At 42.6% G+C, this 250,952-nt stretch overlaps 5 protein-coding genes across 11 annotated transcripts; 2 read left to right on the plus strand and 3 right to left on the minus strand.

Annotated features, from left to right (window-relative positions):
• Positions 1-52,926: 52,926 nt before the first annotated feature.
• Positions 52,927-76,064, plus strand: ATP1B1 (ATPase Na+/K+ transporting subunit beta 1). Its single transcript, XM_033093499.1, has 6 exons — positions 52,927-53,490; positions 57,837-57,965; positions 68,815-68,970; positions 70,772-70,956; positions 73,686-73,766; positions 74,656-76,064. The coding sequence occupies exons 1-6, from the start codon at positions 53,394-53,396 to the stop codon at positions 74,917-74,919; spliced, it is 912 nt and encodes a 303-aa protein (XP_032949390.1). The 5' UTR covers positions 52,927-53,393; the 3' UTR covers positions 74,920-76,064.
• Positions 75,301-190,827, minus strand: NME7 (NME/NM23 family member 7). Its single transcript, XM_033093498.1, has 12 exons — positions 190,670-190,827; positions 168,140-168,247; positions 167,235-167,401; positions 159,373-159,483; positions 157,424-157,474; positions 156,524-156,731; positions 151,849-151,954; positions 134,782-134,846; positions 132,707-132,775; positions 128,509-128,610; positions 110,085-110,192; positions 75,301-76,161 (listed from the first exon to the last, which is right to left on the minus strand). Exons 1-12 carry the CDS (start codon positions 190,670-190,672, stop codon positions 76,129-76,131), a joined length of 1,131 nt encoding a protein of 376 aa, XP_032949389.1. The 5' UTR covers positions 190,673-190,827; the 3' UTR covers positions 75,301-76,128.
• Positions 190,828-190,957: 130 nt separating this feature from the next.
• On the plus strand, positions 190,958-207,889 carry BLZF1 (basic leucine zipper nuclear factor 1). The gene is made up of 7 exons (XM_033093805.1): positions 190,958-191,298; positions 192,328-192,401; positions 198,807-199,243; positions 200,581-200,780; positions 202,784-202,912; positions 205,209-205,428; positions 207,635-207,889. Exons 2-7 carry the CDS (start codon positions 192,371-192,373, stop codon positions 207,818-207,820), a joined length of 1,203 nt encoding a protein of 400 aa, XP_032949696.1. The 5' UTR covers positions 190,958-191,298; positions 192,328-192,370; the 3' UTR covers positions 207,821-207,889.
• Positions 207,890-213,685: 5,796 nt separating this feature from the next.
• Positions 213,686-225,496, minus strand: CCDC181 (coiled-coil domain containing 181). 5 transcript variants are annotated; one of them, XM_033094164.1, is made up of 6 exons: positions 225,464-225,496; positions 220,437-220,576; positions 218,428-219,369; positions 217,651-217,797; positions 215,925-216,079; positions 213,686-213,863 (listed from the first exon to the last, which is right to left on the minus strand). In XM_033094164.1, the coding sequence occupies exons 2-6, from the start codon at positions 220,551-220,553 to the stop codon at positions 213,701-213,703; spliced, it is 1,524 nt and encodes a 507-aa protein (XP_032950055.1). In that variant the 5' UTR covers positions 220,554-220,576; positions 225,464-225,496; the 3' UTR covers positions 213,686-213,700. The 5 variants fall into 5 exon arrangements, with proteins under 5 accessions (XP_032950055.1, XP_032950051.1, XP_032950050.1 ...); XM_033094160.1 differs by lacking the exon at positions 225,464-225,496 and adding an exon at positions 225,282-225,441; XM_033094159.1 differs by lacking the exon at positions 225,464-225,496 and adding an exon at positions 225,084-225,225.
• Positions 225,497-226,977: 1,481 nt separating this feature from the next.
• On the minus strand, positions 226,978-245,348 carry SLC19A2 (solute carrier family 19 member 2). 3 transcript variants are annotated; one of them, XM_033093359.1, is made up of 6 exons: positions 244,947-245,348; positions 238,325-238,813; positions 232,723-232,945; positions 231,466-231,658; positions 230,843-230,984; positions 226,978-228,961 (listed from the first exon to the last, which is right to left on the minus strand). In XM_033093359.1, exons 1-6 carry the CDS (start codon positions 245,148-245,150, stop codon positions 228,833-228,835), a joined length of 1,380 nt encoding a protein of 459 aa, XP_032949250.1. In that variant the 5' UTR covers positions 245,151-245,348; the 3' UTR covers positions 226,978-228,832. The 3 variants fall into 3 exon arrangements, 2 of the variants coding, with proteins under 2 accessions (XP_032949250.1, XP_032949249.1); XM_033093358.1 differs by having other exon boundaries at positions 238,211-238,813; positions 244,947-245,347; XR_004421660.1 differs by having other exon boundaries at positions 228,827-228,961; positions 230,843-230,977; positions 238,211-238,813.
• Positions 245,349-250,952: the final 5,604 nt, after the last annotated feature.

Here is a 250,952-nt window from a genome sequence, read left to right on the forward strand (position 1 = left end):
GCCGTTGAATTAAAAAAAAATCCTCTGCTCCTGCACGGCCTTGAGAAGGCAGGACTGTTGGAAACAAGGTTATTTCCTCTTCCTTCTCTCAGGTGAACCAAAGGCAATTCCCACCTTGACTTCCCAGACTCCAGGCTCAGGTTTGAGCTTTTCTGTCTCTGCTGCTTTTAGTCAGAGGCTATCGCTTTCAAGTCCTGTGTTTGCAGCTCCTGGTGTATGTGGGCTTTTACGTGTCATGCATTAAATAGTTTTAGAAAAATCTGTTACATTTTCTGGTGTGCCGAAAATGGCTTGTTCCAGAAGAGATAACAGAGTCTGGTATATGCTGAACTTTTGTAACTCTGAGGTCTTATCAGAAACAAGTTGTGGACTTCAGTGGGTTGCCTGGGGATCTTCCCAGGGCCCCCCACCCCATCCAAGGAGAAGCACATTGCAGGGAGGATAATGGTACAGTAGGTGCTGATAGAGGACCTAGAAAGGTGAATGATAGAGAAATCTCTGACTGGTAAGAAGAGCTCGTCGGATTTTGTGCAGCCAACATAGAGATGTGCAGTGTAGAGATGGTAATCTCTTCTTGTTTCTGCCTCGGGGAGAAAAGTGAAGCACAAGAATGACAGAAGAATGGCCTGGTCCACTCACCTCTCCCAGCTGCCACCCTGCAGTCATTCCCCTGGTAGCACAAGAGCTAGAAGCATGTCGTAACTACCAACGTGATGGGACTTGAGCCCTAAGTGTGTAGCCCAGCTCTGCGTAAGGTTAGCATTTCGCTGAGTCAGAGGAAGAGGGAAAAGAAATCAAAGACTGTTATCTTCATCATTACATCTTATTTCTAAAAATAATTTTAGTTTCAGCTCCTACAGTGAGCTAGATAGGTGTGGAGATACAGAAATAAGTACCACACTGTCCCTTCTCTCTCTGTAGAGTGGAATGAGCCTGCTTAGAACCAGGGCCAAAAACCAATAGAAAAGGGGAGACGGACAATCCAGGAAAAAGAGAGGGTGATTTATGAGGCAGCGCCCCAGGACGTATGGGAGGAGAGCGGCTCCAAACCCAGGGACTAGACTTGGTACATCTCTCCCAGGGACAGGAGGGAAAGAGGAGAGGGAATAACTCTGAGGTATGGTAGGTGGCGAGGTCACCAACATTATACCCTGAGTTTGTGAAAGAACTATTTGGAGCCATGCTGAATTTTTCACCAGTAGCGTCTCAGAAGCTTCCCAAATGGAGGGCTGACACTAAGGAAGAAAGAAAGAGAAATCATTTAGAATCGTTAGATTAAGGATTCGTAAGGAAAGTACTTAATTATAGTTAGTAGTTACTTCTTGAAGTAAGTCATCTGCTCCAGGTATATTCCTAAAGCTGGTGATCAATTCCTCTGAAGTTAACGTTTTTAATAACAAATTCCACTATTTTTATATAACTATAAGGGAATGAGTTATTGAACTTACTTCCAAAATATAAGCATAGATGCAAACCCTAGAGAAGGAACTAAGGAAATACAAACATCAGGTCAAATGCTTGCTGCCGCGGGATTCACTAATTTGACCGTAATTCAGTACATTGGATCTTCTAGGCCTGAGCTGTGCACTGACCCTACATCCAGTCGTAAGAAGCCCTGCAGACATTATGGGACATCAAAGCTAGAGCTGACCTTGGCTGGAGCGTGACAATGGCTTTGACTAGCTGGTCACAGATACGGTAGCCCTTTCGGCTGCTCGCTGTCATCAGAATTAAGGTCCAGCAGACTCTGGACCGGTCAGTGTTAGAAAATGTCTCTCCTGTGCTTCAGGCTGGAGAGGAAAAGCAAAGAACCTGGAGTCCAGTAGGCAGCGCCTCGCCTTGATTTTCTCACCCCTGAGAGCGCGATGTGTCATGCCCGCCAATGGCCATCGTACTTCTCATCTGCTTTGACATCTTCTAGCCCCAGAAGTTACCGCTCCACAGTTCAGGAACTTGTGGTCCTTTCCGCGTATCTTAAGCGCTCTTTGCTCTTTTTAATTTGTTAACATTTTGACTCCATTGGAACCTTAGGCAGTGTTGACCTGGGATTCCTGGGGGGGTGTCGTGCTGAGCACCAGACATAGGCTGAGGTCAGAGAGCACAGGGCACCTGCCTGGAGCCCCATTTGAGTGGTTGCTCTGGGACCCGCCTTAGTTCACAGAGTAAAGCAGAAGCACACGACACCGCATCTGAGCTGGAGTGACAGGGAGAGCCCAGTGTACCCTCTCCTCTGAGCTACGCCCTGGGAGGACCCAGAGGAGACAGTGAGCCCAGCCTCCGTCAGCTTCCGGTGGGACTGGGAGGCCAGGCGTTTGCCTTCCATCGGCTTGCTTTCTGTGTCAGTAATTCACAGCTTCTCCACCTTCCTGATGATAAAAGCAATAGGTTCTTGTTTAAGAATTTCAGGCAATTCAGAAAGATATGTTTAAAACAGTCTTCCTCTAACCCCACACGTGGAGTTAATATTCTATGTGTGATAGATAGTATTCCGAGTATGTGCTTTTTAGTGCACAAAGCAGGACTCCTCTGCAAACCCAAGGCTGGACCCCGTAGACCTGCGTCTGCTTGTTCTCGCAGCACAACAAAGGTTTAACACCTGCTTTCAGACACTCAGCTTCAACGTGCATTCGTAAAATGATCATGACCACCCAACCTTAGTACGAGTTAAGTATTTTTCTTTAAAGTCAAATATCCTTTTGGCTATAGGGAATGTTTTCTGTTTCAAAATTAAGGTGCACGATTCTTACCGTGGTTCCCTCACCACGGATGTCAACATAGATGTTATAAAAAGTGCAGCCAAACAATGAATATTTGTACTTATTTTAAAATACCATTTCAAAGAGTCACCTGAAAACACACAAGCCTGCGGCTCATCAAAGGCACACTGGTAAAGACCTAGTGTAAAATTTGGGCCGTTGGCAATCCGTCGGGGCTATATCTTGAGGTATAAGGCTCTATACACTACCCCATAGAAATCAAATCAGTCTTTGGATAAATGAAGTAAATTGTGATTTTTCCCCCCACTTTGTTGAAGCAAACACTTCTTGTTCTTCTCTGCCGTCCTCTTTTGTCACCATGTTTTTGTTGACCCACCACAGGTGGCACTTGTAAAAGTGCTGTCACACCCAGGAGAAGGAATGGGAACGCCTGCCGGGTGGCAGACCCGCCTCAGCAAGATGGCAGCCTGTCAGCCTCTGGGAAGCAAGAGGTAGGCAACCGGTCGTGCAGGCCCCGGTTTCCCAAAGGCCGCACACTTCCTCCTTCAGACTGCGAGGTTTAACGCTCCATCCACACCTGACTGACTAGCAAGTTTAAGTGGACAGTGAACCAGGGATAATGAGAGCCCGGTATGGGGATGCGCGTTAAATGAGCCGGTGAGTCAAAGCCTTGCAACGGCAGCTGGATGTGGTAAGAGCCAGCCGACGCCGGTTCTGCTGCAGAGCTCATCCCCCTCACCTTGTCTTCACTGAACGTCATATGCACCCAGTGCTATGGGGACCACAGAGAGAAAGTGCTGGCCATGTATTGAGCATTGTCAAATTTGGGGCGAAATGCTCTGTATTATTTAATCCTGACAACAACTCGCAGCTGTGCAAAGAGGGCCAGGACAGCGTGGGGAGGGGATGGGCAGGCTGCTTGTTACGGCCTCCCGTGGAGAGAAATCCTGAGCAGAGATTTGGGGGCACTGCAGACAGAGCGAGAGGCTCGAGGAAGGCCCTCGGATGGGAGTGGGCCTGGAGCAGTGGAGGGACGACAGGGTCGCCAGGGGGCAAAAGCGAGATGGACGCAACCCCAAGAGGGAACGCGTCAAACTGACGTGGCCCGTTGGACGTGTTAGGGATGTTGGCTTTTGCTCTCAGTGAAAACTGTGGCCGGGTTTTGAGCAAAGGAATATCCGTTTACTGAGCTGTGCACCCCCCCCACCGCCCCGGCCCCGCTCCTGAGGGAGATGGGGGTTTGCAAGCAAGAGAGAGAATCTGGCATCTCCATGTGAGAACCTTGAAGTTCAAGGATGAGTGCAGTGTCCAAGTGCGAATGTCCAGACTCCACGCTCCAACAGGGCTCCCAGGGTGACCTTCGTAACAGGCAAAGCTGATCAAGGAGCTCTCCTGCTTACGAGCCTCAGAGCTTCCTACTGCCCACATGCTACGTCCATATTCCTTTACAGGAAAACACAGTATCTCACGGTCGAGCCCTGGCCTGTGTCTGCTGCTCCGTCTCCTCCATTCGACCCCTGTGCCCTCTGCCTGCAGTGCCCTCTCGAAACACTGAGCTCCTCCCCATGCTTCTGGCCCAGACCTGCTAACTTCCATGAGACCGCCGCTCCCCTCCAGTCATCCCGGGGTCTCTTCTAAGGCACAACGCCCCTCTTCCTCCCCTGCAGTCTCAGAGCCCCGTGGACATAGCTCCAGAACCCCATGCACAGAAATGTAGCCGCAGCCCACAGGGCTGAGAGCAGGGTCTGTGGTGGGACGACCACGGGCTTTAGAACTAGACTAACCGGGGTGAAAAGCCAGGAACCTGCTGCCACGTGTACGTCTACACAGGTGACTTCATTTCTCTACGCTCAGTATTACATTGGTGCAAAAGTAATTACGGTTTTTGCAATTATTTTTAGTCTTTCAAACCGCAGTTACTTTTGCACCAACCTAATAGTAGCACCTCTGTTATGGGATTGGTGTCAAGCTTAAACGAGATCACCTAAGTAAACCGCCCAATATGGGACCAGCACACACTAGGTCTCGAAAATGTACTATCCACCCCCGGGCCTTCGACTTTTCCGGGACAGAAAATGAAGTGATGTTTTAAATGTGCCCCCAGCATTGTCGTCTGGTCCGTGGCACATGCAAAGGGTAGACGTTAACCTGGACAGACCGTGTCCTGAGAAGCAGTTGTGTGCGTGCCCACTGTGGGAGTGTGACACGACCCTGAGGTGGCCTGCCGTGTGTAAATCCCCTCGGGGCCCGTGTCACACCGTCGCTTCCGTCAGCAGCAGCAGGGAGCTCGTCCTGTTTGTCTCCAGGGGACAATCACCAGCCCCCCAAGAATATGCTTCTCATTGCTCTCTGGAACGTCTGTCACCGCGTACCACCGCTCACTTCCTTCTCGGCTGTTCCCCGCCCCTCAGGCTTGCCTGTTCTGTCTTCCTCCACCATTGCGCTCCACATACCATCTGTCTCCTTCTCGCCTGCCCTCAGCTCAGGGGTTCTGAGCCGTGGACAGGCCTCACCGGGCCAACCTGGGCCTCCCCCCAGCAGCCCTGCTTCTCTGAAGCGTAGGAGACACCGTCCCCAAGGAGACACGTGCCACAGCGCCTGCAGGTAAATCCACTTTGCCGGTTACCTACAGCCAGCTAAGCGTGCGTCGAGCAGGTGGTGATCCTTTAAACACAATGTGACCGTGTTTCATCCCTGAGTGTTGAGAAGCTTGTAGGGCAGATACAGCAAAAAGCAGTTGCCCCTCTTTTTCCAACCTCCACTATCAGACAAGGCAGCGGGTGGAGCTCCACATCTCCCTAGGGGCATCGTTCCCTGTGTTTCTCAAGCTTTCTAACCCTTAGTCTCCTCATTTGTAAGACTAAGCTAACAATACCTATCAGGCAGTTATTAGTTGGTGATGTGTGTTTGCTACCTGTCCACGTGTGACGCGTCAGCCCAGGGTTAGTGTTCTAACAGCCGTCATTGTTTTGTGGGTCAGGAGTCTGAGCGCGGCTCAGCCGGCTCCTCTGACTTGGGGTCTCTCATGAGGTCACAGCCAGTTGGTGGCTTCCTCGGTCACATGTCTGCCGCCTGGCCTGGGGGGTTGAACGGCGGGGGTGGGAGCAGCTGGCTCCCTGTGCATGTCCCTCCATGCCCAGGGGCCTTCTCCAGCACAGCTCGTTGGGGATCCTCTTTACTGGCCTGTCCCCGAAGTCTCCCACCCTTGCTGCTGCTGCCTTCTCTTCCTTAGAAGCGAGTCCCCACGGCCAGTCGGTCCATCATCAGGGAGAGAGGAACAAGGCTCCTCTTGAAGGAGCGTCAGAACTCTGTGGAGGGACTCGGAAGCTCTGCAGTGGGGGAAGGGCCTGGGCTTCAGTCAGCAGTGACAATTGTTTGCTTTTCATTAATCCAATGACTTAAAAAGAGAAGCATATCTCTGTCCCCTACCAGTCTTATCTTCATGCCCCACACACATACCCGTCCCGGAAGGTGGTAAAGAACTCATCCGTTTAGGCAAAGGCATGAAAAGGAGAAGCAACATGTAAATAGTTGACCTTTATCGGTCACTTGCTACCTACCAAGCCCCATGTTAAATGCATGTGCCATTTTAACTCTCAGGAAGGTTCTAGCATTACCCTCTTTTACAGAGGACAGCTCTCAAGTCTGCAAATGTGGAATGAATTGTCCCGGCTTACATAGCTAACAAAGGCACGGCAGGAGCGGAACCCACCTGGGTGGGTCCTGGGGCTGTGTGCTCAGCTCCCCCAGACCATCTCACTGCATGCTCAGCGGAGAACCTTTGAATTAATTTTTCCCTCCATTGCTTACTGTGATCGAAAGGTAAGGTACCTGAGGGAGCAGATGAAACAGAACTCAGGAATTCAAGAAGTCCTTGAACTCAGAAAGAGAACGGCCAGGTCATCATTGCTGATGGAGTGAGAACAGAGAGAGTGGAGGCGGCACGCAGAGAGCCAGGTAGCAGGGGGCTGGCACGGAGGGCTGCACAGTCTTAACAAGACCACCAGCCACCACCGCTGGGCCAGCTCAGCTCTCTCAAGTTGGACAGTTCATCACTACCCGCCAAACCTCCTTTCCCCAGGAACAGTTCAGGGGCTTCCCACAACCTTTCCTGCAGGGTGTGAAAAGCACCCCTGAAAATTCACTGGGTAATTGAACAAGAAGAGGTAATGAAACAGGGACCCAGGACAGTCTTGTCATCAGGTTCAGTCCTGGCTGGGCTGTGGGTGGGGTGCCAAGAAGACGGAGCCCAGCGCTGTCCTGGGCCCACAGGAGCACTGCCTGGCCTGGGCCCTGGACACAGGCCAGCAGCTCCCACACATGTGGACACGAGCCGTGTGCTCCCAGGTGGCTCCTGAGAACTGGAGCAGCACCTGTGGCTGGGCCGCACCCAGCAGCTCCTTCCGCCGCCTCCGAAATCCTGGCCCTGGGTTTCCAGCTTCATTGGCCCCTCTCTGCTCTTATCGTCTTGGCTCTTTCCTGAGTCCAGATGCGCTCAGGGCGCTTTCCTCTCTCTTCCTGTAGCGTGGCCTTCAGAGTATTCCTAATTCAAACTCTCCAACGCCGGTCCTTACGAAGGAGTCAGCAATACTGACTCCAACGTCAGAAATACATACAAAGCACACACTACGCCCCAGACACTGAGCGGGGCACTGAGGAGCCGGCAGGGAGCAGGACAGCAGGTCCCTGGCTTCCCTGAGCTGCTATTCTAGGGGATTCCGTGAACGGAGAGTTTAGAAAGGAGCCTCTCTGGGAGGGGAAGGGACAGGAAGAAGCTACCCAAGGTATTGTCAACAATTTGTCCTCTCACACCTGATTGAAACCTCTGCCTGTGGGAGTGAAACTGTCCCGTGTTGAGCAATGGCCTACGGCAAGTCACTCGGGCTCTCAGCTGTGATGACTCCTCTTTTCATGAGTCACCTATGCAACCTGGGAGTTCACCTCCACACAGCTTCTAAGGCAGGAATGTGGTCTGTGCGGGGCTTCTGTCACCAGCACCTGCCTGCAGTTTCCAGCCTGAGGATTCAGGGGAAGAGAAAGTTGCTCCATCACCCAAGGTGTTTCCTCTTGCTCTGATCCCTTTCATGTTTGCAACAGTTGTCCCATGGGCCTTTGCGTGTTCTGTCCACACACCCCTTCTGGAAGCAGGTGCTCGGCCTGCTGGGATCGCATGGAGCACGTGGCCAGGGGGTCAGGGCACGATTGCTTTATGCTGAAAATGTGCAGGGTAGGGAGAGTTGAAAAACTTCACTGGAAAGTATGTAAAATATTAGTTATACATGAAGAAAAGCATTAGGAAATCGAATGAAAATGTCACATGAATTTTAAAGTAGAAGACACAGGAAGTGAAATAAGCTTCAGCTCCTTGGCTGGCAGCCTCAGGCTCTGCGCCCCAGGCCTCCAGGGGGTTTCCTTTCCCTTTCCTCCACCCTGCTCCGTGCACTGGTTTGAAAAGCTCTGGTAAGGGACCGCCCCTCTGAGGTGCCTTTGCTTTGTGATAACTTCTCCCTGGTGCTCTCCGAGCAGGAAAGGAATGTGGGCACCGACGAGGAGCTTTGTTTGGCTGTTCGCAGGCATCTGTAAGGGCAAACCCAGCCGGGGACCAGTTCTTCTCTCTCGCAATAAGAGCTTCCAACGCAGAGAGGTTCCAAGGTGACTTAAATGAGCAGCTCAGAAATGCCATCAAAGACCCAGTTTCTTTCCGTCTCCTCCCTCTGCCATCCTCAGCTTGTAGGTGTTTGCTCTCTTGGTGTCCAGGTAGCTGCTTCCCTTCTAAGCCTTGTATACTCACACAGTGACATGGGGAGGCAGGAAAGAGGGCGCCTTCCTACCGTGCATCCCTTTTAAAGAACAGGATGCTCTCCCCGTAGTGCCCGCACCCTCACAGATGCCCCTCATATCACGCAGGATAGAACTGCAGCACAGAATTATAGGCCAAAGGGTAGGATTCCTGTGACTGGATTAAATGATGCAGATTCTCCCACCTCCTGGGGCCAGCGAGGGAGGGACCTGTCTTCCCCTGAAGCATATGGTCCCCAATACTTGAACCAAATCAGGGTTCAGTCAGCAGGGAGGAGTCCAGCTAATGGATGCACCCAACAGAGTGAGTGACTGGAGCTTCCGTCGCCCTCATCTGCCGTCACAGATAGCCCTGTGGGAAGAGTGAGATGAAAGAGCTTCATTACCTTTTGTTTATAATCATGTCATTATGCAACGTTTCGTCAGGCCAGTCCATCAGACTGCTTTCCAAACTTGAAAATCGGCTTTGTAACTTGGAAGGAGCGAAGCCAAGGTCGGCTGAATCCCGACCTTTCCCACTGAGCAGGTTGTGGATGTGTCTCCCTACTGGTGTGGATGACACACACTGTTCCCGAGCCATGGAAAGTGCAGTCAGAAGCACAGTATGTGAAAGTTCGGTCTTATTGACTGTCCACTCTGCTGGATGTCGTGCCTCTTATTACACAGAGAAGCAAAGGGAAGAGCAGACAGGGAAAGGGCTCACCCAAGGTCAGGTAGTGGAGTGGCAGAGGCAAGATGGGAGCCCGCTATGTCATCCACCTGTTTTCACAACGCCCCTTAGCTCCAGCTCAGGCCCAGCTGACCAAGGAGCCTTCTCACAGGTCAATGAATACCTGCAAATAACAAAGAGTCCCACAGACACCGCAGCCCACAAGAGGGGACGATGGGGATAAGGAAATTAGAGGTGGCCTTCCTGAAACGTAAACATTCCTCAAAACATACAGAAAGTGGGGGTAGCTAATCTTGGAGTTGAACAAAACTGCAGCCAGTTGATCTTCTGTAGCTTATATGGCTAAATTACGGGATACTAGAGGAAGAAAAGACGTGAAAAGAATATTTAGTGATCCAGTTAAAAATAGATACAATGCTATTATAAAAGATGAATATGGGTTTAAACTGTAGAAAGAGAAAAGGCCTTTCTGTTCCTGGTTCTCATTCTCCATCGATCCAAATGGAGATACCCAGGCTGCCTGAATATCTGACAGGCTCCGAGAACGTCCTTTTGGAGGTGCCATCCTTCATCGTATCAAGCTTATTAAGATGCACCCTTTCCATTGATATACAACTCAGTAAACGTTGATCTGTGTTGCACTTGACTAGTTGAAAGAAGCAGTTTTTAGACATTTGCTTCAGTAGTCTTTTCCTCTTTTCAATATGGTAGTTTGCTTTCGATGTTTTGAGTTTACATTTTCCCAGCTCTCACATATTTTCATGGACCCTGGAAGAGCACTAAGCCCTAGGTACTATACCTATGGCATCAGTGGGGAAAGAGAGAAAATGTGGATCTGTAGACCCTGTAGACTCCCTCCCACATGGAGGGAGCCCCGGAAGCTGAGTGGAAGAAAGCAACCTTAGCTAAAAGGACTAGCTCACATCCATGTAGCACACGTACCTTACCCAGCTCTTTCATGTACAGATGGCCTCCAACTTACAATGATTCGACTTAATGATGTTTTGACTTTACTACAGTGCAAAAACTGTAACCTTCAGTTGAAATGATACTTTAATTTTGAAGTTTGATCTTGTCCCAGGCTGCTGATATGTGGTAGGATATTCTCTGGTGCTTCTGGCAGTGGGCTGAGCCACAGCTCGAGCCGGGCATGAAGTCACAGTTGATACACTCCAATGTAGCGTGCTGCCAGTGCTTCTCGGACATTGTGATTTGTATGTTTGTATCCCAGCATTCTACAAAACACCCATCTGTGACTCCTATTTCTGGTGGGACGGGGAGGAAGGCAATTATTCTTGACATGAAACTCAAGATAATTGCCCAACCGTAGGCTAATGTAAGTGTTCTGAGCGTGTTGAAAGTAGGCTAGGCTAAGCTGTGACGGTTAGTAGGTTAGCCATATGAAATGCATTTTTGACTTACATGTTCAACTTACGATGGGTTTACCAAGACTAACCCACCGTAAGTCAAGGAGCATCTGTATTTCATTTCATTTGATTCTCTGCAACAGCCTAGTATAGACACTAAACCCATTTTATTGATAAGGAAACTTTGATTCAAAGAGGTGAACTTGTTTAGCATCATACAACTAGGCAGTGAAAGAACCCAGATTCAAAGGTCTTACCACTCCAGTAACTGTGCACCTTGGCTCACGAGTTCAACACCTTGTTGACAACCATCCACTGAGTTTTCTATTTCTTGACCGGTTGACCCTTCTTCTGGAAGCAAGGGGCTCTAGCTCGTCCTGGTGGAGTGCCACTTTGTCTAATAAAATAGGGCCCATCAGAAATATCCCAGCTATCCTGTTAGAGGCCTCTGAGGGATCCGCCACAGCTTTAGTTAGAGGAAAGTCCAGTGGTGTGATCCAGAATGTGGCTGTTCCACAAATTCTTCCCTGGTGTCAGCCAAGCACAACCCATTTTCTTCTCTTTCTCTTTGGTCTGGTTTTCACTCAAGTGAGCACTAAAATGGTGGCACTGTAGGTAATGGAAGAATGTGGAAGTAAGGTCTGAGCCCTTTGGATGAGGCCACCTTAAAGTGGGAAGTCTAAGTGGGAAAGATGTCACCCTGCTTGGGACCGCCAGCACATCTGTTAGGCGATTAAGGGAAGTCTCTCAAGTAAAGCAAGAACGCACCCTGTTCTGGGTCATGTTTTCAAGGTGAGTAAGTGGAAACACAACAGCTGAACACTGTCACCCAAAGCCTGAACCCCAGGCAGGAGGAAGCAGTTTGAGGGTGCTGATCTAATAGCACTCCGAGATAATCAGCCTGCCTTGTGTAATGGCTATGCAAACTCCTAAGAATGTATGTGGCAGTCGCCCAACTCATGCCTGTGGAATGAAGAACTGAATTGCAGGTGAGTAAAACAGGGGCCTTCTCCCAATTCCCCAGCCTTTCTTCCAGATTGCAATATTACCCGCTGACACCGGGGAAGAGTTTGTGGGACAGCCACGTCCTGGATCACCCCACTGGACTTTCCTCTAATGAAAGGCAAGGCCAAACCCTCAGTGGCCTCTAACGGGACAGTTGGAATCTTTCTGATGGGCCTTATTTTATTGGACAAAATGGTAGTCCACCAGGATGAGCTCGGGCCCCTTGTTTCCAGAAGTGGGATCAATGAGTTGGAGTAAGATGACATTGGTTGGAGTTCATCAGGTGTAACTTGTTAATATGAATAAAAGAAATCACATGTCTTTCTCAAGGTCACAAGCCCAGACTCTAACTTCTAACATGCTAGCCTACCATCTCCGGAGACACTGAAGCCTGAGCACCCAGGTTTTCTCTACACAAGCTTTGAGCAACCTTGTTGTTCTTTCTAATTCATGGTTGGTATCAAAAAGGGGCAGTATGACATTGGGGACAGGCCCCCTCTATAAGAACACTGACAGCCAGGGTTCCCAATGTCTGCTCAAGTATAATGCATGACAAAAGCATAGGGAGGGTGGGGACAGGCCAGCCCCGTTGGCTGCCCTGTTCTAAGCGTCTGGGATCATCCAAGCGTCTGCGGCAGGAACAGCACTGAGCAGAATCTCACTATTCTGACTCACCTGTCTGTGGACCAGACCTCACTAATGATTCATACACTAACCCCTCCAAAATCTTAGCCATTGACCCATTTGAATTCTGTGTGCGATACCCTGCTTCCCCAAAAATAAGACTTAGCTGGACAATCAGCTCTAATGTGTCTTCTGGAGCAAAAATTAATACAAGACCCGGTGTTATGTTATGTTATGTTATGTTATGTTATGTTATATTATTATACCACCCGGTCTTATAGTAAAATAAGACCGGGTGTTATATTAATTTTTGCTCCAAAAGATGCATCAGAGCTGACTGTCCGGCTAGGTCTTATTTTCGGGGAAACACGGTATGTGCATTAGGAACCCAAAATGGAGGTCGCACACACTTGGCTGAATGTTACGGGATCATTCCGATGTGTGCTTTCTGCCATCCCCATGGTAGTGTCTTTTAAAGCCTCGAGGACAGGGACTCTTGATATGTTTTTGCAGGCACCATATCACCTATCACAGTGCTGAGTACGGAGTAAATGTTCAGTAAATGTAAATGTCTTTGGACCCCGTGTCACTCTGGCTGTACCACTAGAAGAAGGTCAGGGCGAGATGCGTCATACCTGATGATTTCACAGTTACTCCAATCAGAACTTCCTTTTAAACATTCCTTTTCCAAGTTCTCCTTTGAGGGCCGTTTCACTATATTAATAGCGCTCATCCTGGAATTGTGAATCCCATGCTTGCACCGTGTCGGCTGTAGAAGGCACAGTTCTTTGAAAAGCCCAGGGATTTCAGAGGAAAACAGATATGCCTCCCTTACTGTTTTCCAGTCAGGCATTCTTTCCTTCACTCTAGAAGTGGTGTCATACAGTTTCTGAGAAGGAGGAGTTGTCTTTAACTGTTGCCTTCCTGTGGCTTCTCACTGCACTTGGAATAAAATCCGAGATTCTCCTCACAGCCCCTGCCCCCTTCGCCCATCTCATTTTCGGATTCTCTCCTTCCCTTCAGTATTCCACAGGACCCATCCCAATTAATTTCTTGAACCCACAAGTCTCTTCTTATATCAGCGTCTCAGAGGAAAGAGTTTTGCCTGCCTGGAAAGATTACCCAGGGTTGGTTCTTCAAGCCTCACGTCTTGCTTCAAACGTGACCTTCATCTGTGACCATAAAAATAGAGTAGGTTTGTCTCCACCCTTTGTCTCTTTCATGTTTTCTGTATTTCTCCTTTGCAGCACTTATCTGAATGTATAATTGCATATTGTGTTACCTTGTCAGTAACCCTGAGTAGACTGAAAACCTGAGAGCACAGACCATGTCACTCTTGTTCCTGACTGTGACAGAGCTGAACAGCAAGTAGAGCCTCATTCAACACTTAGAAATGAATGAATGAATGCTTTAAAGAATTATCCCGTGACTTCCGGTTCTCTTCCCTGTTTTCCCATCTCAGGTCCTTCCTAGAGGGTGAGAAGCATTTTCTTGCACTCGGAAGACTCTAGAAACATCTAGGTATATAGTAGATAAGTTCGTTTGACAGGGGACGGAGGTAACTGGTTCCTTTCAGAAGAATAAGTTAGGAACTGCACCAGGAATGAAGACAGATGTGCAGAGTGCAGGATGGGAGTCTGGTGACTTCAAGAGCCCAGTTCCCAGGCAGCCTGAGGTCCTTACAATTCTAAAGAAACTACTCACTTTGGAGCTGCCATCGCTCCATAGGTGACAGGTTGTAACCTCTATCAGATGTAGGTCATCTTCTCCTGAAAGGGAACATGGCTTCCTTCTCTATTGCAGAAAACGTCTGTACTCCAAATGGAGGGGGCAGTTCCCCACCCCAAGCAATGTTCCAACACCAGCTGGCTGTCTGAGTTTAACTCAATTCAGTTGTAATTTTCCATGGGATTCTAAACTCCAGGTGTCCTAGAACCAAATGCCCTCAGTAGACCTCAGCTCAGCGCACGTGGACAGAAGACAGCTGCTGCTCTACCGGTTTTCTGGCCCCTGAGTTTTCTGTTTTCTGTGGTGTGAGGCACCCCTGTCTGCCGTGACATCACCGGGGCACTGCGGTTACCGGTAGTGCTGGGAGAATGTGTAGGCAACTTAGCCTGCTTGTCTCACAGCGGGCCAGGGGCCATTTGTTACCATACCTGCCCTGCCTGAAGATGCTAGTTTCTGCATCCCTAGACCCTTTTACGAGATTAATAAACAGTTAGCTTCTTTAGTCCTCTCTTACCTATCGGACTAGCTCTGTGATCTTGGGAAAGTCACTTAGCCTCTGGACGCCTCCGTCTCCTCACTGTAAAATGGGGATAATATTAGCGTCCATCTCATAGAGGTAGGTAGTAAATGAGCTGTTATATGGAAAGCACATGGAAGTGTTTAATAAAAATTAGTGCTCAGTGGATGTAGTTGATTTTACTGGATCGTTCTTTCACGGTTAGCTCCTGGAAGAGAGGAGATAGAACTCGCTCTTTCCTGGGTCCAGGGCCTGACTCGACACATGGAAGTGCTCCACAAACATTTATTGAACTGAATGAGCCCCCCGAGTCCCCGTCCCTCCACAGCACTCATTGTCCACACCATTCACATGCTGCTTGTCACCTGGTTGGTTGCTCTGCCTTCCATTGAGCAAATCATACTGCTTTTCCTAGGAGTACACGCTAGCGCGTCCCCCTCTGTATGCCCGCACCAGCTAGCTCATAGTAGGTGCTTGCTAACTCTTCACAGACGTCAACTGCAGACATCACAGACTGCATATCTTCATCCGACTAACAAGGAAGTCCTGTGGGATACATGTAGGAGCAGCTGCGTACATGCACTTATAGTTGTCATGTCATGCGTTAGCAGTGGAGATGTCCAAGCCATCAGAGCACTACGATTGGGGCAGCCAGGCAAGAGGGGGCCAGGGTGGTTTCCTAAAGGCTGGACTCTATGCTAGACTGTGTGTTACTTGTGGGCAAACACCATGTTGCCTTCTTTCTCAAGTACTGCGCACAATGTCTGGCGTGTACCATGTGCCCACTGGATGTCAGTTAAATTGATGAATGGAATCATTGAAACTCCAACCTAGGCTCTCCCTTTGCTCCCCGGTGCCCAGTATATGCTTACCAGCATGGCCCTGCCCCTGTACCTAGATCCGGAGCTCCTGGCCCCCACCCCCACTACCACCTCCAAGAATACCACCTCAGGCTTTCCGCCTTGCTAGATCTCACCTCAGTCTCAACTTGGCACTTTGAAATGGTGTTCATGCAAAAATAGCCACAAGCAGTCAATGCACACTTGGCTGGAATCTCTTGTTGGGGTGCAGAAAAGCAGCGGCAATGAGTTCTGCCTCTGATCAGATACAAGAAAACCCTTCTTTGCTTCTTCCTGAATGTCTTCTCATTTTGGACCAGCTCAGCCTCAGGAAGTTTTTTTCCCACCAGTACCAGGTCCTTGGAGAGTATTAACAGAGAGACTCCTGTAGGAGACAGACCAGACCGGCCAGAAGCGCCAGTCAGACATGGCTGCCTCCTTTGTCGTCACATGTGAGAGAGGAAGGAGCTTTGTCTTGGCTGCCCCAACCATCCACTTCTTCTTACAACAAATGCTGTGTGAGACGCTCTGGGCAGCAAAGGACAGAAGAGTTAACACTGCAATGGCTCAAACGATAAGAATACTTATTATTCCCTGCCCACGAGGTAGGACAGCTTCAGAGGCTAATTCATGGACATAGAGACATGGGTTCAGCTCAGCTATTCTGCAGCTTCCCCCACAGTCCCAAGATCTATTGTAGGCTGGACCTCACCTGCTGTCAACAGTCTTCAGAGACAGGAAAAGGGACTGGCCACGTCTTGTGTCCCTCCATCAACGTCCCCATGTGTCATTGGCCACAGTCGGCACAGCCCACCCATGCGTAAACAATCCCAAGGCAAGGCAAGGGTACCTCAATGGCCTTGGCCAACAGACATTCATCCTCTGGGGCTGCAGAGCCCGTAAGAGGAGGGCAACCCAAATCAGGGTTTTGATAGCAAGGTAGAAAGCAAGAAAAGGCTCCATGGGAGGCAACCAACAGTGTCTGCAAGAGAGAAGTGTGGCCCCACTGACCTCTCTAAGGAAGGAATGAGTAAAATTATCCCAATTTGATGCTGAGGGAAATCCAACCATTCTGAGAATCCTGCTTACTCAGAGCTGCGATCTGGTTGAAGAGATAAAACCCTTCCAAATGCAGTTATTCAGAATGGCTCTACGATCGTTATCCATGGGGGCTGAAACAGCAGCAAGTCCTCACCGAAATCTTCCAGTGCATAAAATATTAAAGTAGGCTCACCAGTGCAAAGAAAACAAAATCTTCTCATGCTGCCAAGTCACATGGTTTGATGCCGTGCACATCCTGATTCCAGATAAATGCCAAGACTGAAATGGTGATATTTGGCCTGAGTTTCCTTTCAGTCTCTGTTACAATACTTATTTTCACGGAGAAGAAATACAATTCACAACTTCGCTGGAGATCCTGCTAGGGATTTTTGTAAATGTTCTTTTGGAAAAACGTAAAATCTTCTAATTCCTTGTAAAAAAAAAAAAAGTACTTTTACAAAAAGAAATAGGTCAGGAAACTGTTTGGTCCTAAAGACACGGCTATAAATGTTCCTGTCTAGGATTTATACTCAGCATAAAATTTGATGGTCAAGTTGCCGTTTCACGGATCACTCATTTAACTTCGGGTTGCCCATCTCTCTTTGATTCATGCCCTCTGGGATCCCAGGCAGGGCCACGGGCGCTGAAAGCTCCCGTCTCCATCTTGGTATTCTCAGAAGGGCCAAAAGGGAGCCAAGGCTGGAAGCCTCTTCTGAGCTCTCTCCCTCCTCCCTCGCCAGGAAGTCCTCCCCGTGGAGTGTCTCCTCTCTCTACAGCAGGCCGCCCCCGACCCCCAGCTGCTGAGCCCTCCACCCACCATAGATGCAAAACAACACTCAGATTCCTCAGTGGTGAACAGCCAACTCTGTCCACATTAGGAAATCTCTTCTTTCTCTGACTCTCTTTGTTTCCATAGAGGGCCGGGGTATGGTCTGGCTCCAGCCACAGATGTAAATTTCTTCTGGAAGAGTCTGGAAAACAAGTGAGTCATGGAACTGAAACCGGAGGCCAACCGAGTCCGGGGCTCGTGCTGCCTGCCCCGCTCAGCCAATAGACCGACACAGGAGCTGCGCCATAGAATAAGCGTTTATTATCAGAGCACCGGCGGTCTGAGAAGGCAGCGGCTTAACACCTCCAAACCCTGCCTTCACATCTTCAGATTGGTTTGGGGTATTAAGAGAAATTCTGGGCGTTTCTCCAGAGGCTACGGGATAGCTTCGGGGGTCTGCGTGGAGCCTTCCCTGTGGCCACATGATTCTCTGATGGAGTCAGGAACCCAGGAACGATGATGGGAGTTAGCCTGGAAAAAAGGCTAGACCACCGAGATTGTGATCAATAAGCCTAAGGGTATTGATCTTAAGTTTCACGGTAATTGTCTAAAACAGGGAACTGGCTGGGACAGGGGACATTGGAGCTCAAGCCACAGGGGGGTTGATCTCTTGTTAAGCTATAGGTAGGTCAAGGGAAGATGAGCCCCGGGACATGGAGAGGCCTCCAGTATGGGGGTGCCAACCGGGCCCTGCTTCAGAACTACAGAGTTAAGTCATACGGAGCCTCCCTCCCCCGAGAAAACAGCCAGGAGTTTTCAAGGGCAGACCGGTTAACAAAAGCATGGTCTCCTCTGCTCTGCCGTGTCCAACACATGGAGGCTTCTACCTGTCAGCAGGAACTGGCTGCAAGTGGAGGGAGGAGATAAGTAAACTTTCAAGAGGACCCGGTTTCTATTGTCCCTGCCAGACAGGATTATATGTCCTCAGGCCGTGTCCTTCTCCTGTGGCCCGGGTAGCAGCTGTTCGGAGTAGAAGTGGAAATACCGGTCCATGGTTAGGACCTGGGATTAGGATGAGAGAAGGGAGTGAGTATCATCACACAGGGTTTAAAACTTAAGCAGACGACCGACCGGGGTTTAAATTCCTGCCCCACCACTTACCAACCACAAGGCTCGAGTGCATTGATATCTCTCAGCCACAGTCCACTTATCTCTAAAATGGGGACAATCGTAGCTACCTGACCAAACTGTAGGGTGGAAGGCAACACGGTAAGATAGTGAAGCTAGAATATGGGGCGCAGACAGAGGTGGGCTGCAGCAGCAACAGTGTGGGGGGTTGTTCATAAAATGAATGACCAAGTGGACGGATACAGCCTCGTGAGAGCCAAGACACGGGGCTTTGCACTGCGTTTCTACGAGGTGGAGAGGAAGAGGTAGAGATGTGGGCGAGGAGGCCGGGGGCAGGTCCCAGGGCCCCTCTGGGGTGGAGGAATGTTGGGTGGAGGCAGCAGTAGGGCAGACCTGAAGAAAGACAGGCCGTTTGTGAGGAAACGAACCCCGGTCCTGGACTTCCCCTCCTTGTTTGGCTGAACTCAGTTCATTGATGAAAGTGAGTAATGCTTCTCCCACTGGAAGCTGTCAGGTGGCTTCATCTCAGAAGCAATCTTCCCCGGGCGTTATTACATTTGGAATCACAACCACCCAACCGGCTCCGACACACCCAGGGCAGCAGCCAAGGCACAGAGTAGCTGCTGCAGGAGGAGAACCTGCTATTGGGAAAAGTCGACTGAAAAAGAGGAAGCCCTCTGAGGTAGGTCAACAACCAGGTCCAGAGTCATAGAACCCTTCCAGCAAGGGAGACCTTCCAGAAGGACTCCTGCTGGCCAGCCCAGCACCGCGGTGTGGTTGGTGCTTTGCAGACTGAAGAGCCGGACTTAACCAGCAGGTTTCACTCTTATCTTAGGGAGAAGAGTGCTAGAAAAGTCAAGACAAAGGTGAAGGGTATTTTCCCACTGTTAACAAAGCATTCACGCAGGTCCCAGTGTGTGTAAAAGCGAGTAGCCCTCGGTACAGAGATGGTTATTCGAGAAAAGGTTATACTGACATCGTTTATTAAGGGGAACTATTCCAACGTACATCTCGCTAGAAGTCTGTATAAAAACACTTCGTAGATGAGTTAAGGATTTCATATTTATAAAAGAAAGAAAAAGGAGAAGCAGGAGGAGGAGAATCCACACGCTAGAAGAAAATGGAAGTGTGCATTTAACTCACCCTGGGGGAGACTGGCCGTGTTAAAATATGGCCACAAGGTCTGCTCCATCTCCCACGAAGCCCACTTGAGTCCGAGCGAGCTTGAGGCTGCTTTGTCTGACAGACCAGTTGATGTCCAAGGCTACGTCACAAAAGACCGGACAGGTGCGTTGTTTGATGGAACATTCACTTTTGGCGCCCCGAGCTGCTACGTAAGAATTCTAACCACCCCAAAGCCACCATGCTGGACAAGCCACGTGGAAGCACTCAGGGGACAATCCCTACTGAGCCCAGCCTTCCAGGCACCCCCACAAGGCTCTAGACGTGTGAGTGACACCATCTCGGACTCTCCTTGTCAGCCAGCTGATTGACACTGAATGACGTCTGTCAATACCCGGTGGAGCAGAAAAGTCACTGGCTGAGCCTGCCCAGTTCCCTGACCTACAAAAATTATAAGATATAATATAATTGTTGTTTTACTCCACTAAGCGTTGAGGTCATTTGTTAATGTTGCACTAGATTAATGGAACGGGTGGATCTTTGAAGCACAAAGACTTGGTAGGAATCAAAATAAAAGAATAGCAGATTTGAAATTGTAAACCCCGCTATGTCAATTGTCATCATATACAAATTAAAAGGCAATGATGAACTAGAAAATATCCTTGTAACACATCTGACAGACAAACCATTAAGATTACAATAGGAAAAACATGCACAAACAACAAAAGGCAATAATGAAGAAAAATTTAAAAATGCAAAAAAGAGATGCTGAACACTATTAGTAATAAAATAAAAGCAGATTAGATGACAATAAGATACGCATTTTCCCTTCAGATTTGCAAAGAGTTTTCAAATGACACCACCGATTGCCTCCAGGAATGTAAATCGGTAGTTTTTCTGGAGAACAAGTTGATGATATACATCAAAAGTCTTAAGTACTCTTTGCTCAAGTATCCTGCCTTCTAGGAATTAATAAAACAGATGTGTGGTCAAGCAGTGTCATCACAACACTATTTATAATAGGGAGAAATTATAAACAGTAAAACATCTGACAATAGGAGACTTGTGGCTACATTCCAACTAATTGAATACAATGAAGTTATCAAAATCATAGTTCTTAAATTAGTCAATGATCAGGGAATACATTTATCATCGAATTAAAGTGGAGGGGAAAAAGTAGTTAAAAGTGTGCAAAAAGCATAGCCACAATTTTGTTTACATAGATGAACGAGTATGGATCCCACAGTACCAACTGTGGTCTCTAGATAAAGGGTTTAGGGAAATGTTACTTCCTTCTTTCTCCTTGTCTGGGTTTTTCTAATTTTCCAACACAAAACCATATTCATTTTTTAATCTGAAAAACTCTTCTTTTAAGTAAGTAATTTTTTAAAAAAATTCCAAAGCAGTACCTCTAGCGAAGTTGAACATGGGGACTTTTAGGTACCAAGAGGTCGTCTCAGGAGCCACGGGCTGTTCCTCCAGAGGCCCTGCTGTGGTCGGTTTCAGAGGTGCCTGACTTCTAGGCCAGGCCCCATGGCTCGCCGAGCTCCAAGGTTATGTCTCTTTCGTCCCTCACAAACGCTTTAGCTTAAAATAATACAAATTTATCTTCTTAGACTTCTGGAGGTCAGAAGTCCAAAATGGGTCTCACTGGGCTAAAACCCACATATGCCATGGTCACTTTATGGAGGCCCCAGGGAAGAATCTCTTTCCCTGCCTTTTCTAGCTTCTTGAGGCTGCCCTCATTTCTTGGCGTGTGGATCCCTTCTATCTTCAAAGCCAGCAATGTCTGGTCAAGTCTTTCTCACGTTGCATCACTCTGACACCCACCACCTCACCTCTGTCACTTACAAGGACCTTTGTGGTTATAGCAAGCACACTGGGAGAATCCGGGAGAATCTCCCCATGTCAAGATCCTGCAGAACATCTTGACATGTACTGTCCTTTTTACCATGTAAAATAGTATATTCACAAGTTCTGGGGATTTGGATATAGAAATCTGGGGTGGCGGGGGCTTTGTTTTGCCTGCCACAGTCTGCTCTCAAAGATTCATGCCTGTCCCGCATGCAAAATACAGTCACCCATTCTAAGCTCCTCAAAGGTCTCAGTCGATTGTAAAATCAACTCCAAGTCCACATTCTCTTCAACTCAAAATCCCAATCTCCTCACCTAAGTCATTTAAATAGGTGTGGGGAAGACTCTAGTTATGACCTACCCAGCCTGGGGCAGAATTCCTCTTTGACTGTGCACCTGTAAAACTAGAAAACAGATCATCTGCTCTCAAAATGATGGAGCAAGCATAGGATAGCAGCCACAGACATTCAAAAGGGAAAATGGGAGGAAGAAAAGAGCCCTCAGTGCCAAGCAATTTTGGAATATAGCCGGGCAAACTTTACTAGATTTCAAGGTCTCTGTGACTCAAGCCTCCACCTTTCAGGTTAACCTTTCTTTCTCCTAAAGGTAGCACTAGTTTGCAGTAGAGTGGTTTTATCTGCCTGTTTTCTCTCAATTTTGGGCTCCAACAGCTCCATTACTCTTCAGGAAACTGAATTAGTAATTAAAAAAAAAATTCTCCAAGCCCAACTTGTATACTGGACAATTATAGCAAACATTTAAAGAAGAATTAATATCTATTCACAAATCTCTTCCAGAAAATAGAAAAGGGAACATTTCCCAGTCCATTTTCTGAAGCTAGTGTTACTCAGACACCAAAACTAGACAAACACAATACAAAAAAAAGAAAACTACAGAAAAATATCCAATATCCCTCAAAAATATAAATATAAAAATCCTTAACATTTTTTAGTGAATAGAATTCAGCAATATATGAAAATAATTACAAACTATGACCAGTGGGTTTTATTTCAGGGATGCAATCCTGGTGGGTCATTATTTGAAAATCAATGTAATCCATCATATATATATATTTTATTGGGGAAGGGGAACAGGACTTTATTGGGGAACAGTGTGTACTTCCAGGACTTTTTTCCAAGTCAAGTTGTTGTCCTTTCAATCTTAGTTGTGGAGGGTGCCGTTCAGCTTCAAGTTGTTGTCCTTTCAATCTTAGTTGTGGAGGGCGCAGCTCAGCTACAGGTCCAGTTGCCGTTGCTAGTTGCAGGGGGCGCAACCCACCATCCCTTGCGGGAGTTGAACTGGCAACCTTGTGGTTGAGAGGACGCGCTCCAACCAACTGAGCCATTCAGGAGGCAGCTCAGCTCAAAGTGCCGTGTTCAATCTTAGTTGCAGGGGGCAGAGCCCACCATCCCTTTGGGACTCGAGGAGTTGAAGCGGCAACCTTGTGGTTGAGAGCCCACTGGACCATGTGGGAATTGAACCGGCAGCCTTCGGAGGTAGGAGAATGGAGCCCCAACTGCCTGAGCCTCCGGGCCGGCCCCCATCCATCATATTAATAGGCTAAAAAGCAAAGTCATATGAACCTGTCAATTGATGCAAAAGAAAAGTATTTTGTAAAGTTCAACACTTATCTATGATAAAAACTCTCAGAAACAGACTAATAGAGAAGAACTTTCTCAACTTTATAAAACTACAATAAACGTTATACCTGATAGTATAAAGCATGAATGCTTCACCTCTAAGGTAAGGTTAAGGCAGGATTTTCACTTTCACCACACTTATTCACTGTCGTATTCATCATTCCAGCCAGGGCAATACGGCAAGAAAAGGAAATAAAAGGCACATAGCTCAGAAAGGAAGAACTAAAACTATTCCTTTCAGCAGATGATATGATTGCCACAGAAATTCCCAAAAACAAAAAGCAAAACAAAACAAAAAACACAAGTGTCATGCAGGGTGTCAGGCGGGATCTCAGCTCCCGCTCCCCACATAAGAACGCAGGACACAGTGAGGCCAAAAAGGAACACCCACGAAACCATAGATAGGGGAGTCATACCACTATATTCTTGCTGGCGGCTGGGTTTGGAGACACAGGAAGCAGGAGCCACACTATCCGCAACCTGCTATCTGCTTCTCCGCCAACCAATCTCACATGCTAGCTGCAATCCACTCTTGCAGGCTCAGCCACCATCTTCTTGCTAGCCCCCATTTTCTGCTAGCATAGCCACAGCAGTTATATTAGTGGCCAATGGCTCACTGGTTACAGCTGACGGCCAACTAGACACAGCTGATGGCCATCCAATCACAGTTGATGGCCATTTACTACCTGAGCCAGCACCTTTCCGCGTGAGTCCGAGAGCCTGGAAACTGCACTCCTGGTTCTGTCCCCACACCAAGACTGCTAGAATTCAGGTGTTCAGAAGGTCTCAGGATTCAAGGAAAACATACAAAAATCAATTGTATTCTTATACACTAGCAACGAACATGTGGGCACCAAAATTAAAAAGATAGTATCATTTACATTTGCTCACAAAATGTGAAATACTTAAGTATAAATTGAGCAGAACATGAGTACGACTGAAAACTACTTTATGCTGATGAAAAATACTGAAGACCTAAATAAATGGAACTGACGAAGGGCTAAACACATAGATTAGAAGGACATCATAGAGAATCCAGAAAGACCCATGGACATACGCCCAATATATTTTTGATAAAGGTGCAAAAACTATTCGTTGGAGAAATGATAACCTTTTCAACAAATGGTGCTGGAGTAATTGGGCAAGAATTAGCTCAACATGGATCCCAGACTTAAATGTAAAACGATAAAGCTATTAAAAATCATAGAAAATCTTTAGGATCTAAGACTTGGCAAAGAGTTCTTAAATTTGATAAAAGTATGACCCATAAAAGGAAAACTTGATAAATAGACCTCATCAAATTTTTAAAAATTGCTTTGTTATAGACCCTTTTAACAGAATGAAAAGAGTACAGAGTGGGAGAAAATATTTACAGATCACATCTGATCAAAACTAGTATCTAGAATAAAAAAAACTCCAGTTAGAACATGGATAAAAGACATAAACAGATTTTTTCACCAACGAGGATATAGAAATGACAAGCACATGCAAAGGGTCGACATCATTAGCCATTAGGGAAATTCAATTTAAAACCACAAGGAGACATCGCTACAAACCTATCGGAATGACTAAAGTAAGAAGTGACAACACTGCATGTTGGTGAGGGTGTGGAGAAACGGGGTTCTGGGTCACACATACGAGGTCTGCCAGTTCGTGAACTTGTTGCAACAAGGTTGCTAACCTTTTTTGACATCAGAGAGATTATTCATTATGAACTTGTACCATCTGGACAAACAGGTAACCAAGTTTACTATTTAGAAGGGCTGAAAACGCTGCGTGAAAAAGTTAGACAACCTGAACTTTTCACCAACAATTCATAGCTCTTGCATCACGACAACACACCAGCTCATACAGCACCGTCTGTGAGGGAGCTTTTAGCCAGTCAACAAATAACTGTATTGGAACACCCTCCCTACTCACCTGATCTGGCCCCCAATGACTTCTTTCTTTACCCGAAGATAAAGGAAATATTGAAAGGAAGACATTTTGATGACATTCAAGACATCAAGGGTAATACGACGACAGCTCTGAAGGCCATTCCAGAAAGAGTTCCAAAATTGCTAGGCGCTGGCATCGGTGCCTGGCTTCCCAAAGGAAGTCCTTCGAAGGTGAGAGTAGTGATATTCAGCAATGAGGTACGTAGCACTTTTTCTAGGATGAGTTCGTGACCTTAATTGTCCGACTTCATACGTTGCTAGTGGAAATGTCAAATGCTGAAGCCACTCGTTTGGCAGTTCCTTAAAAAAAACTAAACACGCAACTGCCCTCTGACCCAGCAATTGCATTCTGGGCATTTAGCCCAGAAAAATGAAGACTTATGTTCACACAAAAAAAAACTGTACAAAAGTGTTTCAAGTAGTTGTACTCATAAAAGCCCCAAACTAGAAACAACCCCGAGAATGAATTGCCAAACCGTGGTTCATTGACTAGGACTCACCAGTAAAAAGGAACCAACTATAGATACATGCGACAATCCGGATAAATCTCCAGAGAATCATGCTGAATGAAAAAAGCCAATCCCAAACTACTGTAGGATTCCATTTATAGAACATTCTAGAAAAGTCAAATTTATAGAAATGGAGAACACGTCAGTGGTTGCCAGGGGTTAAGAAGGTGGTGGGGGGAGGGGGCGCGAGGGAAGCAGATGTGGCTACAAAAGGGCAACACTGCACCTTGTGGTGCTGGAACGTTCCGTGTCCTGACTGTATCAGTGTTGATCCTGGTCATAATGTTGCAGTGTGTGACCAGGGAGGGGAGCTGGCTAAGGGATACAAGGGACCTCCCTCTATCATTTCTTAGAATTGCATGGGATCTACAATTTTTTCACAATGAAATGTTTAACTAAAAATTTTTTAAATGTAATTTCACGTAAAAGTCCCAATATTCATCTTTGGAAACATCACAAGATCTGACCCACTTCCTCATATGGCTGAAATGGACTGGATCCAGTGGAGCGGCAGTTGCCACCCAACCTTGGACGTGCACTTGCCGGGTCATCCCCGGCTCTGGATTTGCTGCTGTTCGTTATCCAGCTTACCCTGCTAATTGTCATACATCCAGTGAGAATCCCCTGCCTGGCCCTGGCAGGCACTTGACTCTCCCACTTTTGTTGACTCAGATTGCTGGCACCAGTAGAGCGGGAGGTGGTGGAGCTCAGTCATGCCAAGCCGTTAGCCCACGGCAGCATATCTTTATACCTCACGTCTGAAAAATGTGTCCCTGAGATGTGATAGCCTACGGTGGAAACCATGAAAGACAGACCTGCCTTAAAATCATGGTTTTCCCATCTGACCTTGAGCAAATGACCTGAATTTTCCATTTCACTTGTACACTGGGAACCAGAATACATGACTCCATCTAATTAAAACACCTACCACCACCACAGCATAGGGGCTCATTGGTACACTTTCCTCTTAACGACAGGATGCTTCTCTTTTTCTTATTGCTTTCTGGTTCCTCCTCAGTAGCCAGCAGCTGAGGCCAGAAGGAGGTTTAGACGTATATTTGCCATTAACTGGAGCTTGTGCGCCACTTGACTCAGCATCTTTCCAGCACTATCTCACCATCCTTACAATAATTCTGCAAAACAGGCACTTAATTGTTCTACGCCCACTCTTGCAACGGAAGAGTTTGGGGCACAGAGCTGTTTGGTTGTTTAAGCTTCAGCCAATAAATCTGACTGTAGGAACTCTGCCTTTAACTAGTTTTTCCACCGCCTCTGTTTCAGGCTTGGAAGCATGTGGTAGGTTTTCTTTCCAGACACTCCCCAGGGAGTAGGACGCACCTTTTGCTTGTGTATTACAACGATAAGGCTGAGCGTGGTACATTCCTGGTCGGCCTCGGTTTATGGTCCTTGGGGAGACTTTGAGAACCGCATCTCTGTCTCACCTTCCTCCCCTGACACACGAAATCTCCTGGGACGGCCATGTGACTCAGGCACCTGCCGGCTGCACCGTGTTTGAAGATTCTCAGTTGCCACGAGCCAAGCGCAGAGCGTTACAACTGAGGGTGTTTTCCTATAGCAACTCCATTGACATCTATTTCACAATCCAGTCGTCTTTCATTGGCCCTCACTTATGTTGGCAAAGAAAAGGGGACAAAAAAACACACAAAACAGGCTGAGTGAAATAGCAGCTTTCCCCTGAGGATTGGGCAGCTCTGCCCTGAGCTGCCCGGGAATAGTCACTCACCGGAGAGGAAGATACTCAGGAACTACAGGACAGCGCCTGGCCCTTGATGTGTCCAGGAGCTTCCCAGGATGTGAAACCAGAGAAATGTCCCAGGCTCATTTCTCAGTGGTGGAGCCTCCCCAGTAAGACAAAGCTGACCCGACTGCAGGCTCCCCCACTTCTTAGCTGTGTCAAAGTTCTCACCCTCTCTGGCTAAGCCTCTTTGCTCATTTTGAAAAACCGGAGATAATAATCGCAGCAACGCCTTACCTTACAGGGTCCTTGAAGGAAATAAATGAAGCGCTACAGGAAATGTGCTTTTATCACTGCCTCACGGGCAGAGAGCGCTCATCAATATTAGTAGCTGTTATATTAGTGGTGGGATTTGTGATGGGCCAGAAAACAATAACAGCCTCTGGTATTATTCTAAGTGGTGAGATTTGTAAAATGCCTGGGGGAAAAGTGGTAGGAGTGGGGGAGGTGGGGTGGGTTAGCTATTAGGAGCCAAAAAAGCCAGAGGGGAAAAAAAGGATCCAACTTCAAAGAGTGCTTGGTGGAGGAGGAGTTCCCTTCCCCCCAAAATTGTATTTTTCAGAGTCTCTGCATTTGATATTTCAGAATTAAACCACATTTTCCTATTAGGTTGTAATTCCAGAAATGTTCTCGGTTCGATTTTGATAAATGGAACTGCTTTCATTAAATCATGTCCTGCCTCCGTCTCTTTCTAGCTTGTGTGACTTTGAGGAACATTAGATACCTCTGTAAATATCAGTTTTCTCACCTATCAAATCAAGTTCTAGAGTCACCTGAGCTCATGGACATGGAGGTGCTTTGTAAAAGTGTGCCCCCCGGAAGAAACACGGACTTGTAATGGTTCCAGGGCCACTTGTAGCTGGACTCCTTACTTCCGACATGGTAAAGTGAAGTATAGTTTCCATTAGAAAATAATCACTTAATTGTCCTACTAAGTCTGACTTTTGTATAACATTATTTTAAAGGAAGGCAAAACATTGGAGAAAATTGTGCTAATACGGTACAAGCATTTAATGTGAAGGAAACTATTTGAAAAACTTGATTAATATCTTAGGAAGGTAATAAAAATTTCCCCGTGTCATGGAAAGGCAGGACAACCGTTGGAGAACAGAAAGGATTTTCTGAAAGGTCAGCACAGAATCAGTCTCTTTGATTCCAGTCTCTCCTGTTTCCCAGAAGACTTGGAAAATGTTGCCCAATTCTTTCTACCGACGCTGGTTTTCGTCTTATTGTTCTCCTGCTCAAAATTCCCAGGGAGCCTAATGATCTATATGAGACGCTCCAGCTCGGTAGCCCCACTTAACGGTTTCGCTTTATAAGGTGCCACTCTCCTTCTCTGGTCTGGCCCCTGCCTCTGCCCATAACCTTCTCCTCCTCTTCCTGCCTCCTGGACAGTGCATGCTCATCTCCTCCAGCAAACATTTGCTCATGCCATACGCTCACCCCATGTTGGTCCTCTACTCTTTCATCTCTTTGAATCCTACCTACTCCTGTTTCTCTTCTTATTGCCCGTCTGTATCTTGGTTTTCTGCGATACCGTTTCTTGAAATCCTAGGTGTTCCTGCAGCTCAGCTTCCATGCTTTCTTCCCCAGAAGTCCTGGCTGCCTTTGATGACTCCTTCCGTGATTACTATCTGATTACCGACTTAGCTTTCCTGTGGGTGGATCTGTCCCCAGGGCTCTTTCTTGTGCATTGTGTTGGGTTTGTCCCTGTGACTCTTTCCAAAAAGGCTTTAGGACAGCTTACAAGCACACACACACACACACACACACACACACACACACACACACAGCCAAATGTAAATAGTAATAGGCAGAGGAGGTGGCCAGTGAAGATAAATAAGCAGCGTAGGCTTTGATTTTTTTCTAGGTTCTCTCAACCCCAGGTACTCGGGGTCCTCATGTCACCTTTGACCAAAACCCTAGCAAGAAAAGAGCAGGAAAAAAAACAAACACAAGTAAAAAGAAAACACATTATAACAGAAAATATCCCAGATCCTGAATCCTTCCTTCATTCATTTATTCCATCATTCAATAAAAAATTTTAAGCATCTATTATGTATCATGTACTGGTTATATAACTAGCTCTATAAACTGAGTAGCCCTCTTCATCTATTTAGCCCCATGTGTTAGATTAACAAAAAAAGGGGGGGGGGTTAATCTTGTGTGCCTTCCCTATTAAATATAAGATGAATTTGAAAGAAAGCATTATTTACATAGATAATTCAACACTGAAAGCCAGACTGGTCCATGCTTTTGAAGTCTAAAGCTAATTTACAAATTAAACACTGATCCTAAAAAGATTTCCAGTGTTTTCTGACTTTATATTTCATGAGTGCTAGGTTTTCATGGAAATTTCCATTTATAAGAAGAATTAAATAAGTCTAATGACCAATGAACATATAAAAAATTAGTCAGTCTCGCTGGTCGTCAAATTATCAAAAACGTGATACGATTTTTGAAGATAATATAAAGCCAACCGTGAAATCCCACTGCACACCCAGTAGAATGTCTAAAATTTAAAAGACTTAAAATACCACATATTGGAAAATATTTAGAATAAGCAGGACTCCAATAGTCACGTAAGTTGGTAAATCATTTTGGAAAACAGGTTAGCAGTTTCAGAAGAAGGTAAAACAGACATCTACTGTACGACCTAGCAACTCCACTCCTAATTATGTATCCAAGAAAGAGGAAAGTATTTGTCTACAGAAAGCTTTGTATCAGGATGTTCATGGCAGCTTTACTCATAAAGGCCAAAACGGGGAACAATCCAGATGTTCATCAATGGAAGACGGAACAAACAAGTTGTGATATAGTCAGGCAATGGACAAATATGCAGCAATGAAAAGTAACAAGCTACTGGTACGTGAAACAACAGATGAGTTTCAAAAATACTATACTGAATGGAAGTGTATAGTGTATGATTCCATGTATATGAAATTCTAGAACCTACCGTGATGCAAATCCAATCAGTGTTTGCTTTTGACAGCAGGTTAAGGGGAGTTGGTTGGGAAGGAGCTCAAGGAAACGCTCAGGAATGACTGAAAGGGTCTGTGTCTTGATATGTAAAATTGATTGACAGGAGGTCGACTGAAAATCTGGCCATTTCACTGTATTCAATTATATAGTAAACAAACAACTATTAAAAGGTAGTGCTAAGGGAAATTTGAGGGGATAGAAATGCTGTAAAACTAGATGGTGATGGCGGTTGCACAACTGTATAAATTCATTAAAAATAATCGAACTGTTCCCTTTCAATGAGTGAATTTTATAATATGTCAATTATATCTCAACAAGCTGTTAAGTAAGAAGATAACACATTCAGTATTGTACTGGATGTACTGGCTAATGCAGTAAGACAACAAAAGGAAATAACATATTTCCTTTATGGATTGGGAAGGAAGAAATAAAACTGTCTTTGTTTGCAGATCACATGGTCATCCCTGCAGAAAATCCGAAAGAATCAACAACAAAAGAAACTCCTGGAAATAATAAGCAATTATAATAAGATTATAGGATGCAAGGTTAATACACAAAAGTCAATCACTTTCCTATGTACCAGCAATGAAAAAGTGGATTTGAAATTTAAAACACACTGCCATTTACATTCTCACCCCCACCCCCAAATGAAATACTTAGGTATAAATCTAATAAAATACATACAAGGTCTATATGAAGAAAGCTACAACACTCTGAAGAAAGAAATTAATGAAGAATGAAATATTTGGAGAGAGAGTCCACGTTCGCGGAAAGGAAGACTGACTATTGCCATGATGTCACTTCTTCCGAAGTTCACCTGTAGATTCAGGGTAAACCAATCAAAATCCCAGGAACTTATTTTGTGGATGTTGACACATTGATTCTAAGGTTTACACGAAGGCAAAAGACCTAGAATAGCCAACACAATATTGAAGGAGAAGACAATATTTGGAGGACAGATGCTACCTGACTTCAAGACCTATTGTAAAGCTATAGTCATCAAGACAGTGTGGTACTGAGGAAAGAATAGACAAATAGATCAATGGAACAGGACAGAGAGCCCAGAAATAGGCCCACATTATAATTGTCAATTGATCTTTGACAAAGGAGCAAAGGCAACACAATGGAGCAAGATGGTCTTTTCAACAGGTGGTGCTGGAACAACTGGACATCACATGCGAGAAAATGAATCTAGACACAGACCTTACACTGTTAACCAAAATTAATTCAAAATGAATCATAGACCTAAATGTAAAACACAAAACTCTAAAGCTCCTAGAAGAGAACATATGAGAAGACCTGGAAGACCTTGGATATGGCGGTGACTTTTTAGACACAACACCAAAGACACTGTCCATAAAAGAAATAATTGATAAGTTGGACTTCATTAAAATTAAAATCTTCTGCTCTGTGAAGACAACGTCAAGAAAATGAGAGGACAAACCACAGACTGGGAGGAAATATTTGCAAAAGACACATCTGACAAAGGACTGTTTTTCAGAATGTATAGAGAACCCTTAAAACTAAATTAGAAAATAACCCTAATTTTAAAAAAAATGGGACAAAGACCTTAATAGACACCTCACTGAAGAAGATGTAGAGATGGCAAATAAGCACATGAAAAGATGCTCCACGTCATATGTCATTAGGGAAATGGGAATTAAAACAATGAGGCACCATCACACACCTATTAAAATGGCCAGAATCCAGAACACCGACACCACCAAATGCTGGTGAGGATGTGAAGACACAGGAACTCCCACTCGTTGCTGGTAGAAATGCAAACTGGTGCAGCCACTTTGGGAGACAGTTTGACGGTTTCTTACAAAATTAAACATACTCTGACTATATGAACTAGCAATTGAGCTCTTTGGTATTTACCCAAAGGAACGGAAAACCTATGTCCATACACAAACCTGCACACAGATTTCACACCAGATTTATCCATAATTCCCCAAACTTGGAAGTACCCAAGATGTCCTTCAGTAGCTGATGGATAAATAAACGGTGGTCCATCCAGACGATGGAATGTTATTCAGCACTGAAAAGAAATGAACTAAGCAAGCCATGAAAAGACACTGAGGAGTGCATATTACTAAGTGAAAGAAGCCAATCCAAAGGCTTTATACTGTGTGATTCCAACTGTACAACATTGTAGAGAAGGCAAAACTAGGGAGATAATACAAATATCAGTGATTGCCAGGATTTGGGGCGAGAGGGACAGAGAAGGGATAAATGGGCGTAGCGCAGAGGGTCTTTAGGGCCGTCAGAATACTCTATAAGATACGAAAATGATGAATACATGTCATTGCACGTGTGGCCAAACCTGGAGAATATTCAACACCAAGAGTGACCCTAATGCAAACTATGGAGCTGAGATGATGGTGAGCTGCCAGGGTAGGTTCATCAGTGGTAACATATGTGCCCCTCTGTGGCGGATGCTGATAATGGTGGAGGTTGTGCTTGGGTGGCAGCGGGGCATATAGCGAATCCCTGTACCTTCTTCTCAATTTTGCGGCAAGCGTACAACTGCTCGAAAAAATAACGTCTTTAAAAAAAACAAAAAGATACTGCACATGGCTACTGGTGTGCAGCGAAAAATAATCAGGCACAGATTTGTGGGTACAACTTTTCTTCTGGGCAGTTGGATGATGTCTACCCAGAGCCTTAAAGTAAGCGTGCCCTGGCCCAGCAATTTCCACTTTAGACACTTACGGTAAGAAAAGAATTGAGGACACATACAATACAAATATTCGGTTTTAAAGATGTACACTGAGTTGAAGTGTCATTTGTAATAGAGAAAAATCATAAACGACTTCACGTCTCCCATAGCACATTAGGGAAATAAATGCGTATGAATGTGTGTACGAACGGTAGCTATTACCGTATTTCCCCGAAAATAAAACCTAGCTGGACAATCAGCTCTAATGCGTCTTCTGGAGCAAAAATTAATATAAGACCCGGTATTGTATTGTATTGGATGATTATATTATATTATATTATATTATATTATATTATATTATATTATATTATATTATATATTATATGTAAGACCCGATCTTATAGTAAAATAAGACCGGATCTTATATTAATTTTTGCTCCAAAAGATTCATTAGAGCTGCTTGTCCGGCTAGGTCTGATTTTCAGGGAAACAGGGTATCATACGGTTGTAAATTAATATTTATTAACATGGAAAGCTGTTCACAACATATGAAGAGAAAAGAGCAGGTTGGAGGAAATATGCAAAAAACAACATTCTTAGTATTGTTATATTGTAGTATTATTATTATACAGAGCTCTGTAAGGATATACAGCAAGGTGACAGGGTACTATCTCTGGGTGGTAAAACTGGGGGGTAACTTTCTACCCTTTCATAATAATTATATGTGCTTTTTACCAAAGATACATGTTACAAAGATACACGTTATTTTTTATTTTCAAAATCTTTAAAATGAGTCATTAATGGAAGAAGACAGAGACCATTAGGTTTCCGTATGCTACATGTGGGATTTTGAATGGGTTCTGAATATTTGGTGCACACTGCTTTACACAATAGATGTGTACCAATTGAATTGCATTTTCCATTATGCCAATGGAAGAAAAATCTGCAAGAAAAGTACAGAATCATTTGGTAATATGCATAACTATTGCCTCCTGTTTCTGTTTTGGAAGTTCACGTCATGTTAACTTTCAGATTTGCTTAAATCAGAAAACTCCCAAATTATTATTCTTTTGTGACATCTTGGTCAAATTCTTAACCGCAGTCATTTGAAGAAATGGCACTACGTAGGTCTGCATTTTTTTGACTTCCCCAGTTTACAGGGGAGAGCCACTTTTTCAGCCATTCTGGGGACGGCCTGAAAGGGAAGAAGAATACACGTGCTTAGAGCGTCTGGTTGGTTTCTGGAATCACTGAAATGTGTATGCATAAACAGTCAGCTTTCGTCTACCTCGAACAGGCTCTGATCAGGAAACAGAGCAATCTCCGTGTCCCTGAGGAAAACCTAGAAAGCAGGCACATCTGGGTAAAATTGATCACCCAGAACATTCCTTCCTGGAATTACATGGAATAAAAACAACTGGAGTGCGCCTTTCTCCAGAGGCTGGACGGGAGCTGTAGACGTGGGTCACCTTGGTCTAGCACTGTCCGCATCTGCAGAGAGTGGGCATGAAGCTCCGAGAGGGCGACCTGCCCAGAGCCATGCCAGTTCAGTAGTGACGCCGTGACCAGAATCCCTGTGTCCCCAGAGTGCCAGAGGCTCTAGTCAGGAAAGCAGACAAAGTCCTGTGGTGAAAGGAGTCAGGAAACCTGGGGTTCAGAGTCGGCTTGGTCACTTAACAAGCCGGGTGTCCTTGGGTGGGCACCTAACCTTTCGGGGCGTCTGCCTCTTTGCCTCTAACATGAGGAGAAAACATTTACAGGATCGTCCAGGTCAGAGCCCCTGCTTTCTGACTAGCTCATAAACCCGCCTTCCTCGTCCGTTCAGGTTTAGTCCTTACAGGCGTTCTTGCCCCTCTATCTTCCCTCTGAACGGGATTCCTTTGGCCACACCTGTCCTGTGCTCTCCAAGCTGTGCGAAGTCAGGGGGTCCCTTGAACTGACCAAGCAGGTACTGAAACTTTCCCCCTGTTGCTGCGACTTTTTTTTTCCCCCTGCCTACCTGGGTTAACCAGGCATCCACATGTCTGTATACAGAACACCTTTGAACACATTTTGTAGAGTAAATAGAAGTTTCATTTTCCTTAAACAGACACCAAATAGCTGTGGGTGTGTGAAGCCAGGAAGAGTGACTTCCTCGGGTAGCCTGTCTCCCAGGGGATGGGGCTGGTCCCCAGGTGCTGACCCAGGGACGAAGGAAGAGAAGGCTGTGCCACGTTCAGCTACACCGAGTCACAACCCCAGTGAGAGGAGAAGCAGAGACCTGGGGTGGTATTAATTCAATCTTCAACTAGAGTTGAGTCCGTTGGCATGACAAGGTAGACCCATTGCCAAAGTCAACACCCTAGATGTGTGTGCTGAAGGCAGGCTCTGGAGTTCATGGAGGTTTCCATGCCAGCCGCTCTGTCCTCGGAGTGTTTCCTAGTGTCCTTCTCGTCTCCCGCTGTCACATGTGATTATGACCTTGCTATTAAAGGTCGTAGGATTAAGCGTTGGGCCCTAAAACCAAACTTATGGTCTTCTCTCCTGAAACCCTTCTGTCTTGAAAAACCTCATGAGCTTTAACTTTATTTAATATAGAGTGGACATAAATTAATATATATATATATATATATATATATAGTTTTTCAGATAGGACATTGTTAGTTGACTTCCTAGGCAAGTTATTTAAGTAAAAGATGTCACCAAGAGAACTACCTAAAACTTCCTTATCAAAAAAAAATCTTGCTATAAAGTTTATATTTCCAGAAAATGTCTAATTAAGCGAGGATTTTGGGTTCTTTTCTGGGACGAGGTTTTAGCAACATGGAAACGCCCCATAGTAGTATTAGGAGGAGCCCCCGCCCAATCTGCCAGGCAGAAAAGCATATATAGGCAATAGGGAAAATCAGATCCTGAGCAGATTATGACTTTGGCTAGCAAGTGTGTAACAACAGCTAAGCTTAATGTTTAAACAAATATTTGTTTCAAAGGAGGTGAAAGGTGGGAGTGCAATATGTGTTTCAGATACAACACAGGTACGGCATAAGCCTGCCATGTGGAGCTCATGATTTAGAGACAAAGTATCCCCCTCATCTGGTGGTAGCATGCACTAATTATACAGGTATTATTCTCTTGGAGCTTCTCCTATTAAATGACTGACAGAGTGCACTTGTACCTTTTAAAATCTAGAATATTTAAGCTGTAAGGAACCTGCTGACACAGCCGGTAGAATTCCTCTCATTTTATAAACACGGAAGTCCAGATATTTTTGTTTTCATGTTTTGCTCGAGGTCAGCATTTACCAGCTGAGGTGATACTAGAATTCAGGCCTCCTGACCCTCAAAACAGTTAATGTTCTGCTGCGCCAGGTCCCACTGCTCACTTGGATTCTCTCCTTTGCCCTTGACATATTCATATAAAGGTTAAAACTCAAGTCTAGAAGAGGCCAATGTCCACCAGCTATAAACCGACCGATAAAGCTCACTGAATTTTCCACGTCTCATAATTTACTTGCTCATTCCGACAGTTCTGCTAAGGAAAGGGGTTTGTTGGCTGGTTGTTTGGATTGGTTGGTTAAAGATACCCTACAATTTAATTCGAAATTAAGGAGTAATCAAAGCCTTTATTCTGGAGGTTTAATAAGCATTCCCAAAGACGGTCATTGAGAGAGGGGGAAAGATTTTATATACATACATATGTATATATATATATATATATATATATATGTAAATATATACTATATGTCTCCCTTCTTGCCTTCTAAATATTTGAGGATTTCTTCAAAAGTTACATTTTTCTAAGTGACTCTGCATGGCTGGTGAGAGTCAACTAGGGGTGCAGACTTGTCAGCGAGAACTGCTATCAACAGTTCAGCTCTGGACTCTACCCCCCACCCTCCGTCAAAGGCCTTGTCGAGTTAACAAGTTCTTAAGTATTTCTTAAGTATTGCTGTACATTCAGAAATCTTAAATATTTAGGATTTCTTACAGTCAGAATCTTAAGTATTTCTATACATTCCCAGAGTTTTACTAGTTTTAAGGATGGGTGTCCCAATGAGACCAGGATGAAATCAAGGGCCAGGGTTAATGAGTTAGGACCTCCTTCGCAAAGCAGTGGGAGCGATTATCCAGAAGAATAGCACATCATGCTTTCATCGGGGAAATGAAAATAGTCTCCCAAGTTACCCTATTTGTAAAACATTTTCCAAATCTAATTCCAGTTGCAGAATATTTTGGGCAAGTTAACAGCAGGGGGCTGAGAGCCGGGTTTGTGCCAGCTCTGCAGACTCCAGGAACCAGGGGTGGAAAACCAGAGCTGGGGGTGGAGAAGCCAGAGCTGGCAGTACTGAGTCCACATGAGGAAGGGCAAAAGCTCACCAGGCAGCTGGCTTTTGCAGCTGGGCACCCCCGTCTGCCCTGCAGACTCCATGGCATAGAATTGCTGCATTGAAAGGTACCTATTGGAGACAGAGGTGCTGGGGGAGGGGAGAGAGACATCAGGTACGAGGCCCTGTCTATGGTTCCCTGAAGCCCGGGTACCTGGAGGAGGGGGAGTGGGAGCGTGACCCTGGGCCAACCAGAGATGTCCTGAAGTCCCCATGGAGCCAGCCTGGCCCCACCGCCAATCCCCGGTGTTGCTACAAGGTGGCGCAGCACCCATGGCCAGGTCTCGGTGTTCCGTTGCACAGGAGCCATTTCCCAGAAGCACAAAGCAGGGCACTCTGTGGTGACGACAGAACAAGACCACTGTGATCAGGAGGCAAACACGTGAACATTGTCTGCCCCCCCCAATGACTCAGCACCCCAGATCCCAAGGAATAGGAACAACTGCTGCTGCTTTACCAGTGGTATCTTTAGCCGACATTCATCAGCCTCTCCAGCCACAGAATTACCTCTGCTTCGGGGCAGTGGGCAGAGTCCAAATAGGGGCAAATCCCTGCTTCTTTAAACCCTACCCCCAATCACCTAAAACGAGCAAGCCCAAAGCCTGTCCTCAATCCTTTCTAGAACCTTCTTACTGAAATACCTCGTGCTGCACCTACTCCCTCACTGCAACCAGCCACAAATCCAGCGTGTTCAGCCACAGGTGTGCTTCTGTGGGTCTTCAGCTGGGGGGGGCCAAGTGACAACAGTGTCTGTTCTGTGCCATGCAATGTGCTGATTTCTGGGCTCACAACTCTGAACAAAACAACTTGTCCTGCACTCAGGAAACTCCCGGTTTAATGGAGGAGCCCCAGGCAGAATGACCTCAGGGGCCCTGATAAGTCCCACAAAATCCCGCAGAACGTCCCATTAAAGAGCCCTAAGAGTGCTATGATGCCAAGAGTACGGGAGCATGGAAAACCCCCATTAAGGTCAAATGTATGTATTGTTCGCAAGAAGGTACTGTCTACAAATCTTAGCATGCCATCAAGGTTAACTTTGAGTTCCTTGTAAATAAATGGGCAGATCTTAAGGTGCCAAGAAAACGCAGGACACAGTGCAGTGAGAGACGAGGATGTGAGCTGCAGACTCCTTGAGCGAATGAAGAATTAGATGGAGGGCAGAGGGGCCCAGGAGAGCAAACTCTTGTGCGAGTGCCTGCAACTTTATACACATTCTGGAAGTCTCCTTATGTCCCATCGCAGGCACCAACGAGCCCGTGTCCTGGCCAAAACTCTGCTCGTTAGTCACTGGGATCTCAGATGTTTTCCTTTACGTGGGGGTTGTGTGTCTTAGTACCAGGAAGACAGAATAAAGGACGGGAACCCATGAGAAAGTCTTAACACAGTGATGAACATTTCACGTTAAGACGAAAGTTGTGTGTGTTTGCTGTTTCGGGTATTTTTCATTTTAAGAGCATTGGACCAACGAAAGGGATAGCCCTGAAATGCCAATTTAAAATACAGTTAAGTAATTGATGTGGAGCTCTATGGTTTTAAGTTGAATTTTTACTAAGTTTATTGGAACACACAAGAGAATTTTAGGACCCTATATTTATAAATTAAAGGGCTTTAATGTATATAAGTGTTGAAATATTCCAGAAAGCTGTTTGTTAACTCAAATATATATATAGTGTGTGAGTGCATGTGTATTGTATATATGTATGCATATATAAAATGTATAATCACAGCTTAAAATGTTTGGCGGTAATTAACTAACTTTATTCATGGGTCCTTTAGACTTGATTGATAAGCTCTGCCAGACTAAAACATAAAATAATTCCATCTGTAAGCCGAACTAAAATAAGTTATTTTTCTAATTTTAACTTTAGTAAGTCGAATATTAATTTTTAATCCGAAAAGCAAACCTTCGGATAATGTTCAGTGCATACAAAAGACACCTCCAATGACATCTAGAAACTCATAAGAACTTACGCCAATGCCGTAGTGTGATAAGGGCCGTGACAGGGAAAGATGGAATACCGTGTGGGAACAGACAGGAGGTACCGTGTTTGGGGGTGTGGAACAGGACCCTTGAGAGGAGGAATCGGTAAACCGAGGCATGGAGTACGTACAAGGCACGTAACTAGGGGCCAGGCAGACAGTGGTAAACAGAAGGGGCTCCTTTCTCCTGGAGCCCCAGGTCAGGAGGGAAGAGGGAAGCAGGAGGAACGTCAGCGAGCAGATGCCCCCCTGGTCCAGCAGAGGAGGCCCCACTCCGTGCCGGGACGTGGAGGGACACGCACGAGGTGTCTGATATGGTGTGGAGAGCCAGAAGGTCCTCCAGCAAACCATTCCTTTCTTCTTCAGAGTGCCCTTTATTTTTGTTATTTTTTGCTTGGGGGTCAGAAGCCTATTTGTAAGTCAAACCTTTACATTTTCCTGGGGCTCACCTACCTGAACTAGCAAACCGCAGACCCTTTAACCCAAGGGCTCCGGAAGGCAGGTAAGAAGCTTGAGCCCGAGTCCTGGGCTGCAGGAACGGGCATGTTTGTTCAGAAAGACCCCGGAACACCTGGAGGAGGATGGACCGGGTCTCTCGGTGTTGCCATGGGGACGACCAGCTTGGGTAGCTGAATGCTGTGCAGGTAATGACTCTAAAAGAGACAAGATCCCATTTTCCAAAGCCCACATGGGGGTGGGGAGCGGGAAACAGAAGGTCCATGAGGGTAAGAGGTGGGGACGACCAGGGTTGGCAAACTCTGAGTGAAAGAGAAAGGGGACAGAAACGACTCCAGGATCAGGGAGGCTGAGCGCCATTCCCCAGCCCACCCATAGTTGATGCTGGCTTTGCCGAGATGAAGTGTTTTATGCAGGGAATGGTACATCTGGGACTCAGGAAACTCGTTTTCGGTTTCATAGGCTGCCACCTTCAAATAGCTCTAAGCCACATGACATGTCTGACGGAGCAGACGTGGGTATGGGGAGAAGTATCCAGAAGCATCCCCTCCAGGCGTCCTGGGGACACTATGAGATGGGCCCCACCTAACCAAGCATTTCCCTCAGCATGTGCAGACGCTGTGTGTGTGTGTGCGGTCCTTTCTGTCTGAGGTTCACAGGACATCAGAGCCACTCACTCCTGCAAACAACATTGGGATTGTCTGGGGGCTGTCTGGCTCTAAGGACGTGGGACATTACTCCCAAATCTCCGTGGAAGAATTGTCCCTGTGTTTCATGTCAACAGTAGTGGAGCCAAACTGCCTTTGACGTCCCTGGAGTTATCGGAACACCCAGGTGACACTGGACAGAGCTAGATGACTGGGAGATGGCAGCTCAGCCCTGACATCTGCCCAAGGCCCACAGCTAGGGTTCCAGGGGTTCCAGGAGCCAGTCTGCCATCTGTCACTGGCTTACCATGTCACCTTGGGTCTCTGACTTCCTCACTCTGTGCCATCTGTGAAGTGTGTGTAATAGCACACCACGTCCTTCCTCCTTCCTCCCCTGCTGGTACCCACCCTCCCTCTCCCTCCCTCTTTTCCTCCCCCTTCCTCCTTCTTCTGCTTTTCTCCCCCCCCTTCTTTTTCCTCTCTCTCTCTCTCTCTCTCTCTTTCTTTCTCTCTCTCTCTCAGAAGATAATGTGTCCATAAAGTGCTTTGAGCTCCTTAGAGATAGAGGGTCTATAAATATAAGCTGTTATCACTGTTACCATGGAAACACTCCCAGAGAATGTGCTTCATTCCTGCATTTGCTGAGCATAATTGGGGCCTTCTCTGCCTGCTGGCTTCTGGAGGCTGTTAAACAATCAGTGGTTTCACGAAGCTCTGCCAGGTAGGGGGTGGAGACCAAGGCAGGATCCCTGTGCTTTTAACTCTTCTTCGAGTCAATTTTCACAAATCATGCTTCTGTTTGCTAAGGTGACACAAGCTTTGCCAGAGTCAGATATTAGCCCAAGGATGCAAATTATGACAGGTGCAGGTGTGCCAGCCAACCCAGGACCCTCATCTCTAACTAGGTTCAGGCAAGGGAGAATTCCGAGAAGCTTCAGACATAAATGCCACCGAAATTTGCTCTGAGCCCTGACTCCTCAGCTTCAGAACTAGGGCTGGCACAATGTTGGGGTAAAAAGGGTCAGAATCTGCCCCTTTCTGCAAGGGGTCATATCTTCTTCGCAGGGCCTCGTCCAGTGCCTGGCACACAGCAGAGGCTGGTTTTGGGGGGAAGTGATGAAGGGGGCGGCCATCTTCTATGACAGCCGAGAAAGCGGTGCTGAGTACGGCGTGTGCCCCCCAGGTGTGAGTCGCCTGGGACCCCAATCCCAGAGCACAGCGGTTCTGGCACTGCTGGTCTGCGTCCGCCCCTCCCCCCACCATCAGCGTTCGTTTCTAGTTTCATGGGTGGGCCTAGGGATGCAGGGCAATATCTGAAAGCCGGGCAGAGTCTAGAATAACACGTCCTGGTTGTGAGCCAGACATTGTGACAGGTCCTGTGTAAAGGGGAGGGTCTGGAAACGGTGGGCAAAGGCATTAGTGCTTTCAGGCAATGCTAAGATCCCAGGGCACGTGTCCCAGGTGTGAGGGCCGCAAAGGTAGGGAAATGGCAGTGGGCGTTGGAGTGCCAAGTCAGCGTTCCACACGGGAGCCCTGCCACCGGCCAACGTCCCCGAGCCGCAGAACCCCCACCTGTGACATCAGAGGACTAGCCCCTATGTCACGGGTCTGAGGCAGTGGTTGAGCGAACCGAGTACCTGAACCCACAGCTGATGGCTCACACCCGTCAATGATTGACACATGTTCGTTCCGTCCCAGCCGTGTGGCAATCTGCAAAGGAGAAGAAACAGCATATTTGGAGGAACACACTTCCTAGTTTATTCTCAAGGCCTGGCAGATGTCTTCGACCCAACCAAGATGGACCCGTGTGATGGCCCTGCCTATGAGAAGAGGGTGGGGGACGGAGGGGAAAGAGAAAATGCTCAGGCACACACAGGGCGCCAGGCAGGCAGGACCGGCTGCGTCGTCCGCAGGGTCCAGGGCAAAAGGCAAATGCAGGAGCCACTCGTTAGAAAATGAAAGCATCTCAAGAGGGAGGCAGAGGTGAACTTGCCATTGCATTAGGATTCCCAGCCTTGCAGGGGAGCTCGGACGGATGACGTCAATAGCGCAGCATTCCACAGTGTTCCCCAAATGCTGTTTGTGGCGTCACTGTAGGTCCCACACGATCGAAAGGGCCCTGGGATGTTGCCTGCAAAATGCTTCAATGCCCTGAATTCGTGTTCTGAGCTGTAGGAAAGGGCATTGCAGGAGGGAAGAGCTCATTAAAGAAAGCCGCTGACCTCTTACGGGAGTGACTAATGATCGCATAAAATGTGTTCGGAGGTCCAGATCGTTCCCGCAGCCTTGTTCACAGGGATGCAGGGGTGAAGGCCAATCACAGAGCATCTAAAGGACCGTCACTGTTTACGCACTTGCTACTTAATAGACGCCTGCTGTATAGAAGCCAGGACACGAGGCCGTGTCAGGGAGACAGAGAAAGAGATTATCTTCAGCCAAAACGTGAGCTTAGATCAGACCATGTCTAACGTCCCTTCCAGCCCTAACATTTCAGGATTCCTTGACAAAGACCCTGGGCTTACCTTTAAGAAGCTTAAGTCTAGTGCTCTGTACAGAATATGTCTACCTGGAGTGTTTAAAATCTGTCGTTTGTATTCCTGTCTATGTATTCCTGCCTGCTCGTGTCATCCAACCCCCTCAAACACTGGGTGCGTTGTCTTTTTTTTTTTTTTTTTTTTTTAATCTGGTAGTAAAACGAAGTCACAGAGAAGACAGTGGGTTCTCCTGGAGCCAAACAACAAGGTTGTGACAGACGCAGCCCCTCTCTAGATAAATGAGGAATTCATTCTCGGTTGTCCCCACCCCCTCCGCCCTCCGTCCACTAGTAAGGAAGAAAGAAATTTGATGTCCTCGTTGGACAGTCCAATGTCCGGTCTGGTACCCCTTCCAGGATTTGTGTTTTGAAAAAGGCCTGAGTGACACTAACACAGAAGAACAAAGCAGTATGCAGTATGTGTCAAATTTCCCTGCATTGTTGTGGCAGAGACTGGGATAGAGCCTCTGATATTTAGCTGGGCACACGGTGCCCCCAAATAAAGACTGTATTTCTCAGCTTCCCTTATAGCCAAGTGTTGCCCTGAAGCTAAGTTCTGATCAATGAGATGGGAGCCGACAGTTTCCAGGATGCATGTTTCCCTAGAGGGCAGTTGGCACTCCTGACTTTCCTCTTCTCCTGTGTTCTTTCTTCCAGCCTGGCTGTGACCACTGCCATCCTGGGCATTCTCTCGTGCCATGAGAGCAAGGGCCACATAGGAGGGATGAGCTGGAAGGGGCCTGGCTCCCTGAGGACGTAATGGCATAAAGTCATCATCCCAGTCCTGGACCCAGTCCTCGGGAGTTGGAAGCAAGTGGGAAATAAACCCTCTGTTGTCGAGCCCGTTGTTATTTTGTGGGTTCTCTTACAGCCAACTCTAGCTCTAACCGAGAAAACCATCATGGGGATTTTTCTTTCTTTCCTTTTTTGCTTCTTTAATGGAGGGTCACAGTGAAGTTCCTTCTTGGGGGTCCCCCAGATGTGCACAACACGATTCTCCACCTTCACGTGTCACGCCAAGCGGAGTCACGGATGGGAAATGAACGTGGCCTGGGAGGCAGTAGCTCGTCAGCCATTTTCCCTCGCTGGGTTGCCACTTCCTCATCTGAAAAACAGACTCTAAATTCTCTTACCAATGTGATAGTTTCTAAGACTTGGGTGCTCAGCTTCACCCAACCCCTGTGCCCACTCTGCCAGTGAAAGGAAATTTTTATTAGGATGAAAAGTTCTCATCTTACCAGCAGGTTGTGTTTATTGCTTATGTGGAACTTACAACACGTTTTTCTGGAGGTCAGTGGTGTACATGAGTGTGAGGCTCGCAAGCAAACTCCAGAAAGATATTTTATCAACTTGCTGTTGAACTATAGCACTGGGAGAGCCACAGAACCCAAACAATACGGAAAAGCTCTGTGTCGGGGGTAGGGACGGAGGGCTCAGTTCCAAACTGGAGAGGAGGTCAGAGACATCCGTCCTCCACCCTTGACAGAGGAAGGGGACACCTCCTCCTGCCCCTGTGTTGCAGTGGGAAGAATTATCACCTCCACATAAGAGCATGGTCCCTTCACCCCCAGATGAAAGTGAAAGCTAAGAAAATGGGAGTCACAGGACGCGTCAGCTATCCCACGAGCCCCCTGCCTGCTTCCCTTCAGTATGATTCTGATGTCATTGAGAACTGGCGCTGTAGGGAAAAGAAAGTCCACAGACCGAGCAGGCCCAGTTCCCTGGAGCAAGCTTTGTGCAGAAGCCCTGGGGGCGGGGAGGGCAGGAGGTTGCTGCCTGTTAAGGCGTTTTACAGGTGGTTCCGCTGGTCCCATTGACCGTGGGGCTTGGAGCCTGGGTGGGCGGCACCCAGTTCACCAGGGCCCTCAGCTGAGCTGTGGAGAAGCCAGCAGGGGCAGACCTGGTTTCTGCGCTGGAGGAATGCAGTATCTCCTCCTTCCCACCGCTGAGAAACGGGGAGTGCTGGGAAGGAAGCCAGTGCTTGTTCTCTGATAAACTCTGACCTCTCGCTCTGGTTCTTCCTGAGAAAGGGCCCTCTAGACTCTGCTCCTTTAAGTTGTATCTTTTCTCTATTAAAAAGGAAAGTCTTTGTCCCAGCCAAGGCATTCCCTCAGTCTGCCCTGATTGAGCACAGCCCACATGTCTGTATTTGCCCACGTGTCCTCTGCACCTGTCACGCCATTCGTCCCACTCAGGCCACCACTCCTTGTCCAGGTGTCACCATCTGCAGAAGCCTTCCCAACGGTCAGGCAGGGCGCGTCCCGCTCCTGTTTGCTCCCCTAGTGCCCTTGGCACATATCAGGCTGTCCCACGTGGAACACAGCTGTTCGACCACCTCAACTCTTGGGTCCCCAGCAAAGCTGCGTAGGTGCTCGGGGGATGCACAGGCGGACGCTCCTTCTCCTCCGCTGCTGTCATCCGCTCTCGGGGCCTGTTCGGGGCCCACTCCCGGCCTCTCCCTTCCTTCTGTCGCCCGTATTTGGGGCGTCCGCTGGAGGCCATAATCATTTACCACCTTGCACTGTCGTTCGCTCACCGCCGTGCAGCTCACCTCGCCAACTCTACTGTGTGCTGCGAAGAGGTCCAGCCCAGAGCTCTCAAGTCTTTTGTGGTATTTCTGCAGTCTTGAAGGCGACACTGTCCATGCAGGAGGTGGTCGGTGAATGATGGACGGATGACAACGTGGATCCAAGACAGGCTCCTTTCGTCTGTGACCTAAGGAAGACTTACGTGAGCTTGGGGAGCTCCGAACGTAAGACGCAAGGGTCCTTGACGTGATTGCACCCCTGGGCGCCATGAGCTATGCTTGTGCTTTTGACGAGTGCACTTCTTCCTTCGGAAGAGGGTCTGAGCCAGGCTGCCTGCGTCTGAACGTGCCCTTCCTTCTTGCCAGCCTTAGGGTTTTAATCTGTGCGGGACTTAGTCACTTCATTCATAAAATGGAGCTCATAAGAACAAGACTGTATCAGGCTTCTCCAGAGGAACAGAACCAGTGGAATGTGGATATGCTGTAGCAGCCGCCTCATGCAGGTGTGGAAGCAGGAAGTCCCTCCACCTGTCATCTGGAAGCTGGAGACCCAGGGGAGCCAGTGGTGAGATTCAGGCCCCATCCGAAGGCCCGAGCATCCGGGGGCCCATTGGGAAGCCCTGGTCTGAGTCTGAAAGGACCAGGAGCAGTGACGTCTGAGGGCAGGAGTCAGATGTCTCGGCTGGGCAGACAGAGACGTGGCTGTCCGTCTGCCCTCTGTCCGATTCGGGCCCCCATAGATGGGAGGCTGCCCGCCCACACTCGGGAGGGCCACCTCCTGCACTGAGTGCACCGTCTCAGATGCCACCTCTTCCAGGTACGCCCCCCCCACACACACACCCCCACAACGTTTCACCAGCCACCTGGGCATCACTCAGCCCAGTCAAGTTGACACATAAAATGAACCATCACAAGGACCTACGTCATTACTACGCTGTGGAGAAGGTGATGTAGAGGAGATCACAGGAGGATCGTGAATCCATGTGAGATCCTTGGCGTGGCATCTGACTTAGAGTGTCTGATGAAAGCACTTACCACTCACCGGTGTCGCTGCTGGACGACAGCAGCAGGTTTCCGCGGAGCGAGAGCTCTCGGGGAAGCCAGGGCCAGTGACCCTGGTCTCCTCACCGTCCCGCTCATGTATGTGGGCAGTGTCCTTGGTGGTGTTACCGTGAGGCAAGACGCACCAATGACTTTTAGAAGCAGGCAGCCGAGTACCCTGGCAGGTAGTATCGTGCCAGGTGACTGGGCAGAAGGACCCCCGGCATTCAGGATGCATTTCCTAAATTCCAGCAAAGGGGTCCTGCCCTCCAGGGGGACTGTTGGCTGCAGTGCCATGTAGACGGTAGGTATGAGAGCCTGAACGCTACCACTCATTAATGCCAAAACTACGCTGTTGGCTAGGATGCCGATACCGCAAACAGCCAGTCCGCTGAGGCTCTACTTGACATTATCACTGCTTCTGATTCCTTGGTACAGAGACGGGGTATAAATTAAGTACAATCTAATTTATGCATTTTTTTTTTTTTGCACGTTCCTGCCTCCTCGCTACTCCCCAAAGTAAAATAAATGCAAAACAGTCTTTTTTCAGTTCTTCCCTTTGGTTTGATTCCTAGAAACTGGCCACATTAAAATGCAACATTTCTAGAATGTTGTGGAAAGATGAAGTGCCACAGAAAGAAGAGATAGGGAGTCAAAGTTCCTTTGCTGTGTGTATTGTTTGCCCACCTCTCTGCCTGCCTCTCTGAGCGTGTGTCTTGTGCCAGCCAACAGCTAGGCAGCCATCGTAACCACATGACTCCCTTCTCCACATCGCAGACACATCGGAGGGATGGACGTAGGATGGTCAGCACTGAGGTTTCCCAACGACTGATGACCTGTGCAAGTGGGACAGGGCCACCCTGACTCCTCCCCCTGGATTGAGACGAACAGCAAAGTAAGCCTTTGCCAGTTTACAGTGGGGACTGCGGCTGCAAGAAGGTGAGAAATGCAGGCCCATGAACACCTTGGACAGCTGACCGGCATGGGAGCTGAGCAGGGCAGCAGAGGGAGTCCGGGTGGTGAGAAGAAAGCAGGAGGAGGCCGCTGTGTCAAATCAGTGGGCGAAACCGGAATAAGGAGCCTCAGCCTGGCCCAGCACAGTCCCCTGGAGGCCGGCGTTTGCAGCACTTTGTCCCAGAGCCCAGGGACTGCTGTCTCCCTCCCTGACTGCTCCATGAATGTCCATTTTCCTTCACCTAGACTTGGGGCAGGGGTGGGCTGGGGAGGGAGACATCAGTTTGGGGAAGGGTTTGTTATCGATGTTTTACAAGTGCAAGGGGAGCTTTTTCTAAAACGTTTATCGGGCTTCTGTGTTAGAGAGGCCTGGGCGCCAGGAAGCCATGATGGAGTAGTGTCAGGAGGACAGTAACTGATAAAAATGATAATGTCCTGATTACCTGCAAAAATGAGCTCCACTGGATTCTGCCGTCCCCAGAACCAGGGGGTTTGCTTTTAAAAACGACATCAATAAACGGGAAATCCTGCAGATGAACGTACCATGGGGGCTGGGGGCGAGGAGGATAGAAACCATCTCCCACGAAGGCTGAAGAACAGGGGACTTTTTTGCTTTGAAAGATAAAAATTAGGGCGACAGGAGAGATGCTTTCGATGTCCGCAGAGCTGACACAGTAAAGATGCACCAGACTTGTGTTCTCCCCAGGGGGAGACCCGGGAGTGGCCCGCAGTTCCCAGGAGCTAGGTTTTCGCTCAGTTTCCCAACACTGGAATATTCCTACAAGGTAGGGCGCACACAGCCCCAGGAGTAGTCACCTCGAGGCCAGCTGACCTCGTTCCGGAGATGGGACTTTGGATTAGAAAATCTCTGATACTATCACCAGCTCTGTCCACAGTGAGTTTTCCTACCGTCATTATCCATTCCCTCCGGGCCCTGGGCTAAGGCTGCAGGAGGAAGTTGAAAATTAAGCAGATCACGAAATCGACATTCCTTGAATCTCTGGAAGACTTAAGTGTCCAGGAGGAAAGGGATCATAAAATGCCCCCGATTCTCATCTACCTGTCCCTCAGGCCAACAAGATCACGCCTCTCTGACCACAATGACACGGTGAGGACTCCCCTCACTGAGCTTAGCTTTGCGGAGGGGGCGTCCACTTGTTACTTATTAAGCAGATGGAAAATTCTGGGAAGGAACTGTGTTTTCTGAAGCCTAGAGGAGGCGCTGGTTGGTACCAGACATTTTTTCCCAAGGAGAAAGCAAATCCAGCCGCTTACCCTGCCCTGGGGAAGTACCAAGGGGCAGTGAGCTGGTCCGAAAGCTTGAACAATAGTTTAGCAGCGGGCTCAGTCCTGCTTCCTTCATTCCCACCTCCCGCTACCTCGTGAATACTTGCGAAGACCACGCACTTCTGTGGTCGCACAAACAAAACAAAAATCCTTCTCCGTGTGTCCTCTTCTCTGTCCGCCATGCACGCACCTCATAGCAATTTGGCAAAGCACGAGAGGGTGGAGAGACATCCAGGCATATCTCACCAACTTCCCGACTTACAAGTTGGGAAATAGCTCAGCAGAAGCAACTCCCACGAGTCTGCCAGGGAGGGGCTCGTGACCCAGGTGGTGAGAAGGTAACCTGTCGCTTCCACTGAGGGCCGGAATAGTCCACCTTATCAAGGTATAGTAGCCCTCCCCGCTTTTCCTTCTTTTCTTTTTCTTTTTCTTAAACTTTTATTCATTTTAAGTGTGTCTTTCCAGGACCCGTCAGCTCCAAGTCAAGTAGTTGCTTCAATCTAGTTGTGGAGGGTGCAGCTCAGAGTGGCCCATGTGGGGATGGAACTGGCAACCCTGGTGTTACGAGCACCACCCTCTAACCAACTGAGCTAACTGGCTGCCCTTTTTTCAAATTTGCATCCTATGCCCTCACCCAGGACAGTAATTCAGTTCTGGACCCAGTGAAACAGGAAAGTGCCAGAATGACTTTAAATGAAGGTAATGAAGGGATATTTCTTCCTGTCCTCATTCAGGTCTCTGGTCTCCGGAGAATGATTTGTTTTCCTATCAAACATGCAGGGTCCATTGTGAAGCACTGGAGGACATGTTGTGGGGCGCTCAGGCATCCATGATGGATGGTTAGGGCGCACCGGCCCAGGCCGGTGATCCGTGTTGCCAGGATCCACCCCCAGTCCTGCCGCTGTGACCGACCTGTCCGGCAGCATTTCCCAGAGCGCGCTCGTAGCCCCTGCCCTCCATTGCAGAGCTGTGCGTCTGGCTGCTTTCCACTGCAAACAGAGCCTGCCATCGAGTCCTTTTCCTCAGCCCTGCACACGGTTCCTGCTGCCAAGATGAGTCATCATGCAATGCATACCCTTACCCGCTGCACTCTGCACTTAAAATACCCCTGGGCAGCCGGACAGAACCCTGCTGTGTGTGACCTGTGACCGTGGGATTGGTGGCTCAGCCTTCCGGAGCCCTCCGCAGAGTGGACTGCACTGTATTTGGCCAAGGGGGTCAGAGAGCCAGTAGCTCTTGGGGGGGGGGGTTCAGATCTGGATCTCCCTTGTGCAGCCAGCCAGGTGGCACCCCCTCTTTTGCAGGCAGGTGAACCTCCATTTTAGCCTATCTGTTTCCTGGGTTAGAACCTGTCATCCTCACTCGGACAGAGGTCCCCTAAGGTCCCTGATTCTGCTGCCATCCCTGCACTCTGCTTCCCCTCTGCCCCCCCCCCCCCCCCCCACAGCACTGGTCTTGGGCAGAATGAATCACGGCAAGCTGGACCCACTCCTCTCCCTGAGCCTGCAGAGAAAAATTGTTCTCTTGGCCTTGAGTCTCTAAATTCCTTCCTCCTTCTTTCTCCAGAAGCACTGGATCAACCCCCTCCGTGGGCACCTCCCCCACCTCACGCCCAGCCACACACTCCACCTACGAGGCAGCCCGTCCCGTCCCTCCGGAGAACCTGGCACTTTCTGCTTTCAACCTGCTGCCACAGGGCCCTTCACACAAGGAGGCTCAGAACACAGCCCAGCCCAGCTCAGCCCAAAGGAGCGTGATGTGTTCAAGTTACTCATTACTAGAGTTAGAGGAGGTCACAGAGCAGGAAGCACATTGGAAAGCAACGGGAAAGGTGGCACAGAGGGTGGGGAATTAGTCAGGGTGACCTTCTAAGGGAACTCCGAGTCCTGGCAGGGGGTGGGTGTCAGAGTGGGAAGGTGGTAAAGTCAGCAACAGCCCCAAGGTCAGACAATCAAATGGAAACAGCTAATTATAAGTAGCTATTTAATAGCTCTTGCTATGCATCAGGCACTGAGCTTAGCACTTTCCCACATCTCCCATTGAATTCTTGCAACAATGTAACACTCCACTTTTACAACTAAGGGACCAGCCCTGAAGAGAACAGTGTGACTTGCCCAAGGTCACACAGCTAGCAAGTACTAAAGCTGGGAGTGTGAATGTAGGTCTGTTTCGCTCTTCTCCAGGTCGATGCGGTTAGATGGGTGAAACAATCCTGGATGGTCTAGAGTGGCCCGTGAAGGTGGAGTGTGCGTCTGGTTCCCATGGGGCTGAGATCATGTCTTCCAGTGGCAATATCGGGTTCCGGCAGAAACAGGGAGGTTCCTGGGGAGCCTGGGGAGGCTGGTTTAGAGTGAGATGCTGCATTGGCTGTGAAGCCATGACCCTCAGGACTTGTCAGAACCCATGAGGCGTTTACATGCAGGGCAGGGAAAGTGAGCCAAGCTGGGGGGCTATCCCCAGAGGAGGGAGTATCCCCCAGAGGAAGACGTAGGTCAAGGACAAGAGGGAAAGCTCATCCTGGCCAGACCCAGGATCTTGACCCAATCTATTTGACATTTGCTACAGCCCTAGAGAGCCAGAGGGCTAGGGTAAGACAACTCCTTTTTAAAGACAAAAGGGGGGTTCTAGTTAAAAGTCTGTCACTGTGGGCCTTTCTCCACATACTTTGTTTTAACCCCGGCTTCTACTGGAAAAGAGAGAGAAAGAGAGGGAGAGAGAGAAAAAGAGAGGAAAATCAAGGGGGGGATGGGAAGGGTGGACTAGGGGAGTGTGCACGAGGAAGGGCAACACAGCCCCCCTAAACCCCCTCACCCCTTCCTTTGCAGCTTCCCCAACACTTCATCCTTTGCTGCTGATTCTGCCCACAGGTTCCCCTCCCTCTTACACAGTCGGCAACCACACACACGTGCCCTTGCAGGTGACCTGTCCTGCTGGAAACTCCTCCATGAGGTAACTTCTGATGGGAGGGGACCAGGGGCATCATATCTGCACTTCCACCACCAACTTGGGGCTTTTCCAAAGGAAACCCTGCAGGTGCAAAGTGGGCCAGGCATCCTCTCTCAGCCCTGTTCTGCAGGGTGCCCTCTCAGAGCCCTGCCTGTAGCAGCCCCTTTGGGGTGGGGCTGGAGGTGCCTGCTTCTCTCCTGATTGCAGGTATTTTCAGGTTTGCTTAGGTCTTGCAGGTGGGCTTTGAGAAAGATTAGAGGGAAAGAGCTCATTCTTTTCAGTCCAAGCTTGTCCTTGGACCTGCAAGGTTGACCTTGGAGACAGAAAGGCGGCCTGGACAAGGGTCCGTATGTTGGGTAATTCCCAGAAATGGTGCTGGGAAATGTCCTTTTCCAGAATGGGCTATGTTGCCCCCTGGGGACGGGGCTTCTCCGCAGTGACTGCCTTTTTCTGCTGTGTCACTGCCTGGAGAGAGATGCTGGAAGATGCTCAGGGGTTCGGCGGAGTGGGCGGGAGAGATGAAAGCCAGGAGTCTGGCTCTTCAGCCACCGGGACTAAGGGATGGGAGGGAGGGCTGCATGCCCAGGACTGCGCGAAAACGTCTTGCCATTTGAGCTGGGTCTCCTTAATCTCTCTCAGTCCCAGGGATTATACAACAGAACAAAGGGGTCGGTAGCCTCAAGCACGTCAGTGAGAATACCAGCTACCGACTCGGTACCCGGGAGAGTCCTCGGTGGCTGGGTCACGTGCAGACATTGTCGCCAGGGGTCTGGACTGCTGTGAGCCGCTTCGCAGTGCGGCCAATTTCCGAGGGAAGACTCGCAGGGGGCCAGCCAGCCTCCTACACCTTCCAAGCCCCAGGTCCTGGCTGCCGCCCCGAGTGGGTTTGGCAATTGTCCTGCTTGAGGTGGTTCAGGCCGCCCGCAAGAAGCACCGTCAGGAACCGGGGCTGCCGGTGGGCTGGCCTGGAAGGAGAGGGCCGGGCCGGGACTGCCACTGCAGTGACCGGGAGCGCCGAGGGGGTGGCAGGTGCAGGCGCGGAGAGGCGGGGCGGAGCCGGGCAGAGTCCCTGACTCGCAGGCGTCCCGGAGTGACCTTCCCCCACCCCGCTAGGGCCTAGGAGGAGGGGTGGGCCTGCGGCGGAGGGAGGCCGAGAGCGCGCGGGAGGGGCTGGATCAGGGCAGTGGGGCCGGGGTCCCCGGGCGTCTGCGGGGCGCCGGGCGACGCAGGTGCAGGGCACCCAACTACGGAAGGGGGTGGTTGGCGCCCAGCCCGGAGCGAGGAGGCTGCGCGCCGCCGCCAGCGCGCTCCCGGCGGTCCCTGCCAACCCTCTCCGCGCCCCCGCTCGCCAGCCGCCGCTCCTTTGTGCCGGCCCCGCGCCCGCCCCCTCGGGCGCGAGGCCCCGCCCCTCCGTACCGGCGATTGGCCAGCCGCGCCGCTAGTGGGCGGAGCCCCGTGCCGCCGCGGCGCGGTATATAGTAAAGGTAGAGCGTGCGCCCTTCGCCAATTGCTCGGCTCCTGGCCGTCGCTTGCGTGCTGGGGCCGCAGTCCGTTTGTCCGTCCTTCCCGCTACCTTTCTCCCGCTCCTGCCTGGGTCTGCAGAGGTCATAGGACGCGGGGACCGGGCCTGCGTCGCCTGTGGCAGCGGGAGTGACTGCTGCGGGTTCGCGGAGACCCCGAACCCCAAGGGCAAGAGGAGCGCGTGGCGGACCAAAGGGAGCCGGTGGACGGCCGCGTGCCCACCAATAGGTGCGGGGCTCGGAGCCGCCCATCCTGCGCGGTCCCTCCCTCCGCCCCCGCCCCCCCCTCCTCCCGCGCCGGCTCCGGCTCCTGCTCCTCCGCCGCGCGTCTGGCACTCGGAGCGCCGCAGCGGCAGCGGCGGGTACAGCCTGCGCAGAGTCAGGTCGGGACGCCCAGCGGCAGCCGGGGACGACCGAGGGCGCGCGCCGCAGTCACCACCCTCAGCCTCGGTGGCAGCTGCTGACCCGCCACCATGGCCCGCGGAAAAGCCAAGGAGGAGGGCGGCTGGAAGAAATTCATCTGGAACTCGGAGAAGAAGGAGTTTTTGGGCAGGACCGGTGGCAGTTGGTGTAAGTACGGGGCCCGCGGCTCTCCCCCCGCCACCCCCCAGTCCCGGACCCCAGCGCCTTGTCTCTCCCGGGCGGCGCATCCTCAGGGCAGGCTCTGCGGGCCGCTCGGCACCCACGCGCTGGGGAGGGTGGAGTGGCCTGGCGCCGGCTGGGCTTGTCATCCTGTGCAGCGTCCCCAGGACGGGCACGGGGTGGGGGCCGGAGCCCGCCAGGCAGCGGCTTCTGTGTATGGCAGCGGTCTTGGGAATTTCCAGCCCATCCAAGCATCACTTGAGGCACTGGAAGACTAGATGTGTCTCTCCCGATGGTCACGTCCCAAGTCCCCTAGATACTTAAATACAATAACGAGATCTGAGGCTGTGACAGAACCTTGGAGGGTAATCGGACTGATGCCGGCAAGGTTGAGTGTTGTAGCACCTTCTAGTCTAAATATGTACCTCAAAGGCGCGGTGCGGGGGACCCCATCCACAAAACAGTATTTCATAGCGATGTCCACAGCCCCCTCACTACCCCCACCCGTGTCCTCCCCTGGAATCATCACAGCCCCGAAATGGCCCAGGAAGCGCCATGTCAGGACTCGGTTTCTGAGCCATAGCCCCAAAACATGGCAAAGTCTGTTTTCAGTGTCTTCATGGAGAGATGCAGAATCCGTAGCTTGGGTTATTACTGTGAAGGGTTCATCCAAGAAGTAAATGACACAAAGGCCACAGCAAGTTATCTTATAAAATTGGGGGCACCCTGTTGCTTGGCTGGGTGAACGTTTCTTTTTTTCCGATTGAAAATGAGGTCCCTTACTTGTTTCTACCTCTCTACACCGGGAGAGTGACATTTTTTTTTTTAAAGGTCATTTTGAAGGGCAGAGTTGTAGGCAAATCTATGAGTCGTGACTGCAGAGAGAGGGAGGGAACTCCCCCTCCTGCATCACTGCCCCCTCCTCCTTCTCTAATATCATCACCATCATTGACACCACCTGCACCACCACTGCAGCCACTAAGGGAACCCTGGAGAGAGGCTGATGCCCGCTCCCGATTGGGAGGATCTGTGGGCATCAGCAGAATGAGTCAGGGAAATAGTGCTTGGCTGACATTTTGAAAGGGAAGAAGTCGGAATATGTGGTTTTCGTAAAGAAAAAACATCCAGCCAGTAGTGTGGGCCTCTCTCTATTAAAGTAAAGGGTTAATAATGCATCACCCTTCAAGGTTAGTCAAGGTGAAACCTCCTTCCGAGGTACGATTGGGAAGCATAGGTGTCCCTGAGCCATGTTACATATCTAGGTCTCCAAAGGGATGGCTTTTAGCTGGTATTTTCTGCTTTCTTTGGGGGAGACTGTTCTTTGGTGGGATTACCGCCTTGGTTTCTCCTGTGTAAGGACAGCTCCCTGTGTTTCCTTAAGGTGGAAGGGGAAATCTGAAGAACTCAGGGTGTGTGTAGGGTGAACTGCACAGGCTCCCGGCCAGGGCTATCTCCTAGCAACTCCTGGTAACTTGAGTGAGGCCTGGGGCGGGGGGGTGCACTGCGGAATGGGCCCCCTTCTCCCAGATGCACTGGAGCTCCCTGCCCTGGTGGTCTGACCCCAGCCTTGTCATGGGCCCGAGGCTGCACTGAGTCCAGGCGTATTGCGAAATTTACCCTCTAGTGTTCCCCCCCCCCATAAAATATATTTCTTTCCTCATTCCAACTCCAGAATAATATTTGCTTTAGAGGGTAAGGCAGTATAGAACTACTTGTTCTTTAAGCCGACATTTAATAGGGCAGCACCTCTGAGAGAGATAGAGAGAGAGATAATTTTTGTGTCTTCGTTCCACATCCGGCAAAATGGTTTCTGAATGCAGAAACCAGGACGGGTGCGCCCATCTCATCTTTTCTTCCGTTTTCCAAGGGGCAGGTTCTGGGCTACAAATCCAGTTTTTGTTTTGCACTAATACATCCACTGCTTTCTCGCATGTAAGAAAGGACAGAGCCTGTTGTAGGTAGAGAAGGTGGCAGTGGCTGCTGCCTCTGATGGAGAAAATGCCGTCTTTCCAGCCCTGGGCCCAACACAGATGCCCTTGGGACTAGGGCAGGTTGCCCTTGGCTCAGTTTTGCTTTGGGTAGATTTTCACCAAGATGGACTGCAGGAGCCTTGCCTGGCATCTGCTGGAGAAATCATGGCATACAGATCACCTGTGCTTCCCCCTTTTTATTAAGTTAATACAGGCGCTGGCGTGCAACTTACCTGTACCTTTCTGCCTCTTAGGTTAAAGGTATTGGTAGGTATTATGTCTACCGCTGGGCCCAGGTGCCTGTTTTTCCTTCTGCCTGTGATCCTTTCGAAGGGTCATCTGCCCCCCACCATTGGAAAACCTCTATATTACTTGTATTTTGTAAAAAGAAGAAAACCTGCGTCAAAGGAAAACATGCCTCCAGAGCTTACCCTCTGTGCCACCGTGCCCGTCGGTACGATTTGTCCAGCTTTTCTTTTTGAGCAGCCCTGGTGTAGGGGTGAGCGTGCAGCACACTCCCCACCAGACGTGCATGCTCCCCTCTAACCAAGTGACCTCACCTCAGTAACAGCAGATTTTGCTCAGTAAATACCATCTGAAAGCAGAAGAGAGAAATTCCTCACTTCTCTTAGGGTCTAGCATCGGGCAGCATGGACAGACCGTAGCTTCCTACATGTAATCGGTGTGCTTGGCGAAGGACTTGTTTTTCCATTGCTGTGTTTGTGTGTTCACTTGTAGCCTCCATTCTGTACCTCCGTACGTTGTTGGCATTAGGTGTCTGGAGACCAAGGAAGGTGCATAAAATTCTCTGGTTGTTGTTGGAAGAGCCGAATGTGGTTCAGCTCAGAGCACCGAGGCGAGGTGGGGGGCACCACCACAAAAGGTTCCCAAGTTCTGTCTCGGATCCTGTTCTACCAACTCCTGCACCTCTTAGGAGCTTTCACTGGAAAATTTTTCCAGATCTCTTGACGTCACAACCTTGCCACTTGCCTGCTGCTGCCTGGAAACCTAAGGAACAAACGCAGCGTTTAACCCTTCTCCTGCTGGGAAGCAGGAACTGAGCTGGGCAGCTGGGGGCCCGGGTTATACAGTCTTCCCCTTTTTCCTTGTTCTTTCTTTCTTTTTTTTTTTCCTGAGAGCGGAGAAGAAGGATTATAATTAGCATTTTGGTGTGGTTTGTGTATGTTGTTTGTTTTAACAACTCTATAGCATGATTTCCCCGAACTGGTTTTTTTATTTTATTTTTTAATTTAATTTAATTTATTTATTTTTTGCTGATAGGAAAATTGGACTTTTACATGTGTGGAGACCTGGCGGTGCCCACAGAGGTGTACCCATTCTCTCCCTACACGTCTTTTCAGTAACACTTTCATTCTGTAGCTTGTCTCCGAGAATCCCACCATGTAACACATGACATCTGGCTGTTTTTAGAAGTAACCTCGGCCCCCTTTGTGCAGTCACGTTTCAGACTGGATAATCGCACGGTTCACTTCTTCCCACTTTGCATTCACATTGAGTTGTTTCACTGGCACCGGGCTGCCCGGCGGTGCCTAGCACAGCCTGTTACTGTGTGGCTAATCGGGGATATAATCCTTGTAAAGCAGTAACTGATAGCCTCATTCTAGTCCCTGGGCTTCTTGAGTTTTTGGTGTGTTTTTGCTTTTGCAGCAATCTCAGCCTCCACTATCTCGGGGCAAAGAAAATGCAGCTCATCAAAACCATCCGTCATTGTTCTGGATCCAGTGAGAAGATGAAATAAAAATATGCTTGCCGTTTTTACTACAGCATTTCCTTTTTTTCTTGTTTGGTGCACCTGAAGGGAAAGACGGCTTAGTCAATAGCACAGATCAAAGGGACAGTGAGAGTGACAAGCAGGAGAACCGCCCTGGCTGCTCAGGCACAGCATTTGTGCCTTTGCAGATGCCGCAGAGCCTGGGCTGTAGGATGGAAATGGCAAGGGATCAGCAAGCAAAGAAAACAAGTCTCTAAGGGACTATATTGTCATCTCTGAAATGTATTGCATAAGCACACAAACACAGCCCTAGGTTTTCTTGGTGCTCTTCAGGAAAAGTTTAATTCAGAGAATGGAATGACTTCCTGTAAAGAATCTTGGTTCTACCTGATCATGCCTGCCAGCCGTAACCACCCCCAACAGGCACACACACTGCCGTGGGGGGCTGCCCTTCCCCATCTTACCACACGGTCTGGGGGTGAGGGGCACCGTGTGGATCAAAGCCGGAAGAGGAAGCTCTGAAGACCAGGGCGGAGGGAGGCCGGGAGGAAGTCCATCTCTGGGAAGATGAGACTTGCGTCCAAGCACGTGACTGCATCACAGCCTTGTGTTTCTGTCTGTCCCCCTTACAGTTAAGATCCTTCTGTTCTACGTGATCTTTTATGGCTGCCTGGCTGGCATCTTCATCGGAACCATCCAAGTGTTACTGCTCACCATCGATGAATTCAGGCCCACGTATCAGGACCGAGTGGCCCCGCCAGGTAAAATGAACGTGCATATGTTCAGTTCTCCCCGACAGAAAATGGGTCTGACTGTTTCAGTTCAGACGCGGTTCTTCTGAAAGTTGTAAGGTGGGAGTAAACCACGTCTGCAAAGGAAACGAGAAAAGGTTCTCTTGTGGGGCTCCGTCAGGTCCCCTATCTGCACTACAGGCAGAGTCCTGGGGCTGCAGCCGTGTTACTGTCCTGGCTCTGCCGTGAGGGTGAAGAGCCCTGGTCCCCATCCCAGTCTACCGCTCATCAGCCATGCCATTCCAGTGGTGGCTGCCGTCCCCTCCTCCCTAATGCCCGCGGTGGGATTGCTCTAGGGCAGGGGTGTCCAAACTGCGGCCCGCAATCCATTGTTAATTGGCCCGCAGCAAATTCCAAAAATATATTTCGTTTACTTAAATAAACCAGGTGAGGCAATACGTACTTCACCGCGAGTGAGCGGCCCGGCTGTTTGTGTGTTTTACCGCATATGGCCCTTGGTAAAAAATGTTGAAAAAAGTTTGGACACTCCTGGTCTAGGGTCTTTCCAGCGCTCACGCACGTTTTTCACGTTCTTGAGGAGACTGTGACTCAGAGAAATCCTTTTAAAAATCGTTTTGGCACCTGCTTTTAAAGATGCACTGATTTTTATAGGGAGAGGAGCCAGGACTCCAGGGATCCATTCTCCCCCACATTACTGACTTTCAGTCTGACCTGGAACGAAAGCACTCTCTCTTTTCAATTCTCAATGTTTATACCTGTTGGTTTAATAAGGGAGGGTCTCATACTGGCTTCCTGGACCCACTTGCCAGTTGAACTGCCTCCTTTAGCTCTGACGACTGGGGTTACCAAGGGTTATAGAAAATGCCGAATGCCCCAACCGGGCCCTGCTGTCTGGGTGCCATCAGTGTGGAGTGACCTGCAGCTGTGCGTGTCCATACCTGTCACTAAACCCCAGGAAGGGCCACTGCCGTCACGCCTGACGTTGGCAGGGAGCACAGGGCAGCAGAACAACAACAAATGGGATTGTACTGTCTGGTTCTTAAAAGTCTCTGTCGGGAGGCCCTGGGGGAGAGGAAACGTTGCATAACGTCCGGGTTCTGTCCTCAGAAATGACCTTGAGGCTGCCTGGGTTGCGGGGAGAGTGTCCGGCAATGACGTGTCCCCTCTCTACTTTCCCTGGGCAACGGTTTAGTGACAGCTGTGTTTAGGTGACAATCTTGAGGCTGTCTTCATGGAACTAAGCAGCCTGGTCACGTGTGGCCGCCCGTCGCTGACCTGTCGTCCACATCCTTGGGTGTGGGGAAGACTCTGGGAAGTCGACGTTCAGAATGTGGAGGTGGCCAACGTTGTCTTTTGACCCCAAGTCACATCGTCCTCTGCTGGAAGGAAAAAATCCTAAATATGTCCCCATAAATTTAGATTCAGGGGACTTTGAAAGTGGAACAAGAAAACATGTAACTATATAAAATGACTGAAACCTGCTTAATAAGAACCCCCAGTTTCCAGCAACTATTTCCCCAAAAGAGGTGAGTCCGTGGAAAGTGTGAGGGGAGAATGCTGGCGTGCGCGGAGACACGGGATCCTAAGGAACTGTGTTGTACCCTGGGTTTGGGGGCAGTAAAGCACGGCGCGTCTTTTCATGTCCTCTTCTGCGACAACGTTTACGGTGGCAGTAGTAGTCATTTAAATTTGTACAGACCTTTTATTTTCCACGGAAAAACTATTCTTTAATCATGATGCTATTTTATAATTCTTATACTCGAGGCTACAGGTGTCCACAAAGGCAAGCATTTTCTTTACTTTCCCAGAGTTAAAAAATGGTCCTGGGCTCTATAAACTTAGGGGGAATTGGCCTTTGATGAAAAGAAACATTTCCTATTTCCTCCGTGTCCTTTGCAGAAAGGGAAATTTCACTTTCAAAGGAAGTCGCCAGCGTGCGGTACCTTTTAAGGAGGGAGTTACAGATGACCTTGCCTGGGAAATCTGGCCGAGGGGCTCAGCCCTTCCAACGCTCCCTCCCCTTCCTTCCAGCCCCTTCCTAAAAGACACGCTCTCAGTACCTATATTTAGCGTCCTCGCAGCAGCTGGACTGACCTGACAGACGGTCGTTTGTCCAGAGGAATGCTGGTGGCTCATCTTGGAAATATGCACCCCCGTCCCTTGGTCTGAGTCACAGGAATAGGCTTCCTCAGCCCTGCAGCTTCCCCATCCTGTCACCTGGCTTCTTTGTCATTTCTCTGTCTCTCCTGTTCCTCAACCCCTCACCCCTACCCTCGCCAGGAAAGTCTAGGCCGAGCCCTGGTTTCCCATCACCTTTCCAGGGGGCGTGACGTTCATTTGCACACAACAGTAGTCTTGGAGTAGGGTGGCCATGGACTGTCCCCGAGGGCTCTGAGCGACCCTGAAGGGGTCTCTCGGTGTGTTTCAGAGCAAACTGTAAGAATTTGTGTCTTGGGTAGGCAGTAACTATTCCTTCAGGCTGCAGACCGAACGAGTGTGGAGGAGAAAACCCTGGCGACTTTGGTTTCAGCTTAATACCTCTACGCCTCTATTTTTATGGCAGGTAGGGAGGGCACACTGTATATGTAAGTCAAATGAACCCAGTGAGTGCGAAAGACGTGGCGCATCATTTAAAAATGGGAACTAGCGCTATTATTAACTGCGTCTGAGGCCCGCCTGGGTTTTGACTGCCCCGCATAGCACATGGAGCCTTGTCATTAGACGTGTGAAGGTCGCCGAGGGGAGCAGTTGTGCAGAGCGTTGGGTCTGCCTGCCTCTGACATTGGACAAGCTGATAGGCCAGGCAGGAAAGCCTCCGAGAAAAGACTAAATTGCAAAAGGAAAGTGTAATTTAAGAAAGAAATGACTACCATGGACCATGTCTTGGCCTGAGCAGTGGCGGCCACCAGCCACCAGTGCTTCCGCGGTTCCTCACAAAACTGTGTTGCTGTGGGGTTCGGGACCGGGTCTGCCCACTCCGCCGAGGGGTGGGGGGAGATACACGGCTGGAGTCTCTGCTGACATAGTAGGTTGACACATAGTCAACTGCTACTTGTGTGGGTCAAAAATGGTTGCTCATTGGCAATTTCACGAGGACTCACCTAAATCTGAAAGCAGCCCTAAGCTCCTGAGCTGTGACACGCGAGTTCACACGAAAGTGGCCCTGAGGGGGGGCGGGGACAGTGGGCTGGACAGTCCCCTCCATGACGCCTCTGCTTCACCTCACCAAGCCTCTGTTTTCTCACCTGTCGCCTGACAGTAATGCCCTGTGAGGCTCCAAGGAGGTGAATACATGTGAGCTGAGGAGGAGTGCATGGCCCACCTACCGGCCTTAAGGGCAAGGTAGCTTTTCACAGCCCTCTGCGCCCCCAGAAGCCGCCGTCTGCCTGCGTCTCGGAAACCGAGTTCCGTATTTCCAGCTTTGATACAGCAGAGAGGCTTTGTACACTTCGACATTTCCATGAAGTACTAGAATCTTAGCTTTCTAGGACAAGTGTTTGGGAGAAGTTGGATTAGAAAACATTTTAAAGTATTTTTTAAGTACGTTTAGGTGACACTGTATTTGTTCTGTAATCTTTAACATGCCCACGCTCAGTTGGGTGAACCCCTGCCAAGCCATTCTCCTGGGCAGACCCTCTTAGGAGAGAGTCCTCATGGATGGGGTCAGCAGCCTCTTCTCCCCGCGTGACTGCCGTGGGGTCTGGCGAGGCTGGGGGGGGGCGCATCCTGTCCCCCGTTTGACCCTGGGCTCCCTGCTGCCTGGCCAGTGCTGTAATGGAAAAGTCGCCCCTTCCATGCGTGTGCGTCCCCCGCCCCCCAAGCTCATGCAGCCACAGCGGAATGAAATGAAGGTCACGGAGCGAGCCTCAGTCGCTGGGTCCGGGGGACGTCCCGGCCGCCTTGCTTTCTGCTAAGCAGGTATGAATGTGCTCTTGCCCTTCCTTCTAAGGTTGTGGCGGCTTCTGTTTTGCCTCCAAGTACGGATGGCTCGGGGCTGGAGGGACTCATTGGAAAAGGGTCGATGGTAACCAGCATGGAGCGGAGGTGGGACAGCGGGGGGCTGAAGCGGGCAGACCACGCGGGCACCTCCGCAGCCTCGATTTCATCTTGTCAGAGGGGAGCCTCTTGACGTAAAGTCCAGTGGGCTCCAATGCATCATAATTCACACCGCAGTGTGAGGAAGCAGAATTCTTGAGACATCACTGTATCCATCTCAGAACAGTCTGTTTTGTTTGGTTTTACCCCCAAACTGCATCACCCTCGTAGGACTTTCTTTCACTTACATTTCAAAGGGGGAATTGGAAATGTTTGGCTTCCGTATACTCTGGAGGAATTGCTTTTTTCAAAGTGCCAATACAGTGTTTTTCTGCCGTTTCGGATTAGACGGCACTGCTGGTCATCTGTGAGCTGCCGTAAGCATAGGGTGCCTCCCAGGGCCCCTGCCCCTCACCCCCGGTGGCTCCCGCAGCCTCCTCCCAGAGTCGGAGGCCGTGAGGAGCTAGCACTGGGGCAGATAGGATTTGTAGGAGCTGCTGCTCAGACTCAGTGAAAGGGTTGAGGTTGGCAGACCCCAGTGCTTGTTCTTCAGTGTCCCCAGCCTCAGTGGCTCGACAAGTCACTTACCCATGTAGCCATTTCTTCATTCCTAAAGACAAGGAAACAACCCGTAAGTCAGCTCGGGGACACAGGGAGCCTAGTGGTTAAAATGCTGGAGCCACAGAAAAACGGCTCTGACTCCGGGGGGGCCTTTTAGATGAGTGACTGAGCAGAGCAAAGCCCCGAGGAACAGGACCAGGTGACCACGCCCATGGTGGGTGGGGATGGTGGGGATAAAAATGCTGAATCTGGGAAGCTCCACTTGGCCCTGTCGGCCTTTCCTCTGTGCTCCCCCACGGAAGGGCTCCCTGGTGGGGATGGCAGTGGAAAGCACCCTGGCCTCAGGGCCGCCGTTTCCACGGAGCTGAGGTGTGATGGGCTTGGGCCGGCTGACGGCTGGTGAGTCAGTGCTCCCGACCCAGTTATCTCAGCACCGGGGGCCCATCTGATGCAGACCAGCGGGAAGCTGGAGGCGAAGCGGAGCGGGGAAGTATTACCTGGTGCCTTCCAACCAGAAGAGCGTACTTTTCCCTACATACGCGCCATGAATACTATCAAATGTGGTGTCTTATTGCAGGATGGGGGTCACTCAGCAAATGTAATGTTTCGTATCTAGGCAAGTCACATATACTGTATGTGCTGGTCCCTCAGCGTGGCCTGGAACAGACAAGCATCGTTCATGTAAAATGCTAGCCTTGGCCTCTCGGTTTGTATTTCCCCATTATAGAAGCCGTCCCTTTGATTGGGAACACGCAGAGTCACGAGCTGTGCAAAATAGCCAAGCGGGGCCCATGGGAAGTTACATGTGCTTTTCCAGATAGATCCTCGGAACGAAATGATTCTCTGCTTCCCAGAAAATGAATGTGCAACTACAGGAAAAGGCCTGATGAGAACGGGTGGTTCTGGCCTTCCACCAGAGCGTGTGGGTATAGCTGAGACCTGAGAGAAGCTTTCCTCCACCGAGGGTGGCTGAACACCGCATGGTTTGTAGAAAGTCCAGCAACGCGTCCTTCAAGGACTCCTCGGGGGGAGGGTGTAGCTGGGGGCCTCCCTGGAGCTGGGGTACTGACGCTGCCTGATCCTGCCTCACTGTCAGAAGTTGAGCCTGAGGCGGAAAGTGAGGCAGAGGCTACTGGTTTCCAGAAAGCACAGAGCTGCCTTTTTTTCCTTTGTCCTCCCTCTGTTTTGTTAGGTAAATTGATACTAACCCTGCACAGGCAAAATAAAAATGAAAACAGAACCTGTAAATACCTCAGTGGCATTGGAAGGGAGGGTGTGTACGTATGAGTATGTGTGTACCTAGATGTGTACATAGGGAGGTATGGCTGGACATACAAACTCATACCCCGTTTTTGTTTTTGAATTTTTTTACTGGATGTTAATTGTCAACTCGGAATGTACGGGAGAGTCAGGACACGCATCTGTTGCACGCATGGCTGCATTTCTAAGTGTTTGTTTGCCTCTTGTGCCCTCGGTGGATATGGGTACCATTCTGGAGGTTTCTATGGAAAATGAGGCTGATTTGGAGTACAGTTGACCCTTGAACAACACGTGGGTTAAGGGCGCTGACCCCCCCACTAACTTTTGACTCCCCCCAAAGTTTACTAATAGCCTATTGTAACTGGAAGCCTTACTGATAACATAAATAGTTGATTAACGCATATTTTCTGTTATATACTGTATTGTTAGTCTAAGATACAGAAAAAAAGTTAAGAAAATTATAAGGAAGAGATCATTGATACATATATTTTATGTATTCATAACATACCTGACTTTTTGTTAATTTTTTTTATGTTTCTAGGCTATGCGGTTCATTTGTGCATTGTTTCAAATTGTTACAAATCTCCCCGCAAATTTTCCAATCTATTGAAAAAAAGCCGCGTATAAGTGTTGTCCAAGAGCCAACCGTATTTGGTTCAGTAATTTATCAGATGTATTAAATGACAGGTACAAGCATCTGGGCTTTGGGATTCACTTGATTGACTTCCAAGGTTAAAATGGCTGTGTTCTCATTTAAGTACTTCGAACTCACAAATAGACTGAGAAATTACAAACTTGCTACATTATAACCCTAATTGGAAACAAAATACTCTTTCTTAATGAAAAGCCTCTTTTCTCCATTGCCTTCCTCTTGTCGATTCCTGCTCTTGCTATGAACACCCACTAAAGCCAAAGATTTGAGGTTTTTTTTTCCTGGTTTCTCAAGAGATGGGGACCAAGGAAAAGGCAAGAGTGACTGAAAAGCAAGTGAGAAGCCAAAGGTTTCCAAATCTTAACAAAAAGCTGACATAGGCATTAAAAATATTAAGATTTGTGTATCCAAATTATGTCAATCCTTTTAGGGCGCTTTATTAAGTAATCATCAATATGTAATTTAAGGCAAACTGTCATATCAGGGCAAAGCCGCATAGAACTCTCATGGTTAATGTCAGCTCAAGTTCAGGAGACTGGAGAGGCAAGAGGTTAGATCTGTTTCCTGGAATATAATTTGAAGCCAGTGATTGGGTGCTGCCGTCTCTGGCCTTGGGGAGCTCTGTGTGCAGACCAAGCTCATGCTTGTCCCGTTATAACTAGCACCTTGAGGAGTGGGCAGTGCAGTGCTGGACAAGCTGCAGGTCTCCGACCTAGTGTGGCAGCAGGGAGAAGCCCAGTCGGCAAGGCGGGATGCCTGCCGCCCCTAGAGAGGGCCACAGTGGAGGAATTAGTGTGTGGACTCCGAATTTTCACGGAGTAGCCAAACCCGGTTCTGGCCCTTTTCTTTCTCTTCTTCCTGTTAGTCTGATAACGTTAAGTAAATAATTGAAAGGACTTGCACGTCAGGTCAAGGGTCCTTCATCTGCCTCTCGTAAGTATTTAATCGCTTTAGAGAAATTACTTCTGAGAAGAGGAAAGAGTTTCCTGAGGGCTTGGAGAAGATGTCATCAGAGTACTCTTCCTAATGAAGATGATGCAGAACAGACAGGCCGGGGATTGATGGATCTGTGATGGTCCCAGGAAGGAAGAGAATGCTCAGGCCAGCAGCGTCTGGACAAAGAGGAGAGAAGAGGCAGAGGTCGTGGGTGACAGAGTGAGACCTTCCAGAAATGAGAGGGAGGAGAGCAGGGCATACAGAGGCGGTGGCCACACCGGATCTGGATATGTGTGTGTGTAGGGGAGGGTTTAGACGGGGGCTGATTGCATGGCCGGGACCCAAACTGTTTATGCTTCTTTTCTGGAAACGTTTGGATCAGAAGTTGGCTTTCCTAAGAGGATGGTCTTTGAGGCTTATGGTTCACTCCTTGTAAGACCCCCTCAGAGACTCGGAGGGAAACTTGAACCTGAAGAAGAGTAGACATGGCTGTGCTTCCTGGGGTTGGTACTGTGTTCCTGGCCTACCTCCTATACTGAGGTTCTTTCTGGAAAGGACCAGGCAGAGACTTTGGCCCAAGGTCTAGTCCAGCCACGCACTTCACAGGATTCTGAGACCCGGTGCTCTGCTGTCCATTTCACCTCTCGCATTCTTGGTTTCACTGGTTTCTGGTGCTTCTCTGTACGGGACAGAATCAAGATTCTGGAAGTATCTTCCATCTGCATTTCTCTCACGTGGTGTCAGCCAGGCTTGGCTGGGCTTAGGTCGTGAGCCACGCATCCTGAGGGATTTGGGCCCTTGGGTGGAACTGGTGCGATTCCGTTCCTTGGTTTTCACTATTCCTTCTTTGCCTTTTCTAGAGAGGCATGAGACCAACTGTGTCTCTTTTGGGTCATCGGTAACGATAAGTATCTACTATTTGCATACCTCACGTCTTAGAAGATTACCAGCAGCGGCACTTGCTAATAGAAGGGCCGGTGTCAGCCTCTGGCTAAGCACGGACTGACCACAGCTCGACGCTTCTGAGCAATGCGTCATCGTCAACGTGCTTTTGTTAGCAAGGGGCCCAGAGCTCATGCTTTGGGGTCTCACACATATCACCTGGTCTCTTAGTGGCGATCCTGGCGTTGGCATTGTGGCGGAATGAAAAGCGCTCTGCTGATGTCCCTTTGGTCGGCTGGCCGGGTCTTCTCCACCCTCCCCCTTCCTGAAGGTTCAGTGGGACCCACCCTTGGGGTCTGACAGTTGCTCTCTTCTTCTTCACCCTTCCGTCCGCCCCCCCAGTCTCCTACCTTTTCTTTCCCAAGCTTGTGGACACTATTTAAGTCTGTGCACACAGATCTTCTCTGTTCCTGCCCCCACCCCCACCCCCCCACAAAATACCTGAAAGAGGTTTCAGCAAACCTCTTGCCTGGCAAGTTCAAAGGCATCTGCTTGGAGTCCTCTGGACACGTGCAACTGGCTGTCCCAGTGAACCCTCGTGGGACTCCCTTGAGGCTGCATTCTCTCCCGACTCCAGGAGTGTTCCCGGAGCACAGCCCATCCTGACCTCTGCTAGCCCTCTGGCTCTGGGCCTGCCTCTGCCTTTCCCCAGGTCCCGGCAGCTCACCTGACTTACATGTCGTGTTACAACGCAGACCAGTTACCACCCTCCCTAGCAGGCCTTCCCCAGTCGGTGCGGTAGGGGCCTGTTGACCTCACTGCCTCAAGCATGCGATCCCAGGGGAAGCTTCTACTGTTTCTCTTTATTTTTGCAGGTAGCTATCATTTTTACTGTAGTGCCTCTTTGAACCAGAAATGATCACAATGTCAATTTTTCTAACTTAATGTAGAAAATGATGGTTCAGAGTATATTGAAATTCCTGTAGTCATGCAATTTTACATGGCTTGGGAGTATTTAAAAAATACGTGTTAATTGTAGTACTCTGTTTATTATTTTTAACCGAGACTTTTTTTTTATGAGCAAATTCTAACTTCCCCCTTGACTCCTTCCATCCCTGTGGGTCGCTCTTGCCCTCGGATTCCTGAGGTTCTACATCATTCTTTTCTGAGCGGACTCTTAACATCCGTCCTAGTTTGTCTCGGGCAACCCCTCTGCCTGACCCGGACCTGCTCCTTCTCCATCCTCCACTCGTCGGAATGAGGGGCCCGTCCTGCCCCCTAAGCCAGGCCCCTCAATATTCCACCACTTTTGAAGTTCAAAGCCATCCTCAGCCACTAGAAAAACTAGCAGCCAGTTGGCCCCGCCTCACTGATGCCCGTTCTTGAACCCCTCAAATGGGGCTGCTGAGTGGTTACTCTGGACCAGGGGTCCCTCCCCCTGTACGTACATCATTGTCTTCATGTCTTTGTGGGTGCCCTGAAGGACTGTGACAGTGTGCCACCGTCTGTGCTCAGCACACAGAGGCAGGCCTGAGAGTGAGGGTGAGAAGGTGGTGGCCAGATTAGCAAATAAAAACACAGAATGTCCAATGACATTTGAACTTCAGATAAGCCACACATAATTGTTTTATCTATAAGGGTGTCCCATGGGATATTTGTAGTCCCATGTAATACGTGTCCCATGTAATATGTAGGACATGCTTAAAAAAGTTATTCGTGGTTTATCTGAAACGCACATTTCTCCGGGCATCTTGTGTTTTATCTGGCAGTTCCTAGAGTAAATGCCATTGTGACTGACTCTCCACCTGGCGCCCCTGGGTAGGGCAGTGTACTGTTGCTCAAACATCTACCTAAGAAGGCTTGTGATGGCAGAGTCTTCCTGAAATTAAAGCATCTAAAAAACTGGTTGAAGAGTGGAAACCCAAGGTTCACTTAGTTTGAATTTTATCCTGGCCGGCACAGGACTCGCTCAGAAGAACCATTTACTTTGGGTACTTGACACGCACCCCTGAATCCTCCAGTTTGGGTGAAAAGATCCAAAGACAAGTCTCGTTTGAGTAGTCTGGAGGGTCGTGGCAGTTTGGAATGGCATGGGTTCACTGACAGAAGGATTTATGCGGCTGGCAAACTGGCAGTGAATGTTTTTTGAGTGCACGTGAGGGAGTCCTGGAGACCACAGGCTCTGCAGTGCAGTGTAGGTGGGCTGGAATTCTGGTTCTGCCACTTGCTCTGTGACCTCGGGCCAGGTGCTCAACCTTTCTGTGCAAGAAGGGTTTTCACTCATAAAATGGAGACCACGCCTCTCACGAAATGTTGCTGGGAAAATTAAATGATACATGGTATTAAGACACAGTCCTGGGTACTTCATCTAAATGCCAGAGAAGTGATTTCACAAGAGACCCAAGGGTTTAAGCCATTCTTTTTAGCCTGAGATCAGCAAAGGATGCTTTCTACATGGAGAGTGTGCTTTGGAATTATCTCGGTTGACTTCCCATTAATGATTCCCTGTTTTCCTAAATCTCCCTGGTCTAGGATTAACACAGATTCCTCAGATCCAGAAGACAGAAATTTCCTTCCGTCCTAATGACCCCAAGAGCTACGAAGCGTACGTGCTGAACATTATCAGGTTCCTGGAGAAGTACAAAGACTCGGCCCAGAAAGACGAAATGATTTTTGAAGACTGTGGCAGTAAGTAGACTCATTGTGGAGGTCTGTGGTTGGTTAATTCTTATTTCCTGTTTCCTATTTGTTATTTAATCTTGGAACAATACTCCTGAAATAACTAAAGATTGAACTCTGGCCATATCGAGAGCCCCCTTCCCTCTCTTTTCCCCCCCTTAACTCAGGAAGACTTTTCATGGTTTTGGCTTGCCTGCAGGGGAAGAAACAAGGTCGCCCCAAGTGTTATTCTCTACATTTATTTGAAAGATGTCTCATGTTAAAAAAAACTAAACATGTCTGCTTTTTACTCTTCAGACACAAAGACCCCAAGTCTAGTTCTGGTTCTCTTACATGCATAGCTTCTGAGAAGTAGGATTGCTCATATTTGCACATTTCTGCCTCCCGCCACCCTGTAAGTTCTCCCACAGAAGAGCGTACAGGGCCTTCTCTCACCAGAATAGCCCTTTGGTGGGATGATGTGTAACCATGCTGCTATTGACCCGGGGATTTATGGCAGGGTAATGTTTCATAGACCCTGCTTTGTGATGGGTAATTAACTAGGTCTTAGGCAGCTGAGCATTTGGATAAGGAAATGACTGACAAATGGTACAGAATGTCTCATGAAGCCGTTGGCGTGGCTGTCGTACGTCATCCTGCTTGCTGCCTGGAGTGTGAATGTCCCAGCCATGCTGTCATACCTCCCATAGCAGCATATCCCTCTGAGTGCCCCTTGAGTGGTAGCAATCCTTCTCATTTAATTCAAGCATGTCCCAACCCCAGAACTTTATAAGGCAGACTGTTGCTTAGTCGTAATGTGGGGTGAATGGCCATTTTAAGTCGTTTTGAAAAGATTTACTAATTTCAAAGAAACATTTTCACTAAGTAGAATTTAAGGGTTTTCATCTTACTTTGCAGTAATTAATTAGTTAAAAGGCCCACAAGATAGGTAATTAGTGTGAATCACTTCACAGGAGATGGACTGAAGTAAGGCACGTTACCATTTGAAGGGACAATAGATAATTTGTGAACCTAAAGAAAAAATAAATTATAATTGGCATCAATTTCCTGCAGGCTGCTTTGTATTAACTTTGAATTCTATATTTCTTTTATTCTTTCTCTGGGTTTGTCATGAGGAATAATCAGAAATGCTACAATAAAATTTTTCAGTTGAACAAATGCTTATAAGAACGCACAGCTTTAAAAGGCAAAAACTCAAATCCAAAAGAAATTAAAAACAAACAAAAAAAAAACAAACCCCAAAAAACCAAAAACCATGAGTGGTGGTTCAAAAGGAAAAAACCCAATTCTTTCCTTCTTTGCTGTTTAACCTGCTAATTAGGGGCACAGCTCCAGGAAACTCGGACCAAAAAGCTCCCAGTTCTGAAAATTATTGACAGTCTTTTTCATTTGTGTTCTAATTAGAATGCCCCTTGTTGAGCTGAGCTGATGTTGACCCGTGTAACTGATGCCTGTCAGGAAAAGGGATCCAGTTTCCTCTCAGCCTTCCAAACAGCTGAGCCATCCATTATTTAAGGAAGAGAAATATTGCCAGAGACCAAACGTTATGCGCAAATTAATTACCAAGCGCAAGAAGCTTAGGTGTGGGGCTCTGTACCTGTGATTGCTTTTGGTAAAACACCTTTCTAACGGTAGTGAAGAGGCGAGAGCTGGCTGGCCGGAAGCCCTGCTGAATTCAGACAATGCCTTACATGCAGAACAGAGCTTACAATTTGTGGTTGTGACAAGGGACAAAGACCGCTCCTTTCTCAGTGGTGTTCTGGGAATTGGGAATGTTAGTACAATGTAAACACGGTGTTTGTATTTTCAGGTGTACCCAGTGATTTCAAGGACCGAGGACCCTATGAGAGTGGCCCAGGCGAGCGAAAAGTCTGCAGGTTCAAGCTTGAGTGGCTGGGAAACTGCTCTGGAATAAATGATGAACAGTTTGGCTACAAAGACGGCAAACCCTGTGTCATTATAAAGCTCAACCGAGTTCTGGGCTTCAAACCTAAGGCAAGGAACATTTTCAGTCCTACAATTTAGTTAGTTTTGGCTTCTATTTTAAAGATTTTTATTAAAATATAGCTAACATACAATATTAGATTAGTTTCAGGTGTGCACCATAGCTACTCAACATTTAATGTACCTGAATTGTAGAATTTAGATGAGCCACTCACGTTTTGGATGAAGCACTCGCTGGGCGTGAGAAGAGACTGAGTATAAGGAAGTTCTAAAGTGTATCACGATGATGGTGAAGTCCAGGCAGGGGAGGGACGTTAAGACTTCTGTGCCCACCTTGAAATCCTTGCAGTTTGTCACTCATCTCTTTCTAGCGTTAGAGACGTTCCGAGCGGCAGAGCCCAATTCTGAAGTGAGCCTGTGACCCAGCTCTCAGTACTGCTACTCAGTATCCCGAGAACAGTTTTTATAATGTGAACGCTTTAAAGTAAAAACAGGAAAAGATATTTTGAAATTGAAAAGCTGCCTGCATGTACAGTCCTGCTCGGGTTTGGGTACCCTGGGAGCCAGAGGGTTTCACAAAATTACCTGGTTATCTGAAAAAACAAACAAACAAACAAAACCCCACTTTTTTTTTTTTTTTTCCTTGAGTGAAGATTTCATTGCCAAACCAGAAGGTGAATGCTCTCTGGGTTGAACTCTGAGAGCCGAACTCTTGGCTCGTGGCATTGTTGCACCTTACCACGGGTGAGCACTATTTGAGATCACGGAAAGACGGCCATTGGCCCTCGCTCCCCATTTGTTGGTCAGGTAATAGGGATTCTTTTAAAGAAGAAAACATTCATCAGGGGTGTCTCTGCTTTTAGGAAACTAGTCATTTCAGTCTCTCCTTGAGATCATGAGTAAATAGTGCTGTCCTTTCTCCGTCAGCCTGGATTCTTCTAGCGGGTTCCCCCAACCGCCCGTGGGGACACTGGTGTGACAAGTGTAGTTTTCGTTCCGGTAGGAATTGACTGCAGTATATACTGAGTGAGACGAGCAACACTCACTTCATTTCTAGAATTTGGCTCTTTTGTTCATTAATTTTCTATAATAGCCTATTTGTTTCCACAATGCTCGTTACCCATGAGTAACAGTTTCAAAAGAAAATCTGTGTGCGGATGAAATACCGTATTATTAATAACCTAAGGAGAACGTTACCAGTCCTTTCCCGCCACCAGAAGGGACGTGGGGACGTGGGGACATGGACGGGTGTGGCCTGGCTGGCTGGCTTGATGGCTCTCCAACCGAAATGAATGTGCCTCTGAAAAGAATGCTAATCTTCTTTCCACGTAGACTAGTTTCTAATGGACAAAAACGAAGCCCGCTATGTCCCACTCAGGGCTGCTGTTCGTACTGCCAGGGAGCTCTTCACCGAGACCCGTCAGCCGCTTAGCGGTGGAAGGCGCTGATGGGTGCGGTGTGGCCGGAGGAAGAGTCCCCCTCACCAGTGCTCGGGATCCCGCACTGTCCGTAACTCCTCTGCACAGATGCGTGATGCTTGTACCCCACAGAGGCAGCCCGTCAAGTCTCTTCTCGCATCTAGAGAGACTCTGTTAGGTGATGGGTTCGGTATTCTCTCTTTTCAGTCTTTTTTTTCCCTTTTTTTATTTGATCTCCTCTTGCTTGCCCCCTTGCTACTTTCTAATTCATCACCCCACCCCAAGTCCCCAGCTGTTTTTGTTGGGATTGTTTTTGTCAGCGATCCCAGTACCCCAGCATCTTACCTAAGGTGCCTGTTTCCTTATCCTCTGAGGACGGAGTCTGGCAACTTCTTTAGCAATAAGCATTTCTCTTCATATTTTTAAAGCTGCATCGATTGCTGGCAGCAAGTTCCAAGAGAGTCAGGTCTAGATAAGCATTTTCTGGTATTCCAAAACAGAGAGTGGCATCCCAAATAGGAGAGCTCCGACTGGTCCGGGGATTGTGCCTTTCGTCTGACTTTGGGTGGCCTGTCGGTGGGTGACACCTCACGTCAGGACAGGCGGGCGGGCTGTGCTGCAGTGAGCCCGTGGTCGTCTCGTGCTCATTCAGGATGTTCCTCATACACCTTCTTTGGTGGATTGGAGCCTGGGCTGTGGGAAGGATGGCTCTGGATATGTCACTCTGTGACTGTTTTCACAGTGTCCTCTAGGTCCCTTCAAGGGCATGCATGACCTCCTCCTCTAGGGCAATGCCACCTTTCTCTGTTTACATATGGGACTTGCCCAACAGAATTGGAAATGCTCCTTAAATGGCAGTGACTGCATTAGAATGGGGGTGGGGTGGAGACGGAGGAAAGCCTGCGTGAAGAAGGCACGCGTGCGGGGAACGGAACTGGGGACGGCATTACTGGTTCATGGCTCGGGAGGAAAGCCCAAGTTTTATAAGAACAGAAATGCCAACCAACTTTTCCATCTAATTATAACCTTAGCAAACGAGGAGCTTACTTCTGGTTGGCCCTTATTTCCCAGTGCTCTGGAGTAAAGCGTACAGTGGGTTCCCATTAGAAGCTCCATTCTGTACTGGGCTGCATCACAGCTCACTGGTAGTGCTCACAAAACCTGGGCCTTTCTTTTTATTTCCACAAAATCCCAACGTGACCTTTCCTAAATCAGGCGTTCTGCTGTCCGTAATGGTTTTGTTGTTTCGGTTGACTTATCGTGACCAATGTGTACTTGCTGGGGCTAGAGACTAGTTTTAGCTTTCAGAAATTAAAAACACATATTTACAGACTTACTGACCTTTGTGGGTTTTATTTGTAGCCTCCCAAGAACGAGTCCATGGAGACTCTTGCCATGACGAAGTACAGCCCCTACGTCCTGCCTGTGCAGTGTACTGGCAAGGTAAGGAGGCTGAGTGGGGCCGAGGGCGAGGCTGGTGGATGGCAGAGGCGGAGTTTTAATAGGGGACCAAGCATTGCTTCCAGGATTTAGTCTCAGTCACCTGAGCTATAGCTCTACTGAGGAAAGCGGCTCAAAGGAACAGAAACATGTAACAGGAAACCGTATGTCAGTTTCTCCACTGGAACAAGAAGCTGAAATACCTGAACTCAGTAAATTGGAGGATCACTTTACTGAACTGAGAGGTGAACGAGCCCCCACGAGCACTTCTCTGGCCCAGATGGTGTGTTAAAAATTGGAGGCCAACCTGTTTTTTTTTAACTGACAATTTCACATGAAAAAAAATTTGTGTTTGGTTTTTCGTTAAAAAATTATGAAAGATTAAGGGTAACACTCAGCGCAAGTTCCCTTTAGCTCTAAAAATAGGTATCTGATGGATTGTTTAGAGGGAGGGCAGAATGAGGAAAGGGATCCGTCCCCAAAGAGTCCCATGTGATGCTGTCACCAAGAAAGGAGATGGACCCAAAAACATGACAGGCAAACAGTTCCACTTTTGGAGATAATAGCTCTAGAAATACCATCTGCTGGGCCAACACCAAAGACTTTCAGTGTTGGTTCCGAGACGTTCTCGGCGTGCCCCTTGTCTCAGTGTCCATCTGTACACTGAGAATAGCCTCTTTCTAGGACCCTGTCTCAAGGCTCCTTTTCAAGACTGGGGATACGTCGTTTCCCCATGTCAGATGCCGTCTCAGTGTCCCCCAGCGCTTACCACCCACCTTCCTCCGGCTTGGAGGAGGACGGCGTCCCTCCAGGGATAGTTCTCAGGCTGCTTAGGGGCTGAATCTGCTTTGCACGTGAGCCTTTCAACCCTCGTTTCCTGTCTGGTTTTCAGCGAGATGAAGATAAGGACAAAGTTGGAAACGTGGAGTACTTCGGGATGGGTGGCTATGCCGGGTTCCCGCTGCAGTACTACCCCTACTATGGCAAGCTCCTGCAGCCGAAGTACCTGCAGCCCCTGCTGGCCATCCAGTTCACCAACGTCACCTTGGACACGGAGATCCGCGTTGAGTGCAAAGCGTACGGTGAGAACATTGGGTACAGTGAGAAAGACCGCTTTCAGGGACGCTTTGATGTGAAAATTGAAGTTAAGAGCTGATCACAAGCAGAGACCTTTCCCACTAGCCATTTAAAAAGTTAAAAAAAAAAAAGATACAGAAACCTACTAGTCTTGAACAAACTGTCATACGTATGGGACCTACACTTAATCTATATGCTTTACACTAGCTTTCTGCATTTAATAGGTTAGAATGTAAATTTAAAGTGTAGCAATAGCAACAAAGTATTTATTCTACTGTAAATGACAAAAGAAAACTACAAATTGAGCCTTGGGACGTGCCCATTTTTACTGTAAATTATGATTCCATGACTGACTTGTAGTAAGCAGTGTTTCTGCCCCGAGTATTGCTGTGTATTTTATTTAGTGTACAGTATTCTAGGTGTACACTCTGGTCATTTTTTCAAGCCATGTTTTATCATATCTGTTTTCTACTTTCTGTGAGCAAGGTTTGCTGTCCAAGGTGTAAATATGCAATGGGAATAAAACTGGCATGGTACTTTGTTTTTTTTGTTGTTGTTGTTGGGGGCGGGGGGGCTGGCTCTTTCAAAGATCATTAATGACCCATCAACGAGTATTTTTAACACACTCCATAGTCTTTTGCCTGTGGTCTTAGGTCTTTTTTTTTCCCCCTGGGGCTGGTGGGGGGTGGGGTGGGTTGTCACGGGGAACTGCCCTTTCAAGTTTAAGTGACACTACAGAGAAACCCAGCTGTGATGGGCAGTGTCATGCTTTGTGGTGAATGCCATCTTGCCATCAATTACGTTGTCCTCCAGGATGTTCTGACGCTGTGTGGGAGGCCTGGCTCTCCCGTCACTTTGGCCAGTGATCAGGCGAGTTGATTTGCTTTGTACGTTTTCTTTTACTTTCCTTTTCTCTGGAGGCATCACTTGCTGGTGCTGTGTCTTCATGAATGTTTTAACCATTTTCATGGTGGAAGAATTTTATATTTATGCAGTTGTACGATTTTATTTTTTTCTGCAAGAAAAAAGTGTAATGTATGAAATAAACCAAAGTCACTTGTTTGAAAAATAAATCTTTATTTTGGACTTTATAAAAAGCAACGCAGTGCCCCATAGACTGGTGTTCAATGTTGTCTGCAGTGCAAACCCATGTCCTCACATATGTAACAATCGACCGTGTATTCAGTCAGGTGAAAACAATGGACAATAAACGAATGAACATTCCTCATGTGCACGCGTCACTCTTGTCTAAATGTCCCATTGTGGGACTTCTGTACTTTCTCCGCTCCTAATTATCCAAGATCTTGAAGAAATACTGAACCTGAAAGACAAACACGATTTCATCGTAGTTTAGACGAAAGTGCGGCCTTTTGCCCCTCACAGAGGCCAAGAGCTGTGTCAGGACTCCGGACACCAAACACACACCCCCTTCCAGAGCGACGGGACGTCAAGGGGACGGAGACTCTACCAATGATGAAATTTTAAAGGTCAGAAACATTTTGCAGTGCTACTTAGTGCAGAAAACACGAAACAGTGGTTCCTGCTAGTGCTGCACTAGATAACGTCTGTTTAGAAACAAAAAGTGAGGTTAGATTTGAGGTTCCATAAATTAAGAAGGTGGTTCAGACCTTGTGTTTTGGTTCACGGATTGGCCTAAGTCCTTATTTAGACATATTTAAAAATTAGCTTCAGTGAGAATGACGACCAAAAAAGAGCTTTTGAAAAGCATTTTCCAGGTAACACTGAAGATTTAGTATCACTTAACCAACACGGGAAATGCCCAAACAAATCATGGCCTCATATTTCTGAAAATGGAAACCTTTTGTGTAGCCTGTGCAGCCATAGCTTAAGCAAATCCTTCCTGCCTCAGGCCAGTCCTGAGAAATCCCTTCGGTGAGAAGCCGAAACACCTCTTCCGTATGGAAAATACTGTCCGTGGCAGACAGTACTGTTCACATGTCCTCACTCACTAAAGCAGTACATGGAGACACAGACCAGAAATAACAGGAACAATATCAATCCACCCCTCCTTGCCCCACATTTCCCATCCTGCCGATCTTCTCCTGTTTTCTCTTTAAAAATATTACCTGAGACTTTGTTATCTCTAGAGCAGTAAATCGTGTGATGGCAAATTAATACCAGAGGAACAATAAGTCCATTTAACAAAACACAGCAAAAGGAACTGCGGCTGGCAGGGTTTTAGGAGCCCTCCTTAACATCTGAGGAAATATACAGCAAGATCTATAAACGAACAACGTGGCCACATAAGGCTACATGGCTACGAACAGTTACCCACACAGATGTAGGAATTGGATGACACCATTCCTGCGACAGAAGATGGGTTGTCTTGCTGAAACATCAACTCATTTTGTAGGGAGTATGTGAGTCTTACACGTATGAACAAAAAGGGGAATGGCTTCAGGTCTGAGAAAAGGAGCATTGGCTGAAATTGGAGGGTGGATTGCATTTCTGAGGCTGTTCTAAGGTCACAACCCTGGTCAGACAAACTTGACCCACTGTCCTGTTCCGAGCTGTTATGGAGGTGCACTCTGCCTGTCACTTCCTTCAAGATTTTGCCCAAATCGTGCTTCCCTATAACCTCTTCAGACTGTTCCCCACCCGTGATCCTTAGGGTTCTGTCTCCACTAAGAGACGGAGGAGTGGGGTTATCCCTCTGCCACCAACGGGACAGACAACACGATCCCCTAATAGATAAAAAGCCACAATATCAGAGACTGGGTGCCTACATCACCACTGCCTTCTAACTTGTAGCTTCGATTTTGTTCTCTTAGTCAGAAATAACCTTTTATTGTTAAGCCACTGAAATCGGGGGTTTATTTGATAATGTAGCAAATACCTTTTTTTTTTTTTTTTAACCAAAGAAGTGAGAGAGGCCTGTACTCTGAAAGCGGTTAAGACATTGAAGAAAGAAACTGAAGAAGATACAAATAAAGGAAAAGATATACCTTGCTCATGGGGTTGGAAGGATTAATATTGCTAAAATCTCCCCACTATCTAAAGCAATATACAGATTCAATACAATCTCTATTGAAATACCAATGGCATTATTCTCAGAATTATAACTGCTTCTAAAATTAGTATAGAACCACAAAAGACCCTGAATAGCCAAAAAAAAAAAAACGTCCTGAGAAAGAAAAATTAGAAGGTATCATGCTCCCTGATATCAAACTATACTACAAAACATAATAATCAAAACAGTATTGTCCTGGCATAAAAAGAGTTGTATAGATCAATGGAATAGAGAGCCCAGAAGCAAATATTCACTTATATAGTCAATTAATCAATGACAAAGGAGGCAAGGATAGACAATGGGGTGAAGATAGTCTGTTCAATAAGTGGTGTTGGGAAAACTGGACAGATACATACAAAAAAAGTGAAATCGGACCACTTTCTTACACCATATAGAAAAACAAAATAGGTTCAAGACTTAAATGTTAGATCTGAAACCATAAAACTCCTAGAAGAAACTTAGGCCATAAACTCTTCAATACCACTCTTAGCAATGTCTTTCTGGTATATCTCCCAGAGCAAGGGAAACGAAAGACAAAATAAACAAATGGGACTGCATTAAACTAAAAAGTTTTACACAGTAAAGGAAACCATCAACAAAACAAAAAGACGACCTACTGAATGGGAGAATATATTTGCAAATGATACATCCGATAAGGGGTTAATATTCAAAATATATAAAGAACTCATGCAACTTAATACCAAAAAAACAATCTGATTGAAAAATGGGCAGAGGACCTGAATAGACATTTCTCCAAAGAGGACATACAGATGGTCAATAGACATATGAAAAGATGCTCAAAGTCACTAATCATCAGAGAAATGCAAATTAAAACCACAATGAGATACCACCTCACACCTGTCAGAATGGCTATCATCAGTAAATCAAAAAATAACAAGTGTTGGCGAGGATGTGGAGAAAAGGGAACCCTTATGCACTGCTGGTGGGAAAGCAAATTGGTGCAGCCACCATGGAAAACAGTATGGACGTTCCTCAAAAATAAAAATAGAGCTGCCATATATTAATTCCACTTCTGGGCATTTATCCAAAGAAAACAAAAACACTAATTGGAAAAGATATATGCACCTCCATGTTCATTGCAGCATTATTAGTAATAGCCAAGATATGAAGCAACCTAGGTATTCATCAATAGATGAATGGATAAAGAAGTGAGATGTGTAAGTGAAAACACACACACACACACACACACACACACACACAGGAATATTATTCAGCAATAAAAAAGAATGAAATCTTACCATTTGTAACAACTTGAATGGACCTAGAGGGTATATGCTATAAGAAATAAGTCAGAGCAAGATAAATACCATATGATCTCACTTATATGTGGAATCTGAAAAAAATAAACGAATAGAATAGAGACAGACCCATAGATATAGAGAACAAGCTGATGCCAAATGGGAGGGTTGGGGGATGGGGAATGAAGGAATGAAGAAGGAATTCTTCTTGCCTTTTATACATGTATCAATTCTTTCTCTTCTTAGTTTACTCCATCCCTGAGTAGATGACACATTTCTTGGGTGTAGGGACAGTGTCCTCTACCTTCATGTATTATCACATCTTACAAAGGGGTTTTTACACAAGTCCAGTCAAATACAGGTACTTAATTCCTTACACAGAATATAAAGGGAATGAGTTTTTCAAAGGCTGTATTTTTCAAAGGTGGGCTGAGTACCACTTGCAAACAAAAGCATTCGAAGGGTTACATTAGAAAAAAGAGAAATAGGCCTTCGGCTCAAAACCTTTGGCAAGCGATACGATCCGGCTAGAATTTCACAACTTGTTTTCATTGTATTTATTACCTCCAATTAAGGACAAGTAATGCTAATTTTCCATTTATGGCAGTAAAATAAATTTATTTACATGTAATAATGTACTTAAAGAAAAAGAGTAAATAAAATTTCAGCTGGTACTCAGATGTGGTAAAAACCATGAAAGGGATAAATGGCTGACTAGCATTTAAGCACTTTTGCTCAAAATGCAGCGTTAAAAGAAACTAAGGTTTTCGGGTCTCTGCCTGTTTTGGGGCACCGTCTAATTTGAACTCTACATTAGAACAATAGCATGCCCTGTCTGTTCAGGCTGCACTTATTACCAGAGGGAACTGCTCCAACTCCAAATTAAAAATGTTATCAGTGATCAGAGACAAAAATCCAGTTATCAGAATCTTGCACAGTCCAATGATAGCTCAAACTCCTGGCTTCTTAAAGGATTAGTAACACTTCAATATCAGTGTACATTTGGCCGGTGGAGGAGAACGAGGTGAGGTTACTTTGAAAATCCAGGACTAAGGATCTTATGAATACAGAGGGAAACTGCAAGGAGACTGAAGAACAGTTCTAATCGAGTAAAGCGATCTTGGTTTCAAATCCCGCAGAGAAAATGTGCCTCTCATTTCTTCTTCGAGAGGGGGCTGGTGTTAACCAGACATGTTATCGGCCATCCTCTCGGCTCTCCACTGGGAAGGAACACCAGGAAATGGGGAGGCAAACCTGTTCATCTCTCATTAGGACCCATATCCTACCCACTGTGGAACAGAGAGAGTTGGGCAGAGGCAAACCTCTTGGTTCATGTTTTAATTCTGTACTTTGCTCTCAGAGACTGTCAGCTTCAGTCTGAGACATTAAGCACCGCATTAAGGTATTGGCTCTTCCTGACTACAGCTAAACAGCTATGTTGTTTGGCCACAAGTGAACCCCACACCCTAAGAACAGATCCACATTGTAATAAAACTGGGACGCACTAGCTCCAGCTTGCTTCACCACAGCGCCTTAGCAAAACTGGGTTTTCATAAAACGAGGGCTCACAAGTGCCTTTGCCAAGGAAATGCGTATCTTCCTCCAGTGCTGGCCCTTGTGGACCAGGTGGGAGGCGGCACACGGGTGATTTGAAAGCTGTCAATTCTGACACAGTCAGCACTGGAACAGCCCTTTGGTTTAAGTGCTTCTGCTAAAGGAAGTCTGGGCTCTCAGAGGAAACATTCAGGCCTTGGCAGAAGGGAGGTGAACAATCCATCCATCCTTGCCCGCTCTCACAGCTATAGCACCCAGAACGTCCTTGGGTTGCAGAGGGACCCCCTCAGGTCTACAGGCTACAAAAATGTTGCCTCTTTCGTATATTTGTCTGCTCCATAGGTACAGAGGCCATATTGGAAATGTTTTAAGGAAAAAAAAGAAACACGAAAATTTCACACTGAAATGACTATACCTTTCTGTAATTCTGTAAACCCAATGTCCTCAGAGTTCTCTTTTAAAGACCTTGGTTCCTCCGACTGCCACCCACTAGTGAAAACAACTCTCTTTTTAAAGCTGGAAGGTAATTACTCCTCAACCCAGATTTTTCTCTTTAAGGGAAATACATACTTCGTTTCTAATATAACTAAAGATGCAGGAGTCCTTGCTAGAAATTTCTCCTAAAATTATGTTTCGTGACCCATCAACATCTGGCCTGTTCTGCCCTGAAGGTGAGCTAGTCTCTGCCCAGACCCTCAAAAAAAATCTAAAAATGTGAGTAGATGTTTGTCGCTTCTGTTCCATTCTCCTCCCCACCCCCAATGATTAAAAAAGGACTCGGAGAGGTACCCTATCTCCGTGTGAGTCGTGCTGATTTTTCAGTATTTACATTTTACATTTCACTTTTAAAAATATGGGGTCCTGGCTACATATAAAGTGGTTTAACAGATTGTTGTGTGTAACCCCTACAACTTTACGCAGTAGGTATTATTAGTCCCGTTTTTCTCAGTTGACAAAACAGGTTTTTACTGGAGCTGATATCCTGCCCTGGGGCACACAACTCTGCTTAGTGCCTTGGGTTCTGCCTTTGCTGGTGATGCGCTCTCGGGAGGGAGGGAGCCTGGCCTTGCCATTTCCTGGCTCGATGACCTTGAGTAAGTCATTTCTCTGTTTCTCAGATTCCATATCTATAATAAACCTATCCCATAGGGTGGTTGTGAAGATTAAATGAATTGGAATGTGGAAAGCATTTCAAACAGTGCCCGGCATATGGTAAATATTACATCACAAGTAGCATTATTATTGGTTCTCTAATATTCTCCCAAGGCTTTGGCCCATCCTGCTGCATGTCAATGAAGCCACGGGTTTCTGACCCATGCCGTCGTGCTCTGGAAGCCCAAATGGCGGGAGCCATCCCTGCCCCTTAGAGGACGGCCTACGTAACTTAGCAGATCGTGAACACAAAGGCAGACGAGGACCTTTGCAGACAAAGATGGGAAAGAGACATGAGGACCAAATGCAACACGTGACTTTTGATTGGATCCTGCACCAGAAACAGTTTTTTCTTTGGCTCCAAAAAACATTTGAGGGTGACACTGGTAAGACTGAATGTCTGTTCACAGACAGCAGTACTGTTTTAATTTCCCAATTTCTAGTCATGGTTCTGCGGTGATAGGAAAGAATATCTGGGTTTTAGGAAACATACTCTGAAGTACTGTACAATAATGGACAAATAAGTCTTTTTCTCTCTCAATACCTCAGATGTTCACAGGGGCTGCACACTGTTGCCCTATCTAGAGAGTCAGTACAAGTAGGTGCTCCAGAAATCAGGGCTGGAACCAAGCCCATCTGATACTGTCGTAAGTGATCTGAAGGAAAGAATGAAATCTCCCAGTGAAGCTGGCTTTTCACTGGACGCTCCCCTACCCCCAACATGGTTAATGCACCAAGGAGGCGCGTAAGGCCTCACAATGAAGTGGGGAAGGTGGGCAAAACAGGCGGCAGCGGACGTCCATGGGGTCACCTTGGGGCGTTGACAAGACAGAGAGCAAAGCATCTCACGGAGAAGGAGTTCTATAAACAATAAATGGTGACTCAGGAAAGGCATGTTGGAGTGGGTCCTGTGGGTCCCTACAGACCGGGCCTCGACAACTGCCGTCTGGGCAGCCATCACTCCTAACTGACCTCAGGGAGGACACGAAATTAAACCCAAGGAATGACAGTACCCTCGCATAAAAACACCACAGGGTATTTGTCTCTTGGGAAATTTCCTGTCGCTATAGTTCACACAAATTTCAGTTAGGAAAGCTCTAAGATGAAAATAATCGAATGAGAGCACATTAACTAAAATTATGTCGGAGATAGACATATTAGAAAAGAAAAACTCTTAGATCACATCGGATCGAAGCTGACAGAATGTATAATCAGAATTTACTAGATAATGAGAGAAATGGTTGGGATGAGCTTTTTCACTTAAATCTGGAAAGAAATAGAGAGCAAATGTTGACATAATGTAAGATTAAAAGTGACTTCCTTACATCCAAAGATATAAAGTCAAAATGGTTAGAGTCCTAGGCTGATGGTACCTTTTGAAGGGCAAGTTGGAGATCTGAAGGGAGATCCTTAATCTTTGATGGCAATGTTATAAGAGGCGATTGCCATATTTTTCTACAAAACATCCCGCACTGTTACTAGCATAAAAGTTACCCTGGGCTAAATATATTTGAGAGAAATCTCAAGCTTCTTCTTATGTAATTATTATAATTTGTGGCACAATTCCTGGGTAAGGGCAGTGGCCCTGAGCTGAGGTGGCCAGAGCTCTTGATGAGCAGATAGCAGCCTGGGTGACAAGCTGCAGAAGGAAAAGGGAGGAACCGCCAGCTCGTGCGAAGAGGACGTCCTGAGCTTCATCCTGAGCTTCATCCTGCACCGCTGTCACTGCCCACAGCAGACTCTGAACCATACGCACCTTCCCTGAAAGCGAACACTTCCCAAAGTCCCCGCTGGCCACATGGCTCCCCGTGTTACAACAAATCTAGCCTTGGCTTTCATAAAGCACGACAGCTCAGCCCGCTAAAACCGGCACGCTTTTGGCTCCGGTCACTCTTCCTTTCCTGACGCTCAGAAGCACAGAAAGGACTTCGCCACTTGAAATGTCCCTTCTTTGACACCTGTAACTCCTTCAGGGCACGAGAAGTCCCTCTGACTTCCCCCCACCCCAGAGCTCTTCACGGACAGCAGAGCACAGATGCTGGGTGGTTACCGTCTGCGGCACGGGTTTCGATTTCTCTGCTTTCTCACAACGTCGCACCCACTCTTCCTCCAAGCTGGCTCTCGATAAAAAGAGGCTTCTCACACAATCTCCATCCCTGCCTGCTGCCAGTCATGCTGATATAACAATAAAGCACACCGACGTTCAGCAACAGAATGGCAAGGACTGTCCTGAGGCCAGTCTGGACTACGGCTGGTCTGCAATGAACAATTTAGGGCGGGAAAGACCTGGAGAGGATTTCGGGAGTGTACAGAGCGAGTGGCTACATTCCCAATAAAAAAGACAAGTAAATAAGTTTTTCAGAAAGAGGCAAGTATGCCAGAGACAAATGCTTTTTCTCCCATGAATTCATCTTAACTTATTTTCAAACAAGAGTATCAGCGGCCCGTAAATATTCCAAAAGTTCTTTGTGGGGGAGAGCATACAACAATGAATTATTGAACACCTTATCAGTTTAAAGATTTCATTCAGGGTCGCTTGGTTCTTAACTTGTAGCCTTATTGTGAATGGTTTAACTCTGCCTTGGACTCATCGAAAGTCTAGGTAATTTATTTTCACGTCACATATTCTCTTAAGCTACTTAGAACGGTCATGTCAGAGGCTAAGACAGAACCCAACCAATTAAAATACGGGTGACACTGCTATCGACATAAGACTTCTCTGGTGCTACTGTCAAGACTAATGCTGACAGATTCAAGAAGTGTTTTTAACACAGGGAGACAGTCTCTTTCCACGGAGTCTGTCTTTGGGGACTTTATGGGAGGAGAAAGATGGTGGGATTTCAAGAAAATAACAGTAACGACAGCAAAACAACAATATTGAAAATAATGTGGTAGAGACCGCCAGTGCCTACCCAATCCTCATTCTCCCTTCCTCCTTCATAAAGAGAATTTTGATTGCGCTGGGGCAGTAGAGAGTGCAGCTGCCAATACACGTGGGGTGAGAAGAAGACTGTGACTAATTTCTGACCCATGTCCTTTAAGCAGAAGTTGTTGGGCAGGGCTTACAGGAAAGCTCGCTAAAAGCAGGCAGCCTCGGCTGGTCATATTCTTTTACCCTTGGCCCTTCGGGTCTTTCTGCCTGGAATGAGCACATGATACCGGAGACAGAACTAAGGCAATCACAAGGGAAAGGCCAAGATTATCGCAGAGATCTCCAATCGGAATTCTTGAGCTGCGGAGCCAAAGCCTGTCACGGCCTACCTCCTCACTTCTTGTTTCACAATAAGAAAACCTCTCATCTGTTCTATTTTTGGCGTCTCTATTCCTAGCAGCCAAATTCTTAAAGGCTATAAATAACTGTAATTACCATGACAGTAACGGTGACAACCAGAGCACTATTCTAAATGCTCTGCGTTCCGGATCTCATTCAGTACCCACAGTCCTCGGGGATCTCTGATTATTATCTCTACGATAATGGAGGAGACTGAGGTTTAGGTTCCACACCTCCCTGAGAAGCACACTTAGGAAGTGGGTCCTGACATCTCACTCTGATGGTGTGTGTGGTGCTTTCCACCGCCCTGCTGAGTGAAGTATAACTGCACGGAGCTTGGTGGGGGTTCTGGGGTCCCATGTGCTATTCTCCACCACTCTCCTCCTCTATGCTAAACACACATCTCCCATTCAGGCATATCGGATAAAGATCCCTGAAACCTCTTTGTCCTGTGCTCTGTCGGACACTTGGGTTGTTTGTATGTCTTGGCCACCGTAAATAATGCTATATATACAGAATGGGAATATCATTACAGATAAGTGTTTTCAAATTTTCAGGTAGAGACTCAGAAGAAGGATTGCTGGGTCATGTGGTAGCACTATTCTGATTTGTTGAAGGAACCTCCATACTGTTTTCCATAATGGCTGCACCAACTGACATTCCCACCAGAAGTATACAAGGATAAAGAAGATGTGGCACATACATACGATGGAATACTACTCAGCCACATAAAAAGATGAAATATTGTCATTTTTGATAACATAGATGGGTCTTGAGAGCATAACGCTAAGTGAAATAAGTCAGATGGAAAAGGAAAAGAACCGTACGATTTCGGTTATATGTGGGGTATCAAAAAAGCAACAAACAAACAAAAGAACAAACTTGTAGACACTGACAACAGAATGGTGGTTACCAGAGAGGAAGGGGGTGAGGGTAGGATGAAGAGAAGAAAGGGAGTCAAATACATGAAGGAGACTGGACGTCATGTTGTAAAGATATACATCTGAAACTTACATAATATTATTATCAACCAATGTCACCCCGATACCTTAAATTAAAAAAAAAAACGAAAAGATTTCTAAAACATACAGGATTAATGTTTGACGAGTGAAGTCAGATCACACAGTTCCAGAAAGAAAACCTTCCCTGTGTGAGAATCGGAACTGCGTCCTCCTTCTGTCCACTTCCTTGTATGTTATCAGCCGGAGCACGTTAGCCGGACCTCGTCCTCACGCTCTGAGAGTCTGGAATGAGATCTCCCTTCATTGATTTACTCAGCCTTCATGCTTTCAGATGAAATCATTGCCCAGGGAGCGCACGAGTGCCAGCTTCAGTGGTGTTTTCTTTTTCTATCACTCCCCTGACACAGGTGGAAATATCTATACCTGCAGCAGGATATACTTGGGATGAGATCAAAAACAGAACCCAAAACAAACCACTCGACGCTGCCTGTGATATTTCCTAAGGGGATTTTTCAGAGGCCCCTTCCAAGCATGAAACAGCCTTTCCAATCACAGCTGCTCTTTAAATCAACCATAACACAGCAGTACCTTTGAGGGAAATTTTGGGGTGCCGGCCGTTACAGTTAGGTCAACTGAAGATTAACTGAATAGTTTGGGAAATCAGAATCACAGAAATTAAGAACTGAAAGAGAGAGACCTAAGAGAATGTTATACAATCCCGTCAATTACATCGCTTTCTTTTTTTTAATGTATTTTCCATTTCCTAAAGATGAATAACAGCAGAAAATGCTGATGTTTAACATTTCTAGTTCAGAGATCCATCTGGGCCATGTAAAACTAGACAGGCTCATGACACATTCAGTTTGGGAGAGGAGGCACCGGTTTTCTAAGTATTCTACTTTCTTCTTCCTCTAATCCATTCTCTATACAATCACCAGTTTTCTTATATCACTTCTTACTTAGCAAACAAGACACAACCCATCGTAACCTGGACCTCGTCTGCTATTCCAAAGTCCACCATAACCACTTCGACCAATTCTACCATGATCACGTATACCCCTCACATTTTAAACTCTAGCCCCTCTAATTTCAAATCATTACTGGAATATTCCACCTTCTGTTGTATTTCTGGGTCTCTAGACATATAATTCCTTCTGCCCAGAATGTTCTTCCTGGGCCTTCTTCCTTCCATCCTCAGCATCTCTACGCTAAACCTCCAACCAACCAACAAACAGAAAACAAAGAAAAACCCTGTGGAGCTTTAAAAACACATAAATGGCCAGACTAATCATTTAATCATAGGGCAGTAAATATTTCAGGCAGTGTGGGCCATATGTCTACCCAATCTGCTGATGTAGCTACAGATAGTCAGAGACATTATGTAAATGAACAGATGTGGCTGTGTTCTAATAAACCTTTATTTACAAGAGCAGGGAGTGGGCCAGATTGGGCTAGCGGGCCGTCGTTTACTGAGCCCTCATCATGCTGTGTGTAAATAGCACACATCTCTCTAGCTGGCAACGTACATTTCCCATGAGGATATTAATGAACAGCAAAATCACACTGATCATACACAAGGGAAGATATTTTGTCAGAAGCCGTTTCTGCCATGTGGGATGTCTTCATACTTCTTGCCAAAAAAGTCTAATTAAAAATACTTTTGAAACACATGAAAGCTAAGTTTTCAGGGTAAGGACCATTGATCATACTTGAGTAAATGATATAACGTACATTTATATCATTTAACAGTTCATGGTACTTAACAAATGGTACTTAAATATCATACTAATTGAAGCCAAATGGAATACAAATTCACCTTATTATTGGTGAATTGTGCAAGGTGCTTTGTTTTGCTTGGATGTGGCTTCCTCCCTCTGTCTTTCCTTTTCCTTTTCCTTTTCCTTTTCCTTTTCCTTCCGTCCTTCCCTCCCTCCCTTCCTCCCTCCTTCCCTCCCTCCCTCCCTCCCTCCCTCCCTCCCTCCTTCCTTCCTTCCTTCCAGAATTGTATGACTTAGAGAAAGAGCCAAAAACTCACTCTAACTTGAGTCACTACACGAAACCATGTTAATTATAGCTTAGAGAGAGTAAGGACATAGAGCCTGGTCCTAGTGAAACCGATGCATTATTATGTTCCTTGACTGATATTCAAGGCTTTGTGATTCTCATCACAGCAGCAATCTAAGGAAAAGGTCTTATTTGTCTCCAGGGACCTTGTTTCCTACAAAGATTAAATATACTACATTTGTATAAGTTCTGTTCACTTATATAACTTAAATATTATTTTCTGAAAAACACTCATTTTTTGGAAAAAGCGCTAAAGTGCTTTAAAACTATTTGTCCATTTAATTCTGTATTGATGAATCCCTCAATGTTTAATACGCAGCTAATGCCTTTCCCCCCCATTTCTCTTCTTTAGCAAACTATGTGCAGTAGCTCAGAGTCATGCCATCCACTGTTTATGGCCTTGGGTAGTCCCCTCTACGTGGAACGTGGCTGGCCTGGGATTTCCTGTAACCAGGAGGATGTGATGGAAGGGACCTTGTGCCAGTTCTTGGCCCGAGCCTTTAATGACCCAGCAGCTTCTGCTCTCGGCAGTGCTAAGCAGCCCCGTGAAGGGTCTTCCTGCTGGAGAGACCACACTGTGGAGGAGGAGACGCTCTGAGGCCACATGAGAGAGAGAGAAGTCCAGCTGTCCCAGCTACGGCCTCTTGCCGTCACACATGACAACGAGTCACCTTGGACATCCCAGCCCAGGGGAACTCCTAGGTGACTGCAGGCTGAACCAGCATCCCACGGAATGGATGGGCCACCCAGCTGAGCCGGGGGAACCACGGAGCTGGGAGAGGTAAAATGATTATTTTTTAAACCACTAAGTCTTGAGGTAGTTTACTATGCAGCAATAGATAATGAAAACACTTTGAAATGATTAAAAAGAATAAAAATGATTTCTTTTCTGGGAATCAATGCAGTAGATATTTTCACTAACCCACCTGGGGTTAGTGAAAAAAGAAACAAAAATGTTTTGCTGAAGAAAAGCTTACTGACCCAGCTTTGACTTGGCCAGAGGAACACAAAGTGAAAAACTAGATCTGCAGAAGGGGGTGATTTGGGGGTTGCCTGTAATAAGGCATCAACCACCACATTCGTTTTCAACACAGAGGGAAAAGAACAGGTGCTATGGAAAGATCACTGGCCTTGGAGTCAGACGCAGAGCTGCGTCTGAACCTCAGCAATTTTACGTACGTGCTACGGCATCTTGGGCAAATCACTGAATAGCTCCAAAGCTCAGCTTCCTCAGCTCCCAACTGAGAATTCTGGCGGTTCTCAAGGATTCAATCAGATAAATGTATGTAAAATGCCTAACACCAGGTTTGGGACATAGTAGGCACTCAATAAATCTCATTTCATTGCCCTGCAGAGTTTCCAGGAGCGGAACTTGGCTGAGCTGAAGGCATAAGCCTTGGGGCGCGCCTCCGATGTCAGACTACCTTCCTCCTGCCACAGCTTCTCTGCTCATCACAGGGTAATGAGCGATTCCCAACACCTTCCAAGGAGGTCACCAGGGTGGGAAGAATTGAGTCCTGCCACTGACCACCAAGTACTGTGATGTCCATCTCGGGCCACTCTTATGGGCTCAGTTGTGTCCCCCCAAATTCATACGTATCCTGAGTGCCTCAGGATATCATTGTATCTGGACAGAGTGCTTTAAACAGTGATTAAGTTAAAAACAGGGTCTTTAGGGTGGATCCTAGTCCAGTATGACCGGTAGCCTTTCCAAAAGAGGAGACTAGGAAACAGGCACACACACAGGGACGGCCAGGTGAGGACATGGGGAGAAGATGGCTGGCTGCACACCCAGGGGAGAGGCCTCAGAAGAAGCCAAAGCTGCTGACACCTGGATGGCTGGCGTCCAGCCTCCAGAGCTCGAGGGAATTTTCAATGTTTAAGCCATCCAGTCTGTAGTGGTACTTTGTTATGGCAGCCCTAGCAAACTAATACAGCTGCACCGGAAAAAAAAAAATTAAGGTAAATGAGACAAGCGAATACATTGTAAGTTGTGACGGGAGTAGGAAGGAAATATTGTACCGATCACTTAATAGAAGGAAAGAAGTGGAAGAAAAGCGAAGAAGACTGGCCTTGGCACTTGGTGAGCTCGAGATGTGATGGCCATTTGTGCCAGATCTCCTTAAGTGCCAGTCTGTGCTTGGTAGGTAAATGGGTCACCTAAGGAGATGTAACAGCAAAAAGAAATATCACTGCTATACCAAAGGCAGAAAGAGATAAAACTCTGTCACTTGGGACCCTCTTTCTTTCGGAAAGTTTTAAAACATCTCCCAGTACAACTAAAAAGGGAAAACGCTTTGCTATTTTAAGCATCTTCTTCCATTCTTGTAAATGACATCTGTAATGTCAACATTCAGTGAGAGCTATTCAGAATCTGGCACTTTTAGTTCCTGTGAGAATGCCAATTCCACCGAGTAAAGAAGATATTAGAGTTACATTTAACATAAAGCACAAATATTGCATCGGAGTGGGTTCGGGATGAAAATGTCAGTTGTCTATAAAGTTAAATACCACCTTCTTGAATCATTTGTCATAGCATCATGGAAAATTTTCCAACCTCCTCCAACAAGAGTGTTAGATCTTGGTAACAGAAATTCATAAATGGCCTGATTCCACAGTGAGTCAGAATGACTAGAATACTCTGGACAAAAGCTTCCCTTATTTATATTGTTGGTCAAAGCCACCATTTACTGGACCATTCATGTTGGTAACCCATTTGGCAACCTTTCGATTTGCCTTCTGTGTTGCTGACACACATAAGACAGATACTGAGTAGGATCAGTGGGATACTGAATGGGGACCCCAAGTCTTAAAGGTCGACAAAACGAGGATTCATCAAATAGGCAGCCACCTTGATTGTATTACAAAAAAATAGGGCTTATTCCTATGAATACATGATCTGGGCGCCAAGGCAAGACCTCACTGAATCTCTGACCTGGGAATTAGAAAAGAACCTCTTTTTGTGAACGGGGAACTTCATACCAAAACTTTAAATTATGGGAGACAGAGAGAATGGAGATTTCTAATGAACAAAACCAAGCCATAAAAACCTACAAGTTTAATGTAAACTTTTATTTCACTTCCTTTGAAAATGGAAGTCTTTCAGATTATATAGAAACCTAACCTCTGGTTTAAAAGTTCGCGTGAAACATGAACCAAAGGTTTAAGGACGCTGAAGCTGAGATTAAAGAAGTACTCTTTCCATTTAGTGCTGATGGCTGTCACAGTCATGAAATATTGGGGGAAGAGCTACCGATCCATGTTGTTGGATAACTTTAACTAATCTAGTGTTTCTCTGTTTGTGAGTTTAGTTAGTTTGGAGGGAATTTTTTGAGCCCGTCAATGACACTGTAAAACTCCACCATGTTTCTAATTTGGAAATTAACACTCAAAATAGTAAGTGAAAAACATTGATCTCTACTGGCACAGTTATTCCTTATTGGTTTTGTCTAGATTTATTGATTTACATGTGAAGCAACATTTTTAAGTTGGGGCAACCTCAATCCAATCTTTGAATATATTAGGGGAAAAAATGCCCCAGAGGCCAGCATGACAATTACTGGATGGCTAAAATAGCATGCACTTGAATGAAGAAAAATAATTATGTATTCAACTCAGTGGAATGTAAATTAATCATAAAATCTCTAACTGTAAAATACTTATCACTTGATTTAATATCCATCCCAAAGAACTAGTAACAATCCCTATATGTCACTTTGAATAGAAAAAAATGTTTTTGCTCCATTTCCTTTAGTTTATAAATCTATTATTTATGTCTTTCTTTAAAAATTGTATCCTTATTTGGATGACACTGGAAGGCATGGGCTAAAAATGAAAATTTCTTAACCTTAGGTTTAATTTAAAATTGTTACCAGAAATTATAATGGCGGTCTAATGTCCAGTGATATTTTCTGGTATAGCTATTAACTAATGAAACTTATTTCTATAATCCATTACCATTATTGTGCCATTAAACGTCACGAAGGGCTTAGCATTGAGACATTACAGGAACTTATCAGCCAGATGGGGTACGTAGAGAAATTTAACTTATAAAGAATATCTTTGTTTTCATTTAATTCCTAATCTGTAGATCATGCTTCATTAGTCTAGTGGTAGTTATTGGAATCAAGGCGGGTCTGCTGAAAGCAGCCAGGTTCCAGAGGGCCTGATGTCTTCTCAGAGAAATGCCATGCAAATCCGATGAAAAGTGCTATGCATCTGTGAAACCATTCACTTTTCCTCTTAAAAGCAGATTCATGATTTCTACTGTACTTCCCACAGTTGTTAGCAATCAGATAACACTTTTTTTGATAAATGAGATATTGGATGAGAAATGGTCCGTCTACAAAAGCTCCAAATTTTTCATAATCTTTTGCTATCTAGAGAAGCCAGTTTTGTACTTATCCTGCCACTAGACAGAAAACTATCCACCTAATAAGACTTTGAAGCAGATTTTATAAACCTGCACTGAGGTACCCTTGTATGAAATAAAGGATTTTATTTGTGAAATTCTAATCTCCAAACCCCCAAATTAAAGATTCTCTATCTTCTGGCACTTACTTACTTAAAACTTTGATTTCATATCTGTTCCCTACTCCGCGGACACTTTCACTCCAGTCAACAGGTGTATTCACGGTTCTTTGGACATGTACATGTTTCCTTCCATGTCTTTATTCAAAATACTCCCTTTGTAGACTGCTCACCTTTTCTTACCTTCTTTTAATATCTAGAGAAGTCTCACAAGACTTCCTCTAAATGTGGCCTCTAACTACTTCTCTTTCCTGATCTCCATTTGTATTTATATGGGAATATATATTATGGGAATACAGTTTAAGAATTAAGAACATGATATAACTAGCAGTATAAAATATTGTTTCATATATATGCACTTGTCTCTTACAGCTTTGGATCCCTAGTAAATATAAAGATTTCAACGTGCATTTGTTTGTACTAAAACAGAAGGAATTTCAGAATGTGAATCCTCAGACGTGAATTTACTGAGGAGGCTTAAACAGAGCAAAATGTTAATCTAAGCTTCTACCTTGGAAAACTAGAAAAAATGAGTGAATTAAATTCAAATTAAACAGAAGAAAAGAAATAATAAAAATTAGAGCAGAAATCAGTAAAATGTAAAACAGGAAATCAATAGAGAAAATCCATTAAACCAAAAGCTCGTTCTTACAAAAGATCAATAAAATTGATAAGCCTCTAGCCAGCCTAAGAAAAAAGAGAGAGAAAAAAATTCAGAAATGAAAGAGGAGACATCACAATAGAGCTCATGGAAATTAAAAGGATAATAAAGGAACATTATGAAAAACTCTACGTCCACAATTCTGATAACCTAGATGAAATGGATCAATTCCTTCAAAGACACAACCTGCCAAAACTCACACAAGAAGAAACAGATGGGGCCAGCCCAGTGGCTCAGGTGGCCCGAGCGCCGTTCTCCTAACACCGAGGTCGCCAGTTCGATTCCCACATGGGCCAGTGAGCTGCGCCCTCTACAGCTGAGACTGTGAACAACAGCTTTCCCTGGAGCTGGGCTGCCGTGAGCAGTGGGAGGTTGCAGCGGGTTGACACGAGAGCAGCCCACCGACTACGTCAGCTGTGGGGAGCGCAAGGCTCCTAACACCAGCATGGGCCAGGGAGCTGTGTCCTATACAACTAGACTGAGAAACAATGGCTTGATTCGGAGTGGGCGGGGGCGGGGGGGGCGGATAGGGCAGAAAAAGGGGGAGAAAAAAAAACCCAGATAATTTGAATAGGCTTGCATTTATTAACAAAATTGAATCAATAATTAATAACCTTCCAAAACAGTAAGCACTAGGTTCAAATGATGAATTCTGCCAAACATTTAAGATTTACACCAATTTTCTACAACCTCTTTCAGAAGACAGAAGCCTCACTGTATGAGGCCAACATTACTCCAATATCAAAACCAGACAAACACCACAAGAAAAGTCTCTGTGGAAACAGATGCAAACATCCTGAACAAAATGGCAAATAAGATCAAGTAGCTGTTCACACGTGAGTACTGCAAGGCACACCCCATCACTAAACAGTGAACTGAATTCAGTGCTATTATTTTAATTCAGTTATCATAGTAACTCATTCAGACAATACACAGAAAAATCTACTTCATCACTTACTACCATCTTGATGGGGGAGAAAAAGGAATCTTAAAAATAATGGGTTCACAACATAGATACGGATTTATTTTTCATTGCATCCTTACTGCATCCCCTAACCACAGAAGCAAATCAACCACTCAAGGTTAATAAAAGTTTACACAGAAAATTATGTGTTGCCATTAAATGATACCTGTACTCCTGCCACAATATACCAAGAGCAGCAAACCAACAATAACAATCACTGATGGTGCATTGGCCACACCCGGGCTACCTCCTCGTGGCAGATACTTAGAATGGGTCTCTCCATCTCCATTCTATGCTCTTTCTATTAGGCAGCGGGAAATCTACAGACTACATTTCCCAAACTCTCTTGCAGCTAAGGCTCTTGTTGCAAATTAGGCACCACTAATTAGATGCATTCGTGCAGAATTTGGAGGACAGGAACAAGAAGACTAAGGCCATCTTCCTCCTGCAAGTGCTGGGAAGTCAGTCAGAGGGAGAAGTGTTTGCGGTGGCTGGACTCGGTCTGCCAGTGTCTTGCCATCAGCTTCATGGCTGTAGGAGGCAGGTATGTCAGCAATTGTGGCCGGCTGCCTGACCTCTGGATCACAATTATAGTAACATGGTGTGAAATCATTGGCCTATGGCGTCCCCACCCTTCCACTGATTTCCCCTGTATTAAACCCCTTTCCTGTTGAAACACCTAGAGTGGTTTCTGTTTTCTGTAATGTATTGTGACGATTCAGTCCTTTATATAGATTGTCTCATTTAATGCTTACTGTGAAGTGTCATTATTTCTATTCTGCAAGGGGGGAAGATGCATTTGGGAAAGGCAATTCTTCCCAAATCACAAAGGTGGTGGGTGGAGAAAGTGGGGATTTGAACTCAGATCCTCTGACTCCAGAGCCTGTGCTCTGCCTCACGTGTTAGACTTTAGTTAAAACTAAGGGAAGCCCATTTGGCACAGTAAGATGCAAATCCAACTTTAAATGTTTGATTTACCTTTGAACTCAAGTTCAAATCAAGTTAGTAAAAGCTCAGCTAATTTCAATTTCTCTTACTACCTATCACTTCTGTATGCTTATAGACTTTGGACCGACTTAGGAATTGGAATGCTGGTCTTGCAATATTTTCAGCTTAGTCAGAATAAAATAAGAAGTCTTGTTTCCCTGAGCACTCACTTCTCAGAAGTATTCAAGCTCCAGCTTCAAGTCTTAGTGAATAGATGTTTGATATTTTAGAGCAACGCATTTTTACCGTCATTGAAAAACAATAAAATGCACTTCTGTTCACAATGAAAGGAAAGAAAAAGAAGCACCTGCAATCCTGATAATTATAATAATAACCAATGACCTGATTTCCCAGGATGTAAAGACAGTATGTACATTGGAAAACCCCAGCATTACTGGTTAGGAGACTCATGTTCTATAGACCGAGCCATGCGATCGAAGTGGGAAAACAAGGGGGTTAGATATGAAACAGGTTTCCTCCAAACCTAGAGTCCTGAAATGTTGGTGCAGGAAAAAGGGGTCAGAAGGGGTCTTCTCAGTTTCCATCACAGCAGGGCACACTCAGAAACCGCTCACTCTTGTGTGACATGCTGAAGCCACAACAGGAGGCAGTTCCCATGCGAGAAACTGCCCCGGATCTCAGAGCATCCCTTTCTCAGCTCGTTTGTGGAGAAGGCTGAGCTTAGCGAACCCCAAGTTCAGCCTCATCAGTTTCCACGTGGAGAAACTACAGCAAACCTGCAACAACCCATACGTTAAATTGTATGGCATCTCTGTGGTTTTGGTTGTTACACTTACGTATCATTTGATCATTCTTCCCCAACTCACCCTGCCCTTCAGTCTACTTCCTACAGGGCAGCCAAGGTCTCGTAAGTGACACAGACCTGGTCACGCCAGCACCCATCCCTGCACCAATAGCCTCTCGCTGCTCCTCGGGTAAAGATTCATATTCGTTATCGTATGAGAACAGCCCCCCCGGCCCTGCCTGGCCCATCCTCAGTCTCCCCCGGGTCATCTCGCTATTCTTCCCACGGCACTTTCCGTCCCTTCTTTCCTTTCCATAGACACACCAAGCACTTTTCTGCATCAGAGCTTTCAAGCCTGGGGTCTCTTTTTCCTTGCTTCCCCAGTCGACAATTTCTTCATGTGTCAGTTCCAGTGTCATTTTCTCCAGGAAACCTGTGCTAATCCCTCTCCTATGGCAGGTTCCTCTACTACATTTCACCCTGTCTTTGACTATACAGCATGGATGGCGGTTTGAACTTGCTCGTTTTGTGATTATCCGATTAATGTCTTCTTTCCTCATCACACTCTGAGCTCTGACAAGGGCAGGGGACCATATCAGGGGACTGTCTCTGCAGTGCCCGTCCCGGCGTCACAGGCCAATGAGAGTAACTGTTACCAAGATCTGACACTCTTGTTGGAGGAGGCTGGACATTTTCCCATGATGCCAGGACAAACGATTCAGAAGATGGTTCAATTAAATATTTGTTCAATGAATGAATTCATGGTTTTATTTTGGCTATATTGAGTAAGTCCCCACTTAACGTCCTCGATAGGTTGTGTGACTTTAAGCAACGTGACCTACAATGAAACCAATCTTACCACAGGCTGATTGATATAAAGAAGAGTTAGGATTCATTATAACATCTCATCACTGTTATAATGAAACAACTTTGAATAAAACAACATTGTTCTAGGACCTGCTGTATATACATAGGCATTTTCCTGGCAACTATAATCTTTGAACTGACATAATTCTGTACACCAAATATCTTATCATATGAAATTGGATATGGATATGACAATGCTTTACTTCATTCTAATTAACAAGCAGTATGGTCATTCACTTAAAACCTTTCAGGGCAAATATTCTGAACAATTTTTGGATTGTGGAAAACTCTTAGATCTAATAAAAGCTTTGGATGCTTTTCCCAAGAAAATGAATATATTCACAACATTTTGCAAACATGCTCAGGCCGTTAGTCCGTGGACTAACTCTATGAATAAATTCCACGCTCCTAAATATGGTATAAAACAATCATTTGACCTGATCCTTAGCTACCTTTCCAAGCTCTCCTGCCATTCTCCGATATTATTTTAAACTCTAAAATGTCAAATTCTGTGTGGTTTCCCAGCACACACACCATTTCCTTTGCCGGAAAGCCATTCCCATCTTTTTCTTTCTTTTTTTTTTAACCTATCCTTCAACACTCGGAGCACAGCCCATATCTTCCAGGAGCCTCACCTGACGCCCGTGCTGGGAAGTGGGTACCTCGTAGGGGCTCCCATGACACCAGCCTCCTAGCATTTACTTTTGATGCCAAAATGATCTATTTAGACTACAGTCCTTCCTAGAGAACGTGAAATCTTTTGGGTGTAGGGACCACGTCGCAGTCCCTCCAGTGTTTGGAACAGTGAATGGCACAAACAGACCTTCACCAAATGTGTATTATTAACCTGAATCGCAGAAGGACCAAAATTAGTAGAAGAACTAAGAGAATCCGTCAGTGATATGCCTCAAAGAAGAAGAAGAGCTGGAACACCAGTAAATCAACTGAACATCTGCAATGCAGAATTGTCAACAAAGGCTATTAACACAGAAGGCATGTAACAAAGTTATTTTACTCTAAAAAAAAAAAAAATCTAGGGGCGGCCGGTTAGCTCAGTTGGTTAGAGCGCGGTGCTCTTAACAACAAGGTTGCTGGTAACAACAAGGTTGCTGGTTCGATCCCCACATGGGCCACTGTGAGCTTCATCCTCCACAACTAGATTGAAGCAACTACTTGACTTGGAGCTGATGGGTCCTGGAAAAACACACTTAAAAATAAATTTTTTAAAAAAGTTAAAAAAAAAAAAAAGAACCCATCTAGCCTAACGTATCAAAGCCAGTATGGGTGTCTACTACAGAAAATATTCATGTGACCGATGGAACAATGGATTCCTTGTGAAGACAGTTTGAAGGCGACACTCAGAAAATGCACCATTACGATGTCCTGTGGAGAGGCTCGATACCCTACTGTGTGCCTCTACTGTACAGTGTTTTACAATTCTTATTGCCCAGATTTTAGCTCTCAGATGGTGACTGTACAGTAACCACAAAGTTAACATGTAACAAGCCAAGAGGAGAACTTTGCACAGAAAGTTACATACACTGTTATTCCAGGCAAAGACATTATTTGTGCTGTTTCAAACCTGCAGTTGTTACTTATTTACCCAGCAGATGAAGCTATTTGCGATTCCATAGTTGGTGCCAAAGGGGACCAGTAGTTATCAGTGGAAGGATTACTACTCGTTACACAACAGACTGTAAGCACAAAGCATATGGACACTTAACATGCGATTGGGAAGTGTCCACTGGGGTGGCCAGCTCATGTATTTCTGTTTCACTGACTCTGGAACTCCTCTCTTATGCCAGAGCTATTTGCTGTCATGAGGTGAGTTATAACCGCACAGTGCAGGGTGGGGTGAGGGTGGGGTGGAGGCAGGGGACAGAAGCATTACCAGAAGCTTCCACAGGAGAACAGTATTTAACCCCCTCGGCCCCGCTGAGAATCCACCCCCCACTGCCACTCAAACCACTGTGGTCATGGGAGAGACCACAGACGGAGGAGACCGCATGGAATGACAGGGGCAGTGAAGACAGACTGAAAACCACCCAACGAGACAGTGGTCCACGACAAAGGCGGAAGCCATCACACATGTTGATCTGAATTGGAAAACAGAAAAAATTGAACGATGTAGGAAAAAATGATTTTTTAAAACCCTTAGAAACAAAAATGGTACCCAGCACAGTTGTCGGCACACAGTGCATAATATAAGTGATGTGAGCTCCACATGGTGGAATACGGGAGCATGGTCGCGACTGGGAGAAACAGGAGGTGGAGACGTATAGTATTTGATATTACTGGGAGGAAAAAACCCAAAGCTGCGCATTCGTCTCAAATAATAAACGAAGCTGTGGTTTTTCAAAGAATCGGCCGTAATTTTCCCAGGCCAACTTCCTAGCCTGTGTTCACACTATGACACAGAAATGTGGGTACTGCATTCTGTATAAAGACATGGGCATTCTGTATAAAGTAAACAAAAAGGAACGTGTGTATCAATACTTACGTAGGAACTCACCCAGGCTACAGCCAAAACCCTGCTGCTAAGGGAGGGGCCGGCTCACTGAGAGACTTGTGAGGAAAAATTTTCTACGTCTCATCTAAAACTGAGGGGGCCAAGTTCAGGAATACAAATAGAAGTTAAAAGCAAATACAGTTAAGTCAGTATCTAACCATCCTAATTATTTTCGAGGGAGGCCAAGATTTCTGGCTCCATGTTGTGTAGTATTTTCCCCAAGCTTAATTTTTCTTCTCTCACTCACCATCCTATCGCGAACTCTGGAGAAATAATACTCGTCACATTTCCGACTATCCCCGACAGGCTACGCTCAGGTGAGAACGTGTAAATCTGTCATTTTGGGAGAGGGCCTGCGCTTCAATCACTCCTGTGCAAACGGGTCACGCTATGTGCTTCCTTGAGAAGTACACACATTACCACACACACAATGCCTGACACGTAGGAAGTACCCCTAAAGCTAGTTACTATTGCCTCCATATACACACATAAAAATACAAGATTCATAGGCAGATGACGTGAAGGGATTAATACAGACCAGTGTTACAGCATAGCTAACTTCTTAAACTTAGTCACCAACGTGTATCCAGTTCCTAACTATAGGAAGTGAACATGTGTCTAGTACAAGGTTAAGAAATAGTACCTACAGTGGTTTGTATTTCATTTGTCCTTGCATCAAGGAAAGAATGTGTGGACATTGCTGTGGCTAAGACACTTGCAAGATGTTGTCCAGCTGCTACCTTTACAGTCCAAGGTGTGTTCAGGATAAAGAACAGGAAATAGCTGCCGTTATCACAATTATCTCACAGAAAACTGCTTACACAAAATTAGCTGGAAGTGGAGGTATGAGGACTAAGTCCTTTCAGGTTTCGCTTCTTTGAAAGCTTTACGTAGCCTGCAAAATCTTCTCAGTACATTTGTTCTGAAAACAGTGGGCCTAGTATTTTTCCATCTGTTAGACATGCTTCTGTTTTCTCTGTTGTTAAAACAGCAATGCCCATAACTGTCTAATGGGCAAAGAACAGAGGTGAGTTTAGCAACTTTTACTCTGAAACCAAAGCAGGAGTAGCAGCAGTATTTTATGAATGAAAGAGGGTGAATTCGATTAGGTCAGCGAAGGCTCCTTTCTATGTCCTCTCTAACGGCTTTTAATCAGTCACCTGAGAGTTACTTATTAACTCAGATTGTGCTTAGTCACTGGCTTAAAAATGAAGCCGTGTGCAGACCAAAGATAAGAGTTCAGGGTCAAACTGCAGAGAGCAAAGGACAAGCTTCCCCCACACGCTTTCCGAGTCAGGGAAATGAAGGGACCCGGTCGGCTTGGCAGGTAGTAGTGTGAACGCACTATCAGATATGCTAGGTGAAATCATAAATCTCTCAGGTTAAACAGGGCACTTTGTCCCTTACGTGAGATCAGGCTCAAAGCCAGGTACCCCCCTCCGTGCTGGGAACTCCTTAGAAACTAAGGAATCTAAAACCGGAAGGGGGTCCAGCCCTCCAGGGGTTCTGCTGTTGCTAAGGTTTGAGAACCACGTCTGGGAAACAGGCAGGGAAGATGAGAAAGTGCTGAGACAAAAATGCCTGGAGAGTCTTAAATGACCCGTCAGGTCAGTTTTAGTTCCGTGATTCTTCATCTATTTACTTTACATGGATTTGCCATTGTTGTTAATAAACCAGTTTTTCCATAGGGCATTTAGATTAATTTCCCAGCATTTACAGTGAACACTTTTGTGTCTATATGAAGTGGGATAAATCAACACAGGCCTTAAGTCATTAGGCTGGTTGCTTTGCAGACTGAGCAGAGCCCCAATCTAAAGAAAGCTGGGGCTGGCGCTGTACTTGAGTAACTGAAAGACCTACGGACCTGTGAATGCCCTTCGTGGCAAGGGGTTTCAGTCATTAGAATAAGTGCACGGATCTTACAGTATCAGTGTGGACAGAAATTACACAGGTATTGTGACGATTTGGGATAAATTATTCCAGCATTGTGTTAATAGAGATCCATGACTGTCCTGAATAAAAAATTAAAACTCTTATCTATGCAAAATAAGGGAAATAATAGAGATGCACTGATTATTGATCTAGAGTGAGGGGTTTCTGGGGTACAAATAATCTGGCAGGGACACGCGCTCGCGTATGACAGGATATTGAGGGGACGTGAAGTTGCTCCTTACAGATTCCTTTACCTGGGAAAATAACCAATTCTGGCGAAATATTAATTGGACCATAAAGAATTACAATTTGATAGCCTACGGCTTCTTCTATTTTCAGCATGTTTTCAAGGTTAATGTAGAGACTTCTGAAATATGCTTGAGAAGGAAGAAAAACCTGTGCAGACCATCCACTTCCCACACACACGTATTTCTGGTTTCACCTGCCTCCACAGTCAGCAAGAAGATGCTGATGGCCAGTAAGTGGAAGGACCAGTGGGACGTGGTGCTTCAAAATGGGGCTCACCCTCCTTGGGGTGTGACGTTCCAGTCACATGAAAAGACAAAGGGGGATGGGGTGTCCCCATCAGTGACACCCCCTACCCTACGCATTTATTCACGGACACTGACTAAACGCCTGCAGTGAGCCAGGCAGGAGCCAGGGATCCAAAAGTCTGAGAGGTCTAGGCCCTCCGGCACTTACACAGCCTGCGGGGAGGAAAGACGGCTTGGCACCTGCCCACCTCGGACCCACATGCCCAGGCTACACTGTGGGTGCACATGTGAAGAACCCAAGGGCTGTGTCCAGCTGCAACTGGCCTGGGCCTCTGTCCTTGCCTAACCTCGGCACGCATCAGTGCTCACATGCGTGAACACACACACATGCACAGCCCAGGCCCCTAGGGGCTCCCCGGGAGGGCGCGAGGGCAGCCAGCACATTGAGTCTTCCCCCAAGAAACCCAGGTCATCAACCAGGTCATGGCTAACTCCTCCCCGAGAGGCCAAAGCCCCCGGCCCCCCCATTCAGAGATGCGGACTCCCTTCCTGGCTGCAGAATCTACTGAGAGGCTACAGCTTCCTTCACACTTCAGAGCTTGTTGCTGTTTCCAATCCTCAGTGAATCCTCAAAGCAAAACAATGCCTTTGCCAGACCACCCACAGGGTTAGGTGCCCTCAGGAGCAGAACTGCGACCAACGTTTTCCAAACACTCTGAAGGGCAATGGTTTGTTTCCAAATGCTGGTTTAAGTATTAGTTATATCAGGCTCGCCTGCAACATAAAAAAAAAAAGAGAGCGATACAGGAGGCTCATTCCAGACCTAGGTACGTAACCAAAGTGTTCATGACAGAGCTCCAGGCTCACGCAATTTGCAAAACTCCAAGGTGATTTCGATGCACGCCATGAGCTGGGAACCACTGTTCTGGGGCAGTGGTTCTCGAACTTTCAGGTCAGCAAACCCACCTGGAGGCTTGGGTGTAGGGGGGGCCCAAGTTCTCAGGTGATGCAGATGCTGCGTTCAGGGGAGAACGCTTCAGAAGCAGCGCACGCAGGAACGGCAGGGGCCACTGCTGCTGGAGACCTGGTCCCTACCTACATAGGCCGCCACCTGGGGCCCACCTGGGGCCGGTACCGCGCTCGCTTCCCGGGGCTCATCCTGCCTTTCTTCCTTCCAACAGAAATATGATTTGTTGGAGGGAGCAATGTTCTCAACTAACAGAACTACATTTTCCAGCCCCCCTTGAAGAAGTGGGGGAACCATGGGACTAAGTCCCAGCAAATAAATTGGAAGCAGAAGGGTTGAGCTTTGGGCTTCTGGAAAAGCCTCGGAAAGTGCTGACTGAGCTGGCATTCCCCACCTTTGTCCACCTGCTCTTCCCCTTCTCCACGCCTGGAGCACAGCTGTGATCACTACAGCTCCGCCCATCGCCCTGGGACCAGGAGGCCAAAAACACACGCTGACAGCATCTGAGAAGAACAAGAACGTGGCGCCGGGTCGCTGGTTCTCTTGTAAAGCTGCCGCCCCAGGCCCAGGCTCCTGCTTCACACCTCCAGTTATGGGCCAGAAAAAGAAAAGCCTGGTTTTTAAGACATTATTTTGAGGGTGTCTATTACAAGTGAGCGGAAAAGCAATTGTGAACTTGTAACACCCCCATCCACCAAGGGGGAGGCCATTCCAGTCGCCCGTTTTCTTCCATCCTGTGGGTTCCCCTGCCTCCTCCGTGCACTCACGGCTCCTCTTGTTTCCTCTGGGGCCTCAGGACCAAAGTCAGCTCCCTGGACACTTGAAGCTCGTCCCCAGGCCTCCCTGCCCTAAACGGAACTGGATATTCCCCGAGGGCACCGCTTCCCTGGGGCCTCCCTGGGAAGCATCTCTGCCGTGTTCTCCTTCCTCCCTGGTCGACTTGACGTCCCCCCGACACCTGCCCAGCCACGTGGGAGCCCTGGACTCTGGGCTGTGCCAGCTGGCCACATCCTCTCACCTCCTCGTTGTTGTCACTTCTCAGGTAAACTTCTCTCCTTGGCTGCAAATGCCTGACTTTGGGCCACCATTTTCCTCTCCACTCTGCCTCGTGGCCACGGTCCTAGGTGTCGCTGAAGAGTGGAGCCTACACATTTCTGGTGACTGGTGCCGACCCTCCGCTCCACACTGATGGCTACTTCCAAGGCCACAGCCTGAACCCAGAAAGCTCCACCTCTGACATTTGAAGTCTAAATTCATCTCCTCTGAGCACGGCTTGCTCTGTTATCCCAAGGACCTCTGTCTGCCTGAGAGGCTAGGAAGGCCTCTGTCCCCTTTGTGCTTTCTCCCTTTATGCTAGCGCCTGCTGCCATCACACCTTCCCTAATTTAGAACTTCCCTCTGGCTGACAGCCTCCATGATCCTCCTTCAATGCACCTGCCTGTGAATCCTTGTCCTTCAGTCCAACAGTTCACCAGAAAAACAATCCATTAGGATATATGTAATCTCCCAAATTAACTGAAACCTAAACATCACCCATAAATCTACATTCTGTGATCCGCTCTTTCTCCGTGGCTACGTCACACTTTCTCCACTATCCTTCATTCAGAACTCCTGGTGCCAGATGTCCTGAAATGCAGACTAGTGATATAGTACACATCCTATGTGTTACCTAATGCTGCCAGGAGTCTGGGAAGTTCGAATACATGATCGAATACATTAACATTTCTATGGCAGTGTGAACGGATACACTAGGTGGGTTATATAAAAATTATACAGTCATATAGAAGATCAGGTTAGGCTTTGCCATCACACTTATGAAAAAACTTTGGTTTTCAGGAATTGTGGTATCGCAGATGAAGACGGCAGTCTCTGTCTCACCATCTTTACTTGGGGATACAAACTCGTCTCACTGCCATAGATATCCTCCGCATCCAATTAGCCTCTAGGGCTGTCAGCTCTTCCCTCCTAAATGTCTTTTGAAGTTCACTGCTTCTGGCTATCCACCTGCTATACAATTCAGGCTACCAGGACCTTGCCCTGGATGACCTCCCGAGCTTCTTCCAGGACTCCCTGCCTCCAAACTGCCTCCGCCCTTGATCTGTGCTCCTTACTGCAGCCAGGGTGGTCTCTAACACGGGTATGGCTGTGGGACTGCCCTGCGTAAAACATTTATGTGCATTCCTACTGCCAGCTGGATAAAGTTCAGATGTCTTCATATGTCTGTACAAGGCCCTCGCTGACTTTCCCAGCCTTATCTCTTGCCATTTTCCACCTCAAGGTCAAAGCCCAGGCCTTACTAAACTATTTTTAGATCTCTAAGAGAAAGCTGTTTGCTCTCGTCTTCGAACAAGTTGTTCCCTCTTTGACAGCGGGCCAGTAAAGATCACAACTCTTCCTTCAAGATAGAAACGAAAACTCAAGATAAATAATGAGCGTCAGTGTGTGCAGAGGACACACGAACCAGAGCCAAAGATATCCAGGTCTCCACACCTATGTTTACTTCTGGTTAATGCTTGAGGAACTAATTTTTGTACTGGAACAAGAATCAATGCAGAAATGATCATATACCCACATTCGGATTTGTTTTCATCAAGTATATAGACAATGAAACACATAACATATTTCTTAAATTTTTATATTACCATCACAAAAGTGATACAACCAAGTGAGAGAATATTGGGAAAAGAAAAACAGGGGAGATCCATATTTTCATCAGTCTAAATAACAACTACTATGATTACCATCTAGAAGGGTGAGTTCCATGAAGGCAGGGCTACATGTGTCCTGTTCATTGCCATGTTTTTAATTTTGTAAAAATGTGAATATCTGAATAAATGACTGATGTTTCATTTTGGTGTGGAGAATTCAAAATTCAAACATACTTGAACTTTCTACTATATATACCTCCTCGGCAACTTAGAGGATTTCAATTTCAGTATATGTAAAGTGTTGGTTGTTCCTGCCAGAGATAATCAGAGAAAGGCAAACTATAGAAGTAGTGAGAAAGCCAGAAAAGTTGATAGTTTTTTTTTTTGTTTTTTCAGTGAAGCTTTGGGAAAGATGATAAAGCAAGGAGGAGGTAAAACTGACCCTCAGAAGGTTGTATCACTTTTGTGATGATAATATAAAAACTGACCCATCGATGACATGGGTGAGAGGACCCACGCAGGTGGAGAGGGAGGTGGGGGCGGGGGAGGGGTAGGGCACACACAATGTAGGATGATAGAACCAAAAGGAGTCACACATTTTGGACAATGAGGGGCCAAGAAATGACTTCTAGCATAAGCGACACACGCCACCCAGCAAAGTAAGTATGTCAGTATCTTGTTAGAACTGAAGGTGGAAGCCACTTAGACAAGCTTCTGATGAGCAAAGGAATAAATGGACCAGTTAAATCAGAATCTCTGCAAAGGTGTCCAGGTCACGGACATCAGGGAAAATCATTTTCTGGATTGAAAGAAGCTAAGGAGAGAACTAAATGCAAAGCCCGGGTCTGACCTGGATCCCTTTGCTATTAAAACACGTTATTGAGACAATTGGAGAAATCCAGCTGGGGTTTAAAGATTAGACGGTAGTGACGCATCAGTGTTGTTCCTAATCTGGGGACTTGTGATGTGGTTGTGTAGGAGAATGCTCCTTTGTGTTAAAAATACACACTAAAGTGTTCAGAGATATGGGGCATTGTGTTGGTAGCTTAATCCCAGTGTTCATGAAAAAAAGTTTTTGTATGGTACTTGCAACGTTTCTATAAGTGTGAAATTATTTCAAAAGAAAAAAAATTATAGTCTGTGAGGGTGGGTCTGGGCATCCGTCTTTTAAAAATGGCCCAGGTGATTCTCATGTGCAACCAAGGCCAGAAAACACTGCTACAGGCAGGTCTTCATTATCATGACAGAAAAAAAAGGTTACCTACTTTTGCACTGAGTACATGAACCATAACTTATTTAATCAAACTCTTCCCACTTTTTCTTCAGAAGTGATTTATTGAAGAGTTTCTTATATTCCAGACAAGACAGAATCTCTTCCCTATGAGTACTCAGTGTTGAGAGGAAATAGATATAAACAAACAGACAATGTGCTGTAGTAACAATGTAACTGCTATTGGCTACGCTACTATAACAGAGGGAAGATGTTATGAACACACACTCGGGGACCTCCCATGCAGACCATGGGTGCCTTTGGAAGCTGTCTCAGAGGAGGGAACATCAATCAGATAGACCTTTACACCTGGACACTGTTTCCAATTTTAACTACCACAAATACTCCTGCAACCAACACCTGTGCAGGTTAACTTTCCATTTTTCAGTCCTGCGCCATCCTCCTCCTTTGGTTAGATTCTAAGAAGTAGAATTCTGGGACAAATTGTATGGAATAACACCATAGCTTGTAATATCTACAGCCCCTTAGCTGTCACCAGCAAGATAAGGATGTCCATTATACAGTAGCCTTACTGGAAATGGGCATTGGTAGTTTAAAATTTCTTTGCCATTAGCAGAAAACAAGTATTTCTTTGCTAGTTAGGTTCAACATTTTTTCCATTAATCCTTTCCTTACAGCATAAAGTTAAAATCTTTATAGTTACAACCAACAGAGTGTCAGGGAATGTTACCAGTGAAATAACATCCTAGAATGTCTCGTGCTAGAGATGATGTCATCTGTTCCCATAAACCACACAAGCGGCTGTGTCACAATTAGAGGCATCCAAAGAAATCAGATTTCTATTCCTGATAAGATCCTCGACCTCTAAAACGTATTATGAGCTCAAAGAGGACAGAGGAAATGTCGTTTGATTCTGAAATCCTATCACAATGTCAGCAAGTAAAACATACTCTGTAATGGTTTGTCATAAGAATAAGTAGAAAAAATAATGGCTGGTGACCACATCTAGATTGACACCGTACTTCCTGAGCTGTACACATTTGACACAGACTTAGCTCAGTAAACATCCCATGGGGGAAAGATTAAAGAACTTGTTTGCCCTCTCCCTTCTTGCCATACCAACAGGGAGCCCAGAGTCCCTGTGTGCCTGTGATAGTTCTGCTTCATACTTTTTGTCTTAGCATCTTGTCTGATTGGAGTTGCCTTTCAAACAGGTCCTGGGTTGGGCTAGAAGATCTATGGTCACCCTGCAGCTAAAGAATGTCCCCTTAACGAATAGCAGGTCTAAGTACAAAGTGCTTCCCTGATCAGGGAGCTTGTCTTTGTGTCACTCTGAACTTCACTTTGAAGACCTAGGAGCAGATAACTCTTTTGGCCTTTAAGTGTTTTTATAATACTTGAACATTTAAAGCCAAGTAATCTACAAATAGTTAATCCCTAACTAAGAGAACATTCCGTGGTTATATCAGCATTCTTTATTCCATGCTATTGAGAGAAGTGAGGCATGGAAAGAAAAAGTGACTTACCCAAGGTCACAGCAAGTATGACTCATCAGCCACAGGAGAGAAATTTGTTCGAGTGCCAACTTGCAGATTTTTGATTAATTTTCTAAATCACACACTCATTAATTTTCAATTAAATCTCCTGTGCAATTAGCTTAGAAAGATTTTCATCATTTAGTAAATGGCTTTGTAAAATGCAGGCAGTAATAATATATTTCAAACTGTATGAGTAAAATCGCAGCATACGATTTTATATTTTTTAATGGGCATAAATAAATTTATATTTTTTAATGGGCATAAATTTCACGATTAATAATATTTTAATTTCACTGAACAACACTCTGCATTCAAACCTAGATAGACTACAGGTTGCAAGCTAAAGATGAAAATTTAAAATGAACATTTATATGGTTACATTTTTACATTTTACAAGTATGTCAATATTTCATACAAGGGTACACAGTTTAGATAAGATTTTAGCAGATTAACATCTTGGATTACAGGAGAAAATCTTAAAGTCATTCTCTATAGCAGAAAACAAAACTGATGAGAATAAATTTCATAGGCTATGCCCAAGAACCATATAAAAAAAAGACTCTACTCCTTGTATAAAATGGAGAGGCCTAACATATATGCAGAGACTCACTATTGAGACAAATCACCCCCACATTAATTTATAAACATACTGTAATCCTAGTCAAGGTTCCATTTGCATCCTGTGGGGGTGAGGTAAATAATTTGACAAACTCAAGTAAAGTTCACGTAGTGGAATAAATTTAAGAGAATAGCAAAGAAAACTTTTTAAAGTACAAATAAACTTCAACAATAAAAATAGCGTTTTGCTGGCACAGTCCCACAGAATAAAATTGAAAGTTCAGAAAAGCACAGGTGTATATAAGCATCCAATAAATGAGAAATAATGAAAGGAAGGATTTAATAAACAAACTTGTGACACCTGAATAGATTTATATGTCAAAATAAGTTTTAGATGGATAGAACATTTCAATGAAAGAAAATGAAAACAAAATGGGGAAGGCTTTCCTATGTGATTTCAAAGGTAGAAATAAAAAAGACTGATAGATTTGACATTAAAACAAACAATACTAAAATAAATATGTATTATGGATATCAATCATTTGTCATTTATACTATAATCCCTTAAATTCATTTTTTGTCTTTTCATTTCATTAGTTTCTTTGGACACACAAAAATTAAAAAAAAAAATGAAATATCAATCCCTTCTTTCAAGTTTCTTTGCTTTCGCCTAGAAATGATTTTCTTAACCCCAAACCAGACCAATTTTCACTTATATTTTCTTATAATTTTTTCATTGTTTCTTATTTTATGTCACTTAAATAGATGAAAGGTCAAAACATGGCTCTGTCCTATGTTGGCTGTTTGATTTGACAATGTTACTTAACCTCTCTGAGTCTCAATTTCATTTTCCTGAATAAACAGATATAATAATACCCTCCTATTAGAGCTGCTGTGGAGATTACAAGAAATAATTTACACAAGGCATTTTTCAGGGGAGAACCTGATATATAAAGAGAGTTAATAAGTGGCAGTTATGACTTTTAATGTGATCACATTACACATTGCACTTCTTAATTTCATTGATATATTGTCATGACTAGCAACTTCTGGGAATGGTGTTTTTACCTGATTTTGAAACAAATTTCACAGTATTTAATTAATGCCATAGTTTTCTACTTTGCCATTATTTTTAAACCATAATATATGCCACTCAGAAAAATATCTTACTTCTTTGAAGACTCTCCAGTGATATACACAGCACGCTTATCAGATGGCCAAGTCACAGTGTAATCCAGGAATATTAAAAGGTTTCTGATACCCCAGACCTGAGGAGATCATGTTCAAGCTTGAAATACAAATAGGACGTTTACATCTTACCTCTAACAGGCCATCCTCTGGCAGGTCGGTACAGTGAACAGCGTTCTGGATCTTAGTTTTACCAAAGATGGCTCTGAGAGTTCCAGGACGTAAATGCCGGGCAATTTCCTATGAAATACACATTTGCAAACAGATTAAGTCAGTCAGACAGGGTTCCCAAGAAAAACACCAGCTCTATGAAATACCTGAATTATTTGTTTATGAAATACATGCATACATTGGTAGTACTGACTTTTCCTAGAAATCGCCGGAATGTATGGAAACTGAGGAAAATTCTCAGGTCACTTGTAAGGCTTTTTCTGTGGCCCAACATAAACTCCACTGTAATCTACATTAGGGGAAATAATAGCGACATTTCTTTTTATCAATAGACTGGGGGAATCACATAAAATATGGACCCCGTTCATTTCTGTGAAAGACTTGTATTTTATAAAGACAACAGCGATCCTAACAACGTGATTTAAGATGAACTAGTTTGATCGCATGGATTTACAAGGCGTTGTGTTTTTTTTAATTTCACAGTCGTATCAGCCTAGTACTAGCTCACATTTAGGGGGAAAAGAGTTACAAATAACTCATAAAATTGTGGGTAAAGGAAACAAGAGTTGAAAAATTAACGATATGGGAGCATTAATGACCTACTTGGTCTTTCTTTTATTCTAAGTTAAATATTTTCAAAAATCCTATTTTAATTTTGAAATATATCGTATATACAAACAGGTACTTAATATATATATATATATATATAATATATATAATATACAACATATATAATATATAAATATATGAACACTTAAAAATAAAACAAATACCTGTGTACCCATTATTAAGCTGAATTAAAATATTACTATAACGTCAAAACCCCCTGTGTCCCCATCCTCATTCCGCCCAACCTTATTTCCACACAGAAGCAGCCCTTGATCTAAATTTCACTTAAAGATTCCCTTGTTTTGTTTAATGTTAAAACACTGGTTTTCAGGTTTTTCCACCTTAATGTGTATCCTGTAGTTCATTTGTTTTTATTGCTATATAGATTCCAGTGTGTGACAGAGCTGCCCTTATCCATTTTCCTGTTGATGAGCATTCAAACATTCATTTCTTCTCTCCCTCTCTTTTTCTCTCTCCCTTTCTCTTTCTCTTCCCCTTTCTCTCTCACTTTCACACACCATCACAAATAATTCTGCTACAAGCGTCCTTGTACGGGGTATGGTGAGCAAGTATGAGAGTTGCTATGGAATCTCAGGGCACATGCACATTCAGTCTTACTAAGGACTGCCAAACCCTTTTCCTATGTTAGTGGTTCTAACAGTCTGCCCTCAGCATCAGTGCACAAGAGTTCCCACTCTCCACACGGAGCCCAGCGTTTGATACTGGCTGACTTTTTAATTTTGCCATTTTGGTGGGTGTGTGAAATGGTATCTCGTGTTCTTAGTTCAAATTTCCCTGATTATTAAAGAAGTTCAGTGTCTTGTCATATATATTTGCATCTGTAAAATGCCTAGTCTTGTCTTTTCTTGATTTTTCTACTGGCTTATTCTTTGTCTTTTTGATTGCTATTCTTAATATACTCTAAATTCTACTTTTCTTCAGTTACATATGATGCAAATTTCATTTCCCAGTATGTGGCTTATAGTTGACTTTTCTTTACTAGGCTTTTTGATGACCAGAAATACTCAGTTTTAATGGAACTAAGTTTATCAATCTTTTCATGTATGACGTGTGCTGTTTTGTTTCTTGAGGAATCATTCCCTACTCTAAGATCGTAACAGTACTCTATTGCCCCCCAAAATCTTTAAAGTGCTATCTTTCCCATTAAATTCTTTATCTACCTAGATTTACTGGCTTGTGACTCTGATGTGAGGTAGATATCCACTTCCATTTTTCCCACATGTATATTTCATTGTCCTAGTATCGTGGATTGAATAATTTCCCACTTTCCCCACCCATCTCTAATGGTAGCTCTGTTATAAGTAAGGTTTCCATGTATGTATGGTTCTGTTTTAGTTTGCTATTCAGCTCCAGTGGGCTTTTCGTCTAGTCTTACAGCTATACTATACTGTCTTACTATGACTTCATAATAGGTCTTCATCTGGTAGGGCAAGTGCCCCAGACTCTGGTTTTGAATGCAGTAAGTGTGCATTGCCAACTAACTATCTGAGTGAAGATGTCAAATACATGGTTGGTTATAAGTCTCGAGTGCACTGGAGCCCTCCACCCCGCATATGACAATTTGGGAGTCCATAGCCTATATTTGGTATACCTGGTGTTTAAAGTGATCAGTTGGATGAGATCGTGAAGGCAATACTAACAAACAAAGGAGAGAAAGCTCAGGGGCTTCATATCATTAAAAAATCAAGGAGATGAGTACAGATAAGCAAAGGAGACTGAGAAGGAATGACCAGCTAGGTAAGGAGAAATCCAGGAGTGTCCTTTCCTAGAAGATAGTGAAGAAAACTGTCAAGGACAGAGAGTTATCAATAGTGTCAAGTGTGGCTGATATATCATGTTGGGTAAAAACTGAGAACTGAACACTAAATATATCAATATGGAGTCACTGACATCAGTTTCAGAGGAGTGGAGAGGAGCAAGAGACTGATTCTCTCAAGAGAGAAGGGAGGGGCGGCCTGTTGGCTCAGTGGTTAGAGCGCAGGGCTCATAACACCAAGGTCTCCGGTTCGATTCCTACATGGGCCGGTGAGCTGCACCCTCTACAACTGGTTTGAAAACAGTGACTCGACTTGGAGCCGATGGGTCTTGGAAAAACACACTGTTCCCCAATAAAAATTAAAAAGAGAGAGAGAAAGAGAACAGGAGTGGAAGAACTGGAAAAGCCAAGATAGGCTTTGGAGGAACTCAGCAGGAGAGAAATGGGGAAGTAACTGGAGTGTGATCAAGGGAGGTTTTTCTTCCCCCAGAGGGAGAGGATGTTGTTTTCAAGTCAAAAAATAATAGCACATAGCACACTCATACGCTGGTGGAAGTGATCCAACAAAGGGAGAAGCTGCGGAAGCAGGAAGGAGAGACTTGCTGGAGTGACGGGAGGCACTGCCTGAGCAGAGCTGGCTTCAGCTAGAGCAGGGGACAGTCACCCTGAGCATGCAGACAGCGTATGGGCCCAGTCGCAGGCAGGTGGGGACACGTAGAGGTGGGATCTTATGGAAGTCCTCTCTCCCTTTTACATTTTTATTGAGATATGATTTACGTAGCATAACGTGAATTGGTTTGAAGTGTACTGCCCCATGAATTTTGTCACACGCCCACTCTCACGTAACCATCATCCTAAACAAGATATGGTACATTTCTCAAGTTCCCTCTAGTTCTCTTCTGATTGATTCTATTTTCTAGTGAAGAAGGTGGCAAGGTTATCATCAGCTGAGAGAAGGAAGGGGAGGATGCTTTGGAGGTCTCAGGAGAGAAAAGAAGGTAAGAGAAACATTTTAAGAGAGCGGGAACGTGAATGGACAGAGGGTCGCTGAGCAGCACTACGGGACCTCTCGAGGTCAGTGATCATGAAGGTGAAGCGGTCGGGGTGTGGGGGTGGGGCGGTCACTCAAGTTATCTGTGTTCTTCTCCCGCCATGTTTACTGGTATATCATGCTTAGGTGACGGGTAATGATGAAGCATAAAGATATAGAACAATAAGTATTTTCTCTATAGCTGTTGTTAAAATTTAGGCTTTCATTTTGGATCTTCTCTCTTTTTTTGGAAATGTATTGATCCATTGATTTTATTTTTGATTACTGTAAAATATCACCTATAAAAGCCAAACATACTGAAATCCTACATGTGGAAACCCAGGAGAATTGCCCCCAGATCACTTCCTGGCAGATTGTCCCTAACTGTTCCTCACTGATTCGTGCTCCTCCCTCTCCTTGTATTCTACAGAGAAAACTATCCCACCACTCACAGATCCTGCCCTGGATGAAGCTGAAATGAGTTATCAGGTACAAAAAAGCAACACAAAGTACCAACATGCAATTTTCATTTAATAACATATATTTTTATAAGTTACTGAAGTACGTACAAGTGAGGGGTTTGAAACAGTCTTTCCAACTCTACCAAATTTCTGGCATATTCACCCTCCACTATGACCTTGCCCGCTCAGCCCCATCCAGTTGAATGCTTGGTTATTGCTCAGCTCATCATAAGTATTAAAAATTCCACTCAGGTAATCCTGCAGTGGGACGATGAATTCTGGCTTAAAGAATGACCTCTAAATGTAAGATATGGAAAAAGTGCACTAAGTAGAATGGTGATTAGCAAAATATTGAAAACAAAGAAGAGAAAGTGTAGTAATTATCCTGTTGTGTACGTTATAAAGAATATTACTGTTTATTAACTAATAGGTCTATCAGACCGATAAAATATATCTGGACAAAAAATAAACAAAGACAAACAAATTGCTTCCTTAGAAAGCCATTCTGTTTCAGTCCTTCATAATACCGGAGAGATGCGAAAGAATAAAAATGACCTTTCACTTAAGAAATGAGTTAAACTGGGAAGAGATTCGTGAAATTTACTGATTATAGAACTTTTTAAGAAAGACAACGTTGTGATCAATTACAGAGAATATTCATAAAATGAGTGGCATGTGGTGGATAATCATACCTGGTCGTTAGGTTTAATTTTGGGAAAATTTGAAATAAAAAAAGTCTTCCCTAAACTCTAGGATAACTGGGTCAGCAGTGATATATATAAGTGGTAAATACTAAGAGGAACTAGAGTAGCTTCAGTCTTTACTCCCTAAAACTCCTGTGAAACAAAACAGAAAATCGTATTATAATTATTGCCCTCATTTCACAGGCAACAAGGGTATAAATAGAAGCCAATATAGAAAGGCCAATGAGGCCATTAAAACAGCAGATATTTCTGTTTCTAGCCATTACCGGTACTCTTCGTAACGAGTCCTGTATGTAATATTAAAATGTACGGGCTAAATTCTCTCCCCGGTACTTCAAGAACAGCTTACCAAAGCTGACCTTCAAACAGCTTTCCCATTTGCATGCAATTTTGGATTAACTAATGCAGTTACAATTTTATATTCCTGGGAGATAAGCAAGATCAGACTAATTCGCAACTAAAACAACATAATGAAACAATGGGAGGAATCGGAAGTAGGAAAGGAAAACGGAGAAGAGGTCTAAAGCCTGCTTTCTATAAGTTGAAGGATCCTTCTAGAACCTATGCACAGGATTCAGAAAAGCAATCTTAACAGCAATCTGCAAAATTAAACTCGGCTACTTATGGATCAATCTCATTGAGCCACCAGAGATCTCAGTGAACGCATTTGTGTTACTGGCTCTGGAGACCACGTGGACTGTTCACAGGAAGGGTCGTTAACACGTCTGGCTTGTGAACGCTGCCTTTTCACTAAGAAGGAATTAGCTGCAATGTAAATTTGTACAACTTGTAGAGGGTCATAATTAAATGCGATTTTAGGTGAAACATTTAGACAATTCCACGCTGTCCGCCCCACTAGGTTTCAATGCACTGCTTGCCATCGCAATTAATCACTGCCTCTTTTTGAGCTCTTGCTACTTCGGCCAACAGGAGTCACCGGCTGAAATAAAGTCTTGTTTCAGACAGATGTTATTTTAAAAGGCAAAATGATGATCCCCTGGTTTTCCTCTATGTAAATTGTTGGGCAAATCTCTGCTCACTTTTATGTAAATGGCTTTAGAGTGTAGCATAAACCACAGGGACTCATTCCTGTGAGTAAAAGTCTGAGAAAATAAACCTTAGCATAGAGGAAAATGACATTACATCTTGGTAAATATTTTCCTGTTTCTTTTTTGTCTTTACCAAATACTGTGTTACAGAGAAGAGATTGAACCATTGAAGTACAGTCACATTACCACCGCGGAACGCAAGAGGGACTCTCAATCTTTCCCCTGAAAAGAACTGCGCTGCACAGTCCACCACTTCCTGACAAAAGAAAGAACTGCTGTGCCAACTTCCTCTACTCGCCTAAAGAAACGGACAGCTCAGTGCTCAGAAATAAAATAATGAAATAGCTGGCTCCTTTCTGGGCACCTCTAAGAAGGACTACGACCGTTGTAAATCCAGCACACGGAGAATGTCCATGAAAGCTTGACTGAGTACCAGCGATGATGATTGTGTGCAAGAGTGAATAAATGGATGACATCACAACATGCCCACATGTGTACACGTCATTACCCTAGCTGATGACCGGGTAGAGATATTAGGCCTCTGCTTTCCAACAGTCCAGGTCCCTTTGGCTGCATTATATGCAGATATATAACTACAAGCCCATTTGTTTTATTCTTAAACAGTGAATGTTTAAAAATCAAAAAATTGCCAAATGTTCATGTACTAAATATCTCACTTTGTAAAAGGTTTATTTACTTTGATAAAACTATTTAAACTCATAAAATATACGACCATTTGCTTCATTTATTTAATAAGCTATATCAAAAGGAGTCCTTTATTAAAGCAAGTGCTGTCAAATATGAGCTCCTGTATTCAGCTACGTACTTTCAAAATATAATCATTATATATTTGATTCTACTTTTAAAACGTGATAAAAACCTAGTTTTTAAGTGTAAGAAATTAATGGACTGCCAAGATTTACTAGTCCAAGTACTCCAGAGAATAACAGAAACAGTTAACCAGCTTTCCTTTTCATATTTTCTTTTTGGTTGTCTTGACTCAGAGAATAGTGTGTATACCAAATAAAATTCTCTGTATAGGGGGAAAAGACTTAAAAGATGTCGCTCATTGTCATGTCTACTCTTTATTACTATTTCCTCAGGTTAGGGTTCCAAACATCATGTAACTCTGGTATATTAATGCATCTCAGGAACCAACATAAGACATGCTGTCTAGAGAAGGTATTTTACAAAGGAAACCAGGTCGTCACTGAAATCTAAGTCTCTTAAACCCAGTATTACACTTTTAGAAAGAATAAGACAAATTATAAATGGATGAACATCATTTGTCTTTGGCCCAGAAATTTCATCTGCAGTAATTTACACTAAGGTAATAATTTTAAAAACTTGTGCAAACATTTATGTACCAATCTGGTCTCTGCAATGTCCTTGCACATAACTTTTTTTTTTTAGGCAACGGTAGGGGAATGGTTAACTAACCCATATACTAGCAGCTCTTAATAACCATGTTATGGAACTCTATTTAATAACATTAGAAAAGACCACAGCATATTTTTTAATTAAATAAGGATGTTACAAAATAGTAAATAGTTTATGATCTTAATTTCATTTTTAGGATGTGCATAAAAATACATTTTGGTCTGAGGACAAAATGTTAGCAGTGTTTACTTCTGGCAGGTAGAGAAACAGTTTCGTTTTGTTGGGTCTTGGTTCTCATCCATAATTTTCCTTATTTTTGTTTGTTTGTTTTTGGGGGCAGAGGGCTGGGGGTGACAAACACAGACTATTTCGGTAATTAGAGAGAAACTAAGCAGTGCATTAACAATGCTTCATTTCACTCGTCAAGAACAGAGATGTCCTCACATTTAGTCTGGCTGAGCTCACTTGTGAGGAACTGAGCTGAAGGAGACTCGGGCCCGGGGAGAAAGGCATTCTAAACAAGCGTGGGCCTGGCAGACTCACACCCAATGACGCTGGGCACCTAATTTCACAGGAGGGAAGCAAGTGACCTGTTTCTACCAACACAACCAGAAAAATGAGTCCTATTTGGATATAAAAATACTGGCAATCAAAGTCTGAAGTATGCGTAATCTCCATTGAAGAATGCATAATGCATCCTCTCTGTGGGGAAACGGGGGTCAAGAGTGTATGGGGGGGGGGGGATAAGGAGCATGAGTTTCCTGGCTGCCCTGAAGCCTGGGGATTCAGGTTCATTGCTTATTGGTAATTCTCAGGTTCATTGCTTATTGATAATTCTCAGGTTCATTGTTTATTGATAATTCTCAGGTTCATTGCTTATTGATAATTCTCAGGTCCATTGCTTGTTGAGAATTCTGAAAGGCCCACTTCTGAGTTCCATCAAACTAGGAAAGATTTTATAGGGCTTACAGTAAGTATACACATAATTCTTGACTCTGAAATGTGATACCCATAGAATTTGAGTTTAGCGGGACCCCAAAGAAGAGCAAAAGTTAGAAAAAGACCGGATAACTCAGATGACCGCAAATGTATTCAACTCAGAAGTATTCAAACTCAGATGTATTCAAAAGGCTTTTGTTTTTAAGCCTAAATCTAGTGAAGCCAAAAGTAGAAGTTATACACATATAATCTCATCTAGTGTGGTAACTATTAAAATGAATAAGCTAAAGTCCATTCCTATTGATCAGATAAAGAAATCGGAAAACAACAAAAAAAGACATCCCATACCTTCCATTATCCACAGAAACTGACTTAAATCTATGTTCATATCTTAGTGCTGTTTTCATATTGCAGACAAATAAGGCATTTTAAAATAAGGCAATTTAAATCCTTTATTCTTTTTTGAAACAAACAGTATCATCAAGAGACATCTGCTGAAAGTCTGCTGAAGACCTGAAGTGTGGTCTGCATACCCGCTGGACGACACCGCCTGAGAATGCCATAAGTGCAGGATTTCAGGCCCCCCCCCCCGCCCCGACGGAAATATAATCTACAATTCAAGATCCCAGGCATTTCCTATGTGCATGGAAGTACTGGGAGCACATGCCAATTGCCCAATAAGAGGTGTAGACAATCCATGATGCATGTGTTTAAAGGAAGCAAAGTCACTCCAGGCTGGGGTGGTTAGTGGGGTCTTACAGGGAAGTCCTTGGAAAAGAAAAAATGGAGTGTGGCGTACTCAACCCTGTTCTGCGTCAATGAACTCTCTAGCGTTTTGTAAACGTGACACATCTAGAGCTCCGAGAAATGAGCAGGGTCAGGAGAGAAACTCGTCTGAACAACTTAGTCAAAGTAACTTGCAAATAGCACACTGACAAGGTGGCAAAGCTTCGGAAGACGATGAAGTAAGGAATCTCGAGAACACACGGTTTTATTCTGAAATGCACAACCCTCAGTGAATGAGGGCAGGCTGTTTGACCCACATACCTGCGTTTTCCTTTCTCACACTGCATCTGTTAAATTTAGGTTTACTTAAAATGTAGGAAACCCTCTTTTTGAAGCACCGTAACAGAAGATGCTAAGGCTTGAGGACAAGCAAAGCCAAAACCCTCGCAGGGAAAACAAAATTCAAAATATGAGGAGAGTCAGGAAAAGTGCCAAGTCCAAGGAATTCTATTGGAAAGAACAGATTTTTTTTTTTGTTTAAAATAATGCAAAGAGTCAATTCCTAAATTTTACAACATGAATAGTCAACTCCTAAATTATAAAAAATATTAACTCACACAATTGCTAAATTTGAGTTCATTTTCGTTATATTTTAATTGAGTGCTTTCAAAAAGACCACAGCTGTGCTCACCACTACCTAGGAGCAATGACTACTGTTCTAGCTCGTGTCACCAATCAAAACTCAACACACACAGGTGAAAGGGTGCCACTCATCAGCCTGGCTACATTTGCGGGGCCCCCAACGGCCCGTCCTTTGGCTCTGCAAGTGGTAGGACTGTCTCACTGGGATATAAATAAAATGTCTTATAACAACATCCTGAGAACGCTGTGGCTCAGTACTCTTCCTGCCAGCTGTAACTGATCCTGGGCTCAAACCTGGCACTGGCATCGGTGGCTTTTACCTATTGATAGACTGGTGGCAGGCTCTTTCATGTCCAAAAATGGTCATTTCCCAGGGTCTCAAGAAGGTTTAAAAATATTTGCCTTCCATCTCCACACAAAGCCTACTGTCTTTCAGTGAGTGGCTGACACTCGAAACTGACAAGCAGCACATGGGCATTGGGGAGATATGGCCTGGCACACGTTCCTGCAGCTTCTTGGGATTTTAAAACGTTAGCAGCTCCAGCTGGTGGTGGTGCCCCGTCACCAGGGTGGAAATTCTAGCCCCTCCTTCTGATTGTGATGGGGACAAGTCTGATTGGAATATGACTATTATTTTCTAAGACAGAGCAAGTGATCTTCTCTATGCATAAAAAGAAAAAGCAAAGGTAAAGTATTAACCTAAGAGATCTTAAAAGGAAACTGCAGCATTTGGTAGAAAACAGTTAATGCAGCCAAAGAGAGGTAAAAGAATCACTAAGGAGATTATATATATTTATATATTTATATATAATTTATATATAATTAAATATTATATATTTATATATAATTAAAAAATATATATATATTTAATAAAAAGGAAAATACATGAAAGGGAAACAAGAAACCAAAAGGGAAAAGTTTTTGTGAGAATCATTCAGACAAAAGTACTGGAAAGTGCAGCAAAGGGTGCCGGTAAAAGGAATGAGAAGAAAACCAGCTAAATGTCAAAATTACACACACACACACACACACACACACACACACACACACGCACAGGAGGAAAGAAAGAAGGAAGGAAGGAAGGGAGGGAGGGAGGGAGGGAGGGACGGTTGACCCATTATGGAAGAAAGAAGATAGTTATCAAAATGTTTCAGTCCCTGTGGGGACCAAGGCAGCACCTATGGAATAAAAGACCAGGAAAAGAAGCTGGGTGTGGGTAGGTGGGAGAAGAGCCGGGTACACAGTACTTAGCCATAACAGAAGATGTTAAGGCTAGAGGACAAGCAAAACCGAAAACCTGGCAGGGAAAACAAAATTCAAAATATGAGGAGGAATCAGGAAAAGTGCCAAATCCAAAAAGATACAAGTATCCTCAAGAAAGTTAAAATTCCATCAGTGACAGTTTCATGAATAGTTATTGAAATGAATTGAAATGGCATATGGCTAATCTTTGGAGTTGGTGTCTAGAACGACACTACAGAGACAGAGAGCAGGTCAATGGGTGCCTATGGTGGGAGTAGGGGGAGGGGTGGGCAGGGAAGGAAGGCAACAGCAAAGAATACGGGGTTTGTTTTCGAGGTAATGTTCTAAATGTTCTAATATAGACAGATAACAGCTGCACGTATGTGTAAATACACTAAAAACCACAGAATCGTACATGTTAAGTGGGTGAACTGTATTGGTATGTGAATCCTATCTCGATAGGGCTGTTACAAAAATGTATATAACTTACCCAGTTTTAACAAACTTGATGCAAAAATTTTCTTTCTATTCTCACCCCACCCTCACCCCCGCCTTTTTATTAACCTCTGAAAGACTTATTATAAAACAAAAAGATGTGCTTTCATTGACTTTGTTTTGATTATACAAAATATGACATATAATACCACTTAAAAATAGTTAAAGCTAAATGTGTATTATTTCTGGTCATTATTTCTCAAAAATAATGCCACTGAGCCCTTTAAACCTTGGCTGGTACCACACTGTATAAGTGCAGAAGTGACACTCATAATAATTTCTATTATATGAATGACAATAATAATGCTAGCTAATATCTACTAAATGTTCACTATGTGCTGGGGAGTTTATACACGAATAATCTCATTTATTCTTTATAACAATCCCTTGAGGTAGATATCATTATTATCCCAGTTTCACAGAGGAAGAAATTAAGATTTTGAGAGCTTACCTATAATGGACCAAGAACAAAGCTACTAGTGGTGTAGGTGGGATTCAAACTCACGTAACAGAACCCAAGGTCTTAACCACCTTGACACACTTCTTGGATCATATGCTGTATACACACATAAAAATCATGTACCACATTTCCCAGAGTTTCAAATTGTGAAACTGTAAATTATACCTCCAAGGCACATAAAGGGAAAAGGAAAAGGTAAAATTCACCAAGAGGTTAGCAAAAAATAGGAATTTTACAGTTGGCAGTAGCATAAATTATGTAGCTCGATGACAACCTCACGGAAGTGATAAAGCAGGATTTGGAGACTTGCCGAGTTCTCACAAAAGGAAATCTCAATAATGATGACTCTCCCACAGTATGATGGATACAAAACTCATTCCTTCATTCACTTAAGCCTTTAGTCATCGTTCATTTCAGTGGACAGACATACTCAACGTCAAGTACGTGCCAAGCTCTGTGCTAGGCTACAGACTCTAGAAAGTCCAAGAGGGATCTGAGAGCCCCAGTCCTCAAGGGCCTCACAGTCTGATGGGGGCGGGGGCTAAACAGTATGTGTCGACTAATAATTACAATACAGCGTGATGACCGACACTGAAACAACACAGTAGGAAGTTCGGGTCTGTTGGAAAGGTCAGGGAAGGCTTCACCAAGAAAATCACTAAATTAAGAGAGAAATTATTCTTCTCCAGGAAGCAGGTAAGGGAATTTAGCACGGAGTAGTCAGAAATTGCGTCATTTAGCACTGCTTGGCACAGTCTGAGAGTGGGAGATCGTATTAGTGTGTCTTTCTATTGTGATGCCCTGATATCTGGGCCTTACTGACCCCAGGGAGACCTCCCGATCCAGAGCCCACACCTCCTCACTCACCCTCTGAGGCGTTTATACTCCAGGCCAATATTCCCCTGCCCTCATCACCCCAGGACCAGGTACCAGACAACTCAGAACAGCCCAGCGACACCCCAGAACCCAATGAAATCAAAAGGAGCCAGTCCTAGGCCTGCTTAGCCCGCCTCACCCGTCCTTCCTGCACGAACCACCAGGGCTCCTGCGCCCATCCCTGCTTCCTAATAGACCCTGGTGCTTTCCCCTGCGGCCCCGAGTGGCATGGCCATGCGCCTTCTTCTTGGGAATGACAACTACCTTGTCCGTGGGGATCGTCTCCTTACCTGTGGGCCTCACCTCCCTGAATAATACTGAGACCTACGTTAAAACAGAGCCGCAGTGCGTGCTGCTACCTGGGTAGAAAAGGCGAGATCACGGGGCCTGGTCTGCCTCGCTGAGGAGTTTTAATTACTCGGTAAACACTGGGAGCAAAACACGCGTTGAGTGGCGGCCCGACGTTTAACAAGTGTGCATACTGCACAGGAGGGGGCAGCGCCCAAGGTGACGGGGGACTCAGGAGGTCAAGCTCATGCAGGCACAGCCCGGAGTGACGGAACGCTCGTGGGGATGCTTCTTAGTTCTGCCCTGGTACTGCTTCCTCTAATCCCCACGCAGAAGCTAGAGAGACACAGAGAGCCGGGTGGTGGCGGTGCCCTGCGCACACGCCCCCTGTCGTGGCCCCGTCTCACTCAGAGTCACCGCAGGGCACACACTGCGCACAGGGTCTTCCCCCTGGGCTGTCGCCAGCCGGACCTCACCGCCTGCGGCCTGCCCTGGTCGCTCTGCTCCAGCCACGCCGGGCTCCTGGCTCCTTCCAACACCCCAGGCAGCCTCCGGCTTGGGCACCTGCGGCTCGGTCCACCCCGACTGCTCGTGACCCTCCCCCTTACCTCCTTCGGGGTCCTACGAAGCGTTACCTGTCCCCACAACCTTCTCTGTTCATGCTCTTTAAAAACTGCAAACCCCTCCGCTTCCCGGAAAAACCCACTTGCCTTCTCTGCTTTATTTTCCTGGCGGCACTTACCATCACTAGGCGAACTCTATGTTTTACGTATTTATTCTGTTCAGGGCGTGGGGACTGGAGTTGGAAAGGAATCAAATGGAAGGGGCTGCCTCGGCCACTGCTTCGTCTTCCAGCTCCAGGGTCCTCATTTGACTCCGCATCTTCCTCTAGGAAGAGGGCTCCTAATTTTGCCCTGGGCTTAGGATGGCTCTTGGCCGTCTGACCAAGTCGAAGAACCTTTCTCAGAGCACTGTTTTTAAATGCGCAAACACGTAGGAGTTCAAGGAAACAAATTATTCTGACACACAATCATCAAAATACAGTTTACAGTTGTGCTATAATAATATAAAGGGCATCTTTATAAAGAGGTAGCAGCTGATCTAATAACTACGACACTTTTAAAGTAACAATGGCTGTAAATGATGTTTTAAGATATTTACAACAACTGTAATGTGATAGGAAAATCTGATGTCTATTGGTGGCACAGTTAACGTACAGCCACTGCAGTGGTGTGTTGCTTATATCCAGAGGAATTCTAATCTTCAGTCAGAGATTAGTGAAAACAAGTACGTGAAATTTTTTCTCATCCAAATTGACAGACTCCGAAATTCTATTCCCCCAAACTTTAGGGGTGTGGAGACACCAGGACAAGAGGTCTCAGCGGAAATCTACATACACAGTTACATTTAAACCAAAATAACAGTAAAATCTTCTCACTGAAAGAAAGGCACATTTCTATTCTAATCATTTCTGCACCTTTGACACTAGAGAAACTGTCTATTAAAGATTCAATCAGTATTTCATTTGCATTCTGTGGAAGATTAAATGTGACATCGCAGTGTCGCAATTCCTAGCAGTAAATTCCGGTAATTAACAGGAAGGTTTAAAGGCCAAAACTGAGAACAATCCCAAACAATTTCTAAATGTAACCTTTAATGGCTTGGGTCACATTTATAGGAGATAATAAAGTAGTAAAAAGATATCCATAGAGTTACACCTTTAGGGAAAAAAATAGTGTGAGTTGGATTTCAACCCTGTGAGGTTTTAAAGAGTGTTTTTTCATAGACCATCTGGTTTAGGATCCTAATCAACTAATTCCACCCACTTCTGAATCCCCAATGCAGAACTAACAGGAAAGCAACATCTGCTGGTTACAGGACGGTGATATATAGCATTTTTGTTTTTACAAAACTTGAGTTCAAAAAACACCTTCAAAATTGAAATTCACATTGAAGGAGCAGAATAAGAGCCCATTATTGCCAGACTACTTTCTTTAAGAACACACAAAACAGACATATTCAAGAACTTTTCCATAAAAAGCCAAGGGTTCCAAATTTACTGAAAGCTGACAGGTGCCTAAGTAACATAATTTAAACTCAAGATTGAATGCTTTTTTTTTTTTCTATTTCTTCCTCCTACTTTTGAGAGTAAAAGCGATCTAAGTCCCTAAAACTTAAATCGATAGCTCAGGAAGAACAGTTCAACAATGAATACAGTTAACGGGGCTTTGGTGCCTGAATCACTGCATCTTATTGCTTCCAAAATATAACAGTCCCTTCTTTTACAAATTTGATGATCTACAGTAGATAAACTGCCTGGCTACTCATACCCATATCCAAATCACCAAGGCCTGCAAGCTCTCCTTCCAAAATATAGTTCAAAACCTTCCATTGTCACCAGCCTGTGAAGGTGATCAGCAAGGGTTTCATCACCTCTAGTCAGAATTACTTCTCTCTGTTCCAACCGATTTTCCATACAGCAGTCAGTGATCTTTTAAAATACAAAAGTACGCCCATCGATCCCCCACTGAGACTTTCCCACAGAATTTCCCGTTGCACTTGCACAACGTACGCTAGTTAATGTGGCCCCACACTACCCCTTCGGTCACTTCGTGGGCTACCCTCCTCTTTGCGCTCGAAGCTACAGCCAAACAGGACTTCTCCGAACTTCTGCAATGCTGCGATGTGCTAGCTTCTCCCCAGATCGGGAGCCGCCACACATGACTGTTTTCTACCCTTCCGATGTGAAGATAAAGGAGAACCTCTCAGGAATCCCTCCACTCGAGCTAAGCCAGGGCACTGTTGCCAGCCCTTGCACGATGGTCACTCTGTGTCAGCACCGACCATAGTTGTGGCACACATCATGTCATCATTTGTTTAATGACCCTGTTCCTCCCTGGACTGTCAATTCCACGGGGACAGAGCCAATGCCTACCATCCCACGCTCAATCCCCACGGCCGCAGTGCATTCCATACTTTCAGGAATGAAACACAGTTAATGCCGAGCCAACAAAAACGGAGGGAAACGAGCGAACATCGCTTGAAGTGACATTTATTTCTAGTGCACCTAAGTCTATCCATAGTGAATCGCTGGAAGTTTTAGTCACAAAGAAGATGTTTCTGTATTCTCCATGACACTAGAAAATAAGTATAAACTATGTACAATTATATAACTCTATCAACAATGCATATATATATATATATATATATATATATATATATATATATATATTTATGCATCTCTTCATTCTAGAAATGTATGGCCCAACCCAGAAAGTGTCCCAATGTTTGGTTCCCAAGTGGGGAACCAAATGTGACAAAACACAAATGTGACACAATGTGACAAAAACACAAATGTGACAAAACACTCGTATTTCCATATCAGAAGCTTTGCTCCCCCTGGGGAGGGGTACACTGGTACTCATCTGAAGAAAACTATGCTTTAATTATCCACTTTAATTTTGTACTTTTTTGAGCTAATTGTATGAAACCCTTTATAGTCATCTACTCTTTAAGAAAAAACTATTTTCTTTAGCTAGGGTATTTTATTAGGCGGGCACCGCTAATTTTTTTAAAATGTATTTTTCTTTTACAGTCATTTGAGTTTATTATTTAAAAATGTAGAAAATACACTCAATCCTCATTATTCACGGATTCCATATTTGCAAAGTCACTTACTCACTAAAATTTACATGTAACCCCAGAATGAAAAATTTGAATTATTAAGCATTATTCAAGAAGTTATTTCTAACGATGGGCTAAAGCTTATCCCAGAAAGATGACAGCACTGACCAGAGCCCTGGGACATTGAGATAAAGAACCTGAATGCTCACTGCCTGTAACAATGACAATCGCATCGCTAATCAATTATTGCAAGGAGACAGGGGAATGGAGCGTTTAAGTGGGAGAGCCATGTCATAGTTGTAAATAGGACGGTCAGGGCAAGTTGCATTGAGAAGCTTCCACCTGAGTAGAGACTTGAAAAAGGTAAGGAAATTATCCACACAGCTGTCTGGGGGAAGAACATTCTAGGTGGAATGGACACCCGTGTAAGGGCATTAGGCTGGGAACATCCCGATTCAGCACCCACGTGCTGGACCTAGAGACTTCTCTCATATATCATGTCAATCATACCACAGGAGGACAGCTCACCATTTGCCACAGACGATACATTTTTTTTTTCTGTTTAAAGATAAGTATGAAATAACTGAAAATAGCAAAGACTCAAAATTCAGTGTGAGTTGATACTGTCAGGATTATCGGCAGACAGGAGGCCAACTGGATTTACCAAATTTCAAAAACCTGGCTGTAGGTCCTCTAATGCAACCACATTCATAAAAACATATGAGAAGATTCAATACCGTAAGGTTTCTTGCTGTGACCTGTCCCTAGAAACGTCACATCTGTTTAAATGTAGGAAAACTGATCTTATAAATGGACTGATTGATCAATGGCATGAGGAAAAAACACTTCGAGTAATTGAGGGGGCCTGTTGGTACATGTACTATTTGTGTTCCCAGAAAGGAATTTTACTCTGCGAGTCTTCTCATTTACTTAGGTGAATCAGCAAAGAAATGGAGGATCAATTAAAAGTAACTTATAAGATACCTGAAATTAATATAAAATAATATTGAACGTCAAGAGTAATTGAACATTTTTTTAAAAAAATAACTTACAAGACCTTCAGGCTGCTGAAGGGTCAATTATAAGAGATGGGAATGAAAATGACAGAAAAGACATGAAAAGGGGTTAAAGGCTATACACAGAAAAGTTAAACTATGAAATAAGAAAAATAGCAGGTCAAAGTAAACTGAAAACAATATATAATCAAATCAGCTAAAAATAATTACATAATTTATAAAACCATAGGATCTAGCAAAGAAAAAAAAAACCCTACAGGGCTGAAAAAGTAAAGTAGGTCATAGCATAAATTTCTTGGGTTTTAAAAATTCCTAGACTTACAGGAACAAAGCAATTTCTCTAGACCAGCGAGTCTTACATCTAAGGACATTCAATAAATGCTGTCTGAATTACATTGAATTGGTGCTCATCTTCAATAAGCTATTTACAATAGAGAGTGAAATAAAGGAAAGAAAGGAAATTTATAGTTGGTGTTTTAAATCAGTAATACTTCCCATGATCCTGCCCGGCGTATAACATTTGCACGGAGATTTCTCATATGTATAATGTTACTTCTGCTTTTCAATGTCTTTCTGCCCCCCTCACCACCGAATGTCCATATGAAGAAAACCCAAAGCATTTGAAAGGTACAGTAGAGAATATTAAGTTTCACATTCATCCCACTGCTCATAATTATTTCCGAATCTGGTAGGAGGCCACCCATCAATATTGTTCATGTTGAGAGCTTAATTATGTCTTCTCGATGGCGAAGGACGATTAATACCTTAGAGAATTTCTATCACAAGGCTTGATAAATTTTCTTACCTTGACAATTTAGCAAGAAGAAACAAGAAAAGAAAATGCCACAGTAAATGTTTCTGCCCATTTTGCATTGTCACTAGGTTAATCAAAATTTCACATTTTCTTAGAGTATTATATAAAAAATATGTAAACTGTTATTTTGAATAAAAATGTTTGTCTATTATATTCACATTTGCATTATTCCTTTTAATGAGAAAACTATCAAACCACTTAAGACAGTTAATAAATAGAATGAACTTGATTAATATTTTAAGGAATAACTCACAGGATCAGCAGGTCCACAGAATTCTCGAAACGTTTTTGTGGGGTCATTTTGTTGAATCTCCATTGCTACGCAAGGGCCAGAAAACATTTCTGTCACCATCTCCTATAATACATAATATATCATAATATTAAAAATTAACATTTTCATAATCTTTTGCTCCTCCTCTTTTAATTGTACCACTATGCCACTAACATCAAAATGTTCGTTACCTTGGACTTCTTCCCCACCTGTACCCCACATGCCAAGCAGTTCCCAAGTTTTGTCCATTTTTCCTACGTATGTGTGTTCCCTCATCTCCATTCCTACCACTACCACCATGTCAATGTAACGCTTCACAACGTGACATGATCTTTTAGTACATCTTCCTTTCAGAGGGCTCTCTCTTCTTAAACACAGTGTTGTCAAATGAACAGTTCTAAAGGTATGAATTTCAAACTGTCAAAAATCAACATTTCTAAAGACATAAATTCCAAAGTGTTTCTCCTAAAGACACTTTTAGATATCATAATGATTTCTACAAAGGAGAAATAACAAGGACCAGATTTCTCTCACAACGAACATCTAGAAACTAGACAATCTGTATGAAACAACAGTTTTCAGACTCTGGCTGACAGGCAGAGAAGGGAAACAAATGAAGTAAGCCATACGACTGCCCCTATCTTACTGCTTGGAGGCAGTTTCCAGACAGTGGGACAGGCAGAGGAAACACAACAGAGCCCAACATTGCCACTGAGTAGAAGAGACAGAGACTGGAGTTCATGTAGGCCAAAGCAGCTAGAATTTGCAGGATAGAATACAAGAGAAGATGGAGTGCTATAGGAGAGTGAGCTACAGGGATCTGCAGAAAAGTTCACTTAAATCTTTGGCTAAGAGTCTGTGTATGTATAGAGGACACAACCTAAGGCTGAGAAGAGAATGACCAGAAAGCAGTAGATGGAACAGTAGCACAAGGCTGAGAAGCGATTAGGCTTCTACCAGCTGGAATGGAAAGCCCTCAAAAGATACACAGGGCATCAGGCAGAGTTCTCAGAAGGGCACTGCACCACAGTGGTTGGCTTAAATTAGTCTTCAATATGGATGCTCTATACCCATCCTACAAAGCTTAAAAACAAGTCTCAAAGGGTCAAACAGATCCCAAGCAACTGGACTGAGTGCCAGAACAAAGTCACTCTTCAAAGGAATACAACAATACCACGTAACACTGAATTCCCAATATCCAGCATCCAGTAAAAATTATCATGCAAAGAAGTAAGGAAAGATGAACAATCACCAGAAGAAAACTCAAAAAACTGATACAGACCCAGCAATGATAGAAACAATGCAGGTTACATAAGAATGTTAAAACAACAATTATAAATATGTTCAAATTATAGAAGGAAACATGGCCATCCATGATGCAGAGAAAATAAAAAGTATTAAAAAGACCTAAATAGAACTTCTAAAGATGAGAACTACATCTGAATTAAAAAAATACACTGGATGGGTGAACAGGGTAAGACAGTGCAGGAGAGCAATGAATGTGAAGATATGAAATAGAAACTATTCAAAAGCAAGCATGGAGATAAAGAAAAGAAAAATGAAAGAGGAATAAAAAAATACCTGATAGTGGATGGGGGGCGGGGGGTTCACACCTCCCTAAGGTTCACGCAGTGTGAGGGATATAAACGATAAACGTCTAAGTATTACTTTGTCTTGTGCCCCTGAAACTGATAATAATAATTAAAAAACACCTATAGGACAATGTCAAGCTGTCTGATATACGTGTAATTGGAGTTCAGGAAGAAGAGAAGAAAGGGTGAACAGAAAAATATTTCAAGAATTAATTGTTAAAATGTTTTCAAATTTGATGAAACCCATAAGCCTAGAGATCCAACAAAATCCAAGGAGAATACACGTAAACAAAAGCACAGTAGGGCACATAATAAAACTGGCTAAAAACAACCCAGTGAAAAATACTAAAACCAATAACAACAAAAAGCCCTTAAATACAAAAAAAAAAAAAAAAAGAGGAAGAAAAAAAAAAGAACTTAACAGCAGAGCAAAGATAAGGCTGCAAACAAAAACCTGTCAATCTAGAATTCTATACTCAGGTAAGAGAATATTTTTCAAAAATGAAGGAAAAATAAAGACTTTTTCAGACAAACAAAATCTGAAAGAATTCACCACCAGCAGCCCAATACCATAATAAATGTTAAAGGAAGTTCTTCAGACAGAAGGAAAATAATACCAGACAGAAATATGGATGTACACAAAATAATGGTAAACATGTGGGTAAGAATAAAATACATTTTTCTTTATTTTGTGTGAAAATTTTCTTTATTTTGCTGTGAAAAATAATTATTTACAGCAAAAGTATTAAAAATATATTGCAGGGTTTATAACATCTATAGAAGTGAAATATATGACAACAGCACGTGGGCTAGGAGTAGGGTAATGGAAGTATGTTCTTAACTCTATATGTGAAGTGCTATAATGAAAAAAACAATCCAAGATAAGCGTCTCTCAACAAAAACTCATAGACACAGACAATAGTTTCGTGGTTACCAGAGGGTAAGGGGAGAAGGATAGTACAAGAGGGTAAAGGGGGTCAAATACATGGTGATGGAAGGAGAACTGACTCTGGGTGGTGAACGCACAGTGTGATATATAGATGATGTACTAAAGAATTGAGCTCTTGAAACTGATGTAATTTTACTAACCATAGTCACTCCCAATAAACTGTAATTAAAAAAAAAAAAGCACAGTATGAGTGGAAAAAAAAAGAAAACCAAAGTGTCTCTCACAGTATCTAGAACACTCAGTGAATGTGGTTTTTTTCCCTTCCCCTTAAAAGGGGAAGAACATTTCAGGCAGAAGTAAGAATAAAGACTTTGAGGCGTAAGTACAGTTGGGTATATGAAGATCCGCCAAGGAGCTAAGTGACACTACAGGAAAGCAGGAAGAGAAGAGGCCAGACCACGGAGGGCCATGAAAGCCTCTTTAATGACGTTGGGGAGTTTACGATACACCGTGCCAAAGTAAAAGGAAGGTTATTTATTACAGAACAGTATTTAAATATTAATCCGAACTCAGTCATCAGACCGAATAGAAATGTCACGAGTTAAAAGAGGAGAGTAAAGACATCATAAATAATACGATGCACAGAACCCTACTCATTGGAGTCCCGAACTGTATACCCTGAAGTAACCTTGCTATCTCACAAAGGTCATATGTAATGGATTTTTATGGCTAATTATGTTGAGCCTGATTTTCTGTTTCATGGTGTTGACTGTGCTGCTTACTCATAAATGTCAAGGGCCTCGTTCTCAGCAGGGGTAACAGAAAGCATGGAAGGCATAATCCTAAACGAGAGGAGGGACTGTTGTCTGCCTTTCTTTCTCTTGTCTCCGTCTTTCTCCTTCAGTGCTAATAACAAATACTGTTAGAAATACAGGCATAAAGGGGGGCACTAAATGGAAAGAAAAAAAACATGTTGAAAAAAGGACTCCTTGTCAGGAAGAGTGAACTTCATGCAAAGAGAAAAGCCAAAACTTGACAAAACAACATGGGTGATGAGAAGGTCCGCTAGCACAAAGGTGTCTGAGATAATTTGATAAAGAGGGTCAAGAGGGTAAGGAAAACAGCTTTGATTAAATATGTACCATGTATTATTTTAAGGAACAAAACGTGGCTTACTTGAATATAGTCATTTGCTTTCAAGAACATATTTCATTGCCCTCTGAACAACTAACTCCCTGTAAGTCTTATTATTTCTCCAGTCTCGTCACATTTGCAGACGATTCTATCTGCATTTGTGTCATTAAAGCAGATACAAGTATTGCTATGGAGTTATACTATACGTTAAAAACTCTCTGCTTTTCACTTTCTACAGCATGTGGGACAGTCTGCCATCCTGAGACTATTATAAACTTCAGAGATAATTTCAAAATGTGTCAATGAATGTCCCAGCAAGGTTTTTTTTTCTGTGGTTTTTTTTTTTTTGCATCCCTGTATATTTTTGTTTCCTAAATGAAACAATAGCGTGTTTTTAAAACTGATGCAGTGGCTCTCAGGGATAAGACTGCCTCAGTCATTGGGTCTGATCAGCTGGCAGAATCAGAAACCCTACAAGGATACTTTCACAATTAAAGATTATATAAGATTTGAGATACATAAATTGTTTTCAGTACCAATGCTGTACATTTACTTTAGTACTTACGTTATATTCGGACACGACTCCTTTATAAACTTCATAAAACTCTTCAACATTAACTCGATCCATGTTGAACTGTATTTAACAACAACAAAAAAAAACCATAAGCCAACTAACCAAAGAAAATGAGCCACACTCAGCACTCGACATTTATGATCTCTTGGATACAGGTTCTTTCAATGTAAACCTTGCATAAATTACGCTTTGAAGAAGAGTGTTATTAAAGATTAGTTCGTCAACGAGAGAAATGTACAACAATTACTGAGTGCATTGTTCTAGGTCCTCATTTGATTGTACAACAGCCCTGCCATGTAAGTAGTGTTAACAGCACCAGGTTGCAGAGAAGGCTGAGATGCAGATGTAAGCTCCACAAACGTGCATCCCATCGCAGTCTAAGCTCACCGATCACGCTCTCAACCACTACGCTGTACCTCTCTCTGAATAAAACCTCATTCTCAATACAAAACAAAAACAAAAACAAAAAACCTTATATACAATGTAATGTTGTTTATTGATAGATTAGTGGCACAAGCAAGAAATGTTACCAAAGGAAAGTTCTCCAAATTTTGTAGAGATGGCTGAAAACATACCCCTTTTCTCCCAAGCATTCAGAAAAATCCCTAATAAAGGGATTTTTTATTACGGATAAAAATTTGGTTCATAATAAAGCACTTATACAAGTCATCTGGAATTCCTACTACTCTTCAAGAAGAATTGTAAGACTATACTTACAAGATAAGCCTACAAAGACTCATTCTTGTCCAAGGTGGATTCAAACTTAGTTGGAAATAAAAGTTCATTAAATTCGAGTGTCTCAAAAACTAAGAATTTAAATTTTAAAAAAAAGTCTCAGAATTTCCAATTTTATTCCCCCTTCACACACACACACACACACACACACACACACACACACACACACACACACATACACACTGCTTCTTTATGGTTGCCAGGACTGAAGATCACTGAGAAATTCCCGCCTACTCAATCATTCAAACTCGGAGGGTCTCTTTTCACAGGCAACATAATTATTACTTGGGAGTGAATTTTCCTTTGAGTTCAGTTTTTTATCCTATGTTCACACAAACTGTATTATTAATACAACAAAGTAATAACAGAAGATATCATTTATTTAAGTACTTGGTAACTCGCACTGGAAATTCTACAATTCTTGCACTGGAGGCTTTTCCACTGGGTAAGGTTATTCCATTTAACCCACAGAATAATAACCCACGGAGGCAAACAGTAATGTCCTCACTGCTTAGGTGAGAAAACTGAAGATAAGAACGCCTGAAATTTGGCCAAGGTCGCATGCCTAGAAAGCAGCTGACCTGTGCTTCAGAATCAAATCTAACTCCAAAAATCAAGGACCATGATCACACACTATGCTTCCCTCACAGGTTCAATTAATCTTTGTTTTAATTATTCTTGCTTCAACTGAGCACCTACTACGGCTGATCACTGAGCTAGGTTATAGGTTGATCTTGCTAGAGTTAGATCACTGCTTAAAGCTAAAATTTCCACAGATGGTTATTTTTTAAGCATGTTTAGCTCTGACCATCCTGTGAACATATCACCAAGCTGCTACTATGAGAAGGTTTGGGCTAACAACTTCTTTATAGTCCTAGGGAAGATTCTTCAAATATCAACGTCCTCATCAGTCTCCAAGTTTTGCTGGATGACTCTGCAAACTAGTTGATATTTCTGACCTTTTCTTGGCTTGTGGGCGTTCCCACCAATCAGAGACACAAAACAGGCAGATCCCCAATTAGTGCTCTGATCCCTGATTTTCGGTGATCTGCCCATATTAACTTTGCAATTAAAGTTCCAAGAATTGCATATTACCTACCTTATCAGCTTAAATTAGGTGTACCATTTGAATATTAGTCCTCTCAGTGAAAGCTTATATGGGTAAAATAATTTCAAAAACATTTTTGGATTATAAGGTAATCAAGTTCAGTAACTATATGGTTTTTATTTGAATGCATTGAGGGCACAGAAAAAAAATTCAATGTAAAACATTTTAAAGCTTACATACAAAATAATTCCTCAGTAGGTTATGTTCATTCCAAACTACGTACCATCTGCATAGCTGAGATTTCAAAACCGGCATCTCGGATAGCCATCAGAATTTTTCCCAGCATTCCTGAAAATACAGAACAAATGGGTGAAAAATCTAAGGCATTTTATGGTTTCTTAGAAATGCAAGTTTTCTACATCAAATTACTTTGCTTACACTCTATATGAAGAAATCACATATTTCTGTAAAAGACACCAAACCCCTCGTACTGAGCATTACACAGTCATTTGATTCACTTGGAAAATGCTTCAGGAATACCAGCAAGAATCCTGAAGATAAAATTCTAAGATAGTATTTGGTTTGGAAGCCCCTGAAGTCTAGTGATGCAGAGAACATGAAATTCAAACAATTAAAACTAATATTACCCAAAAAACGTAACTCCAAAGTATAATTAAAACTAATATTACAAAAACTAAAATTCCAAAGTACAATTAAAATATTACAAATGAAATGAAATTCCAAAGAAGGAGAAATATCAAACTACAACTGAAGAGGTGGATGGAGTTTCAAGAGACAATGAGACCTCAGTTGGTCCTGAAAGATGTAGACAGCTAGGATTCTATAGGGAGGAAGGTGTAAAAGGAGAGGAGGCCTAAAATCTGGGGAAGTGTGAGCATGATAACACAACAATAAGAAAAGAAAAACACAAAACTAAAGAGTAAAAGAGATTTAACCCAAATTGATGGAGGCCTTGGAGGTCAACATGAGGAATTTGGTCTTCGTCCCACAGATCAGCGGTTTATATAATGGGGTTAGAGGACTCTGCAAGTCTGGGGCTGATTTTCTGGAAAAATCTTCTAAGTTTGTTTTATTTCAAGTCAACTAAAATTCTCTCTCTCTCTCTCTCACACACACACACACACACACACACACACACACACCAATTCTGGGTCCTTTGGATGCTCACCTTGTAACCCCAATTCACCAAGCACTATTGGTGCCTGAACGTGCATTTTTATTTACTGTTACTGCAGCCACGTAGTGTTATTCTAACTGCAGCGGGCTGAGGGACGGAAAAACAAAGATGACAGATCTATTTCTCAAATGACACATTTATACCAAGCGAAGACCAGATGATATCACAGCATGCAGCAGAAACAAAGGTTTCTCAGCAGTCTGACGAGTATACAGGCCAATGTCCAACTCTGAACAGTCTGTACCATATTCATGCTGAACTTGATGTGTAGTTTTAGTAAACATCCTTTGTCACACGAGTGCTGTTAACTTCCATTTTATCCGTTTCATCGTTTTGTGTGTCATGAATTTGTAAACCATTTTAGTGAAACAGTTGTATGTGCAAAAGTTTATATTTAGTTTTATAGTTGGACATATTTACGTTGCATTATGATTAAAATAGTTTGTGTCAACACTGGGAACATTTTGCCTCCAAAAGGGAGAACATTTTGCCTCCAAAAGGAAACACTGCCAAAGAAAATGGAGAGTCACCGAAAAGGCTGAGCAAGACAATACAAGAGAAAAGTGGTGTTTTACGAAGATTACTAGTGGAAGCTTGAGGAGCGAGCTGGTCTGAGGAAAGGAATAAGGGATAGAAAGAATAACAAAGGCTCTTAAAATCATCTAGCATGCTGACTGGACTTGGATGGCGGCAGTAGAGGAAGAAGGAAACAAGAAACAGAAGACATTTCCAAACAAGCAGCAGGACTAAACTTGACACAGGGTATGAAGGTGAAGGAATAAATGTTTTGAGTCCAAGTGACTGGCTGGAAAAATGAGGCACCTTTCAGAAGAAAACAAGTAATGAAACCAAATTTAGGAAAAAGACACTGAATTATTTTGGACGTAGAAACAGAATTTTAGGGAAGAACACTGATCAGTATTTGAGGAGAGAGCATATCCAATGGCTGAAAAAAGTCATCGAGGAATGAGTGAATGAACTCCCTACACAAAATCAGGAGTTTGGGGTATGGCTGCTGCCCAATATATAGACAGAGAAATATAATGAGGGGTGCAGAAAGGTTAGAGCTGAAATGATGAGAATAGACGACTACTGTTTGACCAAAAAAGGGCGAAAGCAAAAAAGAAGTGGGAGGAATGAGTTTTCAGAAATAATCTAAAGGTTGGGGATTGAAGAATGAAAATGAATATGTAAAAGAAAATGTGCAAGAGAATAAAGAGGAAAATATTATAGTAGCATCACAATATCATGGAGGGGGAAATTCTTAAGAAAACAAGGGACAGTTAAGAATTAAAGGAGATTAAGGACCCTCGGAACTGAGATAACATAAAATTCCTAACCTCTAGCACTGGATTTTTGTTTTGCTTTGTTTTTAACTCTGGTGGTCAAAATCCACCCCTCTATCTTGTACTTGAATGATTCTTTTAGTCCTGGCATGATTTTGTAACATCGCACGTGAGCCATTTAGAAAGTATGAGTTCACTGACGAATGCAGATCTTACATTCCGTTACCCCACTCCCAAAACGTCACATTTGTTATTATCATCCCCCATTTCATCAGCATCGTCTGTGAGGATTGGGATGATCTCAGGCTCAAGGTGGTGATACAGTTTTCCAAGACCCTCATTCCAGTTTGTGTTTGTAACTTTATCTTCACGTGGATCTTTCTCTTTGGTAACAACCACTGTTGGTTGTCAATTCTTCACAATGACAGGCTTACTTAATTTTGAAGTAAACACTTGCCATGACCCAAGTCTAGTCTCAATAACCATAGTTGGTCTGCCAGTCCTTCTTTCGAGGAAACATAGTATTCCCTGAAAAAGGCTGTACAACTCAAACAATTGTCAAAAAAAAAAAAAAAAATGTTGTGCTTCATTCAGCATTAGCAAAAGTGCCTTATCTAAATACGCCTGATCTAAATATGAAAGCAGCTTGAAGCACTATGAATTAGCCAACACAAAGAGAAATCCACAATCTATATCTAATATAAATCTATAATCACATTAAACTAGCTCTGTGGAATGTACCATTTGACAGAAAAACGCTATTCACAGATAAACCGATAAAAAAAAATGTCATAGTCCAAGTAACATCGCCGTTCTGCCAAGAACAGTCAAACATGAGTCAGGGATATTGCTTTTTTTATATTCAGTTGGTTATGTGTGGAGGCAGGATAGAGAGGCATTCAAGAAACCTGTTTTATGTTGAACAGCTTGAAAAGACAAATTGTCAATAACGCATGTCCTTTACTTTGCTCTGGATAGAAAATGTTCAGGTGACTGAACAAATGATAACAGTGTAAATGAAGTATTAAAAATTTAAAGAGTAAAATTGCATGCCACGCAGCGAACAAGTTCAAAAGGGTCACACGAAGCCAACTGCTTGCTTTGTTGGGCTGGTGTTTGCATAGCCAGCTGGCTTTCCATGGTTTGTTTATAACTCCATGAATGATGTGAAAGTCTCTTAAATGATTTGAAAGTCAAATCACCTCTCCATCTCCGCTCCCCGTGTCTGTCATATCCTTATACCTTTCACTTGGATTGTTCAAAAGCCCCTTTAGAAGTGACCACCCTCTATCCAATCATCAATATCAGACGTCTATTGCTCTGTCTTTCTGAGAACGCTTGCTTCTCCTGGGATTAGGAGCCCCCACCCCAAGCCCCCTTTTAGGAAAACTGACCTCACTAGCCATCTGATTAGAAAGGGAGCTGCCATCGTCCTCCTATGTGACCCTATAACCACGGCCTCAGAGACTGGTCCGGAGGTGGGCAGCCACCCTGAGCACTCTGCTTCCTGGGCCAGAGCAATGCACCTGGGAATGGACCATAATTGGCACAAGCCAATCAGAGTCCTTCCCTGGGATGGATGGATGGATTTATTTATTTATGTAAAGAAGAATCGGGGGCGTGCATTTATGAGGCCTGCACTGCTGACAACCCTTGTCCTCCTGCTGGGAAAAGCTTATCTAAGAGCATGAAGCTGACAGTCAAGAGAAGCAAACAAGAAAGCCAGAGAGAACAGGGAGGTTGACCACGTCTCTGCTTCATGTCTTCCCTAAGCCCAGCTCAACCCCTGCCCTCCTTCCAGCAGTGGGGATAAATGAGACAGAATTAGTGTAACTGATAGAAACCCAACCTGAATGCCCTAAGAGTGTCCGCATCAAGCCACGTGATTTATACAGGAGATGATATATGGCTGCCTGAGAAAGAAAGGTTGCAGTAGGAAGGGGGGGAATGAAAAGAAATAGCACATTTTGAAAGCTGTGGTATTCTAATGCGTGCAGCTTCTGATAAAAGAAGGAGGACAGACAGCAACAAGTACCCTGGGGAATCCTCCGCATCGCCCCACGATTGAAAGCTAGCTTAGAAGATCCCCCCGCGCCTTCCGTCCATAAAGTTCATAACACGAATCCCATTTCTTGAAGTTAGTCTAAGGGTAAATAAGATATTCGCAAGGATTTATACAGGAAAATGCTGACCTCAGAATGAAACTTTTAAATCCCAAATCATAAAACAAGACAAAGTTAGATAAAAAGGATTACATTCAGACAACTATTATTCAGCCTTTGAAATTACGTTTTCAAAAATTATTTGCACAGACAAAAATTCAAAATACAGTGTTAGGTTAAAAAACATGAATATAAACTTATATATCCATATATATTACTAAAGCAACTCAATGGAGGCGAGCCTTCCTGACAAACCCAGTGACACAGCCGTACAAGGAAAAGGAGGAACCACAGTATCTGACAGGGCAGTCACTTATCAGAGCTGAGTCTAGACAGTGGAAGGGAAACACCAATTTCGGGGGAACGGCTAGTCTGCTCTCTCGTGTGCACTGTACGTGCTGGTCATTTTATCTCATGTAACCCGCACAACAGCACAAGGAGGGAAGCACTATTAGAATCCTTTTTGTAGATGTTTACCACCTGTACTCAAGGGGTAAACAGCACACCCTAGTAGCGGGCAAGTGACACAACTGAATTTTAAACCCAGCTCTGTTTGCCTCCAGAATCTGAGATTCTACACAACAAATCAGTCAAAATATTTAATTGGCTGTACGTCTCACGCAATTAAATAACTCATGTATATTGAAGGAGTTCAGAACATGATACCCCAAAATGTGGTGCTCTGGTATGCTGACGATTTTGAGTTAAAGGCACCTGAAAAACAGCAAATACGAGAAAAATACTCTGACCTTCCTTCTTTTTCTTAAAAGTAAGAGATAAAATTCCCATATGAAAGATGCCCTCCCTAAACCAGTTGGAAAACATTTTTATCATCACGGGGCGGAGAAGTTGAGACTGAGAGAATTCTAAACAAATAAGCTTTGTTAAAATAATTCTTATCTTCCTTTAGCCTCCCCACATAGTTTAGTCACTTTTCCACAATTACACAATTGCCTCTTTGTTTAACTTAATTAATATAAAAGCAAGTAGTTTTTCTCCATTTCTTTGGGTCTTCATTCCTTACGAAGGCTCCTGTGTCATGTAAAACTTGTAGTAGATAAATTCATATTTTTTCTCCTGTTGATCTGTTTTACATCAATTTAATTCTCAGGGCCTAGGCAAAAAGAACTCTAAAAGGGTAGAAGTAAAAGTTTGCTTCCCCTTGCAGTATGCAAAATAAACATTATTTATATGTGTGCAACTTATCTTTTTTGATCTTCTGGATATACACTATACACTAGAAAATCACTAACTAGAATGTCTAGCTGGTAAAGTTTGAATTGTTCAGAAGATCACCCAATTTATTGATTAATCAGAGTTTAAGGTTTCCTTCTTACCATTTTGATGCTTATCAAATTTGAAGGAAAAAAGAGGAAATAATCATTTTATCATTTATTAGTAGTTCTAGACAACTGTTTTACAGAGAAAAAATCATTTAAAGAAAAGTTAACAAAGTAGGTGGACAATATTCTTCAAAATTATGACAAAATTGGTTTTCATAATTAATCATCTAGTAGTTTCAGTTTTGTCATGTCTCTACATTAAAAAATATTTTCTATGGAAATAACTATTCCAATGTTAAGATCTTTCCTGGAGTCTTAATATTTTCCCTTGATATCATAGTATCTATACAGTAACCTGTACACCCGCTGAAAGCAATAGGTGTAGTGTCTATACCTGTACATCTGCTGAAAGCCATTCGAGAAACCAACCCTTATACCGTGGAATAACTCGAAAAACACTTTTACCATGCATGTTAAACTTACTCCTTGCAATAGTCAGGTATAAATAGATGACAACAAACCCCTACTCACAGAAATGAAAGCCCGTGAAATGAACACTCTGGTGAGCAAAGGAACTTATAAAATGAAACTTGAAAGAAGCAGCCAGGCTGTTACACAAGAAATTCACCATAACGTGGTAGATATACTCCGTAATACAGATCCTAAATAGGGGTGGTGAGGAATGAAACGGAAGGATGGGAAACATGTCAACAAAGAAATCTTGTATTTTTGGGGGGTAAGAAACTGTAAAAGTTTTAATCTTGAGATAGCCAAGTGCGTGTGAACTAACAAAATTGATAGATAAAAAGATGTTTAATAATAATAACCAATTTCAATGAATAACCAAATTGGAGAAATTTGATTTCCTTTAAAATTTAAATCTAGCAAAATGAAATTAAGAGGTATTTTGACTAAAAAATAAGGCTAGGGGGTCTTTAAAATGCAATTAGTCTCAAGCCAAATCAAAGCTAGAGATTATAACAGTTTAGATTCATTTTCAACACCAAAATACAAAAGAAATCACCAGCACTACTAAATTCAACAGAAGGAATTCAATACAAATCCTAGCAAATATTCATAGCAAATAACCTGAGGCATAAAACCCAGGTGGAAAAGCTTTCTGTTTCCTAGACAGCACTGTTACCAGGCGATACCACTTCACTGATAACCGATCACTCAGTAATTGCTAATCAGATGAAAAGGTAAAGCCACCGATCAGTTTGGCTGCAAATGTCTATGGCTTTCCTCATTCTAATACACAAAAATACTGTAGAATCGCATTAAATCAATTGCAGACGAGAGTCTGCATTCAGCAGAATTGTTAAACTGAGAACTGGTCAGGCACTTAGGTCTTAGAGGATCTCAAACTTACCCATTAGCTGATCATAAAATCTATTCTAGCAGCAAGCAGACTTGTGAAAGATAGACCTCGTTCACCCAATAGCATTTCTGATTTTCCACTCACACCACACACCCAGATCTAAAATACACCTTTTCTTCCTTACCAATATCCTAACAACCATAAATTCCGTAAATTCCTTACCAGGCAATTAAGAGTAACCAATATAGCTTTACACATGTCCCCACAACATGGTAACTCAGTATATTACAGTTCATCGTAACATAATTGAATGAGTAGAAAATTGTAAAGGCAGTGCCCTGCCCCCCCCACCCCGACCGCCTCCCCAGCACAGGACAACAGAGAAGACCCACAGTATCTCGGGTCTCCAGGAAAATGGAGTCAAGAAGCTCCTCCTTTACTGGGAGACAGGGATAGACTCCACACAGCAAAAGAAGCCGAGGACCATTAGTGTGGTTGAAATAAGAGCACAATTTTAAAACAAAGTCCCCCAAAAACAAAAACAAAGTAGGGTACTGGGCAGACAACCAGAAACTGGAAATTTTGTAATATTAGGCAAGTAGGTCATCAGAAGTCCAAAGTCAATGCCAAGTTACTACAGAAGACAAGTCAGTCACACAATGAAAAGCAAGGTGACGTTTCTACACCACAGGATCCTGCCAGCTTCTGGGTAGTGGGACATCCTTCCTCATCTTAAAAGAGGCCAGGCCCTCTTGTGGAGGGTGGAGGAAGGACAGGTCCCATTAGAAGCTGACTTCATGTTTCTAGAATTTCATGAATATAATAAGTGCTACGCATGTTGTAACTCATCAATGGACATCTGTTAGAGTCATAGACAAACAATGAAAAAGGCTGAAAAAGTAATTCAAACCCGTGGAACCATTAACTCCAACATGAACAAAATAAAGAAATCTTATCCTTTCTTAAAATTATTTCTGTTATCTCCTTTTTTAAAGACATAAAAAAAAAGGTTCTCAAAGATAGTGTTTTGTACGATTATTTTTTTAATAGGCACATTGGTTTTTGTTTATTCCAGCTATTCAAAGCCCCAGGTAAGGAGATCCACATATTGAGGGAATCTTATTTCAAGAACATTGTTTCTTCTCTTGATTGTAAGTGGCTCTATGTGATTTCCTGGCAAGACCTACGCTGCCATCCACAGACAGGCTTAAACACTGCCGTGATGCCACAACGTGGGCCACGGACTCCGTCACTCTTGCCCCTTGTCTGTTGGGGACACATACTATATGCACTGTGTAGGGGCCTCTGTTTTTGTTCTATTTCCCAGCATAGTCTTTAGTGGGGGCAGCTTTGTTGTCTAGTGGCTCCCCAAATGCGGTCCCTAAATAAGCAGCGTAGCATGGCCCAGGAACTTGCTAGAAGTGCAGAAGGACTGAATCGGATGGTCTGGAGGTAGGGCCAGGAATCCGTGTGTTTACAAGCCCTCCAGGGGATCAGGAGGCACACAGACGCTGGAGAAGTGTGACGGCGAGCGAGCCCTGTGAGGACGACAGAGCACCCCAATAACCACCCTCCCGGCCGTGAAAAAGCTGACTGTGACCTGAAAAGCCTGCGATTCTAATTTCCAGTCACACACATCGTCTTCCTTAATCCCACTGTCCCAAACCTACATAATCTTCACAAGGAAGTCACAAAGGGTTAAGTTCTGACCTTTTTTTGTCTTAAGGTCCTCCACCTTCTGTCATTTAATTTTAAGACCATTCTTCATCAGAAAACACACAAAATGGAAATAAAAGGGTGTATGGTGAGAGTAAGTTTACCTCCCACCACAGAAACTCAGTCCTTCTTCTTAGAGTCCATCATGGTTACTCATTTCTATGCATTTTTTTCTAGTTATTTTCAAAATATATGCAAATACGACATGGCCTGTTTGGTTTTCATGCCATGACAGCATAGTATATCATCTATTCTATGCCTTGTCTGATTTCTACACATTTACTGTAAAATATATAACAGACATGCTCAGCTTAATAAATAATTTTAAAGTGAGCATTTGGGGTAACTATCTCCCAGGTCAAAAAAATAAACAACAGAAGAGTGTCAGCATCCAGAAGCCCTCTGTAAGGGTCTCCCCACCAGTCTTGCCCCTCTCAGTGACTTCCTGACTTTGAAATAACCTTTTCCATGCACTTCCTTCTTCTTTACAGCCTACATATGCATTCTTGAAAAACATAGCTCACTTTGCCTATATTTGAACTTGATAATGAGTTGAGTCACATGGTATATGCCTTTATGTCTTATTTTGCTCAGCTTCACAATTGGAAAATTCATCCATGTTATTGTGTTTGGCTCCGTTTGACAGAGAAGGAAGAACATGCCACATGGCAAATCGTTAGACTCTCTGAATGATACGGGTAAGTGATTTTTACACTAAACATGTTTCTGTATTTCTAAATTTTCTGTAATGTGTATTACTTCTATTAACACAAGAAAAATCCCAATGAAAGCTGCTAGACAAATTCCTGGCTGAAACTTAGTCTTACCCACCTCTGTATCTCTTTGGTGTCTATTATTAAAAAGGAGCATTCTGATAGTTTCAATGCCTAAAAAAAACACAGTTTCTAAAGAAAACATTCAATTTTATTTCATTATATATCAAAGTAAGATGTTTTTCTTAGGATGACGACTTTTCCTAAAGAATTCAAATTGATTTTATATATATATTACCTAATTTATCCTCACGCCATACTTGTGAAGAATTTGAGGCAAGAGTTGTAAATCACATTAACTAAAAGTGATCAGATTAAATGAAAACTATTTACTACAAAGCCAAACACTGCACAACTCATATTGGAAATTTCATCTGCTGACTCAGTCTAATGCTTAGATAAGATTTGGCATAAAGTTTGCCTGCCCTCAAACCCAGGATACTCTAAAGAATAAGAAAAAACAGGGTAGATACGCTACGGCAGAAATGTGTACCAAAAATTTCAAGACTGGTTTTAAGCACACCAGCGACATCTAAGCTCCCGCCAACGTGCTCAAACTGAGACCTTTAGAGTATCCTAAGGAGACACTGCAGACCACCCCTTTGATAACGCATCTATTCTGTAATAACCACCATGAAAATAGCTCTGGAAAACAAAACTGGGAGGAGTGACCCACTCCCACTTTGCACCCACACAGACCATAGTATGACAACACAGAGATGGCAGTGGATGTAAGCTGGTAAGATAGGTGACAAATGAGCTACCCCCAAAAGAAGCAAGAACTTTGAACCACAGGCCTTCTAGAGTACGAAAGATGCGCGAATATGTATAAAAGCAGAGCACCCTTTATTAACCCACTCAAAAAGCAGTTGCAGCCATCATGTCCCTTCAGTTTTCATTAAGTGTCAACTTATCCCATATTTTAACAGGTCATTTGGAAACCCAAGCTTTTCAGAGAACTCTCGGTAAGGTACCATCTTTTCTTTAGACGCGTGCCCTATTTCTTCCGCATAAGCATCGATGATAATTATATTGTCAGAATTCCAGCACTTCCCATCTGCCATGCAACCTGAATCATCTTTTCAAGTCTCACAACATGAGATCATGCCACCTTAGCTTTTCCTGTTTAAAACGTTTCCTGGTAAAGGAACATCAGGGTCCCTGAACCCCTGGGCCCCAGTTCCCCGGGGCTCAGTCCAGGGTTGGAGGAGGAGCAGGGGCACAGCCGAGGCAGAAGAGACTCCTGTCTCCATCCTGTCACTGTGCAGTTACACAGGCCCTTCTGCGGGAGAGGGGCTCGTGGGATACACAGACACCAGTAGCAGGGGTTCCTCCCCGGCCAGGCATGGGAACACATCTCTGCTACAAACTCTTTGCGGTATGTTTTCCACAAGCCTCGATCGTGCCTAGCTATGCTCAGCGTTAGTTACCATACGTTCTAAAACTACATGAGCCTCTAATAGACACATGTGTGAAAACTAGGCAAGGGGAGTGGTACGTGGCCATTCAAGTTCTATACATAAAAGCCTGCATTGATCCTGTTCCTCCCGGAAATCTCTGTGCACACCTGGAACCTAACAGGTCAACAGACCGACATCTCAAAGGCATATGTGTTGAGTCTCTTCACTAACACTATTCCCTGGATAGTGAGTGCTGAATCCTAAAGAATAAAAAAGTAAAACAAAAAGTGGGGGGGAAAAGTGAAAAGGATGGGAAGGGAAGTTTCCAATGTATTTTCAAATGAAACAATCCTTCTTCCAAGAAATATGAGCCCCCAAGTACTGTACACACAGACTGTCCCACAGGTCTTACTACAGGTTTTAGTGACTTAGGTACACATGCTACAGACGCATAAGAAAATATGACTTGAAGATTTCATTATATAAGTTTCTGTCTTAAACGCTTATCAAAACATAAACTTAAAAGTAAATATTTTTCAAAATACAAAAAACTGAATGAGTATGAAAGAAATCTAAACAATTAAGCCTGGATGTGATATTTGTTCAGTTTGTAGCATTTATACTTCTGAAGTTATGAAAGATGAAATCTGACTCTTGAGACACCTATCTTAGAAATCATGCAAGTGACTCCAGGTGGATCACAGAAGAATCGCCAAGTGAGCTCAAGTAAATCCACAGAATTGTGAGAACCAATGAGACATTTTTAAGCAACTAAGTTTTTTTGTTTTGTTTTGTTTCTTTTTTGCCGGGGGGGGGGGGGGGTTTTAAAGCAATGGATCACCGAAACATAGCCGATTCAGGGTTTAAAAAAAAAGTGGACCATGTGATGTAATATCTACAACTACTATTAACAATAGTATCATTTTCTTGAACACTTACAATGCAAACTGTCCTAAGCACATGCACTAATTTATTTAATGAAGCAGTTTCCGTCACCTTCATTTTGCAGATGAAATAAATGAGGCTTCAGCGAGGCCAAGAAATCTTCCCAAGGTCACACACAGTTAGCAAGTGTCAAGCCATAGAAGCATAACAGTCATCCCAAACATTACATCCTACAATCATTCTTGCCAGGTCCAGCAGGATTTTCATTGAGCTCTTTGTCGTTCCTTTATCTAGATTCTTGTTTCCTCGAAGTCAGACAGAGGAGCATAGATCTTTGGCTTATACTACCCATCTCCAGGCTCTGAAGAGAGCCTAGGTTCCTGAGGGACACCTCACACACAGTTGCTAGGTGCTAGTGCCCTGGCTGCCTAGCAACAGATGTTTCTTTATTCCAGTCAGGTGTGAAGAGAAAGCCCTGACTTCCAAAGATAGACGACAAGAGTGACTGTTCATTCTTTGTCATTGATAGCGACTCTCTATCGGAAAAGCACACAATGAAGCCTGGGACACTCCCAGCAATCCTCCTTCCACACAGTCACATATCCAACAAGCAAAACTATGGACTCATCCTCTAACTGTCTCCAAGGAGACACCAGGCAGGACCAAGTTGATACGGGAAGACGGACTCCTTGACTGAGAGCCTGAGGCACTATAATAAAGCAGCAGATCTGTACACCTAGCATATGTGCACTTTATGCTGTGCAAATTATACATCAATAAACGTGATTTAAAAAAAAAGAGTTAAAAAAAAAGGAGAATTAGCATTCTGACACCAACAACTCAAAAGATGGAAGAAGATTTCAGTTGAAACCATTCTCAAGTCTGCTTTAGGAAAAATCTGGAGAGAGTGAACAAGTTTAAATTTTATTAATAAAATACACAGTTAGGTACACATACTAAAATGTAGGTAGAACCAATTGAAAATATACACTGTATGGCTGAGGTCATTAAACTTTTTCTATAAAGTGTCAGATAGTTAATATTTTAGGCTTTGCAATGCATACTGTGTCTGTCACAACTACTCAATCCTGCTACTGGAGCATAAAAGCAGCCATAGAACATACATACATGACCAGCATGGCCGTGTTCCAATAAAACTTTATTTACAAAACCAAAGCAGCTGGCGTGATTTGGCCCAAGGGCCACAGTTTGCTGACCCCTGATCTAGGGCTTTTATACCAGCAGATAAGTAAAGGAGAAAGTGGGCAATAATGAAGACTTTACCCAACAGAAGGCTGGGGTGGGATGAAGGGGGGGGCAGGGGAAAGGAATGAAAAATCTTTAGCAAGATAAAGAAATGAATCCAAGTAGATCAGCAATCACAATAAATTGCAATAAGTTAAATTCAACTATTCTAAGGTAGGACTATTAGATTGGGTTGAAAAAATAAAAATTTTTAAAAATAGAATGAAACAAAATTCAACCACAGTGACTATAAGATACACATTAGAAGCAAAAGGCTAAAAAACAAATTGGAAAAAAGGTATACTACCCTTTAAGATAAACAACAAGAACCAATAGGAATAAAGATTACATAATGAGTAAAAAGATAATAATCATGCATAACAATGAAGCCTCAGAATATAGGAAGCAAAACCAGTCCAAATTAAAAGGAGAAATTGACAAATTCATAATAATAATAGGTAATTTTAACATGGAAGAATTTAACAAAGCTATTTTCAGAAGCTGATAAACTAAGCAGACAAAATTAAAGGAAAAAAACAGTAAGACTTTAAATTAGAACAAAAGGTTTGAATTAATAGTTATTTATATATAAAGAGAGAACAATGCAACAAATATCCTCCTTTTCAGGCACACATTTGGAAAGAAAGTTTTTTAATGAACCATTCAGTAAGTAACAAAGGACATCAACAAATTTCAGAGAAACAGTTGTCATAGAGACCACATTCTCTGACAATGTTCAGACACTAAGGAGTCTCCTGAGTAACACACAGACTATATATATATATATAAAAAAAAAAAAGAAAGAAAAAGAAAGAAAAATTACAATGAGGGACACAAAATATTTAGAAAAATATGACAATGAAACAAATACTGTCCCTGCTTTCAGAGTTGGTAATCTGATGGAGGAGACAGCCAGTGATCCTTGGTCAGAAATTAATATGGAATACAGATTACAGATTGTAGCTGTGCATATGAATTACATAATACGCAATGGCAAACTGTGCTGAGTTTATTCAGGAAAAGCAGAGGGTCCCAAGAGAACATGTCACTTGGGAACCTGGTATCTTCTGAGGGTATTAAGTTAGCATTCCCTGAAGAAAGGGCAGAGATTTCTCTCAGTCCTACCTGAAACTGAAGTATTTTTTCACCCAGTTAAGATGTTCAAAGGTATTCAAGTCGCCCTTCATCCCACTTATTACATAACCTTCTACCAGGAATGGTTTTCCACAAGCAAGCAGCTGACCTCAGTGCAAATAATCCCACTGGGGAAGCATTCAGGGTATTACCTAGCCCTTCTCGTTCTGAGGTTCCACAACTGTAAAATGGGGTTAATAAAGGGCTGGGGATTTACAGGGTCTGTGTGGTAACGCACGTAGAGGCCGACTGGTATAACATGACAGAAGACACTTTGTACAAATTCCAACTCCACCACCTCTGGGCTGTGGGACTTTGGACAACAGTATTAACATCTCACTGCCTAGGTTCCCTCCTCCGAGACATGGGTTTCAAACAATACCAACCCTCAAAGCTTTGAGAATTAAGTAATTCATGTAAACTACTCAGCACTCCATAAATACGAACTGCAGTTAGTAATAAAACTGTGTCTGTTGTTCTGTTCTTAAGGAAAGTCCTTTCTAACAATCTCATTAACAGAATTTGAGACCTTCTTCCCTCTGCCCTCAGTCAAGTCCTTACAACTGATAATCCTAGAGACTCCCATTTTCCTCTGAAGGATATTAGATGTTGGAACACATTAGCAAAGAAAATTTCACTATTTCTAAATGAAATTTCTTTTAATAGCCTCACACACAACTACTTGTTTCGGACCATTAAATGTAATTCTACCCGAAGGCTGGAGTTCTTTTGTAGGAATGAGCAGAACTCTTGAGATTCCTCATAAATCAATAAAGCACTAATGTCCTTTAAAGTTCCCATAACTTACAAATTCACTAGATATTTTCACTGCCTATAAATTGTGTTTCAGAAATGCACACGAAGCTCTCTGTGTGTTCAAAGTCAGGGTCTTACATGTATGTAGTTCGTTGTACTTGATGTATCTGTTATAAATTCCCTTCCTATTTACTATCTCAGATAGAATACAAAACAATCACAAAACAGCTCCAAAACTGGGAGATTCTAAGCAAAATTGGGCCCGCTCCAAGAAGGTTTATTGAAATTGAGTTCCATTTACTATGTTTAAATCCAACCTCTTTACTACGAAAAAGCTGGGAACATAATCAATTCGATCAGTCCCATTTGGGGCAGGGTGGGGGTGGGACTACTCAGACAATCCCCTTTTCACAATATTCCTTCAACTTGGCAAACGACTCACGTCTCAAACAACTGTGTACTTAAAAGACTTGGTTAAGACCCTTGCCTCATTGTTCCCTTTCATCTTAAACTCCTACCTCATGCACTTTGCCCAGTTTCAACCAGATCACTGCATTGATGGGCCCTCCTGCAATCTCTCAGGGTCTACCCAAAACTCTACAATACCTGCCCGTGACCTTTCCTTCGCAAAGTCTACAGAGACTCCATCAGGATGTGCTCGTCAATGAGCAATAAACTGGGTTTTTCTTGATCTACAGGCTAAAATGGCCTTTGCGGGGGAGGTCGGCAGTCAACCAAAGGGAAAGACCCTATTTCTTTTCAGCTGCTTTCTTAGCAACGCTTTTTTTAATCTCTTCTTTTCTCATACCCACACTAGACCACATGTGAAATTAAATACACCAGGAAATGGGATCATTATAGGAAAAGATAAACATGAGCCAGCAAATGAAAGGGGGCCGAGTGGATCTAACAATAAATTCAATATGAGACTTCAAACTATATTTCATTGTAGCCACTGTTTAACTCTAAGCTGAAGCGGCTTAATTTACACATTTCAAATTGGTCTTAAAGCGTCCCTACAATCGAGGTTTAGAAATAAAAAGGAAAAAGCCTTGAAATGCCAAACTTTACTTTGCCATCTGATTAAATTTTATAAAAATTTATTTTACTTTAATTCTAATTTTATGTATTAAATACGAATATACGAAATGTAATTAATCTTTAAAAAATAACTGACTAGAAATTATTTCAACCTGTGTAAATATAGTCATTTTGACATCACCTTTCATGTATATAATCATTTTTAGTAGATTGGTCCTATTTATCTATGCAATTATTAAAATATATAAGTAGTATTTATTCTAATTCCATTTTATCTTTTTTTCACGCATTACATTTTTCCTTAGGAAAAAACTAAGTCACATGAAGATCAAACTGAATACATTAAGATGCCAAAGAGAAGCTTTTTATAAGGTTGAGGTCTTTAAACGGGAACTTGTCCCATCACATTAAAGTGTGTGTGTGTGTGTGTGTGTGTGTGCGCGTGTGTGTGACAGGTAGATAGATGTGTATATATGGATATATACTGAAAGTCTGCAAGGTTTTTGTATTCACTTTTCTTCATCTATTTTAGTCTGTTGTATATATTTTTGTCAGTTATCCCAAATCCTTTTGGAAATCAGATGGGGTAAAATTTTTAAAATCATCCTGTATATATGTATATATATACATATACTCTATAACTATATATATATACACATACACACACATGTATATGTATATATATGTATGTATTAGTCAAAAAACTTTGTTTCAGACACTGAGAACTGAAGGCAGTTTCTCCACCCTTCTCAGAAAGGACAGACTGCAGATACGGTAAACCTTGTTGAAATCGTACATTCGGAATGCTACTTAAATGAACTGAGTCATGGGTCTACGGTCGGGAAGAGGAGAGGCAGATTACAAGTCAAGGACTCAAGACCTGTGACAGGATGAACACGGCCGTGGTCAGCAACCCAAGGACCACCTTTTAAAAACGCACAGACAGGAAGATAAAGATGAATACCGAGTTAGATTTTTCCCTCCCTTTTTTGCCCCCTGTATTCATATGCTTTCAAAGAACAAAATAGATGAAATATTAAAATTAAACTGCAATTTCTACATAGAAAATACATCGAGAAAATAGACATTGACAAAACAAGCTCCTATGAACAAAATGCACAGGGCGCGCTGTATTCAGCACGGCACTCACCGTCACCGACCACATGGGGCTTAACAATGCAACAGGTACAGTTGGTAAATTTAGCAGTGTTTGCCGGCCCACAAACTCCACTCGAAGGGAAAAATAACTCCACCTCCTAAAATCAGAAGAGAAATGACTTTAGCGTAAATAATCGCTTATCTTGAGCTCCTGAGATATTTATGTAGAGGGAAAGAACTATACATTTACTTTTCAAGTTTCATAATAAAAATTCTTTGCTTTAAATTTTCTAAAAATGATTGAACCGATTAAAACTAATGAACTGAACCCTGTTTAAAGTCTTATAATCAAAAGAACACATAAGGAAGTATTAACGAAAGGAATGAAAATATGTATCACTCTGTCCCATGATACAAACTGAGAATGTCTTAACGTATTTTGAATATTGGAAGTAATCAATATAAGGTTCTTATTTTTCCCAAAGCATGAGCTCATGAGACACAGTCCAGTTTTAAACTTATTAAAATGCGTAAAATAAAATTAAAAACTAAGAAATCTTCATAGGAACAGAGATTAGGATTCAAGAATCACAAGTACAGTTAGTTAAAACTACATTTTATAGTCCTAGTAGAAAATCAAATCAATGAACCATGTTTTATAGCTAGAGTCAGGCTACATTGTTTATACATGGTTCATTAAAAGACAGCCAACAATTTGAGTTAGTCACAAAGATGGTCACTCTAACCAGTTCTTTCAGTTATTTATGACGGATGCTTTCTTATCTCTAATGCCACCATAAACCCACAAACCTATGCAAGTTAATTCCTTTCTTCAAATTTATAATTTGCCAAACAACCACAACTTTGGAGGAGTACAGGGTACTGATTGGGGACATCAGAGTGAAAACATCCAAAACAGAACTCCTGATTTTCATTGTCTCCCACAAACCCGCTCACTCCCACCCTGTTTTCCCCAACCTTCCAAATGCACAGCCCCCACCCCTCAAAAAAATAAAAATAAAATAAACTTAGAGTGAACCTTGATTTCTCTCCTTCTCTTACCCACCCATCTAGTCTATCAGGAAATCCTTCAAAATATACCCAGAATCCAACCACAGACAATCCAACCACCTCCCCGTCTGTCACCCTGGTCCATGCCACCACCAAATGTCCCCTTGACATCTGCGCTAACCTCCTGATGGATCTCCCCTTTGAACTTTTCCTGAAACACACCTACCCCTACCGCGCCGGACCTATTTACACAGCAGTGAGAATGAAACGTAAAAACAGAGTGTGTCACTCTGCACACCCTCCAATGGCCCTCCAATGGCCTCCTACCTCACTTGGAATGAATTTCAAAGGCCTAGATGTCCTACAAGGGCCACGTGATCTGGCCCCCGGCACCCCTCTGAACTAATGTCCTATTTCTGTGGAACACATTTCTGCCCCGGCCTCCATGACTCACTGTTCCCTGAACACAGCAGATATGGTCCCACCTGAGAATCTGCATGTCTTATTCCTTTTCTGCCCTGGACACCCTTTCCCCAGATATCTGCATGGTTTTCTCCCTTACTTCCTTCTCATCTCTGCTCAAGCCAAGGATTGGGAGAACTTCCTGAGTAGCCTGTGCTTTCACAGCATTCTGCACCCCCGTTTGACACTCAGTCCTCCCTCACGCTGTCCTTTTTCTATCCCCTTCCCTTGCTTTATCGTCTTCAGAGCACTTACTGCCTGACATGTTACATGTCCAGTTATTATCTGACACTCCCCCTCCCGCCATCAGAAGAGATGTAAGTTCCGCGGGCTCCAGCACTTCCCTTGTTCACTAGCACCTTCTCAGTACTTGGGGATAATGAAAATTCAAACACTTGTAAACTCTGCGTGTGCTAAATAAGATACTATCTCTCCACATTGTACAAATGAGGAAAATGACACTCAGAAAGCTTGAGGAACAAGCCCTTCCAAGTCAGCAAGTAGCAAAGCCAGGATTCAAGTCCAGGTCAGGCCGGCTCCAAAGGCCTGACCTGTTTCTATCATTGGTCTTCCAAAAGTAAAACGGATGCTCAAAGGTTCTGCCTCTGGTTTAACTAATTTTCCAGACACTCATTTACGTATGCAAGGAAGCTGTTACTTGAACGTATCGTCTCAGTGAAAATAATTCTGCTTCATCCCCTTGCTTTCTCCTTCTCCCGGTACGGGGTGTCACACCTGTCCAACCTATGAACCCAAGCTAACATTTGCAAGAGCACGTTCACTAGGTCGTTGCTATGGCAACTAATTCAGAGACTTCACCCAACAATGGAAAGTCCCACACAAAACAAGTGTTCACATTCATTCGTGATTTGAGCTGCTCAAACGTTTTCCATAAAGCTTTTCTTCTTTCGAGAGCCCTTCCTATTACTCTTAGCTTTTCATATGTCCCTACCTTGCCCAGCAGGGAAGGATCAAGATAGGAAACTCTCAAAGATAAAATTCAGACTCAATTTGATAAGCTTTAAGCATGTAGCTTTTTCACTATATTTTATTTAACAAATTGTGAAGCATATAGTTCACAATTTGTCATAAATTTCACCCTGCTAAGATCCTATGGCAACCTCACTAAAACATTTGACTAGTCTACAATGACATAGTTATCATAATAAAAGTATTACCAAGTGGTTGCCAGCGAAAAGTTTCTCCAAACCTTTTACACAGTAATTTTAAATAAATACCATTTCTGTAAATGCCCCAGATTAAAACATTTTAAAAATATAGAACTTTCTCTCTACAGACTCTCCCAATATCAAACAAGAAATATGTTATCAGAAAGTCAGGCAAAATATTAAGAAATGAATTATGAAATCACATGATCAATGCACCCTTATTTACAAATATGAAGAAAAAAACTAACGAAGTGTCCAAAAGTAAGAGACTATTTAAATAAACTGTGTTATATCCTTGCTAGAGAATATTCTGCAGCCATTAAAATGTACTCTTTTGACAGTAATCTAGTAACGCATAAAATGTTATAATATTAAGTGGAAAAAAGAATCAAATTAAATTAAAACCATGTCAAATGGTGTTTACTATGTAAATTACATAAATGATCAAGGGAATGATCTGGAAGGCCGTATGCCATCAACAAGTAACCTGTAAACACTACCAGCAAGGTTACGGACGACAAATTTTCTTTTCTCTGGTTTCCGAGAGCTTTGGAGGAACCCTTCGTTATCTCTCTCTCTCATACTCTATACTCAATCTGGAAAGAAATCTTGATCATGTGAATTTCAACCATTAAAATGTATTTTAAAATATACTTATGTATTACCCTCATGACTGCCACTCTGGTCCAGCCATTATCTCTCTGGATTACTGCCACAGCCTCTTCTTACTGGGCTCCCGTGGCTACTCATGCCCTCTACAGTCTATTCTCAATGCAGCAGCCAGAGTGATTTTTTTTTTCCAGTTATTAGTTTTAGGTGTACAAAACAACGTAATAGTTAGACATTTATAACCCTGGCAAAGTGATAGCAAGTCAAGCACGTCGTCCTCTGTTCAAAGCCCTGCATGCAGCGGCTTTCCATTTCCTCAGAGAAAAGGCCAACCATCCGGCACTACCTTGGTCTACAAGACCAACTGATCACCTCATCAGTCCCCCGCCCCGTCCCCCCACCCCATCTAGCCACACTGCCCTGTTTGCTATTAATTGAGTAGGCCAGGCAGAAATATGCTATCCTGGGAATAGCAAGATGGCCAGTGTACCTGGGACACAGTGAGGGAGAGATGGGTGGGAGCTAACGTTGGAGGGGGCGGGGGGAGGTGCAATCAAGTGGAGCTTTGGAGGCTATTTTACAAGAGACAAAAATTCAGCACAGGGTTTTCAATAGCTGAACTGGTGATTCAGTTTGTTTTAAAAGATCACTGGGCACTGTGGACTTTTCGTGGGCAAGGTAAACTGTTCATACATTGAGTGGAAGAGGAGAAGAGGAAAGAAGAATTAGGAGGCTTCTGCAGAAGTCCCGACAAAATATAACTATGATTTAGATCACAGTGATCAGATGCAAGGTCTAATTTGAAAGGCGAGCTGAAAGAATTGATTGATAGAACTAAGAAAAAGAAAAGATGACTTATTATGAAACTGTCTAATATTATTTCATTGTAAACATGACCAGACTAAGAACCATCTGAAATTAGCTGAGAAACTTACCATGCTGCTAAGAATAAACTTGCATTTTGTTAATTCAACGTCAGTCTAAACCCAGTGGAATACCTTATTTATATGGATGTAAGACAAAGAATAATTGTAGGGGAACTTTTCCCACAAACACTAGCTATATGGAGGAAAAGAAAAGGATATTAAGCTTGAAAATAGAGTGTTAGGTCTGAGTTAAAGAACGAAGACCCATACATCAAACAATGCCTTCTTTTTGAATATTCACTGCCCATAAACTGGTAGTCATACATAAATTCAAACACTGATAAGCCTCTGTAATTTCAGTCTTTGGAATAAGAAACAGGATGACAAGTATTTTAATTGGAGAAAACTTATCCTGGTCAGGTTACCAGTTTACCAAGGAGATGTATCTTGGAAACACTGTTTAATCCTAGGCAGAAGGTCAAAGGTTTTCTCAACAACTAGATCAGCTGCATAAATCCACCCTAAGTCGGCAGTGACAGAAATGCTTTACTTTGACATCAAACGTTTCACAAACCCCAAACAGAATGAAAATATGCCTAAAATGCCTTACTCTGGCAGCACAAGCGAAAGAGTCAGGGCCATGAGCTGCATTTCTTAAGCCATCGGTTCCAAAGAGGGCTCTGATGCTTCCAGGAGTTTCTGTGCGTGCCATCCCAGAGTTGGCAGGTCCTAGAAGTCTCTTCCATTCACATATGGCATCATCTCTTAAAATCTCCAGGGCAATAATGGGACCACTTGTAATAAACTGGATCAACTCACTATGAAACAGGTAAAACACTGATTTGCTTCATTTTTCTGTCAACGCAGGTATCTCTCTTAACAATAAAGATATATTACAAGTTGAGTATTTCAACACACTCACGGATATTATGATCTCAGAATGACTGGATATAGTGAATTTTACATGGCAAGATAAAATTTTCATAAATTGAGTGCCTTGCTGTGGCCCAAGTCACTACAAATCACTACTGCTGTCAAATCAATTACCGTCAGCAGAAAAATCACTGTTCTATTGAATTAAGACTATTTCATGACTTAAAATGCATACATCTGAGCTATGCTTTTCCTGTTGCTCTGAAAGGTACAGAAGAATCTTTATTTTCATATGGTTTATCATTACAGTCAAATAAAATTTCATAATAGAGAAAGTGATGAGAGTGATGTCTTAACACACTTGTTATAAGAATTTATTTTTGTGTAAAAACTATTAGAATTCAAAGAACGACAAGCAACTGTCGATTAGTAAGCATTAAGTTGGTCTAGTGATAAAAAGACAGAAAAACACAATTCTTAGGAAAACATTCTCTGCAGTTGCAAGATATTATGGTCCTTGTGACAGATTCTCCTCATGTAACAAAATTTTTAATTGTAAAATTATAACTCTTATAGGTGTATATGTTTTCCAGGATATCCTCCAGTATATACCACTAGCCCCAAATTCAGCACCTACTTAAAAAAGGGCTTCGACTGATGGTCAACATAAAAATCTGTTGCTTCTTTCCTATAAAAGAATTAAAATGAAAATAGTTAAGAATTATATAAAATAATTATTTTAGCTTAATAAAATAAACATGAAATCCTCTATTTATTTGATCTGGATGTGAATTGATCAATGATTTTTCACCAAATAGTCTGCTCAAATACCTCCACTTCCCTTCACATTTTTGCTTATGCCCTTTCTATTACCAACTGCAGGGAGAAAAAAAAAATAGGTAAGGGGAAGAAACTCACAAAAATGAAAGGAATACTGCAGCCTAAAATGAGGTAAAACTGAATGCCTGAAAAACTTGTGTGGGGAGTATTTTAGAAGAGTTAGCAGCAAGACTACTAAAATGATCGATTCTACTTTCAACACAATTAAACTACTAAAAGAGAAAAAAAAAATCATAATCTTTTATATCAATAAAAATAAAAATCTTAACAAACTACTAAAACTGTTTCGTTGTTTATTTCTAACATGTCTCTGGCCTCATAGTTACAGCCAGCAAAAATTTAAAAGTGAAACCAAGATGAGAGTGCATGAATTTTCCCATCATTCTTATCGAATTCTCCTTTTAAATGTTTAGATGGAAAGAGATGTTAACGAGTCCACGACCACCTAGAGAAGCTTTTTGTTGTTGATTTGTTAGGTCTTGCTGTGCTCTCACAAAGAAATGCACCGTTCTCTCACAAAGACATACCCATTTATTCTTTCATGAAAGCTTTACAGTACCTACCCTGACTAAAACATTGATCCAAGAACTAGAAATATGAAGTCAGGTGAAACTTGGCTGCTATCTTTACAATACGGTGGTGATGGAGGAACTGACGACTGAGCAAATAAGTTTAGAAAAGACAGAAGTAGTGGGACATGCTCCCCCATGGGCCCCTGGCACTCCTAACGTGTCTTACTGGGGAGTGCCAAGAATGGAAAGCCCTGGCAGCTCTTGATCCCAGGCATTTCTTCCGGTGATGTTTACAGCAAGCAACTTCGGGGGATGAGATCATGTCTGTCTTCAGTACAAAGAGCAGGCCTGTTTACCGCTTGCTAATGAAACCGTGGGTAACCCAAGTCCAATGCTCCTGTCTTTCTAGAAAATGTGTAAACTGGGAGATCTTGCTTCCACAGGGGAAAAATTCAAATTAAACGTATGTGATTGTTGGGGTTAAATTGAGGGTGTTTTGTTAAGGCTTCTAGGGATCAGACTTATCAAAGCTGCATCAGATATCTACCTACTGCTATCCATGGTCCCTGCACTCACAAACAACACAAAAAAGCAACTGACTCTTGCAAGGAACAGCAATGAGAAGACTTACCTGACTGAAAACAAACAAATAAAAAACTAGTGGGCTCACAGAGGAACCCCGTTCTACCTAACAGCTACATTGATGCCCCTACCTGTAGGGAAATCTTACTTTCACTAAACAACATCGAAAACACCTGGTCAGACAGAATGGATTGCTTTTCAGAGTAGTAAACAAGGGTATTCACCAGCTATGTATACTAGGAGGAGCTATATATAAACATTCCCAAATGTATCACCTTTGGAAATCACAACAGCACTCCCTTGTCAAATAGAAATAAACACTCAGACCCATCTATCATTTTTATACAGTGCTATACTTGAATATTAAGAAGAGATGACAATTATCACGCATCGGTGTTATAAAAGCAGATGGGGTTTGCTGGAGACAACAAACAGGTAATGAAGCATGACCACTCCTTGCTTCGAGCTCAATCATTATTCATGCATCTGATTTCCTGTCATCTTACAGTTTCCATTCTCAGTAAGATTACTGTTCTATGCTCTGCCATTCGGTGGGAGATTTTTAAATTTTAAACAATGACATGAAGATAAACGCTGATTTTTAACGAAAGGAAACCAGACATTGCATAACTGAAAATTATCAACAACTCACCTTGAAAGCATCATCATTTTGAGTTTGGTTATAGTAAATCCAGCTTTATTTATTATTTCAATTATTTCTCCAGCTTTTGATATTGCATCTGGTTTAATCAGGGCTAACGTTCTGTGAAGGAATACAGAGTAACTTTGAAAATAAAAATAGATCAGCAGTTTTTACTTTTTATTCTCAATGTACTTTCCTTAACAATCATCCCAGATCATCAAACACCAAAATGATATATAAAGAGAAGTATATTAAAGGTCTCTTAAAAACTTCCCAATCTAAGTCAACTATTTTTTTCCAAGTAAATCAAAATTAGGTACCTAGTCTAAAAATAATAATAAAAGCTTAAGGGGGAAAAAACATTAAAATTGTTGTTTTAATATGCCCAAATCAGAAAACACAGGTGCTTAAAATTCCTATTTCTTAGATACATTTTATAAAAGAGTACAAATCTCTAAAAAGTTACATTAAATATATTATGAGCTTGATTTTCAGTCTCTCAGACTTTCACATATGAACGCTATACAGTCAGTTCAGCATCGATTTGGAAATAAGTATAAATTCTGTTAATACTTTCCTGTCGTTCATATTCATAGCACGAATGATGCACCAAGAACCAAACGTCTTCTTACCTGATGACGTATGTGGAAAGCAAACACCACAATAACTTTTAAAATCATCCTCTCCTCTGAGGATTCATCAGAGCAATGCACCCTCCCTCTCTGAAGCCACAGAAGACGGTTTTGGAGATGGAGAACCACCTGCGTGCCCTCATTTTACTAATGAGCCATTAGGCCCAGAGAGGTGAAATGCTTAAGACCTCACAGCTCGTCTGTGGCATCTTCAGAACAAAACACCCAGCTGCCAACACTCTCGGGTCTGTACTCCTTCCACACACAAATAATGTCACTATTAATATTATTAAAGGAGCATAATCACAAAATCCTTCAGGGTTATATTTCTAAACACAAGACAAAAATCAGATTAGTTGGAATAATTCAGTTTACACACAAAATTATGATAAAGAATTGCTGCCACTTGCCCTTCTTTATTTTCGATTGTTCTGACACGTTGACATTAATTCAAGAAATTCATCAAAGGAGAACGGTTGGTCTTTCATAGTTACTGTGGGGACAGAGTCCCAGAGAGCAGTTTCCAGGCTTTCGGCCTCACGTGGAAAGCTGCTGGCTTGGGTAGTAGATGGCCATCAGCTGTGACTAGTTGGCCATCAGCTTTAACCAGTGAGCCATTGGCCACTGATATAACTGCTGTGGCTAAGCCAGCAAGCGCGGATGGAGGATTGCAGACAGGCGTGGACTGCAGTTGGCAAGTGGGGTTGGCTGGCAGGCAGAAAAGTGGATGGTGGGTGGCAGATCGTGTGGCTCCTGCTTCCTGTGTCTCCAACCCAGCTGCCAGAGAGAACATAGTGGTCTGACTTCCCCATCTATGGCTCTGTGTTGTTCCTTTTTGGCCTCACCGTATCCTGCATTCTTATGTGGGGAGTGGGAGCTGAGACCCCGCATGACACCCTGCATGACAGTTACTTTTTTTCACCAATGAGACAAACTTAGCTGAGGATCTCATAATTCAAATATCCTTATGTACAATTGGATATAACTTATGGCTGGCTTTTAAAACTTAAAAAATAAAAATTGTTTATCTTAGTCTGTTTATGACCTGTCTAAAATATCTGACTACCTTTTTTCCTTATTTGGAAGCAAATGAGTCACTTACAGTATTTTTATATCATATGGCTTCTTTGAAGACACAATTAAAACTGGTTGCTTTTCAGCTCACACTATTCAAATATTGTAAGCCAAACTAGCCCATCAATTGTTTATGCTAAATTCTGGAAGAACTTCCATGAGCCATAGCTCTTAAAGAAAATATAGAATACATCAGCAGTCATCCATTTCTGTGAACAAGCAGAAAAGTGAAATGAAAAACACAAACTGACAGAACTTAGTTTAAATTACAGTTTCATTTTCTCTTTTAGTGCCTACAGAAGACAAAGGGTTGAGTACTATGACTAATTACTCTAAAAAAAATTCCTGTCATGTCTTCACTGTTTAATTGTTCAGCAGGTAATAATTAAAATGTATTTTGGAGGGAAAATAAGAGAGCATCAGGAATGCAATGTGTTATTTAAAAGTGAAGAAAACACACAAAGAAACCAGAGCGGTACAAAAGTGTATTAACAGTGCAGCTCTTCTCTGCTGCTGCACAAACCACCGCCACTACAAAACAATTTCTCGAGATTCTGTAGGTGGGCTGGGCAGTGGATTCACCTGTGATCATTCACACAGCTGCATTTGGCTGGGGGGGGTCTGCTGGGGGCGTGGTCTCTTTCCTTGTGGCCTTTCATCCTTAAGGAGGCCAGACGAGGCTTGTGCACAGCCACCCAGCGTCCAGTGTACAGGGCCTTAGCAAGCACCCCCTTGAGGCACGTTTGCTGCTGTCCCTTTGGCCAACGCAAGGCACCTAGTGAAGTCCAGAGTCAATGTGAAAGGGGATCAGACACGGGCATGGACACCTCACTGGAGGCTGTCCCTGTAGCAGTCTACCTCTCCCCTGCATTGAGGCATGCTTTGTAGGATGCAGCAACATGAGATGCTCTCAAAAGAAAACCAACAAAACACGTATGAAAATCGTTCTTTGACATTAAAACTTCTTAGCAGTGGAGAGTGAAAAGTTTGGCCAGCCTTCCCAAAACTCAGACAGGACACAGATTGCTGGAAAACGACAATTTTCACAGAGCCATGCAACAACTATGTTCTTCACACACCTTCAGGCTCTGAACAAAAACTGCAGCAAATGTGCATGTGATGAAGATGAGTACCCGGGACACTGTACAATTGACGTCCTCGGTCGTACAGTGCTGTGGACTCTTGGCATGCTGTCCACCTACAGGAATACATTTGTAACCCATAGTAACTTATGCAAATATTTCAAAGTGTATTCCTGTTTTCCCTAAGCATATAAAACCCATCCTACAACGTCAGCCTTAGGCCAATTTATGTTTTGTTTGCAAACATGAAGTGGGTATTTGCCAGTGGAGGAAGGAAAAAAGTTTCCTATGAGGCACCTGTAGTTTGCAGGAAACTTCTGAGCTGGGCTTTCCACCAGCAACAATAGCACAGTTATTCGGAGCAATCCTTCCACTGGAAAACAGTGCCAAGATATTTTTAAAATACTTTCTAAAAGCAAAGATAAGTTGACTAGATACTAAGCAATTATTGGTACAAAAGTGAAAAGAAGTGGGGACCCAGAAAAATGAGAATGAAAGTTGCAATGGCTTGACAGCACTGCCTGTCTGGCAAATCTGAACTTGAAACTGTACTATGTCACTGGGATTGGGGAACAGAAGCCCACAGAGGACGTTCCCTAGAATAATTTGGGACCAACGGCTGCACCCCAAGGGTGAGCCAGAGGAACTGGGCCTCACGTGGCCCAGCAGCACAAGCTCCGATCCCCTGTAAGTTTCATGGTCATCCAGGTGGCTCCGAACGCCTCCAGAAACAGTCCGAGGCAAACACAGTTCCTCCCCAGAGGGGATTAACTTCCTCCGGTACCTCAAATAATCCACCTAATAATACACAACACACATATATGCATCCATACACATACACTCGTGACAGTCATCACCAAAGAGAACCACACACACACACACGCAAAAGGGGGAAAAAGACCAACAAGAGGGAGAAGCAGAAGAAACAGCAGAGGACGGATCTGGCCATTATCAGATCTGGACTATAAGATGTCCATGTCAACGGTGGTTAAAGGACTAACAGACAAGCTACAACATTTCATCAGGAAACAGAAAACTGTAAGTTATACATAGTAAACACGGAGATTTGAAAAAGAATCTTTTAGAAGATCTAGTGATAAAAATACAATAACAAAAGAACTAGACAAAAGACAAATGGCTTGACAGGAGACTAGACATAACTGAAGAAAGAATTTTGAACAGATTAAGAATGAAGTACAGAGAAAAAATAAAACACGTCAGATAAGAGGGTAGTTTCAAGAATGCAAGTGAAATAAAGACACAAGTGAAATTTTAGATGAGGACAAACTGGAAGAGTTCTCTCCCAGTGGACACACTCTGAAGGAAATTCTTTTAAAAAAAAAAATCTAATTTAAGCAAAACCCAAATAATCCCAAACAGAAACATAAAAGGCTAAAAGTGGTAAAATCTAATTGAGTACTGATAATACAAAACAATAATAATGAGTCATTAGGTTCAGAAAAATAATGGGAAAAATTACACAGCAAAACTGGCGTACGATTCAGCAAGGCAGAAAATTGAGCTACACTGTTTTAAGGTTCTATTTTCAGGAAGGAAGCTAATGATACTGGTTTACTCCAAGCTTTGATAAATACTCATGTTGTAGTTCCTAAAGTAAGTACTAAACGTACAGAAAAAGAGTGTACGCCTTTCAAACAATAGAGAAAAAGTGGATTGAAATATCCTCAATCAATCCAAAATAAGTCAGAAAAGAAACAAAAATAATAGTAATAAAACAGGACAAAACTCACAGGATCAGATGGCAGAGTTAACCCCAAATATGTTAGTCATTACAGTAAAAGTAAATGCTACACAGTAATAGATGAAGAATATAAAATTAGATTACTGGATTTCTAAAAAAAAAAAAAAAATCAAGGACAAAAAATACCACTGGATTTAAAACACAGGTAAGTATGTTATTCAGAAAGGCACATTTAGAATAGGATACTGAAAGTTTGAAAGTAAAAAGGGAAAAAAAAAGGCATCCATGCAAACGTTAATTATCAGACAAAGCAGACTTTAGGGCAAAAATGTATCGCTAGAGATAAAAATGGTGGCTTCATAATAACAAAAGGTTCAATTTACCAAGAAGATGTAAGAGTTTTAAAACCTAGTGACCCACAGCCTCAAAATTATAACATCAACATTAACATAACTACACGGAGAAATAGACAAATGACAAGTGAGAAATTTTACCAAAACCTTGGTAATAGATAGAATAAGTGGACCAAAAGAAATGATTGAATACGTGAAGGATGTGAACAACACAATTCACAAACTTGACCTGATAGACACATACCAACACCTTAACTAACCAAAAAAAAAAAAAAAGAAAAAAAATAGAAAAGCAGGAAAGAAGTAAAACAATAGCAATAGGTACAAAAATACCAGTAACACAACATATGTAAATGTGTATGTACTAATCTTACCAATGAAAATCTAGAGGTTTTCAGGTTGTTGTTTTTAAAGACCTGTATGCTGTTGACAAGAGACACACCTAAAATGTTAACATAACAAGGTTGAAAGAAATGGCAAGAAAGAACATTAATTAATTAAGAAAATTAATTAACATTAATTATTAATGTATTAATTAATAATACATTATCAATCAAACCCATTCTACAGAAAGATGGCTAAGTACCTGGAGTGCAAAAGGAAATTCAGCTCTGCTCTGTTAACTAACCCAGAGCCCAGTGATAGAGAATTCCAGAATGGGAAGGCAGGATTGGCCCTTAGTTTACAGAGAAAGGAGTCGTAATTTCTCCCAGGGAACTTCATAATGGAAAGGCATTTTTCAGGCACTATTTGGGGTGCAGTCCTGCTGCTGTGAGAGCTAGCGCATGGACCATGAGACAGTAGATAAGCAAAGATGAGAAAAGGACTGGGGCGGGTTCTCAGCAAGGCCTGGGAAATTGGACTACAGTCTTCCTCTAATGTACTTCAGGGACCGCATTAGCAGCCGAAGCTCAACTGCCCCCCACTGGTCCTGGAGGACATGGAAAGGAACAGTCATCGGTGTTGAGGGAGGACTTTCCCAAAGGGGAGAGCAGAAGGGAACGAGTGTTCTGCTCATCTCCTCCCGTGAGCAGCAGTCCTGGTCCACTCGAAATTGTTAGGCCGACTGGCTGAAGGAAATAAAACTGACCACAGGAATGTGAGGACCCCTGATCCTCAGGAGTAAAGCGACTTCTCCATTCCCAGGACAGAGCTCCCTCTCTGCACCCCTTTCAACTGCTCCTCTGCTGGGCCATGTAAGGGTTCAGGCGGTGTGCGGCCCCGCCTCTTGTCTCAGGCCTGCAGGCCTGGAGCCACGCATAGTCGGCAGGTCTTCTCGGGCTTCCACCTGGTTACCCGCTGGGGCTCTGGCCCCCACGTTCCCTGGGCTGTGGGGTGGTGTAGGACCCTGGGCAGGTGCTCTCCAGGTCTGCTCTGCAGAGCTGCATCTCCAACTTGTCCTGTGTCGCTTCTAGATCAACACTGAGGATGAGTCCGAATGGCAGATGCAGCTTTGACGGACAGTGAGGAGAGAAGACGAGAGAGACACACACGTGGAGGGCGCCCTGGACCAGTGTCTCCCCTTCACCGGAAGAGCCACCTGCAGTGGGAGGGAGGGAAGAGGGCAGGACGCCCGCCTTCCTCCAGACGTAACTATTTTCAGTGCTGTAAACTCATTGTTCATTCATTCAACACATCTTGTGGCACATTCCCCGTGAGTAATTTACCATTCTGGGTGTCACTATAGTGCTCTTTCGGGGTACAGTCGTTACCAGACCGACAAGTTTCTGTGTCTCAATGTTTTATGTGCTTTTTTTTTCTTTCTACAACACTCGTATTCTTTCTTCAGTTGATCAGTCAATATTTATCAGACATACACTATGTCTGTGAGTAAGGTCAAGAACAGACAGCATGCATTACAATCTAGACAAAACCAGTTCTGTCAACTAGATCAAAGGTCATCATTTGGAAACAGGGAAGAAATGACAAAGAGGAAAGGGTAAATACATTTTAAATTGTTATTCATGAATTCATCCCGCTGACGCCGAGGAGGCGCTTGTGAAGTATGAGGAGACGTGCCAGGTGCCACGGAGACATACAAATGAATGATCACAGCAAGAGACCAGCCGTTTTCCGGTCCTCTCCATTCTCCTATGATTAACCCTCCCATCCTTGACTCCGACGGACGCTGGGCTCTGCCCCCACTCTGTGACCTTCCGCACGTTGCCTAACCTCTCTAAGCCTCAACTTCTTCGTCTGCAAAGTAGAGATAATAATAACAGTGCCTATTTTTCTTAGGCTGCTGTGGGGCTTAAATAAATGACCCACACAAATCAACTTCACACCGGGCCTGATACAATAATGGCGACCAGTCACTGAGCGCTTGTCACTGCTGCCATTACTCTACCTCCACTCATCTTCCATACGCCTTCCTTTCCCTTCAGACCCAATTCAGGCTCCTTCACTGATTACATTTTTTAAAGTTTTTTAAGCACCAAGCACTCATCAAGCGGAACAGCGGGCTCTTCCCAGCAGATGACATACAACTTCCTGTCTCTGTGCCTTTGTTCACACCCATTGCTGGGGCCTGCATGTCCCCCATTTCATCTAACTGGGTGGAGATTCAATCCATCTCTCATGATCCAGCTCAAATACCTCCCTAAAGCCCTCCCTGCTCTTCCACAAGAAATTACTTTCTTCCGAGTTTCCACTGAGCTTATGGGTCTTTTCTTCCCCATAAGCCACGTTTAATCCTCTACACCAAGACTCTTCTTATTCAGATACTCTCGGTTTCCAGTTAGACGCATGTTACAAAGAATGTCGAGGGTGTATAAAACGTTTGTATTTTTCTCCCCCAGAATATAATCACAGCCTAGCACCCTGGGCATCACCTTATGACCCGAGCGAAGGGTAAATCACAAAATATGGTCCACAAAATTCTAAAAATGTCCTAACGGAATTGAATCACTGAAAACACATCTACTGTTTAAACAAAACACAAGGCTGAAACACAAAATGAGAATGTGGTAACAAGACATAGATGATGTTTTCAGAATGGGGAAGAAAGATTATATAATTGCTTTCTTACTTTTCTTTCCTACTGCCCAACTGGCGAGCTGTATACTGATCTCCATAGTCGAGGAGCACCAGTTGTCGAGAAAAGATATTCACTTTGTTGCCTATAAATAAATCTTCCAACTGAAGGTCATCGTATTTGGTCCTCTTTAAAAAGGTGCGATGGTTCTTCACATCATGCTAAACCCAAAACAACAACACAGTAAAACAAATCATCATCAGTACGGAACGTTAACCTTATAAATGAGAACGAGTTCTGCATTCTGCTTTATTAAACACAGGTGACATTCGGTTTCATTTTTGCTACAAAATCATAATTTCTTTTATAATTTCTATACGTCCTAGTCTATTCCAGTAATATCATAAAAACTATAGATTTAACAGTTTAAAAAACCCCTGAATAGAAAAATTTATTGCCAAATCATTTCAGGAAAAGAGTACCTCTAAAATGCCAGAGAAAATGACAATTTCTGTTTTCTTGCCTACGCAAAACCCGAATACCAAATACATAGGTCTACAGGTAAAGGGGGCCAATGAAAGGACACAACGAAATAGTCTTAGTTCCATCTTCTTCAATTTAGCTTTTTGTAGAGAGAACAGCTTTCAATAATGGTGACATATTTATGACCATGATAATCTTCATCTATAATCACTTACTGACTATTGCTAATCCAAAGCATGAATAATCCCACTTTAGTTTTTTCTAACCAAAAAATAGGAATTCCTGTTTTGACATTTAAAATGAAAGGCACAAAGCTATCTTCGTGTATTGGAATTATAATACCAAAAAAAGAATTCCCACTTAACATGTACCTATAAATACATTTTAAACACAACTATATAAAAGGCAATCTTATTCCTCTCCCTCTCCCATCTTCGCTCCATTTCCAACTTTCAAGCAAAGAAAGGCTCATTTACCATTTCAACAGATCCATCCCCTGGGTAATATAAAAGCTCATAACGTCGAAAAAGTGAAGCGTTTGGATCATACCACTCGGTAATGAAAACAAATCTTTCACTATGATTCTGCAAGAAAAAGAAGAATTTGAACACTTAACATGTAAAAGGTAAACACTCTTGTATAAATCCTACAAATTGAAAACAACAATGACCAAATATGCGGGACAAACCAATCTGTCCCTACTTACTTATTCTATTGAACAATTCTGCTTTTCTGCGTTATCGACACAGCCTCAGAAATATTTCCTTCTGATTTATTCAATATCCTTAGCTATCTCAAACATGGTTTGCCAAGTACTTAACACTTCACAGCCACCCAGCCATCCTGAGTAAATTGAGAATTCTTGAGAACATAGCTCCAGATCTGACCACTGTAATAATTCAGTACTTCCTAAAGCAAGTTTACATATAAACAATGAATAAACTGCAACGGAAACACAAAAAATGTCTGAATGCCTAGCTCACAATTATATAAAGTTTTAACTCTCCTAAATGTAAGAATCTAGCAGTGTTGGCATATGGTTGTCATTGAAATGATGGGAAACATCCTTTCTCTCCGTGGTAATTTCACACGCTCGTATCTTTTTACAGACATCACAGGAGAATGTTTAAGTCTGGGTCCCCTGAGAAGCAGACAGTTGCCAACATAGGATTAAACATGGAAGAGATTGATTCCTGTAAGAGACATTCTGTGAGGGAAATTTCTAGAAGAGAGAAGGCGGTGGAGGGGGGCGGTCTGGGAGAAGCTGACAGACCTCAAGACAAGTCTGACCCGAGTGAAGGACAGGAAACCCTGGCTCAGCGGGGTCCTCCTGGAATGCTGTGCAGCTAAGGAAGGCTCAGCAGACCTTCAGAGAGCACTCCGGCCACAGCCCTCAGAGGACTTTCCTGACTTCAGGACATCTGGCTCCTCTCCGGCCCTGGCTGCCAGCCGTCTTGGTGCCAGAGCATTCATGCTCCCTCTAGTTGGAGGTCTGTGGCTCCACAGAGGATGAAATGACAAACGTAAGTCAGAGACTGGTCCTCTTTCCTCGACTATTGAGCAGGATTTCCCGTCATGTATGTTATTTAAAATATCTCAACCTCCAAAGGTCTTTCATTACAATAAGCAAATGAGGACATAAGGAAGAAAGGAATCTAGGAACTTTTTGCTAATTCTGGAGTTAGCATTTGGTTCTCTGGTCAGAGTGTTTGGATGGGTTCCTTTGATGTTAATAATTCATTTAAAAATTCTAAGAGAGGTTGCATGTCCAGTTCTGTTAATTATTATACTCATAAACTATACTGTATGTAGTTTTTAACACACTATTTTATTTTTCTCACAATCACCCCAAAAATGACACATTTAAACAATGCTTATTAGTCAAGACAAAATAAAGGTAAAAACCATGACATTGGTGACAGCCTTTTTTCTTTTTTTTTCATATTGATTCATATAAATACAGCTTTTCTAAGCTTAGGTTTCACTGTGCATTGCACTCCTCTTTTAATGTATCGTACTCCTTTTTAAATGTCAATTTAAATATATTTAAATTTTAGCTTAATTTTTTTTACTATTTATATTAAACTATTCATTTACTCAAAGGCATTATTGAACTATTGCTGACACTAAAATATGTAACATTCCAAATGGAAGAAATGATTGATGGCACATCTAAATGAAGGTAAAGGGCAGGATAGTGAGGCGAATGAAAAACCAATGAACCCTGGCACCTCCACTGATCCAAGCAGCCTAACCACAAAACCTGCCAATTACACTAATTCTGAGGCAGGTAGTGGCATTTTGCACAATACACTATCCAGAAAACAATTTTAATACAAAGAAAATAAACTGAGAACTACTACTGTGTTTCCCCGAAAATAAGACCTAACCGGAAAATAAGCCCTCGCACGATTTTTCAGGATGACACCCCCTGAACATAAGCTCTAATATGTCTTTGGAGCAAAATTTAATATAACACCCGGTCTTATTTTTGGGGAAACACGATATTTCTGGCTGACAAAGTGGCTTATAGCAAACCAAAGGTATCTTCCAAGAACAACTAAAAAAGTGGAATATGAAAACAAATCAAGAGTTGCGGATCAGCCTGAGAGCAACAGAGACGGGAGACAGTGAGAGAGGCTGTCTGTCTACAAGGTACATCTAAACACGAAAACAGACAGCAATCGTGAGAAGTCAGACGCAATAACTCACAGTGGGAAGAGTAGGGATCATTCTAGAACTGTACAAGAGCTCTGACAAGGTCATGAAGCCCTTGTCCTATGTTCTGGCAGTTGCATGTACGATGTGCTGCAAGTCCTGGAAAGGAGTTGCTCAGAGCTGGTACCTTATTCCTAGAGAACGGAAACCAGTGCATGGACTAGAAAAGCCTACAGAGGGAAAACGCAGTGGCAGCAGTAACAGGTAGCAGGATACAGCCGTGTGGGTTCACAGACACAGCGGATGTCTGTTTGGAAATGGTGATTTCACCTCCATCATTCTGCAGGGTATTTTTGCTGGTTATAAAATTCCATGTTCTAGAACTCAGAGTTCTTCAGGACTGCATTCTGAAGAACACTGCTTTGGATTCTTCAGCCCCAGGAGTAACTAAGGAGAAGACTGCCCCAGGGGACTTGAAGAAGACGTGTGTCACCGGGCACTACTTCTTACTCCCCTGCCTGACTATTACTAAAAGTTCAACATCCGATTCTGTTTTTCATAATATAACAAGAAGCCCATGAAATGTGCAGACAGCATGGGTTCCTTTCACGTGCAATGACCTTCAGCAGGCTCTGTACAGACTGAATTGATGGGGAGGGGGGATAGAAGAAGCACCCTTCTAGCCTCGCCCTCGGTCCTGGGTGGGCGAAACAGGCCTACAGAGGTCAAAATACGGATCCGAATCCTCAGATGCTTTACAATCGTCCTGAATTGACAAAAGACCAATACACACGAGACAACCGCAAAGGTACAATACAAAAGCAATTCAGACATAGGCTGTGTGGCACAGAACTATAGGCGTTCGGAGTAATTCATACAGTCATCATTGCGAAAGAGCAGAGCTGGGAGCGAGCACGGGTGTTCCTGCAAACCTGGGAGGGTGGAGTTTGCAAGAAGACATAGAAAGTTTGATAAGTGATATGTTTCCATTTTAAAAACAAAATGAAAATAGTGGCTCATTGAGCCAGTGAGCATGCTGAGCGGAGGAAAAAGGTCACGAGGCTAAGGTATAAGTCATAGTCATCTTAATAGCAATCCAAGTGTCCATTAATGGATGGACAGATACTCAAAGCGGGCTGTATACATACAATGGAATATTATTCAGCCTTAAAAAGGAAGGAAATTCTGACCTATGCCACAAAATGAATAAAACTTGAGGATATAATGTTAAGTAAAATAAGCTAGTCACAGAATAACAAACACTGCATAATTCCACTTACATGAGGTCCCTAGAGTTGTCAAAATCGGAGACAGAAAGTAGAATGTGGTTGCCGGGGCCGGGGGAGAAAGAAACAAGTTTGTGTTTTTTTTAATCGGTTCTAGAGTTTGTGTTACAAGATGAAAGAGTTCTGAATATGGATGGTGGTGGTGGTGGTAAAATACCATGAGTGCATTTCAATACCACTGAACTGTATACTTAGGCTGGTTAAGATGGTAAATTTTATGTTATGTGTGTTTTACCACAACAAGAAAAAAAAAGATGGGGGAAATAAACAAACCACAGATGATCAGATACCCCATTCATGCACTTATTTGTTCATTTACCAACAGCTTATCTGGTGCCAAGCTCCGTGGAACATTCTGTGATTCCAAGAAACCGTCCCTGGCTTTAAGGAGTTCAGTAATGTAAAACCCAAATACGTAAACAATCATTACAAGTCACTGTGGCAAGAACAACAACAAAGGTGATGAGTAGTGAGCTAGCACTTTCTGTGTGGTACTTGCCATGCGCCAAGACGTTGTTTATCCAAACAATATTATGAAAGAGGTGGTATTATGATCTCCATTTTAAAGATAATGAAACTAAGGCTCAGGTAAGTTAAGAAACCTGCCCAAGGTGACATAGCTTATAAACAAGTGAGTCCAGGCAGCTTGATTCCAGACCCCACGTGAAAAGAGGCTTTGAGGAAGGCAGGACCAGGCAGTCGACACATGGTGCTCTGCTTGCTCGGTCTCCAGAACCTGAAACTAAACCCTTTCAATTAAATTGCCGGGTAGCACAAATCAGATCTTAGAAAACATCATGACAACAATAAAAATTGGGCCATCCTTGTCAAACTTGTCCATGCGTTAAGGAATGTATGCTGCACTGTGTGATGCTATTATTTCAGGAAAAATTACTTAACAATAGGCAGCAGAACATTTTTGTTCATACAAAAGTACTCCCTTGCTTAAATCACACCGAAACGGACTTACATACTACATCACGGAGAACAACAGTCTTGAACTCACTAGAAATCTGATTTTCAGAATTGGCATGATTAAGAGTCAGAAACTGGTCTGAATCTATTTAAGCCATTTATATGCTTCTGTGTGACTTCCTAGACAACTGAATAAACCAGAGAGATGATAAAGCTGACAGCTCAGTGGGCTTCTAGAGTTGGATTTAAGTGTCTGCATGCTCATGGCCACCCGGAATGACATTATAACAGAACCCCACAGGGTATGAGAACCTGCCACCTCCAGCCAGCTGCTTCCTGCGATGGGTAGTGACCCATGGCTTCCCGAGGACAAACTTCATGTCGCCTTGAACATTCTGAGAACCCAGTGGTTCATTAAAGGTTTATTACCTGACATCCTGGGCAAACAAACAGAGCAATTCCTGTTGCTTTCCTTAGATGCCACAGTGATAAGCAGCCTAGAAAGGAAAAGACAGCCACCAAAAGGTGTCTATTTTCCCATTACCACAGGCTCGACGTGAAGTAGTCACTTGCTTTGTACTAAACCTTTACCAAGTCGTGCTCATCCAGGGATCCTTTCAAGGATCAAATATTTCCCTTACATTGGATTGTGTCAAATATTAACTTTACTCTGGTGTGGCCAGAACCAGTTTTGAACCTGTCCAGATGGTTCTCAGAGGGCTACTCCTCCCTCATGAACCCACCTTGAAAGGCAACCAGAGGTGAGCTCAAGGGGAAAAGGGACTTCCGGTGGTGTTCTCGCTTAGCGTTTCACGCTGATCAAGTCAGACAAACGTATTACATTAAGAGGAAAAGGTAAGTGAATTATTAAATTCAGTTAATTATCCCATTCCACTTAAATTCTTTAAAAACTAAGTAAAATTGTTGCAATCACTCTTATCTTTAAAAAAAAATTTCCGTTTAAGGCTAAAAGTCTTCCCCATTTGTGAAAAACAAGATGTGCAACGTGAGGAGTCCACATATTTTCAAGACTGTATTTTCTTTAAAAAAAAAAAGTCATTCCAGATGGTATCTCAGAGGCAGAAGGCATCACTGTTTGTCTGTAACAGAAAAAAGTCTATGATGCAGTACACGGACTGCAAACTCATGTTTCCCCACCTGGGACACTTACGTACACACTTTCCACTTCATTCCTGCTAACTTTTGGTAGAGCGAGAAATGCCATGAAAGAACCGTTTCCATAGGATAAGTGTAAATCAGGAAACTGATCAAACCGGATGGAATTATTTTAAAAGGCACGTGTCCAGTTTCAAGGGAGGAAAGGGCTTTTTAAAGCTTTTTCAGCTCGGTCTCTTACCGAGCCCTTGAAAATTCCTCCTCTCAGCCTTCTGCAGATCACGACTGTAAACCTAAATCCACAGGTTGCCATGTAAAAACACAATGCCACACACTGTCTACCAGGAGGAACCTTCTCTCTGAAAAGCCAGGCTGAACTTTGCTTTAGGTATTTGAAGGAAAATGCAATCGATTATTGTGAAGTCTTCCCGGGGCCAACACTCGCCAACGGATATTTCTGCACTTGGAATTTGATTTTCACAGCATTTCAGAGATCAAAGGAGCATTAATGATAAGGAAACAGAAGGTCAAATAAGTCAAGTGACTTGGCAAGAGTTTTGTGACTTGTTAATAGCAGCACTCAACAGAGACCCTTGTTTCTTGATGGCCAGAGAGATGTTCCCACAGTAGGACGTTGGGTTGTCAGATCTGGCAGGTCTGTGCATGTTTACTTCACTAACCAAATTAGGAACTTCTGGGGGGCTTGAAACTGCATCATTTCTTTCTTTTGAAACTCTAAAGTGACTTTCCTAGTCCTGAGACCTTAGGAAAAAAATCCAATAAATGTTACCAAAATAAAGATCAAAAGGAGTAAATAAACACATTCGGCACTAGATCTTGATAAAACAGCAAAAATCCATTCTTCAAGAAAAGAAAAACCCAAAACCCAAAACCCAACACTCATTTGTCTGTACGTCTGTTTATTTCTATTTCCATAAAAATTCAGAAAGAAGAGGATATCTTCTTGACTTTTTTAGGTAAGTAGGGCTTCTCTGACTAGCACCCTGAAAACACACATACTTGATAAAGCGTTAAGAAACTCCAGGACAAGTGTTAATCCATCCGGGACCACTTGTCAACAATTCACTGAACCATAATACTCTGAAAAGAGAAATGGTTCTGACGTGAAAAAGAAATACAACACTCAAAACAACAAAAGAACAAGCTAACAAATGAAAAAACACAAACTCATAGACACAGACCATAGTTTAGAGGTTACCAGAGGGAAACGGGGGAGGAAGTGGTAGATGAGGGAAATGGGATCAAATATATGGTGATGGAAAGAGAACTGACTCTGGGTGGTGAACATACAATGTGAGATACAGATGATGTATTACAGAATTGTACACCTGAAACCTATGTAACTTTACTAGCAATTGTCACTCAATAAACTTAAATTAAAAAAAAAAAAAAAAAGAAATACTGGGTCTAACTATAGAGGCAAGAGATTACTTAGGTAATATACACTATTCATTTAGTATTCAACTAGAAAACTGTTACTGGGCTAGAAAACATCTGATAACACGGTAAATTACCAAATAAATGGTATCTTTAATTTTTTTTGACCCAGATAGCTGTTGTCAAGGTCACGAGTATACCAGACCAACTCCCGTTAGGCCTTCATCACACAGCTACTGAGCCACTGGGCCTGGAAGTGGGTGTGTTTGCCATTTTCCATTTGTCCCTGCAGACCTCCACTCTGCTCTTCTTCAACCTGCTCTGCATTTGGCCGGCCAACCTGCATGACCTTGACTGAAGGACTCTCTTGCTGTTGGACTTGCATAAGGGTCTGGCCAGTAGGGAGCAGTGGCTGAAGATTAAAGGAAGAAGAGTGAAGTCAAGATATTTTTTCTCCCAACTTCTTCCCTGCCAGATCGCATCAGTCAGTTGCTCCCCTCTACAAAGACAGCAGCTCCTGGTCAGTTCGCCCTTCCATTATATTCTCTGGTAGCTCTACCTCTTTGCCGGACAGGCCTAGAGGTAGGAATGGCTCCCAGCTGTTGCCAGCCCCTCCTGTCCTACTGAACCGGCCATTGTTAGTCTCTCTTAACTCTGCCCACACCTTTGGAACTAGACTCTTTAGTAAACTTTGCAATGACCCCAACTGAGTATACCATGTCTATGTCCTGCCAGGGCCCAGAACGATACTTTGGGGCAGAGATACTCACTTCTTCACATTGCCAGCTCCAGATCATTTTCGCCGGGGAAAGAGGGAACCTTTGGTCACTCATGCTTTTGTTGTCATATCTACCGTAAGGAGGCTAACCTAAAGTCACAAAGATTTATTTCTACATTTTCTTCTAAGAGCTTTGTAGTTTTAGCTCTTTAGGTCTATGATCCACTTGGAGTTAGTTTTCATTTTGGGGTCTAATTTATACTTTTGCACGTGGACATCCAACTGTTCCAGTACCATTTGTTGAAAAGACTACTCTTTCCTCACTGAATGGCACGGGCATTTTTGTTGAAAATCAACTTATGGTAAAAGGTTTAGTGCTGGGTTCTCGATTCTTTCCCACTGACCTGGATGCATGGCCCTGTGCCCCGACTACACTGTCTTGATTATGGATCTTTATAGGCACTTCCCAAGTACTTGTTCTTTTGAAGCTATTGTGAATGGAACTGATTTCTTAATCTCCTTTTCAGACTGGTCACTGTAGTACATAGGAATACAATTGATCTTTATATCTTGATTTTATAGTCTTCCACCTCGCTGAACACATTAGTTATAAGTTTGGGGTTTGGTGTTTTTGGGGTTTTTTTTTTGTAGATTCCTTAGATTTTTTTACATATGGGGTCATAAATGTAAAGAGTGTTACTTCTTCCTGTCTAACCTGGATGCCTATTATTGCTTTTTTTCTTGCCTGGCTGCAATGGCTGGAACCTCCATTACAACGCTGTATAAAAGTGGTGAGAAAAAGAATGAGTCTGAGTATTTCTGAGGATCAGTCCTCGCAGAAAATACTGTGTGCACGGCCAAGAGATGCAGATTCAAGTGGCTCTAAGCATGAACATACCTCTGTAAAGGTGGTGAAAGCATGGATGACGTTAGCAAGTGTTAGAAGGATGACCATCAGACAGTCTATCTGAAGAGCTACAAGGAAGGATAACCATTTCTACCTTTTAGAATGCTTTTGCCTATATGATCCCACGTGACTCATGGGTTATTTTAAGTTAGTAGTTTACTGTCTTGGGTTTTCTTTAAATAACGTAAAGGATATTTTGGTGAAATGACAGGTTCTAAAAAACAAAACATTTTCAAGTGTAATCCCAAAGGAGGGCATTCTTTTCATCATGCAGGCGAAGTGTCTTTGACTTTATGAGAAATGATCTGTATACTGGGTACTCTGTGCTTTCGAGGTGGATGGTATTCATATTCCAAATCAGTATGATTAAAATTAATAAGAAATAAAATCCGTAAGGGACCTGTTTCTGGAAACAATGTGTCCGACGGTGGAGGAGTGCCCTCTAGTGTTCAATGTGGTATCAGCATATCCACACCTCAGCCATTTTACAAACACCCCTCCATTTCAGCCCTGTAATTATATATGAAATCATAATAATTTTACAGAAGCCCTAATAGAATATCAAAATATAAATTGTGACTTTTTGAAGACAAATTGAATTACTCATATGCTCTAGAAATTCAGTTTTCAAAAAGGAAGTAAACAGTCTTCACTTCTCTCTATAGCCACAAAAAAGCAGAAATTTACTCCGAAAATTTTTTAAAAAATTTGAACACCTTGGCCGCAGTTGCAGTAGACTAGAAAGAGCACAGGTTTCCAGGATAAACAGGTTCAAATCTGAGCCCTGTCACTTACTAGCAGCATAACCTTAGGTACTTTTTTTTTTTAACTCTGAGACTGTTTCCTTATATAAAAAGAACTTAATATACAGTAGGCATTTGATAAATGATAGATATTAACTATTAAGAAAAATAAGTTTCGAATGGGGGCTAGCAAGAAGATGGTGGCTAAGCTAGCAAGTGGCAGAGTGTGGATTGCGGATTGCAGAGAGGCGGATTGCAGCTAGCAAATGGGGAGTCAGTCCGTTGGCAGAAAAGCGGACAGCAGGTCGCACCTTGTGTGAATCCAGCCTCCAGTGAGACTATAGTGGTATGACTCCCCCATCTATGGCTCCATGGGTGTTCCTTTTTGGCCTCACCATGTCCTGTGTTCTTGTGTGGGGAGTGGGAGCTGAGACCCCACAGGCGCCCCGCACGACAGCATATTTATCAACCCTTTATTTTATGATTATGCTTTTTGTATCTTGTGTAAAAAATCACTCTCTACCCTTCTGATCAGAAAAATATCTTCTTACATATTCTCCAAAAGATTTTAAACCTTTGTTCTTTATACTGAAGTCTTAAGTCTACCTGGAATTGATTTTTCTATATGGTGTATTATCAGGATCTATTTTTTCATTTTTAATATAAAAAAATCAGTTATCTCAGCCTCATTTATTAAACAGTCCCTCCTTTCTGCCAAAAAAAGAAAAAAAGAAAAATAAGTTTCCTATTCTGATTTATAAGTTAATAAGTTTCTTTTGGTTTTGAATATATGCAGTCAGTAGGGTTTCAAGAAATATTTTAATGAAAAGGCAACACATGCCAGGTCAACAATTTCACTTCTCTCTAATCCTCTGCATAAAAAAGGGTCTAATCTGAATCCTTTTTTGATTCTTCTCCCAACAGCAAAAAGCCCCACGCAAGTTTAAAGCTCTTTGTTAGCCTCTGAAGAAATTATCGGGTTCTAAAAGCTATTCTTATGGAAGATGAGTGAGACTCAAGAGAATTTTCATCCTCTGCTTTCTAACATCTCATAAATTACACAGAAAGGTTTTAAACAATTAAAAACAATGATTTTTTTAAAAATCCTGTTAAACTATTTCAAGAATATCTTCCTCATGACATAAAAAACTGGTTTAAGGTGTGTGTGCGCGCGCGCAAAGAACCCTTGAATCAATTTCATTAACTTACCCTTGCAAATTCTCCATCATTAAGTCTCTTTCGAGCCTAATCCTGTCTTTAGGATTACAGATGCATTGTTTGTGTAAGTCAGGATTTCGCTGGGACACACAGGAACAGTCTCCTGACAGCTATGTATTAATTTGGAGTCTTTTAAGCAAGCCCCGTACTGGGGACCTTGCCAGGTCAGGCCCAGGATGCAAAGGAGCCCAAGAAATCGGGCCGCCCTCCAGCTCACGGTGCCCAGCACCCGGCCGAGGCCTCACCGGGAGGACCTACGACTAAATGCCCACGGCGTGTCTTTGAAAGTCGGTGGACTCTGTGCTCCACCAGCTCTGCCCTCCCTGGGGGCTAGGGCCTTTGGAGGGGACAGAGGGGACCGTGGGGACAGCAGGAGGGGCAGGCAGGGCACAAGACAGGGGTCCCTACTGCCCTCTCCCTTGGCGCTGGGAGGAAAGGTTCCTCTCCTTTCCCTCCTGGATTTTGGATGTCTGTCCCTCTCTCTCGGTCCTGGCTTTCTTTCCCTCCCTCTCTCTTCACTTCAGATAGTTTTCTTTCCTTGAGAAATAAGAGGATATTGAAGAAAATAGAGAAAGTAAAGGGAATAAGACACAGCGTAAAGAGGCCATACAGCAGAACTGAGATGGGTTCTGCTTGAGATGGCCTTGGCTAAACCAAGTTTTTACTTCCTTCCCTTTGTTTAGAAATGAGGAGGAGTTCAGCTGGAGTCCATCACACATGCGGGCGTCCCCATGGAAGCCAGCCCGGTGTGGGGTGAGAGCACCACGCGGAGGAGAAAGCCACGGGCCTTTGAGCATTGCCCAGTTAGTTTCCTCATCTACCAAATTCAGGGATAAGACTAGATCAGTGGCTCACAAACATTTTTTTTGTCTTTACCAGAACCTATAGTAAGAACTGCAATTTCCATTAGAGCCAACACACACACACACACACACACACACACACACACACACACACAAGCCCACAACTGAGAAAAACTCCCACGAAACAATTCTTATCCTCCGTAGGAGCAATGTACCAATATGTCATCCTGTTTTCTACAGCCTGGTTGCCGTCCACAATTTGAGAGTTCACAATCCACCTGTGATCACAACCTCAGTTCCCAAAACACTGGTCTGACCAAAACCCGAGGTCTCTCCTACTTCTAGGACTCTCTGACTTTGAGCCACATAGGGCCCACGTGACCTGGCCCGGCGGCCCCCTCACCCTGTCTGCTGCAGGCACCCTGGCCTTCTTGCTGGTGCCTGGACCAAGTGAGCAGGCGCCCACTGGAGAATGTTTGCCTTTGACATTCCCCGGGCCTGGGCCACTCTACGCTGGGAGGGCCAGGCCTCTGGACAGCGTCACTTCATTCAGGTCTCTGCTCCAATGTCACCGATCTGGACAGGCTTCCTCGACCATCCAACTAAATGCCACCCCCCACCCTCCCCTTCTACTTTCTTCACTCCCTTCTCCCATAACCTGTTTAATTTTTACCTAACACTTACCAATTCCTAACATTATATGTGTATTTGTTTAGTGTGTGACTCCCTACCCCCAGAAATGTCAGCTCCGTATGAGCTGGATTTTGTCATTCGTCATTATATCTGAGTGTCTAGAACAGTGCCCTGCACAGAATAGGGACTTAAAAATAACTGTTGAATGAATGAATGTATCTAGAGTTCTGTCTCAGAATAAAGAGTCTATTGATTTAGACTTAGAATTCTAGATTTTCTCTGGTCGTAAACAGCCCTTGATCAGAAACAGTTCTCCACACCTGGTCTCTACCAAGTGACTCGGGGAAATTCAGGGGAAAGTTAACTTCCCTTCTTTCCAACTACCTTTTCAGAGCACCACTCTTTTTGCCTGAAGGTCTGAGACTCCCTGCTGTCTACTGATACTGACCTCCTTTCTCCATGCATGCATGACACCTGAATTAGTTAAGAACTTAAATTCATTAAAAAAACGGAAAACATGTAAATATCAGCCACTATCGTTATTAAAATTGCAGCTGTGTGATGCTTTTGTCAGGTGTTAAAATGAAAAAAGAAGAAGGTGAAGAAGGGTAAAAGGAACAAGAGTAATTGGAGGTGCTACTTAGATAGGGTGCAAAAAGAGGTCCTCTCTGATGAGATGTCATTTAGCAAGGGAAGAAGTGAAGGAACATTTCAGGCAAATGGAAAAGGGTGGCTGAAGTGCACGTAAATCTTGGGGGGAAAGATGTAAACGTCTAAAGAGCTGTATCTCAAAAGATTAAACCAAAAAGAATTCGCTTAAAAATTCTACTAATAAGAACACCTCCTGTACTGCCAAACAGTCACCAAATGTGTGTCTTGGGCCTATTCACAGCCCATCAAAAGGGACAGCTGGGTCAATAAGCAAAACTGTTTACGAGAAGGGGAGGGGACCATTTGTTAAGCAGGGAGTTGTACAGAGCCCTAGGCTGTATCTTGAACAATAAAACACATAACATAGTTTCATTTCCTACCCTGTTTTCAAAAGTCTTCTGGAAAGTTTAAGGAACCCATGTTGACATTAGTATGCATACGTTTAATTTTGGATTTATATATATTCATAAGTTAAAGCGTCACTTCATTCAGGTCTCTGAAACTTAATGAATGAAAAATAATACAGGAAAAGCTGTAAAGTTAACTAATCTTGTTTTTATTTAACACGACTATATAGTGATTAGTCTCTCCTCTCTATTCCTATATTCCCTACGGGTAGGGCTCTATCTTAACACCTGTCAGTAGCAATAGCAATAGTAACAATAATAACCGCTAAGATTGTAAATGTATTACAATGTATACAATGTATACAATACAGTTGTATTACAATGTATAAAGCATTAGGCTAAGCACTTTCTCTCACTTAATCATAACAATATCCCCGTGAGGGAGCTAGTATTACGTTCATTTTACAAATGGGGACATTGAATTTCTCCAAGTTAGTATACAGTTTACCATGTTTCTCTCTTCCCCTCAGATTGTGAGCTCCGTAAGAGAGGTAGCTCATCTTTTCGTCGATCTCAGAAATATGGCACGTAGCAAGAACCCACTAGTAGGGTAGAAGGATGAGTTCAAGAGGCTCAGCCTATGTCTACGTAACACGTAACACGCAGCACTTCAGTTTGGGTTCTAAAAATATTCTAGAGACGCGTACTCTGTGCACGTCTCTGTGTGTCGACCTCTGTGCCTACTGGGAGACAAGATAAAATCTTAAGGTCATTACTCGTTTTTAATGGAAATGCAGAGGGGAAAGTGATAATATTATTATAGGATATAAAATGTTTATATTTATATAATTATTATAAAATTATTATATTTATATCTCTTTGGATATAAAATTTGAAATTGTTTAATAACGAAAAATGTTCAGATACCTAAGATATACAAACATGTACCTTTCAGAGATTTGGGCACATACATAAAATTTAAACATCCTAAAGACCAAGAGGATTTAACATAAATGATAGACCTGTACTGCCACTAGATGGAGGGATTTTCTGTCTTCTCAGAGCCTTATCTCTGAGCCTATGTAGCAAGAAGCAGGCTAGAATGGGTTCACAGTAATCAAATTATTGAATAATAAAATTTCAAGACTACCAGTAATAAAAGGAAACATTCCCAGCTAATCCATTTAAGCTGAGTAAAATTCATGGATCTCAGATGTGATACTCACTAAACACATATCAGACATGCTCGGCTGTTCCCTCCCCCAAAAGCATATGAGAGTTTTTGAAACTGGTCGCAAGCACTATTCCTGCCATCTCCCCTCCTTCTCTCCCTTTTGCCTGACCTTTACTGCTTGCACTAGGAAAAAGGACTGTAATGGGAATTGAGAAAGAAGGAACTTAATATATAAAAGCAAATTTTTAAATATCCACAAAGTTGGACAATAACACCAGTAACCTCAAATATCTATTTCTGAAACTCGTTTTAGATTTTAATCTCCTTCCATCGCTCCCCAACTACCTTCTCATTAGGCAGCATTCTGGTTAGTATGAAAATGAAACATCGCATATGTGTAGCACATTGCAGTTTATAAATTTCTTTCATGTGCATTATCTCATATGAACCTCACAAAAATGCTTTAAGGTCTTCTGAACAGAAATTGTCATTCTGATTTTATGAATGAGAAAACAACTGCCCAGAAAGATTACACATCGCACACTACACAACTGCTAAAGCCAAGAATGGAATAGGACTGAAGATTTAGGATTTCTCACTTTACACCGGTTCCATTGTAGTACAACAGGCTACTGCTTCAAAACAGGTAGGTGAGAGCGGACGAGAAAATCTGTCCGTGAACAATAGTTTAGGAACAGTTACCTCTGTCTTCTTCACTATACATAGGCAATACCTTCTGAATTTTAACAGTGTATAAAAGATGTGAAATAATAATTATGGAGAAATGTTTTAGATTAAGTATTAAAAATATTCTTTCTTTAATAAGCTTTTCATCTACAGAACATAGTAATTTATAATCTTTCTCAATATACTAGGCATGGAAGGTGAAATGTTTATTACAAGTCCAAATCCATTGTTTGATGTATGTATGAAATACATAAAAACTGCACATTAGAACTTAGAGAAATAGGCACGATGGCACACTGCTAGCAGACTACAAACTGGTGAGACTTTTCTGGAGGTGATCTGGCAACGCGTATCAAAAAGCCCTAAAAACGCACATGGCCTCTCATCCAGTTATTCCATTTCCAATGTACTCAAAGGAAATCATTACAGATGTTGTAAAAATGTGTCTGCAAAAATGTTAATTATGGTGTTAGAAGACGAAATTAATAAATGGATTGGTTAAATCAGAGCAAATGAAAGGACACAATGTAGGACTTAAAATTGATCCGCAAAAACATATAAGATATATTAAGTGAAAAAACAGATTTGTAAATAATGTATACAACAGAATCACACTTTAAAAGTTATACACATTTACATATATTTATACACACACGTGTGACTGGGATAGTATATGAAAATTTTAATAGATTGCATGTACTCAGTGATATTACAGACTCATTTATTTTTTCACTTCTGTATTTTAAAATCTCCAAAAATGGCTATACGTCTACAACAGAATAAGTTAAATATTTGATATATGTAAATATATACATGCTGTATTGTTTTATACATTATTTATTACACGGTATTATATAACATAATTATATATTACATGTTATATATAAAATGTGATATATATATATTTTTCAGCTTGTATCAGAACTATGGAAAACAGAGGATGAAATTTCAATTTACAAATATCAGAGAACCCTAGAGCCATGATGAACGCAAATGGAAATAAGTGTTCAAAAACGGGAGCAAGAAGAAGGCGGCACAGCCCGTCAGAGGACTCAGGAAAGAGAACAGTGAGCCACCTAATTAGGCAAAGGGCCTGGTATCAGAAAACAAACGTGAACTGAGCCGTTCGTTTTCAGAGCTACAATTGTTCAGTCCTAATTAACAGAAAGGTCCTAAAATATCAACAGCTTCTGAAAGTGAAGTAGTTCAGGCAGCTTTTGCAGGAAAATGAATAGAAGATTCATAGGAAATGGAGACCTCCCTGGAGAACAAGATACTCCGTCTTACGCGACGGCACCGTCAGGAAAGGGGCCAGGAAAATCAGAGCAGAACATGTGCTATCCGCGTGGAAACGGTGACACATGCCTACCTGGAGGGTGCACCTCTGCTGGCCACACCTCACAGAAGATATTATGGAAAACAAAGGTCCAGAGAAGGGCAATTAAATTGTGAAAAGACAACCATATAAAGGGAGAAATTAAGAGTCGCTGATCTTTCAAGATAAAAGCGGAACAGAAAAATATCTTCCAAAGTTTACAAGGTCATAAATGCCACTGACAGAATGAAAATAGGCACTGAAAGACCAAAGTAATATGGCTATAAGGTTACATAAGGCAGACCCAAGGAAAATAAGATAGTTTGATGGGACAGGAAAACTATATGAGACGCGTTACCCCACCGCATTGAGAAGGAAACCCCATCCGTCCTGTCCCAAAAGCCTCAGGACTCCCTGGCTGCTGCCTGCCTCTCAGCTCTTGTCTCCTCCTGCTCTTCCTCCTTCTCCAGGCCCCAGCCACACTGGCTTCCTCCTCTTCCTCTAACAAGGCTCTGCCTGGCATGCTCTTCTCCTAGGTCTCTACCTGGCCAGCTCCTGTTTGAGATCTCAGCTGTAAAATCACCTCCTCATGAGGACCTTCCCTGGTTGCCCCACATAAGCTGACTGGGGGCTGCTGCCAGCCACCGTCACATTGCTTAATTTTCCCCATAATGCTTAGCCCCACACGAAGTGACCTCATTCGTTTGTTTGTTTACATATATCGTATGTCTCACCAACTAAGGAAAACAGGAATTAAAAAGCTACATCACCTAGGCTTTCCCTGACCACCCCAGGCTAGGTCAGCTCATTCACTTTGATTGCACACTTCTACCTCCCCTTGCCATTTTTCTTTGGTAACCCAAATTATAGTTGCACTTTTTTTTTCTTCAAATATTTGTTTTCCTCAAGGTCCATGGGGTAGGAGTCACTTTGGGCTATTTTATGAATCAACACCAAGCCAGTGCCAGACATACAGAAAACACTCCACAAACACGTGTTTGAATACATGAATAATTAATAAATAAGAAAGAAAGGATGGGCCATGCAATTAGACTTCAGTCTTATACCACTCACAAAAATTAACTCAAATGGATTAAAGACTTAAACCACATATTCCTGAAACTTTAAAACTCCCAGAAGAAAACCCAAGGAAAAAGCTCCTTAACAGGGTCTTGACAATGATTTCTTACACAAATTGTAAATTACAAATATTCTGCAACTAACCTCACTAAAAAGGTCTTATCTATATCAGTCGGAACATGCAGACCTATGACAATCTCTTTAGATGCTACATAATATTACCAGTATGGCCACAGAGTTTACTTAGCCATCTCCCTATTGATAGACATTTGGGTTCTCTCTCATTTTCTTCCCTTACAAACACTGTGTTTGGGTTACAGGCTTGAGCCTTCTCCAACCTGGTCCGCCTGGTCCTAGGTTCCTACCCCTTATGAACAATAAGATTTATCATTTACACTATTTTCAGAAATAGTGAGAGTGTCCTTAGGGGTATTTTAAAATGAATTTATAGTAATTTTTTCCCCCCAAAATCCTGGATCCCCCTAAGATAATTTCTTTTTGTTCATTTCTTTGGGTTTTTTTCTTTTTTTGGAGCTATAATTGATATATAACATTATATTAGTTTCATGCATACTACATAATGATTCAATATTTGTATATATTGCAAAATGATCACCACAATAAGTCTAGTTAACATCCATCAACGCACAGTTAAAAATAATTTTTTTTCTTGTAATGAGAGCTGGTAAGATCTACTCAGTGACTTTCAAATATGCAACACAGTATTATTAACTATAATCACCATGCTGTCCCTTACATCTCATTTAGTTTACAACTGGAAGTTTATACCTTTTGACCACCTTCACCCTTTTCACACACTTCCTCCTCGCCCACCCCACCACTCCGCCTCTGGCAACCATCGATCTGTCTTAAGACAGTAGATCTCAAATGTTCTTACCACAAAAAAGAAATGGTAATTCTGTGACATGATGGAGGTCACTAATGCTATAGTGTAATAATTTTTAACATATAAGTGTGTCAAATCAACACATTGTACATCTTAAAATTACACAATGTTATATGTCAATTATATTTCAAAAGCTGGGCAAAAAAAAAAAAACCACACACAAAGGATGGAGCATAGACAGGCAAACAAGAACAGAAAAAAGATAAAGGGCCACCTATGAAGAAAATTAGGGCATTATATTAACCAGTTCCTATTAAGTTTTGCAAATACTATGGTTCCTGCAAAAAAAGATAACAGAGTACATTTGTAATAAAATATATGTAAATTCATTCATTCATTCATTCATTCAGCTTTGTAATTTAGGCTCTATACTTTCTGATTCAGTGGCAGCCAATGAAATCCTGCCTGAGGCTTTAGAATTGCAGTACCTCTAAATTCAAGTACAATGTTTCCTTGAAAATAAGACCTAGCCGGACCATCAGCTTCAATGCGTCTTTTGGAGCAAAAATAATATAAGAGCCAGTATTATATTATCTTACATTACATGACATTATATCATATTATATAAGACCCGGTCTTATATTATAGCAAAATAAGCCTGGGTCTTATATTAATTTTTGCTCCAAAAGACACATTAGAGCTGATGGTCCGGCTAGGTCTTATTTTTGGGAAAACACGGTAACAAAAGGAATTCTGGATGGATAAGAATCATGCACCAAAGACAAAAACAGGAAACCTATTTAGAAGAACTCTATAAAGTCAGAAACTGTAAAACCTTTCAGGAATAAAATCCTTTACTTAGCAATCATGAAACTCTCTTCGAAGGCTCTTTTAGAACAACAACAACTTTGAGACATTTGTTTAGTCTAAATCTTGTGGAAAATTATTGATAATCGTTAAAAACCTTCATTAGACTAGCAGTTCACCCCGGTTCACAGTATTCAAATCAATGCTGTTTTGGAAGATAGATAACATTCATATCTCTGGACGAGTCACAAGAGCCTTGGAATTATCTCCTCTATTCTCTTTACGTATAAAAGTAAATAAATTGATGACTAGTATATTCTTTATCTTGACCACCATGTATGTATGGGAGACACACTAAACTACAGTTGCCCATCTCTGCTTAAGATAAAGGTGGTTCTAGAATTTGTAGGTAGAACCTAACTCTGGTGCTAAAAGCTACAACTGGAACAAACCAGGTGCAGCCGGAAAGTGACCTGATCATTCAACGGCAGTGGTCAGGAAGGCAGCCAGCTGAGAAAGGGCCCTCCATCCTCTGCTGCTTGTAATGAGAGCAGCAGTCGCTGACACAACACACATGCCCGGGGCTAGACTGAACACAGAACAGCGTCTCTCGCTCTTCTTTCAAAGGCCTATTCTTTCTCATAAAGGATTGACAGCAATTGACATTTGAAAAGAGATCTGGATGCAGAAAGAAATTTGAAAATTCTTCTCTAGTCAATTTTAGCTTTTCATTAATTTCAGAGCTTTTCGTGCCATGCCATAAGACTGTCACTCAGTCAAAGGTGGAATAAGAAATCTGCATGCCTCGAGAATTCAACTATTTTGCCTTTTAAAGTCTTTACGTATTGTTCAAAATATACTACATGTTGAACTTTGTGGGTCATGACTCACAGTAAGAAATACATTTTCCATCAGAACCCAGTACACACAATACACATACAACTTAAAACAAGTTTCATGAAAGTTACCCTTACTAGCTGCAATGAGCATGGCATCTATTTTATGCTGTCTTCCGTTTCAGTGCTGGCTACATACCACAGTGGTTTTCAGGACAGAGTAATGGTTTACAATCTACAATTTGAGAAACACTGCTGTCATACACACACGTGGTCTGGCCTCTGCCTACCTCTCTAACTACATCTCATGCTGTTCTCCACCCTACTTCCCCCACTGCTGCCACCATCTAATTCCTTTTCTTCCTTTTTGTATTAAACCAAAGGTAGTTCTTGAAATATACCAAGCTCTTTGCTGTCTCAGGGCCTTTGATCTCGTTGTTAGTGCTGGAATCTGTCCTTAGATCTTTGCACTTCATTCCAGCCTCAAGGCAAGAGTCACTTCCTCAGAGGTCGCTCCAGGGACCACCCAGGTGGAAGGAGAAACACACACACACACCCCTCCAGCCAAGGCAGAGGGTGGGGGAAGACTTCACTGCTGTGTTTGGGTTGTTGGAAAGTCTGAATGACAAAATGAAAGGCAGGCACACACACACACATACAAACAGTATTCTGTAAAGGTCCCTTTCTACCTCCCTATGCCATTGTACAGCTCACTGAATCCTACCTATTGAAATGCTATTCCATTTGCTTCAGGATGGCTTTTCTGACTCTGAAAAGTGAAGACACCGTGCTCTAATATCCCTCCCCCCCAAGTACTCTGTACCCTCTCAGAGCACTTACTACTTTCTTTCTTCCTCTTTTTCTTTCTTTCTTTTTTTAGTTCATTCAGCAAATATCTGAATGCCTAATATGGTCTAAGCAATAACAGTGAAAAAAATAAGGATCCATTCCTCTAACAATGCAGTTTAGTAAGGGTGACATACACAAATAATTTCAACTGAGGAGATCTTAAACTACAACAAGAGCTACTGACCAACTAGATATGGGAGACGTAGGAGAAGAAGGAATGCAGGATAACTCTGGTGTCTCATTTAGGTTATAATAATGTGGCATCATTAACTAACTTGGTGAAACAAGAGAAACCAGGTGGAAAGATAGCAAGTTCAGTTTTGGTCATACCGAGTTTGAGGGGCCTTTAGGATAGCCAGGTAGAGATGTCCAGGAAGCAACTCAGTTAGGCCTTAGCAGGTCTGACATGAAAACTGAAATCTGGGAATGAAAGCTTAGGCATTACAAGAACTCGTGTGTGGGGATGAAGTCACCGAAGGAAAAATGTATAGACTAAGTGAAATTAATCAAGGAGTGAGTCTCTGAGAGCGGCATTTAAATAGCAAGCAAAGCCAGTGAAAAAAAGTGCCTGAATGACCACGAATTTCAGTTGTTACAGAGCCTAAATAACATACATTTTGACAATGATTGGATTTGGCACTTAAAGGCCAGTAGAAACTTAAGCAAGAGCAACTTCACTGAAGCCACTAGAGAGGAAATCAAACACCAAGGTATGGAGAATGAAAGTGAAGGGGCAGGAGGTAGAGCAGGTAAAAACACCACGCACTCAAGCAGTTTACTGACCGATAGATGGGAGGATTGGGCAAAAGAAGTGGATAAACACAGGATGGGGCGGGGTGTTTTTATTTCATTTTCTTAAGAGGTATGATTTGAACCCCGAGGAGAAGGAAGTGGAAAGGAAAAGGCTAAAATGACAGGAAAGAAAAATGATAACCAGAAGCAAAAAGTCTTGTATTCAATGGTAAAGAATGAGAGCTAGGGAAAAGATGGATGCGTTATCCTTCAACACCTCTTTCTCTAAACTAGAAACACAAGACTGAAGGATGGATAAAAGTATAGAGCAATGTGTAGGTTAGGGGCACCAGGTTGAAGAAACTGTTAGACTCTGTCATCTGCTGAGAATGGAGGAAAGAGCAGAGGCAGGGGACGGTTTGTAAAGTGAAGCTTTGAAAAGGGCGGGGGCAGACTGGGGTAACAAAACGGATTCCTGAGAAGTAACAGAGAAAGAAGGGGTGGGGGTGGGGCTCGGTTGCTAAATTCATAGCTATACCCATACAAGTTTTTAAAAGATTTGGTAGTCACGTGAATTAACTAGAACCCTGGTGTTCTCCATCAGGTGAGTGCATTAGAATCACCTACTGGCTCTTTAAAAATGCAAATACCGAGCCCTGGTCCTATGAACTCAGAGGTTCTGGGGGGGAGGCTCAAGCAAGTGGAGTTTCCAGAAGCTCTCCAAGAGATCTAAAGGGGCCTTGCTGTTAGAGAGCACGGACCTAGACAGAAGGTAACCAACTGGCTAGAAGAGAGCTGATGCTAAACACAGCGGTTGCTGCAACGTGGCCCTTAGACGGCGTGCGGGACAGGGCTCTGCCACTCAGGGCAGACTGCCGGATCCAGGGAGACTCGCAGCGGTGCTGAAACAGTCCCGTCCACACCACCACATACTCAGACACGAAGCGGAGAGCCTGAAACATGCAATGATGAAAATGCCAACGTTTAAAAAGTGTGTTCGATATAGTGTTGCACCGCAGCCTATTCAGACTCAGTGTCTTACCCCTCCACTTTCCGTTCCATCACTCCAGGGGCTCAGCAGGACCAACGTGGACCTCAGCGTGCTGCGAGGCAGAGGGACAGCGAGGATCCTGCAGGGACAGCCCCAGCCAGGAAAGGGAGAGACAATGGGGCGAAGGTGGAAGGGATGGGGACGCCCTGAGTGCCCCGACGCCCCGGGACCTGGGCCGGGGACGCTGCGAAACCAGGACCCCGAAGCCGTGCTTCTGATCTCGCCTGGCACTCACCATAGTCTCAGGAGTTCAGCACAAGGAACCAGGTAACGCCTTAAGGAGAAAGACACCAGCACCAACACCGACGCCCGGTTACTCTGGCAACAGAGACCCTCCCACTTCTGGACGCCGGGAGCCGCGGCTCCGCTCCCTCGTCCCTAATGGCTGGGAGTGATCAAAGCTCCGCCCACCCAGCCGACGGACACGCCCCCTGCTGCCGTGGCCCGGGGCGACGGAACACCACCTACCTCTTCCTGAATCGTCACTTCCGTTGACGGTTGACAGGTGACCCGGAAGTTCAAGCCTGTATGCGGTGGTGAGCCAACTATTCCATAGTTAATTTTTAAATAGACATCTGTCCCGTTTTCACTTACTGAAGCCTTACACCGTATGGTCTGTGGCACTTGAGTTTAAGCGCACCGCAGAGTGTGTTTACCTTTTTCTTTTGGAAACGTGTTCCGGAAACGAAACCCTGAGGAACCAATCGGAAGTGATCATTAGTGAGCGAGAAGTTGGTCGCTGGGAGGCCCGGGCGGGTCGGCTCCGAATGGAAAGGACTGCGCGGAGAAGTTAGCCCAGGGATATCGAGCCGAAGAACCTGGGAAGGGAAGCCCCCTGGAACGGGAAGGGTGAGGATCTTAGAGGTAAGAGCGAGCGGGGAATGTGGACAGGGACGAGGTCTAGGTGACAGTTTGGGACGCGGGCGCTTTGGATGTAGGGAAAAGTTAGGTGTTGTTCCAGGGAGGCTTGTTCAGATGGGCACGGAACTTGGGATGCGGCTTCCCGGGGCGGGAGAAGGTGTCGCCTCCACACCTGCCGCCGTCATACCTGTTACCCTCCCTCCACCCACCGCCGGCCACCTCCTGCCCTCGGTGTTTGCCGGCAGACACTGCTGTGCTCGTCCACTTCGCTGTGCATCTTCCCAGCGCCGTTTCCGGGCTGGTTGCTCATGCGAAGGGGCTTCGGAGACCTGTTTTCAGAGCAGTAGGAGGAAGGTTTGTAACTGTTGAGCAAGGTGCCGAGTTATAGCGAGTACTCAGAGCGCTCATGTTTGTGATGAAACCAGTTGTCGTGTAGGGTACAGTCCATAACATATTCATGGGGCATTAGGATCGCCTTCCTTGTCATGTTCTCCAGTGAATCTTAGTCTATTCTGTAGGGCCATGTATACGTTTCTGAGAGCATATGCTGTGCCATTTCAGTTTTACTACCAAGAAAGTGTAAACTGAGTTGGCATGAATATTTTTGTTGCTTGATAAACATCTAAATAGAAGCTCCTCTCTGATACACTTAGTGAACAATTTAGTGTCAGTGTCTCCTGAGAAAGTAATTACTCTAATTACTTTAAAATTCCTGTTGCCATATCAGTGATACAAAAGCCCCCACAGCAGCGTCAGTACTATTTCTGAACTAAAATCAGGACACACACCCGGTCCTTTAGAGTACACTGGTGAGGACAGTGAAACAGAAATTTTGAAAGTAAACCACCCCTAACTTTTTTTGAGACATTTGGTAGCCATAACAATATCACCAGTTATAAAAGGGATGAGGGACACGCCCTTTCTAAATGCATGTTACTGAATACAGAAGCAAGTAGAATATCATACTTAAATTATAGGAGCTTGTGAATGTGTTTATATGGTATTCATTTTTTTCATTTTTTACATTTTTAGGTTTTTCAGTAGAGGCCTTGCGGTGCATTTTCACTGGTTAAAAATGACTACTCTTGAGAGTTTAGAAACTAAAGGTAAGTCATCTTCTTTTGATGAGAATTGTTTTTGAAATATGACATTTATGACAATAGGACGAAGGAATGTTTGAGCCAGGTAACTAAATCTCCTCGAGCCCTGGGGAATCGTCTGTGTTTCAGATCTCTTCATGTTTGTTTTGTAATGCAGTGCTTACATTTCAGTACTTCAGGTATGTACAACTGAGTGGTAACATTCAGCGGTACTTATTAGATGACTACTACTGTTAAACATTTAGTGTAAAAGCAAGGTTTTACAGCTGTGTTCTCTGTCCACTGGAAGATTAAACAAGAAGGTGGACCAACAACCAGCTGGTATAAAGAGCTCTTTCCTGCTGCATTGGTGCTAAGGTTCTGCTGTATCAAAGTGTCACAAACTGGTGGCTTTACCAAAAGAAATTTGTATCACAGTTCTGGAGGCGAGAAGTCCAAGATCAAGGTGTTGGCAGAGCTGTGCTCCCTCTGAGGGCACCAGGGGAGGATCTGTTCCAAGCCTCTCTCCTAGTTTCTGGTGGTTTGCTGGCAAATTTGGGGATTCCTTGGCTTGATCACCCTGGTATCTTCCTTTATGTTCTCATGGCATTCTCCCTGTGTGTGTCTCTGTGTCCCAATTTCTCCTTTTCATGAGGACATCAATCATATTGGGTTGGAAGGCCATCCTACTCTAGTATGATCTCATCTTCACTAGTTATGTCTGCAATGACAGACATAACTTGTTTCCAAATAAGGTCACATTCTCAGGTATGGAGGATTAAGACTTACACATATGAAGATTTGGGGGGGATACAATTCAACTCCAAACACTTGCTAACTCCAACAGTTACTTTTTAGTCCTGCCTTGCTTGTCTTCTCTGTAACATTTCACACTGTTGATCACTCCCACCCGGCTGTCAGTGAGAGATGGGAAACTATTTTCTAGAAGCCAGCTTTGCAGCAGCTGACCTCCAACAGCAAACTCTTTAAAGGGGGGTCAGCTATGTTTGGGAAGCAAGGACGAGAAGATCATGCCAATAAATATTTCATTGAATTTAATTCAGCTATGTGACTTTTAGAATATTAGAATAAGCAAACCACAGACTGTAAGGAAAGAAAGAAACTGGGGATTAATGGGAAATCAGAGCGATTAAATGGTGACTAATGTGAAAGTAGTTAGCATAGTGCTTGGCAAAAAACAAAAACCAAATACAATGTTATCATTAGTGATTCAAAGTTAATTATTGCAAGTCCTCTGTGAAATGTAATTATTTTCATTTTATTACTTGTTTGTGATGAGTAGTAGAGTTATAACGCATTTTCACTCACGTAACATTTCATTTGATCTTCTTTTTCCAGTAAGGTAGATTATTCAGCTGTTCGTCCTATTCCTACTTAATATAATGTTAACTGTCGTTAGTGAACAAAAGGTACTTGTATTACATGGTTGACATTTGTCAGTTGTCTGCACTTCCTGTAACTGTCTCAGAAGAGAAGCAAGATTGGTTCGCAATGACAGAACTTCCTCTCAGCAGATGTTCAAGCAATCTTGTTATTAGAGGGATGTGTCCTTGCTGCTAGAGCTGTTTTTGAAAGGGAAACATGCACTAGATCGGAACGATTAGAAAATTAGAATTTCAATCCAGAACTTTTCTTAGAAGCAATACTAAAATTAAAGGTATTAGTAAAAGTGGACCAAATAGGAAAGTCTAAGGCATTTAAGTATTTATAATTCCATAAAATAGTCTAACTTTAATAGTAGTTCTGTGGAATAATAGGTATTAGGTGAAGAAGGATTCCATGGGCAAATAAATTTGGGAAATGCTGGATTAAAGGCGAGATTGTAATCTACAGGACCTCTCAGAGCCCTTAATATACGAATGGACACTGTGAAGCTTCAGAGATACATTGCCCACACTCATTTGACCAGGGGACTCTTGATTCATGGAGCCTGAGACAAAAAACAATGTTTGGATTCCACATCACTAAATATGGGCCTAACTCTTAAGTCCAATATCTATAACACATTTTTTTAATTTAATAATAACTAACTAAACTTTATTAAGTGATGTTGGTGACATATAAAAGAATATTGATAAAATTACCACGTGGCGATCCCTCATTTGCTTACCTGTTTTATAGCTGAATCTGCATGTGTTCTGAAAAGTTTATTTCAGAACAAACTATAACTGAGTTATTAACTAATGATTTAGTGTAGAGGGAAAAAATGTAAGCCATTTGTAAATGAGTTAGTTATTGGATGTTAAAATGAAATCTTCTAGGGAACATGTTAACATTGATGAACCTCAGTAAGCAATTACGATTACCAAGCTCCATTTCATTAAGCTAATGATACAAAGACTGGGAGACATTCCCTGCCCTGAGAATTCCCAACAGTCTAGTCTGCGAGAAAAATTATTTTAAAATACTCTGGCATTTGCATTATTCTGAAAACATGAAGGAATGAGAGGAGGGTCAGGTTAACTGACTTGCCCAGGGTTACACAGGGTGGCATAGGGACTTCAGTTATTTGGACTCAGGCTGGTGGTCTTTCTCCTGCACCATCCTGCTGACTTAGAGTGTCTGTCTTCATAGATTTATATGACAGAGTGTCGAATCATATTCTTTTTGCCTTAGTCTTCTAGAGCAGGGCGTGGCACATGACAGCCTCAGGCCTCCCGAGAACCGTGGCAATCAGCTTGATAATAGACAACACTAACTGAACCCCCCTTGAGCCATGTATTAGCCCAAATTGCAAAAAGAATTCTGTTCTTCTCTATCTGACCTACATTACAAGAATTTGGATGGCTGGTTCCCTTCAAAGAGTGGAGAAGAACGGGGTTTGGTGTTTTGCTTTACTTACTAAGCATTGCTCATAATCTTGGAGCTGGTACCATTGATCATTGTCTTCCCACTTGAGAGAAGGTCATCGCTCATGAATGTGCCCTGGATTGTGCCTGGTGCATATGTAATAAAGGTTTCTGTGTGAGTCACAAGGAAAAGTAGAGTTACGAAAGGGAAGTTACTGGCTGAGAAGATGTCCAGCCCTGACTCCCACTTGCCTTGTTGCCCCCTGTACATTAGCTAGAAGCATAGTTGTTACAGGGAGGGAGCGGCCATGTGATACACAGTGTAACTTCGGTATTCATAAATGCTTGAGTAAGTACAACAGTTTAAATAAAGTTAAGGGTAAATTTAGCTTGAACCAAGTGGGTTGAATCTCTTGATTGGAATTTTATGGCAGATTTTTTTGAAAAGAGGTTTCTGTTAAATATCCATTAATGGTTCAATCTGTAGTTAATTCATAATTCTACATTCTTAACTGCCAGAATATCTTAGTGATAAAATTAAATTTGTATTAGATAGTTAGACAAACTTAAAACCAGATTTTTAGGACATTGGAACGGGCCTTTATTTTTAAAACAGTCCAGTGGAAATTTTCCTTCTCAGTGCTCTGTACTACAGCATGAACTAAGATACCAAACCCTTTATTTCACTTTCTGAAGAATTATTTTGTTCATCTTTTTGAAAATAGAGTCAGCTCTAAGGCTCAAGGGATGTTTTAGTTAACACTTACTATATATATGACAATATCTTTTTTTAATCTAAAATGTTTTTTAAAGTAGTCCATATTAATTATACCCCTATGTCTTTCCACTTGCTGTCTAACTAACATAACTTAGGATTCTGAGTACATTACTATATACATAGGAAAAATTCCCCCCAAAATCTATTAAATGATAAAATAGTCGTAAAGTCTAGTGATACAACTTTGAATGACTAGCATAAAAGAATAAAAGCCAGAATTATGTTTTATGACATTAATTAAGCTTTCTTTCTCCCCTTAGGATCCAAAGTTTATTAGGGATTTTTTAAAAGAATAATAGTAAAAGTAATAAGAGCTAACATTTAATGAGTGCTTACTGTGCCAAACACCATTCTACACACTTTCCGTGTTTTCTTATTTACTTTGAAGTGTTGTATTAAATCATAGGTCCTGAGCATGCAAAAATATAAAACTAAACAAGGACATAAGTAATGGATCTACTGATACATTGGTAGAGTTATTTTGTGAGGCAGTTTGACAATACAGATCTTCACGGGGCACATTAATTCTATTCCAGAGAGCTGATTCAAAAGAAATAATTCAGAGTTGAGAAAAATCTGTAGCTATAAAAGTATTCACTAAAGCGTTATTATAGTGAAAAACTGGAAAGTCTAAATATCCAACAATAGAATCATAATTAAAATCTAATAATGCTATATTAACTTGAAGGAATATTGTAGTCATTAAAATGAATAATATGAAGACTGAAGCAAAATAGAAAAATATATTAAACTTATAAAGTTAATTATGATTGTAAGTATATAAGAATATTGAAGAAATTTGAAGTAATCAAAAGTTATTTTAGAGTGATGAGAATATAGGTAATTTTTTCTTAATACCTTTGGAAGAAGAAGAAAAATAAGCTTATTAAAATGTAGAAACATACTAAATAAGACTAAGGAAAATATTCTTGTTAGGTATTTCCTTTGCTATAAAACAACTTGACAGGTAATTTTTTCATAGCTATTTTCTTAACATTATCCTGAGCAAGCTTACCATTTCCTGTGGTTCTTGGCTGGTAAATTCTATTTCCAGAGCCAGGATCCAGGAACCAAGGTGACAGCAGTCTTTTCTTGAATTTGAAATATTTATACATTATGTTATCCCTCTTTTAATATGGTTTTGTGCTTCAGAAATCCCTAAGAATGGTCTAATTTTAATAAAACCTTATTATTGCTCTTACCAAACTGATTGCTCTCCTAACTGCATGGGTTACAGCAAAACATGATTAATATTTAATTAATATTAATAATTAACATTTAGTTGGTCAAGATATGGTGCTGATATCTAATAGTAATTGAGACTAAGGACATACTTTAGCTTTAAAAAAACCCCAAAAACTAGGAATCCTGTTTCCTGTCTTTGGTTTTGAAGATGTGTATATAAAATATATAGCATAATCATATACTCACATACATATGTATATGCGATTTGGCTAGATAGTAATAAATTCACTAACGACTGATCAATAGTCCATGATTGTTTTTAATCTTTCTACAGAAATATTTTTGTGCCACTTACTGCATGCTTACTATATATTACCCTATAATACATATTATCTTTTCCCAGGTATTTCCTGTCTCCAAAATTCAATAGTAAGTTCCTCGAGCATAGAGGTCCCCACTGCCTTACGCAGTGGCCAGTATTCGGCACCCAGCAGCACGTTTGTTGGCTGTGACCCCTCGAAGTGTATCATTAGAACCTTGTTACATGTGCTCGTCCTTTACCCTCCCCTTGTTAGCATTCATTGTTTATCAGATATAGAATACTAGGTGCAAGACCCTTTACTAAGAATACAGTGGTAAGCAAGAGACATATCATCCCTACCCTCAGGAACTTACATTGAAGTTAAAACCAGAGCTAAGGTCATTGCAGGGTTTTGTCCAGGTCTGTACCAGTAGTAATGGTGGAGATGGAATTCAAACGCCAGACCTGGCGGGTCCCACCGTTCCTATTGTTTCTGTAACACCATGTTCCTTCCATGTGTTGGGGCATAATGCCTGCCCTTAGTGTACTTATCAGAGTCGTGGGGACAGTGAGGTTAGCCTGCACGAAACCCTTAAAATGAACATTATGGTTCCTGATTAAGTTTCAACCCGAATGTTTGAGGCCATGCCAGAGGCATTCACAGAGTGGCCAGAACAACCGGGAAGATTTAATTTAAAGCGTGGCGTTGAAGCTGACTTCTTAGGGATAACTTAGAATCACAATGAGTGGCAAGAGAAACCACTTAAGAAAATAAGAAGTAGCACAGAATCAAAGCGTGATTAGATGCCTAGAAGAGAGAGTATCGAATAGTCTGGTTGGTTAGTTTGCGCAAAGCATTCTTTGAGTTTACAAAACAGAAGAATGTATTTTGAGGTAGATGGTTTCAAATATGCATATATGTAATTGATACTTATGTTTGTATTGAGCCAACATTATTGAGTGTCTACAGGGTGCCAGATGCTTGTTCATAGTGTGTTCTGTTCTTTCTTACACGGCCCTGCAGCACAGTTGTTACTAGTATCTCCATTTTGCAGATTAGGAAACAGATTCATGGAGGGTTCAGTTATTTCCCTACGGTCATACTAGCAAGTAGAGGTCAGAACCAAATACCCTGATTCCAAATCGCGCAATAGAGAAACCGTTTACTTAAGGGAAGCTGGATCCTGTAGGACCTTGTTCATCTTTTTTTGATACAATTGTTTTGAAAGTTACTTTTTACTCTGAACTTCGCCCATTCTTTTTAGTGCCCATAATCCTGAACGTAGGGTAAAGCATGTCTTGGCATTTTCCTGGCATTTCGTTTCAGTGAATAGGTTGTTTCGTTTCCCCTTTTTCAGCCACCCTTACTGCAGCCCCAATCCGGGGAGCAGGAGATGGAATGGAAACTGAGGAACCCCCTAAGTCTGAAGTTACCTCTGGAATCCAACCCGTAAAGCATCACGTCCGTCAGAGTCCACGAAAGAAAGCAATTACGTCAGAGAGCCCAGGAGTTCTTCAGCTGGGGAAGATTCTCACTGAGAAAGCAGTGGAAGTCGAAGCTGTAAGAATATTAGTTCCCAAAGCTGCTATAACTCACGTTGTCCCCGACAAAAATGCAAAGGTTAAGTCTCTAGGACATCATAAAGGAGACTTCCTTGGTCAGTCCGAGGGAGGTGTAGAAGCTAGGAAGGAACGATCAGAGGTGAAGAATGTACTGGAAAAGCTCAAGAACTCTGAAAGGAGGTTACTACAGGACAAAGAAGGTCTTTCGAACCAGCTCCGAGTACAGACAGAGGTAAGAACCGCCTCAGTAGCTTTAATGAAGACTGCTCTTTATACCGGCCCTTCTAAGCCTTAATGTTGGAAAACTACAATTCCTCTTGGGAAAATAGTTGTCATTCACTATAGCTTGTCATTTAAAGTGCTTCCTCTTAAATTTCACATTCTCTCTCAGGGCCTCTGGTAGAACTAGTATACAAGTATGTTGGGAACTTGTCCTCTAAACCAAGTTGAAGATGGAAGTGAGTTGTAAAGGAGGTTACAGTTACAAACTTCTAGACCAAACATTGACCAAGTCAGCCTTTGAAATGGACTCGTTAGCAACCCGTTTTAAGGATCTGTAAATTCCAAGTATTTCTGCCTATGTGTGCCCAATACTTGGAATAAAGAGAATGGTGGGGTAAATATTGGTATCATCACCGTCAATGGAAAACGACGTCTAGTGCTCCACTATGTCTCCTTACTCTACACTTTAGTAGGCACTGCCTTCCGAAGCCGCCTCTTCGTTTCCCTATTAGACTAGACGTTTTGCTAGATGTTAGTCTTTGTGGCACCATGTTAGTGCTTCTTACCCAAATATGTTTTAGTGCAGTTTTAAATAACATTTCTAAATGTAGTAGAAGTACGCATTTATTTGTAAACATATCTGAAAATACAGAAAACAAAATAATACCACCTATAATCACAGCATCCAGGTATACTGCATAATTATATATATTGAGTTTATTTTTTGTCTTATAACCCACTTTTTTTAGTTATTAATGTTTTTTTATGTCAGGATATTCTATTACAACATCATTATTAATAGCAACTGTTCTTCAAATGGCTGCACCATATACCAAAATCTATTGGATATTTATATTTTAATTTTTTGCGTTTTTAATAACAGTGTAAAAAAATGTGCCTTTGGATATCCTGAATAGCTTCCTTTGCATAAATTCTTAAAAGTGAAAATCCTAGGGCACAAAGAAATTAATTTTTAAATGTTGAATAAGATTTAAAAAAACACATAAAACATTTTCTTTCATATTTTTTAACAAAACTTATTGGTTTTATTTTCTAATATTTTACCTTTAAGTGTTGACTGGAAACAGTTTGTAATTTTTATGATAATGTTGGTATTCTTATTATAAGAGGCTCAATTTATAACCACATGGGCTACAAATATAAAGATAGAGATAAATATGGTTAGTATATGTATATTCTGAAACTTAAATATTTGATATCCCTCTTGGATGTACACTTTAAGTCATGGAGGTCCAAATCACATGAAAGTTTCGCTTTTGTTCATTTTGCCACAGTGAAGTCACTGAGCTTCACATAAGCTTGTTATTTTGGTCATTTGCCTTCTAGGTCAATCGTGAGTTAAAAAAGTTGCTGGTGGCTTCTGTTGGGGACGACCTTCAGTATCACTTTGAACGTCTAGCCCGTGAGAAAAATCAGCTTATTCTAGAAAACGAAGCCCTAGGTCGAAACACAGCTCAACTTGCCGAGCAGTTGGAGCGCATGTCAATACAGTGTGATGTGTGGCGAAGCAAATTCCTCGCGAGCAGGTATTTCCTATTTTCAATAGTATTTCATTTTCCAGTTTTGCTCTGTCAGATTTTTGACCCATAACACAAGAAAGTAGATTGCAGTGTGAAAAATTCTGAGTCAGGTTGTTAACATACTTCCTGTATTATTCAAGCTGCGAACTCTGCGTCTGTGCTGGTCACAGTCTCCGTAACTGGAGAAGTGATACCATAAGGACCCTCCCTCATTCCGCAATTCTAGGTTATGACTCGATCACACAAGTCACTCCTACTCCAGTGTTTAATACCAAAACAAAACTGTAAACTGAGACACCTAGGAAATATTAAAATTACAAAAATCCAAATTATTTTTCCCATCTTCTGTCGGGAGAACTCAAATATCATTGCCACTCCGTAAGATAATATTATTTATCATTTGTGCTCTGTCCTCTTAGTATGTAACTATATAACAGAGCTTCCCAACCCTTTCTCTCCACGCTCAAAGAGAAAATGGTACATCTGTATGGCATACTGGATGAGGCTTCTCTCCAACATGAAGTGGCAACCGCAGGGCTCAAGTCCAGGCCCAGGGACACACTGATAGTTGGGAACCTCGGCTGTACGTTATGATTCTTCGTCTATTCATCCCCTCCTCCTGCTCCCAGCATTGAGTTACTGGGGAACAGGGTCTGGGTGTTAGCCGTCTGTGTTATGTCCTGGGCTTAGCCAAGTGCTTCACACATAATATGCTTAATGACTGTTGATTTAAATCCAGTCATCTGGAGATCTCTCACAAAATACCAAAGGTTTCCAGGCTGTACTTTATGAATCACTGATTGTGGTGAGTAAATTTTCAGGAAAGTATTTCTTCATGTCTTAGTATCTGTGATACTTTCTAGTAACTGACTACTCTCTTAAAGTCCTTAGTTTATTTTCTGATTATATTAGTATTGGATGCTCTTTGGAGAAATGAGCTTAGTGTTTATTGTCTTACAATAAACATTAATTAATTCTCATTGCACTGCTTCAGAGGCAAGTGATGCGTATGTTACACAGGTTATTGTAATACGTACCTTTTTTAACATCCTGATCAAAACTGATAGTAACATTCTAAGGACAGTAAAAATTATACTTTTTGATATTTTAGTTGGTGTAATCATTCAATGTCAAAATAGTTTTCATATTAAGGAATTCAGTGGTTGCTATGGTCTGAGACTTTTAATTTTAGTTTTAAGATTTTCAGCTAAATAAATATACTTAAAATTTTGCTTCCATTCCATCCATAGGGCACCAGTTAAATAAATTTCAGTACATCCAATCAGAAGAAAACACAAAGCTTTTTTTTTGTTTTTTTTAAAGGGCATGAGATAGCTCTGTATGTGCTAATATGAAAAACTCACCAAGATAAACTATTAGGTGAAAAACAGCAAAGTATAAAAATGTTTGTATTAAATAATCCCTTTTTTGTAAATAAAATGGATATATTTATTTTTAACACATTCTTTTATTTTTAATATACAAAATTATTTTTTTCTGGAAAAATGTATATGAATTTTGGTTATATGTAAAAGAAGGATGGGATGCCGGACAGGAGGAAAGACTTAGTTTTCCTTTTATAGAAGCCTTTCTATATTATTTTAATATTTTTCTTACAGCAAAGAGGTAATTGGATAGTAGGAAAATAGTACATTTTTGTTTTCCTCTAAAATTTTCTGTATTTAACACATTAGTGTTATTTTTGTTTCCAAAATTTGATAAATCTGGAGTAAGACTGAGGTACATTCCAAAAGTCACTATATAAGCAACGTGAAAGAACCGTTTCCTTTTTCATTTTGTAAATGAATATTTTAATCGGATCCCTTTAATGAGTTCTCAGCTCATAAACATTTTGGATGCTTTTTAGTGAAGATTTAAAAACAGAAGTAAGTTGACTATGTTAAATCTTCTTTGTAAGCTTTTGAAGGTAACAGTTGCAAAAGTAGTATATTCACTTTTTGTACTGTTATTGTCAGAGGGAGTACATGTGAGATTTGAATCCCTTTCAGGGTGATGGCGGATGAGTTGACCAACTCCAGAGCGGTTTTGCAGCGTCAGCACCGTGATGCACAGAGCGCAATACAGGATCTCCTGAGTGAACGGGAACAGCTCCGTCAGGAAATGAGAGCTACCCAGAAGTATGGCACTTGTCTACCCTTTGAACTCTTCTGCTTTCTCCTGCAGTTTTTGTTATGACGACAGTTCTTTCGTGCTTCTACATTTAATAACTTACTGAGCATATACTTCGAGTAGCATTTCAAAATAGATGACCAGGAGAGGGAGGAAGAATAAACAAATAGAGGCTATGCTTCATGCTTTCTTCACTGGGGAGAGAATTAGTTATATCTGTAATAGAAGTCTCTGGATTTAAAAGTCGTTTTTGGTTATATTTGTAGCCCTTTTGTGTAACTTTTGGTAGAAGCCAAAAAGTGTGCCAGTCTTTCCTTTGGAAGGATCTCTTTTTGAGGACCATGCTGCAGTATTAGAGCTTATTTTCAAGTCCATATGCTCCAGCTCTATCAAAATGGATGGTCTTCCTTAAAAATGCTTTGTACTTCTATATAATTGTTTTATTGGAAATCAAGTCAGTAAGGGCCAAAGAGGAAGTCATAGGGGAAATTGGAAGAATGAAAACACAATATATCAAAAAATCAGATTTTCTGGGAGGAAACTAAAGTGGTATTTAGAGGGACATTTATAACTTTCAATGCTTATTTTAGAAAAGAAGAAAGATCTCATCAGTCATCTAAGCTTCCTCCTTAAGAAACACAAAGAATAAATTAAGCAAAAGGAAAAAACAATAAGGACAAGAGCTGAAATAAATGAAATAGAAAGCCCAATGCGGGTTCTTTGAAAAGATAAATTTAAGAAACCTCAGTATAATGAGGGAAAAAACAAAAAGATACAGAGCATCAATATCAATCAAGAATGAGAAGGAGTGGGTACACTACAGAGTCTGTAGACATAAAAAAGATAAGGGGATATTATGAACCACTGTGTGCCAGGAAAGTCAACAACTTAAATGAAATGGACAAACTCCTTAAAAGACACAAACTACCAAAGGGTACTCAAGAACAGATAACCTGAATAGGTGTAACCTATTAACACGATTGTATTTGTAGTTAAAAACCTTCCAGTAAAGGAAACTCCAGGCCTAGATGGGTTTACTGGTGAATACTAGCCAACATCTAAGGAAGAAATAAAACCAAATTTACAAAAACTCTTCTAGAAAATAGAGGAGTAGGGAACAATTTCCAACTCATTGTGTGAGGCCAGCATTATCTTGATACCAAAACCAGATAGAGACATTGCAAGAAAACTACAGACCATTATCGCTTATGAACAGAGATGCAAAAATCCTGACCAGAGTTTTAGTGAATCAAATCTAACAATGTACAGTCACGCACTGCATAAAGACATCTTGGTCAGTGGCGGACCTATGGGGGTCCCCTAAGATGACAATGGAGCTGAAACATTCCTGTCACCTAGTTAGGTGGTAGCGAAATGTACTACTCACTGTCTGTGGTGATGCTTGTGAAAACAAACTGCGCCGCCAGTCGCATAAAAGCACAGCACATACAATTAAGTACAATCTGTATGCTTAATAATGATCATAAATGACTGTTACTGGTTTATGTGTTTACTACACTTTTTATCATTATTTTAGAGTGTACTTTGCACGTATAAAAAGTTTGCTGTAAGACAGTGTGCCGTGTTACATCTCCTACGTCTCGTGCCTCCTGATGGCATCATTTTCTCTTGTGCTGGATCTAATTTCGTGGTGTTCTGTGCAGTGACCTGCTGTGCAGGCTTGTAGCCTAGGAGCAGCAGGCTCTACCTGGCCTAGGTGTGCAGTAGGCTGTACCACCTAGGCTCGTGCAAGTGACTCTGTGATGTTCGCACAACGACAAAATCACCTAATGACACACTTCTCAGGGGGTACCCTCGTCATTAAATGGCACATGACTATAAAAAGGTTTATACTTCACATCCAAGTAGGTTTTAGCTCAGGACTTTCAGGTTGATATATCATTCAAAAGTCAATTGATGTAACTCACCAAAAAAGAAATACGATATATGACTATCTCGAGATGCACAAATCAAATCAGTAGTTCTATACTACTAAATGAGTAGTATATTTATAGTATATTTATAATATACTAGTATATTTTATCAATACTAAAATGGGAGAATGAAAAACATCTGAATGAAAAAACTCTGTTGAGTGATTTTCAGATAGTAACCTAATAAATTGGTAAGTGCTTTCTGTAGTCTAACTTGTTTTATCAGACTTTCTGATTTATTGAACTCGGAAAGAAAGATATGGGAGAAAGATACACGATTTCAGAAATACATTTCTCAATCACGTAGTCGTCCTGATTTGTCTGTTTTATCCTCTTACTGATGTTCCGTGTCCATGTGTGTTCCATGCAGGTTACTGGAGGAGCTCTTGGTCTGCCTGCAGTGGGGGAGAGAGAAAACCTACTACCCTTGCACCCAGCCTCACACCACAGCAGAACTAGCACTGACAAATCACAGGCTGGCAAAAGCCATAAATTCTCGTCTTCTGGGAAATGTTGGCACTAATGGTCAAAAAAAGACCCCACCAGCAGTTGAATTCTGCAGCACCCCAGCAGAAAAAATGGCTGAAACGGTAAATGATTGCTTTGTGATCTGTGGAACTTCTAATGCTGTCCTCGTATGGCAGGCTGGTGTGTGCTAATGCGGAGGGCTTGGCACTGGGAGTCAGGCAGGAAGGCGTCTGATTCTCGTGCTGATGGGAAAATGATTTCCTCCTCTGAGCTTTGATTTTCTTGAACGTTATTACACTGTTCTTAAGGAGAAAACTATAATTGTTTTGAAAAGGCCTAGTTTTTTAGCTACTGAATCATTGGTAATCCTTTTCTTGAGCTCATTTTAATAGGCAAACTATGTAGAATTTTTAATTTAGTAACCATGGGTAGATAATAGATTACTTCTAAGAAATTATTTGTTAATTTGTGAATGTGCCAAATACTGCAGAATCAGATAGTGCAGACCTGGTACCTACAGTCCCTGGGTGAATTCATGTAGGTGACGTGTCAAATACTACGGGCTCATAGTTCTGTGACCACGACCACGTTCGCCTCCATTACACTTCAATATCCAATCCCCGTGTCAGCTTAGGCTTTGTTAGTAACTAGAACTGCTCGGCTCTTAAGACCTTCAGCTCAGCACCTCTCCGTGATCTGTGATCTCAGCTTCTTTTCTCACCAGCTCTGATTCCTTCATTCTGATTATCCCTGTTCCTTGATCACATCATAATTGTTATTCTCTTGGTCCCTACATTTTTCCCTTCATCTCATCAGCTCCCTCCTGGCTTCTCTTCCTGCCATAGTTTGCCTACACTCCATTCTTAAGTGCCTTTGTCCCTTGTCCTTCTCTCGGGTAACCTGAAGACTTCAAATGACACAGTATTTCTGAGCTCAGAAGACATGTCGCTGGACATCTCCATGTTTGTCCCACAGACAGCTAAAAATAGATCTACCACTTCTTTTCTCCTTGGTTTTGCATTTGTTCTCTCCCCTGTACTAAAAAGGAAAAAAGAAAAATAACCTGCTTGTTCTCCTGTACTCCCTGTCTTAGTGAACTATACCTACTACGCAGGGGTGTTTTGAGGATTCGATAGAATAATGCAGATAAAGCCCATAGCAGATTCCAGTATAATTTCTCACCCAGTGGTAACTATCATTCTTATTATTTCCTTCATCCCCCAGTCCTGTTGATTTTACACATCCTATCAGTTCCTTCTAATTTATCCCCTCTCCCAAGTTGAAACACTGACCTCCAGCCTCAACTGTTGCCAACGGCCGCCTCATCAATATCCCTGTCTTGCTTTTCACCTGCCTCTAGGCCATCTTCTACTGCCAGAGAGTTATTTCACAAATGCCAGCCCCCAAACAATACCAGTTCATTTATCTTGGGACTCCTGTTCACACAGGCCCAGTCTTAGTACTGAACCTGAGTTCTTTCATATGGTACAGGATTTTCGTAATTTTGACTCCATCTTCCCTTCTCAAGGATCATTTCCCAGGTGTCCCTCCAACAAACACATTCAACTCACATTCCCGCCGTTAACCACTTTTTAGTCCACAGACACGCCACTGCAGCTCACGCCTCTACATTGTTTTCCTTCTGCTTCGACTGCCCTTCCAGCACCTTTCTACCTTTAAGAATCAGCCTTTCCTGAATCTCACTGGCAAACCTAGATGTTCCTACCTTCTGGCTTCCATTGTATTTTATACACACACTTATTACAGCTCTTTAACATGTTAAATTGTAATTGTCTGATTCTCCATCTCCTAGACTATAAGCTTTTTAGGGGTGGGGACTGTCTTATGTTTCCTCAAGGGCGGGCATCATCCTTTGCAAATAGTAGGTATTCAGCTATTTAAATCAATCAGCATCTAAAACTAAAGCCATCATCATCTTTATCCTCTCCATTCTCCTTTTCTCTTTCTGGGGAAATCGCGTCACTGCCTTCCAGTTGCTGCCAGCAACATCTGGTATAACTGACTGCTCCGTCTTTCTTTCCCTTGGCGTATGGAACCACTGTTCCGCACGGTTCCTTTCCAGTGGCAATGCCTACCTCCTTTGAACCATAACCCATGGTTGGGAGAATAGGAACATGAGAAATAGGAACTATGAGCCAGAGTTACCATGTTATCCTCAGCCTCACTTGGAGAATTGTTTCAACCCAAGAGTTCCTCCTGTTATGAGTCTCAGAAAAGTCAGAGCAGAAGAATTTGAGAGCGCGGTGTCCATCAATAAACCAAGAGCATTTACTGCATACGTCTGACATTACTTCTTACTTTCCTTAGGTTCTACGCATTTTGGACCCAGTTACCTGTACAGAGAACTCACCTGATGATCCATTTTCTGAGTCTTCACCAACTACCCTACTTGCTACAAAGAAAAATATTGGCCGATTCCATCCCTATACTAGATACGAAAACATCACTTTGAATTGCTGCACTCACTGCCAGGGAGAACTCATTGTCCTCTAACACTCGGACATCGGCGGCAGGTCGCAGGCACTGGCTTGTTATCCGAGAGTCTTTATCACTTGGGGGGGGGGGGGTCTTAAAACGCTAGACGTAACCTCACTTTCTGTTTAAGTACTCGATATCCCCAAAGATATTTCATGTACTAGACTCCACATTACCCTTTCTGAATAAATATCTCAGGGTAAGAAAAGAATGAAACTGTAGATAGATATATTTAAAGGAGAGAATGCTTTCCAGGTATTCCATGATACTTTACCTAAAGGACTCTAAAAGAAAAAATTGTATACCTTTCTTTTAGACTATCAGTTACTGTTTATCTTGCTATATATTTTATATGAAATCAAGGACTGGCACACTGTCACCTTGGGTCCTATGCAGCCATACCCACTCATTTCCTATTGTCCACGGTGGGTTTTTTGCAGTATATCAGCAGAGCTGAGTAGGTGACACAGGGCCGCAAAGCCTAAAATATTTACTATCTTGCTCTTCGTGGAAAAAGTTTTCTGACCCCTACTCTAAAGTAATAATAGCTGGTGGGGGGTTGGGTGAGGGAGTGTCGTTTTTCTTTTCAGGCTACAAAGGAGGCTTTTGGAAAACTGTAGGTAAAGGGACTAATCTTTTGAAAATAAATGCTATATGTTGGGAAAATTTAAAATATTTTACAGCCATATTAACAAGTGCTTCAGTAAAACATGTTCTCATGTTGGTTTTGTGCAGGGGGTTCCATATTTTGAATGGATGCTACTTGTCATACATAGAACAAACAGATTCTAAATATTGAGCTCATTTTGGCAAATGCAATACAATAGGAATATCTAATTTGATATTTATAAAATATGGTGGAGAAAATAGGATTTTTCTAGAACATTATACGAAGTCAAACATGCAATCCATCGATTAATTTATAATGTAATATCTTATTATTTATGATGGACAATCACAAGACACCCTTTTACAGGCCTTTAAAAATAGCCACAAATGTTTATACCAAATTACACTGATTAGTTGCAGAAGTGTCTGCCTGTCAATAGAGAAATCTTAAAAACCAAATCTGGTCAAAGAATATATTTTAATGTCAACTTAATGATTTGTTTTTGGTCTGATTCATCTGAGTGATATTTGTAATTTTAAATGGCAATAAATTTCTCTACCTTTTTAATTTTTAATATTGATTTTTTTCCTCCCAGAATAATGTGTTTCACTTCAAGTCTTCATCTAGCTTATACTATTCACAATTGATTCTTCAGCCTTTCCTTTTTACTTAGAAGAAAACATAAAGGAAATGCTTCATGACATTGGATTTAGCAGTGATTTCTTGGATATGATACGAAAAGCACAGGCAACAAAAACAAACGAAAAATAGATAAATTGAACTTCATCAATATTAAAAACTTTTGTACATCAAAGGACAACGTCAACAGAATAAAAAGGCAGCCCACAGAATAGGAGAAAATATTTGCAAATCACGTATTTAATAAGGATCTAGTGTCCAGAATAAATGAACTACATACAACTCAATCAAAAAATAAACACAATTTAAAAATTGATGAATAACGACATGAATAACATTTCTCCAAAAATGATATACAAATGGGCAATCAACGCATGGAAAGATGTGTAACATCGCTAATCGTTAGGGAAATGCAAATTGAGTACTCCACACTCATTAGGGTGGCTATTACCAAAAAAGCAAAATTCCAAGGCTAGTATGTGGAAAAACTGGAACCAGTAGGTATTACTGGTGAGAATGTATAATGGTACAGCCACTACTGCAGACAGTTTGGCAGTTCCTCAAAAAATTAAACGTACAAGGAGCCAGCCCTGTAGCTCAGGCAGTTAGAGCTCCATGCTCCTAACTCCAAAGGCTGCCGGTTCGATTCCCACATGGGCCAGTGGGCTCTCACCCACAAGGTTGCCAGTTCAACTCCTCAAGTCCCGCAAGGGATGGTGGGCTCTGCCCCCTGCACCTAAGATTGACCACGGCACTTTGAGCTGAGCTGCCTCCCTGATGGCTCGGTTGGAGCGTGTCCTCTCAACCACAAGATTGCCAGTTCAACTCCTGCAAGGGATGGTGGGCTGTGCCTCCTACAACTAGCAACGGCAACGGGACCTGGAGCTGAGCTGCACCCTCCACAACTAAGACTGAAAGGACAACAACTTGAAGCTGAACGGCACCCTCCACAACTAAGATTGAAAGGACAACAACTTGACTTGGAAAAAAGGCCTGGAAGTACACACTGTTCCCCAATAAAGTCCTATTCCCCTTCCCCAATAAAATCTTAAAAAAAAAAAGAATTAAATGTACAATTACCATATGATCCAGCAATTCCACTTCTAGGTAGATACACAAAAGAATTGAAAGGACTCAGGTGTATACCAGTGTTCCCAGCAACATTAGTCACAATAGCCAAAAGGTGGAAGTAATACAGGTGTCCTTTGATTGATGAATGGATAAGCAAAACATATATATATATATATGCAATGGAATATTCAGCCTTAAAAAGGGATGAAAATCTGATACATGCTACAGCATAAATGAACCTTTCAAACATTACACTAAGTGAAATAAGCCAGAAACAAAAGAATGAATAGTATAGGATTTCACTTAAATGAGGTACCCGAAACAAATCATAGAGACAGAAAGTAGAATACTGGTTACCAGAGGTTAGGGGAAGGCAGAATGGGAAAGTTTAATAGGTCCATGAGTTTCCGTTTGAAATGATGAAAAATTGTAGGGATGCAAAGTGGTGATGTTTATAACAATATAGATGTACTTAATGCCATTGAATTGTATATTTAAAAAATGGTCAATTTTATGTTATATATTACCAAAAAAAACCCTAAAGAAAATTTTACACTCTTGAAACCTTAACTTATCAGCACACTTCTGCAATGGTTAATTTAAGAGTATAAATAATAATGATAATAATAAAGGTAAGTAACAGAGCTAAACAGAAAAAAAGAAAAAGATCTCAAATCAGCAACCTAATATCACACCTTAAGGACTAGTAAAAGAAGAGCAAACTAAACCCAAAGCTAGCAGAAGGAAAGGAAACTGAATTTAGATCAGAAATAAACAGAATAGAAAAACAATAGAGTATCAAGGAAACCAAAAGTTGGTTCTTTGAAAAGATCCATTAAATTGACAAACCTGTAGCCAGACTGACTTAAGAAAAAAAAAGAAGATGCAAATAACTAAAATCAAAAATAAAAGTGGAGATGTTATTACCAACTTCATATAAATAAAAAAGGAACAATTGGACACCAACAAATTAAATAACCGAGATGAAATGGATAAATTCCTAGACACAAAAATTACCAAAACTGGCTCAAAAAGAAACAAAATACGAACAGACCTATAAAATTAAAGAGATTAAATCAGTACCAAAAACCTCCCAACACCAAGAGTAAATCCTAATGTAAGATACAGACACTGGACAATAAAGATGTGTCAATGTAGGTTCATTGTAACAAATGTACCTCTCTGCTGAAGGATGCTGGTAGTCTAGGAGGCTTGGGGGAGGCAGGGAGTATATGGGAACTCTGAACTTTCTGCTCAGTTTTACTGTGACCCTAAAACTGTTCTAAAAAATAGTCTACTAAAAAAGAAAAACCTCCCACAAAAGTCCAGGACCAGAAAGTTTCACTGGTGAATTCTACCAACTCTTCATACCAATCCTTCTCAAGAACTCATACCAATCCTCAGTCTATTCCAAAAAATAAAAGGAGGGAACAGGCAACACTTCCTAACTCGTTCTGTGAGGCCAGTATTGCTCTGATAACAAAGCCACACGAGTACCACAAGCAAAGAGTACTACAAGCAAAGAGTACTACAAGCAAAGAGTACCACAAGCAAAGAGTACTACAGACCATTATCTCATGAATATAGATGAAAAAAATCCTCAACAAAATACTAGCAAACTGAATACAACAGCATAGTAAAGGGATTATACACCATGACCAAGTGGTAATTATCTCAGGAACGCCAGGGTGGTTCAACATAAGAAAATCAACCAATGTAACACAGCACATTCATAGAACAAAGGAGAAAAACCACATGATCATTTCACTGGCTGCAGAAAAAGCACTTGATAAAATCCAACACACTTTTATGACCAAAACACTCAGACAACAGGAATAGAAGAACAAGTAGAATAAAGAAATAAGAATAGAACGTTCTCTACTTCATAAAGGGCATTTATGGAAAACCCACAGCTAACCTCATACTCAGTGGTGAAAGACTGAAAGCTTTTCTCCTAAGATCAAGAACAAGACAAGGCTGCCCCCTTTCACCACTACTATTCCGCATTATACTGGAAATTTTAGCCAGAGTAATCAGTCAAAAAAGAAATGAAAGGCATCCACTTTGGAAAGGAAGAAGTAAAACTGTATTCGCAGATTATATTATCCTATGTATAGAAAATTCCAAAGAATCCACAAAAAAATCTAGTGCTAATAAATTCAGCAAAGTCACAGGGTACAACATTGATGCACAAAAATCATTTGTGTTTGTATTTTGAGTATGCAACCCAAAAGGAAATTAAGAAAACATGTCCATTTACAACAGAATCCAAAATAATAAAATATGAATAAATGAATAAATTTAACCAAGTTGGTGAAAGACGTGTACACTGAAAACTACGAAACATCGCTGCATTAAGTGAAAAGATACCCTGTGTTTATGGATTAGGAGACAGTATTAATTAAGACAGCAAGAGTGCCAGAAGCAATCTACAGGTTCACTGCAATCCTTATCAAAATCCCAAACTTTTTAAATAAAATGTTGTGGAATATTTAAATGTCAAATTGGTTCTTATCCTTAAGGATAAGTTGAAACAACACAAGACCTAGTCACAGTGAAATGTTCAATTGCCTGGTGTCTGATCAAAGTGCTGTAAGAAGTGGAGACAGGACTAAAGAGTTACCTGTGTTTTCTATGTAGGGTCAAGTGATGAAGGTACCAATACCCAGTTGATCATAACCTTGTCTTTTGACGTTTTGATGCGACTCCCATAGTGATTCTCCGCTCTCCATCCCACTTGTATGGTTACCTTTGTCCTCTACCCTTCAAATGCCTGCACATATCTAGGGTATCCTTCCTCCACACATCCGATCCCTATAGTCTTAAATATTCCACAAATGTCGACCAAAGTATGTAACTTTATAACGAAGAGAAAGGATTTCGCAATCATACAGATCAGTCTGTGAGCAAACAGCTCACCTCTAGTTTCCTCATCTGCAAAACAAGACTAATAGGGTCGTTAAAAGCAAAACATAAAATTACTTATGGAAAGCATTTACAACAATACCAGGCACACTATAAACTCTCAATAAGAGCGGGCTAATTTACATACCTGAAACAGTACTATGCACAATTGTTAAACCTTTAAAAAAAATAAAACACGCAGATATTGGCCTATCCTATTGCTTAGCTTGCCACAGCTATTTAAATTCAAAGCTGATATAAATAGGACTTTTTATAAGGCCTTGAATCAGGCTTGTTTCTGAGTTCAGTCGTCCTGCCTTATGAAATGTTCTGTTGCACCTTTTTAATGATGATAGGTACTAAAAATAGAAATATGTTCCTTTCTTGTGTTCTTTCCACTTAGAAACATTAAAATAATTTAGAAGTAAAGGAATGTAGAGTTCATTTGTTATTCAGTTTGTTGCATGGTATAACACAGTCCAACACGGCAAGAGAAGAAATTTATTTTGTTCTAGTGTTAAAAGAAAAAAAAAGATAAATTCACTGTCAACATCACCGAAAGATATGTATCGTTTCCATAATTTAGAGTGTCACCAAAGCACACAGACCAAAAACAAAGGATGTCCAAAATTCTGAGGATAGCAGCTTCCAAATGCAGTATTTAATAGATACCTTCAGTTGTAATCATCAGTGAAACGGAAAGACCTGCCCTCTGACATGTTACAGCGCTGACGCTGCGACTGCTTAGCACGCTTCGCTTCCAGTCGGAGCTGGCGAGCTCTTTCTTTGACAACTTGTTGCTCCAACATTTTTTCTATCTGTTTCCTTCTTAGCCATCTGTAGAAAGAGACATCACCAAAGCTAGTGACTATCAACCTACAGATACTCTTCATGCAATAAACTTATTACTGCAGAAAAGGAAAGGAAATTGCATTCATTACACTGGAATGCTGTAGTCACAACGCAAATTATGAAAGTATTAACTGAAAAACTTCAGGCTTGTACCTTATACTCATGTAAGAAAGTACACTTACATTTGGTATCAAATGTTTGAAATTACGTTTGTCTTATAATGAAACTGACAGCATAATTTTTTTAGTAAGAAACACAATATTTTATATGTGATATAGGTCCTATACTTTTTTTTTTTAAATATGGTTTTCTAGGCAAATAAGTATTTGATAGAGTCCAAATAACTTATTTTTTTGCAACTAGCTGTATTCTAAACTTTTACTTTGCCAGGTTAAGAATACTGATGTGCATAGTTGTTGCCTTGCTCTCCTTGGCAGGGAAAGTAGAGAGCTCTTGCTTTCATTGCATAAAATAGTTCTTTAAAATGGAAAAATAAGTCTAACCATAAAAAACATTTTTAAAAAAGGTGAAGAGTCCACATTCTAACAAATTTAAGTCTATAAAGCTTGTTTAGGTAAAATAACATCAAAATAAGTGTATACACTCATACCTGGTATGTCAGTGTGTAGGTAGGTATGTGAGTATGTATACAAAGGTTGTGTGTGTGTGTGTGTGTGTGTGTGTATATATATATATACACACACACACAAATACAGAGGGTACCAAAAAATGTATACACATTTTAAGAGATGTTATCTATGTAGCAGTAGTTCGCCATAATCAGAAGTGTCTGGATGCTGATGGGAACCACTTTGAGCACCTCTTATAATTGCACAAGTCAAACGTGACTATATACTGAGTATTACAATTTTAATATAGTTTTTTCCTTTCTTAAAATGTGTATATATTTTTCGGCACCCTGTGTGTGTGTGTGTGTGTGTGTGTGTGTGTGTAATTTTTTTTCAGAAATAAACCTAAACAATTAAATGATTGTATTAGAATAAAAGAGACTTAAGAAACATCATAACCCCATGTTGTGTGGTTCTGAATTGGATACCAGTTTGAGCAAGTTACCTGTAGTGATTTGGGGAGTCAACTGGGAAAAAAAATGGTTATGAGCTGGATATAGACGATGTCACTGATGAAAATAAGAAGATTGCAGCACAGTTTATAAGTATGATCTCAATTTCTACTTTTAAATTATAAGTAAACAGACATATCTAGAGGATATGCACTAAAGTCCTGACAGCAGTGATTTCTGGGTGATGAAAATAACTTTTCACCCTTCATCTCCAAAATGCACAATTACTGGTTTGATAACAAAGGGTTATTTTTTAAAAAAAGAAAAAGAAAAAGGAAAGAAGGAAGGAAGTGACAAAGAAACAAAGAGAAATATAGCAAAACAAAAATAGAAAAGAAAGACATGTCAAACAATAGGACTCAATATTCACTGCCTACCGCCACAAGACTTGGGGGCAAAATTATGAATGAAGCCAGGTCTGTTTCCTCAGAATTAGGATGCAAGGTCTTATCCAGGTAACTGAAAAGAGATCAGGGCTGTCTTAAATTACCAAAATATGTGCCCAGATCTCCTTTCATTTGGTCTACGAGTATACACATCTTCTTCCTCTGCCTGACTGCCTTTCTCTGCAGAGGACTATGTAGGAGAAGCTGTAACCAATCTTTGGCCCATTTCTCTAAGAAATGAACAATGTACCAACAAACAAATGAACCAACAAACAAATATATAAATAAATGGTAAGCTATCATAGGCTATCCAGACTGGTGCCATGAGAAACTATTTTAGTACTGAAAACTACCTTGAAGAATAAATTGTATCAATATCATGCAAAGTATGGAATTACTTTAGTTAACGAACTTTCTCCTACATTTTTCAAGTGTGGATTTAAAACTGAATAGGGATGTAATGGTAGAGATCAAATATGTGGGGGCTTTTTCAAGCTTTATTGTTTATGTAACTTTCTAAAACGACCTTGAGGAAGGGTAGTGTGTGTGTGGGGCGGGGAGACCCTGCCTCTGACTTACTGTTTAAAAGCCCTTTCACGGCCCTCTGTCCCTCTGAGGAAGAACAAGCATTCCTCTTGCTTTCGCAGTTCTTCTGTCCTTCTTTCTTTCAACCGCTCTTCATGCTTCTTTTTAAGCCATAGTCGAAAAGCTTGGTGTGGATCTCTGCTTTCCTCCTAATTACAAAAACAAGCCTTGCTTAATTGAAATAAACCCAAACTACTTGTTGAGGCCCTGCCTACGGGACCCTACAAGAACACATGTTCCACTCCCCAATTTTTCATAGTAATGCCAACCTCATGACCTGCACCCCTGGTATCCGAGCCAACATGTGGCTACTTAAACAAAATTTCACATTCAGTACCTCAGTCACATTAGCTACATCTCAAGCACTTAATAGCCACACGCTGGCCAGTGGTTACTTTGCTGGACAGAGAAGATATACCTTTCCATCATTGCAGGAGATTGTATTGGGCACTGTTGTTCTAGACGGGAGGATAACAAGCAGTGATCCATAGAATGATTGATTGATTGATATCTCAGTTTCAAAGACAAGTGTGGTGAGGAGAGAAAGTAGTAACAGGAAGGTGAGGACAAAGGATGGTATTTAAATGAACCTGAGAGAGCAAGTTATGAGACATCCACAGAAAGAGTAGTTCAAGCACAGAGAACAGTTAAGAGCAAAGGATCTGAGAAGGGGCTGTGTTTTGCATGCTCAATAAATAGCAAAGAAGTCAGAATGAAACTGGCTACGGGGCTGGAGAGTGTGAGGAGATGAAGTCAGGGAGATTGCAAGGATCAGAACAGGTTCACGCTTGCAGGCTGTGATAGGAACTTTGGACTTGAATTTGAGACGAGAAGCCGTGGAGGTTTTAAGCGTAGCTGACAACGTATTCTACACTTGAGAAGGCCGCTCACTCTGGCTGCTACGTGGGAAATAGAGTGGACTGGAGGAGGCAAGGTGGAAGCAGAGAGACCAGCTATCAGGCTTTTGCAACAGTTCAGACAACAGATAACAGTGGTTTGGATTAGGGTGCTGGAGTCTGGATGTACCTTGAAGATACTTTGCTCATAGGTTGAACACAGGGTTTTATAGCATGCTGTAAATGATTATTTTAAAATTTTTTTCCAGGATTTCTTTTTATAGTTTTATAAATCCAACCACATAAAATCAAACATTTCTGTATTACAAAAAAAAATGAAATAAAAAACAAAAGGTGACAAGTAATGCAGCAGATCTTTCAAAGAAGTAGTTTTCATAATGCATAAAGAGTTCACATATCAAAAAGAAAGGACCAACATTCCTAATAGAAATGCTGACAAAGGATTTTTCTATGAAAATTCAAACATCTCATAGATGTTCAATCTTGCTGAAAATAACACTACAATCAAACAATACTTCCTACCTGTCAGACTAGTAAAGCACACTCGAAAGCACACTTCTTAATGCAGGTACAGGGTGTGTGTGTGTGTGTGTGTGTGATCTTTGTCCTAGTTGAATATCAAAGTTATACTACCTTGAAATATTGGTAGTTTTCTATTCTCGGTGCTATAAAAGTTTGAATAAAATAGGAATCATTTGATTTTTACAAGGCTTCTTAGCATAACTGTAAAGTCACCTGTATGTTGCATCTCTTACAAGGGTAGTTCCTGGACCACTTTTTCTGCTTCTCCCACAGGTTCTTAGTCTGATATTCAGACTCCATTCTGTTAATGAATTCAGCTTTCATATCTGTATGATACTTACTCTACTATTCATGTGTTCCATTTGCTTTGCTCTCTGAACTCTCCTCATTTCTAGGACCTGCTGTCTTTTCTTTTGTAACCATGCTTTAAATACGATGTCATTCTCCTTTTTCTTTTCTTTCTCCTTTTCTATTTTCCGTTGTTCTTCCTGGAGGGAAGAATATCAAAAGGCATTAGTGGAAGATTTAAAAATCGTGTATGAGTTAGAGTAGAGAGATATATTTTGAGAAATTAGAATTCCATGAAAATTGGGCTTCCTTAAAAAACAAAAAAAACAAGCCCTCTAATTTGCTTAGGAAAAAAAAAAAGAAGATTTTTTTTTCAAATAAATTAAACTATTACGATAAAGTCTACAATTACACAGATATATGACACATCTATACTGTTTAAGAATTCCTGGGGTCTCTCCTTCACTTCCTAGTTTAGTTTTGGTATGAAACTCTCACATCAAGGTTACATTCAGCAGTCACTTAACTTCTCTGCGTCTCACCTTTAAAATGAAAGGATCTAATGAAATCATCACTGACATCTTCTCTAGTTCTAAGACCGGTCATTCATTACTGTGCTTTGCAAGCCTGACGAGAAAGGACCAAGGTAATCATGGTGTTTGTACCATAAATACACATGCTTAACACTTAACCACTGAATCTAACCATAGAAAAGCAAAACAGGCAAGCAAATATATCCAATTCTTTGAAGAACTGTTTCAATTTCTACTACACTTGTAAACCATGAAAATGTATTCTACTTTCTATCCAATGCCCACTTACGCTCTCACCTCTCTCTTTAGCTTTTCTCTCTTGTGTTCGAGCTGTTTTTGCAGTTCCTTCTGTCGAGGGGAAAGACAGTAGGTTGAGGTCACTGGACATACACTCGCAGATTGCGTCCTATGACTTGATGTCCCACTCCCCTTACTCAGATCTGAGTTGGCAGCAGAGCTTGGCCCAGTCTTGGGGTTGGGTGGTGGCTGAGGGAGAAAAGCCAGGACCTCTGCTGCTGAGGAGCCATGAATTCTTGCTGTAGGCTCTTCATTCTTGACACCGCTGACAGATGAATTGGAAGATCCAGGCGACAACTGCTGAGGTTCATTTTCTGTACTGTCAACATTGTTAATGGGGGGCAAAAACCCCTGACTTTCAATGTCTTGTAAATTTAGAAGTTCAAACTTTCCATCTCTCTCTACTAGTATCTTCCCGTCCTTGTTTTCTTCACAGCTTCCATCAGCAAGTGACAGGAGCACATTTTCTTGTCCAAATTCACTGGAAATATATAACTGCGACAGTTTTCCAGACACATTACTCTCACTTTCTAAACAATTTTTGTAGTTATCAGTGTCTTCCAGTGGAGGAACTTCCAGATCAACTAATTTGTCCTTGAACTTTAGTTTTCGCTCTCTTTTATGATTCACGGGTTCTTGATTCTGTAGAAGCTGGTTGGCTTGTATAATTTTCTCCACAATGTATCTCTTTACTTCCTCATCCTCATCCTCCTCCAGGTCTTTCTGGCTTTCCAGTCTGGATTCCTGGAAAGAGTTGTCACTATCTGAATCTGATACGGGATCCAAAGGCTGACTACTCGGCACAGAAATGAAGTCCTCTCTTCTTGGTGAAACCTCATCGTTCAAAGATGTGTCAGGATTAGAAAGCTGTCTGGTGTGCTCTAGTTCTGTTTCATTCTCTTTTAATTCTTGGTTAATAGTCTCTTCATTCTCACAAGCCATCTTAAGAAAAAGATATAAAGTTTTCTTTTCAGTAAAAATTGAGATGCTTTGTCCATTTTTATGTAGAAAACTCAGAATGGATTTTCATATTCATGTAATTTATTTTATGAATGGGAAAATGTATGTGCTTGTTGCTCGTATTTTACTTATAATATTCTAACTCATATTTATGACCATCCCAGCGGAATACATGTGACAACAGCACTTCAGGAAAAATGTAACGCTAAATGTGAATTTGATGCTACTAAAGGCTTTGATATTTAAAAAAGTTTTATGCTCATGCATGAAAAGTTTACTATAAGTAACACAGTATTATTTTCATATTTCTCCCTCTGTAAAATTTTTCTCCCTTTATATTTTCAGAAAATATTTTTTAAAATGTTTTCTCCTTGTAATATTTGTATTCTTCAAAAAAGTATCTTTCTCCCCAAGAACATGAAAGATCAGTGTCTTTTGTCAAGTCCTAATCATTTTGAGGTTCATATAATCGCTTCAGATTATTATTGCTGCTGTTTTCTGCAGGGCCTAAATCCAAACTCCAGATCAATTTTCACCTCTAGATCAGATTTTCTAGAAGGAAATAAAGTAAAAGACCCTTTACTTTTTTCTCTATATTCATTCCCCTGAAGAGCTAATTCACTCTTAAGGTTTCAAATATTAGCTGGAAGACCATGTTTTTTGAAGATTTTCTTTGTTTTTCATTTGTATTAAAAGTATAACCCCATGACTTTACCCAAGTTTACATGTAGTAGAAATTAACTGTATTCATTTCTACTTTTGATGCCATTATTTATTTATAGCTACATAAATTATCATTTCTAAATTATAATTTTAGCTTTATTAAGTGCTAACTTAATCCGTGTTCTCTAATTAGCTCTATGCCTTAGGATACAACATTTAAACTCTCTCTGCCTCAATTTTTCTCCTCTATAAGATGGGTATAATGGTGCTTGGTCTATGTACATCTAAGAAATTTTCTGAGGCTTAGACGATATAATGTATGTGAACTCTTCAAGAATTACAAAACTCTATGGTAATGTCATTATTATGAATGCTGTCATATGTACCTCTGTTATGCTGACATCACTTTTTTCTTTTTCATTAATTAACCACTCCAGGTCCTTTTCAAAGTCATCTTCATATTCTTCACTTTCTTTTGAATCAGAATCTTTATTTTCATCCATTTTCCGTGTGTTAAAGAATAATGCTATAAGATGAAGGGATAAGGTCTATGTTACGTCCACTTTACAGGTAATATGGAGTACGAAGGTTAGTGCTGAAGGTAAGCTAATTAATACACACTGGGAGACGCAGAGAGCATGGGATGTTTAGGATAAACACTCACCTGTATACACTAAAAGAGACTTGCAAAGGCCAGGCATTTTTCAGGTGTACCACTCCTAACCACCATCCCACCTCCCCCCAATTCCTGACACCCGAATTTATAAGGAGACTAAAAGAGGCAGATAGGAAGACTATCTGAGGCGTAGAGAAGCGTCTTCTACATTCTCTGCACACCATTAAAATGCTTTGTCCAGGTCAGAGCACATGACTTAGCTTCTTAGTCTCCCTCATTCACATTTTCTTATGTTCAAGAGCAATTGTATCAATTCCCATTCTCAGTTTCTCAATCCTTCTAGTAATTCACATGGCATAACTATAATTTGTGATCTGAGAGCTTTTTAACTAAGCAATAACTGATTCTCATTTATGGTAAAAGTTAAGCTGTTGTCAACTCTAAATAAAACACTTTTTCATTAAAAAATAACAAACTCTGATGCCTAGTACTAGAAGACTGACAATAAATAGGTATGTCAGATGAAAGTTAATCAATGTTTGTGAAAATGGTATATAAATTTTCAGTCATTTTTAAGAGAACTAAGCTAAAGTTATCTATAAATGGAGGCAAGTTCCTAGCACTGGTAAATTTTTTGTGCATAATTTTTCAAACAAAAGCAGCATATAAATCTTTACCTATAATATATATGTCTTATATGTGTGAGAGAATAGTGTGTGTGTGTGTGTGTGTGTGTGTGTGTGTATGTAATTGCAATTTTGGCAAACATTTGTTGAACACCTACAATATTCCTATAAAGATAATAAAATAGACCTATGCCCTTAAGGGCTTGCAGTCTGGTACAGAAGACAAACGTAAACAAATGCAGATAAATGTAATAAAGGTATATAGAAAGGACTGTGGAAGGAAGAAGAAAAAAGCAGCTAACTCAGTCTAAAATTGGAAATATCAAGGAAATCTGCGATGGGTCTTGAACACTGCGTATGAGAATTCATCGGCTGTTCCAAAGAGAACAGCATGAGAAAGAACCAACAAACATGGAAGAGCATGGCACTGTCCAGTGTGGCCTGAATATAAATGTGTTCCTGAAGAAGGATCTGGAAGGAGTGAAAAGGGGTCAGTTTGACGTCATATGACCTGTTCAAAAAGAGTTGAGGGAAAATTGCATATGTAGATTTAATTGTCATGAAATAGCCAAGGGTAGAACTATTAATATATACAGTAATCTGCACACTTTCCACTATGGACTTAAACAAAAATAGAAACAAGAAAAGAGCAGTGCTCTCAAAATGTACATAGAATGTTAGGTCCAGTTTCAAAAGAACTGTAGAAATCTGACCCTCAGGGCCCCAAGTGTCCCGAGGATCCTGTTCCTATCTATACCTGCCTTCTCTTGCTCCAACAGCGAGAATAAGTCACCTAAAAGCCTTTTTGGCAGTAGAAAGTACAGATGTCAAGTACACATGAGACCTCGGCACATTTTTAAGGATATAAAATGAGAGACATTATGCCTAAATTAATCGATTATCCACAAACTTTGTTTTGGCCATTAGCTTATCTTTACTCTCCTCGAACATTTGATCAGACTACCTGACCTGGTGCCAATTTTACTAAAGAGAGATTTACATTTTTTTTCTTCCACTGTTGGCCATCAAATGATAGCGAAGCATGTGGGAAAACATCCTTCCACTAGCTGCAGCCCCACAAGCTAAGTGATAATAAGTCTTACATTACTACGTGCAAAAAACATTTTAATAGGTTTTAGCGAACACTCGGTTCAAAATGAGTTGTAAAAAACAGTGAGGATACCCCAAATGTCAATGAGTTCCAAGGCTGCGACTATGGGTGAGATACAGATGATGTATGTACCCCATTTCCTGCACTACCGTAGTTTAAAGAACAAAAGACAAGCTGCAAATCATTCAGAAGCTAGCAAACCAGGAGAAAGGGGGATAAAAGAGGAGGAGAAGGGAAGAAGGCAGGCTGGGAGAGGAAAACGCCTTCTGAGGAGTACCAGAAAACCCTGGGAATGTCAGCCTAAGGAAAACACAGGAGAATTGTGATGACTGTTGCACAGTATTTGAATGGCTGTCCTGTGAGGGCAAGTTGTACTTGTATAACTTCAAGTAGTAAAACCAGAATCAAGGGCTGGAAACTTGGGGGCCAAGTTTGACATAATGTAAGACAGCATTTACAGTTTCAAACTTGTCCTGAAGTGAAGGAAGATGCCTGTTGAAGTACTGCTTCCCTGTCAAGGGAAGTGTTTATCTACGGCCCAGAAGACCCAGGCATGAATGTCTGAAAGGAGATGGAAGCTTTAGAGCTAAACAGTTGAGCTAGACCCTTCAGGTCTATCTTACCATGTTCCTTAAGATACGAATTAGCAAATAACTGCCAGCTCAGGAAAAGCAAGAGAATTTAAAAGCGAAAGCATAGTACCATGATAAAGTGTATCTAAAATAAATAACCAGTATCTGAATCACTACATTCAAGATTTAAAAGCATTCTGAAGTCTGTTTCATTTAAATGTCATCTTTCCTTCAGATGGTTCTTGCCATTGGTTTACTTTCCCTCTCAAGACAAAGTCAGTTTTAAATTCAGTGAAGAATTAATTATTCAACCTAATCGTTCAATTGAATAATTATAACTATTTCTAATGTATTAGTTGGTCTATAGCTCTTTCTAAAGATTTATTTCTTTTAAACTAAGAATACAAAATGGGCTTCCTTAAAGGACTCAAAGGCTGCAATAACTTGTAAATCAGAGGGTAAGAGCAATAATATTTTGAGGAGACCTGGAGAAAACAAATCAATATTTCAGAGTGCATTTATTTACCACAGCCTCCCTGCAAGACAGGCTAAATCAGATAAGCTGTTCCGTGTACTTACCTACCAATTAAAATAAGGCTTCCATAAATCATGTAGAAGAAACTAAAATTCATTGTGATCCAAAATACTTACATAAATAATACTATTTTTTTTCAGTCACAAATGTCTTAGGATAATCCCTTTTCTTTTCAGACCAGGAATCTTGAAATTTACGATTTTAAGATGTTTAAGTTACATAACTAATTGTTAGAATGAGATTTCGATGGAACTCTTCAGTGCTTCCTCCCTTAATTTTACAATAAACATAATTCTGAACTTGTATATGAATGGTTGCCTGAAGACTTTAGTAGACTTGCTTTCTTATTTACAAAGAATCTGACTCATGTGAAAACTCAAATTTAAAACTAAAACATAGCATCAGCATAATAAATAAAATGATTACAAATTAAATATATTAGGTGTTATTAAATCCTACTATTATGCCATAATTAAACAGAAATAGTTGAAGTGCCTGAGAAGTTGCATCAAATTTGAAGTGCCATTCTTTTCCTGTAACTTCAAAAAGCTCATGGCTGGTTTCCAAGTAAACAAGGAACATAAAGCATAAATTCGTATTACCAAGTCCCTTGAGCCTTTGTCAGTGCCTCACAGGATATTCAATCCACCTTCAGTTCTTTTAATCTTCATCCCCAGGGTACTGGCCATATAGTACACAGTCAACGTCTTCGAACAAAAATACCGCTTACACAAAAAAAACAGTCATCTAACATTTATTCCTTGTGAGTTTCACACATTTAAATTTCAATGTTCATCATCAGTAAAAAAAAAAAAAAAAAAAAAAAGAAAGAAAATCTATGTAATCGGCTCAGACCAGAACCGGCTTCATAATAGGGAACTGTAGTAAGAGGCAGAATTGAATTCCTTCCTCCTAGGTGTCTGCTAAATCCCATGTGGGTATGTGACTGCAGATCTTTTTCCTGTGGTTCTAAGCTAAATATTAGGTGTTATTTATACCTATATATATTAGGTGTTATTTATATTTATAATATTAGGTGTTATTTATACATATATATATATGTCATTTTGATCATTTTCTTTCAGGATTCAAAACATTTAAATATAGTTTAATCTAACTCATTGACTCCGTCTTCCCTCACCGCCTTTTAAACATATGCTTGTTTAAAATATAAGAAAATTGAAAGAACGTCAAAGAGAACACCTTTTACTATAAAGGAAGTACGGAAGCAAAATCACACCCATAACAACATCACGAGACCCTCGCGCCCAGTCGCCCCGCTGCATCCTGAAGACCGGGATCCCAGGAGTAAACGTTTAAAAAAAAAAAAATTCATCACCTGTTACCCAGTAAACAGACGATAAACAGTATTTTACAAACACCAGGTGATCATTGTAACCAGCGTCTCAAGGTGCCACCAGCTACATGAAAGCCTCTTCACGGAAGCTAACGTTTTAGCAGCGACTCTTCTCTCCTAGGGAGGAGAGGTCTGACAGGGGAAAAATACGACAAAATGACAGACTACGCCCCCCCCGCGGGGCTTTCCCTCATACAAAGCGAAGCCACGCGTTACCAGGCTTCCCGCCAGCGCCAGGCTCCGTGGACCCGGGGCTCGGAGGCGTGTGGCGCCAAAAGGAAGGCTCTTCCCTCTCGTCTTCCACTCGCCTTTCGTCCCCGCCGTCCCAGACGCTTCCCCCTTACCCTCCTCTCCTCCCCGCCCCCCAAATATCTCCGCGTCATCTCCCTTCTCTCGCTCTACGGCCCCTCCTGCCTGTATGAGACGCAGCGGCTGAGGTCACAGAGATGGCCGGGGGAGCTCTCCTCTCCTCCTCTTTCTAAGCTCTGACAGTTAAGGCGAGGGAGACCCTCGGTAGCACTTGCTACCGAGGCAGCCAGGGCCCGGCTGCCATGGCAACGGCGTGTACCCGCGTCCTCCATCCGGGCCTCTCTCACCTCAAGGGCGCGGTGGGCGCGCGCAGGCGCAGCGGGCGGCCTGCGACTCCTGCTCCTGCAGGTGCTGCTTCTAAGTGCGCACCGAGGACCTGTCAGGCGGCGGCGGCGCGTTCCAAGGAGAGGGCCAAACTCCACGCATCACCCACTGGTTTCTCGAGCGTTAGTACGAACTGGCGAAGGGTCACCCTACTCTCTTGGTTGTGAATTTTTCCACCTGTAACTGTCTCTCGCCAGTTTGGGGATTTTTCTGGAACATCTTCTACAAGTATGTTTCGGTATATTAGTTTCTTCGTTATTAATGTCAAAAACGAGTTTCAGTTTTCCCCGATAAGCAAATTGCTAATTAGTGACCAGATTGTTGACCCTAAGATCTCCCTCTTTTGCCCACCAATCAAAACCAAAAACTTATTTACCCAAGAGAGTGGTCAAAAAAAGAAAATACATGTATGATGTTTGCTCCAGCTTTCGAACTTGTCACGATGGTGAGCTAGAATGTGTGCCCATCTTTAACAGGGTGACTTAGAAAGTGTAAATGACCTGCCCGCGACCACGTATCTATGAGGTAGAGAAGCCGCGATGGGATTGATCCCCATCCTGTAGTGCAAATTAATGGTCAGTTCTGCCCCTGCACCCCAAGTCTTCTGCCCCTGTATGTGTATCCCCTCTATCTTAATGCCAGTCTGACTGTATGCCTTCTGCGCAGGGACCATGCCTTATTTTTGTCTCTTGTTGCAAAACACACCCTAGTGCCATATGAATATTGAGTTATATAAATGACATGTAATGGATTCAATACAGCCACCTGCCAGTGCAATAGCTAAATGCCCATTATTTTTTAAAAAGTACATGAACGTAAAACATTAAGACAGAAAAACTATGGGTTTTTTTGGTTTTTTTTGCATGGAAAATTTCCAAGACTTTGGTGATAATCAATGAAATACCTTAATGAAGCAGGTTTTGGAACGGGATGTTAAAAGGCAGGTGCTCATTTGGATACTGGGAAAAAATGTTGATTTGGTTTCCAGGATATAATGAACAAATGACTCTTAACTGATGGCAACAGATGCTTCCCTGGGTATCAGAATATTTGAGGCTGTAGCAAAGAGGCTAGGAAGTTTCAAAACAAGATGGTACCTTCTGCCTTTGATTTAATTTCCTTTGTTTTTAAAATTCAGTTAACATGAAAGAGAACGTGGGTCTGTTTGGTTTCTAAAAGGGAGAATCCTTTAAAAACAGATGAGAGGTATCAAGATGAGACCAAGAAAAATAAACAGTGCAATGTGGTGCCTGAAAAAATTAGGAAAACAACAGAAATAAGGGACAAGTCAAAGGTAAAGATCACAAAACAATGGGAGAGAGAGTGAACGGGATGACAAGGTTAGAGAGATCAGGTGAAGGGAAGGCTTAATGTGAAATTTGTTTTAGGAGAAATTATTAAAAGACTTAAAATGTAACCCAAAGGTCCTACTGAAGCAAAAGATACATTTAAAATAATTTTGATTAAAAAGGGAAAATATATTGTAAAATATTTATTTAATAAAAATAATTTTATAATCTGTACAGAATTGAATAAAAAGTACAACAAATTATTTCCACTTCTTTGCAAAACTGCATACAGTACAACTTGCAAATAGGGTTCAGCATTCTAGAAATATGGCTGCACACCAAGATGGCTCGAGCTGTATGCCACAAACTTCGAATTAAATTCCAGGGAAATACTGCTTTGGTAACATGAACAATTTGATTGTACCACAGTCCATTTTTATTAAAAACGTTAAATAAAATCCCTCAAACACCACTTTTCTACTTGTTTGAGTAAACAATTCCCTATGTAGCAAAAAAAAAAAAAGGCAAAATATAAAATTCAAGGCTGCTACTTTTATGACATCACTTCCCCTTCTCTTCCTTCTTTTCTTTTCCCTATATGCAAAAAGAGGTTGAAGAGAACCAATTCGTATCCTCTTCATTTGCTTCTAAAGTTCTTGCTTAAATCAAATAAATATGTCAATTTTACAGTCTTGACACTATTCACACTATTTAGCTGTGTCATTCTAAAAAAGTTAACACTCCAGGTGAAAGCAGCTACCTAGATTCTTTTCAAGATAAGGCAACAAAGTTGGCTTTAAAATAGTTTTCATGTCACATATTCTAGCAGCCACGTGGTAGGCTGATCTGAGAATTAAATGTATACAGAATAATATCTTTTCAAGCAACTTGGAAATGGAATCACTAGCAATTGTTATTTTAAGCATTCAAGATGATCCACCCTTAGAAGCAAAGGCAGATTTAATGTACAAAACACAGGAATTGTGTCTGTCCTAGTTCCTGTCCCATTGAAATAAATCAAAAAGAGGCTCAGTTCATGAAAAACGCTTAGAATAATCCAGCGCCTAATGACATCTTTATCTTGGATAAGAAGGACAAATAATATAAAAGCTATAAATGGGGATGAAATTATTTTTAAAACGACTTCTTCATTTTATTTGGGAAATAAAAGGAAATGCAAATACAAAATGGGCCAGTTGTGTCTTTAACCCATATTCTACCTTTTCATCATGGAATTCATGGTCCTTCATACTGAAGAATAAAAGACAAGGAAACCTACCTTGAGTTTTCTGATTAGGTTTCTTCATTTAGCTTATTAGCAGGCTTCAAAACTTGCCCTAATGTCTAACTAAATGAGCTTCTCTGGGAAGCATATGAACAATGCAAAAATATACTTCTAAAGAAAATCTACACAAACATCTAATTGTCAAGATGGGAACTGAGAACATTCATACAATGAATTTTTAAAAATAACAATATTAGAAATGACACACTCCTTACAGGACAGAACACCCAAGCAGAGCAAACACTGCCAGTAATAGGAACAACTTTCATCTGGAGAAACAAATGCACACGGCTAACACAGAAATAAGAACTAAGCTGGACAGAGGCGGGTGCTGTTAGAACGTATTTCTGTCCCGACCTGTAACATCTTGTGGCCCCTGTGAAGCCCTGGTCCCACCAGGCCAAGCTTCTGGCACATCAGATATAGGAGTACTGGACCTATGACACACCAGACTCACTTGCTGTCAAGTATACGCCATCACATGCTGCTCGATTGTACTTGATTACTTGGTTTTCACAATCAAGTTTACTACTGAATCAGATTAAAGTCATCCTTCAATAATCCACGAAATAAACTTTACTTCTGGCTCCTCTGAACAGTATTATGTTATTATAGGACACAAGTATAGTCAATTGGCTGCTTTGAAGCCATGAAATGCACATTCATAAATACATGTCTACAAATTAAAAAATTAAATATCTCCAGGGACAGCTGCTGTGCAGAGTTCTTGCTATAAGAAGAAGCTCATCAGTAGTGTATTATGAAGTGGTTACTTGAGAACTTGATTCTGGATCTTCCTGCTTTCTGTATTTCTTCATAACAGTGACTGCACCGTTAGCCAGGAAAACCACAGAGATGAGTGCAAAATAACCTGCGTAGATCAGGAACTGAAGAGGGGGAAAGAATTGATAGAATTATCAAGTAGAAGATGAGCTGTTTTCGTACATAGATGTAAAACGCTCTATAATTAAAGGTATACTCCGTTTCTCAATAAAACTTCAAAAACCAGTAAGCTTGCCATATGTGCCACAGAGGCAGCAGAGCACGGAGGTCCTGAGTGCGAATCCTGCCGACATCCCGACTAGCCGTGTGACCCTGATTGACAGACTTAATCTCTGAGCCTTGACTCCATTTAGGAAGTGGAATTCACATTTCCTACTTCACAGGGTTGTTGGGAAGAGATGAGATCATGCATGTAATTGTTGATTAGCACAATGGTTAATACTGTTTTTATTTTTGTTGCTGATGTTATAACTGAATCACCCTCAAGGCGATGGTGGGTATGACAAGCCAGGTTCTGAAGATCAAGAACTTCTGTTCTTCCCCAAAAGAGGACAGTAGAAAGTCAATTATATTTCATTGTAGGATTACTTTTTATAAGAATCTTCTCTAAACCAACTTTTTAATGTGACTACATAGTTTATCAACATCTTCATCATCATATTCTTCTTACCTTACTAAATACTTATAAACTGGTTCATGGGTGCAAGAAGAGTTGCTCTAAGTCTTTGAACCAGAAGTTTAAAAATTTGGATACATTTTCCTATAGGATACCTGTTAATCATGACAGTTTCACCATAGCTCACAAAATTCTAATTTTCCACGTGTTTAAACCCACTATTTTTATAGCAGGATGACGAGGACTTAGTTTCTGTCCTACCCTCTATCCCAGATGTAAGCAGCCAACACTTCACAGGTCTTCTCGAGGTTTTTAATGCCGGTAGCAATTGGGAGACGTACAGAAAATAATGAGCTCCCACTGCTCTGCACCCCTCCCCGCCAACCTTTTTGAGGCAGCAAGATGCAGTGGGGGACAGTAGGCTTTAGAGTTAGATGCTGGTTGAAGTCCTAGCTCTGCCACACTAGTGTTGACTGCATGACCTAAACCAACACTGGGTATTACTTAGCTCTCAGGCTCATTTTCTCCACGTCTAATTCTGACAACTGCAAAATTCTACATAAAGTACCTGGCACATAGAAAGCGCCCAATGCACATTACCTAGCATTATTTCTCTTGTAGACCTCTTCAGTGAAAACAAAGTTAATTACTGATAATGTGTTGGGTCTTTGTAGTCTAAGAAAACTACGACGTTAAGTATGGAGGGAATAATGGAGAAGGAATCTTACAGCCTGGGATGGGGTAGGCACTTTTTGATTTATTGTCCCACTTTGCCGAAGTATAGAGCAAACCCTACCTACAAACTCACAATGCATGAGGGCACAGACAACCATAGGACACCTGAATGAAGAGACGTACCCACACTGTCTTGGGTGTTTCTGCAGGTGTTCTCTCAGAGTCACACTAAGAATCATACTGCTATTTATCAACAGCAAGTCACCACCTTGGTATTTGGGTAACGGGGATTTTAAACAAAGAAGGGAAGCGACTCAGAGAGCTGTGAGATGAAGGAGGGCATCTCAAACATGGGGTACAGTACTCCAGGGACAGAATTAAAAACGGAGGGAAACAGCCAGTGAGGAAGCAGAAGAGCTCCGCCTGGAAGGAACCACTGTTACCCCTCAGCTCCAGCGAGCTGGTCAGTTACGATCAGAAACGTTCTAGGGCCTCATTAAAAAAATGATGGTCTCAACATGCTCCAGGTAGCAAAGAACTGCGTACGGTTGGGGGATGACTGAAGGAAGGAGGGGACACTTTTCCTTTTCCTTTTCTCTCTGTCTGTATTGTTTGCACGTGTTTTCGTTAGGCGCGCTCCACTTCTGTCCCCCTAATCAAGCTGTAACATCTTCAGTGCCCAGACAGATCTTACCTGCGTGGTAATTTCTAAGCCAAGGCCACTGGCGTCTACTACAATGAGAGTGAGCACCGTCTGCAGTCCCAGAGCAATGAAGGTGTTTACCCCAAACACCAGGGCGTAGCGCTCCATGCTGAGGTTCGCAGCAATCTGAAAACTTAAAAAACAAAGAATGAACAGACAGAATTTCTCCCCGGGGAATGACAGTTTTTCACTCCAAATGTGAAGAGCACCCCCTTCTTTTTATTGTCAGCGCCCTTCCCAACCAAGTGCAAAGTATTTGTTGCGAAATGATGTAACTCTCATGCAAACATCTAGAAGCAGCAGGAACCCGTGAACAAGGAAATAAATGAACCTTGCCCCAACGCTTCCTGGGGAGCAAACAAACAATGCCAGGCTTCCTCCCATAGGCAGAGGTAACAATGGTCCCTTCCAGGTGGAGCTCTTCTGCTTCCTCACCCACTGGTTCCTCCACTTTTAATTCTGTCCCCGGAATACTGTACCCGCGTCTGGGATGCCCTCCTTCGTCTCACAGCACTCTGAGTCTTTTAACTCGAAAATTTAACTTTTGTACAGAAACCAAAAAGCTTGTCCTGTCACAACTTTTGCTCAGGCTTCTTTGAAACGGAAACACATACGTTGCTATGGTGATGAGTAACATGTAGATGATTCTGAAGACGACGTAGGACGCGTAGCACACCCAGATGTTCCCCGCAGTGTCCATGACGTACACGGCGGCAGCGATCAGCAGAGAAAACAGCGACAGGGTCATTTCCCCCCAAGTGGACCAGGATATTTTTATGTAACCAACTGCAAACACAGCAACAGCACCTACCAAACAAAAAGGGACGCACAATTTAGTTATTTTGCGAAATCAATACTATTTCAATACATTAAAAAGTCAGATGATTACATGTTGGGAGGGTAACTCAAGATTACGCAGACCTTTAAAGTCAGGCAGAGAATTTGGACTTGATGGAATAAATAATATGGAGCCAGTGGGATGACGAGAGATGAATTCGGGCAGTTGGCAGTGAAAGGGCAAAGGAGAGCACAGACCCAGAAATGCTGCTAAGGAAAAGCTTCCTGAGGCCAAAACAATGGCAAGAGTCTAAAAGAACCGCTGCTTCGAGCTTGGCAGCCTGGCAGGACAGGTGATCTCTTCTACCAGGAGCAGCTGAGAACATGGCGGAAGGGCATCTCTGCCCTTCACTAAAATGATGGTGATTTGAAGCTAACATGGTTGGAGCTTTCTAAGTGTCAGGCACAGTTCTAAGTGTTGACAGAAATCATGTAAAGTCTTCCAAAAAACTTACAAGGTCGGCCAGCAAATTAGAAAGGGAAAATAGAATATGATAGTCAGTGACACAGGCTGCCCGTTCCAGTCTCCACTTGACTGCTTACCATCCGTGTGACCTCGGGCAAGTGGTGTAGACATCTGTCCGCAGTTTGCTTAACTGTGCAATGGGGACAACAACTGCACCCTTCTTGGGAATTTGGTGAGGGCGGAGTCAATATACAGAAAGCCCTTAGGTTGGCACCTACACATATTAACACAACATACAATAGCTATTGTTTAAGTATTATATATTGCTCCTCGGTTTTACATCAGGTGCCAAAAGCACCTAGTAAATCCGAGATGATAGAAACTTGGATCTGAAATCATTACATTAGGTTTCTCAAAGGTTATAAAGAATTCAAGTTTGTTAGTCTAATCCTTCACCACTTCTCAATTCTCCTCCTAATCATAAAGTCAGAGCTCAGAGTAAGTAAATCACTCTTTGGGGCCACTTCAACTTTGGGAGAGCAGAGGAAATCTGACTGCGGTTGACTTAACTACCAGAGGAACCCCTCCCCGCGCCATCCCAGCCACCCCCTGCCACCCTGTTGCCTACCCAGTAGTGTTGACACGGCCTCCACACCACCATTGTAGATAGCAGCATGGCGAGAAGGCAACACCTGCTCCCACAGGCCTTGGGTGTAGTTCACGACTTGAAAATAGCCGCAGGTGGAAAGGGCCCACCACACCGACCAGCAGAGCAGAGGGCGAGAGGAGTAGCACATCAAAAAGTCATCCCACAGCACCCTCAGCACGAGAAGCCGGTCCAGTGTGGGTTCCTGCACAGCGAAAGGGGAGAAAGCACCAAGATCGTGAAGGCAACTGCACAGAGAACAACGGACACACTCAGTTTTCTATGTGACAGACTTCACTCTTTGCTTGTGAAAACACGTGTATACACTTGGCAATTATATTTATCCCCATGGGGAAAAACCCTCCTTCTCATACAATGTTTGCTGTAAATGCTCTGTGAACATTAGCACAGCGGTGTGTAATAACCTAGCCAAGGAGGTACAGTTTACAAAACGAAGGTAGAAAGACGGTCAGATTGCATGCTTGAGCCGAAAGGAGACGACAGTCCACATCTCCCCACAGCTGCAAGCAGCTTTAAGAATCAGCAGTAATTACAACCCTCTGAAATCTGTTCAGTTAGAGTCCCTCAGTGAGAGCCGCCTGTCCTTATTACTGGCAGAGTCATTGAACAGTAACAGGTAGAAAAGGCAGAAATAGACCAAAACATTAGCAGTTCTCTTTGGGCAGTGGGGTAATTAGTGATTGTAATCGTCTTCCTTATTCTTTTCATGTGACCCCATATTTACAGGAAACATTACTAATACAATGAAGCAACGTAGCTACTATGCTTATAATCGAGTGAATCAAGACATTACTGAGCTATGCACCATCCCTAGACTGCCAAGAAGTCAGTGTGAGATTCCAGACACCCCGTGAGTCCTCTCTGATCCACCTGTATCAAAGGTCCAATCTACCAAAGGTTGCCATAATTCCTGAGGCTTGCTCAAAACATAGGAAATTATACTTTTGTGGTGAACATGAAAACGCAAAGGAGAGAATTCAAAGGGGCCAAACGTTTGCAGACCATGAGGCAGCGTGTCAGAGCCAGGATGTGTCACAGGAGCCATGTTACAGGGTGACAACACCCAGGGCACCAGTATGAGTCAACCCTCTCGGTAGAGGCCACATATTCTGCATGACCTCAATGCTCCAGATGTAAAGAGATTACTCAATCCTGCAATCAACCCCTTTCCTTTATTTTTTAATTGAGGTATAACTGCCCTCTAACATATTAGTTTCTGATGTACATGATTCAATATTTGTACACATTGCAAAATGATTGTATCAGTCACCATACAATTAAAAATTTTTTTTCTTGTAATGAGAACTTTAAAGATCCATCCTCTTAGCAACTTTCAAATATGCAATACAGTATTATTAACTATAGTCACCATGCTGTACATTGTAGCCCCAGGATGTATTTACAACTAGAAGTTTGTACCTTTTGACCCACTTCACCCATTTCACCTTCCATGCAACCCCCACCTCTGGCAACCACAAATCTGTTCTCTGTACGTATGCGCTTGTGTGTGCATGTTTTGCTTTTAGATTCCAAATATAAGTGAGACCATATGGTACTTTCTCTTTTTGACCTATTTCACTTAGTGTAATGCCCTTGAAGTCCATCCATGTCATAATGGCAAAAACCCATTTTTTCATGGCTGAATATTTCTTTACATGTGTGTGTGTGAGAGAGAGAGAGAGAGAGAGAGAGAGAGAGAGAGAGACTGGGGGAGTCAATGAATCATAGCTAGAGAATGGATTATTTTGATGCCATACCTTTCTTTTAAGAGACAATTTCATAGTCACACTGCTAATATTAATTTCGTCATTTAAAATTTTCCTCTTCCCATTCTCTTCTTCTCTACTATTCATTACTACCCCTCTTCGGCAAAGTACACACACACACACACACACACACACACACACACACACACACTTTTTTTTTTCCTTCTTTATCCATTCATCCATTGATGGACAGACATTTAGGTTGTTTCCTTATCTTGCCTATTGTAACCACGCTGCAATAAACATGGGGGTGTAGACATCTTTTAGAGTTAGTGTTTTCTTTTGCTTTAGATAAATACCCAGAAGTGGAATTTCTGGATCACATGGTTATTCTGTTTTTGAGCACCATCCATACTGTTTTGCATAGCAGCTGTACCAATTTACATTTCTACCAACAGTTCACAAAGGTTCCCTTTTCTCCACATCCTCCCCAATACTCGTTATTTAACTTTTTGAGAACAGCCATGCTAACAGGTGTGAGGTATTGTCTCACTGTTGTTTTGATTTGCACTTCCCTGATGAATAGAGATGCCAGCATCTTTTCACGTACCTGTTGGCCATCTATTTGTCTTCTTCGGAAAAATGTCTATTCAGATATTTTGTCCATTTTTTAAATTGCATTGTTAGGATTTGTTGTTTTTTTTGTGTGTGTGTTTTTTTTTCCTGCTATTGCGTTGTTATGAGTTCTTCATATATTTTGGATATTAACCCCTTATCAGATCTATGGTTTGCACAGATTTTCTCCTATTCCTATTTCTCCAGGCTGCCGTTTCATTTTGTTGACTGCTTCCATTGCTGTGCAGAAGCATTTGAGTTTGATGTCTTCCCACCTGTCTATTTTTGCTGTGACTGCTTTTGCTTTTGGCATCAGATTAAAAAAGTCACCGCCAAGGCCACTGTCAGGAAGCTTATGCTTACGTTTTCCTCTAGGAGTTTTATGGTTTCAGGCCTTAAATTCGAGTCTTTAATCCAGTTTGAGTTAATTTTTGTGTAGTTCCTCCTTTCAATAGAACATTTTAATAGGTATAGTTCGATGTTTACAATACCAAATAAAATGCCACTTTTTACTTAGTTATGTGCAGAGAGGGATTTGTCTATAGCCAAACCAATTGGCAACATGGAAATTTTTGAGAATAAGTTTGACAAGCTTGAAGGAAAGTCAGAATATGGTTCTATCAGTCAGGACTAGCAAGTGCCCTTTATTCTGATTTTCAGGGCTGGTTCCTTTATGTCACTTAGGTCTCAACTCAGACATCAGCTTTTCAGAAAGCTATTTCAATGCTCTTAGCAACCATTACTTCTCCATACCACTTGCTAGCCCATTACCCTGTATGACTCCTACTTCATTTTCCCTTTCTATTAAATCAGGATCAAACCACCTACCTACCTACACACTCTTCTTTACCCTAATTACTACCGTTATGATTTATGCTTCAATTATGGACTGTGTCAACTTAAAATGATACTGCGATTTCCAAAATCCATACTGACTTTCCTTCACGTTTGTCAAAGATAAACAGTAACTTTAGGGCTGTACAGCTGCCAAGCAGCACTGTTTGCGTGTTACGGCGTCAACAGCAGAGCCAAGGACATCATGGAACTGACTTGAATCCTAATTCCGTGTTTCCCCAAAAATAAGACCGGGTCTTATATTAAGTTTGGCTCCAAATGACACATGAGCGTTTATGTTCAGGGGACGTCATCCTGAAAAATCATGCTAGGGCTTATTTTCCGGTTAGGTCTTATTTCCGGGGAAACACAGTTTTTACCACACTGTAGCCAACATGATAGTTTTGATCGTGTTGTCACCCCAGCAAAAGACTACATGGAGCAAAGTACAGGTGGAAGTGAATCTCACATACACTCTTAATTTATGTTTAGGAGTATATTTGGGTAATTCTGTACAAGTCACTAATCTCTCTGATCCCAATCCTCATCTCTGAAATGAGAGGGTTGACAAGATCTAAAGTCCCTTGTAACTTTAAGATTCTCTGATTGTTCTTTGAGCTATGCTTAGAATCACTTCTAACTCTGAAATTTTGTAATTATTTTGCATGTCACGTACTGATATTTTGCATATCTATAAGCAACAAACATCAAGTTGGTCTAGGACCGAGTTTTTTAAACTGCAGGTTTCAACTTATTAGGTGATAAATGCTTATTACCCGTTGCATTAGTGGGCAATGATCGCATTATAAAAATAAATTGTACAGAATGTGGCAGGATAAAATGCTGTGTTATAAGACCTTTGTTTCAGTTATATATAAAACATACATACCTATATATGTATTGGTTGCTATGTAAAATGCGTTTCTTATTCATGTTCAAAAAAGTTTAAAACTCAAAAAAAAAGTTTAAAACTCACTGGTCTATAAATATTTTCAGAACTACAGCTATATGTTCATCTTTTAAAAATATATATGTGTACACAAATTAATCTTTGCTAAAGGCATTGTAACACATTTGAAACAGATTTTTATAAAGGTTCTTATTCTTTTTTCTACTATTAAGACCTAGCAAATGATTATGTTGATCCTCCAACATCACTTAACAAATTATGAAAGAATCAGTATTTCACATCGAATTAGTCCCGGCAACTCTGACTGAAGTTGACCACATATGCTCTAGTGATTAAAGTGAGTTTCGTGATGTGTCACCCACTGCGATATAACCTACATTTCAAGTAGTAACCAGAGGTGAAGAAGGAGAGTGGGCAAAAGAGAGGAATTTTCAGGGAGGCTATCAGATGTCCTTTGAAGCAATCTGGGTAAACTCCAGGTGGAGAGCCAGACCATTCATGTTGGTCTTTTACTCTCACCCAGCCTACGAAGCTTATGGAGTTTGGTTTTATGTCTGACAGAGCCCGTCTACAAAGCTGGAATGTTAACAGGCTGATTTTCAAACAATTCCCAGAAAAGCTAAGACTAATTCAGTATGTTTGGAATAAATCTCACCCCCCCACCTATAAACTGATAGAAAGATAACAAGCTTTTATTTAAAAAAAAAAAAAAGGATGAATGACTAGGGGAGGCAATGGATGTGAATGGATGGATGAATTATTTGGATGCCATACCTTTCTTCTAAGAGACAATTTCATAGTCACACTGCTAATATTAATTTCATCATTTAAAATTTTCCTCTTTTCATTTTCTTCTTCTCTACTATTCATTACTACCCCACTTCGGCAAAGTATCATTTGAAATTAAATATCAGATCATTTCCAGCACAGAAGAGGAAGGTTATTCCTATCCTTAAATACTCTGGGCTTCAATTCAGAAACTGGAAGTAGCTATTCATCATTTATTGGAATCATTTCATCTATTCATTTAGCATAATTGTCTGAGTGCTTTTTCTGTATGCCAAGTTCTGGGGATTGAAAGATGAAGAAGAGACAGCCCTTACTGTGGCTTCTAAGACATTCCTGATACAAGCAATATAAATTTGGGCCAGTATGAGCTTGAAGGTCATTCACTCCGAGGGAAAATACATTTGTCATCCCTAATTTAAATCAACCTTAACTGGAATGAATGAATGAATGAATGAATGAACCAACCAGCCGACTCAGGATAAAACCTGAATTCAAATGAATACAAGGTCGAGCAAGATGGGGTTTCCTGTCTGTTTTTTCTCCACGGGTCTGGCCCAGAGAGTAGCAACCACAAAATACGTGAGACGGAACTTACTGGTTCCTCCACGGGAGGCTCTTCCACATTTAGAGGGATTTTTGACTCAAGGTCCTCCCACCCGGGGAGGTGGTTAGACGCTGACGTGTCAGTACCAATGCCGCCGTTTTGTACCTTGATTCCATTCACTCCTTGGCAGGTGGGATGAACATGGTGAAAGAAGAGGCTCTTTTGTGGCATCGGCAGAAACCAGGCGACAGCAAAAGCCACAGAAACACAGGTGAGAGAGATGACATTCAGGCTGAACAGGGACCAGTCTGCCACGGAGACGAGGATCTGCCCGAGGACAGAGCCCACTGTGAAGCCCACCAAGGTGGCACTGCGACAGTAACTTGTGACTTTCTGGTACTTGCTCAGGTCCACCACACTGTAGATGTAAGAGTAATAGGCAATTTCCGTGGCTGTGGCGATGCCGTAGAAGAATTCCAAGAACTGCACGGCCAGCAGTCCCTGGGCATAGAGCAGCATGAACCATGTAACGATGAGGCTGAGTCCCTGCAGCAGGACCACGGGCTTGTAACGGAGGTAGTCTGTGGCGAGGAACACAGGGAACAGCAGCAGCAGGTAGGAGTAGGTCCAGACTGGGTAGATTTCATTGAAGACCTGCGAGACAAAGAGGCTACACCCATCAGTGACATCACAGGACCTGGAATAGTCACGATTTGTTCTTCTAAAACAGCTTACCAACACCTCAAATACCTTCTCCTTATCGACTGAAGAAATCTCAGCGATGGATCTAACATTGTTTGGAATCTACTTCCCCATTTCCACCCTGCATCGTTTTCTTAAAATCCTCCCCATCCATCCAGGCCTGGTGCAAAGTCTTCCTCATCCTGGAAGACAGCCAGCGCTGCCAGCACGGGTATGATCGCACGTTCAAAGCTCTCCTGATAGTAGTGCTTTGTGTGCCCGTCTCCCAGACACCTCACAGCACGTTCTTAGCCATGGTTGCCCATTTCCCAATGAGCTTTAAACATTTCGGATTCTCAGCCAGCGGCATTTTTCAGAAACCTCCCAGGTGATTTAATACGGGCAGAGTGGAGAACCACTGTCTTCTAGGTTCTGTAAGGGTGGACTCCTCTGTACAACCTAACAGCCAGCATACTCTTATGAGATGCTTGGCTCAATAACTGCTTTGGAATCGTCACTTCTTACTTCTAGCCAGAGGACGGGGAACCTCGATCCTTCTGTTTGACTGATTAGGACTGATGTGATTTCTCTGATTTTAAGTTTCATTTCTTTGGGGGCACAGGAATAAGCAGAGAGGATAAAACTGTCTGAACAACTATCAGTGGATGATAGGATTATAGGCAACTTGGATGTCCTCCTCTTCACTTGTCAGTAATATGAAAAACACAGAAGGTTTGCTGTTTTCTTTTTAAGGTATTTTTCAGATGAGGATATAGTAGCAATAATCTTTAAAATAAGCTTTAAACCATTAAGACCCCTGCTAGAATTTTAGTTCCATCGTTTGCTATATGATCCTAGGCAAGTTTCTTTCCGTTCCCTTTAGACTTAATCTCCATTACTAGTAAAGGAGGGAGAAGACCCACACCACCGGGTTATTTCTTGCAAAGAATTAAATGAGAGAATACTTTAAACCACTTAAACCACTTCATTCATAGGTCTGAAGACTTGAGGACAGAAGCGGACACACAGACCGCTTGGAACAATATGAAGTAGCGACATTAACTGAACTGTCATCCCCATTCTTCCAATAACAGTCACTGTAGGAGGCTTTTCTCTCTCTTATACCTGCCCAGTGTCTAGCAAGATCCTGGGGGTGTAAGTCAGTCAGTTTTTAAACGATCATGTCAAAGTCTGGCTCAGTCGCCCAATTTTTAAGTGCTTTCTCAAAGGTCGTTTTGATAATGGGCTAAATACTTTGTGACGGAGCAATGCAACCCTCGACTTTGAATATCTAAGTCTAAGGGTGACTCTCTTTTTAACGCTCATGTCTATACCTCAGTTTAGCAAGTGTAAAATGGGCTGGTTGTTTTAAGGTTTTAGAGGAACAACAAAGTAAACAATTACTGTCAAATCTTTTGCCAGTGCAGAGCACAACTACAGAAGTAAAACAATCTGAAATGTATTCCAGACTTGACTTCTGTTTCTGACTGGCCCAATACCAAAAGTGATTTGTCCAAAGCCTCACCTTCATGAATTGTGGCCTAATTTGTGTTTGTGAGTCATTTAGCAACCTCCACTTGCACCTGAATATGTGTATGAAAGAATAATCGAGAACTGTAGAAAGGATTCTTATTCACAAGCATGGAAATTTTAGCAAATGAGGAATGAAGTGCTCTTGGCAGGCATGACCAGATCGAAAGATGAAAACCAATGGGATAACCTTGAGATGAAGGCCAGGAAGCGAGATGGTTCTGACAGACTTTTCAGTTATCAACTTCCCACTCCTTTTTTGCCTCTAGTTTTGCAGATACACTCCAACAGTTTTCTGAAGTTTGCAAGCGCCTCTTTTTTGACTCAGCATGTTTCTTCACCTTGCCATTTCCCACAACACGTTTTTCCCAACGCAACACCACCACAAAGCTATGAGCCATACACCCTTCCTTTAAAATACCCTCTAGCACCTCCTCCAACACCCCATCTGCTTTTGTTTTCTACACCTCTTCAGACTTTAACTGACTTCTTCACTCTAGTCATATGGTCTGTACTGAAATATGTTATATACCTTTCAATAATTGTTGTCCCAAAATGATTAACTGCCAAGTTTTCATTACATAAATCTTATCCTTTTAATTAACAATTTAAAGTGTCCATACTTATAAGTCTGTTTCTAGCCCTAACACAAATCCACAATTTAGATAATGAAGATGAGGAAAAGTAACATTGCCAGACTTGCAAATGCCAAGTAGAAACAAACAGAAAGGCAAGAGGAGGAAAAAGACCAGACGGGTTCTCTTTAGCTTATATACAAAATCAGACGTTCTTCCATGGAGAGAGATCAAGCCACAATGAATGTCCCTGTCACAGTCTCACCAGCACTACAATAGCAAATCTCCACTGAGATGCTGCATGACACGCTATTCCCCTTTCCTGCACGGCTGTATTTAACCCACACGACCCTAACTTTGCTTTCATCATCTCTATTTTACACCTGAGAAAACTCGGCCTTTGAGAAAGGTTACGTAAATTGTCCAAAGTTATCCCAGCTAGTAACTGGCAGAACTGAACCCAGATATTCTGAATCTACTACACTACATTTAAATGCCTCGTTTCTCCAGTCAGAAAACCATTACTGATTATCTGCTATGTTCCAGTGTTACCTGTAACGCTTAGGGCAGCTTTTTCAACCCGCATTGAGATGCTTTTATAGGGCATTCATGAAGAGATAAAAGACCACACCACCTCCAGAGTTTAGACCCTGGGTCTCCAAAGAGCCCTTCTCTTTCAACGCCAAAGAGAAGCTGTAAAGCAGCAAGTGCTTCTGTGATGAATACTTTGAGTCTTGAATGAAAATTTGTACACATTACAGACTCTCATTGCCCAGAACCTGGACATGCCTTCTTATCTCAGGTAAAATATGCCATGTGAGCACAGGGAACTGATTTTATTCTAAGGTACCTGTCACAACTCTGGATCTGAGTTTGTTTGTGCTTGCCTCTGAGACAAAAGTCAACGGGAAACAGATGTTCGATTTTAACTTATAATTCAGACTGAGAATCAAGTTTCAATTACACAACTAGTTAGTAAGCACTTATTTGCACTGTTTTCAAGCTGTAGGGGGAATCACAAAAAAAAAGAAAATAATAAAATGAAGTCTCAGTTCTCCAGGAGTTCGGAACCTACTGAGGAATATATGTGCACACATTATTGATCAGGGCGATGGGAAATATGGGGTTGGGTCTGTGAGATGGACCTTGAAGGATAAGGAAGTGAGAGGCTAACAGAGAGAGATCCACAGATATCTGTGGGAAGATTACTGCAGGCAGAGATCACCTCTTCGAGTACAGACCGACGGACGAGACTGTGGATATGCTGGAGTCACAACATGGATGGACCCCGGGTGATGTGAAAGAAGGCAAGGGGAAGAAGGATGCCATGGATGGAACATAAGGATGCTACGGAGGTAAGAGCCAGATCCTGCAAGGCTCTAAATATCAGGCAGAACAGGTGGACTATTTCTTTCAAAAATCAAAGAAAGATAGTGAGTGTCTGTCAAATCACATGCTGAAAAAGATGAAAGGATAAAAAAGTTTTTGGAGATAAAGAGCTCTATTTTATTAAAAGTTTGGCTTTCAACTGTTGGAATACAGTCACATTTTAACCTGCTTCAAACTTATAAAGTGGTACCTAAAGCAAGTTAAGGTTTTTCCTGGAATCTAAGAACAAAATCCTTTGAGGGTAGAAAAATAGAGAAAATTCTGTCCTTTCTTTCCTCCTTTTGTCTTTGGACACGGTTAACAATAGCTCTATTTACGATGATCCAACTTGGCCCTAAAGTCTTTCAGGAGGAAATACAAACTTCAACATAAATATCACTGACCAGGATTAGACATTCGCTTTGCCTAAAAATCATGCAATATTTCTTATTTAACTGTCCATGGATGAAAACAAGCAGTCCGGAAGGAGAACACACTGTTCTTTTTATTTCGGTTATTAGAAATTCAAAACACCTGGAGACGGTGACCAGAGCCACACTGCATAACCAGGAGACAGCAGTAATTCCCAAGTCCTCAGAGACAAATGACAACCCTTTCCAAGACTAGCTTTCTCTCTACAGCCTGCCCTCTTCCTCATCTAATTTGCAATAACAAAAGGTGCTGTGTTTTTGTTACACAACCAGCAAATATTCACTGGGCCTGGCACCCCTGCTTTATTCCTACGTCCCCTGAACATACTTCACTCACCTTCGAAAGCTTTCTGGTAAGACAGGGCACATGATGGCACATCACACAGCAACTCTTTGCCCAGGGCACGTGACAAAACAGATCGGCTTTCAAATATCAACACTGAGAATGTTTCTCCCCCACATACTTCTGCTCCTCGGTCAGGAAAGGCACACAAAGTGCAGATCACATGGCCGTTCCCATGAAACTTTAATTATTAGCAGCTCACACTAGCAGTATCATGTCTGCTTCAGTAGCTACATCTCAGAGTCAGTGGTGGTTCTGAGTGTCCAGGATCATTCTCTCTCATATTTACTGCAGTAATTTTCTTCTTATGAAATCATTCTGTTTGCAAGAGTTGGGCCTTTCCATTTTATTGTTTTTGATCAATATTAAAATTCCAATAGGTCATGAATAACTGTTACAGTCCCTTGTGGAGTGGTGCATAAAACTGAGAAATAGAAGAGTCCGTAATGCTTGCTAGAGGTGAAACAACGAGAAACTCAAATGAAACCCACAATCCTGGATTCAACGCTGACTTTCAAGTCCCTGTTAAGTGCCCTTGAAAATGGAGGAGCCATGCATGCAACAACCAAGTGGGCTATGAGCAGCTACATCCTGCTGTAACCTGTTATGCTGGCATACTGAGCCCTGCTCAAAAGCGGTGACTACCAACCACAGAGAGAAGAGTGAAGTTTAGATGGGAGGAGCATTTCATAGTGGGAGGAGAAGCAAGCATAGGAAAAAAGGACCAGATAACAAGTGACCACTCAGCTTTCACCCTTTGTAGTGTTCCAGAAAGGAATACCAGATCTCAGTTCTGACGCTTTGTAACGCTCACGGGAGAGGATGCTGAACCTGCTATATGTTGGTTTTGTGGGGAGCTCTTTGAGGTTAGTCCCTTTTTCAGTTAATATAATGTCTTTCTTCTTCAAAAAGCAAGAGTTGAGATCGACCATACACTGTAAGAGTTAAACACATTTTAAAGTACACAATGCACTTCTGAAGTTTTTTACTTATAAACCCCTCCTCTAGGGAAAACCAATCAGCATGAGATTCTTGATCATGGATTCCAGGCTCTCAATGACTCTGAACATCACAGAGGTACAGAAGCTTTGCAAGATCTCATCATGCAGTGGAGGAGCAAAACTAATATCTGTAAAACAATTCACAATGCAAGAAAAACTGTAATTATGTGCCAATTCTCTGATACCATCTAAGTATCTGCTTGTATCCCACACGGTGGGTGGGGGTGGGGGACAGCGCATCTTTGGACACAGCCTCACCCAACTAAAAATCAAGCCAAATTAAGATGATGGATTCTTGTTGCTCTGTAGTGTCCTTACTGTAAGGTATGGGAAGGAAGAGAATGCAGTAAGGGGAGGGCAGATCCTTTCAGAAAACAGGGGTTACTCAGCGTCTGGTTCCCTACAAATATTTACTAAGCCTTTACCATGTCCAAAGTACAGCTTGCTGCTTTTACTTTTTTATCCGAACGTATCCCCTTTTCCCTCTTCTCCCCCCTACCCCCCGCAGAAACTGCGGGACCGGTCTGAGCAGAGTGGGGCTAAGCTACATTACAGCTCCATATCGGCCTGAAGCGCAAGTGCAAGGGGGCTCCGACCCGCGTTGGAGCCCTGCGCACAAGACGCGCCCTATAAATCCAACGGACAGAAAAGGCGCCTGAATTAATGCAACGCACAGCAAGGCGCCGCCTCCCAACCGGGAAAAGTCACAAATCTCTGCCCAGAATGGCTCCTGCGCGGCTCAAGCGCCTTTCTCACTCCTCCTCCTCCTCCTTTCCTCAAGCGTATGCCCTCCGCACACTTTCCGCCCGCTCGGGCCGTCCCGGGCCCGCCCGCCCCCCGCCCGCCCCCCGCGCGTACCTGTCTCTCCGTCAGGTTCTTGTCTGGCCCCAGCAGGTAGGGGGTCAGGAAGGGCTCGGAAGGCCTGAGGCTGGCGAAGAAGCCATAAGTGCAGAGCAGCGCGGTGGGCAAGATCCAGCACTCGTGGGGGACCCGAGCGGTGCGCAGGAGCATGGTGGCCGCCGCCGCCGCCGTCCGCCGGGACACCGGGCCGGGAACATCCATCCGGAGCGCGAGGGGCGGGGTCCCGGCCCGGCCCCTTCCTTCCCCTTTTCCTCTTCGGCCAGCTGGAGTGAGGTTCAAGCGTTGCCCCCGCGCGGGCACCTGTCACAACATGTGGCGCCTCCTCTCGGAAGCGCTGGGCTGTGTGTTGGGAGGCCCGCCGGCCTTCTCAATACTGGGAGCCTCACATGTCTGAACGCGAAGCTCCGCAGAAAAGGAGACACGCCCTGAGGCCCACCCACCGCCACCGCCTCCAGGCTGAGAGCCAATCGCAGGAGACGTCGGGAATGTGGCTTCTCTCCCATTGGTTGGTGGCGGCACGCCGGGCCGCTGACGTCCTGGGGCTCAGGCGCCGAGGGCGTGTGTAGGGCTCCCTCCCAACGCAAGGTTGTGGCGGCGGCTGGCGCTAGTCGGGCGGGAGGCCACCGGCCTGCTGTCGCGATGGGCTCGCTCATCGTCCACGGTGCTACTCACCTGTGGGGAATGCTCCTTGTGGGCCTAATCCCCACCCGAAAGGAAGGCGCCATTCTACACAGTCACCCTCTGTCGTTCTTATTCACCGTCTCTCTGGACGCCCATCCAGATTGTCCTTCCCCAGAGACTTAGTGGGCAAGGCCTGGCAAAGGATTTAACCTTGGGACGGGGGAATGCTTAACCTTTCCTTCAGCAGCTTTCATGCTTTAAATTGTATTCAGCTGCCGCGGAAAGATAACGAGAAGCCTCGGAGCGTTTACCAAGAGACTGAACAGAAAGTACGGAAAATACTGTGAGAAGGATGAACGAGCCAGTCACTTAACAGAAGGACCGAAATGGACTCCAAATTAAAGGGGTTGAGCTTTATGTTTGTCACTGTTTGCAAGCAGAATAGGAAGAGAACAAACACATGCTATAGCCTGTGTTTAGAAGGAAAGTGGGAAATTCTGAGACATTAAAGCAATCATGAAATACCACGGATCACCGCTAAAAAAAAAAAAAAAAAAAAAAAAAAAAAACGGGCTTGGCACAATTTTCAAGGGCAAAGCATGACAATCCCCAGTGCTTTCTTCCATCTCTCTCTCTCTCTGCCTGTCGCACAACCTGACTCTATTCCAATTCTTCCACTGCAGACCAGGCTGCACCACTTAAAGTAATTTTCCCTGTGCAGTATTTGCAGAGTAATAGATCCTGCCAGAAGCTCACAGAAAACATTTTTGAACATTTTGCTTTAAAGGATGCTTTTTACAATCAGCCACAAAAATGAGTTTCCCAGACAGAATAACGATACTAGTAAAAGGGAAGAAGGAGATTTGTTTCTAAGTCTGTAGAAGGGAATGCACCAAAATATGAGTCGATTAATCTCTGAAGAAATGGAATTATTACTGTTTACATCTATAAGTGGGTCTCAAGGTGTGGTCCAGGAAGCCCTAGGGGTCCTTGGGACCTTTACAGAGTTCCAGAAGGTCAAGCTTTCATAATAGGTAATACTAAGACTTTCCTTTTCCACTCTGGAGATAATGCAATGTGTGGTGACTCATCACTCTAAAGGCTAAGAGAATGTGTGCTTGTATATTTCTGTGTTTTTAAAAATCTTTCCAGACCTAATTTCTAATAGCAATTATCAGCAGTTATAACCTACAAAAATCAAAAGTCTTTGGAGTCCTCAAAAACAGGAGTCTTAAAACTAAAAGGTGAGAACTTCTAATGTACGTAATATAATTATCTAGTCCTCCCTCATGATTACAGAGAGAACACCAGTGGCCTCTTGGCAATTGCTTTGCATTAACATTCAGTGCTTTAGTAGAAGAGAGGAAGGAAAGAAAACCAAGGGAGGCCTCAGAAAGAGAAGTCCACTTATTAAGAACAGCTTTCTGTCCCTTTCCTGTGGCTTGGAGCCCCGAATTATGTTAACCTGTAAATCCCTGGTTCTGGAACTTTTCCTAGGTATAAATCACTTAGGCACCTCAAATCCCCTTTGCAATGTTGGGCATTCACAAATAATAATTGTTCTTGAATTGGGTAGAAACTGTTTTTTACTGTTTTCCTCTAAGAAGTCAAGGGAGGCAGAATTCTAAGAATGACCCTTGCCCTTGTATAAGCCCCACCCCTTTGAGTGTGGGGTGGAACCCAATTTGATGAGATAATACCCTTGTTATTGTTACATTATGGGGCGAAAGTGAGATTATCCAGGTAAGCCTTATCTAATCACACCAGCCCTTTAAAAACAGTGCATTTTTCTCCCATTGGTAGCAGAAGAGGAAGTCAGAGGTGCTTGAAGAATGAGAAAGACTTGATGTGCTGCTGCTGGAAGCTACTTTGTGCCACGGATGGGAACCCCCTGCAGCAGCCGAGACAGATTCTTGGTTGACAGCCAACAAGGAATTGGGGATTTCAATCCCAAGGAATTGAATTCTGCCAACAACCTAAAGAAATTTGGGAGTGAATTCTTCCTCAGAGCGTCCAGATAAGAGCCCCGTCCAGCCAACACCTTAATTTCTGCCTGTGAAACTCTAGAGAACTCACCCAAGCTCACCTGGACTTCTGATCTACAGAACCGTGAGCTAAACTATTTTCATTTCTTTTTATGACACTAAGTTGGTGGTAATTTGTTATACTGCCATAGGAAATGAATACAGAAGGAAATAGAATGTATTTTACAAATTGAGATATTTACATAATATGAGATTAACATTAACTGTATTTAAGTGTGCAACTCAGTGACATTAGTACACTTACAAAGTTGTGCAACCATCATCTCTGTCTAGTTCTAAGACATTTCACCACCCCAAAAGGAAACTTGTACCCATTAAGTAATCACACCCTATTCTCCCTTTCCACTGGCCCCTGGCAAACACTAATGCGCTTTCTGGCTCTACAGATATATCTATCTATTTTGGATAATTCATACAAATATAATTATACAATATGTGACCTTTTGTGTCTGGCTTCTTTGATTTAGCATAACATTTTCAAGGGCCATTGACATTGTAGTATCCGTCAGTACTTCATTCCTTCTTATAGCTGAAAAAGATTCCATTTTGTGTACATGACACATGTTGTTTCTCCTTTTGTCAATTGATGGACATTTGGGTTGTTTTCACCTTTTGGCTATTGCGAATAGTGCTGCTATGAACCTTTGTGTGCAAGTATTTCTTTGAGGGCCTGTTTACAATCCTTTGCTGTATAGGAGTGGAATTGCTAGATCACTTTATGATTCTGTGTTTAACTATTTGAGGAACTACCAAACTATTTTGCACAGAGCCTGCACTTTTGAGCGTTCCCACCAGCAAGGTATGAGGGTTCCAGTTACTCCACATCCTTGCCAACACTTGTTATTTTTCTTTAAAAAAAAAAAAATTCCATTCTGGGGAGTGTGAAGTGATATCTCATTGTAGTTTTAATTTGCATTTACCTAATGAGTAATAATGTTGAGCATGTTTGTTAGCCATTTGCATATCTTCTTTGGAGAAATGTCTATTGAAGTCCTTTGCGCACTTATTAATTGGTTTGTCTTTTTGTTGAGTTGTAAGAGTTCTTTATATATTCTGGATACCAAAGCCCTGTCAGATCCATGGTATGCAAATATTTCTGCCCATTCTGCAAGGGTAAATAGAATATTGGGGGACATTTTTCTTGTATGAAAGCATGTGGGACGTGTGTTTTGTTAAAAGTAGGATTATATTGTACACCCTTTTGAATCTTGTTTTTCTCAGGAATAATTCATGGAAACTTTTCATGTAATAAGATTAAGCTCTAATTCTTAGTTCCATTGTGTGATTCTACTATAATTTATTTAACCATTTCCTATTTATGGTCATTCCTTCTGTTTTTAGTTTTCTGGTTGCTGCCAACTGCTGAAATTAACATCCTTATGCAATAGATGTCTATGCATTGTTTGTTTCATTTTTATGGGCTCTGTTCTCAGTAGTGGTTTAACTGGTTCAAGGAGTGTATGCATTTTTTATTTAATAGGCATTGTTCAGTGGTTTTCCATAAAAACTATAACTTAATTTTTTACTACCAACATAGGAGAGTATTCTTTTTATACTGCGTTCTTGCCAACAACAGATGTAATCAGCTTTTAACATTTTTGCTAGTCTAATAGTTGGAAATCAGTGGTCCTCAACTTGTAATAATTTTGCTTCTCCCGCCTGGGACGTTTGCCCAACTCTGGAGATGCATAACTGCCAATCATGGTTGGGGGTAGGTGCTACTCGTTTCCAGTGGGAAGAGCCAGGTATTCTGCTAAAGTGTTCTCACAGACTCAGGGCAGCCCCCACAACAAAGAGTAACCCTAGAATGCCAGTAGTGCCGAGGTTGAGAAAACTTGGTATAAAGTGATACCTCATTGTATCTTCAATTTGAAGAGCTTTGTGGGTGAGTTTGCACATCTTTCCATATGTTGTCAGCTATTTAGATTTACTCTTCTGTAAATTACCCATTCATGTCCTTTGCTCATTTTTCTTTTGGTTGTTTATGCTTCTCTTATCAATTTCTAAGAACACTTTATTTGTCTTCATTGAAAATATTATTTTTCAAATATATTTTTATTGACTTGTTTACAGTATCTTTTGTCAAACAGTAAAATCATATTGAAGAACATAAAATAAAGTCTGAACAAATGGTCAGACACATGTTCTTGGATAAGAAAACATAAAAATGTTCCTTTTCCCCAAAGTTAAATTTTAACTTGAATGAAGTTTCAATTGGAAACCAAACAATAATATCCAATTAAGAACCCAAAACTATGTTAATGTTTATATAGAATAATAAATGTACCAGAACAATAAAATTGTTCAAAGAAAGACTAGTAAGGGGTTACTTGCCTCACTAGATATCAGAACTTACTTTAAAGGCTCTAGAATCAACTCAATTTGGTAATATAATCAGAATAGACAAATATATAAGTGAAACAGACTAGGGAATCCAGAAATGGGGCTCACCATATATGAACATATAATAAATGACAACTATTTTGGGATTCAATTAAGTGAAAAAAAGGATAGATAATCTAATGTTACTGGCAAAACTGTTGATCCATGTGAAAGAAATTAAGTTTGGAACAATCGTATACTATTTATAAAAATAAATTCTAGATGTAGAAATTACTTAAATTTAGGTAATAATAATGCTTCAAAAGAATCTAGGAGACTGCCTGTATACTCTAGAGGACAAGGAAACCTTTTAACTCTGAATGGAAATACACTAAAATGAAATAAAATATAAAAATATATATAAAGAGAGTGATAAAATGATCATATTTATTAACTTGATTTTATGGAGGAGATGGCTGGACTGAGAACAAAGAGCTTGTTTTCCTCTCTTGTTTTTCTGGCACAGTCCCTGACCGGCAAGTTAAAGAAATTTAATGAATCTTGGTGAATGAATGGCCTATAGATCATTAATTCTAATCTCTAAGTGACCCATATAAAACCTCAAGAATAGCTTCATGAGCAAGCAGTGACCTACAAAGCATGGGAGAGTCAACCCTTTTTAACCTATGGTGTCATGCAGGCAGGAAAGGAACATTGATTCATATCCATATGTGGCATACAGAATTTTGGAGCAAACAAAGAAGAATTAAGATCAGCTTATCTATTGATTTGCTTTCCAAAGGAAGGTTCTTAAGTTACAGAGAAGTTTAAGGGACATGTAACATAATGAAATGGGAAACAAACATGCTGGCCCAATTTGAACTTTGTTCTACAGTAGAAATCATGGTATTCAGTAAAACATAATCATAGACTGTGAATTTTGGAAATAATATTGAAGCTGAGACCAAGAAATGTAAATCCACTTAACAAGATCACCAAGAGAGGTAGAAGCAGA

This window comes from Rhinolophus ferrumequinum, chromosome 22 (genome assembly GCF_004115265.2).
Source record: "Rhinolophus ferrumequinum isolate MPI-CBG mRhiFer1 chromosome 22, mRhiFer1_v1.p, whole genome shotgun sequence".
NCBI lineage: Eukaryota > Metazoa > Chordata > Mammalia > Chiroptera > Rhinolophidae > Rhinolophus > Rhinolophus ferrumequinum.

Coding starts and splice junctions, on each gene's coding strand:
- SLC19A2 (XM_033093358.1), bottom strand. CDS start 245,150: ATGGATGTTCCCGGCCCGGTGTCCCGGCGGACGGCGGCGGCGGCGGCC. Junction 238,814..244,946: donor AGAACCTGACGGAGAGACAG/GTACGCGCGGGG, acceptor TTTGTCTCGCAG/GTCTTCAATGAAATCTACCC. Junction 228,962..230,842: donor GCTTAGAAATTACCACGCAG/GTAAGATCTGTC, acceptor CCCCCTCTTCAG/TTCCTGATCTACGCAGGTTA.
- CCDC181 (XM_033094164.1), bottom strand. CDS start 220,553: ATGGATGAAAATAAAGATTCTGATTCAAAAGAAAGTGAAGAATATGAA. Junction 219,370..220,436: donor GTGATGTCAGCATAACAGAG/GTACATATGACA, acceptor CTTTTTCTTAAG/ATGGCTTGTGAGAATGAAGA. Junction 216,080..217,650: donor TGGAACACATGAATAGTAGA/GTAAGTATCATA, acceptor TTTTGTAATTAG/GAGGAAAGCAGAGATCCACA.
- ATP1B1 (XM_033093499.1), top strand. CDS start 53,394: ATGGCCCGCGGAAAAGCCAAGGAGGAGGGCGGCTGGAAGAAATTCATC. Junction 68,971..70,771: donor GATTTTTGAAGACTGTGGCA/GTAAGTAGACTC, acceptor TTGTATTTTCAG/GTGTACCCAGTGATTTCAAG. Junction 73,767..74,655: donor CTGTGCAGTGTACTGGCAAG/GTAAGGAGGCTG, acceptor TCTGGTTTTCAG/CGAGATGAAGATAAGGACAA.
- NME7 (XM_033093498.1), bottom strand. Junction 128,611..132,706: donor GAGTCGTGTCCGAATATAAC/GTAAGTACTAAA, acceptor TATGTATTATAG/GAGATGGTGACAGAAATGTT. Junction 110,193..128,508: donor TCTGTGGACCTGCTGATCCT/GTGAGTTATTCC, acceptor TGTATTTCATAG/GAAATTGCCCGGCATTTACG.
- BLZF1 (XM_033093805.1), top strand. CDS start 192,371: ATGACTACTCTTGAGAGTTTAGAAACTAAAG. Junction 199,244..200,580: donor AGCTCCGAGTACAGACAGAG/GTAAGAACCGCC, acceptor TTTGCCTTCTAG/GTCAATCGTGAGTTAAAAAA. Junction 202,913..205,208: donor GAAATGAGAGCTACCCAGAA/GTATGGCACTTG, acceptor TGTTCCATGCAG/GTTACTGGAGGAGCTCTTGG.